The 283,886-nt window shown below is 47.4% G+C and overlaps 9 protein-coding genes across 21 annotated transcripts in view; 4 read left to right on the top strand and 5 right to left on the bottom strand.

Annotated features, from left to right (window-relative positions):
* The window catches only part of CREB3 (cAMP responsive element binding protein 3), a 6,736-nt gene extending 5,750 nt beyond the window's left edge, over positions 1–986 (bottom strand). Inside the window, exons 1-2 of the mRNA XM_054283540.1 lie at positions 837–986; positions 6–143 (exon numbers count right to left, since the gene is read on the bottom strand). Of these exons, the coding sequence (XP_054139515.1) occupies positions 6–143 (138 nt within the window). The 5' untranslated portion in view covers positions 837–986. The remainder of the gene's footprint in view (positions 1–5; positions 144–836) is intronic.
* Positions 987–2,266: 1,280 nt separating this feature from the next.
* On the top strand, positions 2,267–37,199 carry TLN1 (talin 1). The gene is made up of 57 exons (XM_054283349.1): positions 2,267–2,343; positions 8,432–8,595; positions 10,803–10,900; positions 11,134–11,263; positions 11,496–11,648; positions 11,928–12,070; positions 12,460–12,587; positions 13,075–13,135; positions 13,407–13,511; positions 13,856–14,011; positions 14,251–14,352; positions 14,578–14,654; positions 14,820–15,000; positions 15,658–15,771; positions 16,097–16,205; positions 16,386–16,594; positions 16,713–16,811; positions 18,775–18,942; positions 19,211–19,505; positions 19,602–19,768; positions 20,112–20,240; positions 20,546–20,659; positions 20,852–20,965; positions 21,123–21,257; positions 21,408–21,536; positions 21,634–21,736; positions 21,808–22,016; positions 22,098–22,217; positions 22,378–22,575; positions 22,906–23,045; positions 23,149–23,242; positions 23,396–23,485; positions 23,656–23,778; positions 23,959–24,102; positions 24,391–24,552; positions 24,640–24,780; positions 25,011–25,192; positions 25,547–25,679; positions 25,800–25,901; positions 25,992–26,162; positions 26,327–26,476; positions 26,605–26,706; positions 26,810–26,929; positions 27,225–27,371; positions 28,103–28,269; positions 28,511–28,694; positions 28,934–29,059; positions 29,343–29,459; positions 29,539–29,724; positions 29,824–29,931; positions 32,867–32,972; positions 33,114–33,238; positions 33,532–33,657; positions 33,791–33,853; positions 34,084–34,266; positions 34,929–35,054; positions 35,997–37,199. Exons 2-57 carry the CDS (start codon positions 8,466–8,468, stop codon positions 36,126–36,128), a joined length of 7,626 nt encoding a protein of 2,541 aa, XP_054139324.1. The 5' UTR covers positions 2,267–2,343; positions 8,432–8,465; the 3' UTR covers positions 36,129–37,199.
* Positions 37,200–40,511: 3,312 nt separating this feature from the next.
* Positions 40,512–54,002, top strand: TPM2 (tropomyosin 2). 12 transcript variants are annotated; one of them, XM_054283314.1, is made up of 9 exons: positions 40,512–40,700; positions 41,584–41,709; positions 47,798–47,931; positions 48,955–49,072; positions 49,193–49,263; positions 49,493–49,568; positions 50,220–50,282; positions 50,600–50,669; positions 52,439–53,787. In XM_054283314.1, the coding sequence occupies exons 1-9, from the start codon at positions 40,587–40,589 to the stop codon at positions 52,516–52,518; spliced, it is 852 nt and encodes a 283-aa protein (XP_054139289.1). In that variant the 5' UTR covers positions 40,512–40,586; the 3' UTR covers positions 52,519–53,787. The 12 variants fall into 12 exon arrangements, with proteins under 12 accessions (XP_054139289.1, XP_054139286.1, XP_054139287.1 ...); XM_054283311.1 differs by having other exon boundaries at positions 51,001–52,531; XM_054283312.1 differs by having other exon boundaries at positions 40,513–40,700; positions 53,695–54,002.
* A 4,808-nt stretch (positions 54,003–58,810) lies between these two features.
* Positions 58,811–63,522, top strand: LOC128941578 (gamma-secretase subunit Aph-1b-like). The gene is made up of 7 exons (XM_054283419.1): positions 58,811–59,008; positions 59,952–60,122; positions 61,193–61,266; positions 61,435–61,557; positions 61,894–62,021; positions 62,254–62,377; positions 62,611–63,522. The coding sequence occupies exons 1-7, from the start codon at positions 58,896–58,898 to the stop codon at positions 62,646–62,648; spliced, it is 771 nt and encodes a 256-aa protein (XP_054139394.1). The 5' UTR covers positions 58,811–58,895; the 3' UTR covers positions 62,649–63,522.
* Positions 63,523–64,219: 697 nt separating this feature from the next.
* Positions 64,220–79,481, bottom strand: CA9 (carbonic anhydrase 9). The gene is made up of 12 exons (XM_054283489.1): positions 79,296–79,481; positions 72,474–72,497; positions 71,154–71,324; positions 68,851–68,993; positions 68,117–68,209; positions 67,815–67,881; positions 67,489–67,646; positions 67,190–67,325; positions 65,076–65,099; positions 64,871–64,897; positions 64,640–64,733; positions 64,220–64,497 (listed from the first exon to the last, which is right to left on the bottom strand). The coding sequence occupies exons 1-12, from the start codon at positions 79,414–79,416 to the stop codon at positions 64,434–64,436; spliced, it is 1,122 nt and encodes a 373-aa protein (XP_054139464.1). The 5' UTR covers positions 79,417–79,481; the 3' UTR covers positions 64,220–64,433.
* Positions 79,482–99,816: 20,335 nt separating this feature from the next.
* LOC128941481 (myosin-IIIb-like) lies at positions 99,817–126,210 on the bottom strand. The gene is made up of 30 exons (XM_054283257.1): positions 126,085–126,210; positions 125,950–126,015; positions 125,745–125,875; positions 122,970–123,072; positions 119,836–119,938; positions 119,208–119,364; positions 118,803–118,905; positions 118,408–118,536; positions 117,102–117,210; positions 115,871–115,987; positions 115,334–115,434; positions 114,793–114,879; positions 114,556–114,621; positions 114,141–114,254; positions 113,108–113,219; positions 111,768–111,814; positions 111,393–111,458; positions 110,984–111,103; positions 110,016–110,101; positions 109,721–109,768; positions 108,162–108,209; positions 107,897–107,988; positions 106,608–106,739; positions 106,143–106,258; positions 105,622–105,821; positions 103,591–103,680; positions 102,569–102,734; positions 101,966–102,238; positions 101,666–101,739; positions 99,817–100,572 (listed from the first exon to the last, which is right to left on the bottom strand). The coding sequence occupies exons 1-29, from the start codon at positions 126,208–126,210 to the stop codon at positions 101,689–101,691; spliced, it is 3,159 nt and encodes a 1,052-aa protein (XP_054139232.1). The 3' UTR covers positions 99,817–100,572; positions 101,666–101,688.
* A 2,820-nt stretch (positions 126,211–129,030) lies between these two features.
* ARHGEF39 (Rho guanine nucleotide exchange factor 39) lies at positions 129,031–140,434 on the top strand. The gene is made up of 9 exons (XM_054283256.1): positions 129,031–129,177; positions 130,092–130,186; positions 130,584–130,704; positions 131,721–131,839; positions 133,544–133,614; positions 135,368–135,496; positions 139,035–139,264; positions 140,155–140,243; positions 140,419–140,434. The coding sequence occupies exons 1-9, from the start codon at positions 129,031–129,033 to the stop codon at positions 140,432–140,434; spliced, it is 1,017 nt and encodes a 338-aa protein (XP_054139231.1).
* Positions 140,435–141,971: 1,537 nt separating this feature from the next.
* On the bottom strand, positions 141,972–142,931 carry MRPL17 (mitochondrial ribosomal protein L17). Its single transcript, XM_054283465.1, has 3 exons — positions 142,717–142,931; positions 142,500–142,568; positions 141,972–142,429 (listed from the first exon to the last, which is right to left on the bottom strand). Exons 1-3 carry the CDS (start codon positions 142,888–142,890, stop codon positions 142,175–142,177), a joined length of 498 nt encoding a protein of 165 aa, XP_054139440.1. The 5' UTR covers positions 142,891–142,931; the 3' UTR covers positions 141,972–142,174.
* Positions 142,932–148,382: 5,451 nt separating this feature from the next.
* Positions 148,383–240,416, bottom strand: CCBE1 (collagen and calcium binding EGF domains 1). 2 transcript variants are annotated; one of them, XM_054283448.1, is made up of 11 exons: positions 240,312–240,416; positions 240,115–240,195; positions 169,335–169,387; positions 164,035–164,169; positions 163,208–163,345; positions 158,008–158,114; positions 152,989–153,109; positions 150,873–151,012; positions 150,746–150,781; positions 150,169–150,204; positions 148,383–148,670 (listed from the first exon to the last, which is right to left on the bottom strand). In XM_054283448.1, the coding sequence occupies exons 1-11, from the start codon at positions 240,410–240,412 to the stop codon at positions 148,437–148,439; spliced, it is 1,182 nt and encodes a 393-aa protein (XP_054139423.1). In that variant the 5' UTR covers positions 240,413–240,416; the 3' UTR covers positions 148,383–148,436. The 2 variants fall into 2 exon arrangements, with proteins under 2 accessions (XP_054139423.1, XP_054139424.1); XM_054283449.1 differs by having other exon boundaries at positions 150,873–151,003.
* Positions 240,417–283,886: the final 43,470 nt, after the last annotated feature.

The following is a 283,886-nucleotide window of genomic DNA, read 5'->3' as shown; positions in this document are numbered from 1 at the left end:
CTTACCTCAGGCATTGGCAGGCCCCAGTCTTCCAGCAGACCATTCTGCTCCCCTGGGATTTCAGGACAGGGAGCATCATCCTTCAAAAGAAAGTCAAGCAGATCCACATCTCCCAGGGCATCCAGTTCCTCTGGGCACGACATCTGAGCACGACACCCAAAGTGAGCACAGGCACAACAGGAGACACCAGCCTTGCTTTAAGGTGTCCCTCAGACCCTACAGACAAAGTATCCCCATGCAATGTCAACAGCAGGGATGGCCAGTTCACAAGTACTTCTCCAGCCAGGCTATTACAGCACCACCAGTGACAACAATACAGTATTTTCCCCATAAGATTATTGGGGACCCAGCCACAGGAGCCACGCTCCATCCACCCAGAGCATAAAAGCTGCAGGAAGGAGAGGAAAAGTGAAACAATCCCAGACTTAATGGTGTGGAGAGCATGCAAGATTCTGCTGTTCCACAGAAGCCTGAAGGTGCCATAACCCCTGGTGTGCAGCCAGCAGGGAAAGCTTCTTGTCCCATGAAAATTAAGAACAGTCACTGTTGAGATTTTAACTACAGAGATTCTGTAAATGACTAAATTATGATCAAATTCTAAGTAATCAATGACTGAACAAAAATTAAATGGCAATCAAATGGTGATTAAGTGATCATTGAACAGTGATTAATGATTTGACAGACCTAGACTTAGCAATTCAAACAGCTGTCAAACCTTGTACTATTTACCATACTTGTAATAAATAAGTGGATATTGAATTAAATAAATAGATGGATATATATAAATGTCACTAGCACGCAATATACCGTTAAGGTGAAAGTAAAATACTCCTTACCTCGCTATAGGGATCAGACACTGGTAAAGAGTCTCTGAGCCCTGAGGAGTGACCTGGAGAGCTGTTCCTGCTGCCAGGGACGTCAGGGCCCAGCTGCAGGAGAGCAGCAGAGCTCACTGGCTGGAGGGGGCCACAGGCACTCGGAGGGCAGAGGGGAGGGATTGCAGCCAAACCCTGCCTGGCCCTTGTGCACTGTGTGGCTGTGGCAGCTTCAGCTCTGTCTGCTCCCAGCTCGGGCTGCTGCTGTTATGTCCTGACAAGACATGGCCCAGGAGCCTCGGTCCCTGAGGAGATGCGGCCCCGCATGGCGCTCACCGGGATCAGCCCGGCCGGCTGGTGGGCGATGCCTCAGCCCAGGCAGTGCTCAGGCTGTCAGAGAGCAGGCATCCATCGCACCTCTCCATCAGCACTGCTAAGCTTTCACATCTAGCTGTCAAGTGCCACGGTCTGGAAAAAAAGAAACCCAAAAAACCCATAAAAAAGTAGAATACCACCAAACCCACCTGAAATCCCACCAAAAACCAGAAGGTCAGGGCAGTCCCCAGCCAGGGCGGCTGCGCCTGCTGATTGAAGGAAGAGCTGCCAGCAGAAAGTTCAGCAACAAGACGAGCTGGGCAAATCCGGGCAATGTCAGGGCCCATGGCTTCCACAGGAGCAGCTTCCCCCCAGGGAGTGTGCGCCGGGCAGGCAGCAGGGCCAGCACAGGAACAGGAGGAGCAGGTGCGGCAGAAGGAGCGCAGAGGCCGGGACACCCACCCGAGGAGAACCAAGCAGCCCTCTCAGCCCCGGCCGTGGGCCGGACTCGGATCCCCGGATCTCCTGATCCCCGGGCCTCCCGGACCCTCCCAGCAGCGGAGCCCCGAGCCGTGGCCGAGCCCGGCGCCCTCCAGCCCCTCACCTCAACCTCAACCTCAGCCTCAGCCTCACCGCTCCCAACGCACCGCGGTGACGTCACCCGGTCTCCCGGCGGGCCCCACGCGCATCGTCCCTTCCCCTCCCGCGCTGACGCCCCGGTCGCTCATTGGTTGGGAGAGGAATGGGGGGGGAGGGGGGGGCCCCGGGAGCGCGCGCGGGCGGCGGGAGCGCGGGGCGGGCGGGGAAAGGAGGGGAGAGGAGGGGATGGGAGAAACGGGTAGAGGGGAGGGCGGTGAGTCCGGGGTCATGCGAGGCCCCGGAGGTGTCCTGGGACGGGTGGGCGCCCGGGGATGCGGTGCGAGCAGCGGGTGGAGTACGGCCACGCTGCGCGGGCGCGGAACCGTGCTCAGCCCTGGGGAGTCGGGCTGGGCCGCGCGGGCACAGAGCAGCGCTGTCCGTGGGAGCGGGATGCCCGTGGCGCGGTGTCCGGGTGGAGCGCAGCCCCGGGGCATCGTGCGCGGCCGCGCCGTGTCACCCGGCGGCGCGCCGTGTTCTGGCGCATGCGCCGCGGGGGGGCGGGAAGCGGGCGGTGCCGCCCGCTCAGCTCCCCTCAGCGTCGCGGGGCCGCCGCGCTGCTCCTGCCCGCGCAAAGGTACGGGGACGGGGGACGGAGGACACACGGTGTCCCGGTAACTGGGGAGGGGGGGCTGCAGAGTGGGGTCCTGCGGGCCGGCAGCGCCCTGGCTCTCGGGGGGCTGCCGGAAACGGATGTCCCGGGGACTCTGCCCTGCACCCCGCCCGGTAAATGGCGGGGAGGCAGGGAGGAAGCAGCTTTCCGGTTACCGGGGTTTCCCTGCTCCAACCGGAGCTTGTCCGCGGGGCTGCCGTGACCGGAGGGCTTCCGGGGTTCACTCTGGCATGCCCAGATCGCCCTGGGGTCGGCGCCACCCGAGCACCGACGCCCACCGGAGGCTCCGGGGCAGCACGGGCTGGCACGGCCACGTTATCCCCGGCCACGTTATCCCCGGCCCTGCCCTTGCCCTGCCTCACCAGGCTCGGGCCTGGAGTCCACCGTGGCGAGGCCCGGCCAGCATCCTCACCTCGGGGGTCCTTGAGGACCCAACTGGACAAGCCTGGCCGTGGCCGACGGTCCGCGGACCTTGGGGAATTTGGGGCACGCCAGGCGCAGCTTTTCCCCCGGCACCCCGCTCACCCTGCCAGGACGTGGGGAAGAGCGAGTGGCAAGGGTGTCTGTGTCGTGCTGTGTGGTTTTGGGTGGGACACGAGGGCACAGCACTTCCCATGGCCATACCGAAGCCAGGGAGGTCACCGCAGCAGTTCCCACCAGGACACACAGCTGGCCATAGGCCCCGGGATGGGGCACTGGGGTGGTTCCCAGGCAGGATGGGAATGGCCCCAGTCGGGGAAGGCGTGGATCGCCCCCTTGTCCTGGCCGAAGCAACTAACCAAGCAGGGGGAAACGCTGCCCCATCCTCTGGCGGGTCCTGCCCCAGCCCTTGCAAATTCCCCATCCCTTTGAATCTGCCGGCAGGATGTCTACATGCTTCTGCCGTGGCTTCATCGCTGGCTGTTAGACCCATATTTGGTAGCGATAATTGTTTACTCCCTTCTCTCTCTCTGAGCCTCGCTGCTGAGAAGGGGAGGGCACATATTTTTGGGATCTTTAGTTTTGCCAAAAGCTGTGAGTTGCCCAGTGAAGGGTTCAGACCGCCTGCCTCTCCCCAGGTCATAGGGTGAAAGTGCCCAAGTGCTGAGCGAATGTGTGATGGTGCATGGGAAGCACCAGTCAAGCACTCCATTCCCTTGTTGAATGGCAGCAGCAGGAATCTGGTGCTTCCCAAAGTGACACATCCCATTAGATTTAGAGAAGGGGAAGTGGGAAGGTTGGGGAAAGGGGAGGAGGATCCTGTTGGATGCCCTTCTTTTCAGAACTGAGCTTTGGTGGCTGCTGGGTGAAATGACCCCAGAATGCAAACATGCTCTCTTCTTTCTTTCACCTTTCTGCCTGCCCAGCAGCACAGTGCTGGGCAAGTTGCTTGTTGTGGGAACCATGGGTGCCCAGATCAGGGCACCCAGTGCTTTCCAGAGGTCATGACAGCATGAACTGCACCTCAATCCCCGCTCTTAGGGTCCTGTGCTAGAGGACCAGCTTGCTAAGGATGCAGGAGAGGCTGTGGCTGGCTGGAGTCCCACTGACTCCCATGCCTGCCTGCATCATGGGCAGTCTAGAGGTGCCACGATTTGTGCTCCATTCCTTTGGAGGTCAAGGGATGCCCAGCAGGAGCAGACAGGATGTGAGATGTGTGCGAAATGTTGGCAGTCAATAGCTGGAGCTGCTTCAGCTCAGTGCATGTGAGCAGGCAGGCAGGCTGCGGCTGCGATCCTCCAGCCCAGCTGCCTGGCCCCTGCCCATTTCCCATGTAGAGCAGGGCTGCCCTCCCTGCAGGAGTGAGAGGATGCTCCTGTCCTAGCCATGGGCAACAGTGGAGTGGTCACAGGGGTGCTGTGTCTGGCCTTGACAGTAGCCACTCATGCTCCCCGGGAGCAAGCTCAACTCAACTGGAAGAAACTGTCCTCCCATCTGACGTGGACATGCAGCTGGGAAAGAGGAACTGGGCTGAACGGTCTCACCAGCGTGTGACACTAAACCAGCTGGGGCTGCTGGCTCAGCCTTCCCATTGGTGCAGGGCTGAGCCCTGTCTGCCTCAGTGCCTGCTGTGGCTCTGTGTACTGGTCCTGTACTGGAGAACCCAGCCAGAGCCTAGTCTGGCATCTTATCAGCTTACTTTTTGGCTCTGTTGATGCTGCTGGAGTGCACATGCTAACATGATGGCCAAACCACTGCTGCAGACATTGCGTTTTGGTGGCCTGGTATCTTCCTAGCTGTGCCAGTGGCTGTACTGACTGGGCTCTGCCTGTGGAAAACCCCAACACTGAGATGGTTTGCAGCAGATAAAGCTTCCTGCAGCCAGCTCCCAGTCCAGGGGGTGTCCACAGTGGGGCTTTTCCCATGTGAAATTTGGTATTGGCATTAAAAAAAGAGGGAAAAAACCAAACTCCATTACAAGACTTCTTTTGGAGTATCCCATAAGAGAGAACATAATAAAAATGGCAGAACTGTTGCATCTGAAGATTTGCAGCTTTTTCTGGAAACTCATCACAAACGTTCCAGGTATCCACAGTTGAATTTTGCTTGATTTTTTGTCTTTTAACACACATACCCTTCCACGTAACCGTTACTGCAGCAGTGAACTCCTCTGACAAAAATACAGTAATTCCATCACGTGACCAAAAACCCACTGTCTGTGTCCCTGGCAATGTCATGGTGGTGCCTTGGGCCACACAGGTCCCGTCTGCCCACAGCCCTGCCTGCACTGAGCCTGCCCTCCGGCAGAGCCCGGAGGCCTCTGCCGCTGTCTCGGTTTTGCTCACCTTGCGTGGGGTGCGATGGAGGAAGCCGCAGCAGCTCCTGGGGGAAGTGGTGGGACCCCACCAAGGTTAACCCCTCCCCGTCCTCACCTTGCGATTGGCTCAGAAGTGTGCCCGTGGTTCAAAAAGGGTTGCACACAACTCGCTGTAAAATGCAGAAGTGTGTTAACCCAGCTGTTTTGGTGCCTTATCTGTTTTTGCACACTGACAATGTGATTGAGAATAGGTTTGACTGAGAATGGGTTTGCTTTCTCTGGAGGTGAGCCAGCAAAAATTTGGTGTGTGTTCATCAAGACTTGGTTTGTTTGGGTTTTTTGTTTTTCTTCTTTCTAGGGGGACAGCTTGAGTTTCGCTGTCCTTTTTTTTTCTGGTTTGCAGTGCCAGGCTCCCACGCTGTCTCATTTGTTACATCCAGTCCAGCTTTTCTCTCTCCACATGGTTCACAGAGGGGAGAGATCTGTAGGGACCAAGCCCTGCATTGATACCCTCACACCGGGCAGCAGATTTGCAAACCTTGTGTGATTAGTTGCCACATTTTGCTGGCAAACCCCACCCCGGTTTGAGAGGGTGTCCTTTTGCAGCAGAGGATGTTTCTACTCTAGACACTGCTGTGAGCAAAGTTCAGCTGCTAGAGCCTTGACTTTTTCCATAAAATATGGAAATTGAAATGAACCATCTCCCCTTTTTCTGAGGTTTTCCTTGATGTCATCAGCATCTTCCCTGCTGATGTAATTTTTTTGTGTTTGGGAGTGGGAAGGCTTGAGCAGTCATCTTCTTGTGGGGTCTTGGGAAGCACAGTGACCCCTGTGAAGGGTGTGCTAAGGGGTGCCTCTGGTGCATGCCTGGTTTTGGGTGGCTTTGTGAGGGCAAGAAGAGGATGCAGAACTAGTGGCAGATGTCCTGGCTCCTCTCAGTTCCTCTCTACTGTCTGACGTCCTCCACTCCTTCCTCCGTGGTCTCTGACCTTGTCTTGTCAGTGGCATGTTCTCCTTTTCCTGCAGAGGGATGGAAAGCGGCTTTATGCTCAACTTGAGAATATTTTTAGATGTAGAGAAGTTGGCCTGGTGACCGCAGCAGCCTGCCCTGCATATAAAATACTTGGAAAACCCTTTCCATGACAGGTTGTTCCTCGTTTGTTCAGCCCCACAGCTTTGGTAGTGCTTCCGGATAGATGGCAGTGGCATGGGCGGGTGCCTCTGCCACCTCCTTCCCTCCGCCGACTGGCTCCGGAGCTGAAGTGCATTTCATTCCTCAGCAGCGGAGACAGTGGGGGCCACGGGCCTCCGCAGAAACATTGCAGAACGGCTCAGGAATGCAGAGCTGGAGCCGTTCCATGTGCTGGCGGAGGCGGCACGGAGGCGGCACGCTCCTTGGTCCCTGCCTCCCACCCTGCACCACCAGCGTGGCTTTATGGCTCTGCAGGAGCAGAGCCCCTGCCCTCTGACTTGCTCCTGGCCAGAACTGGACACGGATCCTGCCCCTAGGCTGCTCAGGTCTGTGTTTGAGAGCAGCCTGCTGCTGGTGTACCCCCTCCCAGGGGGACTGGAGCTAGCAGCACTGGGCAGGGATGTACAGACTCACCAAGTGCTGCTGCACTGCGAGGAAGGCTGCCAGCACATTTTACCCAAGAACCTTCCCAGGCCAGGCTGAGGATGCAAGATCAGCTTTCCCTGACAGCCATAATAGGAAGTCTGGCAGGAGCAAATGAATCTAAAAGAGAATAAGCAGATGTGTATCCCACCAGTGCTCTTGCATCCTCCCATCGCTGGAGTTTAAGGACAAGGCAGCCTGGGTCAGCAGAACAGGGGACTCGCTCTGTATGAGCAGGCACTCAGGGAGGGGAAAAGGCATGTCCCTGCTGGAGAGCATTGGTTTGGGGCCAGACAGGGAATTCTGAGGGAGGCATGGAGTAGTGGGGCAGGAGCAAAGGACTTGCGAGGGACTCTGAGGCGTTTGGCAACTTGGGAAAGCACTGAAAGCTGTTTCACAGTAGATCTGTAAAGGGAAATGCTTTTACAAGCTGCATCAGGCAAGTGGGGCACTTACATATGACCTCCTTTTACTTCTGTTACTTCTTTCAGCTTTTACTCTGCAATACCGATATTGCAGTTCTGATTAGGTGTTATTAAAGCTCTGGTGTGTTGGAGCTCTGTTGAGGAACACTTGCTCAGAAGCTGCTCTGTGCAATCCTTTAAGCCTGAACTCTGCAACTACCTGATAGGTTGTATTGAGATGGGGGCCGGTCTCTCCTGCCATGTCTGCAGTGAGAGGACAAGAGGAAATGGCCTTAAGTTGAGACAGGGAAGGTTCAGATTAGATATTAAAAAAAAGAAATCACTGTTAAGGTGATGAGGCATTGGAGTAGGTTGTTGCCCAGGGAGGTGGTGGAGTCACCATCCCTGGAGGTGTTTAAGAGGTGTCTGGATCTGGTGCTAGGTGATATGATCTAGTGATTTCGGGGTTACTGTGGTAGTGCTACGTGGGTGGTTGGACTAGGTGATCTTCCAACCCTGATGATTCTGTGATTCTGTTCTATGAAGCTGATCCTTCAAGCTGGATTCTGCTTGAGTCCTTTTTCAGATGTCATGGTCTGGCTCTTGTATGCCCATGCATTGAGACCTGTCACAGGTGGTCCCTTGCCCTCCTGTGCATTGTCCTGTGCCTTGGGCTGGTATCTGCGGCCAGATACCAGACCTCATGAGCACACCTTGGGTGTGAGTGGTGCTTTTCCCAGGTAATTGAATTTAATGTGTGAATTCAATGCCTGGTGCCCTTATCTTGCCTACCCATGCAGCTTCAGGCTTTTCCATCCCTCTGTACTCAGGCTGCCAGCTCAGCACCGTCTGCTGGCGACATGAGGGGTCCTGATAGCTGGGGCAGGACCCTGCCAGCTCTGGGTCAAAGCTTGGTTTTCCTCTTGTGGCTTCTGTGTCATGGCAGGTTTAATTATAACCCCTTCCATCATGCTCTCACAGCTTATCTAGTGTGCTCCCTCATGCTCACTTCCTTTCCCTGGCAGTATCTTTCTTGGGTACCAGCTGCTGTCATTCCCACAAGGCAAGTAAATTTGGCTTTAGGACCTTAGGGCAAGGAGGTGGGGGTCCCAGTGCTGGTCTCAGGTCCCAGGTCTGGAAGGTGGGACCTCACAGCTCGCCGGCACAGGCTGCAGCCCTTCCTTGCCACTGGAAGCTGAATCCTGGCTTTCAGATGCTGCCGAAGGAGGAGGGAGCAGGCACACTGCACACTGGTGGGGCCAGCAGTCAGAGCTCACCGTCTGTCTCCTCCAGCAGGTGACGCAGGAGTGGGGACAGCCCAGCCGCCACCATGGTTGCCCTCTCGCTGAAGATCAGCATCGGCAATGTGGTGAAGACGATGCAGTTTGAGCCCTCCACCATGGTGTACGACGCCTGCCGCATGATCCGTGAGCGGGTGCCTGAGGCACAGATAGGACAGTGTAAGTCCATGGTGGGACTGGCTGCCATGCCAGGGCTGCCTTGGCTTAGCTCCTCGCATTTCACTCATCTCCCTTTTCTTTTCTGTCTGTGCCTCTGGCACTTTGCCAGGGAAGTGGTGGGGTGGGAGGAGTGGGGTCCAGGTCCTCTTGCCCAGTTGATGTGAGTGTCTGAGTTTCTCAGACTCCCTCCTCAACACCCCAGAAGAAAGTTTGTGTGTTTAGAAATTAGGAAACTACATTTGGAAGTGAAATAACTCTTTAAGCAATTTGAGTCCGCTGCCCTTTCTGTCTCTGCTCTTCTGTCCTACTTACATTCATCACCACTAGCTAGGGCTATGTGGGTTTAAACAGTTGCAGGGGTCACAGCAAACATTAATAAGACATTTGAGTTAATTTTTGATTTCTTGGGCTATATATAATCTCCCCTTGGTCTGTATTCTGCTGGCAGCTCTCTGCCAGACCCCTGCTGGTGCTCCATTACCTTTCTAGGCTGCCTCAGCTCCAGTATTTTCTTGCTGCCGCTAGGCTCACAATTTAGTCTATAGCTCGTGAGCTCATGATGTGACTCACACCCACGCGGATGTGGCCTGTCCTCATCATGGATGGGGGGTTGGAGCTCTGGGATGCTGTCTCAGGGGCTCTCCTGAGTCCCTGCAACCCCCAGAAGCGGCTGTGCCATGGAGGAGAGACAGCAAAGTGGAGGTCAAGAGTCGTGGGAAGAGGAGGGGGAGTGCAGCGACATCTGGGAGCAGCACATTCCTTGAGGTTGAAAGGAAATGCCTTCTCACACCATGCCCGGCTGGTCAGCAGTCCAGCAGACTATGGCTTTCAGCTTCAGCAAGGGACTGGATGTCTTTGGATATGCAGGGCTATAGTGGTGTTGGAAGGAGCATTGCATTTCCTGCTCCTGGGTGTGAGCCAGCCTGTTTATAAAAAAAGCAGCAAGGGGAAGGCCTTAAAGGGAACTTCTTATTCCTGCGTTCCTTTTCAGTTGCTCACAGCCTTTCTTTTCCTGTGTGTTCCTTGCAGCTTTTACTTCTCTTTGCTGTTCTTACACAGTGGCACTTGGGCTCCTTTTTTGAGCTGCCCTGTTTTTTTGTCACGTTTGGGCTGGGGGAGCTTTGGTGTAAGTTTCCAGCTCTGCTCTTGCTCTGTCTCAGGAAGTGCCTCTCCCCGCCCAACCCATGGATCTGGGGCAAGCTGCTCAGTTTTCAGTGCTTTGGATTTATCCTCTTGGAATTTGCTTTGAAAACAGTTTGGTTTTTTGTTGTTCTTTTTTTACTTCGAAAATAAAATGGCAAGCTTTCATGATTTTTTTTGCTCCCTGTTTAGTAGGATCTTAACAGCAGTGTTAGCCAGGCAGGCGCAGGGCGGCTCAGGAATTTGTCCCTCCCCAAAGAGAGCTGCCAACAAGATGACGAGTTATAAACATAGGCAACCAAGACAGCCTGCGGCGCAGGATTGTTGCAGAGGTGGAGAAGGACCTTTCCAGGGCAAAGTCAGGCGTGGTCCTGGCCTCTTGCTACATAAAAACGGGCCTGTCCCTGTAGGCCTGAGCTGGGGAGTCACTGGCCAGGATCCAGCAGCAGCCCTTTCACCAGGCACTCCACCCTGAGGGAGCAGGATTTGGTGAATGATATTTATTCACCACCTCTGAGACCTTGTAAGCCTTGAGCTGGTTCTCGTTCAGCAAAGAAAGGAGTCCCAGCTCCTCTAGGTTCCATCATTCAGGTGGTCACTCTATCTTTTCAAACTGTACTGTGTCCTGAGGAGATGCAGACCCTACCACCAGAGAGTACTCTAAGTGTGGATTGCCTAGATTTTATAGACTAGTTCCCAGCACCCTTCCTGGTGATCCCCCAGCATTTTACTACCTTGCTTTCACTACTACTACACATTGCACTAAAGATTTCAGAGAGCTGTCAGCCCCAACTGCAAGCTCTTCCTTCTGTTGTGTCTGTCAGTTCCAAGTTCAACGTTGCGTAGGCATGCTGCAAATGATTTTTTCCACAGATAACTGTGGTAAAACCTCAGAGCTTGCATGCCAACTTTGTTTGTTTGTCATTAGGTTTGGGCTCCAGCCTTCACAGGGCTGCTGTGCTTCACACACTGGCTTGCTCCAGTGCATATTCCTGGGCACAGAGTGGCATTGGGGTGGCCTTATGCTGCTCAGGACTACCCTGTTAGAGACTGTACCTGTTTTTCAGCCAATGATTTTGGGCTCTTCCTCTCGGATGAAGACCCAAAGAAAGGGATCTGGCTGGAGGCTGGGAAGGCTCTGGACTACTACATGCTTCGCAATGGGGTAAGTATCCATCCCACATCCTTCCAGCTGCATCCTTCGCACCATGGTTGGATGTCTTGCTCACGGCATGGAGATGGTGTGGGTGCCTGCTGTGCTGCCTTGTGTTGTGCCCTGCAGCACGCCCTGTCACCCCACTATTGCACCAGGCAGGGGGGAGCTGTTTGCCTGACTGTGGGGTGTGGGTGCCCTGCACTGGTGCCACTGCTGGTAGCTGTGCTCTGCTGTGCCTGCAGGATACCATGGAGTACAAGAAGAAGCAGCGGCCCCTGAAGATCCGCATGCTGGATGGGACAGTGAAAACGGTGATGGTGGATGACTCCAAAACTGTCACGGACATGCTCATGACAATATGTGCCCGGATTGGTGAGGAGAGGACAGCAACAGGGGGAAGAAGGGAGGTGGGGAAAGAATGGCAGAATCTGACAGGCTTCTGGGGGAGAAGCAGCAGCAGCTCTGTTGCAGATGGCCTGGCAGCAGGGGTATCTGAGGGGTGCGTGACTCTAGGGAGGAGATACTGCTCTGCACCCCTGCGTTGCTCCATGCTCTGTGTTTGGCAGAACAGTCCTTCTGAGTTTGGTTCTCTGCTCTCTTGCAGGCATCACCAACTATGATGAGTACTCACTTGTACGGGAGATCATGGAAGAGAAGAAAGAAGAGGTTACTGGCACCCTCAAGAAGGACAAGACCTTGCTGCGAGATGAGAAGAAGATGGAAAAGCTCAAACAGAAGTTGCACACAGATGATGAGTGTAGGTGTACTGGGAATGGGGTCAGCCTGTGCCGACAGCCTTAGGAGAGGGGAATAGGGACCTCTGTGAGGGGAAGAGGGTGTGAGGAGAAACATGTGCATGAAGGAACATGTGTCCACACTTCCTAGAATATCTCCTGCCTGTGGGCCCAGGGCAGATTGGTGAGAGCTGGGATGCATCAGGCAGACATCTATTCCTCACTCAGCATAAGCAGCCCCAGGGCCAGGACCAGCTGTGCCTTGGTGCCTGTCCCTGCTCACACCCTGGCATTGTCTGCAGTGAACTGGCTGGATCATGGCCGGACCCTGCGTGAGCAAGGCATCGATGACAATGAAACACTGCTGCTGCGGCGCAAGTTCTTCTACTCTGATCAGAACGTGGACTCGAGAGATCCTGTGCAGCTCAACCTGCTCTATGTGCAGGTACAGCTTCCCAGAGCACCTGGTTCCACTGCCTCCTGCCAGCCCCTGACAAGTCTGGGGGCTGAAGGTTTTGTCAGGAGCATGGGGGAGGTACTTTGGGATACCCAGCTATGTCCTGGCTCAACACTGGCTATCCCAGCCCTGTCCTTTGTATACTCCAGATCTCCCCAGGGAATGCCAGTCAGCTCTGTCTGGTAAGAACCATCCTGAAATCCTGCTGCTGTTCCTCCCCCAGGCTTGATGCCTCTGGAGAGCAGCCTGGTCCTACATACACCTATTTTTTAGAACCACTTTTTTAAGTCTGTAAAACATGTGCTTGATATGGAGGAGAGCAGTGACAGGGCTGCATGGCTGCCCAGCCCACAATGGTGTCTTCTATTCCCAAACAGGCTCGTGATGACATTCTGAACGGTTCCCACCCTGTCTCCTTTGACAAAGCCTGTGAGTTTGCTGGCTACCAGTGCCAGATCCAGTTTGGGCCATACAACGAGCAGAAGCACAAGCCAGGCTTTCTGGAGTGAGTGTCCTGGGGAGCCCCTGGGCTTGTCTTGAGGCAGCTGGGGCAGCTTGGCAGCACCCAGTGCCACACTGCCTTGTGGGGCTCTGGGGGTCTGGGTGCCCCTGGTGCAACCCCTCTCCTCCCTCACAGCACAGTGCCCAAGCATAGGGATCCACACCAGCTATGAGGGCTGCCAGCCCACCATCCTCTGGCAGCCCTATAGGGACATGCAGTCAGCTGCTGTGGGGGTGGCCCCAGCCCACCTCCTGGCCTGCCTTGATGCCACACAAAGGGCTGCATTATCAGCACCTTTTCCCCACTCTTAACTAGGGGAAATCCAAGGACAGCTTTGATAGCTGGAGCAATCTCTCCCACATTCTTACTGCTTCCAAAAACTTCAGCTTATGCCCTTGTCTGTGGCTTTCAGTTGGACTTGTTCATAGTCAAGGACAGACACCGGCTTTGGGCTCTGCTGCTAACAACTCACTTGGCTGTCTTTTGGCAGGCTCAAGGATTTCCTGCCCAAGGAGTACATCAAGCAGAAAGGAGAACGCAAGATCTTCATGGTATGTGCAGTGTGGAGGTTGAGATCTGGACTTTTTGTTCCTTCTCACTAAAGGTTGAGGCACTCCTGTCTGAGGAGGCAGCACACACCAGTCTGGTGGGTGAGAAACAGGAGCAGGAGTTGTAGGTGGGCAGACAGGGCAACTCCTGAGGTCTCAGAGATCAGAGCTGGTGCAGGGGATGCTGGTGAGGTGGGGAGAGCTCGAAAGAGCTGTGCAATGGTGTCAAGGCAGGACTGTGGATCTGGTGCAATGTTCTGTCTTGCTGTTGCAGGCCCACAAGCAATGTCAGAACATAAGTGAGATTGAAGCCAAAGTTCGCTATGTGAAACTTGCCCGTTCCCTCAAGACCTACGGGGTCTCCTTCTTCTTGGTCAAGGTACAGCAGCAGCACCCCTGGTCCCACTTCAGACTCACCAAAATTCTGCTTCTTCAGCATCCATCTGTTGTGTCTCCAGCTGCTTCCCCTCAATCTATGTTGCTCCAGTTTTTTTTTTTTTTGCATCTCCCCTGTTGCATTTCCCTGTGCACTGCCTTCCTATTCCTTGGTTCATGCTTTTTCTCATTGTCAAGTTATATTCAGCATTGTCAAGTTGTGATAATTGTCACCACTAGAAAGTGTGGCCTTGCGGGTGTTTTGGTAGCAATGGCAGACCGCAGATGTCTCTGCCCTTGTGGATCCATCCTGGGGATAGCCCACAGACCTTCTGTTATGGCCCACAGGAGAAGATGAAGGGGAAGAACAAGCTGGTGCCACGACTGCTGGGGATTACCAAGGAGTGCGTGATGCGTGTGGATGAGAAGACCAAGGAAGTGATTCAGGAGTGGAGCCTGACCAACATCAAGCGTTGGGCAGCCTCACCCAAGAGCTTCACCCTGGTAGGGACCAGCACTGGTCTCCCATGCCTCCTTCCCACTGGTACCCCTGCAGGGGGGCTGCTCTCACTCCAGCCCCTCTCTCAGCTGTTGCTCCATGGTGGCACAGCCTTGCCCTGCTCTGGTGCCTTTCCCAGTGCTTGCTTTGATGGCTGGTGCTCAGGTGCTTAGTGCATTCCAGAGGGGCTCAGGATGGCTGCCAGTGCCCTGCTCCGGTGCTACCCTGTGCCCTGCTGTTGCAGGATTTTGGAGATTACCAGGATGGTTACTACTCAGTGCAGACAACAGAAGGGGAACAGATTGCCCAGCTGATTGCTGGCTACATCGATATCATCCTCAAAAAGGTGAGACTGTGCTGAGAAGGGCACTGATAGCCTGTCTCCAGGGAGGCATACAGAATGTGCCTTCCAGCTGCCTCCAAACAGCCATTGGCTGATGGTACTGCTGGGAAAGCTGGAGGCAAGGCAGGGGGACCCTGCCCTGGGTCACCCTTTGTGAGCTGGTATGGTGTCTGGGCTGCAGGAGAAGGGGGAGGGCTTGGGAGTATCATTTTCTCTTTCATTTTGCAGAAAAAAAGCAAAGACCACTTTGGACTGGAGGGTGATGAGGAGTCCACCATGCTGGAAGACGCTGTGTCTCCAAAGAAGTAAGTCTCCCAGAAGCAAGGCAGCTGCCAAACACAAGTTGAATGGAGAGTGTGCTGCAGCAAAGCTTGCAGCACAGCAAAGAGGAGGAGCGGCCACGCTCACAGAGCAGAGCCTGGTGCCAGCGGTGTAGGCATTCCTTTACCTGGTATTTCTCCTCATTTCAGGTTGACAGTCATGCAGCAGCAGTTTAACCGTGTAGGCAAGGCAGAGCTGGGCTCAGTGGCCCTGCCAGCCATCATGCGGACAGGGGCTGGAGGGCCAGAAAACTTCCAGGTGGGCACAATGCCACAGCCTCAGCTGCAGATCACCAGTGGCCAGATGCACCGAGGGCACATGCCTCCCCTGGTAAGCTCTTCTTGTGCTCACCATAGGGCACAAACTCTGAGAGGTGACTGTCAGGCTTGTGTAGACCAATCTGTTTGGGTCCATGACCAAGCATTGTCTTGCTGTGAAGGGCAGGGGCTTTGTGCCACTGGTTTTGTGTGCTTGCTGGCCTGGCTGAGCCAGTGTCCTCCTGCACCTTCTCTGCAAACTTGAGCTACACCCCAGCATTTTAGTCTGGCTAGGGACTGCAGCCTCTCTTTTCAGCCCCACTAGGTCTGTGGTTTGCGGCAGAACCCAATGCCATGTTTTGGTGCCCCCATCTCCTGTGCAGCTAGAGGAACACTTGGAAAAGGCCACAAGGAGGCCGATTTCTTTTGCCCCATGCAGCCTATTGTAGGTGCTTGCTGTGAAAGTCTTGTGGGATCTCACAGCGTCTTCTCCCGAGTCCCTGAGAGCTGTTTAGATGTGAGATTTAGTTGTAACCATGGTGGGATGAGGCATTTTCCAGTGGGAGTTGCAGAGGGGAAACTCCCTTTTTGCTAAGTCCACCCCACTATGTGGAGAGCTACCTAGTGCGGTGCCATCAGCAGCACATTGCAGGGGAGCATTTGAGCCAAATATGTAATCCTAGATTCCAAGCCTTTGGCATATCTCACTCTTTCCGTCTCTGCGTTGCAGACCTCAGCCCAGCAAGCCCTGACTGGCACTATCAACTCCAGCATGCAGGCTGTGCATGCAGCCCAGGCCACGCTGGATGACTTTGAGACCTTGCCACCTCTCGGGCAGGATGCTGTGAGTGCTGGGTGAAGGTGGGGTGCTGGGGGTGAACCTTACTGGAAGCTGGGCTGGGTCAGGCTGGCCACATTCCCACAAGTGTTAGCAGCTCCTGGGAAGATCTGCTGCCTGGAAGGAGATGGGGTTGTATCCCACTCTGTGGGGAGACATGGAGGGGACACTTGGCCATGTTGTTTGGTCAGGGTGGACTAGAGAATTTGGGTGGCTACAGGTCTTCCCACTCTTTTCTTTATATCCTCTTCCTTGCATTTCTCTCTGTGAGCATGTTTGCAGCTACCCACCACTTCTACCACCTTCTTCTGATCCTTTTCTCCCCACTCAGGCATCAAAAGCTTGGCGCAAAAACAAGATGGATGAGTCGAAGCATGAGATCCACTCCCAAGTGGACGCCATCACTGCTGGCACGGCCTCAGTCGTCAACCTTACTGCAGGTATATGGAGAACTAGAGTAGAGGAATGCCCCAGTTCAGTAAAATGTTTGGTCTCTCTTGTCTGGCTGAAAGACTCCCTCTGCTCCGTGAAAGGAAAACCACATCAGTGACAGGTGTTAGGATGGTCCTGGAGCATCACTTGGAGCACATCCCATCCTGACCCCTCTCTTACCTGTGCAGGGGATCCAGCAGACACGGACTACACTGCTGTGGGCTGCGCTGTCACCACCATCTCTTCCAACCTGACGGAGATGTCTAAGGGTGTGAAGCTGCTGGCTGCGCTGATGGAAGACGAGGGAGGGAACGGGCGGCAGCTTCTGCAGGCAGCCAAGAACCTGGCGAGCGCCGTCTCAGACCTGCTGAAAACAGCACAGCCTGCCAGCGCTGAGGTGGGGAGCTGGAGGGGCTGTGGGACTGAGAGGAAGGGGGAAGCCAAGGGAAACCACTGAGTGAAGTTTTTAAGGCTTGCTCCTGAGCTTTGTGTCGGTTTTGCCTTGTTCCTTGCAGCCTCGCCAGAATCTCCTGCAGGCTGCTGGCCTGGTGGGACAAACCAGCGGGGAGCTTCTGCAGCAGATAGGGGAGAGTGACACTGATCCTCGGTTCCAGGTGAGTGCACCCAGCAGCAACCAAGGACAGCCACTCCGTAAAACTATTGGCCTTTGCACAGGACCTCACAGGAGGAGCCCAAGCTGAACATTCGCCAGTGCCCAGTCGTGACTTTGTGAGGGAGGGGACAGACCATTGCCCATCTCTGTCTCTAGAGTGATATAACAACTCTTATCTTGTGGATTCTGTGTAGATCCCAGAAAACCGGTGTGCTTGGAGCCTGCCTTCCTCTGAACCAAAGACGGTAAAACAGGCCTGGCTTGGCTTGGTGATCCCTGCCATCTCCAATGTGAAGGGGGCTCCTCTGGGAACTATGATCTGAAATCTTTGGAGAAGGGCTCTTGCAAATTCTGCTTTTCTGGTGGTTGGCTCTCAGAAGTCCATGCACTCGGGTTGCTGCTGGAGCAAGTGCTGCTCTGGAGATCACCCCTTGCAGCCACCTCAGTTTCTGCCTGCTGCTCCCTGCCTGTGGGAGATGCCTGCCTGTCCCCATCAGAGACTCAGTATGGGTGGAGCCTTGTGTGGCAGTTTTTTTTAGATGAGCTGTCTGCCAGCTGGCTTTCCCATGATTGCTCCTGCCAGCACAAAGGAGGTAGCAGTGTTCTGGGGAGGACAATCCAGACATTTCAGAGACCAAAATGCTCCAGAAAAAAGGGGTTTCCATTCATGGCAGCCACACAGATTCAACAGAGTAGAGAGGCCTTGAAAGATATCCAAGGGTAGCAGAAAAGCTAGGAGCAGAGCAGAAAGCCATGTTTGGCCATGCAGCAGTGCCAAGACAGAATATCCCCAAAGGTCAGATTTTGGACCTGGAAGACAATTTGCAGTCAAGCAGCAGGATGTTCTGCCTCACAGTTGTCAGACCCGAGTGTATGTACTTCCTTTGATGGGCTCAGAGGCAGTGGTCTGGGGACTCTGGAATTGGATGCATGCACTCTCCAGTCTTTCCTCCTGTCGCACAAGGTGATGGATTGCAATTGGAGTAGTCTTGGCTTGCAGGAGGCAAGGGAATGCTGTGACTCTTCTGGTTTGGTGGCCGGAGGCTTACTTGTTATGGGGTGCAGGGCTGTTTGCTGTGATCACACACACAGCAGGAGGTTGGCAGCTGCAGTGGGCAGAGAGTCCTGCCCTGCCTACCAGGATTTTTGCTATTAGGGGTGGTGCTACCAGTTTTCACCAGCAGTGTGCCGCAGGGGCTAATCCTGAAGGCTGCAGAATGCTGTCATATCTGGTGCCCTGCAGGAAAGCGGTTCACTGTGTGCTGGTCCCTGCCTCTTGCCTCCTGGCACTGGTTGTGTACCTGCCACCCAGGAGAGAGTAGGCTGGTTGCCTTGTCACACCTCTCTTTTAGCTTCAGGAATAACAGCAGAGATGTATTCTAGCTTGTCAGCCAACAAGTTAGAATTGAAAATAAAAATAGCTGGCATACCTGCAATGCCCAGAGGTGGCCAGCATGGGAGCATCTCCCACTTGCCTCTTGCTGGCAGCTGCCCATGGTGTGGGTGTGCCAAGGCTGGCTTGTGCCTGCTGCTTGGCTGGAAGGGTTTGTCATCTTTTCACTGTGTTCAAATGTTTGCAAACCCAATCAAATCCAGGAAGTACCCGCAGTGCCTTGCAGCAGTTTATTGCGGTGGTACAATTGGGACAGGTGGTTGTCGGGGGAGTCAGTATTGCAGTGATGCTGAGCATTGCCCAAGCTCCTATGGGTGGTGTTTGTGGCAGTGCAGGCTGCAGCTCAGGGCCAGGCTACAGCCTCACTGCCAGCTGTAGAACACAGTGGAGATGGGATCAAGGTGCTGCCAGCCTTTCCCGCTATTCAGTGCTGCTGGTGCTGGGACGGAGTGGATGAAAGGACCCTGAGGGCTCACATTTCCCATCTGAATATTTCACGAGAGCCTTGCAGATGGCTGCAGCTGCTCCCACTGCCATGGCTGCCTCGTTGACCTTTTCTGTCCCCTCCCAGGACATGCTTATGCAGCTGGCAAAGGCAGTGGCCAATGCTGCTGCTGCGCTGGTGCTCAAAGCCAAGAATGTGGCTCAGAAAACGGAGGATGCCGCGCTGCAGACACAGGTGATCGCAGCTGCCACCCAGTGTGCCCTCTCCACCTCCCAGCTGGTGGCCTGCACCAAGGTAAGCAGCAAGGTTAACCCTGCCTCAGCATGCGTGTGAGCTTCACCTGGCTGGGGGGCAGCTTTGCAGCGGGGTCCTAAGTGTGCCAGGACCACATGTCCTAAGGCAGGGCATTGGGAATCTGGCACAGGAACCGTGGGCTGCCTCTTGTTGGGGGCCCTGCCGCTGTGCCCAGGCAATGGTGATCCTCTTTGGAGGAGCAGAAGTTTGGATGGCTCCTCCATGGAGCATACCATGCTTGCTGCCCAGCCTTTGTTCTGCCTTCCAGGTTGTGGCTCCTACAATCAGCTCCCCAGTTTGCCAGGAGCAGCTGATCGAGGCTGGCAAGTTGGTGGCCAAATCAGCTGAGGGCTGCGTGGAGGCCTCTAAGGCAGCCACCAGCGATGACCAGCTCCTGAAGCAGGTGGGGGTGGCAGCCACAGCTGTCACCCAGGCCCTGAATGACCTACTGCAGCACATCAAGCAGCATGCCTTGGGTGGGCAGCCCATCGGGCGGTACGACCAGGCCACTGACACCATCCTCAACGTTACTGAGAATATATTCAGCTCCATGGGGGATGCAGGTGAGAGTGAGACACCCAGGGCAGAGAACAGTGGGTAGGGAGGTGTCAGAGAGCCCTTGGGACTTGCTAACAGGCCACACTTCCATTCTGTTCCAGGGGAAATGGTGCGTCAGGCTCGTATCCTGGCCCAGGCCACCTCTGACCTTGTCAATGCCATCAAAGCTGATGCTGAGGGAGAGACAGACCTGGAGAATTCACGCAAGCTTCTGAGTGCAGCCAAGATCCTGGCTGATGCCACTGCCAAGATGGTCGAGGCTGCAAAGGTCAGTGTGTGGGGAAGGGTGGATGCTGGCTTCGGCCCTGTCCAAGGCTCAGTGCTGTGTAGGAGATGAGCAGCCCCTGGTTGAGCAGCAGCTCCCACAGCAAGGTCTTACATTGAGCCAGGGACCTGTGGCGTGGGCTCCTCCTGTGAAGGAGCTTCCGGAAGCTGTGGGTGGTAGCAGAGGGGCTGTTATTGCTTCTTGGACTCTTCCAGAGGGGCTGTGAACATCTCCGAAGTGCTATAAACAGGGCTGTGTAGTGGGGGCCAGAGCAGAGGTGCTGTTCCAGGAGGAAAAATTGCTCTATGGTCCCTGAGAGGTGTGACGGGTTTTCTGTTTTCTCCAGGGAGCTGCAGCCCACCCGGACAGCGAGGAGCAGCAGCAGCGGCTGCGTGAGGCAGCAGAAGGGCTCCGCATGGCAACCAATGCTGCAGCCCAGAACGCCATCAAGAAGAAGCTTGTGCACAAGCTGGAGGTGAGGTGCTGGGCAAGGATCTGCAAAGGGCAAGCAAGCACAGTCAGTGAGCAAGGCCTGTCCAGGAGCCCCCGTACAACTCCTCTTTCCAGAGGGGTAAAGTCCTTTGCAAGTACAAGTGTCCATGCTGCGTCACAGAGAGATCTCCCTTCCGTTGTGTGCACTGTGTTGTTTTGGGGTGCTGGGAATGCTTAGGTGCCACAGGAGTAGGCGCAGGAGAAGTTGTTTGGGGGATCTGCGCCCTGGTCATGGCGGGGGGGGCTCAATACAGACTGCCAATGTTAACCTGTGCCTCCCTGTGCCAGCATGCAGCCAAGCAGGCCGCCGCCTCGGCCACGCAGACCATCGCTGCTGCGCAGCACGCCTCCTCCTCCAACAAGAACCCTGCTGCTCAGCAGCAGCTGGTGCAGAGCTGCAAGGTAAGGGCCTGGGCCTGATCCCGGCATCTCCTGTGCTCCCTCTCGCTGTCTCATCTCTCGTTAGCTATGCTGGTGTTTCCTGCTCTGCCACAGTGGTCAGACTGGACCCTGGGGTCCTCACTTAGGTCCTGTAGGAGCTGGTCTGGGTTGAATCCATGTGTGATCCTCTCCAGTGACCCTATTCTCTGGCAGGTGGTGGCCGAGCAGATCCCGATGCTGGTGCAAGGTGTGAGAGGAAGCCAGTCCCAGCCAGACAGCCCCAGTGCCCAGCTGGCTCTCATTGCTGCCAGCCAGAACTTCCTGCAGGTACCCGTGCTGCCCAGAGCCTCCCATGCCAGCTCTGGCATTACAGCTTTCCTACTGTGCCTGTCCCTTTTAAGACATTGGGAGATCTTCTGCGCATAGGCAGCTGAGATGCTGCCTGTTTGTTCCCTTCTCACTGCTTTTTTTTCTGGCCCAACAGCCCGGTGGGAAGATGGTAGCTGCAGCCAAGGCCACTGTCCCCACCATAACGGACCAAGCCTCTGCTATGCAGCTCAGCCAGTGTGCCAAGAACTTGGCTGCAGCTCTGGCTGAGCTCCGCACAGCAGCCCAGAAGGTGAGAGGCTAAGTCCCATCCTGCAGTGAAACACCAGCTGTGCAGAGTGGTGGGGAACAGTGGGGACAGCCTGGTGGCGGGTTCTGGTCTCTACCACAGCCAAGTGGGCTCAGTGGTCACCTGCTCACCTTCCCTTCTGCTCTGTCACAGGCTCAGGAGGCGTGTGGACCCCTGGAGATAGACTCTGCACTGGGTCTGGTGCAGAGCCTGGAGAGGGACTTGCAGGAAGCCAAGGCAGCTGCCCGTGATGGCAAACTCAAGCCTCTTCCAGGAGAGACGGTGAGGGTGCAGGGAAGGGTGGCTCAGGGTGGACTCTGGGGCAGTGGAGTTGCCAAAGGTGCAGCTCACCAGCATGTCTCAACTCGGCCCCCTGCAGATGGAGAAGTGTGCCCAGGACCTGGGGAACAGCACCAAAGCTGTCAGCTCTGCCATCGCTCACCTCTTGGGAGAAGTGGCCCAGGGCAATGAGAACTACACAGGTACTGGCCTCACAACAGGGCTGGGGAAAGGGGCACTGAGCTGACAGGCATTGACCTCTCCATCCCCCCAGGAATTGCTGCCCGGGAAGTGGCCCAGGCCCTGCGCTCACTCAGCCAGGCTGCCCGTGGTGTGGCAGCCAACACCTCCGACCCGCAGGCACAGAGTGCCATGCTGGAGTGCGCCAGTGATGTCATGGACAAAGCCAACAACCTCATTGAGGAGGCCCGGAAAGCAGTGGCCAAGCCTGGTGACCCAGAGAGCCAGCAGCGCCTGGCCCAGGTGGGGACAGGGGGTACCCCAGGCTGTGGGAAGGGTGTGGAGCTGGCTGGGAGGTGGTGACCTCTCTTTGCTTCCCTGCAGGTGGCCAAGGCAGTGTCACAGGCCCTGAACCGCTGTGTTAACTGCCTGCCAGGGCAGCGGGACGTGGACGCTGCCATCCGCATGGTGGGAGAGGCCAGCAAGAGGCTGCTCTCAGATTCGGTGAGCTGAGCTGGGGTGGGAGGGGAAGGGGAAAATCTGGTGATGCAGACTGGTCCAACTGCATTGGGTCACTCTTGCGTATCCCCAAGCATGTGCCAGACTTTCATCTGCTGTCTCCTATCATCTCTGTGCCTCTCCTAACCTTTCTCCTTCCTTCCAGTTCCCTCCCAGCACCAAGAGCTTCCAGGAGGCACAGAGCCAGCTGAACCAGGCAGCAGCAGGGCTCAATCAGTCTGCCAATGAGCTGGTTCAGGCATCGCGTGGCACCCCTCAAGACCTGGCCAAGTCCTCTGGCAAATTCGGACATGACTTCAATGAATTCCTGCAGGCAGGAGTGGAGATGGCCAGCCAGTCCCCGGTGAGACGAAATGCTTGTTGGGGTATCCTGAATGAAGGCAGAGATTTGGGGTATCTGGGAAGGTAGCTGACCAAAGACAGAGTGTCCAGGCAGTGGTGGTTAGGGTGGCTGTGGCCAATGCAGCCAGGGAGATGGGGACTGGAGCTGTGCAAAACCACAGCAACAGGGAGAAGGTGGCTTAGGTTAGTCCAGCAAGAATTCATGTTTCCTTGCTGTTGGCAGACAAGTTGGATGAAGGGAATTAGCTCAGCTTGAAAATCCCCAGAGTGGACCCAGGATAGGTGTGGACTTTAAGAGGTGCTGCAGAAAACTCATTTTGGCTTATTGCAGAATAAGGAGGACCAGGCACAGGTGGTGTCAAACTTGAAGTGCATTTCCATGTCCTCCAGCAAGCTGCTGCTGGCTGCAAAGGCTCTCTCTGCTGACCCTGCTGCCCCCAACCTGAAGAATCAGCTGGCAGCAGCAGCACGGTAAGAGGAGCTGCTCCCTGAGAGCTGCTGGCCATAGGCAGTAGTAGGGCTGGGTGGTGGGGCATGCATTGATGTGTATATCTTTCTCCCATGTCCCTGGCAGGGCTGTGACTGACAGCATTAACCAGCTGATCACCATGTGCACCCAGCAGGCCCCAGGCCAGAAGGAGTGTGACAATGCCCTGCGAGAGCTGGAGGTAAGAAGCCACATATTGACGAGGCACTGGAGGGGTTGAGATGTTGGGTATGGGGGAACTGCACCCCACTGCAAAGAACAGGAGGGAATGAAGAGGAGATGCAAGTGGAGGATGCAAAATTTTCCTCTGGGTGTGACACCTGTGTCCCTGCAGACGGTGAAGGAATTGTTGGAGAACCCCACCCAGACTGTCAATGACATGTCCTACTTCAACTGCCTTGACAGTGTCATGGAGAACTCCAAGGTAAGCCCTGAATGGAGGTTTGGGGAAGACCAAGGAGGGCTTTGGAAGGATGTGTGAACAGAGGGAAAGGTGATTCCTCCCCTACCAATGAAACACCGTGAACTCTGATCCTGGGAGCACTGTGGGAATCGGAGGCGATCTCCATAATCAGTGTGTGGTGTGTCCTGCAGGTGCTGGGAGAGTCCATGGCTGGCATCTCTCAGAATGCCAAGAACAGCAAACTGCCTGAGTTTGGTGACTCCATCAGTGCCGCCTCCAAAGCTCTCTGTGGGCTGACAGAGGCAGCTGCCCAGGTGAGACACACTCAGTCCCAGCCCTGAGCCTTACCCCAGGGGCATAGTTGTTGCATGCACCCCCACCCCTGCCTTTCCAAATCAGTGGGAAATGCTGCCAGACTCCTCAGCAGCCCATGTTCTCTGTCAGACTCCCTGCAGTGTGCAGGCTCTCTCTCACCACATCTCCCATGTTCCTAGGCTGCCTACCTTGTGGGTGTCTCAGATCCCAACAGCCAGGCCGGACAGCAGGGCTTGGTGGATCCCACTCAGTTTGCTAGAGCTAACCAAGCCATCCAGATGGCCTGCCAGAACCTGGTGGACCCTGCCTGTACTCAGTCCCAGGTGAGTGTGGGGTGGGGTTCCATTACAGGCATTTGAGTGCATCAAAAGGAATGAAGCTAGTTGGAAATGCTACATCCCAAGATGATGGCTACTGTCTCATCAGGCCCCATCAGCTGCACTGGGAACCAGCTGGCAGCTTTGGTGCAGTGGGGCATGCAGGATCTTGATGATCCTTCTTGGGGCCCAAAAGGGATGCCTGTCGTCACTGGTGCCCTTCACAGGGTGGGTGAGAAGGGAGAGCTGTGGGAATAGCGGGTGAGTCCTGCCTTACTCTGCTTTCCCCTGCAGGTGCTGTCAGCAGCCACCATTGTGGCAAAGCACACCTCAGCCCTGTGCAACACGTGCCGTCTGGCGTCCTCCCGCACTGCCAATCCTGTGGCCAAGCGCCAGTTCGTCCAGTCGGCCAAGGAGGTGGCCAACAGCACTGCCAACCTGGTGAAGACCATCAAGGTGCAGAGTCCCTTCTGAGGCAGTGTGCTGGTGATGGGATTTGGGACGCAGAGGGGTTGGATAACTGCTCTGGTCTCTCCACACCAGGCCCTGGATGGCGAGTTCAACGAAGAGAATCGGGAGCGGTGCCGTGCTGCCACCGCCCCTCTCATAGAGGCTGTGGATAACCTGACAGCCTTCGCTTCCAACCCAGAGTTTGCCACCGTTCCTGCTCAGATCAGCCCAGAGGTGGGATGCTGCTGGGACAGGGAGGATGGAGCCTGGCTGTGACAGGCTCTGCTCTGGGATGGAGCGAAGCTGTGCCTTCCCTGAGGTTGGGGGGCCTGCACTGAGGGGGTGTGATGGGGAGGTGGCAGCAAGCCTTGGGCTTCAAGGGGCTGCTCCAGGGTAAGGGTCATGGGAAAGGGAGCAACTTCCCATGCACACTCCCTTGCCTCACCTGTTGTCTCCCTGTGCAGGGGCGCAGAGCCATGGAGCCCATTGTCATTTCAGCCAAGACCATGCTGGAGAGCTCTGCTGGCCTCATCCAGACTGCCCGCTCTCTGGCTGTCAACCCCAAGGACCCACCGCAGTGGTCAGTGCTCGCTGGCCACTCGCGCACAGTCTCAGACTCCATCAAGAAGCTGATCACCAACATGAGGTGAGCAGAGTCCTGCTGTGGCTGTGGCCATGGCTCTGTCCCTGCTGGCACATACCCCTGCCCTGAGCAAGCATTCCTGGGGATGTTCTGGCTCATCATCTCCTTGGACACAGCTGGTGCAGGCAGGCAAGGGACAGAATGGAAGACACTGTCCCTTTTGTCCTTCCTGGAAGCTGCTCCTCCAGTTCTCACAAGGGTTGATGGGAACACACATTGATGTGCCCAGGCTCTATCACACTGAGTTGCCCCAAAGCCTGGGAGAGGGGTCTTGCCCCTCACCAGCACCAGCCAAGGCTGGGGGTAAAAGGGTGGTGCAGCAGCTGCCAGTGCTTGGCTGATTCATCTGTCACTCAGGGACAAAGCTCCAGGACAGCGAGAGTGTGATGAGGCCATTGAGGTCCTGAACAGATGCCTGCGGGAGGTGGACCAGGCATCTCTTGCTGCCATCAGCCAGCAGCTGGCCCCCCGACAAGATATCTCCCAGGAGGTGGGTCAGAGATATGCTGTGGGCAAGCCTAAGGCACTGGGCATCCTTCCCTGGGCTCTCAGCAGCATGAAGGGACCCCAGCCCTGCTGCAGCCTCATGCAACACCCTCTCTTTGCACAGGCATTGCACAATCAGATGATCACAGCTGTCCAGGAGATCAGCAACCTGATCGAGCCTGTGGCTGCTGCGGCACGGGCCGAGGCCTCGCAGCTGGGGCACAAGGTAATGGGGGTGTGGCACTTGGTGCCTGGGGAGGAGGGGTACAATGCAGCTGGGCTGGAAGCTGCTGGTGCTGACACTGCTCTTCCCTAGGTGTCCCAGATGGCTCAGTATTTCGAGCCACTCATTATGGCAGCTGTTGGCGCTGCCTCCAAAACACCCAACCACCAGCAGCAGATGAACCTCCTGGACCAGACCAAAACACTGGCTGAATCCGCCTTGCAGATGCTGTACACAGCCAAGGAGGCTGGTGGGAACCCCAAGGTGAGCAGGGGGGGCACGTGTCAGTGGCATGCCCTCCTTTGCATGTAGGTGCTGCATGGTGTACACACGTGTGCCAGACATGGAAAACCCAGAGTCAGTGTGCAGCATCCCTGCTGGGAGGGGAACCACTGCCTGTCTTCTCTCACTCTGGCTTCTCCTTGCAGCAAGCTGCCCACACCCAGGAAGCTCTGGAAGAGGCTGTGCAAATGATGAAGGAAGCTGTGGAGGACCTGACCACCACCCTGAATGAGGCAGCCAGTGCTGCAGGTGTCGTGGGAGGCATGGTGGACTCCATCACCCAAGCCATCAACCAGGTGAGGGGAGCAAGGAGGGGACCTGGACAGAGCTGGATGTGGGAGAGGGGGAGAGTCAGGGTCAAACCCTACAAGCTAAAGACCTTGTGGGTCAGAGCTGAAGTCAATCTTCTGGTGGTCTCTTGCAGCTGGACGAGGGGCCCATGGGTGAGCCAGAAGGTACCTTTGTGGATTACCAGACCACGATGGTGAAGACAGCCAAGGCTATTGCAGTGACTGTGCAGGAAATGGTGGGTGCAAGCAAGCCTGTCACTCTAGAACGCACTGCCTGCCACTGAGTCAGGCTACTGCCCTCCTCACCCTGTCCAACTCCTGCTCTTCTTCCATCAACAGGTCACCAAATCCACCACCAACCCAGATGAGCTGGGCATACTGGCCAACCAACTCACCCATGACTATGGGCAGCTGGCACAAGAGGCCAAGCCGGCTGCCCTCACTGCCGAGAATGAGGAGGTGCGAGCCCGGGGGAAGTGCTGGAGTGTGATGTGGGGCAGAGCAGGGGCTGTTGGGGCATGAGAACAGAGGACAGGGACATTTGAACCTCCCATTGGAGCTGGAGACAGGCAGTTTTCACACCTCCCCTGAAACATGACATAGAAACAAGGAGCAAAGCTGTGTTTCCTTTTTCCTTCCCCTGAGTGGGAGGATTGGGAAAGAGGAGCTGGGCGGCGGGTGTTTCCCAGCGGGTGTCACAGATGCAGGGCTTAGTTCCCTGCTGACTCTGTCACACACACACATTCCTCTGCAGATCGGCTCCCACATCAAGCGCCGGGTGCAGGAGCTGGGTCATGGCTGTGCTGCCCTGGTCACCAAGGCTGGAGCCCTGCAGTGCAGCCCCAGCGATGCCTACACCAAGAAGGAGCTGATAGAGAGTGCACGCAAGGTTTCTGAGAAGGTAGGTGTTGAGAGGTCAGTGGTGAGGTGGGAGGGATACTGGATTCAGCCATGTGCCCTTGGAGCCACCACTCCAAGGGTGGTTTCCTGGTCCTGTTGGAATCTGTTGGCCACACTCCCTTTCCCAGCTGATGGGGTGGAGGATGGATCCCCCTCTGCAGACACTATAACAGCAGCTGGTGGGTGAGTGTGATGCCCAGGTGCTGCAGCCTGCCTGGGAACACTGACCTACACACTGGTGACAGGCCAGGGCTCTCCAGATCAGTTCTTGCAGAGCTGGGCAGAGCATCTGCAAGCAATGGTTGCAGCTCATGCTCAGTGATCAGTCTCCTCTTCACCTTTTGCTGGCATGCTGTCCATCAAGCCAATCTAAAGAGCACACTTCTGACGAACAGATGAAAAAATGTGACTTAAAAAGTGTAGTTGATATGGGTAGAGCAGCAGTGCTTGTCAGCAAAAACACAACAGTAAACACTTGTCAGTTGTGCCTGGCATCTGCAACTCTTACTAATTTGAAAACTAGCTGAGTCCAGCATCTCTTAGACCACCAAACATGATAGTTGCAAGGTAAAAATAAATAACTGTAAGCTAAGAAGGGGTGTGCAGACCAAAATATTCCCAGTTCCTGTCCTTGTATGAAGCAGCGCCACCCTTGGGGGTGTTGGAGGTGTGTGCAGTGAGGGTTCCCTGAACCTGTGCTGCTCCCCCAGTCACTTTACTCGTACCCCACAGGTGTCTCATGTGCTGGCAGCTCTTCAGGCTGGGAACCGTGGGACACAAGCCTGCATCACAGCAGCCAGTGCTGTCTCTGGCATCATTGCTGACCTTGACACCACCATCATGTTTGCTACAGCAGGAACCCTCAATCGGGAGAACTCTGAGACCTTTGCTGACCACAGGTACCCAGGCACCCTGTCCAGCCTCTGCTCAGCCTGAGACGGGGGTTTCAAGCTGTGTCCCATGGTCTTTCGGAGCTGTGGACCAGCCCCGAGGAGAGCTTCAAGCTCAGGTCGTGCTGGCTCAATTTCCCAAAACTCCAGCTTGTACATGGGAAAATCAGGATCCACAGTCTCTCTGTACCCCAAGGACTATGTGTGCAGTAGAGAGCTGTGTCCTTCCTGACACACTTTTTCTCTCCAGGGAGGGCATCTTGAAGACAGCCAAGGCACTGGTGGAGGACACCAAGGTGTTGGTGCAGAATGCCACAGCCAGCCAGGAGAAGCTAGCCCAGGCTGCCCAGTCCTCTGTGTCCACCATCACCCGCCTGGCAGAGGTGGTGAAGCTGGGTGCTGCCAGCCTGGGATCTGAAGACCCCGAAACCCAGGTGTGATGGGGTGTGTGGGCTGAGTGGAGGCTGCCAGTAGCTTGCTTGGAGGGGTTGAGGGATGCAGATGTCATGTGGTGCTCAGGCTGGATCCCAAGAGTTGGGTAGAGAGGGGGCTGGGCTTTGGCCAGTGCTAGCTGAGCTGGACTCCCTGTGTGCCCTCTAGTGCCCAAATTTTCACTGCTGAGCCACCAAGAGTGACTTTAGTTCAGCCATTCTTCTGATCTTGCTCTCCCCAGGTGGTCCTGATCAATGCTGTGAAGGATGTGGCCAAGGCACTTGGAGACCTGATTGGTGCCACCAAAGCAGCTGCTGGCAAAGCTGGAGATGACCCTGCTGTCTACCAGCTGAAGAACTCTGCCAAGGTCTATGCTGGTTGTGATGGGAAGAAGGGGAGAAGGCAGTGGGGCTGGAGAAGGGTTTTCTTCTGCCTGTGTGGGCATACGAACACACCTGGGGTGCAGTCAGGACAAAAGAGTAGAAAGGGACACATAAAAGGTGGAGCACAGCTTGCAGAGGAGCAGTTGAGGCAGTTTGAGTGGAGTATGGGGATGGGGCAGTTCGGGACCAACCCACAGGGGAAGGACAGGTGCTGGCACCAGGCCAGAGCTTGTTTGGAGATTCACCTGGCTCTATCTCTTCCCATAGGTGATGGTGACAAACGTCACTTCCTTGCTGAAGACAGTGAAGGCTGTGGAGGACGAGGCCACGAAGGGGACACGGGCACTGGAGGCCACCATCGAGCACATTCGCCAGGAGCTGGCGGTGCGTACGGCCGCGGGGCTGTGGCTGCCGTACTGCTCGCCTCTCGCCCTGCGCCTCACCGCTGCCTCTCGCCCCACAGGTCTTCTCCTCCCCGGTGCCTCCTGCCAAGGTCTCCACCCCGGAGGACTTCATCCGCATGACCAAAGGCATCACGATGGCCACAGCCAAAGCGGTGGCCGCTGGCAACTCGTGCCGGCAGGAGGATGTCATCGCCACGGCCAACCTGAGCCGCCGGGCCATCGCAGACATGCTGCGCTCCTGCAAGGTGGGGCGGGCAGTGGGGGGTGGATCTCTAGCACGGATTTGTGGGTGGAGGGGGATGGTGCTGGATGTGAATAGGGGTTTCCCTGTGTCCGGGTTGCAGGAGGCAGCCTACCACCCAGAGGTGAGCGGGGACGTGCGGCAACGGGCGCTGCGCTTTGGCAAGGAGTGTGCTGATGGCTACCTGGAGCTGCTGGAGCATGTGCTGGTGGTGAGTGTTCGCACTCCGGTTCCCAGGGTGGGCAGAGGCTGACCGTGGATTGCCTGGGTGTTCCCCAGATCCCCAAGGTCCTCTGGGCTCTTCATCTCTTCCCACTTAGCCCTTTGCACAGCCCACGTTGCTGCCTGTGCTGGCACAGCATGTGTCCTTGCCCCTGCCATGGAAGCAGATGTCAGAGAGCTCAACAGGCTCTAAGAAAGGTATTTTGCTAACAACAGATGGAGATTAACTGACTACAAAGAGATGGAGGCTGGAAATCAATAACATGGTAGCATAATCTTGTAAAAATACAGCTTACAGTAAAAGTGATAGGAATAATGGACCTCAGGCAGTGGGAAAACAGTGTCATGCCCACAGCACTATGTGTGGGAGATGAACACTGCCTGCCATAGCAAAGATAATGACTGGAAGCGCCCACTGCACCCTTTTGATCCAGTCTCCCTCTGCCTGAGTCCTCCCAAGGACTTCAGCTGCAACATTAGTTTACAAGAAGTAAATTAAGCCTCTAGCGTGGTAGGAAAGATCCAGTGAAGTCTTTCAACAGCTTGCATTCTTGGCAAGACCACAGAAGTGGAGTCAGGGGCACTGTGGGGATGTGCACACTCAACCCCTGGTGCTGTGAGATCTCTCAACAGGACAGAGACTGACAGTGATTCAGCTCTGTGTCAAGGTTGCACTAAGCTGGTTAGTGAGAGTCTGCTGTCTGGGATCACCAGCTACGAAGTGGTGGAGCCCAAACTGTGGTTTCCTGCAGGGAAATCCCCCTTAGGCAGAGAGTAACCAGCACTGGCAGCAGCAGGGGGAGGTGAGCAGGAATCGATGGCTAGAAATGAAAGCTGCATAGAGGAGAAGTCAAAGGGTGGTTTTATTCAAGGGAGGCAACCACTGGGGTACAGTTCCAAGGGGAGCAGTGAGTTTTCCATCCTCTGCATCTAGATCAAATGTCTGCCTGGAAGATGCTTCAGGCACACATGAATCATGGCAGCCAAGGCTGGAGTGCTGAGTAGAAATTCTCTGGCTGACCTGTTGTTAACAGATGATTAGGCTAATGACTTAGTGTGGCAGTGCCCGAGGTCAGCCTACTTGCAGGAACACGCCATTCCGCTGTATTTTGGGTGTTACCATCCTGCTGCTGTGCAATGTTTTGACTATCATACATTGGAACATCCTTAAAAATGTTCACTGGAGGTGCCTCTTACCAAGCTTGTAGCCCCCGGGGTGCCTTCAGCTCCAGACAGAGATCATTTAGCGGTTTTAAACATGTTGTCATAGCAGACAGCAGACTTAATAGTAAGGCATTTAGACTGGATGTGCTCATGAGGGCAAACCAGCCATCACTGTGTGCCATCAGCTTGAGTACTCTGAGCCTCACGCTGCTCTGGTCTCTCTGCTAGGATGGCCCAACACAAGGCCAGGAAAAAGCCATGATTCACCTCAGTCTCCACAGCACTCTGGTCTGTGAAGGCAGGAGTGAAGCTCACGGGTCCTGTTTATCAAAGGACAGCAGGTTCCTGGGAAACCACAAGCAGGAAGGATCTAGGGGAATGGGAGGGAAGATGGCATATGGCAGATGGGGTGCTGCCTCATTCCCCAGGTGCAGCAAGGTCATTGCTGTACACTTTGTCCCCAAGGGACAAAGGGAACCAGTGCCTTCTGCAGAGCATGAACAAGTATGGTTAGGGTTCAAGAATAAGGGTTATTTGTCTCAGGCTGGAAAACATGGCTCCCGGCAGAGGAGTGGGAAAGCCTGCATATTTCACTGGGGAGGGGTAGGAATTTGAGCCTCCATGGGGACTTGGTGTTTGGTAACAATAGGTCTCTCAGTCCAAAAGCAGAGAGATTCTGTGGCTCAAAACTGCAGTAAAACAATTCAGGGTGGGGAGAACTAAGGTGCAAAGGGTGTGAGGAGGAGAGTGGATCCATGGCTACTCTTGAGTGTAGGTGGCTCTGGCTGTGGGAGCCTCATCCAGGTGCCCTGTCTTGCTTGACCCTGCAAGGCTGAAGTAAGAGCTTATACACAGCTCCCCAGGATCTCTGATCCTTTGTTCCCACTGCTCCTCTTGACTGCCCTTCACCCCTCATCAAAAAGCACCCAACTTCCCATCCCCTCCCCTATCTCCCCTCCTTCTGGCTGGGGCGTTCACTGCTTTCTTTTCTCTCTTCTCCCTCCTCTCTGTCAGCCGGTGAGTAAGGCAACACTGGGGTGCCTGCTGGTGTCTAACCTCAGCATGAGCCTTGCTCATGGCGTGCCTGTGTGCCCAGCCCAGTGCTGGGGTGGGACTTGCGTGTGTCCACAGGGACCCTGGGGCCCTTGTGTTTGTGTTTGTGTACTCACCCCTGCTCTAGCTGATGGGCAGCTGCTGCCTGTCTTGTGCAAGTTGGGCCAGCAGTGAGCTCTGCTTGTGCGCATAGACCCTGTGTGCGTGCACACGTGTGCTGTGGTGTGTGCATGTGTCCCTCCAACCCAGGGGAGGACCCTTAGGGTACTGCCTGCCACCTCATCCTGATGGGCCAGCCCTCCTTGGCTGGGATGTCACTCCAGGGTTTGCCCCTTTGCCCAGCTTGTGTTTGCTAACAAACCTCCAAAATGGGGACAGCAAAGGAGATATGGAGCTTGAAATGATTTGCAGGGGAGAAATCTTGGTGTGGGTAGCTGCTGAGAGCAGAAAGGCTTGTGCTGAGGGTCTTGTGTCTGTAAGATGTCCCAGAAGCTGTGAATGCAGGAGGGCCCTGGGGAAGCTCATCCTGTCCTGGAGCACAAAGAGAATAGCCAGACTCACTTGAGAAAGCATCTCAGACAGTGCCTGACGTGTTCACATGTGGGAGGGGGCTGGGGGATCCCACCCTACTTCGCTGGGGAGTGCACTCCAAACAGACCCATGAAGTTCCCTTTTTCCAGGTGCTTACATCTGCTCCTTCTCCCCAGATCCTGCAGAAGCCGACCCACGAGCTGAAGCAGCAGCTGGCAGGCTTCTCCAAGCGCGTGGCCAGCTCTGTCACTGAGCTCATCCAGGCAGCCGAGGCCATGAAAGGTAAGGAAAGATCCTGCTCAGAGGGGCATAAACAAGGGCTGGGATTAGGGTGGAGGGCTCAGCAGCTGCTGGAGGAGGCAGGGAAGCTCAGAAATGAGACTGCGTGGAGGTGTAACCTGCCTGGCTTCCTGGTCTTCCTAGGGACGGAGTGGGTTGACCCAGAAGACCCCACTGTCATCGCTGAGAATGAGCTGCTGGGGGCAGCAGCTGCCATTGAGGCTGCAGCCAAGAAGCTGGAGCAGCTGAAACCAAGAGCCAAGCCCAAGGTAGCAGTGCTGAGCCTTGTCTGACCTTTGTGCTCAGCTTGGGGTGGGCTGGGGCTCCCCTGTCTGTGCTTTAGGTTTGAAGGCCCATCTGACAGCTGGTTCCTCTTCCTGTACTCCTGCTACCTCCCACATCCCCGGCTGAACTTTCCTTGGGTAGCCCATGTCCCGCTGCACCCCACAGCCCTTAATCCAGCTTTATATGTTTGCCCTCAGCCGCCTACAGCCATCCTCCTGTCCTGCTCCATCTGTCCCAGCACTCCTGCTTGGGACTCATACTCTGCTTTTGCCCACAGCAAGCAGACGAGAGCCTGAACTTTGAGGAGCAGATCCTGGAAGCTGCCAAATCCATTGCGGCAGCCACGAGTGCCCTGGTGAAGGCAGCCTCAGCAGCCCAGCGGGAATTAGTGGCCCAAGGAAAAGTAAGACCATAAGAGGGGAAGAAGAAAATGCAGAGAAGGGTTCTCCCTTCTTCTGGGGCTGCTTGTAACTCTCATGCCTGTGACAAGACGTGTGCAGGGTGGTGACCCTTACTCCTCTCCTCCTTCTTCATAGGTGGGTGCCATCCCAGCCAACGCAGTGGATGATGGACAGTGGTCCCAGGGTCTCATTTCAGCTGTGAGTATCAAGGTCATGCTGAGGGGTTCAGGGGAAACTTTCCTCTTGACTCCTGTTGCAAACACAAGGATGCTCTGCTCTTTGGCTTGTCCTCAGTGGAAGAAGCAGCCATGTTTCTTCCTCCCTCTCCCACATGCGGTGGAAGCTGGTTCTTTCCATCCCATGCCCCACCACCTCCCTGGAGCCAATCAGGGCTCCTGTACCTCCCCTGACAGCCTCTCTTGCCACAGGCACGCATGGTGGCTGCTGCCACCAACAACCTGTGCGAAGCCGCCAACGCCGCAGTGCAGGGCCATGCCAGTGAGGAGAAGCTCATCTCCTCCGCCAAGCAGGTGGCTGCTTCCACAGCCCAGCTCCTGGTGGCCTGCAAGGTGAAGGCTGACCATGATTCAGAGGCCATGAAGCGGCTCCAGGTGAGTCCTAGGCTGCCTCTTCAGCCCCGGTTGTTTGAAGGGTGGCTGGGAGTGGCCTGAGGGCAGGTGGATGCTTTCCAGGGCTCATGCTCCCTGCCTGCATGCCATCAGTGGGAAGTTCATTGGAACAGAAGCTCCAGGTTGCTTGGATTTCACTGCTAGCTGTGTGCCAGGCATGTGAATGATGCTGGGCTGCTCAGCCTGGCAGCATTCAGAAACAATGACCTGGCACAGGAATATCTGAAATGGGTGCACTTCCTCACTGATATTTAAGAGGTTAATGTGTGGAGGGCATGTTCTGTAGCACTGTTAATCCTCAGAGGCCATGGCACACAAGAGGTTAATGCCCATGTGTTGGGGGGTTAACATGGGGTCTCAGCACTGGGGCCAAGGGCTGGGGAGAGGCAGCAGGGCTGCCTCCCAGTCCCTGCCCTGCTGCTCAGAGAGGAGCCAGAGCCTGCCTGGGAGCAGAAATGCCTGAAATGGTCATGAGCGGGTGACAAGGCAGCGAGCCATGTAAAGGAATCCCTGCCTGCAGCTCCTAGCGCTCCTGGCTGCCAGTCCTGCCTGCTGCCCAGCCTGGGGCAGGAGTTCCTTCACACCCCTGGACAGCAGTCGTGGAGCTGTGACTCACACTGATGCTCTTCTCCTCCCTGCTGCAGGCTGCTGGAAATGCCGTGAAGAGGGCATCAGACAATCTGGTGAAGGCAGCACAGAAGGCAGCTGCTTTCCAGGACCATGATGAAACGGTGGTGGTGAAGGAGAAGATGGTCGGAGGAATTGCACAGGTGAGGAGTTGGGCTGCTCAGGGCAGGAGCAGCTCTAGGTGCCACCACAATCTGTGTGCCAGTCTCAGAAGCGTGTCCTACACCCACCAGTACAGGTCATGTCTTGAGAGAGCCTCACAAAAATGCTGTGAGTTCAGCCATCCCACTGTATCATTGCAATGGGCCCCTGGCCAGGTAATAATTGGCATAGACTCCATCTATTAAAGAAGGCTGATTAATATATCTTTATTAAGAAACCCATACTTTTATACCTTAGTTCGCTACAGGTGTACTTGATTGGTCCTTTAGTCCAAACACCATCACCATTCTCTAATTAAGAAACCACCCTTTGGTAAACAAATCTCCATAGCACATTCCACATGTTCACAATACAAGGTGCAGCAAGAATTGTTTCTCATTCTTTTCTCTGATCTTCTCACAGACTTTTCCCATAACAATGGGAAAGCCTGGAAAAGTTGTGTTTTGCTCTGTGGCCAGAGAGCTGCTGCCACACCACTGAGCACCAGTTAAACAATGAGGCCTCACCTTATCCCGCCACAAGTAGCAGTGGGTGATGGTGCATGCTCCCAGGAGTGTAAAGCCCTGGCTTCTCCTTGGTGCAGAGCCCACAGTATCCTTTGTGACACAAGGAGAAAGCAGAGCAGTGGGACAGGGTGACATCTACCTAGTGTGGGCTGTCACAGTCCCAGTGCTGGCTCCCTACAGCTGAGACCCTTTACACACTACATAGGGCAGAGCTCAGAAGCTGTGCTGTTCTGCTTTATGTCCAGAGTACCATGCTCCCAGCCCAGGGACAAACAGTCCTCATGCCCAGTGAGGCAGTGGCTGTGAGGGAGGGCAGCAGCAGCCAGAGAACGCAGCTCTGGCATTGGCACTGCTGTGGCAGAGGCTCTGGCCATCCCCATGGGAGGCAGTTGTGACCTTGGGGCTCTCTCCTGGCAGATTATCGCCGCCCAGGAGGAGATGCTGCGCAAGGAGCGGGAGCTGGAGGAGGCGCGGAAGAAGCTGGCCATGATCCGGCAGCAGCAGTACAAGTTCCTGCCCTCGGAGCTGCGGGACGAGGAGCAGAACTGAGCCGCACGCCCTCCGCTCACCGCACAGACTGCCGCCTGCCCACCTGCCTGCTCCTATTTAAGACGACCCGCCACAAGCAAAGGGCTGTCTGGGCTAGACCAGAGCTCTGCCCGCACCCAGAGCAACGGGACTAACTCAGCTGCCCCTCCAAGCCGGTGCCGCACCAGCAACTCCGCTTCGCTGCCCAGCCACCTTCCCATGCACACCCAAGGCACAATCAGAGCGCTCGGAGGGACTCGGTTGGGGTGGGAGCCGGGGCTGCACTGGCTCAGGGCTCACCCGCCAGCCCCGGGGTGCGGGCCCACAGAGCTCTCCACTGCAAGGGGATATTTACTTGTGCCTTCTTCCTTCCCTCTCGTGCCCCTTTTTTTCTCTCCTCCACGTGGGATGGGGACAGGCGGGTGGCTTCCCCTCTTCTTTGCCATAGCATGCAGGGAGCAGCCACCCCTCGCTGAGCTCTCACGTGGAGCTGCCTTTCACCTCCAATGCCTTATTGCTGGCTGAATCTTCCTCTGCAGGTACTCTGGAAGACCCTGCGTCCACCCCATGAGTATCTTTTTCAGCCCAGGCCCCTCTGGGGCAGCAGGGCTGTAAGCCACAGTGCCTCCACTCAGGATGGGGGATGATGTGATGATTTCCCTCCCAGAGCTGTTTTTTGCCTTCCTGCAGGGCTTCCCCCTGACTGCGGCCCCAGCCAGCTCTGCCTTCCTCCTTCTTCCCAAGTGCCTGCATTGTTTTCCAAGATTTGCAGTATTTTTGTAACTTTTCCATTTCTCTAGTATTGAGCCTGCAGCTTCCAAAGTTCATTTATTTCCCTGCCTGCTCATGCCCTGCACACTAACACCCAGCTCTTGCCGGGGTCCTGTAGCCCAGCATCCCACCCCTCCTCGGCTCCGGGACCCCTGTCCCTTCCCCTTTGCACTTGCTGAGGCTTCTCTCACCATTTTGATACTTTTAAGCATCCCATATTAAAGATTGAAGGAAACCAGCTCCCTCCCACCCCGGGGTGGGGTGGGGGATGCCAGTGTCTCCTCAGAAAGACGCATTCATCAATAAAATCTGGTTTTCCTGCTTTCTTGCCAACTGGGTATCAATGGGCCTCTCCAGGAGAAGGGGAGGGCAGGGGGGCCTGGGCGCCTTCTCTCCCAGCAAAGGGAGGGGGGGAGTGTACCACGGGTGCTTATACAGCATGGAAAATATTTGAGGCACGTCCAGCCCCAGGCACCCGGCAGGCCGGACCCCCGCTGCCAGCCATGTGCTGGCCTCGCAGGTGCTGCCGGGGGGCCACCACTGCAGGAGGGGATCTTGGGGATTTTGTTTCTTGGGGATTTGGGCTTCAGGGAAGGCAGGGTGGGTATTTGTGTCTGGAGCTCAGCTCCTGGCCCCATTCCTGCTACCAGCCATATATACTCCTGGGTAGGGTGCAGTAGGAGTGCAGGTGGGGTGACTCCCACCCCATAGTCACTGGTGGGCCATCAGTGGGAAAGCAGCAGTCTGTTGTGGTGTGGGTCTGGGAATGTGGCCGGAGCCTTCCCGGCTGCCAGCGTTGATCTCACGCCCCGAAATAGCCCCCCAGAGCCAACCTGTGCGGGCAGCAGCTGCCCCAGCATGTCCCCACCTGTTCCCACCCTGTCACTCAGCAGGGATTTGGGGGGCCTAAGCAGTGGCAGGGCAGGCAGAGGTGATGTGGGGTGCACCAGGGACGTTGCGGGGTGCAACGGGGCACAGGCAGGTTGGCACGTGTCCTTTGCCTCTGGGGCTGTTCTGGTACTGTGAGCTACAAACATCAGTGGCAAGGGCAGCATCCTGCATTATCCCCAACAGCAACCCCCGTCCCTCTGTGGTCACGTCCCTGGGGGTGTGGAGGGGCTGTTTCTCCTAAGACACTTACCCCTGGCCAGGCTCCAGGGGGGATTTGTGGCTCTCACAGGCATCCCAGTCCTCCCAGCTGTCCCCTGACAATCTGCGCTGCCCTGACCCAGGCTCTCACCCAGGTACCGGCTTGGACATGGGGCCCTTCGGAGTGTCCAGCAAGGACAGTGAGCGGGCACAGCATGGCAGCAGCTCTGGCCTCGTCCTGGCATGCTGGGGACAAGGGAGCTCCAGCACCCCCTGCACAGGGCTGTGAGCACATCCACTGCTGTGTCCTCCAGCTTGGGTACAAGCAAGAGGCGGTGGCATAAATACCAGGGGAGGGACACGGGGGTGTGATTAACCATCGTCCCTCAGTCTCGCACACTGATCAAAGGGTTATTTTGGCCGGCAGGTTCAGGAAAGCACATACAGAAGTTTGGAGCTGGGATGACCCAGCCATAAGGTACCAAGCCACCACAGGGATCCAAATTCAGTTCAGTTGGAGGTTATTGGGCAAACCACGTCCCAACTTCTTGGGGAGTCCAGGGATGGGGCAATGGGGGATTGCACCTGGAAAGGTCCCAGTAGTCACCAAGTTTTCCTTGGGAGTAAGGTCGGACCCTAGTGTGAAATATGGAGGTGATTGCCACCCTTGGAGACCTTAGTCCAGGACAAGGCTGGGCATGGGGCAGCAAAGGGAGGTACGTGCACCCATGTCTCTCTGCACTCCCTTCTCTCACAGGTTACTCAGAGGTCAGGCTTAAGGGCAGAGTCATGGACCTTGGCTCCCAGATGACTCCAGCAGTGTCCATCAGACATGGCTATGAGGCTGGGACAAAGAGAGCAGAGAGAGAGAATAACATCCTTTGGGGGCACATCTGAGGTCTGGCCTGGCTCCAGGGCAATTTCCTCGCTGCTTGCACCATGGCCATCATTATATTTGCCCCATGCACTGAGCACGTGAAGTTGCTCAAGGGCATGAAGTTGCTCCAGGCTGAAAAACATCTCGCAGAAAAACAATTATTCTCTCCCAGGAATGACAGGAGATGAATCTTCCCCCTCCCTTCAGAAGCCACACGCTGGCAGTTACAGACTTCCTTGTCCAAATATGTGCCTAATTTATCAGTACTAATAGCTTCTCTCCAGAGTCCAGCAGCGGCTCTTCTGCTTTCCCCATGGAGCCAGCAGCCTGCTGGTCCTTGACTGCTCCCACCCCTCCTATGCCCTCCACCATCCGGGCCTGAGGGCTCCTAAAAGGCACTTTCTCCAGCTGTCAAAAACTTTTTGTTCCTCTCTTCTTGGTGCACTGGTACACAGAAGTTGTGTCAAGCAAGGGTTGGCTGCAGCCCAGGGGCAATAGGCTGGGGGGGCCTGTGCACCCCTTCTGTCCCCATCCCATCCCAGCCTTCCACACATGCCACACGGCTCCCATGGCCCCTCCACCAGCTCCTTCCAGCCCCCCCGGCCCACAGCCCACCCTGCAGCTGGGAATGTGCCAGAAGCATTTACGATCGTTATTAAAGTACAGGTTATTTTTGGAGGAGCTGAGATTTGAAGGGTTTGCATTTTTTTGCCTGTGGAATACAGTTTATTTAGAGCAGAAAGATGAAGAGGGGCAGTGAGCTGCCTGTATGCCCTGTGTCACTCTAAAATGCCACTCTAGGGGCTGTGCATGTGCCAGGTGTCCTTGTGGGTGCCAGGGACAATGGCACCAAGGTGCAAGACAGAAGGACGGTGGGTGCCAAGAAGTCTGCACAGAGCCCTGGCCCTCCTGCCTCACCAGAAGCTGGATGGGAAAGTCAGGGGCTCTGCTCACTTCTCTCCTGGGGGATTTTCCCCATGTGGGCAGTGCCAGCCAAACGTGTCCCTCAGTGCGATCACAGCCTGAGTGTGACCCCTACAATTCAGTGCCAGCCCACTGGTGTTCCCAAGTGCCATGCCAGCCCTTGAGGTGTCCCCAAGCCAGTGCCAGCAAGCAGGGTCCCTCAGGCCCCAGGGTGCTGTGACAGGGCATGTGGTGTACCTAGGGCACTAGCATGAGGACAGCTCTAATTGGGGCCAGTGCCACCGGGGTGCCCGTACTCAGTGCCCCAGGATGTCCCCAGCCCGGTGCCATTGGGGTACCCCAGCACAGTGCCACGGAGTGTCCCTCACCCAGTGTCACGGGGTACCACCACAGCGCTGCCGCGGGGTGTCCATCACCCTGTGCCACCAGGCTGCCCACAGCACACTATCCCACTATTCCGGGGCGCCTCTTGCCCAGTACCACCGGACTGTCCCCAGCGCCGTGACCCGGGGTGTCCCTCGCCCTGTTCCCCGGTGGGTGCCGGGCGCCAGGACTGCGGCGATGCCCGCCCGGGGGCCGCCCCCCCCGTCCCGCTCGGTGCGAGGGCCGGTGGCGAGCCAGTCCGTAAAAGGTGCTGGCGGGCGGCGGGGGAGGTACCGGGGCAGCCCCCGCCCGGCACGGCCCCTCCCCAGCTTTTAGGCAGCTCGGCGGGGCGGGGAGCGCAGTGCCGGTGCTCCCTCCGCTCCCGGTGCTCCCGCCGCTCCCGGTGCTCCGCGTCCCTCTGCCGCCCCGCGCCTCGTCGCCGACACCCCGCCACCATGGAGGCCATCAAGAAGAAGATGCAGATGCTGAAATTGGACAAGGAGAATGCCATCGACCGCGCCGAGCAAGCGGAGGCTGATAAGAAGCAGGCGGAGGATCGCTGCAAGCAGGTGAGTCTCCCACGGGGTTCCCCGGCATTACCTGGGTACCCTCCACTCGAGGGGTGTCCAGCCCCAGGACTCTGTTCTTCTGGGAGTCCAGCCTGGGGACTCTCCACCCTAGGGTTGTCCAGTCCTGGAAACCCCATCCTGCTGGGTGCCCAGCCCTGGGGATGCCATCCCACAGATTGTCCAGCCTGGGGACACTGTACTCACTTTCTAGGATCACGCAATCCCCATACTGAGCTCCCCACGCTGTTCCTCAGCCTGGAGTCCCCTGTCCTAAGCATGTCCTGGCCCAAGGACCTTGCCCCACTGGGTGTCCTGTTTGTGGATGCCAGCTCTAGGGATTGACAGCCCTTAAGACCTTCCCTCTCTGCGACCATGTCCCCAAGGACATCACCCCATGTGGATCCAGGAACCCCATGTTCCCCAGGAACCAACACTTCAGTTTCTTACCCTTGACCCCTTACACTGGTCCCCCCAAACATGTCTTATCTCAGTGGGACGCCCCAGTTCCACCTCCCTATCCCTGTGCCAGGGAGAGCCCTGGGGACTGCATACTCCCACTGCAGCCACAGAGATGGGAACACAGATTGGTGCCCCCCAGAGCTGTATCCCCAAGACAGGAGCTCTCCAGTGCCCTATACAGGGAAGGAGATCATCACCCCCTTACCTCCACCAGGCTCAGGGATGAGGGGGTTCCAAGAAGTTGCTGTACTCCAAGAGCCCCCCAAGGACCCAAAGCTGTCAGAGGACACGTCCATGTCCATGTTGTCCCGCTGTGCCCCACACAGGCTGGGTGTCCCCAGGAGGAGAATGGGAGGACAGATCCCCTTCCAGCCTTGCAGACACTGCCAGCCCCCCTGAACCCCACACTTTGTCCTTTCCCCAGCTGGAGGAAGAACAGCAGGGCCTGCAGAAGAAGCTGAAGGGCACTGAGGATGAGGTGGAGAAGTACTCCGAGTCTGTCAAGGAGGCCCAGGAGAAGCTGGAGCAGGCGGAGAAGAAAGCTACAGATGTAAGTAGGCACGCCAGCAGCTCCTCCCCTACACAGGCTCTAGACCTCGGGGGGGTTAAAGGAAGAGGGGGCCCTTATATGGAAAGCGTCCGAGGGGAAGACTGTCAGGATCCCATTCCTTCGATGTTGACACTGAACTGGGCTGATGGGTCCTGTGTGGGCCGGGGGGCAGGCCACCTGTGGTGAACAGTGCTGGTTGCTGGTCCGGTCTTGAGCTTTGTGGGGTAGCCTGCAGCCTGGCTCCCCAAAGCTAAGGGGGACAAGTGTCCCAAGCTGTGTCACAAGTCCCCCGGCACACACATCCTCAATGCTCGTAGGAAAAACTGTGGTGCTTGCTAAACTGTGGCAGATCAGAGAAACAGAAAAATCTCTTGCTGTGATTAACTGCTGAGTGCTGCCTGCAAGGAAGAATGTTTGGGGTGTATGGAAGGGGATTTGGGTGGATTTGGGGTCCAGTGTTCTACTTCGTACCCTGAGAAGGACAAGGCCAGGAAGAGTTTTATTTAGTGCCATGACTGATGTTTCTCCTGGGAAATAGATCCCTCTGGGGAGATGTTAGGAAGGTGTTGAAATTGGCTTGTGCCTGGCCAGGATGAAGGGTGGAACAGCTGTGTGCGGCCACGGGGCCGCTTGGGAATGGGGTATAACGACCTGTGGTGCCACACAGGGTATTTGACACCCTATAAATAAATACTCCTTTTGATAGCCAGCCCCTCTTTGATGAAAACCAACCCTGGAAATTGGAGGAGAAGCTAAAGGAGAGCCGTCTGGAGCACAGCCAGCAGTGCATGGCCAGGCTTTTCAGGATTGAGAACAAAAAATTCAATCCCAGCTGGTTTATGGAGCTAAATGGGGGAGATGCGTCAAATCTCTGAGGCCGCCGCCAAGGACAGGGGTGAGCGGACAAGGACAAGCAATGGCAGCACCAGTCCTGTGGCAGCCCAGAGCCCCTGGCCAGCCGCCAGGGGTCTCCTCAGACCTCTTTGCTGGTCTTACAGATGACTCTCCTTTAAAACATTGAGAATCCTCTGGAAGGGCACGTTTGACCTAGCATGGGGCAGGCATGTCAAGCTGGGCAAGGTGGCTGCTGTGTGCAGTGGGGCTCACACTGATCTAATGGTTCTGTCCTGGTATGGGACAGGGCAAACTCAGTGTGGCTGAGAGTGGACGTGACGTTCGCAGTGCAGGGCTCAGAGGAAGGGGCAGACAAAGACTGGGCAGATGTCAGCTGTGGGGTGTGGAGTGGTTTGCTGCTGGCAGTGGGCTGTGCGATGCTATCCTGGGCAGGGAGGGTGTTTCCCTGAGCTTGGTCCACAGCAATTTGGCAAATCCATGGGCTTGAAGAGTCCCATATCAGAAGATACAGTGGATGGGAGCCACCAGAAAGGGCCAGAGCAGGAGCCGTGGTGAAGGAGCTGTGTCAGGCTGGAGGCTGGCTGCATCAGGGCTAGGGCTCCATCACCAGCACAGCCCTCCCGGGTCCATGCCAAAGCCTGGACAGGCTGCGCCATGTGTGGGGCTCTGGGAGTCCCCTCCTCACCAGGGACCAGAATGTGCTGACAGCTCTAAGTGCCAGGGCTGGTGTCACCTCCTCCCTGGTGCGAGGTACAGCAAGCTCCTGCTTCCAGCAGAGGAAGCACTGGGTGGACCCCAGAGCACACTCACCCCAGGCAGCCCCGTATCCTCCCTGGCTGCCAGGACAGCGGGTGCTGTGAGCACAGCATGTCTCAATTCCTCACTGGGCTCAGGCTCACACCAGCCATGCAGGCAGCCTTCTGCTCTTGGCAAAAATGTCATTGCCTTAAAAGAATAAACACCCACCTCAGTATGGCCCTGCCCTGCTGCTGGCACTGGATGGTGGGGCAGGAAAGCCATAGGGACTGCACTAAAGAGTGCAAACACTTTACCCGAGGCACTTGGAGAAGTGTCAGAGAGTGCAGAGCAGGGAATGCCTGATTCTTGATCAGCAACTCCACAAAGCTTCCCAGCAGCTCTGCGAGCCCACTGTGGTCCTAGAACCTCTTGTCACCAGGAGGGTTAGCCCATGGTGCCCAGGTCAGGATGGGCAAGGGCTGCTGGAAATGGTGCAGCTGGGACAAGAGGTTTAGGGCAGAACAGCCCTCTCCACCGCCCCACATCCCCAGCATTGGCCTGTCCCCAGCCACCCCAGAGGGGCCTTAGGGAAACTCTGCCGTTCCCAGGCCGTGATCCCAAAAGCTTCACCCGTGTTCCCGCCCCAGCTGCTCTCCCCAGCCAAGACTTTGCTCTTATTTGGCGATTCCCTGAGCTGGTGGGAGGGAACTGGACTCTGCTGGGAAGTGACTGCATCTCGGGGTGGGGCCACTGCAGGAGGCACCTAGCCTGGTGACTGGGGGATCAGGGTGGCTGCCCCCTAACCTGTCCCCCTTCTGCCTGCAGCTGGCTCGTCCCTGCCCCACTGCTGCCAGGAACCCTTGCTCCTGCACTGGGCCCCATGTCCTGGCCTGTGCATTGCTGACATCCAGGCCTTGGACTGGAAAGGGGCAGGACCAGCAAGGCCCACAGCCAAGCCCAAGGCTGTGTGCTCCCAGGGGACCCACAGTATCGCCTCTTCCGCTGCCTCTTGGCAAGGGGACACGGATCTGCAGGGTGCAGATAGCAGCGGGGCTGAGACACCCCCAGGACCCCTGGCCCTGGAGCTGATGCCAGCTGGTGAGGTCAACCTGGGAGCTGGCATTCCTGGAGGCAGGTGTGAAGTGCAGCCAGGGAGCTGTCAGTACATCTTAAGGGAGGATTGAGTGCCAGCAGCTCCAACTTCTTCTGATGGATCAAGACATGTGCCCCAGCCAGGATGGAGAGCCAGGAGCTGGGGAGCTTTGACCTCCCCCTTAGGGCACAGTCACCGAGGCTGGAGGTGCCAGGGTCTCCATGGGCCCCATGAGTCTCTGTGGGGCTGCAGGATAGGTCCTCACATTGGGGAGCAAATACCAAGGGACTGAACGTGATGGATGCTGGGCACCTGGCTGCAGCCCAGGTACCCCTGGAGAAAGCCCAGGAGCAGGCTCTGCTCATGCCTCTGACTGACTTCCCATAACGAAAAAGTCCCCAACCCTCCTTAGCTCTGCAGCAATGGCTGGGGAGGGCAGCACCTGGGGACTACACATGGGTACATTGCTGCTGTGGCCATGGGGGCTCCACAGGACAGGCTCCAGCACTCACAGACTCCGTGGACTGCTGGAAAACAGTCTATTTCCCTGAGCTCCTCTCCACTGCCCTGGGGGATTTCAGTGTGACTGTGCACCCCCGCCTGGGGGGCAGCATGCATCCTGGGCACGGAGAGAAGTGTGTGCCCTGCCTTGGGGCCACTGTGTGCCCTCTCTGGGGTACCATGTACCCCCTCATGGGATCATGCATCCACCTGCGACCACGTGTGGTGACCCAGGGTGGGGGGACACTGTGCCCTGCCCAGAAGCAGCTATGCATCTTGCCTTGGCGGGGATGTAGAGACAGTGACCAAAGCCTGGGGGGGACCACGCACGCTGCCCGGGGGCACCCTCTGTCCTATTTGGGATGAGGGGCACTGTGCATCCCTCCCGGCGTGGGAACTCTCTCCTGCCGTGGGTGAGCACCGCACGCCTCGCCCGGGGGAGCGGCGGAGCAGGTCAGCCGGAGGCAGCACAGCAGGAGCAGGAGCAGCAGCAGGAGGAGGAGGAGGAGGAGGAGCAGGAAGGGATGGAGGCAGGGCGGGCGGCGGGAGCGGCCGCTGCCTGAGCGCTTCCTGCCCGAGCCGGGCGGATCCCACAAAGGGCTCGGCGGTGTGGCCTCCCCGCCGGCAGCCCCCGCCATGGCCAGCGCCAGCTCCATCGATGCCGTCAAGAAGAAGATCCAAAGCCTGCAGCAGGTGGCCGACGAGGCGGAGGAGCGCGCCGAGCACCTGCAGCGGGAGGCCGATGCCGAGCGGCAGGCCCGGGAGCGGGTAAGGGCCGCTGGAATGGGAAGAGGGAGGGCGGGGGGCACCCGGCAGCTCCTCGGGATCCCCCGCCGGCCCCGGCATCGCTTCTGGCGGGCCGGCCCCGGCGCCCTGAGCCCCGGTAGCCGGGCCGGCTGCCGCCGGGGCGCAGCAGCGCCGGGAGGTTCCCGGGGAGCCGCCTCCAGCTGGCGAGAGCCCCGGGGCAGGGAGCTCGGGCAGTGCCTGCCTCGGGCGGCCTCCGCCCGCCGCCTCCCTCCTCCGTCGGTGTGGCGAGAGAAGATGCTGCGGGCGGCGGGGCTCCCCTGGGCTCCCCGGCTGGCCGGGAGCGGGCAAAGCCAGCCCTGCCTTGGGATCGGGTGCCTCCTGCGAACGGAGCTCTTCCCTCGCAGGCCGGCGTGCACAGCTCAGAATCCCACGCCCAGGCTCTTGTGCGGCTTCCAGCGGACTCAGCCGTTCGGGCCGCAGAGCTTGAGCTCCAGCCTGTCCCTTCGTGGGGACACACCACCCCTTCACACTGCCCCAGGCCAAAATTTCCATTTTGGCAGCGGGATGGTATGCCCAAGCTTTAGCTTTTTTCTGGTTTGTCTTTGTAGTTGTTGGAGCTTTCTGTTTTCTTCCTTTCTTTCTTTTTCCTATGCCCACTCATTCAACATTCTCACCATATCAGGAGCGGCAGAGCTGGGTGCGGTACCCGGGTTGTTGTCACTCGGGCTGTGTGCGGAGGAAATGGCCCCTTCCTGCAGCCTCAGATCGGGTTCCCTGGTCACTGGGAGCTGCTGGGAGAGCTCATATTCCCAAGTGTCCATCCGGGCAGTTCTGACCCACTTTGGGGGTGATTCCCCGGGAAAAAAAAATCTACCGACGCAGTGAGGCTGATGCTGCAGGCACAGCGCTGCCCTGTGGGCGCCAGCTCCTGTTCCCCATTAGGCGGTCTGGCAGAGGACGAGGTCTCTGAGTGTCTGTAGAAAGGGCGATCATGGGGCGGTGGCGGCTGTGGGGCTGGCAGCTGTGGGGCTGGCAGCCGCCTCAAAGAGGTGCCGGCTGCGCCTGTCCCCACCCCGTCAGCTCCCCACAGGGGATTGCTCAGTAGGGCCATGGAGGGTGACAGTCCCTTGCTGCTCCCATAGTCCCTGTGCTTGGCTAGTATTCCCGGGGGCATTCCCAGAGCTGGAGCATGAGGCTGGCTGTGTCCAGGCACTGCAGCCAGCCAGTCCTGCTGCAGCCTGTGAATACAAGCAGGAGCCTCTGTCTCCTGGGTTGGTGCATGGAGCTGCTCCTCACAGTGAGATCTTATTGCCACCCATCCCTTGATATTCGGGAGTTTGTCTTCCTCGCACCCTCCTAGTGGGAAGCGGGGCTGAGAGCTGCTGAGGCAGCATTTCCTGACTGTGGCGATGGAGCAGGAGGCCTTTACCAAATGGAAAGAGTGCAAGGCCAGGCGTCAACAGGCTGGCGGAGGGCCAGGGCCACTGCTCCTGGCCGGCCCCAGCTCCCAGCCCTGTGCGTGGGGAGCCTGGGAAAGGGAGGGCTCTGGTCCTGCCAGCCTCATCTTGGCCAGGCGCCAGCCTGCCGAGGGCGACTCGCTCCACTGCCCCCGGCACTGTGCTGTGCATCAGCTGGGGGGGCTCCGTGCTCGGCTTCAGGCTGCCCTGTTGCACAGGGCCCTGGGGGCTCCTGCAGGAGAAGCTCCCGGCTCACTCCACCGCCTCTGTAAACAGGAAATCCACAAGCAGCTCCGATCTCCTTTTCGGGAGCGAAGCTGCACGGGGCATTCCTCCCCCTTTACTCACTGCTCTGCAAACCCCAAATACCATCCCCGTGACGGCACGGCTGCTATGGCCACCCTGCCCCAGCGAACGTGCCCTGTCCCCCTCCGGGGCGGGAGCTGGAAGTGTGAGGACATGGTGGGGCTGCACATGGCAAAGCTGGGAGAAGCCAGCATCAAACAGCCACTAGGGATGGAGATAACCCTATAGAGAGGCAAGGGAACGCATGGTCAGGCAAGCCATTCCAGTGAACATGGGCTTGTCACGCAGTGCCAAGGGGCGTTCCGGATGGTAAACAGGAGTAATAATTGAAAATGCTTTTTACAATTTATGTATTTGACATGGGGTGACTGAGGGGTTTCTGTTCCCCCAGGCTGAGGCTGAAGTGGCTTCCCTCAACCGCCGTATCCAGCTGGTAGAGGAGGAGCTGGACCGCGCCCAGGAGCGTCTGGCCACTGCCCTGCAGAAGCTGGAGGAAGCTGAGAAGGCGGCTGATGAGAGCGAGAGGTGGGATGGAAAGGGACAGTGGGAATGGTGTCAGGTCACCATGGACTCCAGACAGCCCCCTTAGTTTTGCAGTGGGGGTCCCTCTGAGGTGACCTTGTTGGGGTTTCTGTTCACTTTCCTGCAGACTTCAAAGGGAGAGAGCAAAGCCACAATGCAAAGAAGTCCCCCAGATACAGACACTCTTATCCAGAGCACACATAATATCCTGAAAAATTTTATCTGGCATTTATAAAAGCACCAGACTGTAACCAAAGCCAGAGGACGATATGAGCATGTTTTATTTCCCAGAGCAGCTTAAGACGCCCAAGGACAAAATAAGAACCCAAGAGAAAACCTCTGTGCTGGTAATGAAGGTCAGATTTGAGGACTAGACAGCCTCATTCAAAAAGACTTCTAGAGGGTGTATGTTGCCCCATCCTCAGGGCAAGTATGTTTCCCAGACTGGAGCTGTGCAGGCAAGGACACTCAGTTTGTATGGGAGCACCCAGCATGTTACAGTGTTTCTGGCAGTTATGTGAGCTCTTCCCTCATTGGCAAAGATCAGTTTGAGCAACAGATTTTGAGTGAGAGGAGGAGAGTCTCCTTTTGTGGGGGTTTGGTAATTCCCTATTTGTGAGCATCACCTCAAATGAAAAAGGCTTTGCCACAGGATGTTTTCCAATATTTCCTAAGGGCTTCCAGCCTGTCAGGCTGTTTTTGTGGAGGTTGTGGCTGGCTCATCCTGGGCTGGACACCTTTTCCCACCAAACATGGGGTCAGAACCTGCCTGCTTGAGTGCCACCATAGATATACCTCACTCTGGAACATAGCCCTGGGGCCAGTTCCACTGTAATTCTCCACAGGAGCATTTTTAGGGTACTGGTGGTGTGATCCTACTGTATGCCATCCTCCCTGAGCAATGTCCCGTGTCTCTGAAGCTCGAGGGTGGTGTGATTAGGGTACAGGATGTGCAGATGGGCAGGCAGGATGTGCAGATGACACCTTGACCCACAAGCAGTAAAATCTGGCATGGTCTTTCCTCAGAGGCATGAAGGTCATCGAAAACAGGGCCATGAAGGATGAAGAGAAGATGGAACTCCAGGAAATGCAGCTGAAGGAGGCGAAGCACATAGCAGAGGAGGCTGACCGCAAATATGAGGAGGTGTGTACCCCATTCCCCAGTCCGACACCCTGGCAGCACCCAGAGCCATCTCCTTATAGCCCTATGCCCCCAATTGAGGCAGGCACAGGGCTAACATGGGTCACTCGCTGCCATCAACAGGTTGCCCGCAAGCTGGTCGTTCTTGAGGGAGAGCTGGAGCGCTCCGAGGAGAGGGCAGAGGTGGCGGAGAGGTGAGTGGGGCTCCTGGTGGGCAGCATGCAGGGGCCCCACACAACCCTTGTCCCAAATCCCTGGCAGACATGGGGAGGGGGATGTCTGTCCCTGGAAGCAGCAGGGTCTGTCACTGGGGTGGTCTTTGGGTTTGCAGGCTGGGGGTAGGGGTGTGCCAACCCACTGGCATCATATCTTTGACCCTGTTCTCTGCTGTCCCCCTCCCGGGGTGCCCCTCTTCCATCCCAGCCGAGTGAGACAGTTGGAAGAAGAGCTGCGGACCATGGACCAGTCTCTCAAATCCCTCATTGCCTCAGAGGAAGAGGTACTGGGGCAGGGGTGCGGGGCGATGTGCAGCAGCCCCCTCTCTCTGTCGCTGTCTCTCGAACCATGCGAGCCACCTCTCTCCTTTCTGCACCACTGCCTCCAGCACCAGCCTTCCCTTGCCCACCTCTCCAGCAGGTGCAGGCCGGGCATGCTCCTCCATCCCTCCATCCCTGCTTCCCTGGTGGGGCCAGCAAGAGCTTGGCTGGTGGTGATGCACGAGGTATCCGTGCAAGGAAGCACAAGGAACGGATGAACAGATGCGTCCTGGCAGCTCCTGCTCGCAGTGGCTCTGCTCCTGGTCCACCTGCACTGAGTTTTCTCCTTTCTCAACTTGTTTTCTCTCTTTCTTTCCTGCTTCCCCATGCCTGTTCTTTCTGCTCCTGCCTCTCTCCTGCCCTCTGGCCCTGCTCCCCCCCTCCTGCCGGCCCTGCTTGGGATGTAGTAAATGTGGTGACCTAGAGGAGGAGCTGAAAATTGTCACCAACAACTTGAAGTCCCTGGAGGCCCAGGCTGACAAGGTACGACCCAGGGAGGCTGCTAGGGTGGGGAAGAATGCGTGGGGTCTGGGAATGCTGCAGTCTCCTGCTGGGGTGAAGGACAGCTGGAGGCATGCCTGGGGACTCACAGGTGCTTGTCTCTGTCTCTGCAGTATTCCACCAAGGAGGATAAGTACGAGGAGGAAATCAAGCTTCTAGGGGAAAAGCTGAAGGAGGTAAGGATTGGAGGGCTGCCACAGAATCAGTGCGTGCCATCCGGAATGGGTTTTGACCCCATTATGCCTATGTCCTCTCACAGTTTCCTAAATTGCAACCCAGCATCATAGCAGGTGGTCTGGGATGACTTTCATTAGTCTGTTCTGATTTAGGGTGTGAGGCTTCATGGAGCCTTCTTGTCCCTTGCCTTTCCCATGAGAGGGCTTCTGGAAGAGGGTGCCAGAGATGCAAATGGGGCAGATTTGGAGTGCAGTGCAGCCTGCACCACCCACTGTGAGTCCTGCAGCTCACCCTTTCCCCGCTGTGTTTCCCACAGGCTGAGACCCGGGCGGAGTTTGCCGAGAGGTCTGTGGCGAAGCTGGAGAAAACCATTGATGACCTAGAAGGTAAAATGTCCCCACCAGCCCCGTGTCCTTCTTTCCTGGGGTGGCACTGGACACACCATGCCCCTGGTGGGGCTGGACAGTGCTTGGCCAGAGGGAGGAGTGGTCCAGATTTCTGGGAGCAGAGCGGCTGGATGCTGCGGCATCTGGTGTGGGAGCACAGAGCTCCTGGGATCTGGGCCCTGCCCTCGGGTAGGCAATAGGGTCACATGCATGCTGCCTGTGCCCGCACACCCCTGCTGCCCTCAGCCCGCTGCTCACAGCCACTCTCTCTCTCCACCTTGTGTCCTCCACTCTATTCCACCATCTGCTCCCTGCCTGCCTTCACCTGCAGATGAAGTGTATGCGCAGAAGATGAAGTACAAAGCCATCAGCGAGGAGCTGGACAATGCACTTAATGACATCACCTCGCTCTGAGCCCCACGCTGGGCACCAGCACTGCACCTGCTCCCTGCCTGTCTCTCCCCAGCTCAGCTATTTGCCTGCCTGTCCATCCCACCTCTCTCCCTACCCTCTCTGTCCTACCTAGCCTGTGCCTGTCCATCAGCTCCTTTGGGACAGGAGCTGACCCGGGGTGTTCCCGCTGTACCCCTCTTTGGGGAGACAAGGTGTAGGTGCTTAGAGCTGTTTGTTCAGGGCAGGAGAGCAGCCCCACATACTGACTGGACAGTGTAGTTGTAGGCCCATGCCACAGCATTGCCCTGGGGATCAGGACTGTGCCCAGAAGCCCTTTGTTCCAGCAGCTCCCTCCTTGGCTCCCCAGCAGCAGAAGCACTGGGGACCCTGCAGCTCCAGGGCTGGGGGGCCATTTCCCCCCCCCATATACTTCCAGCAAAGTCCCCTGGTGCTGCTTGCTGGCCCCAGCATGGGGATGACCTGCATTGGGGAAGCGGCACCTTCACTGCCAAAGCTCAGGCCTGGGGGATAGAGGGTTGGATCCAACTGTGCAGACACCTTGTTCCCCAGCAGGCAGGCGACCCTCACTCCTCCCTCACCCTTCTGTCCTTTGCACATTGCTCTTCAGTTTGCATCTCATGACTTTTCTTTTGTGTTCTGTCCCTCTGGGTTAATGAGTTGATATCAATAAAATTTTGACATTGGTTTCTCCTTTGTTTTCTTCATGCCACTCTGTCCCTCATCTCCTGCCTGTCTCATGTGTGTGCTGTCAGCAGTGTGGTAGGAGGTGGTTGCAGGCAGCTCACAGCCACGGGCCCCCCAGGCTGACTATGGCTCAGACCCAAGAGGCTCCCATGCTGCCAGGCTGAGCGGGACGGGGCCATTGTGCTGACCCCTGCCACCCCCTGACTCTCGTACGCAGCTTTCCCCATCTCATGCCATCTTCTCCATGAGTCTTTTGGTGTGAAACATCAGGGTTAGACCTGGTCCTGTCCATTCCCTGTCTCTACTCTCAGACATTGCCTACAAGCAGCAATCTCATCCCTGTCATAACTCCTGCATCACCTTCTTTTGGTGAAGAGGCTCATGCTACCCTTCAGTAGTGATCTCTTGTGATCTCTAAATTGGTCTTGATCCACCTCCTCCTTCCTCACCACCCTACTCTGTCCCAGAACCCAGTTTCCAAATTGGTGGACCTACAGCCTTGTCCCTGCACAAAGACTGGCTGCCTCCTGCCAGTCCAGCTGTATCCCACCACTGGCTGGGTGGCTTGTGGTGTTTCCAGTGAAGGCTTTCAGGAATGCTGTCTCTTTTCACTAACTCACTTTTTTCTCTCTCTTTCCTGTGCTGCGTTGATGTCTCTCCATTTTCTCTAGAGCGCTCTCAGCAGGAGGCCGAGAAAAACCGTGTTCTCACTAACGAGCTGCGGGTCATCCTTACTGAACTTAACAACTGAGCTGCCCAGAGCTCCTGGCCCCGGCCCAGCCTCCCTGCCCCATTTTGGCCAGGCTGGCTCCAGGCTGGGAGCCCCTCCCCGCTGGGGTGAGGCAGGGTGTGAAGCTTTGCCTTTTCCTCATAGGGGTAACTACCCTGATTGGGCAGGACAGGGCGCCCCTCTGGAGTTAATCAGTTTTTGTGGGAGAGATATGAAAGGTTTTGGGATGTTCTGGGATGCCCATGTAGTCATGGATGTCCTCTGGCATCATCCTGGCTCTACTCGGGAGGGATGTGGTGGTTTGTACTGCTACCTTCCTCCCCTTGTCCTGCGAGTCAGTGGGCAGCCTCTTCCTCCTCACTCTGGTCACCCCAAATTGTGCAGGATGGATCCCCTTAGAAAGAGGTCCTTGGAGGGTGCTGGGAAGGTTGGGAAAAGAGCTGGGGATCCAGCAGCACCTGCTGCCCCAAATTTGGGACAGGGAAGAGGCTAGCAGGGCACACTGGGAGATAGGGCTGGGTGGACAGCAGTCTTGTTCCATTCCTGTCTCTGGGGGAAGCAGGATGCCATTTGGAAGTGAACACCAGAGGGAGGCTGCCTTGGCAGAAGGCTGCCTGGCAGAGCTTATCCTTGTAGCCTTGTTAGCTCTGCTCCTTATCTCTGTTGTCCTCTGCCCACTCTCCTGGGCTGTTCATGGGCTGCTTTCTCACTTCTTTTCTTCACGGAGCACTGCTGGGTCATGCAGCAGGCATCGGTTCTCTGCTTCTGCTGGCCAAGGGTTTGTGCATGTGCCTGCAGCTGGCCAGTGGTGATGCCCCAGTGTCTGGCCAAATAATGGTACTCGCCAGTGGCACCTGTGCTGCAGAGTGCTCAGCCACGGGCAATGGGGCAACCTGGGAAGATGGAAATGCTGAAGAGTGGTAACTGCCTGTCCCAGTGACCAGCCTGACTGGCCTGGCTTCCCTGGCAGATGGCTGGACTCATCCCTGCCAGAATTGGGGCTACCTGTGTGGACTATACTCCACAGGGGATGCCCTGTTTGACTGGGGGCTGTTGCTGTACTGAAATATCCATCTCTGTGTGTGTGTGTGTGTGTGTGTGTGTGTGTGTGCTTGTGTGGTGTGTGTGCATCCCGCTGCACTTGGGTACATTTGGTTTGTGTCTGTGTGCGTGGCTGGGTGTCCCTTGTATTCACAGAGAGTCTGGCCAGTGCCAAAGAGGAGAATGTGGGGATACACCAGGTCCTGGACCAGACCTTACTGGAGCTGAACAACCTCTGAGCTGCCCTCGCAAGCCCCTATCCCTTTTCCCTACCCAACACATGCACCCCACTGGCATGCTCAGGATGCGGTCATCGGCTGAACTGCATCTTGGCCAAACCCACACCTCCATTGAGAAGGGAAGCTCAGCAGCCTTGCACTGTTGCTCAAGGGGATCTTGTTTGTGCACAGCCTAACTGGCTCTGTCCTGTCTTTATGTCCAAATATTAAAGCAGTTTGACAAGACTGATGGCTGTGTTTGGTCCTTTGGGTGGGTACAGGCACTGGGAGAGGAGATGTGGGTCTCCCTCCCCAGCTGATGCATGGAGGGTCTGCAGGACCTCTGTGGCTGTGGGGGGCTTGGAATGATAACCACATGGTTTGGACTGTGTTCCCTCATCTCCATCACTTCCTTGGAACACAGACGAGACCTCAGGTCTCAAACTCAAACTCACCATCCTCTTCAAGTACACAGTGATAAACCATGTCACTGGTGTGTCCCCTTCCACAGTCTGCATGCTACTGGTTTGGCAGCTGGGGAAGCCACAAGGTTCTTGATATCTCCATGGAGGGTTCATGTTTATGACAATGAGGAAACACACAAGCACATGATCATGCATGCACACATTATTAGTTGTCAGGGTCTTCTCCAGGTATGGGATTAGCTGCTCACCCTTTGTACTAGTTGCAATTTCTTTTGCCAGTGACTGAATGCCTGCCTGAGGGACAGCTGTAGAAGCTAGCAAATATTAGTGCAGCAGACAAATGTTCAGGAAGTTTCTTCCTGGCTTGCTGTACTTTCTCCAACTCAAATTGAAGAGCAGCCGGATGTGTCTCATTGCTGTTACCAAAATGGGCTGGATTTCCTGGGGATGCCCAAAGCCATTATCTAGTCCTGCCCTTCGCTTTGGGCCCCTCTATGATGTGGACCAAGTCCTGTTGTCCCACGCTACCCAGCGGATATCCCTCTAAAAGCACATCCACACACTGCCAGGAAACACAATTCATGCTGACCCCTTGTCAAGCCAGACCCAGCAAGAGCCTGACAGGGATAGCTTTTGTTATCTGCTTTCCTTTATTTGCTGTGCCTCTTGGGTCAGGAAAGGAGGGTGTTGAGATTGCATCTCTTTCCTGCCCAGGTGCTGCTGGCCCTCCGCCCTCTCCATGGCCCAGCAATTCTGTTTTGTGGTTCTAAGGCCTTCTACAGCAGGGAAAAAAAGCTCCCTGTGTATGCAGTGCTCATCTTCAGTTCATCTTCCCAAGGCTGCAAAGTCTGCTGTGAGGTGCAGCCTCCCACTCTCAGCCTGGAGGAGCTGGAGGGGAGGACAGTACATGGTGTCTTGGACTGCTGAGCTGTTCCAGCGCAAGGGCTGGAGCTCCTCCTTGGGCCCGCCTTCCTCTTCTGCAGTGCATCAGCTGAGCTATTCTGTTGTTTAGTCAAAGCACCTTCGAGGCAGGGGCTTGTCTGGCTTCAAAAAGAACCAACATGTGAAAGCACCTCTTCTCTGCAGCCTGCACCCTGCACTGCAAACAAGCCTGCCCTGTGTCCCGGTCAGGGTGCGTCCCAGTGCCCACCCTCTGGGTGCCCTTCGCCTTCCTGCTGGGACAAAGAGCCCTTTCACACCCACTGTTTTTTCCCCATTAGCTGCTGCTGCTGCCTCCTGGTTTGGACCAGTCCACTTGGCTTAACTGTTTACACCTCGCTGCAAGGGGCTTTTTATTCATTTGAATGGCCTGTGATTTGGCAGTGGGATCCAGACTGCTGTTCCCAGGTGATGCTCAGCCTGAGAAAGACATGAGCTATGTCATGGTTCAGCAAAGCTTTGCATTTCCTCCATTCTTCCACCCATCTCCTTTCCCCTGCAGCCTCACAGAGAAATAGGTGGGCCAGGGAAAGCTCTGGGAGCACGGGGCACTGTGGAACTGCTGGCATGGGAGCATGTCTCCCCACAGGTGTCACAGCCCCATGATGAGAACCGAAGCACCTCTGCCCTCCTCCCTTCCTGTCTCTCCACCTCTCCCATGGAATTTCAACCTTTGGATTTCTTTATTTTGGCCTGGCAGACTGATGATCTCCCCAGAGAGTTTTCAGCCCTGCTGTTGGTTGCCACCCCACTGACATACCAGCACATGAACTTTCAGCAGCCTCTTCCCTCTGCTCTCTGCTCCAGTTTTCTCATCTCTCCAGTGCCTCATTTCATCTCTGAATCCTTGCCGTTCAACACCCTTGAACTACGTGGTGGAGTGGGAGGACCACACAAAGAGCATCTGAGATACTTTGATGAAACTTGTCAAGCTGTGCAGAGCCAGGCACAGACTACTGCCACCCCTCAGTCTCTCCCTGCATCTACAGCTTTAGACACTGGGGAGAGGGCCAGAAAAACTGTGTTGCCAAATCGTGAGGGTTTTGCAAAGCTCTGGGGGATTTCAAAACAGGTCAGGCCCCCTAAAGCCAAGTGCCACATAAATCTCCCAGTCCCCAAATCCATATTATTGACTTGTCAAAGTCAGCAGAGGACAAGGCAGCTGGAGGGAAGCATGGATGGCCATGACCACGTGTTGCCTGGGAGAGTGGAGTGTGCAGTACAGGAGAACATGTGGCCTCTGCTCCTCTTGCTCAGGGGATCTGGGAGCAGCACTGGAGCATCTCTGCTGCAAGACAGGCCTACGACAGGGTGACAGGCAGAAAGGGACTATTGGGGACAATTCATTGCATTGGTTTAGCAGTTGTTAGTGACAAGGTTGATTTATTGCCTTTCAGAGCAAAAGAAAATAAGTAAAAAGCACTTGTTATCAGGGCTGTGTTATGCAATACCTTTCTTGCAGGATGTCTCCCCTATGCTGTTTATTGTCTTTGTGGATTGGGCTAGGATCATCATTTTGGTGAACTGCATAGTATTATCTTAGAAGATGATAAAATGATTGGTCTTGATTCTATCACGCTGGTCCATGCTTCAAGTGCTAGGTAGGTCCTGCTTTAGAATCACAGAATAGCTGGGGTCAGAAGGGATCTCTAAAGATCATTGCCCCAATGAAGAGGGGCACTCTAAACTAAATCATGTTACCCACACCCCCTCCAGCCTCAGCTTGAATGTTTCCATTAGTGATGTATGTGGTGATCACAAAGATCTGAGACCATTGTGGGCACCTTTGAACTTCTGGTCATTGTCCTCCTCCTTGCTGCTGCAGCTGTCCTGCTCCCTGTAGCTGGCAGAGGCATGCTTCCTTTGTCTGTCCAGCCAGCAGCCCACAGCGACCTGGACCAGGGCTGATACAGCACCTTGAAACAGCCACTGCTGCTGCACTTCAGAAAGGAGTGGGGCTTCCACGGTGCCCCTCTTTCCCTCTATCACCTGCAGCAGCCAAGTCACCTCATGATGCAGATATTCCTCACACACTTCTGCCCGTTTGGCTGTGTCCATGTTGGCCTGGTTAAAGTGCTGCAGTCAAGGCTGGATGGTCAGCAGAGCCAGGAAGAACACAAGTCTTGGAGCCAAGGCCTGGTGGATGGAAAGGGAGCTCATCAGGTGGGAGGCAGCAGGGGGCTGGGAACACCCAGGATGTCCCCAAAGCCTCTTTGAGCACCTGCCACCATTGAGAGCCCTAAGCTCCTCGTCCAGCCCAAGCACAGTTCTGTGGCCTGTCCTGCCCTGAGGTGCTTGCAGTTTTTTCTCATTAGAAACACCCTGGGCATTGCCCCCATCCCTATCCAGCCCAGCATTCCTCCGCATGCACGCTCACTGCTCAGCAGAATCCAGGCGTGCTGGGGCTGGTGATGTCCCTGGTGACACCTCCTGCTGTGACCCATCCTCCCTGATGTGGCTGCCACCAGAGCCACATCTCCCAGGCTGGCAAGCCCCAGCCTTCATCTCCACCCCTCAGTGGGTCCTGGCCATCCTTGCCAAGCCCCTTGAGGCTGTCTAGGCCAAGCAGGCAGAACCCTGGGGCTGTAACTGTAACTAACACAGGGGTTCTAAGTGGATGTCCCCCACTTACAGAGTGAGGTGTGACTTTCTCTGGGCCAGGTGGGCTGACTCTGGGCTGTTTTTCAAAAAAGTTATGAAATCTTAGGCAGGGACAAAACTATTGCCCTCTCTCCTCCTCCGTGATCCCTTGTGCTGGGGGCACGACTTGGCCGTGTAAACCCTGGTGATCAAGCCAAAATATCCGTGATGTTCCCTGAACAAGTGGAAAAGATCCTGTGATTCTCACTTCCAGCTACCAACTTGCTGGCTGCGAGGGCAAGCCATGAGCTGGTGGGGATATGCTGGGACCCACATCTCCCTGCTCCCCTGGGATTCCCCTGCTTCAGGAGAGCCCTCTGTACTCCATGTTGGAGTGCTCTGCTGTGAATTGTGCCTTCTATAAACAGGGCCTGTTTTCCATGATGTAACAAAAGCCTTTCTAGACCCCTCAAAAGCCTTCTCTGACCTTGCTACATGTGTGCCAAGACTGGCATGGGAGCAGTGTTTCTGCCGGGTCAGCAGAACTCTACACCCAGTGCTCCTGTCCAAAGTCTCCCGCAGGCAGAAAGGGTGTGTGTTGGGGTGTGGGTGCCTGTAAGCGGGAAGCGCCCTGAAGTGCCTTTCCGTGTCAACCTCGTTGAAATGGGGCTGGACTGGAGGTGCCAAGCGGAGGGAGTACAGAACCACCGAGGGCGGGGAGGCCTGCACACCTCGCCCAGCCCGTGCTCCTGGGGGCGCCCGTGGGGACGAGGCCAAGCTACCCTGGGCACAGGCTGCGCCCCCACACGATCACGGGGCCTGCCGAGCTGGGAGGGACCCACGCGTCCAGCTCCGGCACAGGCCCCCCCGAGGCTCACACCGTACAGCGGAGAACCTTCCCCAGATGCTTCTGGAGCTCTGCCAGGCTGGTGCTGCGACCCCTTCCTTCCCCGGGGAGGCCGTACCGGTGCCCGACCCGCCCTGCCCGGGCCTCTCCCGGGTCTTTCCCGGCATCCAACGCCGCCCGTGACTGACGGGCCCGGGCCCGCCCCGGGACGCGGCTTCCGGCGGCGGCGGCGCGCGCACGTGTGACGTCATCGGCCCCGGAAGGGCGGCGGAGGGGGAAGGGGCCGCGGGGCCCGTCCGGTCCGAGCTCCGGCTCCGAGCCCCGTCCCGTGCCCCCGCTCCCGCCGAAATGACGCTCGCCGTCTTCTTCGGGTGCACCTTCATCGCCTTCGGGCCCGCCTTCGGCCTCTTCATCTTCACCATCGCCCGCGACCCGCTCCGTATCATCATCCTCATCGCCGGGTCAGTCAGACATGGGGGCTCCGGTGCCGCCGGGCTTCGGGACCACGATCGGCTCCAGGAGCGGCGTGAGCGGGGCGGGGCGCTGGGACCAGCTCCGGTGCTGCTACCAGAACGATGGTGGCGGGGGCACTGATTCTGCTGCTGGTGCTGGTCCCAGTTCGGATGCAGTGGGCTCCTGGTCCCAGTGCCTCAGCACGATCACTGTAGTCGTGACAGGGGAGCTGGTACCAGTCTGGTACGGTGTGGACGTGACAGGGGTGCTGGTACCACTATGGGTGTGACAGGGTGGTGGTGGCATCAGGGCTGTGAGAGGCATGTGACTGGTGCTGGCTGAGGCACTGTGGTGGCTGCAGCAGGCACGCCAGTGCTCACACTGGTGCTGTTGTGGGCTCACCGGAGTCACCAGTGCTCACACTGGTGCTGTTGTGGGCTCACCGGAGTCACCAGTGCTCACACTGGTGCTGATGTGGACTCACTGGAATCTCCAGTACTCACACTGGTGCTGCTGATTGCATGACAGGAGCACCAATATTGTTTGTCTTACTGTCACAGCACATAGTAGACACGAGAACCCATACAGTACCAGTGGAGGGTTGGTAATGGTACTGGTGCATGTGTGCAGCTGGGAAACTGGTACCAGTACTGCTGTGGGACCAGAAGGACGTGGTACTGGAGGTGGTACTGGCATGGATATGAGCCTGGTGCTGGTTCTGCTGTGGGCACAACAGGGGCACTGGTACCAGTTCTGGTGACCAGTGGGGCAGGTGTGCAGGCACAGCACAGCAGTGAGACCCATCTGGGCACCACCTGCCCCACACTGGTACCAGAGTGGCACTGGTGCTGGTTGGAGGGTGGGCACGGCTGGGCTCAGCTGCCAGTGCCAGTCCCAGCACAGTGGGGGCTCTGGCACAGCACCGGTGCCAGCAAGCTCTGTCTCTTACAGGGCTTTCTTCTGGCTGGTGTCACTGCTGCTCTCATCCCTCATCTGGTTTATCGCAGTGAAAGCCAGCGACCCCCAGGATGAGCGGCTGCAGAAGGGGCTCCTGATTTTTGGGGTGATGTTCTCTGTGCTGCTGCAGGAGGCCTTCCGCTTCCTTTACTACAAGCTCCTCAGGTAACGGCATCTCCCCCACTGTGCCAGTGCTGCTGGATGCTCTTCCCAGCTGTGGTGGTGCCAGGTTTTGCCTGTGAGCTGCTGGACTGGGGGGAGTGTCAGGTGTGGTGGGAAGCTGTCTCAGTGCTTACCCCGAGCACGTGGGCGGCGCCTGTTTCAGTGTGTTGACCCCAGTGGGTCTGCAGAGCAGCCCTAAGGTCTGGAGCATCTGGTGCCCTGATTGAGCAGCCTGGGTCACAGTCTCAGAGCAGTCTGGGCAGCTTCTAGTCTTCCTGATACCATTGTCTTGGAGTGCAGGGGTTTTGCTGCCAGAGGAGCACATGCTGCACCCTGTCCTGTGGATGGACAGACACTGTGCTGGGGCTGGGCAGGCAGGCACAGGGAGGTGTCCTTCATACTCCATGGTCTTCCTGGGAGAATGCAGGGGGGAGCCATGTGGGCAGGCTCCCTGCGGCAGGGCCCTGCCGGAGGCGGGCAGGCAGAGGGTAGCAGAGCTCCACGGAGCAGCCTCTGACATAAAACCGCTGCATTTCCTTTGCCTTGTGATCTCCGGTCCCAAGCACTGCTGTCCTCCTTAGGCTGAGGAACTGCCTGGCATCCTCCTGGCCTATCGCACCTCTAGTTGGTACAAATTACAAAGCCTCTCCTCTCACAGTTTCTCTCCACATTGAATTTTTTTAACTCTTCAAGCTCTTCCTGCACCTCCTCCATTGTTAGTCAACATCTTTCTAAGTGTGGAGATCAGGTACAGCCTCCCACGCCTGCAGTGGGGCTGCTTTCCATACGGGGGTGCTGCTTGCCTTACACCCAGCGTCCTGCTCACACCAGCCCTGCTCTGCCGGGCTGGCTGGCACCCGCATTCCTCTGTGGGAAATCTTTCTGTGTGGCCTCACGTGATTTTCACATGCCTAGTTTGTCTGGTGGTACAGTCACACGGACAGTCTCCGTGGTGGGTGTTGCTCGGGGAGGGGGAGGTTGCCAGGAAGGTGCCATGGTGCAGAGTGAACACTGCACCATGCCTCAGGAGGTGGCTTGGCTGTGCTGAACTCCAGTGTGCTCTCACTCCACAGGAAGGCCATTGAGGGGCTGGTGGCCCTCAGTGAGGATGGCTGCTCCCCCATTTCCATTCAGCAAATGGCATATGGTGAGTGCTGTGCAGAGTGGAGCACCCTGACCATGGGGCAGGGGGTGAGGCTGGGCAGGGCTGAGGATGGTGCTGGGAGCAATGGATTTCTCATGCCAAAGCTCACTCAGAGCTGCATGGGGTGACCCTTGGGAGGTTCCGGGTTTAACAGTGTCCCTGTCCTGGCAGTGGCTGGCGTAGGCTTTGGTCTCATGAGCGGCGCCTTCTCCATGATCAATCTCCTGGCAGACGCATTAGGGCCTGGCACTGTGGGCATCCATGGGGATTCACAGCTGTATTTCCTGACCTCAGGTGAGTAACTGGCACCCTTTGCTCACATCTCTGCCCCACCTCAGATGCAGCAGATGAGATGCTGGAGTTTTCCCTCCTACATTGTCTTGTCCATGCTGCACTCTCACCTACCTGAGACCCTTATAATCCCCTGTCACATATCTCTGTGGTGTCCCCTGTGATCCTCCCTGCTCTTCATTTCATGTCTCCCACATGTGGAGTCTGACCCAGCACCTCCCAGTCCAGCCAAACTGTTTCTCTACCCTCTCTTTACTGATTCATTTCCATCTCTTCCCCAAGTCTGCTGGCTAAGTCAAGTGGGTGAGTCCCTGGTGACACCTCTTCTTCTCCCTGCAGCTTTTATGACCATGGTGCTGATTTTCCTTCACACCTTCTGGGGGATCCTCTTCTTTCATGGCTGCGAGCACCGGCGCTGGTGGGAGATCGCAGCAGTCGTTATCATGCATCTCACTGTTTCGGGGTTGGTGAGTAACTGGGAGCAGTGCTCTGTGCTGAGACCTGTATTCAGAGTACTGGTCCCTGTGCTGGTGGGAAATAGCCTTTGGCACTAGCAAAGGAGCTGGCCCTTCACAAACCAGATCCTGGGGCTGGTGCCGCCTGTCTCACTCCATTCACTGGGGTGACAACACTGCCACACATCCTGTCCCTGTCCTTTCCTGCCTGCTCACCCTTCTCTTCTCATTCCTCTCTCTGCAGTCGTTTTGTAACCCCATGTACGTGGGCAGCCTGGTGCCCTCCTACCTGCTGATGGCTGCTGCTGCTGCCTGGGCTTACCTACTCTCGGGGGGATCCGCGCAGAACCTGCGGCGCTTCCTGCTCTGTAAGTGCTGCTCCAGAGAGGGGGTGGGGGACACTCTGGGTCTCATGGGGTACCCAGACTGGTGCTAGGATGGTGAGAGGTTGTCCCAATGTCTCAAGCAAGGGCATCATCCCCTTGTCTCCCAGAGCAGAGGAGCAGGTAGTATTTGAGGCCGTTGTCGGGTTGTCGCCTCTCCTGCGGAAGTGGGGTGGAATTTGGTGAAAACTCACTGTTTCTCTTCTTGGTTCCTGCAGGTTTACGGAGCGGAGCCAGCCCCCAACCAGGATCCTGAGGCCCTGCAGGATGTTCCGGTCCCCAATCACCCCTCCCCTCTCCTCCTATCCTGGCGGCAGGATCGGCCATCACCTTCTTTGCAATATCTTTTCTCCTGGACTGGGGGACCCTGGCCAGCCCTGGTGGGGCAGGCACTGGGGTCCAGCTGTGGCAGCCAGCCAACCAGCATGGCTGAGACTGGCTCACTCCAACGCCCCTTTGGGAGTCCCCATAAAACACCTCAGTTTTGGGGGACCCAACTTTGCTGGCCCTGCTGTGAGCTCAGCCCCAGTTAGCCTGCCTGTGACTGCCGGAGGCTTGAGCCCAAAGAAACCCATCGCTTCTCCCCCCGCTGCCACAGATGTGCTGTCCCCCATGCCAGGGCAGGGGGCCCGCATTGCCTCCTCGCTGCAAGGTGGAGGAAGGGGCTTTGCAAAGTGCTGCCGTGCCCTGGGTCATGGCTGGCTGCTGTAGTGCTCCTTTCTCCACCTCTCTGCCCAGTCCTCCTGCCCCAGGAGCCACAGCCCTGGCAGGGCTGAGCTGGCATCCTGGTGCAGCAGGATGGTGCTGGGGGACCCGTGGGTACTGACACCATGCAGGATGGGAGGAGGAGAGGGAAAAAGACAGTATCCAAAGGACCCAGTGGGCATGGAGGGTGGTGGAGGGTTTGGGAGGAGACGCAATGCCACAGCTGTTGCCGGCACAGATTTGGGAGGGGGTTCAAGGGACCATTCCAATGGATCATTGCCCTCTCCTGTTCTTGGGGATTTTCAGGCGGGTACCAGCCCTGGTTCTGTGCCACAGGGCTGGGAGGGAGAAACTGCCATCGGGCTGAAAAGGCAGTTTTATCCACAGTGGGCTTTTATACCAATAAAATTAAGTACCACAGACAAGTGGGGTTCTGTGTGGCCAGCAGCACTGCCCTCGTGGGGAAGGTACAAGCAGTGGTAACAATGGCTTTGTGGTGGTGTGGCTGGAGGGGTATGGTCTGGAAGTTGCAGACCTTGTTTGCCTGCAGGCCTTGCTCCTGCTCTGTACATCCTAACAGTGGCTGAACTCTAATTTTACATCTTTGGGGTGGAGGCCACTGAGGGCTGTAGCTAGGGAGGTTCCTTTCCCACACAGGGCCTGTTTATTAAGGTTTTGTCACGTCCATAAAGCTCTCTGGGACTTCGCTCCAGCTCCACAGGTGGGAGGTAGCCACAGATCTAGGGTTGCCCTGGCTAATCTAGCTGTGATAAAGCCAGAGGTGAGCTGGGTGGGGGCTGCCCAGCAAGCAAGCAGTGGCTCTGCCACCTTCAACTCTGCCTTTCTTCAGCCTTACCAAGCCACAGCTATGTTTTTCCAATGCTTTGCACAAATAAGAGGAGGAAGAAGTCCCAGAGTGATGGATACAGGGCTGGGCTGTAGAAGAAGCCTGTGCTGCTTACTCTGGAGCTCTGCCCAGTGCACAGAGGCTGATACTGTCTTTGCTGGTTGGGAAGGGGTCCCTGCCCACCCCTCTCCACTGTGATTTCAGCTGAACCAGGGTGCTCTTTCCTGCCCCACAGCTTCCCACAAAGGCAGCAGAGACATCTGGTACCATGGGAGGATTTTACTTTTTTTTAATGAGTTTTTACCTTTTTTATAACAAAAATATCTATTGGGGCCAAATGCTGCCCCCCCAGACAAACAGTCCATGTGGGCAGCCCGTGCAGCCAAGGCGTGCTGGAGCACTGGTCTTCCTTGACCTGGGGTGGGAGTGAGGGGAGGTGGGGTAACAGGCTGAGCCAGTGGGGCTGGGACTGCCACAGAGGTGTGGAGTTCACGCAGTGTTCTCGGTGCTGGCTGCCGTGTAGATGACCTTGGATTTGGTTGGCGAGTCCAGCCTGGTGGGGAAAGAAGGGGGGAAACTGTTAGACTAGGAGGGAGGTCTTGTTGCCTGAAACCACCATTAAACCCTCTTCTTGTGGGGGCCCTGGACCCATCCTGCCCCCAGGCACTGTCCTCCTGTGTCTCCCCATTGCTCACCGTGTGTTCTGGCTGCGGTGCTTATAGATGTACAGCAGGAAGGCCAGTGCTGTGACAGCAAAGAGCACCCCGAAGAGCACAGCCAGCACATCTCCTGCAAGCCAAGCACAGCCATGTTACACTGGGGATGGTCCCCTGCAACTACTGGCTGAGTAAGAGCAGGCAAGGAGTAGGCTGGTAGCCCAAGGGCAGAGGGGACACAAAGAACCAGCCTTGGCTGGGCACACTTACCTGCATGAAATGAGCTGGAGTGTCCTTCTGAAAAGGAGACAAAAACTGGAAGATGAGAATCAGCAGCATGGATGCTAGAGCAGCCCTACAAACCCACTGTGGCTGCCCACCCCCAGCTCAGCACGTGGCTTGCACAAAACCCCAATTCCCAGGCAGGTACACCCCCTGCCCACCTTCCCCTGCTTTGTGCCAGCCCCTCACCTACCTGCTGTTGCTGAATCATCACTACCTGTAAAGAGAGACAACACAGTCAGGGCACAGCCTTTGAAGTATTTGGGAAGTCTCAAGCCCGAAGGCCTTTGGGTTCCACTTCCAAAGTAGGGCTACCTACAAGACTCCCATCAGCTCCCACACCTCCAGCAGCTCACAGCATCTTGCTGCAGGAAGCCCAGCCCTGACACCCTGCCAGAAGCGTGAGAAAAGGGAAGAAAAAGGGATCTCTGAACCACAGCCTACACCAGAGCCTCGCTGAGCCCAGCCAGAAACTCCCCCCACTGTTGTTGCTACAGCCAAGGAAGCAGGCAGGGTGCTGAGCACTGCAGCACCCCATGACTGCACAGGGGACCCCAGAGAGGCACCTGGGCAGAGCCCAGCAGGCAGCAGCCATGGGGACAGTTGCCTGAGATGGTCTGCAGCTCCCAGGGAGGAGGCAGCCACACATTGCAGGTAGGGCACCTGGCATGGGGATGGCTTGGTGGCCCTGCATGCTGGGAGGGAGTTGTGCTGGGCAAATGTTTGCCCAGCATGAAAGCATGGCTTTTAAAGAGCTGCATTATCATCTGTACATGGCTCGGGTATGGTGCACAGAGTGGCACTATCTATGGGCTCTATCCAGCTACATGGCTGCTGCAGGAAAGCTGCCACCTCCACCCAGCAGCTGGGGACAGGAGTGCTTATCCCGAGCTGGGGGTGACTGGCAGAAAGATCAACAAGCAATGGTGCAGAAGGTGCAGCTGCAAGCAAAACAAGGTGTGATCCCACAGCACTCCATCTCAGTGCTCAGCAGCCCCAAGGGCTAAAGCAGGCAGTTAGCACTGACGTGGGGAGAAACCCCCAACAATCCCGTGCACACGAGGCAGGGGACCGGTAACGTCATCCAAGAGTACTGGGACATACTCCCGGCACTTCTGGAACAAGACATTTGTGGCTTTGTTACAGTGGGGATTTTTGTATAGAAATAACAAATAATGAAAAAAAAAAGTAGAGCTGGCCAACTCCCCCCTTGCCCCAGTGTTGGGAGGCTTTGGAACAGCTTCTGCAAGAAAGTAGTAAAAGAAAGGCTTGGAGGTAAATGGAAAATATGATAAAGTATCTAAGAGGTTTACCAAAGATAGAGCATGCCAGCCTAACCCGATATCCTTCTTTGATAAGTGATATTCTAGACAAAGAAAATGCGGTAGATTTTATCTCTCCCAGTTCCACTGAAGCATTTGATGCAGTGCCACATGGGAAACTGCTAGCCAGGCTGAAGACCTCAGTGATTAAAAGCCTAGAGCCATTAGCAAGCAGGCTGCAGGTGGAACGGTGAGGGAAGTGCCTTGCACCACATTATGTGGTTATTGAGGCATTGCCCAGAGGCCTGGGACCAACCCTGTGCTGTTCCTATTAGTCACCTTCACCGAAGGTGTAGGAAATGCCATCAGAACAGAAAAGGAACAGGATGTTGAATAGAAAACCCCCAGTGACCTCAGGGAGCAGCAATGGGCAAAAACTCAGTGATGCAGGGCAATAGTCACACCTGATGATTAATAGTGATTTCTACTCATGCCTGGAAATCACCAATGCAAGTAAGGCCTTCAAGGAGAAATAGAGGGTGGGCGTTCAGGGAGCCCTCAGGCAGGGGACTGTGTGCCTGGCCAGGATGGCTGTGAGGCTGTGCTGACAGAGCACAACCTTCAGCAGGGGTCCCCAGCACTGCCCTTCCTGCAGGATTTGGGTAGGGGTTTTCACTGCAAGCTCATACCTCTGGCAGCTCCTACTGAATTTATCTATTGCTTTTGGGATTGAAGTAGCTAGCTGGAGAGCTAGGACCTGCCTCTTTGCTCCTGACCATGCATCCCCTAGTCCTGCTGCTGTTACATCTGCAAGACTAAGGATAAAATAAGTTTCTATAGGCCAGTCTTCCCCAGGCAGGGTGAAGGAAGTGCAGAAATGGGAGAGAGCAGGACCCTAAGACCATTGCTGCCACATGTCACTTGCCAGGCAGGTCTAAGCCATGCTGTGTTTCTGCAGGATACACAAAGCACTGAATCCTGCTGCTGCCCCCCATCACTGCATCCCTGCTGCTGGGAGCAGCCTGAGCACACTCAGCACTCTTACCAGGAATGTGTTTCACTGAAGGGGAGGTCTGGAAACTCGCCAGCACCTGCCGCCCATGCAGGCTCTGCACTGGTCGGTAATTGTTCTGCAAAAGCTCATCCTCAGGGCTTTTCAGGGTGGAAACCAACAGTGACATCTGGAAGGAGAGCAGTGTGAGCAGAATAGCATATAACATATGTGGGAATAACATCCCGCTTTTGGGAGCAGATGAGCTGCAGAGCCCTGGCACAGGGCACCCGCACCAGCTCACAGGGAGAGGCTGGGAAAGACCCAGTGCAGAGCTCATTGCCCTGACAGACCTGGTGATGAGAGAGCAGCATGGTCTGGTTGAAGATTGTCCACTTGACTGTCTGGTAGCAGGGAGGGGTGGTCAGAGAGCCATTATAGTGAAAGTAAAGTTTCAGGTTGGCAGGCAGCAGACCTGCGATGTTGAATCCAGGCACCAAGGTTTCTTGTCCTGGGAGAGGAAACACAATGGGAGTGAGACTGGTACAAACCCCTTGGAGGGCAACAGCATGAAGATCATGGGCAGTGTGGCACTGCATGTGCTGCAGCTTTGCTGAGCAGCTGGTTTCTCTGCTGGGCTGCAGCTCCTGACACAGTATGAGGTGGGACAGGGCCTTACCTACTTCTTCGATTTCATGCAGATGCTTAAGTATTTCATGGTAGTATTGGTTCTCCCCATGCCCAACCTGCAACACAGAGACCCCAAGGTAGCAGCAAGGCCACGGGATGAGATGGTGATGGCAGCAGGAGGTACTGCTCCTTGAGAGAGGCACCCAGGGACATCTTCATTCTTATCAGAGCTGATCTGCCCTTTCTCTCCCCTCTTTCCAAAGTATATTTGCACCTCTGTCAGTCCCCAAAACTGTGTCCAACTCTGCCCACCCCAGCCCCTTCCTCCTGCTGCTGATCCATGAAACTCACCTCCAGAAAGGCTCCCAGTACAGCCAGGCCATCTGGGTGAACCATTGCTTCTGTAAGGCTGTCATACTTGGTATTGTAGTGGACCACATGGATCTGGAAAGGAAAAATGCAATTCCAGTGCCTGATGGATGCCACTGGGAGATGCTCACTCCCACAGGGCTACAGCCTGCTGACACAAGGGCTGTGAGACATATGCAGGTGGGATGAGTACCACTGCAGGGAAGGGAAAATGCTGGTGGGTCTGCTGGTGCCAAGCAGCCAGCATGAAGTTCTGCCTGCAGGAACTTCCCTGCTCATCAACAGCAAATCAGCACTCAGTCCTGCGTAACAGGGGCTAATACTGCAGAGCCAGGCTCAGTTTGAGGACAGCAGCTAGAGAAGGAGGGATAAAACCAGATGGGAGCTGGCAGAGCAAGAGGACAGTGTGTACAGAGTAAACAGTCTCTGTAGCTCCCAAAGCAGGCTCACAACCTCCAGAAAATCTGGCTTCCACAGCCTGGGGACGGCTCCTGCACCATCAGCCCAGGACCAGGCTTGTGCATGAGTCTGGCTCAGCGTCAAAGTGTGGCCTGCCACACCGAACTCCATTGCTGCAGAGCAGTCCAGGATCCTGGCCAGGAATTACAGCCCACATCCAGAGACAGCCATGGGCAAGGAGCACGACAGCATTCGGTGCCTCCTGTGCCCAGCACCATGAGGGGAAAGGTGCATCCAGCACCGTGAGGGCTCCTCACCTCGGCAGCAAAGCGGCGCCCGTTGACGGTGTGCTCGGAGCCAGGTCCTGCCGGGGAGCCCCAGTGCAGGTGCAGCTGTGCAGCTCGGTACTGCTGGGCATAGCCACCAGCCAGGGCCAGCGAGTCGGGCAGCTCAAGGACAACTGCAGAGCCAGAAGGAAGAGGTCAGGAACACAACACAAAGCCCAGCCCATTCCACAGGTACGCCAAGGAGGTGTCTGGAGGGAAACAGTCGCTCTGGGTTTCTAGAAGCTGGTCATAACAGAAAACCTTGCTTTCCATTTGTCATGAGGCTGTGGGCAGGCCTGCCAATAGGGCAGGGTTCAGCTTCTGACCTAAGGTTGTAGGATACTGCAGTAAATATGTCAGCTTCAAAAAGAGCTGCTATGAAAATGCTGGAAAGTGAAGAGCCCCTCCACAAAGACTCCTGGGGCCAGCTCCAAGCCAAACGTTATCCAACAATTAATTCAGTAAGTGAGAATAATATAAAGAGACCGTGAATAAAATTCATAGGGAAGGATACTGTCAGAGTGGTGGACATCTATGAGAGCAGAGCAAAGGGACAGAGAGCTGCAACTCTTGGCGAGCTGGGACCTTTCAAATAAAGCACCCTGCAAGTGTATGACAGCACTGGAGCTAGTGCCACAGAGATATTAAATATTTTGAAAGTACTTAGAGCTAAAACTTTTGCCCCTTCGGATACCATAAATTCATACTTTGATTTTTCTTTACTTTAGTGTGGTTTGTCCAGCTATTTCAGACTACTGCAGCAATGTGGCAAATCTAAAACTGAGTTACCTGGACATGTGGCAAAAATATCAGGAGCATCCCTGGACCCTGAGAAAGGCTGTCGTATCCTTTTAAGCACCTTTTCCTGATTTTTAATGTAAAGTCTTTTCCTTTTTCCTTTATTAAATGGGGTGTCCCTTAGTTACATCACAAATAGGGCACAGATTTGGGATTAACTGCATAACAGGGCTGTGATGAGTCATTGGCCATCTCAAGTTCCTTGCCACTGGGTTCAGAGATAGAAAACTCAAATACAGGAAGTGAGAAACTGTTCCCTCCCTATGAATTTATCTGTTTTTACACTTCTTTTATATAGGTAAACCATTGTCTTCTTTCTCCTAACTACCTGAGTCATTTTCAAGCCCTCAAAAAATCTTATGTAACATTTACACTTTGTTACCAAAATGAGTAACTGTACAAATAGCTAACTAGGCTTGCAACTTTTTATTTATTTATGGCTTTTCATAAGGCAGAACAGTGGTTGCCACAATAAAAAAGGCGTCTTAAAAGCCTTGTGAGAAAGTACTTCCCCTCTCCCCAATGAAAATGCTCTCACTGCTTTTCTAAACACCAAGCAACACCAGATGCCAGGGTGTCTAAAATAGCAACTACTGAGCTCAACTAGTTTAACTCTGCAGGCACATTAGGGCAGGAGGCCACAGTGTAGAGCCCTGTGCATGCAGCACGCAGCTGATCTGACCATACACAGCGAGCCTGACCTGTCAAGTTTGCTGTACACACAGGTCAGCTCCATCTCGTTGGCCACCAGGGCAAGGAGGTGCCTTATCACACCATCAGCAAGTTCCTAAGGCCCTTTCTCCATAACCCTTTCTTAGCTCAGGGGCTGGCAGACATCAGCGTGCACAAAACATTCTGCCTCCTCCAAGAAAAAGCTGGTAACAACCAGGTCCAGCCATGCTCAGCTGTGGAAAAATGTGGTTTTCCTCCATATCTGGAATACCGAGGCTGATACTGAAATAACATGAATAAGTCGTGTCCAAAAAGTTGTTTACAAAAACCATGCTGGTATTGGAGAAGGGAAAACAAAAACCTATGAAAATTTCTTAAGATCTTGAGATAGAATCCTCAAGTACAGACAAAGTAAGGTGGCAAATGTTGTGCCCTAAAAGACAGGTGTAAATAGCTTAAAGTCTAAGCCACATCCAGAGACTGATGAGTTCTTTGAAAGTGAAATGCAGGGGAGGAACCAGCGGCTGAAAATGCACATCAGAAATATCATGGACACATTTTTAAAGAAGATATGGAGTTAACAAATATCTGGAGCGGGCTCCCAGTGGCTCTGGACATGTTGGGGCTTCTCACTTTGTCCAGGAAAACAAATGGACATGTAAAATTTCTATAGCCCGTTTCTTCCCTTTTGGCCTAGAAGGCGACAGGGTCACAGCCTGCTTCCCAGAGCCCAGGGGAAAGGCATCAGAGAAGCCCAGTCCTGCTGGGAGAGTCTGAGCATCCTCTCCTTGTGCTCCAGCCCCTGCAGCTGCCTCTGCCCCCACCTGTGTGCCCATTGTTCTTCAGCTTGAGCAGCTGGTTGGCGGGCAGGCTGTACCCAGAGAGCTGGATGGGCCGCAGCTCAGGGCTGAAGATGGCCTGGGCTGTCTCAACATTGATGGGTGACTGCTTGGTGCCCCCGCAGTCCAGGTAGTCCGTGCTCCAGTGCTTCAGGTCTGGTGAGAGAAGGAAGGGAGGGACTGTCAGTGAGATCCTCAGGGTGAGGAGACCTCCAGAAAGAAGGCTTGGGGTGCTGGGGAAGGGGACTTGCACTGGCCAGGGAAGTAGCCATGCACATAAGTTTAGTTTCCATGAAGTTAGCTTGGGAGCAGCTTTATGTCAACATGTGACTGAACGCAGCTGTATCAGGAAAGGTCTCAGAGCATGGTGAGCTGCCAGGAAAGTCTATTTTTGGGGTGTTTAGGAAGAGTGCAAGAAGATCATTTACAAGTGGATTTGGCAAGCAGAGGAGCTGCTGCCCTGCAGCTCATCACACACAGGCTGCCCTGCACAGCCTGGCCTCTGGCAGGCACCACCCCAGGGCTGCTGGAGCGAGGTACCACAGTGCTGCTGGGTTCTGTGGCAAAGGGACAGCTGACATGGCTGGGCTGGCCGCTGAAATGGCCACCTCTTCCCAGCTGGGATAAGCACGGCTGATGCCTCAGAAACCTCCCTTTGCATTGTGGAGGACTGCTTCTAGCGTGTCATGGGCCAGTGCAAACCCAGGCTTGTCCCCAGGCCAGCTCCTCACAGGACCCCTGTAGATATGGAGCTGGGTGAGAGCAGCTGAGCCAAACCCCAGAGTGATGGGGCAGTAAAGGGTGTATCTGTCACAGCACTGTGGTGATGCCCACCATTGGTGCTGTGGAGAAGCCCCCCAGGCCGTGCTGCAAGGGCAGGGCCAGGCAGGATAGGATGAGGAGGGAGGGTGACAGAGGGCAGAGGTGAAGACAAGCTAATCCCTGGGCTGATCAAAGTCCCAGCATGGGCTGCAAGTCCAGCGTGAGGAGAGCAGCCTTTCCCCCCTTGGCACAGGGTCGGGGAGCTCTCATTGAGGGAGGAGCCCTTCCCTGAGGGTCATCCCCCACACCCACGGGGCTGGGAAAGCCCTCATTGGAGCTGCTGCTTCCTGGTGAAATCAGATCAACCTCTGGCTCTTCAGCCCATCCATGCCTGAGTGCGGGCGCTGTGTCAGGGTCAGGCAGGAGGGAAGGGTGAGTCGTGGAGTGTGCACGGAAGCCTTGTAATAATTAACCACAGCTGGCTCTGTTCCAGGATCTGCTGGGTAGTAGGCAAAAAAGCAGAAGTAACTGCAGGGTATTTACCTTCATAGCTCCAGTGGCTGTGGCCTTGAAAAAAAAGAAAAGAAAGAACCACATGAATGGAAGGGAAAGGTTGTCAGCAAACACACCTCTGCCAGGCAGCATGTCTCCGGGCTCCCACTGCCTTCCATCCCCCTTCCCACCTTTGCTTTCCCACTCTCCCTCTGTCCCAGCAAAGGGCAGGTTCCCAGAGGGTATTGCCTCCTCGGAACGTATGTAAGTCCCTTGCAGTTGTCAGTCAGAGGGAAAACCCCAGGTCTGACATTTTGTCGTCATCTTCAAAAAAGAAAAATCAGAGACACTGGCTTCCATTACTGAGCAGCTGTACCAGCTCCAGAGCAGCCAGAACCTCCCACTGCCCAATGACAAGGCACTTCACAAGGGCAGCTCTCACACTCCAAGAGGAGTTTGGGCAGCAAGGTGCACTGCACCATGCAGGCACCCTCCTCCCACGTGGGAAAGCTGCCCTGGCACTGACAGCAGAGGAAAGAAATGAGCATCAAAACCTCCTTACATCAGTGAGCGCCCCTGCAGTGGGGATGGACCTTCACGGGAAAATGTGCCAGACCAAATGCTCAGCTCTTGTCCCTAGCTATAGTTCTTATGATCACCCAAATGCCCACACAGAGCTTCATAAGGTCCTACCATGCAAAATCCTTTCCTTTGGAAAAGCAGGAGGGAGGATGGGGCATCCCATGCCAGGACCTCTGCACTTCTTGTGCCACCCGTGGGTCACAGCAGGGCAAGATGTGACCTGAGCTTCCCACAGCTGGTGGTGTACCAGATCTCTAGATGTAATGTGCACATCTAGAGGGGAAAAGCCCTCCTGGGAAGGTCCTGAGAGTACCCAGTACTTAAAAGGCTGGCCCTCACACTGTCATTCTCCTCCAGAGCTGCCAGCAATGCCTGGATTCTTGGCACATCACTGGAGCTAGCCCTAGAAGTGCACCAGGACCTCTTCTCAGATGCCCCTGACCAAACACCAGCCCTTCTAAACAACCAGCTCCAGGCAAAGGGATGTGAGGCTCAAATTTGCCCCAGGCAGGAAAAAATGGCCCAAAAGGATAATGTGCCTGCTCTGGCTGGCACAACAGGTAATTCATAGGCTCCTCCTCTGTTTTGTCCTTACCAGCAAACTTGTCGCTGCAGACAGGCTGTTGGCACTTCCCAGCCCTTGAGTGCAGGAGCAGAGAGTGCCAGGATGGGACAGGTTTGGGGTAAAGGGGGGCATTCATACAGCAGCAATGACATGGAGGAGCATTTAAGAGGTACAGCTGAACCCAAATATCATCTCTGTCCCTCGGTGGGGTCATTTGGTGGGGGTCTGCCAGCCTGGCCAGATGCAGGAGGGTCTCAGCAGGAGCTGTCCCGGCCCCCATCCCGGCTACTGACAAGAGCCATTGACACGCTGCTGCTATTAATAGGAGTGGATTCCAGCTCAGGGGTGAGAAATGAGGAGGCAAGCTTTCCCAGGCCCAGATGTCCCATGCAAGGCCCTAACCCAGCAGGATCCTGCCCTGCCCTCAGCGAGGATCCAGGCATGGGCACTGCTGGGGGTCTTGGTGCATGTGCTGCTGGGGAGCGTGGATCACCACAGCCAGGCTGGAATGGGAAGGACTGGAGGGTGTTCAGGGCACTGTGTGTTGCAGAGATGGGAACAGATCTTGGGGCTCAGTCCTGTATGACTGGTGACTCACTTCTGTCACATTTCTGACACTCAGGAGCAATGCTTAGGGATCTCTTTGGTATTCCCAAAGGCATAGGAAGAAGGAGTAGCAAGCAGAGGACCGAGCAACCTCTGCTGTGTGCACCAGGACATGTGGGCCGTGGGACAGACTGCAGTGCCCTCTCCATGTCTGCTTGCATGGCACTGCCCAGGGATGCACCCAGCTGTGCTGCAGCAAGCTGAGATTCACTTATCCTGCCCACCTTGCTCACACAAAGGGTACCTGCTACCCGGGCACCAGCTTTGCACAAAATCCAGAGAACATGGACCCTTCTCCAGAAACACAGTATGTCTTCTCTCACACTGCTCCCACTCTCCTACCCCTCCTGGCACTATGTGCACAAAGAAACACTCACACTGGGGCAGTTCTGGCACAGGTAAGGCACAGCACCTCAGGGCTGGCACATGGTTCACTGCACATGCCTCTACTGGCACAGCCTGCCCCGACACCCCACTTTTTGCTCACTTGCAGGGACTCTGCCTGGACAGAAAGCAGCTCCAACATCGTATCACAGACTGAGCAATATCCCTGTGCTGACACCTGCCCTGCTGTGTCAGCACTGTACCAATTACCTCAGTTTCCCACATCTCCCAGCACATGCCTATTCCCACAGCCGAGGGGTCTCTGAACCCTCCTCACAGCCTCCTGCCAGCTCAGCTCGGCAGCTCTGGACACCCCAAAGGCTGTAGCCACACCCAGGAGCCAGTTCAACCCACCCCAACCCAACAGACTTCCTCAGGGATGTCTCAGCATCAAAACCAAAAGGATCTATGGGCTTTTATACAACCACTGAAGTCCCCTTGAGTGTGTTTTCCCATCCCGTGGATCTGGGTGCAGTGATGGCGCAGCCAGGCCGCCTCCTTCAAGCAGGCATCTCTCAGGCGCAGCTGTGCAGGGCTGGGCCCCCCTGGCACACGGACAGAGCGCTGCAGGAGAGCGCCGAGACGAGCCCTGGGTCAGGCTCTCAGCATCGGCCCCTTCCTCGGCACGGCTCGGAGCAGCCCTGCACCAACTCCTCCGATCCCTTCCACCTGGGGGCATTTGCAATCTCCCATCCCTTTTCCGTGAACATTAACCCACTGCCCTGCCCAAGTGCCGATTTGCATAGCTCAGTCTGCCTCCCACACCTCCCGCCGGAGCACGTCCGCTCCTCCCAAAGGCCGTGCGATGATGCCAGGTCTCCCTCCTGCCCGGCTGCTGCCGCTAGCCGCTAAAGACGAGGCTGCCCCTGGGCAGCGGGTGCTGCAGCTCTTGGCGTGCCCTGCCTTCCCTCGGAGCCCCCACTGGCCCGGCAGGGACTGCAGAGCGCTCCCAAAAACGTGGGAGGACACAGCCCTGGTGATGCGATGCGCACAGCGGGAGATAACGTGCGAGAAGAACGAGCAAGAAGAGAATTCCTTGCAGGGGTTCCAGCAGGAGAGCACAGCAGGGTGCTGACAGGATCTGCCTGCCGTTGCAGGCAAAAACGCCTCCGTTCCCAGCCGCGCAGAGCCCGCCGGCTCACCTGAGTGCCGCCTGGCACCCGCCTTTCCCCAGCGGCCCGCGATCCAGCCAAGTTTCCCACGAGCTTCCCCCCTTCACACCCTCCCTTTGTGCTTTCTCCTGCTGTTCCTTGCTCCCACTCAGCCCTCCCATTCTGGGATACAGGCTTTGCTGCAAGTGCCAGCTCCCTTCCCTCCTTGACATCCAACACCATCCAACAACACTTTCCCGCCGAGCTCAGGCGGACGCTGCCATTACCAGCGTGCTGCTCCGCATGTCCTGCAGTCCGGGAGGAAGGGTAGGAGCAGCTTTTGGCAGCGTGAGCAGCCAGCTCAACTGCTGGCTGCTGTGAATTCCACGTAGGAAAGGCACCGATGCAGCAGGCTGCACCCAGGAGACCTCACCAAGGGCACACAGGGATGGACTATGCACCCAAAGGACTCAGGATCATTTGCACAGACCAGGAGGCAGCCCGCAGCAGGGACAAACAATAAGGAAGGAGACCAGGGGTTTGCCCAGTAGGTCTGCACCTTCTATCCTGAATTTTTTGTATTTTAGGGTTTATGCAGTCTGAGGCTGCTGCAGACCACCTGATAGCACTGAAACACGTGCTGCTCACAGCGTGGATGCTGCCTGACAGCAGCACAGCCACTCCTGCTCTCTGCTTGCCTTGAACTCTAGAAGCTCAATGGCTTGTGTGTGGCATGCAGGACAGTGAGCTCACTTCCAGTTCTTCCCTCCTGCTCTCTTATCAACTGGGCACACTGTGCCTTGTGCTCAGACACAGGGAGTGCTGGCAGCTCACAGATGCCAGACCAGAACCACTCTGCTGTCCCAGGCTATGAAGGGATCAGTGGAGCTCATGGCCCAGAAGAGATGGTAAGTGGAGTGTTATTCCCAAGGGTCAGTAGGCCAGGAGGTACCAGAGATGCATAGAGTGCAGATCCCAAAGCAGGGAGCAGCCACAGCAGCCAGGTCCCAGCCTACAAAACACATCCAAACACCACGTCATTTGAAGGCAGTGTCCTGATTGTGGAACCTGGACTGCGCCACTGTGCTCAAGCTGCCCAAAGCCAGCTCTCCAATCTGTGGCAAACACGGCACAGGGTCTGGGCAGGGGCATGCATACCCTGAGCATCCTTCTGTCAAGCCCCACAGGAAGCGTCTCTATGGGAGGCTGTGCCATCCCAGCCCCATCTTCTCCCTGGTTTCTCCCTCCAGACCGACCCGACACAGCAGCACCCATGTGCTTTCAGCCCAGGACACCACTCCATGTGCTGCCCATGGGAGCACTGATCCCTCCCAAGCCTGGCTGCATTAAAGCCCCTTTGTGTTTATAAATTCTGACCCACTGTAAGTCTTTGGGATCAGCCTTTAATCTGCCACTGGCAGCACAGGTCACTGCAGGGATTGTTCTTTGTTCTCCTGGTGGAGAACTGCTGGGGCTATGGATCCCAACACTGCCAGCTCCCCCCAGGAGGGGCAGGGGTTTGGGTCAAGGAAGGCATAGGACAGGCTTTAGTCCAGGGCATGTTCCTGGAGTATTGCTCCTGCTCCTTCCAAACCCAGCTGCCCCAGCAATTGTTGGGGGAAACAGGAAACAATCAGAGTGCTGCAGAGAAAGGGCCATCCCAACAAAAGGGAAGAAAATGGGGAAATCCCAGAGGACAGGTCAGTGCTTGGAGCTGGGGAGAGAGATGAATAAGAAGCATTAAGCAAGAAAGATAGGTTCACTTGGAGAAAAAGGACATTGGAGAATGAGCAAGAAGAGGACACTGAGAGCAAGACACATCTGAATAAGAGGGAGAGGAAACTGGGAAAGGGAAATGCTGTTTCCCAAAGAAACACTTAGCGTGGGACTCGGGTCTCTGGGCAAGCCAGAGTTCTCAGGGAACAACCCCATGGCAAATCCCTGAGCACGTGCTGAGTCCTGGGAAGCCACCAGCCCTACCTCATGCACTAGCCTGGAGGAAGAGGAAACCAGCTCCCCACCCGGCAGAGGTGCTGAGACACGCAGGTCCTGGCAGCTGACAGGAGCCTTGCAGGGTTCCAGCCATGACCTGCTTCCCATGGGATTCCATCCAGAAATTCAGCCTCTTAACACTGGTATAGCATGGGCTAACTTGCCTGTTCCCTACTGACCTCCTGGCCACCTCCTTTCCCCTTCTCCATCTCCATCCTCCCACCCAGCCATCCCAAGCCTCACGCAGTGTCCAGTCCCTCGGCCAGCGCAGCGCACCGGCATGCTGAACGCCCGACACCCTCCCACCCTGTGGCCTGGGTTACTTAATCTCTGTGGCAAGAACCCTCTGCATCCCCATCTCTGTCCAGGGCTCAGCCCGGCAAGGGCGGCAAGAGCGGCTCTGCTAAGTGATTCATTGGAATAACAAAAGCAGCTCCTGGCACAAAACAATTCCTGGTCCTTACCACAGGGCAGCTGTCCTGGCACAGGTCAGGACAAATCCTTACCAGAGGCAAAACCAAGGACACGCTATGAGGCTGAGCCCGGGAAACAAACCTGTGGGCAAAGCGGGAACAAGGAGCATGAACAGGGACAACAAAGTCCCTGCGCAGGACTCAGCCCCAGAAGAGCAAATCCACAGCACTCCCCCAAAATCCCTGCAGAGCGCTGGCGGTGCCTCAGCCTCCAATCAGAAAAGGAACCAACACCAAAGACCCAGGACTTTTTCCCTGAACCTGTAACTCCGAAAGCCCCCACAACACCAGCAAGACATCTCACGGGGAGGAGGAGGAGGGGCACACAACCCTGCAGCCCTGCGTTCTGTCACGTCCCCCGTCCCCCATGGGCAGCCCCCCTCCAGCTCTGCAGCAGGGCCAGACCCCGTTCCCTGGGGGCCGCGGGGGCCGAGGTGGGCGCAGGGCAGCCCAGCCGACATCCTGCAGGGTGAAGGGGCCCGGCCGCCGTTCCCCACGCCGGGAGCGGGGCTGGAACCTCCGGGCGGACCCCGGGAGCAAGCAGGGACTGCTTGGTGCACAGCCCTTGTAGCCCCATCGCAGGAAGCTCTGAGCCCCTCAGTCTGATGCGAGAGGGACTTAGCGAGGGAAAAGGGCTGCGGACAAAGCGAGGGCCCAGCCCCTGGGCAGGGGTCGGGCCAGTGGAGCCGCACAGGAGTTGGCGGGAGCCGGGACAAAGGCAGGGACGTGCTGGGGGGTGCAGCACCCGCAGCTGGGCGATGCTGGGGGGGGCGCATCTCCGCAGAGGCACCTCATCCTGGGACGCACCTGGAGCCCTAACACGGGTGCAGCAGGAGGCGCAGCAGACCCTCCACCCCCAAACCAAGCAAGGGGAGAACTCCCAGGCATTGGGGACACCTCTCCACAAAGCATCAGACATCCCAAATCCAGCACGCCTTGCACTGGGGCGCTCCGTTCACCAAAGACCCCCAGCCTAGCAAGGGAGGGACCCCTGCACATCAGGGCACCCCATGTATCGGAGACCCCAAACTCAGCTCTGGGGTGCTGCACGCATCAGGCTGCTGAGGCACTGGCGGTCCCAAACTCAGCTCCGAGGCTCCCCGTGCACGGGGACCCCAAAGGAGCAGCGGGGCGCCCCCCGCCTCGTGGAGCCCCGCGCCCCGAGGGACCCCCCGCTCACCTTTCCCCGCGGAGTGCGGGGTCTCTTCGCCGCCGTGTTCCTGTTCGGAGCCGGCACGGCCCGGGGCGGGCAGGAGCAGGAGCGGGAGTAGGAGCGAGACCCGCAGCGCGGCGCGGTTCATCTCCGGCAAGTGCGCGGGTGCGGGACGGCGGCTCCGTGCCTGCCCGCCCGCCCGGCCGCACGTAAGTGAGAGCGGGCGGGGAGGAGGAGGCGGCTCTGACTCACGCCTCCGTTACCTTTTATAGGGGCTGGAGCCAAAGTCTGCCGCCGCATGGTCCAGGCAGGTGAGCTGCCCGGCGCGGGACTCGAACGCGGGACTGCCCCGGGGGCGCCCCCGGCCCAGCCCAGCCCGGCCCAGCCCGGCCCAGCCCGGTCCGGTCCCACGCCAGGACACGCGGGGCAGCCGGGGCGGGGGAGCCCAGTCGGCTCCTCAGCCCCTTCAGCTACGGGGTGCTCCCTCTCCTCACCGATGGTTCAAGGACCCCTCACGGGTGGGGGGTCCCTCTCCCAGCAGTTGGTGAAAGAAAGACACCTCAGCCATTGGGTGTCCTCTGTCCTCAGTGACGAGGGAATGGGCTCTCAGTAGTTGGTGTCTCCTTTCCTCAGTGATGAGTCTGGGATCTGTCAGCCATGGGTTTCCACTCTCCTCAGCAGTGGTTGTCTGCTCTCTTCAGCAATGAAATTGGCACCCCTTGGCCATGACTGTCCCCTCTCCTCAGTGGTCAGCCAGGGACCCCACCATCATGGATGTCCTCTCTCCTCAGAGTTGAGTGAAGAGCCCTTTGATAGTGGCTGTCCCCTGCCCTCAGTAATGGTGTTGGGACCCCTGAGCAAAGGGCCTCTCAGTGGTGGGTGTCCACTCTCCTCAGCAATGGGTGAAGGACCCTGCCCTATTGCGATGCAGAATCTCCATGGCTTTCCCCTCTCCTCAGTGGGGAGTGAGAGACTCCTCTGCTTGCTGATGGATAGTTAAGAAAAACATTTCTACTTGATGGCACAACTCCACTCTGGGCAGAAGTCTTTCTTCTGCTCCTCAGAGGTGGCAGGAAGCATGTGGGTGCTGCTCTGTGTACGTACAGTGTACCTGGATACCAAAAAGCTTCGAACAAGGTCCTACACGAAAAGTGACCAGGTACATGGACAACAGACTGTGGTCTGTGTTTGTAGATGTCAAGGGCGGCACATTTGGTGTAATCAAGGACGCACAGCATGAGGGTGAGCTTTAATCACCTAATGAAACACATTAGAAGAGACCAGAGATTCGTGGTATTGTCAGCTCACCACTTGCCAAGAAAAAAAGTGAAGTAAGCATCAGAGATTATCAAGAAAGAAACAAAACCCAAACCAAAACAAAAAGTCCACCCCATCCTGCTGTTGAATAAATCTTGGGTGAAAACTCCTCTCATTTTTTTGCCCATGGTTTTGTTTCTCCCATCACAAAAGGGTCAGGGACAGAAGCAGCATGTATGGGGGCCCCAGGGCTGTTTGGGGACAAGAGTGATTTTCATGAAAAGAAGGAGCAAAGCAGGCATGGCTGCCCAGCTTGGTGGAGTGAATTCTGTGCCCATGGTACCCTGACTTGTATCACACCAGAGAGCAGGGAATGAGCACTTACTCTCTCCAGATAACAGATTTACAGCACAACCAATGAAAATTGTCCAGCAGGAAGTTTGAGTCTAACCAGCAAATAGTTTTTTTTCATGTGGTGAAGAAGGGAATGGGAAAATCCTTTCTGTCAACATGTGATTTGTGCACACACAAAAAGGTACTGGACAAGTTAGTGGGATATTGTGCCTTGCTCTGCGGCACTGCTGGAGTCCCAGCTCTGTGCCATGCCCCATAGGCTCCACACCTCTGCTAAACCAGTTTGCCCAGCTCTTTCCCAGCCCAAATCACTGGTCAACCCAACACCTTCGTTTACAAATGTGCTCAGCCTAGCTGTGTGAATACATCCATATCCACAGGCTTGCCATTGCTGCAAGAAGGCTCGAGACCCATCAAGCAGTACAGAAGATCTGTCTGGGGCTGGATTTTTTCCTTTTGCTCCTTCTGGAGCAGAAGGAATGTATGCCAAAAAGTTGGCAGCTGGGGACACAAGCTACCATTGGCCATTGGCTACCTGGCACCACGGGCTTCTGCCTTGGGCTGTGCCAGAGATGGTCCCTCTCTTTTAGAAGGCTTTGACAGAGAACTCTGCTCCGGGGGTGACCTGCAGGTAGGATCAATGAAATTATTCTGATCCACCTCATTCCTTCCCAAAGCACATAAACTGAACCATTGGATAAGAAGATATTAATTTGTCCATGCTCAAGGAAGCAGGGCTGTGGGAGGAAAGCAAACCATAAACTGTAATTCCAGTGCACTCTCCTGCTCATATCCTGTGGTTTATCTAAATGGTCTTTATCCTGAAGGGAGATGAAGAAGACAGTTATATACAGCAGAGGAATGACAGTCTACCCTTTTTTCAGGACAAGACTCTGAGGTTTCCCACCTCACACCTGAGTTTATCAATTCTGCTTGCTTCTCCAGGGAGGACACCCTGCGCTCTCTTTGCTGCCCTGACTTTCTTGGGTTTCATTGTCCTCGTTCTCAATTCCTCTTTGAGGATGAGCATATCATATCACAGCCACTGTAACTGCACGTGTCTCCTTTCCACCTATGATCTCTTACGCTTTGTCAGCTCTTTTGTAGAGATGACACTTGGCAGCTGTGGACACTCAGAATGAAAGGTGACTCCATCATCAGGGCACTTGGTCTGGATGGTGCCTCCTGGGAGTGCTGGAATTTGTAGATCACAGCCACATTCCATGAGCCTTGCAGGCCACGCAGGGAAGGGCACAAGGGATTTGTTGTCCTGTACAAGGTTCACACCAATGCTATATCCTCACCAAAAGCTGTCCCCTGGGATTACCTGTCAGAGTTATGTCAGGGGAGATCTGATCAGAAGGATTCAGCCCCTCTGTAAACAGCCCAGCGCTGTGTCCTTCTTTGCTGTGAGATATCTGGAAATATGCAGCACCAAACTTGTGCTCAGCTCAGCATGGATCCAGCCCTAGGCACAAAGCACTGGCGTACCAGGGAGCTTCTCCAATGCTGTGCAGCACAAGATGCACCAGTCTGAGATAGAGTGGGTGTACTTCTGGAAACACTGGCTGGTCTTGTTTTAGCTCCAGTGCTGTAGGGAGGGACGACCTCTAAATGCTTGTAAAAGGGTTTATTCTCAGGAAAAGGATGTCATTCCCAGGAAAATTAACTCATGTTAAGGAAAGGCTTGGATGTCTAGAAGAATTTTGGCACTCTGGGCCTGATTCAAAATTGTACCAGTAATCCTTTCCCACGGGATATACTAGTGAATTTCTGAGCTTATTGAGGGCTTTTTGTTTGTTACTTTTAATGCAAAAACAGTGGACACTATTTTATCAGTGCTGCTGTTGTGCCCATTCACAATTTAGAGTTAAGTTCCCTGGATGATTTCCAAACAAAATCAGACTGATCTATGCCACTCACTGAAGTGAATCCCAGGTAACAGCACCTGCAGTTTGTATTTCATTGCTGAGATTTGGGTAGAATTGCCTAAACAACAGTCCCTCCTTTGAGGTGATCTTAGTCTGCTTTGCAATTGCAAAAGCTGCAGGAGTGTCTCCTCACAGGTCCTCACAGGTATGTTTACTTTCACCTCCACATCTGTGCGTTTGTTGTGCTGGTGCCATCAGCTGCCCAAGCCCTACACCAACACAGTGCTTGTCTCCAGCAAATAATCAGCTTCCATTGCCTGAGGGTAGGATGACAAGGGGTATTTTGAGGCAAGGACGTTAATTAGGTAGTTGCTTTCCCTTGGATGTCAAGGGTAATAGTCCCTGGCTGCAGAGTACCCCCAGCACCTGTGCTGTGGGGCTCTAGACCCAGCCTAAATCCTGCTCTGCTCTTCTCAGTGCCCAAACTGCAGGAAGCAGATAGCCAGGGCAACAAAGTGGCCTGAGAGCTTGGGCTTGGGCCGGCCTGAGATACATGAGCTGCTTTAAAACCATGAATTCTAGCAGCTGTAGTAGAGGTGGGTTTAAAAATACACATTTTAGTATTTCTACACACAATTATAATTTATAATATTTACACCGTCAATGTTGCCTATTGGTTAAAAATAACTTGGATAATGGGAAGCAGAATTTTATTTCAAGAAGCTTGCTTCCAGATCTGAGTCTCAAAATACCAAAACTTCTTTAAACTGTGTGAGTCTGACTTTGGGCAGAATCTACACGGGAGCCTCTGGATCCTTATGTTCCAGGTAGGAAAGCAATCTTCCCAGCAGCTGCTAACAAGCACTGGCTATAGCGTTGTTCCAGCAGGACAAAAATGTGGAGATTTGAAACTGGCAGCACTCCCAAGAACACCAAGGTGCACCACGATCTCTCTTTAGCAGTGAATACATCAATCTGTTTAGTTGCAGTAAACAGACCAAGAGTTTACCTATAGCTGTGTCCAAGTTAGGACTGACAATCCTTGCCTAGGCATCGAGTTTGATACCTCTCTTTAAAAAGCAGCTTCATAGCCTCCCTCACAACCTGATGAAGCCACATGTGAAAAGCAGTGGCCATCTTCCTGCCCTGTGTTTTGCTGATCACGCTATAAAACCTCAGAGTTTATGAATCTTCTTTGAATTTTCCTTTAAAGTGAATTTATGTGCGCCTATATGAAGGCTGCCCTTCTGGCAGCATTTATTCCTGGTATATTTATAGGCAGCAACTCTATCCCTTCTCAAACTGTATTTTGAAAGTTTAGAATGAAGTCTGAAAGACTTTAGCTTGTCAGAGGCTAAATGCCCCTTCTACTCAGGATCTCGTTAACCCGCTGCACCTCTTCAAGGCCCAAGCTCTCTTTTCTGAATGCAGACATGTTAAATTATACATTTAACCTGCATGGAAAACCCATGTCCTGCCACATGTGGAACCATTCACAGTAAGCACACAATTAGGTTGTTCACATGCTCTTCTTTTTTTTGTTTTCCTCCGGCAGTTTATACCAGGAGTTCTACTGAGCATCTCATAACACAAGGTTCCATGGCAGGTAGTCTTCACACCTCTGCTGCAACCACCTCATTTTCAGCTGCACTGCAGTGATTCCCAGTTTGTTTCATCGGGGCACTCTTCCCTCTGCTGTCCCTAATGACAGTATTTATGAGTGCGGGCACTAAAATCCACTTCAGCGCATTTCTTTACCATGCAGCCCTCTTTTATTTAAAGATAACTCATTATATTTCCATTTTAAAATTGTATCTTTGCATTCCTTGTGATCTTGACTGTAATTAATACTTACATTTAAAATTACTTAAAATACTTATTGAAATTCCTGGTAAGGAACCCAGAACTTTTCCTTTGTCCAGAGAGTATCTAGATTAGTAAGCTAAAAAATCATTGTAGCAAATTTGCATTCCTTTCTTTTCAATCCTTCTTCCTGCTTATTCCACAACTTTTCCTCTTTCGAAGACATCCAGATCCCTTTTCTCCACTGAAGTGGAGGTACCATTTTTAGTCTCTGCTGCGCCACTGCCTCTTGCTAGACACCAGACCTGTAGGCCAGTTATTGTTCTTTTCAGGTCTCAGGGTGCAGTTTTCAAGCCCTTTGAACACCTTAAATTTAGGACACCTCTAGATTTTATTCTGGATCGAGTGGCATGTCCTTACACCTGCTTTCTATTTTGTCCTCTTTTTCTGTTCCCCTGTCTCACAACATGGAGGTGGATGCTTGTCTGGCTGAGGAGTCACACCTGACACTGGATTTTCAATCCCCGCACAGCTCTCCTTCCTCTCTGCTGTTCTCCATCAAAGACTGCTAAAGACCCTTTCATGGAGCTTTGGAGTTTCTTCTGCAGGTTCTCAGCTGGGAACAATTCTCAGGTTTTCCATGCACAACTTGACCTCCGAGTCACCACATTCTTTGTTAACGTTATTAACCACTTTTATTATTGCTCAGACTCTTTGTTCATCTTCAATGTCATTCACCATAGATATACAACCACAGAGGGCTGGAGTCACCTTCTAAAATATTTAGACATTATTCAGGTCACAAATTTAAAATGTTTTTTGTACTGAGAGAACTAAAAAATTCCATGCCACTCCTTGTTCCATGCCAAGTCCTCGTGCTCCTCGTCCTGGTGACTTCATTAACGAGTCCCTGCAATTTATTGCTCAAAGTTCTGTCCTTGAAATTAAGTATCATAATTGTAAACATTTGTAACCTTTTACTTGCTGCAATGAAACACTTATCAGTGGATATAAGGTTATTTTCTGTAACCAGCCTGCACACAATAATTTCCACGCACATAAGAAACAGTGTTAATGACCACCCGCTCAGGACAGGTCCCTGGATGATTAAATTGAGCAAGCCCTGCTGGTGCAAGCGCTTCAGAGCAAACTCTGAGTTGTGTTATGGTCACAGGAAGCTACCAAACTACTCCCCCGCTGAGAACTGGCATTAGAGAAAGAGAAACAGTGTCTCAATGAATAAGAAATTAGCTGAGTTGAGGATCTTGCCTGTAACTTACAGAAAATTGTGAAATGCTTTCTGGTGAAATTTCCTCAGCGCTGTAAACTCTATACCCTAGAAACCATACACATTTTTGCTGCCTAGGAGATACTTGGTGCTGGTTAGGACTACTCAGACAGGTCACTGGCATTGTGGATCACTGTGTGGTGTACTGCATGATGACTTTTTCTTCCTTAAGAGCTTCTCCAAAAAGGAGAATCGAGTAGCAAAGCCTCTGCTGGGGCCATAAGACTGCAAGACAAACACACAAAGAAAGGGGAATTTGTAGAAGAGCCATTCAAAAATTCACTTTCAACGATTGTTACAGTGTCTTATTGACCTAAAGCAGTTGAAATAAAATAAAATAGAAGGTACCTGGGATGGAAGATCCCAGTGGCTGGTTGGAGACTTAAGAGCTGCAAAAAGAGTCGCCAGACCATTCTGCCAGGCATCACCTTACCCAATCACCCTGGCACCCAGCCTGGCAGCTTGCACATGATCCAGTGTTCACTTCTGGGAAATACATAGCTGGAGCTCATAAACCTTCAGGGGATTTGGGATTTTTCTTAGAACTCTCCTCCAATGGATGTTGAAATTACACACCCTGTATTTGTTTTTCATTAGTCTGATTAACACAATGCTGCTGCTTCTCATTCTGCTGTGTGGCCAGTCCAGGATTCTGAGCTGTCCCTGTGTGTTTTCCCACACGTCACTTGAAGTACCTCTCAATAGCCACCTTGATAAATTAATTTTAAAAAGCCCTTTTAATTAATATCTGGAGGACCCTTTTCCAGCCTCAGCGTCCATAATTTTTTCCTATGAGTTCTCCAATTTTCCATCAAAATTATTTCAATGATGTGGACACCAGAACAGGGCACTTTACACGAGCCACAGCCTCACCAAAACTGCTTATGGAAGAGGAATCCCTTTCCTGTTCCCACATACTAATCCAAGATCCAGGTTGGAAGGTGTCCTTGCCCAGGGCAGGAGGATTAGAACAAGATGATCTTTGAGGTCCCTTCCAACCAAAACTATTCTGTGATTCATTGCAATTCATCCTTGTCTGGAAAAGGATTAGCTCCTTCTGGCACAGTATCCTGGTAGGAATTCATACCACTCTGTTTTGTACACAATACTATTTTCTAACATCTGGATTTCTAAGGAAAAACCCTGTATTTCCTAAGCCTGCCCTGCTCCTTGTCCACATGCATGACTTTCACGTGCCATAATTTTGAAGAGATCAAAATCATGTCACTCAGGCTTCACAGTAAATCCTCAGTTTGAGCACAGCTGGGATTTTGCCAGAGGGTCCTGATATTTACCTCCAGACTAGAGATTGCCCCCACACAGAGCCAGTATCACCAGAACTCCTGACAGTCATCCCAGCAGGTTGTTTAGCAGCAGGAGAGAACTGCTCTGCTCTCAGACATCCTCAGGAGCTCAGCTGTGGAGTTCACATGCCCTGAGCATCTCTGACACTGCTTGTGTGGAAGCCCACAGACAGAAAACAGGTCTCTTTAACACGTAGCAGGATATCCCAGGGCCAGGGCACGTCAATGCACTCTTTCACCACTGTTCTTAAGAATCATCCTTGTCACAGATGAGCTGGCAAAATAGGCTGAGGAAAAGGAAGTCAGATTCACAAATGACTCTTGCAGGGTTGTGACAGAGGAGAGGAGACCCAGAAAGACACATGGAAATCATGAGGCTCTGGCGTATGCCAGAGAGACGCCCCCAGGGCAGTGCAGCCCAGCAGAGCACAGCTCATCCCCCGGGGATGCTGCAGCCTGCTGTGCCTCGGTGCCAGCTGCACACACGGGGCAGGGGCTGCCCCTTTCACACATGGGCGCTGCTCAGATGCAGGGGGTTGCAGCACACAAACAGAAGGGGTTTTACTCATGGCCACTTGGCTTATGACAATCGAACAGGTCTGAAGTCTCCTCAGCAGCTGTCAGTCTTTATCTTCCACAGCTGCACTCAGGGGCCAGGCCCTGTTGCACACAGCGACAAGCAGCAGAGGAGAGTCAGGCAGGGATCTCAGGAGGGACGTGCAGCCAGAGCTTCCACTGGCAGGGCTTGCAGCCACGTGATGGCTACGAAGCAAAGCTCACACCCTGTGACTGCTGCACAATAGTGCAAACATGAAAGACCTGTATATCAAACAAGCCAAACAGCTCTTCACAACGGGGCACAGCATGTTCTTCATCACAATGGGATGAAACTTTAATCACCTTGCCAGACTCAGGGATGAAGAAAAGGTGGAGGTGAGCCTGCTTATCACAGCCAGAAAGCCTTGTTTTCAACCATGCAACCCCGTTGGGCACCACGGGTATGCTGTGCACATCTGGGGCCAATATCCATGCACACATCAGCGGAAACAAAACCACCATGGAGAAGGGCTGGGAAAGAGTCCTGGCTAAGAAGCACCCTCAGAGTCAGCCTTGCCTCCTGAGCAGACACCAATGCTGCTGCGTGACAAACACAGATGTGAGGCACCATCACAGAAACAAATTTCTTAGAACAGGAGCAGTACAGCCAAAACATGGTCTCTTGGACTGAAAGGGCCAGTACCCTCATCCCTTCTTAAATCCATTTGAGACTTCATAAACCTTAAGCCAGACCTGGTAAAGCCTCTGTTGTAGCCTTATACCACTATAGAATTATAAAATAATTTAGGCTGGAGAAGATCTCTAAGACTATTGAGTCCAGCCATTAACCCAACGCTGACAGATCCACCACTAAACCACGTCCCCAGGTGCCAAAATTTACATGGCTTTTGCACTTCTGGGGACAGCAATTCCACCACTAACCTGGGCAGTCTCATCTAATGCTTGATCACCCTTTCAATTAAGACATTTTTCTAAATATACAGTTTATAACTTCCCCAGTGCAACTTGAAGCCATTTTCTCTTGTCCTATCAACCTTTCCTTCCATAGAAAGGAAGGAAAGATCCCAGTTCTGTCTTGCCTGGTTTCTGTCTGCTGCTGACTTCTGGCACAAGGCAGTGCTCCACCTATAAGTGACAGAGCATTTTAGGAGACAGGCCACCCCAGAGCCTTGAGACCAGAGGGGCCTGGGAAACCCAGCCCCCCAGCCTGAAGGCTGTGAGCGATGTCTGCTGGGAACAGAGTGAACAGCCCAGCACCTCTCGGGTGAAGCCTTTGGGGAGCCAGCAGGACTGCGCTGCCAGACTATGTCTGCATCAGATGCATGACACTGGGGCACTGTTTTAATTTAAAATGGATTAGGCTTTGTTTTCTTTTTAGCACAATAACATTGCACGCATTGTTGGGCGATAAAACCCACAGATAGCTCTGCCAGCGGGGTGTTGGGGCGGACGTGATCGGCAGCACAGTCTGAGCTGAGTGAAGAGTATGGGGAAAGCCTATGGAAATGTGCTGCTGCCAGGTCCTGGGGAGGCCCTTGCACAGCTGCTGAAGGGCCCCTACCTCAAAGAAGGCAGAGGGTCAGCCCAGAATTTGGATAGCAGCTGGAGCAGGACATGGATGAGGGACAGCAGGGACATGTGTGAGCCTTATTGTCCCTCTTGCTCACAGCTGGGCTAGGGGATGGTGCTGATAACTCCTGGCAGGACACTGTGAAAAGGAGACAAGGATGTTTCAATTCACCACAGCATCTCTTAGTTAACTGTTGTTTTTCCCAATCTGGTTCTGCCTCTCCCTGCATGCTGCTCTCCTGTTTTTCCTGGGCTTAAGCTCTGCATTGAGCTCTGGAGCAAGAGGGGAGCATGATGAAGGTGCACTGGCAAAGTAATTTTGTTCCCTGGGTTTCTTGGCAGGACCTTGGTATCACATGCACCAGGTTCCTTCACTACCTTAATCCACGCCTTTGGCTGGCAGCAGCACCAGGCTAAGTAAGGGGTGTTATCCAGCAGCCCTGCCCTTGAGCTGCAGGAAGCACTCCTACAGCACGAGGCCTTTGGGGTGTCTCAGGGCCAAACAGCTCAGTCTGGGGACATCTACCCATAGCCCACTGTGGTGTTACAGATCAGCTATAATTTTTGCCTCCTACAGAAATAGAGGATTCCCTAACAAATCTTTCTAGAGCCTCAACAGCTCATCAAACCAGTGCTACCAAGCAAACTCACCTTTGCAGGTTTCTGACCCAGTTGTTCCTGAACCTCCTCTTCACTCACATTTGCTCTTGACACGTGTGATGCCTAAGGAAGGTGATGCAGGCAGCAAAATGCAGCAGGAGTGTTCCCAAGATGTTCATCTAGCAGCTGGGGACCTGACCTCATGCAGCTTTCTGCACAACATTCTCCCAGTACATTTTTGCCTGAAACTCTTCATAACCTCTCATGGCTTTTTTTAGCATCAGTTTTGCTGCTGACGTGCTCCAGACCAGGCAACCCTTGGTTCAGAAGCTAACAGAAGGCACCAGGCTCTCCTGGGATCATTTGTCACCGCTACAGGGACTGCTGGGTCTGAGAGGGGCAAACCTTTTAGCAGGGCCTGTTGTGATGGGACAGGGGGCAATGGTGTAAAACTGAAAAAGGGTCAATTTTGATTAAATATGAGGAAGAAGTTTCTAACAATGAGGGTGCTGGCACAGGTTGCCCAGAGTAGCTGTGGCTGCCCCACCCCAGGCACTACTCAAGGTCAGGCTGGCTGGGGCTTTGGGCAACCTGGTCTTGGTTGGAAGGCATCCCTGCCCATGGCAGAGATGACCTTAATTATGTTCTTTTCAATTTAATCTATCCTGTGATTCTTTGAACTCCTGTGGATGTGCTGTGGGTTGGGCTCAGAGCGTGCTGCAACATAATACCTATACATACTATCTATGTACTAATCCATAGCACGTAGTGCAACCATTGCTGCTGCCTCAGGCAGGAGTGCAAGACCTCAGGGCAGCATGAGAAAACCTCTAGCCCTGCATGACACCAGCACCCATCTGCCCTGGCCTGCCAGGAAAGTGGAGAAGCTCGAACCAGCCAGACCGCAAGTCCGTGCAGGCGCTCCCAGCAGAGAGAGAAGCCAGCAGGCAGCCTCCTCCAGGGAGCAGGAGCAGGGCAGGTGTTCTGAACAGAGCAGGAAAGAGGAACCAATTCCTATTGCTGCCCCAGTGATGCCAGGACAGACCAGAGCCACCAGGAAGGGACACTGTCCCCAAGTGGGGGGCAGCCCCTGGCAATTTGCAGAGGCTGATGCACTAATAAAGTCTCAAGTGGACAGTCTGAGAAGACAGAAAATGAGGTGGGATGAACCAAGTGTTGGCAGCAAAGCCAACACACTCCCAGAGTCCACCTGGCTGGAGGCCTTGCATGATGTGAGGACTGCATGAAAGCCTCCCCCTGGGCCACCACAGACTTCTGGCCAAGTGGTTCTGTGGTCTCTTGTGAACTTGATACACCATGAATGGACAAGTTCTTTCCTAGCTGCAGTTTAATTAGACCTTCATGTTACACAGAGACTCTTCTCTAACAGGTATAATTACAACAGGAATGCAGAGAGTACAGTTTTGGTTCCATCAGACGCAGATAATTTCCCCATCCCGCATAGTCTTGCAGCATATTATTTGTCTGACACATAAGATCCCATTTTCTTAAAAGGGGAAAAAGAGTCAGCAAAACACTTAGCAATAACAAATTAAGTGTCATTAAGTTGGGTAATCACAGGGCTGTGACTTACTGCCCCGATTTATCTACCTCTTCCTGCAGAAGCACTTCTCAGCACTATATCCACTTCTGCTGCTAAAGGACTCAAGAGCAATGAAGATCCTTTGCATTTGATCTGGACTGGCATTCTTCCATCCAAAAAGCTCCATGTTTCACCTCCTGTGAGGATGACATAGACAGGACTCTGCCAAGTCAAGCTCATGCTACAAATTAAAGACAAAAGACCAGCTACCAAAGAAAAGCTCTGCAAACAGTAGATTCTCCTCTCCTACACAAGCCCAGCTAGATCAACCATCTCCTTTGGTAGCAGTCCCACAGGAAGGGATAGAGTTTACATAAATGAGGCAAAAGAATAGCAACTGGGCAGTTTTGGGCTGAGAGAGGCAGGGAAGGACTCATTCAAGTACAAATTGACCATGCACGGAGTGTACCAAGCCAGTGTGAAGAAAACCAATGAGAAGGTAACATTGAACAAAGATGTTGATCACCAAAACTGTTGAAAGACCACAGAAAAATTTGATAATTTAAAATATATACATATATTTAATACATATGTGAGAAGAGGAAATAGAAAAGCTTGACATCACGCTGAGTTTGCCCAGTGCAGGCAGAAAACAACAGGTGTTTATTACAAAACCTGAACAACTGCAAAGTCATCTGCACATGCTGCAGGGAAACCTCAGCCATTTATTATTAAACAGCAAAGCAGCCTATTTCTCTAACTTTATCTTCTAAAGAGGACAAAAATCTGTCAGAGAAAAACTGGACATGTCAAGCCCCAGCAAAAAATCCAAGGAACTCCCACCCCAGAGTCTGGAGTCCCATGCTCCCTGTGATTCCTTGTGTTGCTCTCCTTGCTCTGGTGCCCGTGGCAAGGCTGATGCCCAGAGACAGCCATGGTGCCCATGGAGTGCCCAGCCCTATGGAGACCTGGCCCCTGCCCCCTGCAGCAGGACCAGGAGGGGATAACAGGATCAAAAGAGCAGTAACAAGCTCTGGGAACTTGTCAGGCAAATGTGTTTTTAACCAAATCCCAAATGAGCCGCTGAAGGGAAGCATTAGTGCTGTCACGTGGAGCACATGATTTTGGAATTCATTAAGCCTTTGGTGCAGAGTTAGCAGTGCTGTCCCCTGCCCCAGCCATCAGCCATCTGGCTGAAAAGCAGCCAGGTTTCCCTCACCCCAGAACCAGAGGAATGGCCTGTGCCTGCAGCACAGCATAGGAGCTACACAGAGTTAGAGCATGCATGCACTGGACAAGCTGATGGCACTGATCCTGAGGAAAAATGGCACCTCTTCTTGGAGTCCTCAGCACAAACAAGCCTCTCCCCACGCCCTGAGATGCTTCCTCAAAGAAATCAGGTGATTCCAGAGAATCTCCATTTCTTGTTTCTCTAAGACAGGCTAGAGAGGAATGAAAAATTTAGTTAAGGAGAAGTGGAACTAGTGATAGGGGTCCTGCATTTAGATACTGAGAACTAGAACAGACACACCCAAAATTGGATGAAATCAGAAGAGAACTGCAGGTGAAAGCTAAAGGCAAATGTTGCTGAATGCTGTTGGCTACAGCACAGGGTTATGTTTTTCCAGCTCTATCTTGAATACAAAGTCCCCTCCGAAACTCCAACTCTCCCTTGTTTGAGGACAGTTTGTAAATTAACCTTGCTGTGGATGTGAAGACACAGAGGTAGCTCCAGGCTGATGTGAGCAGTGTGGTGCAGAGCTGCCTTGGAGCTGGAGCAGCACCCATGATAACAACCCCTGCCCCAGCTCTGACATCAGAGAGCACAGTGGGCACCCCAAGCCAGCTCTGAGGAAATGGCTTGTGTTGGGAATACTGTGCTGTGGATCAACAGTGACAATCCAGGCTGGTTTCTACAGAAGCATTTCTCGGTCTTGCACTGGGAAATATTTTCCATTATCTAATTCGTCAGGATTGGAGTCCATTCCCCCTCAGTCTTCATCCAGCAGCAAACTCATAAGCATACAGAGACACAAGCTATCTCTTACAGCCTTAAGATGGGGTGATAACTGCCTGTTCCCAGCTGGGACCTGCCTGAAGTCATGGCCTCAGTTCCTCCACGGATGCCACCTCATTGTCCCTGGGCTGTGCAGAGCTCCTGGGGTACCTGTCACTGTCCCCTGCTCTCCTCCCAACACAGTGCACGCTGCATGGTGAGGCTGGGGCACTCTCAGCTCAGCAGGCCCTCAGCTGTGCTGCTGCTGTCATTCCAGCCAGTGTTTGGTGAGACTGTGCCTCTGGCAGGGACTGAGCAGCTCAGCAGACGCCTGCCAGACCAGCCACAGCAGGGCTCAGTTGCTGGCAGACACCTCCAAAGCACAAAAGCAGCAGGAGAAACACTTTGAAACTCTTGCAGGTCTCCTGACACTGTGGTGTTTCTTACTAATTTTCCAACATCCTAATTTGTCAAATGTTTTTGCTTGACTGGAAGCCAAGCACAGCTTTGGGAACAAAACCTGTGGTACGCAGGGGGTTTCCCTGGCTGTCAGCTGCCAGCATCTGTGATACAAAGAGCTGAGGCCAGACACAGTAAGCAAACTCAATGCACAGACCAAAACACAAGCTGAAAATCTTTTAGCCTGCCCTGCCCTGTCCAGAGCAGCTGTGAGCCTCAGATGCTCTGTGCTTCCTCCAGAGATTCTGCTGGAAAAATGCAGCATTCCCAACATGTGATGAGAGCAAAAAATGCCCAAAGCCTCATGCAAGTGGGAATGTAGCACAGGAGGGGCTGAAGACTTACCAAAACTTTGCTGCTGGACTCAGGTCCATGGTGCTGCATGGGGTGTTAATTCTACACCTTCTCTGCATGCTTTGTAACATCACAGAATGGTTTGGGTTGGAAGGGGCACTAAGATAATTTATTTCCAATCCCCTGCCATGGGCAGGGACACCTTCCACTATCTCAGGTTGCTCAGAGCCCCATCCAGGTGGCCTTCAACACCTGCAAGGATGGAGCACCCACAGCTTCTCTGGGCCACTTGTGCCAGTGCCTCACCACCCTCACGGTAAAGAATTTCTTTCTAATACCCAGTCCAAGTGTATGCTCTTTCCTCTAAAGCCCATTTTCCTTAGTATTATCACTACGTGCCCTTGTGAAATGTTCTCCACGTTCCAGCCTCCTCCAAACTGGCTCTAAAAGAGTTCAGGATGAAACTACTGAAATCTGGAGTGGCAAAAGTGTGGCTGATAGGATTTTGTAATGGGTTTCCAGGAAACTCCAAATTCTGAAAATTTAAATCAGCATGTAAAAGAGAAAATGAGACATGTAGGAAGAGACAACTCATGCTTTTGAGGATATTTCAACACTTTCAGCAATTCTCTGAAGAAGAGTAACCACAACAAATGAAATGGAAAACCGTAACAGTCTGTTAGAGTGATAAGCTGAAAACTAAATAAAACCGACAAATCCCAAACCACCAAACCATTACAAATGAAAAAAAAACATTTTCACCCTGGAAGCTTGCCATAAATAGTATAACAGAGGCGTGAAAGACCATTCAGAGAAGGTAGAGGCCCAGCCAAAAGCAAAATGAGTAATCCACACCAACAAGGAATGAAGGGAAATTTCCATCCTACAATCTCCTTGTGTAGGGACAGATGACTCAAGTGAAAGCAGTTAGCAGGGTATGTTTAAAAACAAATTGATAAAACAAACAGTAAATCATACAAATGACATTTATCCAAGAGCTCTGGAGGAATTCCAACAGAGTGCCATGAAATAGCATCCATGGGCACACAGAGAAATGGGATTAAAGGGGAAGAAAGAAACCACTCTAGCAGAAGAAAGTCATGTCTCCCTCTTTAAAGAAGTGAGGAATCCAGTTTAATTAATGTAGCTGTACAGATAGATGTTACTGGGTGCCCAAAACATTTTCAGAAAGATCCCTCACCAAGTGTCCTTAATTGCTCTCCTCCAAACCATGCTTATTACCATGGTTAAGAGCAAGGCAGAAGACAATGAATGGAAAATGGTCAGTGTTTAAAATGGAACACATCAGTGTGTCCCACCAGGATCTGTGCTACGGCTTGTGATTTTTGATGCGTTCATAAATGAATGGTCTGTGTGTGAGCAGTGAGGGGGAAAAGTTTGATGGTGAGGCTGAAGAATGCAGTGTAGTGAAAATAAGCAAGATCTCAGAATGAAAGCTGGGGTATAAAATGACAAATTAAATAATAAAATAAAATGACAAATTAAAGTGTGGGTAAGTGTAATTTACAAGGAGAAGCTCTAACTGTGCAAAGGTGCTCAGACCAGTTATCCACAACTGGGAAAGTGGCCTAGGGATCAGTTACAGGTTTTCTCTGTTCCTTCTCAGAGAAGGGACAGTGGAATTAAGAAGAAGTGGAAAACTGGAAAGGGAAATGATGACTTGTTTTGTTTTACAGTATAGGGAAAAAAGCATATTAATTAAGTAATGACATAGCAGGTTGAAGCAAATTAAGGTACTTTTTCACTATGCATTGAGGAGTCTCCCTCACTGGAGATATTCAAGAACCATCTGGACTCAATCCTCTGCAAAGTGCTCTAGGATGTCACTGCTTGAACAGGAAGGTTGGACCAAATGTGATCCTTTCCAATCTTACCCACTTTGTGACTCTGTAAGTCTGAGGAATTAATTAACTAGGATTTCTGGGATGCAAAAAAATGCAGAGTGGATCAAAGGCAACCAGATTCTCTTATGGAAGAACAACCCAGCAAGGACCACTAGGCAAAATGATGCTTTGGTCAGAATAAGATTAAGCAGAGCTTAATTTTGAACAAAGATTGGTGAAAACATGTGGTTTTCACCAATGTGGTGTGGAGAAAGTATGGCTTTATACTTACACTGCTCCTCCATCTGCTCCAACCACAGCCCACTGGCCACCTTCACAGCCAGAATCTGGTGCAGGTTTGTCCCCTAAATCTCACACTGGTTTCTGTGCTCTTGTGGTGCACCAGGTGGAGAAAGCTGATATACAAAGCCCTTGTCAAAAAGCCAGTCCTAAATACAGCAAAGTCACACCATGCAAGAACTCAGTACGGATAACAAAGTCAGCTACAAGAGAGGAAATTACTGTATCTCAAGAGATGCTGTCACAACACTCCATGGTGACATGACACAGACTGGAGTGACTCCATGGTGACTTAACACAGGCTGGAGTGAAGCTAAGGGTAGTGTGGAGTAGCCCTTGTCTGCGCTGAAGGCCAAATCAGCCTTTAAGACACATTTGGGGAAGGAAACATGTCAACATACTCTATAAAGTTGCCCAGGAAGAAAGCAAACAACACAAAGGCTGCCTTCGTGAAAAGAGTGTAAGTGCCAAATCAGTGCTTGGGTTACAAGCATTCCTAAATTCCTAAAACATACATCAGAGATGATGGCCAGACTGAGGAGAGGAGGAGAAAAAACAGAACTGTGAAAAAGGGGAACAGGAAAGGTTGAGAATGGAAGGAGAGTGAAAATTCTGTTTCAGCCAGCCTGGGGGAGAGTTGCTGGCCAGATACCTCAAGGGCCAAAGGTGAGACAGTTTCAGTTTGGGCAGGACAAAACTAACCTGGAGTAGATCTCAGTCCAGAGGTGATTGACTAAAAGCTCTGCGGCCAGGATCATTCAAATGCAAAGGATAGAGGGAGGTAACAAAAGGGCACAAAACCCTTCTGCAAAAACAAAAAAGCAGGTTAGGGAAGCTCTATAAAGGATGGTATGAAACACTAGTTATAGAGAAGGAGTGTAGGGGAATGACTATTAAGGCACACGTTATGAAATAAAATTAATCCCAAGCCTTCAGGCTCAGAGAAGCACTTCCAGTTCTCACTCCTGTGGATTGCAAATCCTTCTTGCTGCTCTTCCCATCTTCCTGTGTGCTGGCTCTTCCCAGCTCCCCACACCTGTGTTTCTGTTCTTATCCCTCCACTCAGAGTCAGCTTAACTTCCATGGGGAATGAAATGCAGCACTCAAGGGATCCACAGGCTGCCTGACCCTCTTCTGAGCACTGCCCTGCTCACTCAGCCCAGTAAAGCCTGGTATTTGCACTCTCTGTGGGACAGCAAATGCATAAATCCTATAAATGTATAAATACATTTCATCACACACTAGCTGAACTATAGCATGATGTATCATGAAAGGTCTTCCCACCCCGGCTTACACGATTTATTCTTTGCTTTTTTCTGAAACATAACTTTCCAAGTGCCACGAGGTAAGATGCTGCTGTAGGAAATGAGGTAGGGCTGCTTCTGTACCTGCTGCTCTTCAAAGAATAATTGGATTGTAGAATCACAGAAAGGCCTGGGTTGGAAGGGACTGTAAAAATCATCTTGTTCCAACTCCCTGCCATAGATTGGGACACATTCCACTAGATCAGGTTGCCCATCTAGTCCAGCCTTCAACACTTTCAGAGACAGGGTATCTACAGCCTCTCTGGGAAAACTATTTCAGTGCCTCAACCACCCTCACAGCAAATGATTTCTTCCTGATATCTGATTTAAACCCACCCTCTGTCAGTTAGAGGACACTGCCTCTTGTCCTATCAATACAGCCTCTTGTAAAATGTCTTCCTCCAACTCCCTTGTAACCACTTTAGGTATTGGAAGATGTTATAAAGTCTCCCCAGATCCTCCTCTTTTCCAGGCGGAACAATCCTGACTCTCACAGCTTGTCTTCATAGGACAGGTCATCTTCAGTGAGAAGATGAAATTAATTCTTAGCTTCCCACAGTGCTGACTTTGGCCATGAGGTGGGGACATGCAGGCAAAGACCACAGTAGAGATACCAAATCTGCATTTTATTCTTCAGCAGCCTATCGTATTCCCAGCTCTTCCTCCAGTTTTTCCCAGCTGCTGGCACACATTTGTGCCCATGACAGCCCAGCACCAGCCACACTGCTCTCCAGAAGCTTGGCTAGACTTTGTGTGTAGGCAGGGCACTGGCTGTTTGCTAATGACTCTGCAAACCAGAGCACTGCAGAAGTTATGCCAATGTCTCCTGTGTTGCATAACCTCCTCTGACCAGCAGCTTCTCACCCTCTTTTCCCTTGGTTCCCTCCTGCCTTGTTACAGAAAAAGCAGAAGTAACAGATGTGGGAGAGACTTGACCTGCCAACACAGGTGTGCTGCCTGAGTCTGTGCCAGGCTCCTGGCTGCACACCCTGTGATTCAACTTGCACCCATTGCAACAGAGGCAACAGAAATCTGTGATTGATCTGCTCTGCTCTGGGGAAGCTTGCCAGATGTGCCATGAAGATCTACCAGGGAGTCATCCTTACCCCCCACCTCATGTCATTCCCGTGTCTCTTGCGAACTGTGCCTGCAGCAGCACCCAGGAAGAACTGGAGGCACTGCTGGGGAAGAGCTCTTCACCACCCTCCCTAGCTCAGCATGATCCCTGCCAAGCTACAGGAGCTGTTCTGCAGCTGGATCATAGCCCTGGGCGTGCACTATATTCTTGGCACAGGAACTAGGAAAGAGTTACTGAGGGACTTCATTACTGACATGCATTTCTCATACATGTCTCAGCTCTGTGCACGAGTTCCTAGAAGAGTTTTGACCACAAGTGGTTCTATGTGCTGCCCAGAAGGCAGGCTTCCCAGCAGCTCAGTGGTGGGAAGAAGTGGTGGAAAAGAAGCCAAAGCTGCCCAGCAAAATGCCCCTGGGCTCAGCCAGGAAGAATCTGCCAACAGCAGCCTTCAACTGCCTGGACTAGTTCTCTCCTGAACAGCTTCAAAGCAGCTGCCAAAACCCAACATGAGGAAGAGAAAAGGTGTGTTAAAGCTGCAAGGCAGTGCTGGAGAGAGCCAGGAACAGCCACTGCTTCCCTGTCTTGCAGCCAGCAGCGCTGCCTTGTGATCCAGCACAGCTCAGCACCAGAGCAGGGTGAGGGAGGAGAAACAGCCCCGTGACTAAAGGCAGTGCTGAGACACTGCAGCCCACACCCTGTATCACAGTGATAACAGCACCAGCCTGGACACAGCCACGCTCCCAGGGACAGGGCAGGTGGGGTGGGCAGCTTGGCTGTCCTTCAGAGCAGAGCCAGGGAAATGGAGCCACAGGGAAATGAGGCTGGCTGAGAAGAGAGATGTTACAAGTGGTGTAAGGAGCACTCCAGAAGTACTTCAGGCATAAGTAAGTACAAGAGGAGTGGCTGTTACAGGTAGCAGTTGTATGCCAGGGTCAATGGCCCACATGCCTTCAGCTTCTCCACTTTCACATGATCCCATGTCTACCCCCAGAGCTGTTAGCTGCTCTCTTTCATTTGCCATTTGTGGCTGAACTGACAGCAGGTAACAACAACAACAACAAAAAAACCACTGAGTTTCTCCACATAGGCAAAAAAAAGAGATTTATTTTAAAAGGTAGAAAAAACAGAACAAGTAGTATGGTCCTTTACATTCCAAGCCCTCTACTCATCCTCAGTGTAAAGCAGCATGTTGTCCAGCCTGGACTTGTAGAGATTTCAGCCAGGATGAGTGAGAGGGTTTCGCCAATGATTCCCTGACTTTATCTCTGGTTAAGGACTGTGGAGCAGTGTGCCAGCACACTGGTGCAAGGGCAGTGAATCCCCTTTACAAGAAAGGCCTTCTTGACCTTGTCTCAGCTTCTGTTCAAGTGCTCCTGCACTCAACAAAAAGGACACTTCAGTTTTGTTTTTTATTGCCCAAGCCCAACTTCCCTTGGCTCCCAGAGCAGCAGACACACAGGACCAAAACAGAGAATATTGAAAGAGAAAGAGGTAGGTAATCAGATATTTGTGGCAGAAGAGGTTGTTGGGAGATACCCAGTTTGTGACTATTCACAGTGCTAGGCGGGGAGTGTGCAGGAACAATGAAGTACTAACACACAGCCTGTCAGGCACAGTGGGTCTGTGCTGAGTGTGACTGTCCCCATCCTCTCCCCTCTGCCAGGATCAGACTGGTCTGGATGCTGCAGTCACAATCTGCCTCAGTGTTGAGGAAAGGGAACTTCTGCATCAGCCCTGTCTGAAAGCACAGGGACAGCTGGGTACAGCAAAGAAAAATAAAAAAAAATTGAAAAAAGGAAAAGGGCTGCTGTATCTCTGGATGTGTTCACTGTTAGGCAAGGCCCAACAGCACTGGAAGAGGACAGATCTGAGCCACATGGACCTGGAAGAAAGTCAAGAAACACAACTCACTGGAGGACACAGAAGGATTCCATTTAGGTATCCCAGTACAACAAGCTTGCAGTTATCTATGCAGATCCCTGTGTTTTATCTTTCTTCTGCCTAACCTCTGACACAGGGAACATCCCCTGGGCACACCAATGAATGGGACACAGAGAAATGAAGCCTAAGCCAAACATTTCAGGGAGAGGAATTTTTCAGCTATTGAAGAGTTCCTGTCTTTCTCAGCTATGAAGAGAAAGACAAGACAGACCCTAGCTAGAAAGCTTTGCTCCAGCATGACTTCCAGCATGGGAGCAGAACCACGCAGGAAACTTGGCAATCTTGGTGTGTGGCTGGAAGCCCTGCAGTGGGTCAGCAGCCAAAAGCATGGTCTTCTGATCCCTCTCCATGCTCAGTTGACACATACCAAGAATCTTCCAGAGGTGGACTACAGCTCCTGCAGCAGCTAAGTGGGACAGGGAAGCTGCACATCCACCCAATACTTTGGATAAGGCAAGGTCAGTCAAAAAGCCTCTTCTGACCCACTCCAGATCTGTGTTACCCACTCACTGTATCACAATCTCAGTCACTAGCAGTGTTTCCACTGCTGAGACTTTGTTGAAAGTCCTCTTTACATCAACAAAGTTGCTGCCTTTCCCCGTGTACTGAGCATTGCCTTCAGCTCGCTGCCTCTGCCACCCCGCAGGGCTCCCCACCACCACTGCCCCTCCAGCGCAGGAAGCCGCTGGAGCTGACTGCTGTGCCATGCATCCTGGTAGCCCTCATCCTCCCAGCCCCAGCCCTCCAACAAACTGTGAGCTCCCTCCAGCAGCCTGGCCATTGTACTGCAAGCACTCCCTGCACCACAGCTGCTGGGAGCCCAAACTTAGGCTGATTTTCCCGGGTTTCCCTGGTCTCTGTGTAGTCCTGGGATGGAAGCTGGCTGCTGCTCTCTGTTTTTCCTGCTCTACTTCTATGTAGCTTGTGGCCAAGAGATGCTACAGATGAAACGTGAAGGGAAAAGTTCCTTTGCTCCTCCACATCCCAGGAAACAGCAAGTGCTGCTTTCCCCCCTGCACACTGCCTCCTCTTACCGTGTCACCCAGGCTGTGCATCCTCAGTGCAGTGAGCTCCTCTCTCTAGACACCTTCATGGGACTGGAAGTGAACTGTGATGAGAAGCAGAGAAACAGCATTGGCAGGGGAGCACAAGCTGGCAAAGGAATATTCCAAGGAATACAGTCTTGATCCCAAGACCACCAAATAAAACCTATGACCCAGGAGCTAAGAAATCGAGTACTAACTGTGGAATCCTCTTCTCTCCTGCCTCTGGGCAGGGAAATTCCATGTGTGCCAGAGGGACTGTGGCTTAGCAGAGGACATGCCCCAGCTCACCTGCTGGATTTCCTGCATTGCCAGGCGTATGGAAGAGCGGAGGCGAGGGAAGGCTCCTTGGCTGCTCTCTCCAGAGCTAGGCTTTGTTCCACTCTTTTCTGGGGTCTGCTGGTTTTGGAAATTCTTGGTCCTCCTGAACCACTGCAGAGCAGGTGTGCCACTGGAAGGCATGGAGGGGCAGGACTGCTTCTCTGGAGGGGTCTCCCCCTTGTCTGCTGATGAACTCAGGGTGAGATTCTCCAGATTTTTGTAACTCAAGCTCTCACTACTTTTCTGGAGAAAGGAGGAGTGGATTCAGCAGTGGTTTGCAGACCCTTCACACACACTGAACAGCACAACAAAGAGAAATACCCAGCTGTGGCCACTGCTGACATTCAGGCGGCAGCGGGGTGTCATCCACCTGCCAGCGCCTCTCCCCCATCCCAGCACTCCCCAGCTAGCAGCGTTTCCCAGTTCATGCAGAAGCAGCCAAGCTGCTTGGCCAAAATGGGACACCCCTCAACAGGAACACAAAAGAGATGCTGCTGCAGTGTCTCCAAGCACTCACTCCAGGCACAGTCCACGCCCCATCCCCTTTTCCCCCTGGAGACGCTGGGCACTCACCTGCCCACAGGGGACAGTCAGTGTCTCCATGAAGGGCTGGATGCCCACGCCCTGGTGGTAGCGCACCAGCTCGGTCAGCGAGGCGTGCGCCCGGTCCTCGCCCAGGATGACGTAGCGAGCGTTGGGCTGCTCCTGGATCATGTAGTGTCTGCAGCGCCCTTCGCCCCTGGGGAGAGGGATGGACAGAAACAGTCATGACATGGGGGCCTCAGACTGTCAGAACCTGGCTCCTGCTTCCTGCACCTGTGGTCCCCAGAGCCAGCTGCAATCAGGATCCTCAGTAACAAGTACCACACTTGGCAGGAGATGTGCTGGGCACTAACATGTGCTCTTAGGTGCTGCAATCTCCTTCCAACCTGGTTTGCCCTCTCAGCCACAGAGTACAGCCTAAGCAGGACCTCTACCCTTGGAGCCACAGCACCCCACCCACAAACAGGTCTATTTTTTCAGTAAGAGACAGATTCTGCCAGTATCCCAGCTGCTACTACAAACTCCCTGAGGCATCCAGTACAGGAGAGGCTAAACATGATCGTCACTGGACTCCTCTATGGAACAGGTAATGTCCTCCAGTCAAGCAGTTTTATAGAATCACAGAATTCAAGAATTCTATGACTGCAGAATTCCAGGATCACAGAATTTCATGCAGTACTCAGTTTCATAGAATTCCTTAGGATGGAAAAGCCTTGAAGATTCTCAAGTTCAATCCTTAACACAGCACTGCCAAGTCCACCATTAAACCATGTCCCCAAGTGCCACATCTACACATCTTGTAAATACCTCCAGGGATGGTGACTCCACCAGTGCCCTGGGCAGCCTGTTCCTGTGCTTGACATCCCCTTTCTGTGAAGACATTCCTCCTGACATTCAGCCTGAACCTACCCTGCCACAGCTTGAGGCTGTGTCTTCTTGTCCTGTCTCCAGCTGCCTGGAAGAAAAGGCTGACCCCACCAAGCTGCAGGCTCCTGCCAGGAGTTGTAGAGTGCAATAATGTCTCCCCTGAGCCTCCCCTGCCCATCACCTACCGGTATGTCAGGATGTAGCCTGGCCGGCTCTGGCTGATCCGAACAAGGAAGCAACCCAAGGGCTTGTCAATCAGCAAGTTTTCAGCTTCCCTGGAACCAAGAAAGAGTTTTTCAGCAGAGAGCCAGCAGCTGCCTTGCCACACTGCTGGGTTTCACATCCTATCTCATGTGCTAGCCCGGCAGTGTCCCAAGGAGCCCAGCATCTGCCCCGTGTGCTCCTGGCTACAGAACACATCTCACAACTCAGATTGGTGGTGCAGAAGGCACCAATGGGCTGATGAAGCACCATACTCTCAGCCAAAGCCTCTCCAAGCAGGGCTGCTCCAGCAGGTCTGATTGTGCAATAGCAACAGCTGCCTTCCAGCACCATGCATGTCACAAAGCACCACTGAGACGAGGAATCTGTGCATGTGTGCACTTCCTATGGTCCAGAGATGAAGAAGTCAGGATGCTGTGGGGTACTGGGTAAGCCCAGCACCTTGGAAAAAACACCAGCCTGGATTACACCACTCTGGCTCTCTAAACTTCCTGCTGGAAGGAGGTCTTCCCCTCCTCTGCCCAGCAGACAAAGCTCTGCTTTGTGCTTTGCTCCAGGCTAAAGGTGACTGCAAATCACCAGGGCAATTTGGGGCCGCTCTGGCTGCTCCATTTTATGAGGCTGAGCTTACACTGCTGTGTGAAAACTTAAGTCTCTGCTTAAGCATCACTGTCTTTGGGAAGGATCTGCCACATCCTTCACTGTGCAGTGCTCATGGCTAGTCTATACTTGAATTTAGATTGTTTTGTCTTCCAGACACTAATTCCTCTCCTACATTATTTCATCTGTGGATAAAAGAATTATTACAGGTTAGGGCATCAATAACTATCATAAAAAAATTAAAAGAAATGCAGTTACCAGGGAGCTGTGAGCTAGAGTAGTGTCCTTTACCAAGCTAATGTGCTGTGTAATGTCTCTGAGTAAACAGAGACAAAAAAAATAACCCAAGAAAGAAGAAAAAAATCCAAGAACAAAAAAGAAAAAATCTGAAAAAAATCTAAGAACATAGATCTAATAAGGTTGAAGGAGAATTGCAGTTTCAACAGAAAAAAAAACTAAAGCAAGATGATGAGGGTGTTCAGATGGCAGCAACACTGACAAAGGAATCCCACTAAAAGAAATTACAGGATATTGGCAGTTAACAAGTGTGGAGCACCACAGATCAATTTGCACACACGTGAGACTGTAATCCCATCCTGCTCCTGTATAAGTACTGGCATAATCAGCACCTGTCTGATTATGCCACTGCTTCACTCAGAAAGCAGTGCTTGACTCAGCCAAGAGAGAAAAGTGTGAGGCAGACCTGGTAGAAAAAGTTCAAGCATTTAAACAAAGTCTTGGAAACAGATCCATAAGAAAGAAGGGCTTAGTGGATATCTCTCCCAGACTAACTAGAAGCAAATGCCACCTATGCTGCATCCTCCTTAGATAGACAGAGGTATCAACAAAAACCCTTCCTCTGCCTGTATCAAAGGGCTTTGGTGGAGTTTTGCCACTGGCTACTCCCTAAAGTCCCTCTTAATACTGTTTAAAATAAAAGTAAGCTGAATTCTATATTCTCCTGCTGTAAATAGGGGTCTTCTCCTGACCTCTACTGAAATATGAAAAACTGTCATAAAGAATCAACCCAAAAGTTCATCTTCATGTCTCTGCAAATGGTCCAGAACAGGGGAAGTTCAGCATGTGTGTATTTCTTCTCTGATTTCTTTACAAGCCTCCCATCCCTACACAGGATCTGTATATAGGGACGCAGTGGACTTATGTACTATGAGTTTCCATGGTCTTTCCATGGACCTACATAAAGTCTCAGCTTTTACAACCTGTGACAGGGACTCCCAAGCTTTCCCTTAAGGGTTTGATGCTCACAGATTGAAAGGGAAAAGTTTTGCTGGTCACTCCCATTCCTATTCCACTTCCTTTCTGGCCAATCCAAGCTACACAGTCCTAAGGACACATTGATTTCCACCTGTGGTCACTGTGTCCAGAGGACTCACCTGCGACTGATCATCCCCTGCAGCCAGCTTGGAAAGGCCCCATCATCCTGCATGACCTTCTGGGCCTGTGTCTCTGTGAACCAGCGGAGAGTTGCTCCTCTCTTGAGTTTCCTCATTTTTGCTTCTTCCCCAGTCTGTTCCTCAGTTCCCAGAGCAGGAGGAGGCACAGAAGGGTTCAAGAAGTTATCAAAAGGAGTGGACTGAAAGCAAGGAGAGAGGGTAAGTCAGCACGAAAGCAAAGTCAAAGGCAGGGGACATTTGAAGAGATCACTTCAGCAGGTGACCCAACTGCTGAGTCCCTTAAGAGAAGATCAGCCACCAACTACTGAAAGCTGCTTTCAGTTCCTCAAAGGTCCTGACCATGCTTTTTATCTAAACACAGTAGGACTCACACTTCTCATGACAAGAATGAAAACATTCTCTTGGGACTGCATGCAGGAGAACATGTGCATGCAGAAGGTGGATGGAGCAGGGAACCAGCACACCTGGGTCAGGGCCCCCAGCAGAGCCAGTATTGCTACCTCTGTCAGTTTGCTGCGTGGCCGTGGTACTGGTGGCTGCTGTGACTGATCAGAAGGATGAGGACTAGACTGAGGGCGCCTCTTTCGTGGCATGGGGACTGGAAGGGAGTTTCTTTCTGCAACAAGAAGAAAAAAGTAGGTGAACTCAAGCATCCCAAGATCCATGAGATCTATTCTCCACAGGCCTAGGACTGGGATAGGCTCTGCTGCATGGATTATGTGGCAAAACCACAGCCTGGCCCTCCTTCCAGCACAGCCAGGCAAATTACCTTCATTATGCTGCTTCTATTCCCCACAGACAATGCCACACTTCTAAAGAGCAGAAACATCATGAGCTCCCTGCCCACCACACTGATGGAATTCCCATCCCAGGGCAGGCCATCATGACCTGGAGCTCACAGCACTCCAAGGTGATCACCACACCAGTGGACATGCCCTGGGTCACTGTGAGCGGGAACAACTCACCCTGGGCCTCTGCTGCCAGTGCCAGCTGCCGGATTCTTTCTCTCTCTGCCTCCTCCTGTAGCTGCTGTGCTTGAGCTCTCACCTCAGCCAACAGCTTTAGGAAACTCTTCTTGCATCTGAATCCCCTAAAAACTGTTCAGAAAAAAAAGATGCTGTTCATGCCTTTGTAATTCTCTTGGGGAAGAACACTGGGTGATATTCCTTCATCCAGTACAAAGCCCTCAACACCTGAATCATGTTAATAAAGAGCAATGGAAACTCTACTGTGAGCAGGCAGCCAAAACCCTGTGAGAACTGTCTTCTACTCTCTAAGCTGCAAGATCACAGATTTATAGAAATCAAATTACAGATCTAAGCTCTCATCTCTAATGCCAGGGCACTGAATACCTAAAAAGAAACCTCACAGAAGGGCCTGTTAACCATCCATCTCTGTCCTTCTAGACACCATGAAGGAGACAGGATTTCCTTGATGCCAGCCCACAGGAAAACCTTTCCCATAAGCAGCCATTTGCAGGGCTCACCAGGAGGATTGCAGACATTGTGTGATCCCACCTACTCTACCAGTTATTAAAACACATGAAGTGTTTTTTATGAAAGCAGCACCCTCTCATTTCCCACTCCCCACAGATGACAACCGCGCACAGCTTGTGACCATTTGATGTTTGTCACACTCTTTGGTGCACAGCTGGAAGTTGCTCAGATGCTCCATCAGTGCAACAACCCATACAGAACAGAAGTGCAACAGAGGGGAGCTTAGCAGGGTGACAGCAGCCTCCTCCTCCTCCTCCCCCTGGATGCATAGTCCTCATGTAGGGAAGTACCAATCTGCTCACAGCCACTCTGAAGAGACTGGCTGCTAGAGCAGATGCTATGTGGAAAGGAAAGGAAAAAACCAAACCAAAATTTCACCCCCTTTTGCCTGTCTCTGAAAACAGCCATGAGATCTGCTTCACTCATTTCCCTCTCCCCAGTTCAACACAACTCACAAACAATCCTTACTCCAGAGGACAGTGAGCCAGATTTCAGGACAGCCAAATCATGTGCCTGCCTTGCTCAGCCTAGCTCTTCTGCACACATTTTCCCTTTCCAAAGCTGACACTGAGGGCTCTCCCTGATTCAGGATGAGCACTGGGAATACTGACATTTGCAAGAAGCACTTTCACTTCACAGGGCCTTGACATAGAGATGGCACCTGCCCTACCCTTCTGTCCTCCGCAAAGGTGGAGCAGGGACTGCAGAAAAGGCTTTACTTCCCCTGGTCTGAGATCAGCTCCTGCCCCAGCACTCACCTTTCTGTATGATAACTGCTGCTCTTTCCAGTCGCTCCACATACTTTGCCAGCTGTTCCTGATGCCAATATTTAAAGAAAAGTCGAGACTTTCTATGAAGTTGGAAGAGAAAGATGCAGTGAGAAACACTGTCTAAACTTTTATCCATCATCCTTTGAAGAGCCCATTTCTAAAACCACAGAATTCTCCCTAAAGAGAACGGGTGACAGCTTACACATGTAAAATCTTAGGCTTCCCATTCCCTACAGCAGTGATCCACACCTACCCACAAATCCATCCTTTCAGCTCCGTCCTTTGCAGTATCTCCAAGCAGCTGAAAGAGACAAAAAAAGTGAAATAAATAATTTTCCACCCAAAGCCAACAACAATTTTTTTAGTTGCATAAAGGGATATAAAGCGCCTCAGCAATTCCCAACAGTCAGTAAACTGGCTGTCAGTCTGTAATGCACCTTGAGGTACAGCTAGATCACATTTGGGAAGAACAGCTGCAAAGGGGTTCCCAGAGGCAGATTTACTTCAGCTCTCTGGGAGGCAATTCTGTAGAGCCTATTTTATTCTCAGAAGTGTTTTTCCTCATTCTGTTTCCAAGCCCTTTGGAGGACACAAGTTGCAAGGTCAGCAAAGCAAGACTTCTGGGAGAAAGTCTGTTTTCCAATTCAGTTTCATTTTGCAGACTCCAGTGATAAAATTTGGGTCACTCGGAAAGATTCCCTGACACTTGGAACTGAAAGCAACTCTAGCTGCAACACATAGACAGCTTCCTCTCTCTCCTGCTAATCCAGGCTGTGAAATCATAGTGGCACTTTTTGCTAATATCTCACACAGGAAAGCAGAAGTGATTTTCCTTCTATCTCGGCCAATTTCCACAGTGCCACAATCCACATCCACATGATTTTCTTTCTGAAATGCATCCCATGATTTTTGTGCCTCTAAACACGCCACACTGCCTTTTTACAATAATCTCTCCCCATCTATGAGATTCTCTTGTGACCTCAGTTGGGTTTGAAATTCTTTCTATTCAGAAGCATCAGGAAGTTCAAGGGAGCACTGTGAAGGCAGGAGGAGCTACTGCCAGGAGAGAATTGTTCCAGATCATTCAAACCCTTTTCTTAAATGACTTAAAAAAACCCCTCAGCTGGCTTCTTTACATGATTCATTCTCACTATCAATCACAGCTGACACTGGCAGGAAGGAGAGGCTGGGAAAGTGGAGAAGAGGAGGTGGGGAACTGCTGCCCTAGATGTAGGAAGGAAAACACTGGCAGGGTAAAATCCTGCTTCTCTGCAGAGCTGGAAGGATGTTTATGTGTGTAACAGTTGGGTTCCAAAAGTGTTGATGGTATATTTTGCCTATACAGAGACAAAATTCTTGGTTTAGAAACATCTTCTCTAGCCTGGGAGTGCTGCCTGCCTGTTCAACATTGTCTGTAACTTCTTCTTCCATGGGCCATCAGGAAAAAGCCTGAAGAGGACCCCTGCAGCAGTATTTGAGTGCCTGCCATGCTGAGTTTAGTGGACACCCTTGACCATTATTGTCACTCCCCAATTAAATACATGGGTCAGTTTTCATTTCACAGCACAACAACACTTGGAACACTTACAACAATTGAATTTAATTGCTACATAACAATTCAAGAAAAATTTAATTCATCATGGTACCAAATGCTTTTTAAACATTAATGTCCTTGCCTGGGATCCGTTTTCCCCATCACCACAAAATCCCCTCCTCTTTTTTCTGTCCCTTTTACTCAGTTTTCTACGCTACTCCAAGTAAAAGCCTCTGAAAAACAAACCAGACTGCACATAACAAAGTTAATGTTCCTACCTTTCTTTTGTGAGGGGGAGACCAGGTTTAACTAGAAGAATTCCATATCTGTGGAAAACAGACCAATACAAACACATAAAAGCCACATCCTTGATGGGCTGAGCTGATCCCTATCACCCTGACAGCAAACAACAACAAATCACTATCTTCCCCACTCAGCCTCCACAGCAAATAACCCCATGACCTCAGACCACATGAACTTTGAAGAAACTCCTTCACTCATTGCCCATATCTGGTTATCAGGGTAATTTCCCAAATAATATCTAACAAGGAATATTCAGAGGTTTTAAAAGACCTTTCAGCAAATTCCTCAAAGGAGGGTCTCCAGGAGAAACCATCTCTTCGGATACGGATTGTCTCCAGCAGCCCATTGTACCGCAGCTGAAACAGCACCACAAAGAGGATCAGAGAAACAAAGAGAAACAGGTCATTATGACACTGGTTTTGTTCCTTTGCAGGCAGAAATTACTTCATTCAGCCCTAAACTTCCCCAGTTCAAAATGAAAAAGTTTTTTTCTGAAAATGTTTTTTTGGTTAAGAACTGAAATTACCTCATCCTGTAACTCTGATGATTAACCACTCTGAGCTAGAAGTTGGAAACCATAAAAACCAACGACTGAAATAACTTCACCTTCCAGCCATGGGTACTGCTTTGCTTCTGTCCCTTAGAGGATAGCTTCATATTTCCAAATCTGGACACAGAAGTACTCTGAGGCATGGATGAACTTCCTCTTAATCCTATCCTTTCTTATATACATTAAAGAGGATGCTGAGCTTTCTGAACTCTTCCAATCATTTTCAGTATTCTTTAAGACATCTATACCTCAGACCTGACAGAATATCCAACTAAAATTATATCAGTGCATTTCAGATCCTATCAAAGCAATCCCATCTTGGTTTCTAGTCAAAGTTGCCCTGGCTGATGGGTGAGAACAGTCTCCTCTGGGAAGCAATTTTTCCAGAGTACTGTCTGTACCAGTCCCATCCAGGGGGAGATACAAAGATGAATCCTAGCGCCTGACAAGCAGATCTCATTGCATTCATGAAAAAGAAATGAGAGAGATCAAAGACTGCAAAATCTGTGCAGACTGTGTCACAAAAACTACCAAGTACTCAGAATCTTTACAAATACATAAAGTATGGCCACTCTTTCTCTTGCAAGGGAAGACTCAACTGAGCCACCTTTTCACAGCCTTTTGGTGGAATCTGCCCTCCCACTGAGATGTGGCAGAAATCCCTGTAAAGGACACTGTTTTTGCTCACCTGCAGCAGCACCACCTGGTTGTCCAGCACACCTGGCTCCTTCTGGCTGTTGGGCTTTATGCAGCGCACAAAGTGTGGGTTGGCAGAATACATCCTCTCCATGAGCACCATCAGGGAATGCTGGCAAGGGCAAAGGAAGACCAACAGTCCATCAAGCCAAAGCACTGCCACATGTGCAATATCCTTCAGCAAGGACTGTTTTCTCACCCTGCAGCAACTTCCTGGGTTCTGGCAACAACTGGGCCCATCCCACCATGATTAGCCCTGCCTGGCCATCAGGAAAACCCCTGTCTACATAATATCTGCTTTAACCATGCTTAGCACTCTGGACACAGTGCAGTGATACTTGCAGTGATAAAATTATCACTGCTTTTATCTCACGGGGCACCTCAGGGCAGCAGTGGCGTACCCGGAACTGAGCTCCAGCAGACTGCTTCCGTGTGCTGTTGAACTTGTCATCTGCTCCTGGCACAACCTGAAACCAGACCAAAACAAAGGATCAGCTCCAGAAAGAGGTGCTTGACTGACAGCCAAAGAGTACTCCTGGAAGGCAGATGGCAAAAAAGGAGTGAGAATGGATGTAACGGGAGGGAAGACAAGCTAAACATATAAATGGGAGACGCAAGCACAAAACATGGTAAAAACCAAAGGAGAAACTGTTACAAGCTGATTGCTGTCTGCTCTTATTTTAAACCAACTACTGTCTGCCCTTTTTCAGACAGTTTCTAAATAGTAATTATCAGGTAACATTTGTCAATTGTGATATGGACCCGAAGTGCAATACCTTGGCTTTCACATGAGGCATCAGGGTCCCTGTCCTGGAGATAGTGGCTGGAAGAACAAAGACAATTAGCTCATTTTGTACCTTTGCAATGCACTAGGGCTAAACATTAAAACCTCACTTCACACACAAACCTCCTTACAAATACTGAATCATAGGATGTTCAGTTTCACCACATGGAACTACTGTAGGAAGCACACAAGGCAGTCATTACTAATTTCTGCCATTGAGAAGACAAGACCATCAGGTTATTAAATAAACCTAAATGACTTTCAGTAGAATTATCATCAATGGGCATCTAACGGTGCAGAAAAAATGGCACAGGCAGCAAATGGGGAGCTCACCTACAGCACTCAGGAGGTTATTTATCAGATATTTATCAGATAATCATAGATTATCAGGAGGTTATATATCAGATAGCTTATAACTAATTCAGTGACAGGATGAGAAAACCAGGGAATTTTAATTTACTAAAGGATCTAGTAAGAGTCTTGTGCACCCTTGATGTAATGGCTTCATGCGAGTCATAAAATCACAGAATGATGTTAGCAATGTCCTCTGGAGGTCATCTGGACCAAACCCTTTGTTCAGCACCTAAAGCCACTGCCCAGACTGGACAGCCAAACTGAGAACAGGTTGTATCTGATGTTTACGAACTTTAAAAGAGTTGAGACTAGGCTAAGCAACAGTGCAAAAATGGTAATGAAGAAAGATAGTCCTGAGCAGTAGCTGAAAAACACAATGGAGAACAGAAATTAAATTCATCAGTTTCTTGTAAATCCCAGAAAGTGGCATGGACTGAATGGGACCAGAAATTACTATACCAGAAGCACAGTGTTCAGCCAGCCAATTTCCAAGGAAGTATCCACCTGACCTTTCTCTAAATTTTTAATTTAATTGGAAGGCTTGGAGAATCTGAAGGCTTATTGATAACTGGAAAAGGGGACTGTAGTGGTAGGAGAAAAATAATGCATGACTGAGAGTTTTTTTAACAATTTGTGAAGCTCCATTTTTAGAATCTATGATCTTGACCAGCTTCATTTCTAGACTAGAACAGAGTGTGTAGAAAGCACCAGTGGAGACAGTCCTGCACTGGCCTTGGAGAAGATGGGAAGGCATCTGAGGGGTGGCTAATTCTCTGGAAGGGGATACACCTGCCTTACTTTCCATGGCAGGGAATAAACATGTTGCTCTGACAGCTCCAGTGCAGGCTGCAGCATTCCCAGAGTCCCTCTGGCACTGCCAGCTGTGAAACACACTCTGGGAAACACAGGAGCCTCATGCCCACACTTAACTCTTGCCAAGGTAAGCCCTGACTCATGCTGGATGTGCAGAGGACTTGCCTGTGAACAGCACACTGAGCAAGGGGGTGACACTGTTGATGAAGAGCCCACGGACGCTGGCTGGCACGGTGTCTCTGTTCTTCTCTAGAAAGCCCTGGGCAGTATATTGTACCTGGGGAAAGGGCAGCAGGTCACTAAGGACAGCAGGGCACACAGGCTGGCTGTAAAAGCCACTTCCATAGCCTGCTGGGAGCTGACCATGAGTTAAACTGAATGTACTCTGGCCTGCACATGAATTCTTTAAACAAATATGCACCCCAGATGCCAGCCCTGAGGAACACAACCATGCACATGCCAGAGGCATCAGAACCACAGGAGTGTGCAGTATAACACCAAGACATCCACCTTTTACATGTTAAATGTTAATTTTTGTAATAATGAATGTCACAAATAATAACTTAGTCAACAATGCTGAGTTTAGATTACTAAACTGCAAGTTACAATGACCTGAATTGTCATATCTGCTCCTGTTCCAAAAATTACCTCCAATCAATTCAATTTAATGTGGACCAATGCTTTCAATACTGGTGGCAGTAAAGTTACATGCAATAATGCTAAGTCTCAAGCTGCTTAGATACCAGTAAATGTGTAAATAACTGCCTCCACTTTCAAAACATTCATTACCCTGCTGTTTACACAGTGCTCCCAGGCGTTTGCAAAAAAATAGTCACTGCTGTGTTCTGGAACCCATTAAGTAAAGAAAAAGCCTTTAACCTCTCCTTTGGTGCTGCACAGTGGACACTGTAATTTATACAGTATTATTTTAGGACTAGAATCCTAATAGAATGGTGATTAGAAGAATAGCAGATTCTTGTAAATCTGCTACACTTCTGAGAGGTAGCCCCACTTTCCGGAGAGCAATTTTTACATAAATCCCAGGGAATTCTAGGAGGCAATCCACTGGAACACATCACTTCTGTTAGTGTCATCCTCAGACCACACATTCCTTAAGATCAAAGCCTTATTTGTCAGGCAAACCCCCACCCCCTCCAACATACAGTCCAACAGCATTCTTCTTGCAAACAGTACATACTTTCCCAGCATAGTGAATGATGCTGAAGCCCAAAACACGGCCTCGGGCTGGCTGGAAGTGTAAATTCCCCTTAAAGCTGCTGTTTAGTTTATCCACAAATGTCTTATCAGTTGCCTGCAAGACAGCAGATTTCATAAGCTGCAACAGAGGCCTGATGAGGACACACAGAATCAAAACAATGTTGGAAGTATCCTTGGCTGTGCAGTAGTCTTTCTGCTGTACCTTCTCTCTGACTCTTCTCAGGGATGCCAATGCCACCAGACTGCCTCTGATCAGGATGTCCTGTCTCATAAGTCACACATGGGGACATCTCTGTTCATCCTGCACTCCAGCCCAAGAGCTTTCTTTGTAGCCCAGATAGACACTGATATATTAGCCCCCATAATATTTTCCCTGCCTTCTGTCTCATGTATACCTGAGGGAATGCACTCTGCTCATCCAGAAGAGACAGCAGCCCAAGTGGCTTGGCCAGGAGCAGATTCTGCAGGAAAGAAGATGCATGGCAAATACATAAAGCAGTGCAGGACATCCCCTCTCACCCTTACCACCCTTTGCAGAGCTTCTTCCCAGGTGCATCTCCCCCCCAGAGAAAGAGCAAGACTTTTCTCTTGGCTGGATGGACCAATTGCATTCTGTCAGTCCTCTCACTCACCAAAATAGGTTCATTATTTTTGAATGTGATAGTTTCCCAAGGTAGCCCTTCTTCCTTATAGGCAGACTGCTCCAGCTGGAAAATGTGCTGAAATAAAGAAAAAAGAGGTTGAAGCACTCACTAGACTTGGCTAGACAAACCCTGAACACCTTCCTTCCTACCCAGAACAAGAGGACAGGGGTGTGGCACTCTCAGCCCCAGCATGAGAGGTCCAAGATGTGGCTGCTGCTCTCCATGGTTCTCTGTAACCCTGGCACTTACCGGTGCTGGTGCATAAAGCAGGAACACTTGTCAGAGTGTAAGTGTCCCTGCTATTACAACTTTGATTACTGCTTCATCTATCTACCTCTTCCTTTTCTGTCCCAGTGGCTCCCCTACCCCAGCAGGGAAGGTTGCTGCTCTCTATTTTGGTTCACTATTCACTATTTCTGTCCTTACAGGCAATAGATATGTTTTTCCCCAAGCTCTCCTGCATGTGCCAGGTGGAAAAGTGTTCTGTTTTCCTTGCAATACAAGGTGAGGTCACCCCCAGCAGACTTACGTGGTTGAAGAAATGCTGCAGCTGCTCATTGGCCAAGTTTATGCAAAGCTGTTCAAAACGATTCACTGCAAAGTTTTCAAACCCAAAAATATCCAAGATGCCTAAAAAAAGGGAAGAATAGCACATAGTGGAGCCTGCAGACCATCCCTGCAGATTACTGTGTACACCAACACACAACTAAATCTCTTACCACACAGCTTTTGTGGCACAGGGAAAATGCACCCAAGAGAGACACCAGTGGCAGCTCTTCCACAGCTTGAAGAGTTAGTTAAGAGAAGACCCCCTCCAGCTTGGCTTCTCTGCTAAGCCAGAGTGCCCCAGAACAGCCTCAGTTACTTCAGATCAACTGACTGCTCAGAGCTGAACAAAGCCCAACAGACTTCATACTGCTGACTCTTATCTCTGGCAGGATCACTGTTTTGATAATGCACCCCAGCACACAAGCTCTGTGAAACCTCACGCTGTGCCCTGTCCTTCGTCATGGCTGAGGGATGCACATTTGAGAACAGAAACAGGAACAAGGCAGGCAGAACTCACCTATCTCCCTCAGTTCCACATCAGGATCCACATTCTCAGCCAGCAGCTCATTGATCTTGCAAACAATCCAGCCAAACACTCGGCCATAGGCCACCTTTGCAATGGAGTCCCGAGCATCTGCACAGAGGAACAGCAGCAGCTCACTGATGGGCTTCACAGGAGAGCAGGGCACACAACACAGGCTGTTCCTCTACATCCACCTCTAGCAATAATGGCTATATGAAGCTACTTTAAAGACCAGATAAACATTGGATTGTCCCCATGCTTTGCAAGTGGGTAAAAACAGCTCTTCAATTTCAAAATCTTCACAATCTTTCGACAAGATCAGCCACGTCTACCAGGGCATTTTTGAGTCATGCCACTTTTTAGAATATCCAGAGACTTGCTTTCCTCTCTGAAGACACACTAAGTATGGATCCCCTCACTGCTAAACCAAGGGAGAAGCTCCAAATTTTACTTGGAAAATTGGATGGTTCTCTTCCTCCTAGCCCATAGTTGCTAAGTGTTTAAATTCTGTAGTTAAGAAAAGGACACAATTGATACAACCTTGCTGACATTCTAAGAAGGAGATCAAATTAACATTACTTATGATTAGATATGTATAGTTTACTGTCCAGAGAAATTTGTAAAATAGAACTAGCTAATCCCATTTCATTTTCATTTTCTTCTTTCATTTATTTGAAGCAATAATCTCTTTTTAAAATTATCTTTTAAAGTACTATCATTTATATGAACTTTTTGGTACAGATTATTTTAGATTATTTTGTTTTATTGAAAGGAAAAATAACACCTTGTGCTTGCTATTTTACTCTTTTCACTCAATTTCTGACACTGTGACTGACATCTTGTTGCTCTCGTGGTTGTTTCTCCATCTATTACTTAGAGCTCTGCACCCTGCCAGCATTCTGCAACAGGAGCCTTCCCCTGTTTTGCACAAATACCCAGAGTTTCTTTCTGGGCTGGACTGAGGCAGAAAGCAAAGCCAATTCCTTGGTTTCTCATTTAATCTCTGCAGTCTCCTGGAGACCAAACAAAAGCAGCATTCAAGGCACTCCATGTCAGTAAGCGACTAAACAGATAAACACTGACATACTTCCCTCTGTGTGAGAGGAATGAAGGGGCACAGAAGGACATCTTTGTTCCCAACAAGCTGCACATGTGTGTGGGGATACCCTTCCATCAAAATCCAATCTTTCTAGCCAGCACATCTGCAATTCATTGTGTTTCCTACCTTCAGCCTGCTGCTGGGTGTGAAAGCGCTGGATCTGCTCGCCTCGGGTCACTGACGTTGTACAAATCAGGCATTTTAATAGCTCATCTTCCTGGACTCCAAACTGACCCTGGGAAACAGGAAAGAGACGAGGACAGTCAGTTGTAAACCCTCACTCTGCTCATGGCGATTGTGTCTGTGTGTAATGGGGTCATGACTCAGGCTCAGGCCTTTGTGAGCCCCCCTATAAGGCGAGTGCTACTGCTGGCACCAGAGTGAGATATGGGCTCTGATCTGCTCCACCCCTGCAGTGACCAGCCTCACACACCTGCTCCCAAACACTTTTTGTTTTGTCTTCCAGTGCTGCCACCTTTCACCTTCTTTGGGAGCCACGCCAGTCCCTGCTGGGCAGTTTAATGACTTATTGAACAGCACCACACGGAGGTGACTGTGCAGGTGCTGAAGCATCTGAGCTTCAGAGTCACAGGAACCCACACCAGAGGCAGGAAACAAAGCAAACTCAGACACACACAACCCCTCAGTGGTTTAACAGGAATTCCCCTCCTGTGGGCAAGAAATGAGGAGCAGGCTTTCAGAAATAAGATAAAAAGAAGTTGGCTGCTGAACAGAAGTAGGCGGTTGTTTCTGGTATAGTGTAGGAGGGAAACAAGCAAAGAGATGGGAGTGAAACCAAAGAGCAAGGGTGCTGGGATTTCAAACAGGTCAAAATGAAAAGAAATAGAAAGGGGAGAAGGATGTTACTTTTTTTCTGTCCTATGTTGTTAACAAAGAAGGATAACTTCTCCATCCCATTTAACAAAAATTGAATGGTCCTGGGAAATACATACTTCTTAATCTGTGATAACTTAATGCAAAATAATAGAAAGCTTAATTCAAAATAACCAACAAAAAATGACAGCACTTCAGGTGATATCCCTGGACAAAATCTGATGAAAACACAGAACTAATCTGCAGATATTGCACACCTGAATTTCTCCAAGGCATCAAACTCACTAACATAAAACATTTAATTTTAAAAAGCTTGTGTTTTATGAAGTCAGCAAGGTATATGCTGACTGTGCAAGACATTGGTTCTAGACACACAAGAAACAGAAGCTAAGAGGCATCTCTCTGGGTATGAATAGCAGCGAACACAGACGCTGTCATGGGGTCAAACTGTACATTTCCAAAAAAAACTTTGTTCTTTAGAAACCCTCACATTCTGAGGCAGAAAACATCCTCTGACAGGAACAGCTCCTGCAGCCACACAGCCAGTGGGGAAGAGCATAATACCCATAAGGTTTCATGAAAATTTCTTGTGACTCACCGCTGCAGCCTTCAGCCATCCCTTGGAGGCCTCACTGACCTTCACAGACCCATTGCTCTCCTCAGGCTCAAAGGTCACATTGCCCAGAGACAACACACCAGCCAAGATAGCCTGCATGTCCACTTGCTCCTAAAACACAAAAGAAAGGTGACTGAAAAACCCACCAGCATGCAGCATGTACAACACACATGACCCAGAAGTTGGAGAGGTTAAGGGAAGAGGCACAGGCAACCTGTGGGAAAAAGGTCTCCACAAAGCCTGGCAGACTCAGGTAGTCTGGAAGTAGCATGGAAGATCTAGAGAAAGAAATAGGTCTGAGCTTCAGGAGAGGAGCTACAAAGAAACCCTGTGCCTGCAGGAAGCACAGATGGAAATGAAACAGCCCCAGGACTAACCTGTTCTTGGAAGCCCACCATGTCAAGAGCATTGCAAACCTCTTGGTATTTGTGCTTCCAGTGTTCAGCTACTTCCTGTGTACCAAATCGTCCACTTATGTACCTGAGAAAGTGCACATCCCATAAAAACTGTCACACAATCAGCACTGTAACTCAGTCATCGCTGATGGGCACAAAGTAGATCACCAGAAGGGAAAAGAAACTTTTCCAAGGTAGTGCAGCAGAGACCCCTAACCTCCCAGCTTCCATGATGGTCTGTATCTCTTCATGTAGCTCCATTAAGATCCTGCTCCAGCTTCCACTCACTCATAGATAAAACCCCAGTGCAGAGGAAAAAGTCCATTATGCTGTTTTCCCCTTCACCACCCATCACAAAGACTAAACTAGGGTCTGCCTTTGACGTACCTGTAGAGTGAAGGATCCAATAACCCGTACATCTCCTTCTGCTCTGCAGACAGTCCAGCAAACATGTAGTAGAAGATGTGGAAATTCCTCTCCCCGGTATCTTGTCGTACCACCCGTGACTTCTCTAACAGGTACTCACTCAGCTTGGCACCTTGCACTGCACACAAAAAGGTGACAGGGTGGGGAACTTCACTCTGGGGGACATGAAGCTGCCTGGGCTGTCCCACATCTCTTCTTTGGTGCCAGGAGCAGAGAATTGTCTAAATTAACTTTCTTGCGTGCAAGACCCTCTAGGCTGCCCACTATATTGGAAATGGGCTTCTCCATGCTTCCTGTGGTCTTAGAGATTTCTGTTCACCTCTTTCAGCAGAAACAAAGGCTTCTGGCATCATAGTATTACTGACACTTACCCTGCACTCTCACCCCCATACTCCCACTCTGTCCAAATCCAGGCCTAATCCTATCCAGGTCCTATCCAACAGTGGTTGCTCTGAGATTTTACTTAATTGTACACCCTTCCCACAGGGAGGCACATGCCAAAATTTTACCCTCCACAAGTTTTGGCTACTCAGTCTACTCCCTCCAGTTCCTAACCACTCCCCAGGCTAGTAACTGCCCTTGACTTTACCTGTATTTCTCTGGAAACGCAGCTGTATGTATTTTCCAAAGCGGCTGCTGTTGTCATTCATCACTGTCTGGGCATTGCCAAAAGCTTCAAGCAAAGGATTCACCTAAAACAAGTGAAGGAGAACAAACATTCTTCAGATCAAGCAATCCAATCTAACTTACTTGGAAAAATTTATCTTTAGCATTTTCTACTCAGAGTTCAGCTGGAAAAGGAACCACTCCATGAATATGGATGAGCACCTGTTTTATCTCTGCCTGGATAAAGAAATTCAAAGAGGCAAATATCACAAAGACAAAGCAGTGTGAGATTAACAATGATCAGTACAATTGAACTGCTGGGATCTCAGTAAGATCATTGAGTCATTTTTTAGAAGATAAGGTTGGTACAACCTATTTCCACACAGTACCTGCTGTCACCAGATAAATTGAGTGCTATACAACAGCTGTAAACAAAGTCACCATGGCACTCAGTTATTAAGTATGACAGCTTAGCTACTGAAATTTGTAGACATAAGGACAGTGTATTATAAAGAAATTAACAGAACAATCAGACCAGCTTGCTAAGCTGGATGCAAAGGTGGCAAAATGAGAGTTTTTCTATATTTGAGTAAAGAATGCCTGTCAATTGAAAGAACAATGCCTCAGAGTAGATGCTAGACAGCCTGTTGAACACAGCTTTAAGATATGATGGCAATCCCCCAGAGGACTAACTTTAGTCTTTGGATATATCTACAGGAACCAAGTAAGATGCACATTATTTCTTCACCGTCATATCTAGGCTTTCCAAGGGCAGCTCATCTGGGCTGAAGTGAGTTATTTCCAGGGAAGGAACTGCAAGCCAGCTCTAGGCACTCTGCAAACACAGCTCTCCAGCCTGTGGAACCTGCTCAGATCAGAAGCAGCCTGGCAGTGTGGCCCAAGCCAGCTCTAAGCAGAGACAGCAGGTGTATCAATGTCACATTCCCACAACCCAGCAAAGGCCTTCACCTTGGATCCACCACGGATGACACCACACTGCATTAATTCACCATTGCAGGGCCCAAAGCAGAGCACGGGGCACTGAGTTTTTGTGCCAATATACTGGTTGCAGGAGGAGCTAAAGCTGGTTTCTGTGAGATGCCAGACACTTTCCCCGAGTCCAACAGAGCCATACAGACCTGCCACTGGCCAAGGCTGAGCCTACCACTGACAGCAGCAGTGCCTCTGGGATAAAAACTGCTGCACACCCACAGAAGAGAGAGAGGAGTGGGAATGTGTGAGAGGAGCAGCTCTGCAGACACAGGTCAGTGAAGGAGGAGGGGCAGGAGCTGCTCCAGGCCCCAGAGCAGAGATTCCCCTGCAGCCCCTGGTGCAGCCCTGGGTGAGGCAGCTGTGCCCCTGCAGGCCCTGCAGGCCCAGGGGGAGCAGAGATTCCCCTGCAGCCCCTGGAGGAGCCACAGCAGAGCAGCTGGGTGTGCCTGAAGGAGGCTGGGACCCCATGGAAGCCCGTGCTGGAGCAGGCTCCTGGCAGGAGCTGTGGCCTGAGCAGAGAGCCCCTCACTGGAGCAGGCTCCTGGCAGGAGCTGTGGCCTGAGCAGAGAGCCCCTCACTGGAGCAGGCTCCTGGCCGGAGCTGTGGCCTGAGCAGAGAGCCCCTCACTGGAGCAGGCTCCTGGCAGGAGCTGTGGCCTGTGCAGAGAGCCCCTCACTGGAGCAGGCTCCTGGCAGGAGCTGTGGCCTGTGCAGAGAGCCCCTCACTGGAGCAGGCTCCTGGCAGGAGCTGTGGCCTGTGCAGAGAGCCCCTCACTGGAGCAGGCTCCTGGCAGGAGCTGTGGCCTGAGCAGAGAGCCCCTCACTGGAGCAGGTTTGCTGATAGCACTTGTGACCCTGTGGGGGGCCCACACTGGAGCACCCTGCTCCTGAAGGACTGCACCCTGCAGAGGGGACCAGACCAGAGCAGTCTGCTCCTGAAGTAGCCCAGGGAGGGCCTTAACACTGGAGCAGCCTGCTCCTGAAGGAGTGCATCATGTCAAGGCACCCATGCTGGAACACTCTGTTCCTGAAGGACTGTCTCCTGTGGGAGGGACCCCATGCTGGAGGAGGGGAAGAACATGAAGAAGAAGACAGTAGCATAGGTAAACTGTGATGAACTGACCTCAACACCCATCTCCTATCTGCCTGTGCTGCTGGAGGGAAGAAGGTAGAGAAACTGGGAGCCAAGTTGAGCCTAGGGAGAAGGGAGGAATTGGGGAAGGTGCTTCAAGATTTGTTCTCATTTCTCATTGTTGTACTCTGACATTAACTGGCAATAAATTAAATTAATTTTCCCTAAGATGAGCCTGTTTCATCTGTGATGGTAGTTGCTGAGTGATCTCACCGTCCTTATCTCAACTGATGAGTTTTTGTTATGTTTTTCTACCCCTGTCCACTTAAGGAGTGGGAGTGACAGAGTGGCTTGGTGGGCACTGGTTGAAGTTAACCTACCACACAGAGAAAGACCTCTATGTTTCTACAGAAAATATGAAAAGACAAACTTTAAAATAAAGCTAAGAACTCACTCTTGTTAATCTATCACATGGACGGTTTAAAGTATGATTTGTTTATATAAACCTCACAGCTCCCTGGGGAGAAATTCAAGTGGAAATATTTCAGACCAAAGAGTCAAATGTTTCAAAATGAGCTGGCAAAGATATATGAAAAGAGCAAGCATGGCAGTTAGCCAGCTAGCAGGTATGTGCCTGACAGTATAAGTAGCCAAGGACGGGTTACTAAAGGGTGTATGAATTCTTCATCCCTCTGTACCATTAAATGAAGGTCTGATTTTTTAATGAAAGTGGCATGTTCTACCTTGTTTTACCTCAAACAGGAAATTATTTAGAGAAATGCCACCAATCTCTTGTAAAAGAGGACATGATAAATGATTGCAATGATTTTCTCTAATTTAAGAACCATCTCCAGCAAACAGAATTACTGACCTACCAACCCTTCTAATTTGTGGCCAGGTATCTCACCATTCTTATCCACTATTTTCTTATGTGTCTGTGTGTGGCTCCCTGATTTCCAGTGGTGATTCACCAGCAGGCTTCCTAAGCCTAATGCAAGTTTTCTTGCAGCAGCGTTGTTTCTGCACCTTCAAAACCATCCTGCAATGACCTACCTGAAGTATCTGCTGCTCCAGCTGTGAGTAGCCTTTGCATAGGTTCATTATGTGCTGCAACAACAACTTTGTACTCTCTGTTTTCCCAGCACCACTCTCTCCACTGCCAAGAAAAAGCAAAATAAATTCCATCAACCTTAAAGTACAGTTGCTCTGCCCCTTATGGCTCAAGTGCTCCATCACTTGAGAGTGCTCTGCAAGAGTTTCACAATTTTTTCAGCAAAATCACCTGTGTGACTAAAAACTCATGTGCCACAGCTTTACATGTGAACCATGAAGTACTTCATCAGGGAACTTTTCCCCCTCTGCAAGGGAGTACAGATACACCCCATGCTGTCACTTCTGGATGGGATGTATCAGACAGACCATTTGCTCTGCTTCAAAAACCATCTGGTACATCAACTTCCTTGAAAATGCTGGAGCCAACAACTTCCTCTTTCTCCAGAGAGATTTGCCCTACCTACATCACTCCCACACCTGGATATTGATCATGAGATGCAGTGGCAGTGTCAGATCTCAAGTGTTCATACATCCACGTGCCAGACAGCTGGGAATGCAGGTGCAGAGCTGCCCACACTCCCACAGTGCCAGCAGTGCACGTCACTGTGCTGTCACACATCCACGGCGCCTCCGCCTCCAAGTCAAACAACCAGCTCTTGGAAAGTGCATTTCCCCTGTCCTGGGAGAGGGAATGTACAATCATTGGGACAATATGCCCTTAACTGACAACATCACACCAGCTGAGAACTTCAGCATGTGCATGAAAAAAATGAATGCAGGAAATGCTGGAGGCATACTTGAGGGCAGGTCCCCATTTCCTTTGAGCCGACCTTTGAGCGTGTGGTGTGGCTTTACTGCTTTGTAGCTGCCAGTGGCTCTGAGCTTGGTATCAAGTGTGTGTCATAGGTGGCTAAAAACCTCAAGCAGGTCCCTGATCTCAAGCACAGGTCAGACCAGCACCATCCAAAAACATACAAACGAAAAAGGACCATTTTGCCTGTTGAGAACATGCCATCAGTGCCCCTGCTCAGTATTCCAGGTTTATTTTTGTTTTTCAGTAACTCCCTTCTCCACAAAAAAAAATATCCAACAGGACTTCCATGGCTCAAGCTTGACCTTAGACCTCCAACAAGCACAACACCTTCACAAGGCCCTGCAAGCACAGCTGGTGTGTAACTGCCCTCAGCTCTGAAGAAATGCTAAGTCATCTTCAGGTGACCCAGGTGCTGTACTGCAGCACATGATGCAGGCTATGACTAATGTCCTTTGGGACCAGGAAAGCAAGAGGAGCCAGTGGAATTTGTGGCTGAAGACAATTTGGTAGCAATGAGCACTTATGATCTGGCAGCAGCTGCTTCATCCGACATCACCTTTGAGGGATGCAATCCAGACCTCTCAGGCTCAGCTGGAGACACCAAAGAGACCACCAGGGACAGCAGATCCTGGTGTCTTTCTGTGGTGTTGTGGGGAACTGTGATCTAACAGGAGTGACCTCATCCTCCCTTCCCTGTTCACCCCAACTGTGCTCATGTAGGAAAACTTGTTAATTAGTGTTTCACCACCCACAGAGAGGAAAACCATGAACTTCCTGTGACAGTAACACACAGACCAGGTAAAAGGACAGGAGTATATCAGACTCATTTCTGAACTGTCGGCAGAAAACCAGACTGCTGACCACAAATTCTCACAGGTTACTCTTTCTTGTCTTCCACCTCCCAAGAGAAACACAATGACTGCTCTCTATCCCCCAAAGCCCCACCAGCAGTGCTTCTTCTACCTGTGACCCCACGGCCACCACTTGCTGAGAGTACTTCATGTAAAGCACAGGCACCAATGGCCTGAAGGCTACAGAAATGAGTGGGGCTCAAGTGCCCCTCAAAGTCAGCTCCCAGTCCCACCAAAACACTCAGCAGGGATTCAGCAGTCAACTTCCACACCATGTAGACCGAAAGTACTGATAAAATGATCAGAAGGCAAATACAAAGGAGCATTAAAACGAACAAGTTGGCAAGTAGCATTTTAACTGGGAGGACATTTAAACAGTTCTCTACAACACCCAGCTGTAGAGAAGAGGCAATTAATGTTTCAAGGCTTTCTCCTCACTTTTCAATGCTTTCTCTGCTAGTTGATGTTGTTTAAGGGTTTCTCTGCTAAATGATGCTACCTGCTGCACTGCAGAGTTCAACCAGACCAAGAGTGACAAAATGGAGTAAAATGTTTGTGATACTGGTAGGCTCTTTGGTTAAAAGAACAACTTTTCCCTGACTTCTAGAGCACAGAACTGCCCACGACTTTAAGATCCTCCCCAACGGTCTTAGACCATAAAAGCAAATTTTAATACTTCCTGCTCTTTGCTTACACTTGGGAAGCTCACTTTGTGAAAACTGGTTCTTTCCACTATCACCCTTCCAACTTTTACTACAGCTTTTACCATGGAAGTTGTGCTGCCAGAGCAGAGCACCCAATAGCTTTTCCCAGAGCAGGATTCCAGCGGCTGGTTCCCCACCAGAAGTGAATTCGGCATCTTTACTGTTATAAAGATTGCTGCCCGAGCTGCTCAGGAAAGCCAGTTTTGTCTGTCCACACGTTCTCGTGCCCGCTAATCTGTCTCGAAAGCGGCCAGGATGAAGGATGTGTTGCCAGTGCAGATGGATTTTGACTCGCCAACAGAACCGGAGAGGAGCTTCACCTGAACCTTGGGCAGGGAGATCCCAGCGGGAGCTTGGGGGCACCCCCGGCCCCACGCCGGCCCCGGGATCCCCGGCCGCCGCTCACCTGATGAGGATGCACTGGTTGCGGGGTCCGCCGCCCCCGCGGCCCAGCATGGCGTGGTAGGCGCGGCTGGCCACGGCGAAGATGTGGGGCGGCAGCGCGTCGGTCTCCAGGCGCCGGTACCGCTCGGAGACCTGCGGGGAAGCGGCGGCGGAGAGGGGTGAGCGGCCGGGGGGCGGCGGGGCGCGGCAGGGGGCGCGGCGCTCACCTCTCTCCCGTAGAGCGGCAGCGGCTGGAAGGGGTTCATGGCGACCAGGATGTCTCCGATGTCGGTCTGTGGGGACGGGACAGCCGGTCAGCCGAGCGCCCGCCGCCACCCCCCGCCCCGGCCCCCGGCACTCACGTAGACGCGCTGCTGCAGGAAGCGCTCCCGCAGCCCGGCCAGCAGCGCCGCCTCGTCCAGCTCGGCCAGCGCCGCCAGGTCCCCGGCCGAGGCGGGCGAGGGACCACGCTGCACCGGCGGCACCATCGCTGCCCGCCGCCGCCTCCCTGCCCTGCCCAGCCCGGCTTGGCTCGGCCCGGCTCGGCCCGGCCCCGCCGCGCTCCGGCCCCGCCCCGCCCCGCCCCGGGACCGCCCGCCGGGGCGGAGCCGCGGTTTGAACGCGGGGCGGCGGCGGGACCGGCAGGTAACGGGCGGCGGGGCGGCGTGGGCGGCGTGGGCGGCGTGCGGCCGGGGTCATAACCATAACTGTAACCATAACCATAACCATAACCGGGACCGCAACCATAACCAGGACCGCCACCGGTGTTTGTGTCCCGTCCCGATCTCCACCCGAGGAAAAGCCCTGGGCAGGATGAGCCCCGAGTAGCCCAGCCTGACTTTGGTGGTAGCCCCGCTTAGGGCACAAGGCTCAACTGCATGTCCCATAAAAATCCCTTTGGCTAAATTAGTCCCTGATTCCACCAAGTATTTCCTGAATTCATGTCGCAGTCAGAGAAAAACATTTGGTTGAAGTTTAGTAAATGTTTTCTTAGTGCGTTCATGTGGTTTGGTTTTTAATTTTTTTTTTTATTACTGGAAACATTTATTTATTTAAAACATATTTCATTTGATTAAAAAAAAGAGACCAAAACAACAACAACAACAACAAAAAAAACCCCACAAAAAACCCAAAAAAACCAAAAAAAAACCCAAAACAAAACAGAACTCTGATAATGAGTAAATTACTTCGGTTTTGGTAAAGAGAAGCTTTCTGTTCAATCCTGCAAGACTTTTAATGCATCTTTTTATCATCTACTGAAAAGATATAGTACCCTTGGTTTTGACTGATCCAAAATACACTTTTAGTACCCTGCAGCACAGGCGAATTTAAGGAAGGCTAGACTCTTGTTTTACTTCCAGTATAACTCCTGCAGTATTTACTCCTTTAGTCCTCGGGGTGGCTGAGGAGCGGCTGTGGGCTCCAGGGTTTCTCCCTTCCCCTTTCTCTGACCTCACAGTGTGGGATGTGCAGCCCTTGGAGCTCACTCACTGTGTGTTTATGCTCCTGAGACACCAAAGAGGCTGTGCAATAAGAACAGGACATTTTTTGAGGGTACCCAAAAATTTAGAAATGGTGAAGGGGATGCTGCTAATGGTGTACAGATAGTTAACAGTAATAGAGGGTGTTCAGTGGTTTTTGAACGTGAGCTGGGGAGAAGCAAGCTGGAGCAGTTCGGCCAGTGGTGGGTCAAGTGTTTTCTAGTGTACCCACAGGCTGCAGACAGCTCTCACCCTGCAGACCTCACACAAAATATATTGTGCAATAATGGGAATGTTAGAATTTCTTTACATGAGTAGATGGTAAAACCTGGTATAACTTGTTTGTTTTAATTATTATGTGTTAAAAGAAATTGATTGGTCTGGGAAATGAAAGCCTTGACTGCAGTGTACCTGGGCTAGAGGCGCTCTGCGAATGGCAGGACTTTAGTCGATTACTGGTGAGTATTTTGCAGCTGCACTTGAATATAATGACAGAATGGTTTTGGTTAGGGTTAGGGAAGTCCTTTAAAGGACTAAAAAGACCATCTCCTTCCAACAGCCCTGCAAAGCCCTAGGACACCTTCCACAGACAGAGTGGTTCAGGGCCCCATCCAGCCTGGCCTGGAACACTTCTGGACTAAGGCTAAGCTTGAGCTAGTGTTCCCTGCACTGCAGTGTGCACTGTTCTTCTCCATCCACACCACGTCTGCCTAGTTTGACCAAGATGTGGTCTTGGCTAGGATTGTGGTTGTGCTGTGATTGAATATGAGTGCAAGGTCTGGAGAAACTGCTGTTACTATAAAACGCTGTGCATGTCCCTCAGCTCTCTGGACTTTTGGCAACTCATTGAATGAGTCCTGAAAATTTTGTTTCAGATATGGATTTACATGTCTGAAATGTCTCTGGAATATAAATGTCTCCGGACAAATATCCCTCTCTATGATGACACATTTTTCTGTATTAGTGTATCTTGTCCATGTGGGAACCTGGACTTTCCAGAGGCAACTCAGATTCCAGCAAAACTGCAGACTTGATGCTGGGGCAAGTGTGCAACTGCCTGCACTGCCTTTTCATCAAAAGAACAGTATCTAACAATATTTAATAATAATAGATAACAATATCTAATGTTCTGCTAAAACATGCTTCTTTCTCTGAGCGTGATAAACAATGTTTTTCTGTGCAACAAAATCATGATACTGTTGCAGGAGAGCAGAACGAATCTGGCGCGATTCACAGCAGTTGCTAGGCCTCTCTCACCTCCAGGAGCACAAAGAACAGTTAGAAAATGACAAAGCAAACCACTGGCTTCTTAGTAACCTCCATGGGAAAACAAGCAAGAGTGCTCTTTTCTCTTTCCCCGTGGTGGTAAGGGGGAAGTCCTGTTACAGTGCCCGCATAAAACAAATATTATTGTTATTTTCTACTCCTATCCACAGTACCTCTTCCACCCACAAACTTTAGAGTTTAACAAGAATTTCAAGCAAAGAATGGGGACGGAAAGGCACAGGAAGCAGTGGTTTGCACGTGGGATTGTGCACTGAGATTTGCTTGCAGATGAATTATCATATACTGCTACTGCTTTCACAGCCTGGTCTCCCTGCTGGTGTTCCTCTGTTTGAGACAGGGCCTCTGTGCCTACAGGAGGGAATGCAAAAGGAAATTGTTAATAATCGTTGCTGGCAGCTGACTGTCCTTATTTCCTAGGAAGGTGTTGAGTTTTTAGCTCAGAATCCTGCCCTGCAACATAGGTTATTCTTTTGCTGTGTGCCCATCTTGCTTGGCTCTCCAGGATCCTTTACCTCCCTGTGTATCAACCCTGACTCTGCCATGAGTGCCTCATCCCTGCCATTTGTGGTCGGAGCAAACACTGTGGAAGACCAGCGGGCTCGCTGGGAGAGAAAGCGCAGCAGGACAGCCAAGGAGCTGCTGGAAACAGAACACAAATACCTTGAACAGCTGGATTTGGTGCTCACAGTGAGTATTTCTGCCCCTTCTGATATGGCGGTGCCTCCAGACAGCACATACTTATTGATGTTGCCGTGGGGAAGGGTCAAGCGCAAGACTGTGGTACATCCCTAATGCCTGGGACGCCTGCTGGGGCTGAAGGGGTTTTTTGTTGCTTTTCTTTTACCTCCTCTGTAATATTCAATAGCTCATGGGTTTGGCTTTTTGGCCTTGGCCTCTACACAGACATAAATCTTTTAAGTTTTGATTGAATAGGGTACTTGCCCTAAGATGCCTGAGATGTATGAAATGTAGGGACACAGAAAAAAATTATGAACAAGATGGTGAAAAACAGATGCATTGGAGGATAATGAAATAAACTCTTTTCAGTGCTGTGGTACTGTACCATGTGTTTACAGTTATGGTCAGAGCTATAAGTAAGGCTTACATCTGATGGTGCATATCTTAGGTAGACAGGCACAATATTTGATAGTTTTCCAAGCCAGAGAGTGTTCAGGCTGCAACTTCTGGCTTCTGCTGTGTGCCACAAGTGGCATTTGAGTGACCTCAGAGGTTAATTACCTTTGCAGCCTCCCAATACTTGAAGGGGGCTTATAAAAAAGAGGGAGAGTAACTTTTTACACAGGCACATAGCGATAGGACCAGGAGGAATGGTTTTAAACTGGAAGACAGTAGGTTTAGATTAGATGTTAGGGAGAAGTTATTTACTGTGAGGGTGGTGAGCCACTGGGACAGATGGCCCAAAGAAGCTGTGGATGTCCCATCCCTGGAAGTGAGCAGCCAGTGTGGATGGGGCTTGGAACATGTCTCTGCCAAGGGGGGAGCTAGGTGGTCTTAAAGATCCTTTCCAATACAAACCATTGAGTGATTCTATGATGATTTGTGAATGCTACCTGTTTGAAATATTTTTTTTTCCTGCTTAGTACTTTGTGACAATTTTAAAGGCCAAAGGGACGCTGAAGCCTGCTGTGTTGGAAACTATATTTGGACCCCTGGAGTCCTTATATTCAGCCAGCCAGTAAGTGGACATAGGATGGAATTCCTGTAATTATTTTGGGAGGACCCTCTGTTGTTGAGAAAGTAAGATTTGGGGAAATAAGGCTAACCCCTTGTAAAAGAGGCATTCACTTCTAGCACTGCTAGCCTTGGTGGCACTTGGAGGTGTCCCCAGCAAACTCCTGATCTGTATCACATGTCTGGGTGCCCAGTTACTGGACAGTGGTTTAAGCTCAGTAAGCCTGTTCCACAAGGTGTTCTGTGCTTACTCTCTGGCCTTCAAGTACAAATTTGGTATAGAAACTGGATATGAGGTGGAGAATGTAAAGACAGGTGAGCAAAGGAAGAAATCAGAAGGAGCTGTGAAAATGCCATCAGTAATGTATCCCTCACAAGCCATCTCTGCTCCTTGTGCCCAGTGTTCTATCACTTCACCTGGAGAAAGGGAATTTGGGACCAGGACTGGAAAACTTTTGCCAGAGTCTGGATCTTTATGGCCACTATGCTGAGAATTTGGAGCATGCAAATAAAACCTTGAAGGTAAATATGTACTTTAGTCTTCATATGGTTTCTCTTTTTCCATTCTGTGAATCTGCCACATCTTTCCATTTATTTTCTGTCTCTGGAGAGATCAGTTTTCTTACTTTTTCTGGCTTGATGAAATCCTGGCTTTCTTCCACAATAAAATGGTGAAAACTTCTCTACTTAGAGCTTCAAATTTCTGATGCCTTTTCAGGTGTTTGTGTATGTATGTGCATATGGTGAGCACTGCTTTCTGAAACAGTGTTCTGTATTTACTCCCACTCCTTCCTAACTGGCAAGTCTAGAGAGTTTCCAGGCTTTCACTATGATACAGTGATCTCTTTCTAGGAATTGTCAGGTCTCCTAGTCTTTCCCATTACCACCAACTGTATCCCAGTAGTGGGATTTCCTCTTCCTTCACATTTTTTTTTCCTATGTTGAAGACCATTTTTTCCTTCCCACTTATGTCTTCAAATACAACCTGTTTTCAAGAAATTTCTAATTTCTGCAGAAAATATATATATATATATATATATATATATATATATTCATTCCAAAGTTGTGACAGCTGTATCTGGAATTTAAACCACTTAACTCCCGGTTTTGTCAGTGCTTGTTCCCAGATACAGAATGTACAAGGATGTTTCCCTCTTTGCATGCATGTATTCATGCTTTTCATTTTCCAAGAGGAAAAGCCTTTTTGGATACTTGTCTTAAGGTGACAGGAATGCAGATGTGCATTGCTTTTTGTTGAAAGGCATGGCAAAAAGCCACAAGTGCATTCCTTGTTTTCCTAACTGAGTCAACCTCTTTTTCTTTAATTTCATGTATGGAGGGGAGAGATCACTTCCATTACCCATTGATATGAACGATCAGGAGAAAGGCAATGGCTTGCTCATAGCCACAAAAGAAGTTGATGCTTGTGGGCCTGGAGTCCTAAGCTCTAAGCTGAAGTGTTCCACCTTCTGGTACATACTAGGGCACATAGTTCTTTCTGTAGTCTCAAAGCTAAATCCCTTTTTTGCTGCACACAGAAGCAAGTGAGGAAAAATAAGTCATTCCGTCGGTTTAAGAAGCTCCAGGAGACTCGACCTCAGTTTCAAGGGAGGCAGCTAGAGGATCTGCTTCCTTTGCCCCTGCAGAGGCTGCACCAGTAAGTAAGCAATTGTGAGTCTTCAAGGGATTAGCATAAAAAGGGGAAAATGAATGCATCACTATCTTTGTTGCTATGAAAGGGAAAGTTGCCTATTGCATCTCAAAACCAGAGCATAGAGACACCAATGAAACAGACCTAAAGATGTGCCTGTAAAGTGGAATCAGTGTGCATGGATGGGAGATGACACAGGAAGGCAGTTGTGTTTAGCCCTGGCTCCTTCCTCTAGCTCTTGGGTAGAATTGGACGCTTTCTGCTGCCTCAGTAAGCTACTGAAGTTTGGCTTTGACTGAAAGCAAGCTGACTGAAATGCTGCAGAGGTGGTGGTCTCTGCCAGCAATGCTTTTGCTCCATTTTTATGCAGACTGCTGACCTGGAGCATTGTGACTATTGGAGATGGCTCTTTTTGGAGAGAAATGAGATTAATGAAGGAGAGCTTCTCTTTCCTCTCTGGTTATCAGTGCCGCATGCTTTCCTCAGATTTGATGCCTATCACATTTGTCTGAGCCTGGACAGATCCACTCAGGATTGCTGCATCTCCCTCTTGAGGCACCAAGACTTCCAGCCTTCAAGAAATGTTTAGACAACATCATCGGACATGCGTGATTTTTAGGGTTGTCTTAAAAATGCAGAGGCATGAATTGGACTTGATGATCCTTGTGGATGCTTTCCAGCTCATGATATTCTATGATCATCTTCCCTTTGAAGAAGCAGACTGACTGCCTGAGGAGAGCGCTGCATGCACCCATGGGCAGCCCTTTCCTGGGGAGAGAGTGTGGGTAATAATGGTGTTTTTCTGGGAACCCAGATTCTGCTGCTATAAATCCAGTAGCTGTTTTTCAACCATGATCTTATCTACACTAAAGCAAACGTGAGAGATTGAGCACCTCTTTTCTTTGAAAATAACTTGGAGAGATCAGATACCACAGTCTTTCATGTAACTTTATGTAATGTTTTTAATCAGCTTGGCAGAAGTAAACATGAAACTGATTGGTGGGTTTTTACTGTAATTCTTTGGATAATTGTTTTGAATTTGCAAAACAGCAGTATATTTGTTGCTGTCCAACTATTTGGAAAAGTGTGAGCTTTTTGATAGAAAGTCCAATTTTTTTCATTAATCAGTTCTATCATGTTCAAATGTCTTTTAAACTCTTTTAACATATGCACTAGGTCATATGAGTTCTGCTAGTTTGTGACTCTGTTAAGTTCCTTCTGTTTGACTTTATTGGGAGAAAGCATTTGCAGAGATCTTATCCTCTCGAGTAAAGACTGGAAAGGAAAAAAGAAAAAGGCGGGTCCTAGTTCTTATAGAAATGCCTTTATTTTCTTCTGTGGGCAGGAAATATGGTATGAATGCTACCATTCATATACTATTAAAATAGATAGTTCAAAAAGAAATTTGTTCTTATTGAAGGCAATAACAAAATGTGAATTCTGAGACAGCCTCATGATCTTAAGTGATTTGTGAGTCTGCTTCTATTAGATGCCCAGGAAAACCCAAAGGTTTGCAGATGTACAAAATACTTGGGTTATTTTAGCTGAGACATTTGATGATAAAATGAATGAATGAAGTGTGACCAAAACTGCCTGGTTAGACTTACTCTGTCTCCTGGCTGAGTGTTGTTCACTGTGCTGTTCTAACAGGAGGTGTTGCTGCTGTTCCTGGTATCTTGTTGTGAATTAAACCTGCTCTCTCCACCTCAGGTACAAGCATTTCTTCAGAGACCTGCTGGAAAACACCAGCCCAGACACTGCTGAGTACCATAAACTTACAAGTAAGTACTGGCACTTTGATCAATGATACACTCCTTGCTAAGAATATTTTGACTCCCAGATACTGCCTGGTTCCGAAGGAAAAAAAAATCTTCCTCTCTCTCTGGGGTTCTAGTGGATTATTATTTTCCTTCTCCATCTTGATCAAGATGTCTCTGAGAACATGTTAGGAATAAAAATATGGAGTAACTGCCTGTGAAAATGGCCTAATATTTAGGTTGCAGAAATATCAACTGGGTTTTTTTATATTCTGCTGCTTGTGAGGCACGGGAACAGGTAGCTCAAGGAATTTGCTGATGCCCCACTCCTGGAAGAGTTCAAGGCCAGGCTGGATATGGTCCTGATCAATGTGATGTATTTGAAGGTCCCTGCCCATGGCAGACGGGTTAGAACAAGATGATCTTTAAGGTCCCTTCCAACCCAAACCATTCTCTAACTCTCTTGGTAACATGCCTCAATTTTCTAGGATAATTCGTGACCTTCATGCTATATCCAGTTACTAGAAATGTCCCCCAGGGCTCAGTATCAGGATCAGTCCTGTTTATCTTTATTGATGATCTGGGTGAGGGAATCAAGTGCCCCCTCAGGCAGTTTGCAGATGGCACCAAGCTGGGTGTGAGTGCTGATCTGCTGGAGGGCAGGGGGCTCTGCAGAGGGATCTGCCCAGGCTGGATCCTCGGGCCAGGGCCAATTGTGTGAGGTTCAACCAGGCCAGGTGCTGGCTCCTGTCCCTGGGTCACAGCAGCCCCTGCAGCTCCAGCTGGGACAGTGGCTGGAAAGCTGCTGAGTGGGAAAGGCCCTGGGGGTGCTGGTCAGCAGTGGCTGGACATGAGCTGGGTGTGCCCAGGGGGCCAAGGAGGCCAAGGACATCCTGAAAGTATCAGCAATGGTGTGGGCAGCAGGAGCAGGGCAGTGACTGCCCCTCTGTGCTGGGCACTGCTGAGGCCACACCTCAAATGCCATGTCCAGTTTTGAGCCCTTCACTGCAGGAGAGACACTGAGGTGCTCTCTGGACACTGAGTCCAGAGAAGGGCAGTGGAGCTGGAGAAGGGTCCGGAGCTCGAGTGCTGTGAAATATGGCTGAGGGAAATGGGGGTGTTTAGTCTGGAGAAAAGGGGTGACCTGAGCACTCTCTACAAGTACCTGAAAGGAGGTTTGTGGCCAGCTGGGGATTGGCCTCTTCCCCCAGGTAACAAGCAACAGGAGGACGAGAGGCAATGGCCTCAAGCTGTGCTAGGGGAAGTTCAGAATGGACACTTGGAGGCATTTCTTCATGGAAAGGGTTGTTAAACACTGGAATGGACTGCCCAGGGAAGTGGTAGAGTCACCATCCCTGAAAATGTTCAAGAAATGACACTCAGTGCCATGTCTACTTAACAAGTAGGTATTCAATCCTAGGTTAACTCAGTTATCTCAGTAGTCTTTTCTAATCTAAATGATTCTGTGGTTTTTACAACCAGTTGACACCACTTGTAGGGCGTTTTCCTGTTTTTGCTTCCAAATCCAGGAAATTAGTCCTCTCTCTGATGTTTCATTGGCAAGTGTTTTCTAGAACTGCAAAATTGTTAGTTGGAAAGAGGCCTCTGGAGGTGTTCTAGTCCAATCTTTCACAGAAATTTCTGAATAAGCTGTTGTTGATACTTGGTTTAAAACTCTTCTTCCTGATTTCATGCTGTCTTTTCTTAGCAAGATGTATAATAAGGTGAAATACACATTCATTTGTGATAACTTCAAAGTATGCTGCTGTAATTTCAGAGACTGTGAAATCTGTTTGTGAGGTATCTCACTGGGTCCAAGACATCTTTGATAAGAGAGAGAACTCCTTGCAGCTTCTTCGGGTTCAGAAATTGCTCAAAGGACAAAAGGCTCGGGTTTTGGCTGCAGGTGGGTCTTACTGACAACTCTGTTTTTCTTCTGCCATGCTGAGATACGTGTACATATGTTCTCCTTCATCTCTGACTCAACTCACATTAACCAATTTTCCCCGTCTGCCCAAATTCCAGATAGGTGATAAAGGATTATGGCTACTAATTCAAGCACTCTTTTTTCTTTTTTTTTTTTTTTAATTAAGAATTTTTGAGTTAGGATAAGCAACAGCTTAATTGCCTGACATTCAGATAGCAGAAGCTGATTACATCTGGTTAGAAAGTTTGGAGTGTAAGTCCTGGGTGGGAATGAAAGAGAGACACTAAATTCTTTTGGCTGAGTGTAAGCAGTGGCATTATTCCTTCTCCATTGCAGGAATCACAGGTTCCTGAGTGTCAAAGGCACAAGAACTGTGGTGTTGTTCACATTAAGTTACAAGATTAATGGCATTCTGCACTCACCCTTCATATGAAGAATTTTCTTTTATCTGCATGGTTAAACTGAGCCAGAAATCACTGTGCTTGTGTTGATTCTTGGGATAGTTAAAGCCACAGTCACTGGCATGTGAGAACATTTCAATGGATAGGTCTCTTATGTGACGGGGCGCTCCCCATGCCCAGACCACCCTCTGAGCTGTGTAGGAAATATTGTGAGAACTGTGCCCAGTCTGAGCAATTATGAGATAGTCATTTGGAGTTTCACCTGTGGCCTCACTGAACTCTGCTATCTCAGAGGTTATCCAGGCACAGTGCTGCAGCTGCAGAGGAGTGTTAAGTCACTGTGTGTGAAGGTCTCTAATGCAAGAACCTCAAGGCATGTAGTTGTAATTAACATGTGTGGATTTTGGATGAAAAAATCTTTCCCCACTGGGATGGGGAAAAACTCAGGCAAAGCTCGTGGGCTGAGATAAAGAGAGTTTAACAAGTAAAGCATAAGCTGTTCATGTATGCAAAACCATTCAAAGAATTCATCCACCATCTGCCATGGGAAGGCAGGTGTTCAGCTGTTCCAAGGAAAGGGCTCTGACCAGAGCTCTACCACACATTGTAGTTACCTGGAAAGACAAGAGCCAGCACTTTAAAACTCCCCCCTTTCCTTCTTCTTTCCCCAGCATAACAGGCTGAACATGATGCCATATGATATAGAATGTCCCTTTGGGGATTTCGGATCAGCTGTCCCAGCTGTGACCCTTCCCCCATTCATGTGCACTCCCAGTCTCCTCACTTGTGGCTTGAGGAGCAGAAAAGAACCTTGACACTGAGCAGTGCCTACACAGAAATAAACAAAAGATCCCTGTGGTGTCAATGGTGGTTTCAGTGCAAATCTAAACCAGCCACTATGGGAAAAGATAACTCTTTCCCAACCAAACCAGCATAGGTAGAACAAAGTTTACTTATCAGAGGTTATTCTCAAAGATGCTCAATCAATGGGCAAATTAATTTACAATTCTCTTTCCTGTCCCTAGAATATTTGGTGCTGCCAGCTGAAAGGGAGCTAACACAGGCATGCTTTGATTATGCTGAGCAGAAGCATGTGTGGGGGTGCCTGGGCACGCTTGGGCTAGTGTGTAAGTAAAAAGGTCAATCAGTTATCCTGATTAATGTTAGAACTGATAAGATTAGTTCTAACAAACACCCCAAACAAACAAGCATTAGTTCAAACCCCCCAAAGCAGTATAACTAGACCAAAGATGGCCATTGTCAAAGTGTTGGGTCCACCGATTATTTTGGTCTCTGAAAATTCTTAGACATAGTAGGATAAGTGTTGAGGGTCAGTAAAGGCATTTCCATTATCTAGGACAGAGAATTCTTGTAGTCATGTTTTCCATTGGCTGGAGTCACATAGTTATCATTGGATATGAGAAGCACAAATATAAGAGGCAGCTGGCGCTTGCTAGTTTTGGGCCAGCTTTCCAGAAAGAAAATAGCTTTTGCAGGACAGTTAAGATTGTGTCCTATTGCCAGGAAGGAACATGAGACTAAAACCAAAATGCTGTGGGTTCAGAACACAGGGGCAGTGTTGGAGAGGGGTATCTCTCATTTTCCAGTGTCTCTGAGATATCCTGCTCCCACTAAGGCAACCCTGCTTTTCTTGCTGCCTTCCACATTCAGGACAAATACTGTATCAGCCAGAACTGCCTCCTTAACTGAGCACATTGTTCTGTTATCCAGAGCTTCCCCTGGGATATTTTCTTGCCCTTCTTTCACAACAACTTCCTAGAACTTGTACACCTGGGCATGGATCTATATTCCAAGACTTCCAATACAGTCTGGGCAGATTGTATGTCTATGAGTCTGATCACAGCATAGCCTGAGGGAAGCAGCTCGCAGCCCAGCCCCATGCTTCTGACACTTTCCTCCTATTTGTTTTTTTAAACCTGGATTGATTCCTCACTCTTCTCTTCCTCAGTTTCTTATTCAGGTAAGAGGAGTGATTCCAGTGGAATAAGCTAAGCAGGAATTCACTTGCTTCTTTGTTTTGTGACTGTTGCATTCAAATAAGACACAATCTACAATGAAATCCACTGTATTTTTATTCTAAAAGGTATTTATAGCTCATGCAGAAGCTAAGGCATGAAAGAGTGGCTGAAATTCCCTGGCAGATGTTTCCTAAACAAGATCAGGTGGCAATACCTTGTTATGGATTTACAGTTTTATAAATAATCTTCCTGGCAGGTGTCCTCATAATTCCGATGAGTTGATGGCTATCTTCCACAATAATCTTAGTAAGAAGTCCTGCTTTATTTTATTTATTTCATTATTATTAATTTTTAATTGCTGCTTACAGCTAGGTTTATCAAATTATTTTCATTACTTCCCTCCTGCTTTCTTTTGCTCTTTTTTTATCACAATTAATTTCATAGGTGGATGACACTGGGCTCTGTTTTGCAAGAGAGGTTGATAAGGTTGCCTATGCAGACCTTCCTCATTTTCTATCTCCTTTCATGCCTTCTCTTTAGAACAGTAATCTGCAATTGGTATTTTCTTGCTACTGTAGGTCTGTATATAGTTAGATGATCTGTGAAATATGGTTTTGTTTTGCTTTGGGGAGGTTTTTTGAGCTTATTTATTTTATTATCACACACAAAACAAGGAAAATATGAAAAGTTTTCAAACCTGAAGTTACTTTCTCTTATACCACTAATGACAAACGAGTGGGTAACACAATTTGAGATAGTTTATGTTGTGTTTTCTGAAGGCTTATGTTAATTTAAAGGTATGCATACGGTTCTCAAACCGTGTTTTTGTTCTGATCACACTTTAAACAGACTTGCATATGATAATATACTCTTAGTTAAAATAGTAGATTTATATCAACTTCAGCAGCTCCTCATATACTAAATGTTTTGAGCTGGTTTCTGCTTCTGCACGGGCGCTATCAGCGCTGGTGGGCCGGACCCAGCTGACATCCAGTGCCTTCTAGTGGCTGGAATTGATGTAGGACACGGCAGCTATCAAGGGCGGCTCACCCCGTATTCCTGTTTGTCTCATTACATCCTTTTTACTCCTGCCTGCCCTCCCTCAGCTCTCACAGCTGTCTCTGTCTCCATGCCCAGGGCGCTGGTATATCCGGGAAGGCTGGCTTCTGGTGGTGCCTGCAAAGGGAGAAGAGCTGAAGCGCAGGATGTTCTTCCTGTTCTCTGATATCCTCATTGCAGCGAAGCCCTGCCACCCGCTGCACCTGCTGAACTCCAACAAACTGTCCTGCCAGGCTGTCTACCCGCTCCACCAGTGCTCAGTGGATAAAGTGTTTGGCCACACGTGGAGCCAGGGAGGGCTCCTCAGTGTAAGTCTTCCCACCTGTGCCAGGCAGAAGTGCCAGTGGAGTCAGCCCTGTAAGCAGGTCTCCAGCTGTCTCAGCAGCAGAGGGACCGAGTTGATGACAGTGGTGACAAAAATACAGTGAGCAAGTCTGAGTTAGGACAACCCTTCCCTTCTTGAGTGATGCAGGTAGGTCTCCTTTCGTGGAATGGAGACTCCTGCACACTCTGGGGTTACAGGCTGCTGGTTGCTTCACTTAGCTCAGGTGAGGAGGCTCCACCAGGACTCTGACATGCCCTCATCAGAGCCCTCATCATGCTACAGGTCCGGGGGACAGCCCCCCATTTGTGTGACAGTGAATTACACTGATTACAGACTCAACACATAGAAAAATAGAGAATGAAAAAGATGTGGATGTTATCGCAACAGATGTTGTGCATCCAGCTCCCTGAAGGCTGCAGATTCCCTGACAGGGACCAATCTCTGCAACCCCCCCTCTGCAGGGGTTTAAAAGTCAGCTCTTCCAAGGTTGCACCTGGGGCTGTGTTAGCTCTTTTCTTGTGAGCTACGACAAAGAACTCTGAGCAAGCTGTGACCTGTAGATGATGGTAATGGAAGGAGCCCTAGGGACATGGAATATGGTGGAAACTAGATGAGCTGCCGAGAATTCTAATTGCTCACCTCCAAACAGATCAGAATGAGCTGTCAACTTTGACTGGAAACAATGGACAAGACTGGCACTTGTTCTGTACTGTACAGTCTCTGGCTTCACTCAATATTAAGACTAAATTTTTCTGTGGGGGAAGAAAGAGGGTAAAAATCAGCATGCAGGGACTGAATTCAGTGGCGATGATTTTCCTTTTACTGCAGCTGCTGCCTTGGCAAGGAATGCCACAAATTCTGCTTGTTTTTCAGCTTTCTTTTCCACACAAGAAACTGCTGTTGATGTCCAGCAACCAACAAGAGATCAATGACTGGTACCAGAGTCTCACAGCTGCAGTCAGGTGGGCATCCCGGCTCCAGAGGTGGAGGAGGACAGGACATGGAAGTGACCACTGAACCTGTGTGTGGTTATAAGGGCGATGGAAGCAGCCTGACCCTGGCAGCCAGGACACAAGGGAATAATGAGGACAGATTTCCCACACTAACTGTGAATTTCCCCTTTGTTTTCCTCTGCAGGCAGCTGAAAGCCTGACCCAGCCGAGTACAAGACAGACTGGCAGGACAACCACCCTCATGGCAGACGCTTCCACAATCTTATAAAAATGTTCAGGGACATATAGTAGCACTGGATTGAGAAGGACTACACAGTGTTTGTGAGATTATGAACACTTTGTTACTGCCCTAATGTTCACACAGACACTCCAAAAAAATTATTTGTGCACAAAACCCCCCACATATCAAGGATTTCCCCCAATTTAGCTTAGAAGCTTCTAGCTTTTTTGCACTTTAGTAATACTCAAGATAACTTAAGGTCAAACAAATGGGAGTGTGACTTGCTTTCCCTCATTAAATGTTTTTTTAAAGGAATTTTTGTATTTTGTTAAAGCCTCAGCATGGACTTTTAATCATGTGGAAGTTGTGCAGCAGTTTGGTTCAGAAAATATCTATTTGAATACAGTCAACTGCAAAGACAACACTTTCAAGGTTGTTAGAAACAAAAAGATTAAAGTCTGTCTGACTGACCTTGTAGCAGTTTGACTGTTTTTTCTTCTTCCTTAAGCAGTACCACCCATCCTTAATTTCTCACTCGTGTTTATTAAAATAGAACTGGTACTATGTGAGGTAAGTGTCTCAAGGAGACAATATATAATGGGGGTTGTCTTTCCATACAATTAGCTTGCTACACAGGGTCACTTGTATAAATCTCTTAAATTTGTGAAACTTGGGAGGAAGAAATGCAACAGAGTTCAGGAAGCCACACTGGTTCCACTGTGTTTTGCCAAGAAAGGTTGGGCCAGGTGTTATTGAAGTCCTTTCCAATTGGGTATTCCATCCTGTGATTTTATGTTTGAGTTTTGTTTTGGTTTTTTTTTCACTTCAAAGTTACAGCTAGGACTTTCAAGTACTAGCCGTGCCTGAAATTAAAGACAAAGCTAACAAATTAAGATTCTTATTGATCAGTAGTTATATCACTGAAAAAGTTCTGCTACTCTCCTTTTTGTTCCAATAGAGTAATAGAGATGTCCTGCAATCCTGCCTCGGAAGCTGGGGTGCCTGTCAAGCTCATGCTGGATTACTATGACTCACGCCTTTGTTACCACCTTATAAGACAAATTTCTTTTGGTGTCTCTTTATAGCACTCAGCTCAGTGTTACCATCCTATTTGCATTCAGTGCTTATTAAACAGCAGAAGTATCTTATTTCTCACCAAACTTCCCACCTTGAAATGCTGAACACTGGCTCCTAGAACACATGGTTAGCAAATCCATTTTTCTGGAATAAACTATTAGCTTACAAGCACAGGAATTATGCCGAGTCAGGGGAGGTTCATGTAGGACATTAAGAATTTCTTCACAGAAGGGGTGAATAGACACGAAGGAGGTGCCCAGGATGTGATGGAGACACTGTTCCAATCACACCTGGAGACATTAAAATTAAGACTGGATATGGCACTTAGTGCCATAGTCTGGTTGACACGGTGGTGTTTGGTCATAGGCTGGATTTGAAAACTTCAGACGTCTTTTCTGCCCTAAATGATTCTCTGAACACAACTCAAATACTAGCAAACCGACTTTCTGAACAAAGTTTATTTACACAGAAAATACCAATCATCATGGCTCCTAGCTTGATTTCCTTCTCCTGCTGAGTGTCATCTTCAAACCAGAGGAAGCAAGTAGTGACCCTCAGCAGCCCTCTCCATGGCAACTTCCCTCTCCCTCCAGCCCTCCTGCCTGCCTCACACACCATCCCTTCCCTGGGGCACGGGGGGGCCCTAGACGGGGGTGCCGCGGGCCCGCTGCGCGTCCTGCCGGTAGCCCTTGAGCAGCTGGTTCAGCAGGGTCCTGTCGGAGTCGCGGCGCGGGCGGACGAGCGGCGGCAGCGGGTTCCCCTTCAGCTCGATCACCGCCATCTTAGCGCGGTCCAGCCCGTCCCGGTTGGGGATCTGCAGCAGCCGCGTGTAGCTGCCGGCGTGCGGCTGGAAGCGGGGCGCCAGCACCTTGAACAGCTTGTGGATGAGGTCCTTCTCCTGCGGGGCGGCACGCTCAGCCCCGGCTCCGCGGCGGGCCGGGACCGATGCGGGGCTGGGGGCTACTTACGGTCAGCCAGAAATCCGCCATGCGCATGGCGCGCTCGTCCTTGTCCCCCCGCTTGGCGTAGTCGATGAGCTGTGGGGAGGAAGGAGGCGGTGGGTCAGGACAGAGGCGGCGGGTGAGGAAGGAGGCGGTGGGTCAGGGTGCCTCGGCCGCCCGCCGCCCCCCGGCCCGGCCCGGCCCGGCGCGGCCCGGCCCGGCCCGGCGCGGTGCCGCCGCTCACCCGCTCGGCGTAGCCGCGCATCTCGTCGGCCCGCGCCCAGGGCGTCTCGATGCGCTCATGGCGCACCAGCGCTGTAACAAGATTCCGCAGCAGGTCCAGGCGCGACCGCGGGCTGAGCCCGAGGCGCCGGTAGACGCGGCCATGCGAGATGGCGGCCGCCACCGACAGCCGCATCCCGCCGACCGAGCGCCCGGCCTCCGCTGCCGCCGCCTCCCGGCAGCGCCCGGGCGCCGCGCAGCCCGCTGGGAGCTGTAGTCACAGCCGCAGTCCCGCCGCCCCGAACGGGTCAGGCTGGAGAGGCTCCACGGCGGGACAGCTGGTCCAGCCTCCGTGCCCGAACAGGGTCGTCCTGGAGCACACGGCACAGGAACGCGTTCATGCAGTTCTTGAGTATCTCGGATAAGGAGACCCCGCAGCCTCTCCGGGAAATCTGTTCCAGTGCTCGGTCACCCGAACGAGTAAAGAAGTTCTTCCTTTTGCTCAAGTGGGACTTCCTGTGCACCGGTTTCGGCCCGTTGTCCCGTGTCCTACCGCTCGGCACTACGGAGCAGAGCCTGGTCCATCCCCTGACCCCTCCCTGCAGACACTGACAGACATGGATGGGGTTACCTCTCAGTCTCCTCTGGAGGATGAACATGCCCAGCTCCCGCAGCCTTTTCTCATAAGAGACACTCCAGCCCCTTGATTTCTTTTGCCACCCTCCGTTGGACCCGCTCCGGGAGCTCCCCGTCTCCCTGGCGCTCAGGAGCCCAGAACTGGACACAGCGCTCCATGCTGGGACACGATCTCCTCCCTCGTCCCGCTGGCGCTGCTGCTCCTCACGGAGCTCAGGCCGCAGCCGCGTACCGGGACAGGGAGCCGGGACGGGGAGCCGGGATCTCTCACCAGGACAGGGAACCGGGACAGGAAACCGGGAGACGGAGCCGGGGCAGGGAGCCGGGAGAGGGAGCCGGGGCAGGGAGCCGGGATCTCTCACCGGGACAGGGAGCCGGGGCAGACCCGGGCGAGCCGGGAGATGCTTGCAGGAGCGAAGGAGCCGCGCCGCGGCGATCCAGGGTGCCGGCGGTCCTCTGTTAGCTCTTTTTAAAACTATCGGATGTAAGCCAATTAAACAAGCAGATTTTAAAATGTCTGACTTTTATACACTGCTGTGTAGTTGGTTAAAAGGAAAAGGACTGCATCGTGTCGTGCGACTACCATCTGGCTTTCCCCAAATGCACACATCAAGTAACTGAGATCCTGCTTTCCACGAATTCTTGGCAGTTCTGTTCTGTTAGGCTCATGCTGTCACGGAACAGTACTACTAGCAGGAGCCTCAGTACAACCGGGAACTCCTTTGTCTACCTGTTCATTCCTAGATCTGCTAACTATAGTTTTTGGTCTTTAACACTTTGCTTCCACTATCTACTTTCTAAAACTGAAGACGGTTGTTACTATGATTATTACAACTTTTTCTCTTTTTTTTTTTTTTTTTTCCCTTTTCCCCCCCTCGTGTTTCACTGTGATTTATAGATACTTTTCGTTTTACTTTGTTTGCACATTTTCCCGCGTATCGGGTATTTCCCCGTTAGCGGTGGCGGGATGCCGGAGAGCTCCGGAGCGCCGTGCCGCGTCCCCGGGCTGTGCAGGAGCTGCGGTGCTGGATCCAGCCTCGTGTAGCCCTGATGTGGCACAGGAGCCACCAACCATCCACAGGGCGGGGGTGGCTGCGTGCTTTATTCCCCAAAGACTGAAACCCACGCCAGCTTGCAAAAGCTCGTGTCCCAGAGGTGAAGAACTATGACAGTATTTTTCAGCTCCAAGAAAAGTGCTAGAAGGCAGTGTAAGGAGATTTCCTGCCACCCGTTTCTTCCAGTTGCAGAGAAAGGGCAAAGTGTAATAAAAAAACAGCTACCAACAATGTAAGAAAAAATATCTTTGTTATTATGAATACATCATAAAATCACAGTCATCTTATACACATTTTAGTATTTTATATATAAATAAAGTGAACAGTATAGTTATTGGAATGTGTAAAAGGAACAAACATGGATTTTTAAAAGTGTGAAATTAACAGAGAATTGGACCCCATCCCCACCTTTTGTTGCTGCGCTGGGACTTGGTACATTAACTCTGAAATACTTCTAGGCAGAAGGCTATGCAAGCTGCGATGCTAACAGTAACTCCAGGCACCACCCTAATTCCATTTACAATCCATTTTCCTCTCCTTTTCTTATTTAGCCTGCCTATATAGGAATTCTTGTGTATCAGAACTACAGCTTTGCAAGAAGGACTAAATCTTTATGTACTTGGCACAGTATTGAAAGAAAACATTTTTCAAGATTCATGATTTTGTTAAACCCATTAACAATCAGAATTTTCTTATCACTACACACTCTTGCAAATGTTCCCATTAAATATATTTCTAATATTAATAAAATAACAAATTCTTTATTATCCTTCTGCTTATAATTTGATGTCTTAACATCAAAATAATATTTCTTTCTAATAAAATTATACATACCATTTATATGAAACAAAGTTGTCATGTGCATAAGCCTGGTAATGAGACTAGCCATGAGTGTAGAAGTTTCTACTTTCTTGTTTTGGATTCTTGTGAGAGTTTGTTATTTTTGGAGCCACAGAGTAATAAATAATTTGCAAGGTAATGACTTCTGTGGCTACCACTAACAAAACTTAAGATTGGAAATGATTCCTCTGCTCTGTCTTTATGAAACATTTGGTGTGCTGAAGAAAATTACACTTTTCTGAACCTTTTTGTGTTTACCCCAAAATCTGAACGAAATGTTGCTGATACAATGTATTATGAGTGACCACACAGGTAATCAGAAATGAGAAAGTTCCATGCAGAGATCTCAGCTGGATGTGGATTGAAGGCTGGCCCTTCCCAGCCAGCTGTGCCCAGAGGGACTCTCCCTGCTGCAGGAATGTCATGCCGGGTGGTCTTTGCCATAGTGTTCCCTCCTTGGTGCTGGGACTCAAACAGTTTTGAGGCAGGAAATCTGTGCAGAGGAGGGCAATGACAAGGGTAAACCCAAGGAACAAATTCTGTCACCTTTCTTTTTTTATATACTGTGAAAGCCAATGATGCCAGCTCCAGAAAGGGAAGTCATTGAGGTTTCCATTCAGAAAGGCGTGTAAGCATGTGCTATGTTTATATTCATGAATCTATAGGAAAACTTGCCGTACTTACAGCAAAATATGTATTTTATCTGCTTTTCTGGTCCAGTCTCAGAATAGCTCTTCCCCAGGCACTTTTACACAGCAGGGCAGTTGTCACCTCTCCCTGAAATTTGATGGTCAAACTGTGGGAACTTCTCATTGGGTATGTGCCTCTATTCAGAAAAGCAGAACTTAGAACTAAAATAAGTGCCTTTTTTAGAATACATCACCTTGTGGGCAGTGAGCATTAGTATTTAGTTTGTATGTAGGAAGTGACTCATCTAACAAAAGTTAGATCATTCAGTATCTGATGGTCAAAAACCTGCAGCTACTAATTCTCTAGTGGGAGCCAGCCTGATCCAGCAGGGTGCAGTGGTAAACATGCAAGGGCTCCATAATTTGCTAGATTACAACATTTGACATGTAACCAACTTAATTAAAATTGCATATTCATAAATGATGTAATTTATACTTAGTTGCCTGCTTGAAATTAAGAAAATAAGACACAAATGCCTCAGTTCATGCTATCTTTCAGGTTTTTTCCAGCCTGCTGCATATAAGACCATCCCTCTTTTGGACACAGGTACCTTCGTCAAGTCTCCCTTATTATGTGATTCACAAGATTGCTTGGATCTGCAGCTGCTGGCAGAACTCCTCCCAGACAGAGGAGAAGCCCAAGGACCACAGGGTTAGATTTCTAGATTTTTTTTCAGCTATCCCCACGACTTAGGCATTGCTTTGTAAATAGTGATACAGATATAATGTGAAAAGAAATACAGAATACTCAGTGTTCTTAAAAGCTAATGTCCTGGCTTGTGGCTTAGTGGCAGTGAGACGTTGGGAAATGGCTACAGGAATGAACACATCCTCTTAAGACAGTACACAGAAGTTATGGAAAAGTCTAGACAGACAGCTGTTTATGCAGCGTGACCTGTACTGATGCTGTCAGGATTACACCAACTGTCTTTCAGCCCAGAGAATATGGAATGGAATCCAAACCTTTACATAGTCTGAAAAGGCCCTTCTTACATTTTTTACCTGTATTTATTCTACTAGAACATGCAAGCCCTGAAAAACATGGCAAAGTAACAACTTTCTCTTTGCATTTGTGATATGGACACTACCAAACACTAAACATACTGTAGAAGTAGCAGCTACACAGATACAACATTGAAATTTTGTGCTTAATATACTTCTTTATATTGAAAGCATGGCAAAGTCCTCAGCAGCTGTAGTAATCCAAAAGAAATGGCAACATACTTCATCCATGAGGTATGGTATAACTTGTGCATCCAATTTTCCAGTGTAAATAAAGGGCACTCCCTTTTATCCCCATTCACAAGTATAGAATCCCATGTGCAGTACCTCACCTTAGCCATCCTCGTACCAGTTGAAATGTTTTGTCATGTGCACTCCTGCACATGCTCACACTCCTCCTACACCCAGCCAAACACACTGCCACTCTGTGTTCCAGCCTGGTGAAAGCCATTTAGGTTGGTCTCATGCAGCAGAGGAACAAAACAGGTGGAAGCTCCTTGCAAACATGAGGCCTTTCTCTGGTCTTGATTTCACTCAGACTTCAGAATCTCACCAGGGAAGACATGCACCTGCAGGAGGTCAGAACCTGACTCTTTCTGCAAGGCTGGGATATATTTCGTTCCTGCCAATAAGCCTGCCTGATTCACTTTTGATTTGGTTTCCTGCTTTAAACATCCCCTTTATCTTGATTATCTTTGTGTAATGTATCCAACACAAATCTGTTGAGAAAGCTAACTGGCCTTCACACTGAGCAGAGGGGCAATGGTAAAGAAAAAGTAGTGTTTGTGTGTGTCTCAAAGCAATTTATGACACACACATCTTTTGACTGTCTTTGAACAATACTCTAGCAACACAAAGCTAAATAATTTACTGATCAAGCAGCAGCACCCTTGTTTAACCCCTTGTTAAACCCAAAAAACTTTTTTTTGCCTTTTTCTGCCTTGATGAGGCATAGTAGAAGGCATGTCTCACTTACAGATGGCCTCTGCTGTGAAACAGGGGTCCACTTCTCACACTGTCCTAAGCCTGGGGACAGTAGCTGGAGACTTGAGTTTAGTGGTATAATTTATTTGCATTCATAAAGTAACTGTGGACCAAAGTGTTCACTATCAACATAATTTGAGGATGATGTTCAGCTAATCCTTTGTCCCTGGCAAAATTTGTGTACTGGGTCATTTGGACATAGAATGCAAAGTAGGCAGATGGAATGCTGTGGTCTGTGTTATTAGCTAGAGCATGCCTTAATCATACTATATGCTAAGAAGGTTTTTTTTGTACAATGCACAGTGCAGGCTTGGCAGTATGGAATTTCTGCAAGGAGGCTACCATGAACCAGGAAAGCTACAGTACAGGCAGCATGGTTCAGGAAAAGCAGAAAGAAAAATGGGAAATAAGACATATATATATATATATACACACACACATAGATATATATATATATATATATATATATTACATTGTCAGTGCATTTTTTTTATATTGAAGAATTCTAAAGAGGCTTTGTTGTTCAGCAGGAATAGCTAAGGGTGGTCTGCCTTCTGTATCCTGGTGTTTCTGGATGTTGCCCGTGGTTTGTAGTCTTCTCCGGATCCAAAGTCTACTGTGTCGTGATAGTTTGTGAATTCCTGAGGTAATGGAAACTCTTCTGTTGATGAGTGAGTCCTGTGTCCAAACACTCTCTCTTGCAGCTCAGCGATGTCGTTTCTGATGTCTGCCATCATCAGCAATAGGAAATCAAATGAACCCGGTGGGCCCTGCAGTCACAAGGCACTGCCATTAATCACAATCCACCTTGCTCTTACAGTTTTCAAACTGGCTGATAGAATTACTCCTGCAGGGGTTGTTCAGTAAAATTCTGCTTTGTATCAATTGCCAAAAGCTAATGGTCTGTTTTTTAACCACCTTTAATCAGGAAACAATTTTTGAAAGAATCAGATGTTTTTGCAGACAGAGCTTAACATTTACAAAATGCTCAGTCCTTTTGTCACTTAACAGTTCCTTTGCTTCATAAGAATATCTTCAGACCTCATGGGAATAGAGGGGATTAATCTTGGTTTCTTGTCTTCTTGCTTATTAAACTGACATAAATTACATTCTTAGAATGATTAATCAACAAATTCTTTTAAGACTGCTATTATTTGTCTTTTCAATATGGTAACCTTGCTGCAGTTAATCACTTTCTAAATATATTTACTGGTAATTACAATGCAGAGAGTATCTGATTTTAGAAAATTATTATTTCTTTTTAGTTGACTTCACACAGTAAAATAAATTGTTAATAATGAGCACACTCTACTGGTCACACTCTTAAAAATTAACTCCACCAATGAGAAAATACCATAAATGAATAGAATCACAGAGTGATTTGGGTTGAAGGGACCTTAAAGACCATGTAGTCCCAGCACTTCTGCCGTGGGCAGGGACACTTTTCAATAGACCAGATTGCTCAGAGCCCCATCCTGCTTGGCCTTAAGCACTTGAAGGGATGGGGCACCCAAAGCTTCTCTTGGCAACCTGTGCCAGTGTCTCACCACCCTCACAGAACATATCCTAAGATCTAATATCTAATTTAAACCTGCCTTCTTTCAGTTTGAAGCCATTCCTTTGTCCTGTCACTACATGCCCTTGTGAATAGTCCCTCTCCATCTTCCTTGTGGATTCCCTTCAGGGATGCCATTAGGTCACCCTGAAGCCGCCTTTTTTCCAGGCTGAAAAATCCCAACTCTGTCAGCCTTTCCTCATAGGAGAGGTGCTCCAGCCCTCTGATCAGTCTGGTGGCCTTCTCTGGACTTGCTCAAACAGATCCATGTCCTTCCTGTGCTAGGGACCCCAGAGATTTTTTAAACAAGTTCACCTGAACACAGATCACCAATATTCATTCCTTCCTCTGGAACTCAAAACCTCTAGTTTCCCAAATCTGAGAGAGGTGAGGGGCAGGATTTTAAAAGGTTCCAGGGATCAAATTCCTGTTGGGAGCAGAGGCTGAACTGCACTAAGTAGCACCCTGCATGGTTCTGCCTTCTAAGGGTATCACCTACTGCCTTCGGTTGCACACTCAGCAGAGGAAGAGATTTGTAGGCAAAAACATTTGGATGAAAAAAGGTAATTAGTTTGTTTCCAACAACATTTTCTGTGTATGTAAATTATCTGTTATTTTGGCACAGGAGTTTTTTTTCTTTAACTTTTGGCTGACCTGTGGTTAGCAGTCAACATCACTCTGTTGTGGAAATTCCTCCTGTGTGGAATACTTACAGGTATCCCCTTTGGTCCTGGTGCTCCTCGCTCCCCCTGTAATCAATACCACCTCAGTTAGTTTGCTGTGACTAAAGCAAATTTTAAAAGTTTGCTTCTGTATCCTAATTTACTGTCCCCAGATCAAGAATCATCAGCTGATGCTTATTTGGAAAATGAAAAGGAAGTGAAGGAGGAATGCAAGGAGATTGCTGCTGATTCTAGTGGGAACAGAGTGGAGAATTTCTGATATTTCTCCTGGACAGTAACAAGTGAATCAATGAACATGAAGAATTCACAATGAATGAAAAAGGCTAAAGCATCAACATTTCTTCATGGAAAAGCCAAAAGAACTGCAGAGAAACAAAATAATTCAGTGTGGCATAGAGCCTGGCAGGACTATTTGCGAGACCTTAGGAATGGCAAACACAAAATAGCAGAAAGATGACATGAAGGAGTTGGAAAACAGGATGCTTTCATCTTAAAAAAGAAATGAGGTAGCAAAAGGGTGTTACTATAAGTATGTTGAGTCTCTCTAGCAAGTCTGCACTTCACATGTGCATGTGCCCATGTTGTAGAAATTAGCACCTCTCCTCACCTTGCTACCATCTCTCCCTGGGGCGCCAGGTGGGCCCTGCAAGAGAAAAGAAAGTGTCACACAGATGTGAGAAGCTGTGGAGCCAAGGGCACTTGTGCAGTGCACGGCAGGAGACAGGAATACTGACCACAGGGCCCCGTCTGCCCTGCTTAATGTGTGATATGTCTGGAGATGGGCCCATTGGCCCCATTGATCCACGAGGGCCTGGCTGGCCAGGAGGTCCAGGTAATCCAGGAGCTCCTTGACTCCCTTTAGGTCCTGGAGCCCCTGAAATCAAAAGCAAAAGTTACCTGCCAGGGAAAGCCTTCACGACGCTTCATCAGTGCAAGAAATGAGGAATGACTTTTTTTTAAAGACGCAGTGGGCTGGTTACTTAAACACACCCAAATCCACAACAACACAACCAATTTATCTGTATCTGCACATCAGCAGCCATCTGAGACAACATTAACCCTTGTCACAGTAGCTACAAGAGGTGACCATCAAACAATTAAATCTTGTGTATAACAAGAATTTGAGTCTGCCAGGTGATTAGGGACACAGACTGGGAATGAAAAGAAAAGCACAAACGCCTCATTTGTACATGAAGAAGAACAAATCACATTTAGGAGCATCTCATAAAAAGAAAGCCTCAGAAAACTCATGGGAATTTTGGGTCATGGGCATCTACATGACTGACACAAGCAAGCTCTTTCCAGTGGGGGGCTGCACCTCTCTTTTGCCCAGTGCAATAGCCAGTGTGTTAGGGGAAAAAAAGGCTCTCTTATTCCATTTTGCTTTACATAATTTTCAGCTTCTGCTGGTTCAGCTGAGCATGTTACTTTTTAGGAAGCACTCAGGCAACAAAACATATGTTTAGCTCAAGAGAAACTTGAGCCAGAAACATAAACCAGAAAATCAGGCACCTGAAACAACAGACAATAAAGACCATTAAAATGCCCCTAGCTCAAACGCTTCATGATTAGAGGAGGAAACACTTCTCTTCATACTGAGGGCACATGAAAAACATAAAGAATAAAAGGCAGAGGGTAAAAAGCATTCAGCAGGACTGAATATGTACAGTTAGGATTTTCAAAAGGAGACAACTCAAGTTCCGTGATGACTCCCTGGGACTCTCCCGGGGGGGGCAACAGAGGAGGTGATCAAGGGTTTAAAGGGGGTTTTTAGAGGTGGTTTTCAGATTTCTACAGTACCTCGGACAGCTCAGTCAAGGGGAAACCCAGTAGGTGGGAGACCTGCAGGGTCAGGCCTCCTCAATTCCTTGGAGGAATTGCAGAGAACCCACTCTACCCTTCAGAGTCTGTTGCAGAACTTCTAAACATACTGTCCTTGCACTTATGGAGAACTGAAGACTGAAGATACTCATCCTCCAGGAAAATGAGATAGTGACTCAGAAAACAAAGCAAGATTGCAAAAGGGGATATAAATGGGAAGATGGGGTGAGTTCAGGAGGGAGTAAATCAATCCTCATAAGGAGTATTTGCCAGTACTCTGTAAGAATCCTGATGAAATCCAGCACAATGCTTGGATTTATTGCTGATCCAAAATTAGATCTGCATTCAACATAATTTGCAAAATTTTGAGTATTGTTGGCCACCAGATGTGAGGTGTCTGGATTAAGTTCGGGCTTTAGGATTTCTCTGTTTTTCACTGTGTTTCAATCTATAACTTAGCAAAGAAGGTGTGAGTGGAGTTATACTTTTCTTTTTCAGATTGCTTTCAATCTGGGATACAACATAAAACCAACAGATGAATCCTTGAAAATCAGACAAAGAAAAATAAAAGATTTGGCACAAACTCCTACAAACTGAAAGCACATTTTTTCCTCTAATCCTGACTGTGAGCTAAAGCAATAGATATTCCTGAAATGAAATGGAGAGTGTTTTAAGACAGAGTTAAAATACAGGAAATGACAACTGCAGCAGGTGAGATATCCCAGGGAGAGGGAGAAATTTGACACATACAGGACAAGCACAGCTTGCATGCCAAGAAACACACGGAATTACAATGGATGATGTCAGACTGTTGGCAGAGGCTGACCATAAGACCCATAAAGTTTTGTTTGTTTGTTTGTTTTAATTTAGCACAAATGCAAACATAATGTATCAATCAAAATATGAAATATGTGAAATCATATGATATGAAATGAAATATGAAATCACGCTGGCAGACTGAAGTTTTCTTTTTTAGTGCTAAACATTCCTGCACAACAGTCCTGCACATTTCCACCCCTCTGGTATTACCTGGAGGGCCTGGTTGGCCAGGCTGGCCTGGGGGGCCAGGGATATATGCATTAGAGGCGAGCACTTTTTCACCAGTGATTTGCTTGCTAAGATCAGCAGCATTATTTGGCAGCAAAGCAACCTGCCAAGGCAAAAAAAAAAAAATCTGCATAAGACTTAATTGTTCAGCCAGAAAAACTACACTCTTATTCAAGCTTTCATGTGAACAAACAGCTATTTAAATATTTCAGGAAATATAATGAGTTTATTCATATCCTTGATTGATATAATCAGAAAAACATTCTTATTCTGTGAGTCTGTCCACTTTTCAAGTCACTGTGGAAATACTGCAAGCCAATCCAACAGAGGACAGAGGAAATTCATCAGAGATACAGCAACAAGTTCTGAAAAACTTGAGTCTCATTACTGCTTCTCAGGAAACCTGTTTTTCCTTATTTGAAGTTTCCTCTATTCATTTAGTGCCTTTCTCAGGGCAACATTTTCTCAGATATTTAAGTTCTGAATTGCTGCACAAGCCCCTAACTTTCCATAGGTTTTAATGAGAACCCTAAATCCTTTGTGAATCTGGCCCTGGAAAGTAACCACACTGTTTAACTCATCAGATGTCTGGATCTGCTCTGCACAGAGAGACAAAGATAAAGTAAGCGAGAATACAGGCAGACCTGCATAGTACAGTTTAAACTGTCATTATCCATTACCTGTTTAATTATCTATGAAACATTCACCTATCCAGTTGAATGTATTTAATAATTAAACATATTTAGAAATATTCTGCAAATGTTTAGTCTCTTAAGAGGCAGCTGAAGGGTGCCTGGAGGAGCCAAGAGGCTGGTGTGCAGTGAGAAAAGGAGTTTATTAGTGGTGAGTGGCTGCATGTAGACTTGGGGATTTTGCACTGCCAAATTGAACTGGAAAACTATTCCAGCAATAGCAGCGCAGACCTACCCCTGGGTGAACTTTGTTGCTTCTTGAATGAATTTGGCTCATTGGATAAGTTGATGCTGAATTCTGCAGCATTTGCCTGTGAGAGCTGCATTGAATAATATAGATGATGACTCCTGCTATTTGACAAAGTTTTTTATCAGCTATCTGGAATTCTCTGAGCTGGGCTGTTCTTAAGACTCCTACCTGTTTCTGTAATTATTTGACATGCATTCTTCTGCCATTACTGGAAACCTAATGTAATGCACGGGGAAAAACCACAGTGTTATGCACCTGCAGTACCTACTTGAACTGGGGAAATTTCCTTTGGCAAACATGTTATTGCTTAAGGATTACAACTTAAAGGCAGCCTGTGCTGCTTGTAGTTTGGGGTTGAATGCACAGGACAGTTCTGAAGGAAAAAAACAAATCAGGAAAAAAGGTTGAAAATGCTGGAATAACTCTTGGTGGCATTTCCGAAACCCCAGTTTGATTTTGAGACTGGAACTCAAAATGTGATGACAGGAACACAAGGATTTATCAGCCATTTGTGAGTTACGTTTTGGAGAGAATTGCGGTTCCAAAGACCAGATGACTACACTATAGGCAAATTAAGAATCATGATGTATGTTTAACAAGAATTTGGTATATTCACTCCACCCCTGCAGAAATCAGTGGCCGGATGAGATCATATTTTCACAGAAGTCCCAGAGGATGTTTCTTATATTCTCACTCCTATGAATTTGCTTTTCACACAGAAAATGAGGCCTCAGCACACCTATAGCTCTGGGGTGAGCTGTCATCTCTGCTTTTTCAAGGGAAAATGTGTGCTTTGTTTACCAGTGACCTTGCAGCTTTCTCAGCCAGCTTCCCAGCCAGTGCAGCACAGACCAAACTGTGGGGCTGCTGAACAGAGGGCTACCCTGTGGGACACAACACCCTACCCCTGGAGCTGAGGAGCAAAATTCAGTATCTGGGGGCTCTCACGGCCTCACTGGCCTGGGATCAGCATGGGAACATCTACTGGCTGGCTCTGGTCAGCAAAGTTTTTTTCCTAGAGGTGTGGCCTGCCCAGAGGACACGCCTGTTCCTGACTGGATACAAAGGAAAGGCTTGCAAGGACCGTGGTACAAAACTTCCACTACATGACACAAATCAGTCAAGGACTCTGTGGTTCCAATGCTGCCAAGCAAAACCAGAGACAAAAAGTCAAATCCTGTGGCTACCTGAGAGTATTATATTTTTAAAGTAGTTTTTTTGAGAATATTTTCAGTGTCATCAGTGGGTGCTTTTCCTTAGGGGTGGCCACAACTGAGTGGCAGATTAATTGAAGCCCTCTTTTTAGCTTGCATGTAAATATCTAATTCTGGGGATCTACAGCTATATCTGTTGACAAATAGATGTCAGTACATAGACCCAGCCATAAATACTCTTCAGGTTATGCTGCAAATGGTCAGACTGGAGTAAAAAGGTGCATTTAGTGGCAAAGATTCATCATGAAGTGGATTTGGAAGTGTATTCTCTTCTGATGCTTAAATATTTACTTATTCCTGCCAGCCAGGCTGTTGTAACAACTGAGTAAGTTAGAAATCACATAGCTGCTGTGAAAGCATCTATGCATGCTTCCCCACTGACTCAGCTGGACTGGAAGTACACACTAGGAGTGCCAAAATACCCAGGCTCTGGTCTAGCTCACTGCTCTTTGATATCTTCTGGCCAGAAAATGGTTGTTACATGCTCTGGGCCAAACCATGTGTTTTTGTTGTTGACTCACATCCTCCTAGCTATTGGATATACTCACTGGCCTAATTTCTGTTTCACCTTTTAACTGAACCAGGATCCTAGTCCAGGGTAACCTTGGCTTTCTCCATCTTCAACTCCAAATCCTAATGGCCCTTGGAAAATAATATTTTGGTTGTTTTTCCCATGTGCATCCAAATATTAGCAAGAGTAAATTCTAAAGAAAGGCTGTTCTAGAAATAAATCTTCCATGTGTTGTTTTGCATGTTGCATTTGGAGTTTTGCATAGTTTCTAGGAGGTCTGTGGTTTAGAAAATTGGACAGTGCTTGTCAGGAGTGATGTGGAACATGGCTTTCTAATTAAGATGTTTAAACACATCTGTGCAATAGGACCAAGCTTACTCTGTTTTTTTCTTCTTTTAATTGTTGGATGCGTGTCAGCATGCCAGATATATTTTCCTCAGTTTTTCACCTTCCCACTCTTCTTCCTTTCATCAAGGTCTTAGATCAACCTAGGCTGCCCACAGACCTCTAGTCTATCAGAGCAGTGCATCTCATTGGATGACAGGCTTTTCTGCTAACCACAGTTTTGAATAAAGGTCATAAAATCTGAAAGCCTTAACCACAAGACTGAAGACTCATTTCATAAACCATCTCCCTAGCAGACAGAAATTAACTTTTCTATGTAAAACAGAACATCTTTAACCACAGCTATTGAGAGATGTCCTCCCCAGGAGAACTTGGCCGTGGCAAGTGGCTGGTGAAACATGAGGGTTGATGTCTCCCTGGGCAGAGAAGCACCATGGGGCCACGTCTTCATTCAGCATAGACAAAAACTCTTTTTTCTTTGGGGTAAAGTTGCTGAGGGTATTGGGAACCTTCTCTTTCAGCTCCTTCTTTGTGGAGCACAACCCTGTGGGCTCCCTCTGAGGATGCCAAGTTGACCAAGTCTCACTAGGGGCATACAGGGGGAAAAATTAAGTTAGAGACTATGGCAAGATTTAGCTGTGAAGCAATAGTGAGCTGCGACACAGCTACTACACAAATGCCTACAGTGACAGGTCTCAGTGGTCTGAGTTTTCCTGGAATGAGTTTTGAACACAAGCATCTAACAGCAGAAGTTAGACACAAAAACCTCCCATTAGTTCCATCAATCAATTCTCAAGCAAACAATGTGGCCAACAATGTGACCCCCAGATCCTTCCCTGGAGGTCAGTGTAAGCCTGCTCAGCATCATGGAAAACAGCTGGAGAAACAGCCACTCAAAGGCATGGATCCTTTTTTAACCTCTCTGCTACCATTTTTTTTTAAAAACAGAATTTCCATCACACATGAAATTCTGTCACTTACATGTTTGTGTTCATACTGATTCAGAAGGAATACATGATGTTTTGAGATTTTGGAGATAAAGAGTATCTCCAACCTCAGTAAATTTCACTTCAATAAGGAATATTTCTTTCTTCCTAATATTAAATGAGTAACATAAAATGCAATGACTGAATACACCAAATTGTGTTTTGACACAATGGAAAGAAATTGGTTGAGCTCCCTGGGAGAAATAATTGCAGCCTGTCAGCATGATCTGCCGAGAATGTTCCTACAGAAAGCTTCAATTTGAAAGAACCTTAGTGTTCAAAGGAGATGCCACCAGAAAAGGCATTACACCTGCATCCCTGCATATGGCTCTCCAAATCTGAGGCTGTGTCTTTGCATTATCTCACTACTACTCTTTCATTACTGTACTACTAAAATGCAAAAGGAAGCTACATATGTGAGCAATTGAATCCCAGGAAAAGTTTCTAAATGCATTATTATCTACTAGCAAGGGAATAGTTAAGAAAATACCAAAAGGTTTGTGACTGAGGGTTTTTCTTTTTTAAGGGGAAAGTCATATTTGAAGCTAGGGATATTTTTGTTTAGTCCCACACCTATTTGGCAAGAATCCTGTACCAGCATCCTATTAATGAAAAATCATGTTCCCACATCTATGAAATGTCTTGCACGTGCTTACTCTAGAGGTGGACCATTTCCAAAATCCTGTGCATTCAGAGTGAATGAAAAACTCAGGCCAGCACAGATTGCCAAGAAACCTGGGCTCAGCCTGGGATGGGGGTGTTTGTCAGACTCTGTTACCACAAGTTTGGTAACACAGCTCCATGAACTTGGAGACCAATCTGCTTACGAATTGTACAAGAGCATAAGGAAGAGATATCATTCCTACATGATTTTAAAATATATTGCCCTTCTCTTTGTATGTGCAAGAACCACATGTCAGTGACAGCTCCAAACATAGAAATTAACCTCAGTTGCTGTAAAACACGCAGGTCTGGTAAAAACATGAGTGATCAGTGTTCATACCTTTTGCTTCAGCTGTAAAACTGTCTGCTTTATTTGATGGAATTCCTTACAAGAGGCACAGCACGTCCCCAGTTTTGCCACATTTTCAGATTTCTCAGGAAGCCCAACTGAAAGAAAGCAGTTTCCACTATAAATGTAAAGATCCAAAGGAAAGAAATTCATAAAGCGATAGCAAAAGCAACTTGAAGGTTGTTATATTTCCCCAGACTGTGAAAAGAGAAGGGAATCCTACCATTATTAAATCCTTGACTGTGAATTTCTATGTAAGGCTGAGAAACTTTGCAGGGACATCTCTGAGCACATTTTTAAAGCAGCTGTTTCCAGTTAACTGTCCCCAGAGAATTCATTTGTTTAATACCTGGAAAAGTTCACACCCCTTCTTTTATCTTTTTGTTTAGGGTAGACTAACCCCATAGATCTGAACTGACTTACAGTCCCCTGAAGGGCAAATTTTCATATGCTATAAATTACAGTAAAATCCCTCAGAATATGCTTATTTCACTCATTTTGCACAAACTGCTCTTTATCATCATGTTTTATTCTCCATGTGATGGAATTAGCCTGTGCAGAGATGGGGATTGAGATTAATGACAGGGATTTAAATCCACACAAGAGGAAGGGTCACATCTGTTGATACTATGCATGAATAGGATCTTTTCAAGAATCCATTAAATTATTCAAACTGTGAGAGATATTGCAAATGTTATTTTTGTCCTTTTCCCAGTACCATACACAGTCAAGCAGTTCTGCATTGCAAGCAAACAAGCATTGTTGTAACAGATGTCTGCTTAAAGACAAATCTGGTTTCCAAACCACAGGGTGACACATACTGGTAAACTCTAGGAGAATTTTTTTTCACTTCAACATTGTTGAGAAATATCAAGTCTATTGAGGCTTTGCACATGATGTGTAGCCTTGTATGATGTTACCTGGGAGGGCTGCTGGGCGTGCTTGAACACTGACCTTTCAGAGCATGTCCCACAATGGAAAAGCTCTGCAGGTGCTCTTGTTAAAGCCAGAGAATCTCCAAAGTCTTCCAAATGGATCAACTGCATCATGCTGAGTTACTGTGTTACGCTTGTCTCTTGGATTAAATGCCCTTCATCTTTTCAGAAATGGGTATTGATTTTGAAACATCTGCATCTTTTGAAATGAACCTTGAAGCTTCTAATACAAAAAAATATTTTGATTTTAAATATTTGCAAGGTCCAGTGTGGAAGACTACAACCATCTGATGGTTGTCTACAGACCACCTATGCACATATTTGGGAAGGTATGTTTATTCCATTGCCTATAATGGCATATTGATTTTAGAAGACAAAAGTTAACCTAGTTTATCTGCTAATCAGTTAGGAGAGAGATGTAAGGGCAGGATGCTGGAATAACCAGGAGCATTAGGAGAGCTATTAGTACTGATTGGAAAATTGGGGCACAAAGGCCTGGATTTTTTCCTCAGTCATGAACTGCCTGTTCCCATGGCTGCACTCCAACAGCCTTCCTATGTTACACCTATTATTTACCATTTTTATGGCAGCAAGCACACTGCTGTTTGAGCTTCCCAGCCCTTTCCCCAGCACAGGTTTGATACCTGATCAGCTTTCTGTGCAGTGTTCAGATGACTCCAAGGTTTAAGACCAGATGGTACTACTTGATGTTTTCCAATGGACTCTACACAGCACAGAATAGAATTTTACCAAACTTCAGCTATGCTGGATCCAAAACTATTTAGCCACAAGATGTCCCAGAGGAGCTCCAGCATTTTTGTGAAGGTACTGGAATACACAGTATATGCTGCTTTCCTTCTTCTCTCCTGTATTATTAATGCTAATAATTTTTTGCCTTTAATTCCCTCGAAAACCTCTTTGCCCATAAACCTTTCTCTTGTAGCTGAAATAATCTTCACCATGCAGGGCTTTTTTTTTCCTTAAGAGGGAATTGATGTGCTGTAATGAAGACACCACCTTACATTTCGGTAAAATAAATTTGCTCTTGACCACAAGTCAGTTATTGCAGAGTTCTTCCTCCATCTCCAATTTTTCATCTTCTTTTAGAAAACCCCAGTGTCTTGACATGCCCATTTTTGGACCTGTGTAGGAGTTACAGAGGGATGTATATGGAGCCATAAAAAAAATACAACCAAAAAACACCAACTTTTTTTTCCTTTCTTTTTCAAAGACCAATAAAGTCTGGATTTTTTACTGTTCCAAACAAAGATTTCTTTTTATAGCTATCTCACCAAATGAGTTCTATCATTGTGTTAGGAAATGTTGCTGAAAGCAACACACAGTCATGTGGAGAAACTGACAGAGCCTCTGCTGTTGGAAACCTAATGCAATCCCACCAGAATCAGTGGAATTATATGCAGATTAAGAAGTGGTGAATTTGGCCTGGTGTTTCATTTTAGAACCCAGTTTATCTTCCTGAAGGATGTGACACACAGGGCTGACAAGCACAGATAAAACAATCCATGGAGACGAATGCTGGGGGGATCAGCTAATGTTTGGGAAATGTCATACCAGCGAGATTTCTGCAAAGCTGGCTGGATTGACTTGTTGGAGGAAGAAGTCCAAGATCCTTGTATGAGCCAGCATGAGCTGCATCTCAGGAGAGAGGTGGAATCCCCCTAACTCATACCAGACAGAGGTGATGATTTGCCCAGGGAAGGAGTCATCCATCAAACATTTGCTCTACCCCCATCCAGCCCTGTATCAGGACCAAACTATGAGAAAAGTCAGAATAAAGTGTGGATAAAGCCAGAATTCACCTAGGACGGGCCAGCAGCGGCAAAAGGCCATTAGATGGAGCCACCCACGCATGGTGCAGAAACCGAGGTCATGTACCAAGCTCAGCTGGGGCAGCGCTGAGCAAGGCACTTACATAACTTGTTCCCAGACCTTCACAAGGAAACTGAAATTTTTTTGAAGGCGGCCTAAAGCAGCCCCATTTCATAGAGGCTCTCAGAACACAAAGTCTAGCTTACACATGATGGGAGCCTTTTAATGTTGGTGAGATGCTGGTGAGCCCTGTGGCACCTATTGCAGAGAGATCTGCTTGGGGAGTGCTGTGTTTTTCCTTTGTGTATGGGCATGGAGGCCGTGCCTTGCTGATGCTGGGAGAGGAGGAGGAGATGCTGCCAGGAGAGAGCTCTGTGGGAGCTCTTCTGCGGGCAGTCTTTGCATGGGGGTTCTTGTGCTGATCATCTGTGTTGTATTATCTGGGTTCAGCCTGCTGAGATGGTTTCATCTGCCTGCTTCTGCGTGGGTAGCTGCATTGTCTCCATCAAATGTGAATGTGGGTGCAAGAAAAAATGCTCTCTCTTCTTGCGTCCACCAACTAACCCAAAGCTCGGTGTCAGGACACTTACAGAGACGAAAAAATGGTGACCACATCACAGCCACTTACAGAACCAAAAAAGTGTCTGAATCGCATCCTTTGGGCAATACACGGCTGTATCTCCCGGAAAACAGGCGCCCTCGTTAGAAATGGAGAGCGGTAACGTGGTTTTGCCTCTCCCACTAAATTTTAAGATGAAACGTGGATGCTCCGGCTGCGATGAAGAGCGAACGATGCGTTCATTGGGCAGGCGCTCCGGCCGGGCGCGGCGCGGGGCCGGGGCCGGCCGCGGGGTGGAGATAAAGGCAGGCGCTGGTGGGGCGCTGCAGCCGCTCCGCACACGGCCAAGCCCTATCCTGGGAACGGGCACGGACACGGCTCCTCGTGTCGCGTCCGCCCGGGGTCCCAAAATTCCCAACATCTGTGTGCAGTACAGCGGGCTAACTGACCAGAAAACATCCTTCTTCACTTAGCACAGCTGGCTGGGGAGATGTCTGCAGAGACGGTGGGTGTTTCATTCCAGATTATCTGCTGGAATTGGCACTTTTATGTGCTGTGTACATTCAGTGTAAAAATGGTGGATTTCAAACAGTAGAATAATTACTAAAGCCTTGAATATTTTGAATGGTTGGTTATCCCGGATGCTTTGGACATTACTGCATAAAGAAATTTGAACTACCCAGAGGAATATTTTAAAAACCCCTCCTATTTGTAGGGGGATTATCTAGGTTCTTTATCACATACATGCACACACACACTCTGATAAGGAAAAAAAAAATTAAAACTATAAGGAAGAATTACAGCTAATGGAGTGGCCCCAGTTACACATTTTCAGATGAAAATGAAAATTATAAATTGCTCTGGCCATCTGGTGGGATTTGGATCACACCGTGAGACCACATTCAGGCATTAATTGATGAACCTGTGGTAACTCACCATTCATCAAAAGTTGTCGGGTTTTTTTTTCAGACCACTGTTCTCTTCCTCCCTTCTTTTTAAATTTTCATATCAGTATTTATTCTGTAGTATTCTAAATGCTGTAATTCAATAACTAGGATGAGGTCAAACCTTTAAAATAATTTGTGCACAGCACATGTGTACACTCTGAACCAACAGTGAGATGCAAGAACAAGCCCTTACATTTGCTCATTTATTATTACATTCCATTAAAAAAAAAAAAGAAGAAGAAAGAAAAAAATAAGACCTCAGGCACAGGACACACAATTTGACATAATTACAGGTCAGCAGCATTTGGTCTTGGTCAATGTAATTTAGAAATTGATTTAAGCAAGGCTTAGAAAATGTGTTGGATCCCCAAGCACACATTTTTGAGCCTCTAAGGGCCAAGGGGCACTAGCCATCCAACCCAGGGCCTTTTGCTAATCTCAGATGTGGGTGTGTAAATACAAATTAAAATTACTGAAATTATTTAATTTACAGGTGAAATCAGTGAAAATTTTTACGGCTCTTCATCTGGTAAGATTTTTTCCTGGGTCTCCTTAGCTCAGGACCACAAAAAGTTATAATCCAGGCAGGTATTGGAGCCAACTATGGCTTTTAGCAACTGGATCCAGCAGGAATGACCTCACTGAAGCTGTAATGGTAAATTTCATTGTTCAGCCATTCTACCTCCCTAGGAGAAGATGCCTTCTACATCCCCCAGTGTACTTGTGCATTGCAGGAGAGAGTTTGGCAGGGCTGCTCCACAGGTGCTCAGGTGCCCAGGGACCTGCCTGGATACCCCAGGAGCATCAGCTACATCCCAGCTTTGGACCCCCGGCTCCAAGTATAGGATTGGGAACAGTTACTCTTCGTGACAGACCAACCCTTTAGGCATCCAGGACATTTAATCTGCACTAGCACCTGCCTTTATCTCCTTTGGTGCATGTCCTGCCATCCTCCTCCCGGACGTAGCCTTCGTGACACTCGCACCTGTAGCTGCCCATGGTGTTGACACAGATCTGAGAGCACAGGGTCCCGTTGCTCGTGGCACACTCGTCGATATCTGGAGAGAAGCAGAGATTAAAAATGCCCTGTAGCTGGAGGTTTCAGACCTCCAACACAATAAAAGACTTCCTTTAGACGTAAAGAGAGATTTTGTGGTTAAACAAACAAGTAGTTGGAACACCACAATTGCAATTGAAACTGGAGCCTTTGGTCTGGAGCTCTGGGCAAGATGCACTATTAGAATTATTAACACACCTGGCATTTTATCAGTGAACATTGTTTGAAAGTCTTCTTGCATTGAAAAGCTCTCAAGCAAAGCTCAGTCCTGCAAACCTTGGCTCCCTGGCATGGCAAACCATGCAGGGAGGGCAGGACCACATGTAAATGATCCTGAATTATATACTGGCTGAGTCAAACCCCAAGGATTAGTTTTAGTAATTAGGACTAGTGATAATGCTTCAATATTCAGTATATATGGCTCACAACCAGCAGGAGGAATTAAAGGAAAAATTACATCAGCCCAACACTTCGAAGTGTTTGGGTGTTTAAGTCTTGTTGTAGGTAATACCTCCTAATAATTTCAGGGAGATCTACATCTCTCAATTCTTAACATAGTTAACTCCCACATTTCTTCTGTGATAATATTGAGAATAAGAAAGATTTCAGATTCAAACTGACTCCTAAAAGTCTGAAGGGAGCAGGATAAATCATTAACCAGGGAGGAGCTCAACATGCTCATCTACCCACCCAGGCAGTAAGGCTTCTCTCTGTTCCTGTGCCTCTCCCGATCATAGCGGTATCCAGGATAGCAAGTGCATAAGACTCTCCCAAAATTATCTGTGCACTGCTGTTCGCAGGGAGCTTCAGCACAGACATCGTAGTCTAAGGGAGAGGAAAACGTGGTTAGGAAAAATACCAAAGTCAGTAGATGAATGTAACTTAGATTGCAAACAATTCACCTCTCTGCTAATTAATATAAAGTTCAGTTACATTGTTTTTAAGGACACAAGGAAGGTAGATATAAAACATTCATGAGACATAAGCAAAGGAATATATTAAAATTGTAATTGCTATTCACAGCTTTACAGTAGTTAGACTATTTCTTAAAGCTGTTAAGCAAGAGTCACTTTTGCATTTGGCAGATTTTAGGAGTTCTTTTCACAGAAATATTAAGTTACCTAAAACATTCTTTTAGCTTTCTTCAACAGATTTTTAAGCCTGATAGCAACATTTCTATGCAGAATACTGTGAAAAACCACGATGTTAACTGCCAAAGCCAGGCAGAAAGTATATCACAAGGAAAAGTTAATTACATCACATGTTAATTGTTTGAAGCCAGATATAACCCTTCTGGCAAACAGTGCATTGTTACAAACTCATCTCTCTTAACAGCTGCAGTGAGCAGATCAGGGTATGTCATTGAAATCCCAGAAGACTGAAGTCCCTATTTGAAACCCAAAGGAGGGAAAATCTGTTTCTAATTTCACTGCTGTGTAGCAGCAGAACTGAAGCCTCAGGGATGGACACCAGAGCACAGTGGGGTTTGACCCACATCCCTGTCCTGTCAGGGGCTGGATGTGGCCCTTGGCTGGTGCTGGTGGCAGGGCTGGGGTGAAGGACAGCTCCCAGCTGTGGGTGTGAGGCTTTTGCAGCACCATGGGGAATATCTGCCAGGAGACACCAGGACCTCGAGTGACATCTGCTCTCAAAACCAGCTCGGGCACAGCCTGCCCAAGGTGAGGTTTTACACCAAAGCAAGTGTCAGTTTCTGTCACCATTCCAGAGAACATCACCCTGCAGAGAGCATCCAGGTGGCCGTGACAATCCAGTGAGTGGGCACTGGGGGCCACAGCAGAAATATCTCATCCATGCCCCAGACCAAACCTGTCCAAACAAAATCTAAGAGGTTCAAGCAAGTCTCCATCAAAGCATGCATTGTGTTTCCATATACATAATTAAAACTCATTATTGACTCACCCTAATGACTAGCAGATACCTCTGGGTATGGTGATTGTTCCAAACAATTAAAATGAGCTAAGAGATGGTAAAGCAAATGAAAACACATTTTCTGTACAAAGTATATAGAGTACATGCCTAGCACTGGGGTTACAAGTGACAGCATGCCAAAATACGGAAAAGCACAAATTGAGACTTAACAAGATGCTGTATCTCGCACCAGAACCCCTTAGAAAAAAAATGTACTGTTCTAATAGACATTCTCCTGTAATAGTGCCAAGCATTCTGTTTGTCATCTCCTAAATAACAGACATCCCTTCTTTCCTTCTTTCTTCCCAAACTGAAGTCTGCCCACAGTGCTGTGGTGGTGAATGGCAATGCTAGGACCCCCTGCAGTAAACAGTGTCCAACAGTGCAGAGCCATGAAAGAAAATCATAACTCTTGCTTTCACACTGCTCAGTCTAGGGGTAGTTTGGACTCTTTAGGTGATGCTGGGCTGTAAATTCCTATTACATTTGGCACTACTAAATAGTCCCGGCTTTAAAGCATTGCTGGTATTTTTCCTAGGCATGGTTGCAATTTTTGTTTTCCACTGAAACAAAATCAGAGTGAGAACAGGATGGTATGTGCAGCACGGGGGTGAACGAGCTGCTCCTTACCCAGTGTACCCACTCAGGTGTGGGACTTGGCTTATGCCGTGTTCCGCTATTCAGAGCGGAGGCAAAACAACCTCTGGCCTCCCTGTGCTTCCGTGAATAGATGTGCCCCAACAAAATCAGGAAAAACAGTGCTGGAAGGGGCCATCTCCCATCACAAGCAGGAGTAGCTATGCATAAACATTTCCTAGTTTTCCTTTTCCCTAAGGGATGGATATGGCTTGCCTAGTAGTCTGGTCCCAAGATGAAATATCCTTGCAGACAGAAAGCTTTTTACTCATATCTAATCCAAACTCCCCTTGCAGACACTTAGGCCTATTATTTTTGTCCTCTTTTCCTCAGCCATAAAGAACAATTTACCTTCCCTCCTGCAGCAAGTTTTCACATACCTAAAAACTCTTATCATGTCTCCCCTCAGCCTCCTTCTTTCTAGACTAAACAATGCCAGTTCTTTTTATCCATCTGTCGCCAAATTTGATGTAACCAGTCTTTGAACGTGTCCACCTCAGCACAGCTCCATCATGTCCATTGCCTCATTTATCTTCACACAAAACTGCTGAAGGGTCCAGGAAGGACAAATATCCCTGCTGGTGGTCCCACACAGTCAACCCAAATCACACAATGGTTGTAGGCAGGTCCCAGGTCCAGAGCTGCATCCCCAGGGCTTTGGTCCCAGGTAACATGACTTCCCTAGAAACAGTTCTCTCAACTGAGATTAAACTAGGCAAAAGCTGCTGCACCACCTGTGCGTGCTCTGCAGAACTGCAGACAAAATTTCCCTCCTGTGTTCAAACTCCTCATTTGCCAGCCTAAGCAATGTGGTTTAGGGATGAATCAAAACCATACAATAAGGATCAGGCTGTTCCAGACTTTAGGAAAATGCAAAAGCCAAAGCAGAATAACAAATGTCTCTGTATAAGTTTCAATGAACTCAGAAATGACAATACGGCACGGAAAGTTTACCAAGGAAATTTTTGAAACAACATTACTAAGGAAAGACCAGATTTGACTATAGTTGGATTGTAATAGAGTATTTTACTCTGAATTCTTCCACAGCCAGCTCAGGAAACAAATCAGCATTAGGAAGGGTGGCCTCCAAAATAAACTACTCGATACTGCATCTGTCCCTTCTTCACTCTGACACCATGGGACAGGACCCAAGACTGGACTTGGCTGGAGCAGTGAGTCTCCAAAGCAAAGAAAAAGGAGATCACACAGGAGAAAAAGGTGAGGTGCTGTTCTTTTTATCCCCTTTGCTGAACAGGTGGAGCAGGAAGAGATGCTATGGAGAGAATCAGACACACAAGTAACTCCACTCAATGTTTCCTGAGTATCCCTGGTCCTGCAGCTGGAAGCCACAGTGGCAAGGTGAGCACAAAACAGACGAAATGCAGAAACTGGAGGCAGAGACTCATACTGTACTACACTGATTTCTGTTACTTTTCAAGGGCAGATGAAAAATAACAGGACGAAAACCACAGAGGGACGTGGACAAAGCCACAAGCCTTTGGGAAAGAGTCTGTTTAAGGAACAGCTGTCCCAGAAGGAGATTGGTGTGTTCCCCAGGCAGCTATAAAAGGGTGGAAAAGGGAGGATCTATACCTCTGTCAACCCTCCTCCCTGCAGCCACTGCTAAATCATAGAGAAGACAGGGCTGGAACTACTTCTCACAGTTTCAATGTGCCAGTACTGGATTAAAAGGTGCAGATGTGCTCTAATAAACTCACATCTGTAATGCATTTATGTGTCTGTTTGGAGATATGGATTTCATACAGCTACTCTGTCAAGATTATGCCAAAACAATGTGTGAAGAGCCAAGTGATGTCTTGTAACAGAGTAAGTGAAACGAATGCTTCAGTGAGTCATGTTTCTTGCCCTTACACCAAGGGCCTGAGATTGTCTCGGATGTTATAGCAACTGCTGTGGCCTCTGAAGTTCCAGGCAAAATACCGATAAAGCTGAAAAGGGGGAATGGAGAAACAAAGGGAGAGAAGCAGAGAATTGAATTAGGGGCAGAAACTCTCAGGTTACTGAAATGCAGTTAAAAGACAGGATTGGACAAAGTCAGTGGGCACATAATAAAAGCTGCTTTCATAATCACCTAACATCTCAAGAGATGAGAATTAAAAGCCAAAGTAATAAATTGCCATGGCTCTCATTTTATTTTTGCTCCTATTAATTCTCTTGCTGTATCCATTATATTCAGTGAGTAGCCAGTACATAAAATTCTTAAATCCATAGGAAAGCTGGAGGCCAGAATGTAGAGTCCTGGCTTCTTTCCACCCTGAAAGGATTCAGGAATTCTGCCTCCAACACACACAGCTGCCTCTTCCAAGTGTCTGTCTCACACTGGAGCTGTCACCCATATCACACACGCTGAGACAAAACTCACAGCAAAACCATGGGATGAGGAATTATGTGTGAGCACTAATTTCACCCAAACCCTACCCAGCTCCTCCAGGCACAGGGTCATCATGAGCTGTTTTCCTCTTTTTTTCTCTCTGTCTCCACCCCCATCAGTCCACCATTTGTTTTAGTGTTTCTAGCCAGCAGCAAATAAGACACAAATTAAAAACAACAACAGCAACAAACCCACAACAAACCCACAAGGATTAGAGTTTGAGTTAGAATCCCTTTTGGTTGGACACTGCAACTCAAAACCAGCTGATTCTCCAGTATGTGGATTTGTCACTTTTTTTCCAAAACATCACAGTCACAAACTAGGAAAATTCTCAGACCAAATCAAGGCTTTCCACATATCATCAAATAGAAGAATATGTTGCCATAGATCAACTTTTTAACTCGTTGTAAAAAAAAGGTTTTTGGCATGTCATCTCTGGGCATTTGCTCCTGCCTGGTAGTTCCTGCAGTCCAACAAATTCAGAGCCAGTTTCATGCAAATCAGATCCATTTTTACTACTGCATACTGAACTATCCTGATTAAATCTGCATCTTCCTTGGCCCCTGGTGACAAGGAAGCCACACCCATGGGAAATTGCAGGCAGGACTAACTCACCTACTCACCATCTCCCTGTGCACTGACAAGTCAGGACAGCTGTACCAGATCCGAGGGAAAAAAGGGGAAAGGCATCATCCATGAGAGGTGCACAGAGTGCTCCCAGCTACCCAGCCAAGGGCAGAACATGTTCCTCTGTCTGCAGAGCAGCAGGTCATGGCACAAGATCTGTGCAGCCATGTGTACTTAGGGGAGGATCAAGGCTTGGAATGCTAAGCAGCACTCTTGGAAGTTGTTGATCTTTTAATTTTCCCAACAATTTCTGGGAAACAGCTCCTCCCCACACTGATACATGAGATATAGTGAAGCCTGTGCTTCTGTCAGGTTGCTGTTCCAAACAGACAATGTGGAGAAGATGGCAGATGGGGAAAGACAAAAGCATGGGGACATGATGTGTAAGAACAGTGAAATCACATACCTTCAGGGATGCACTGTCCAAGAACAAACTTATAACCCTTACAGCATTTTTTCCTGAAAAACAATAAAATAAATAAGTGAATAAATAAATGTATTCTCTATTGATTCTTGTGATGAACCAAACAAGACGAGGATCTTGGGCAGCCGGAGTTCAGCATTACAGAACACAACAGGGAAATGCACCACCTGGCCCAGGAGGAATTTCACATGGCAGCATGTCCAGCCACCTCAGGAGGCAGAGTACCTCAACACTGAGCCACCCAACATCCCAAGTAATTTCCAAAAATCCTGCTCTCTTGTGTTGTATAGCTGTTGTCTGGGCAGCTCAGTGCTGTCCAAATACACAACTCAGGTCATCATTTTCATGGTACAGTCAAGGCTGTTTTCAAATATCCATCACTACAACGTGAACCTGCAGGAAGGGGTAAGTCTCAGTGAGGAGTACACAGAGGACAGATGTTATCAGTCATTTCTCATCTTCTAATAGACCTGGAGGAGGTAAACTCAATATATTGGGTACTTCAACTGGAGCAAGGGAGAGTAGTCCGAGGGACAAAATTGCAGGGTGGAGTCAATAGGATCAGACAATTTTTATATGCCTATGACATGAATGAAGTCTGAATGCTGAGAAATTACTGTTTCTGACACACTGGCCAGTAATGACATTTAGGCATCCAGCTAAACCTGCTAGTTGTCTCTCCAGGCATCAAACCACATTCAGTCACCAAGGCTCCCAGCAGCCCTCAGGAGCCTTTACAAATGGCTGTGTGCCTTATCATCCTGAGAGTCTCTCCGCAGAGACCTAGTGACTTTCAAAGGGTCCCAGGTTGGTGACTACCAGGACTGCTCTAAAAGAAAAAAAATCCCTGTTGTTCAGTGCATTATTACATTGAGTATACATGAATCTGGGGTGAAAAATCCCTCAGTATTTTACAAATACACAGTTTTTTCATGCATTGTGGAAATGCATGAAAATAGGGAAACCATCCATTCTGTCTTTTCCTTTGAATCAATAACTAATGCAGAAGAATGCTAAAGCCATGTCAGTCACTGACACTACACCCCCTTGGACAACATGTAGCCATCACAAATCATCATTATGTTGAATTTAAATTAGCTATCAGTTGCAACCGATGGCTTAAAACAAACAATGCATTTCTCCAAACAATGTAAAAACAAACTTTGACTCCCTATTTTACCCTCTTCCTTAAGATTAGCTGGAATATAAATTATGCCTAATGAGAGTTGAACATCTGAAGAGGAAGCCTTGCTTTGTTATGCAAACAGTGGTGCCTCATTAGACTTCTCTCCAAACACTGCTGTGAAGTTTTATCTGCAAGACAAACAAATGCAGGAGGAACGAGTTCAAAGGTGCATTGGGGAGGCTGTTCACAAGCTGCAGGCCCTGCTGATGGCTTTCCAAGTGCACATTGATCTCCTTCCCTCTGCAAAAGAAAAGAGTCTTCCTTGTAGCTGCTCTTCAGAGGAAGATACAGCCCAGCTTGAGAGGGCTGGGAGATGAGAAGGAGAGGAGGACATCCCTGCCGTGAGATGCTGACCTGTGGGGTTGTGCCAGCCAGAGCTAACCAGCCACAGGGAGCAGCAACTTCCATAATTTGTACCCTTCTCCATGGAATTCCCACCTTATTTTCAGGTTGAGGACCAATGAGACCTGTGTCAGCAGATGATGTGATAACCGGCTCCTGGGTAAGGGGTCACCTGCTGGGACCTTGCAGGAGCTGCCTCTCTGCTCTCAGCTTGTCTGGTCATGGCTTTTGGCTGGATTCATTGGCTTTCTTGTGGCTTAAGTGAGGTTTTATTTGCCTGGCTGGATTCTCCCAAAAGCCAAACTAGTTGCCCTGATCAAACCCTTCTCCCACAGCCATACATTGAGAACCCATCACATGCCAAGTTTCAGCCATTAAATGCTGCCCTGGCACCCTTATATTGCACAGCCTTGTGCTTTAGCTTTCACTTAAAACAACCAGAAAATCATGTTCCCATGGCTGATATCCAAGTGTTTGCTGAAATCCCTCCCTTCAGCAGTTTCTTGCTGCAATGGGTTCCACAGTGGGATGAGATGGTTTTCAGCATCTCTCTCAAATTTTTGTTGGAATTTTCCCAAGCCTTACTGATAAGGGGATTTTGAAATATTCTCTAAATGTGTGAAGATTTTTCTGCATTGTGGAAGTTTTAAATTATACTTAAAGGAGTGTTTAGAAGAGGGATGCCATGAATTCAGACCACATTCCACATGATAATCTCTTCCCAGTTGAAAGTTACAGATCTCTGCATTAGTGCAGCCTGTACTCCACAGCACCCTTATCAGCATGATTTCGCCAGGGAAACTGCTACTTTAGGGTTAATGCAAAGGAAATACAATACAATACCTTTTTCTCTGAACATTACATTGCAACCCTGGGATTCCTGCATGCTTTAGCTTTCTACATTCTTAAAGTGAAATCTGTCAAAATGATGGACACATGAGCATTAGCAAAGGCATTTTAATAGCAACACTCATTTTCAGACGTCCAGGCTGACATGTCTAATCAACGTTGCACAGCAGCAATCTCGTTGTACATAATGAGAGGTAAGAAGGGGTTCCTACTGATAATTTTAGCTACTGGATAACTTTCAGCAAGGTGGTTGCTATGCAGCTGTACATGTGGCCATGCACGAAACACAAACACATGGCTGTGGGTTTGAAGCTCCACCACTAAAACCTGGAGCCCTGGGGAAATTAGGTTGATTTGTTAACCTGAAATCTGATTTACAAAAGATGAAGCTTCTGGCAGACTTTTATCCGTTGCAGCTTTAAATGGGGTATTTCAGCAATTAAAAATGCAGTAACTTTTGATTCTCTGCAATCTTTTCTCAGGAATAAGAGCAACCCCAAACTGACAGAGGGTTTGGGGCACCATGATTTTTTTAATCCAACATTCAGCTTTTGTGGTTGTAAGAAAATCCGTAATGATAGGGACACCCCCAAAACCAAGTCACCCCTTATTTTTTCTGGCGGGTACCTGCTGGAGAAAGAGGGAGACATTGTGCTCCTACCCTCTGCTCTGGAGTTTGAGATGTTTCTAGAAGACTAAATGCCAGAAAATGGGATTTAGGGTCAAACTTTTGATACCAATAAATAAATATACCTGTGACTAGGCAGATCTGCGGCAGACAGTGGCAGATTTGTCTTTTTTTTCAGGATTTGTGGCCTATTACCTTGCAAACTGAGAGAGGACGTGAGTTTCCCAGGAGCTCCCCTGTGTCCCATCACCCATAGCCCCCTCCCAGAGTGCCCAGAACACAGAAGGGTGCATCAGCACAGCACCCCTGCCCCATTCTGCAAAGCAGTAACTGCTTGATAGCATCGCTTCAGACAGGCAGGACGAGAGGCAAGATGGGAGGAATGCGGCTTAATTAAGCCACTGCTTTATTAAGTTAGCTTATCTGGCAGCTATCAGCAGTAAGTCATCCAGCAAGGACCATGTTTTTTTCCCATAATTGCTTCCACCTGGCGCAGAGCTGCTGTCACCCCAGCCCACCTCCTGCTCTGCATGGGACACCGCAGCGATGCCGGAGACACCGAGCAGGGCATGTTGAACCCAGAAAATAAATACGCTGTGTGAGAGGGGAGGGAGTCACTCAGGGTCCTACAGCTGCTGAAAATCTTCAGAAATGCAAACAATAACAGGATAAACATTTTAAATTCTAATTAACCTGCATCTGTTTGCAGTAACATGGCAGTGAGTTGGGTTATAACAACAGCTGCTCCGTGCGTTTATTGAGGTTTTGGAGAGGCAGCTCTAAATCTCTGCCATGAGTCATGCTGCAAAAGATACATGGTCATCATTTAGTGATAGATAAAAGGAACACAAAGGGGAAATGCAAAGAGAAGATGAAAAATACATGTTTTATACTGGTTTCAGACTAAACATAATATGTTAAGGAAGCTCTTGCTAAAGATGTCAAAAGTAGAAAGAGAAAAGTCTGCTCTAGGAAATATTATCCTCCTAGGAGCAAAGCAGACACAGAAATCTCTATGCTGAGCCTGAGAGTGAGTTCTTAGGATAAAATATTGCCCTTGCTTTATCCCTAAAATGCTGCCAGGCAGTCAGTCTGCAGACTGACTCCTCCCAGACAGAGGTAGTTCAAGAAGAGGAAATTTACCTCCCAGTTACTGGGGCTAGGAGAGCACTCATGGGCAGCTTCTAGAGCTCAGCTGAGGCCCGAGCTCAGGCCACTGGAAGATGCAGCAACTCCATAGGTGGCCAGGCAGGTCAAATCCCTCCACTCCAAAACACTCTTTCTGATCTATGAATATCAGATCAGTTGCAATTTAGGGGGCAAAAGAGATGCTTAGGATTTCATACAGATTTAAATAGATCAGCACTGTTCTTTCAAGTTGGTGCAGGTAGAAAGCAACCATAATACACTCAAGAAATGTCTTTAAATAAAAAACCAACTACCTATTGGGGAAGGGGAGGACTTTTTTCAATACCAGACTTCTTCAGCCTAAATCATAACTTGAACTTAGAAGAACTTGTGCTGTGTTCTGAAGACCTGCCAGTTACACCTGGCATGGTGTTTTTAATTGCACAAAGAGTCTTTGTTAGATCCCTCTCCTTATTGTTCCTGCCCAGTGTTTCTTTTTTGATCACCCTGGCTTTGAGAAATAAATGGTGTAGCAAAAATGCAAATATAAAATACAGAAATGAATGCACAAAAAATAATTAGACATCTATAAATGCAAGCCAGCGAGGTACACTAAAAACAAGCCTAAAAAAACCCAACCAAGCAGCAAACTCACTTTTCTTCTATATGAAATCCAAATGAGCAACAGGTTTGTCTGCCAAAGCACGTACAGACAAAGCCCATCTGCAGCACAAGTGCAGCAGCTCAGTAGCTGTGCACTGTTTCGCCGTAATTCACATGGAGAGAAGATTTATGTCAACATGGTGTAAAACTGAAGCAATACACTTTATTTTTGTTTGCCTTTCTGTGGGACACATACCGAAATCTTGAGTAAGAGGGGATGGCCTCCCTGCAGACACTTGCTCAGCATACACTTTGCCACGATTTCCAGACTTAGTCCTTTTTCACAGTTTTGTAAAGAGATAATTTATGTTCACACTGGGTGTAATGCAAGGTCCAAGGCCAGCCCAAGCCCTTCCTGTCATCATCCCAGCTGAGGGGGAATAACCCAAACACAGTGAAGTCTTCCAATACTGCAGCACCTATGACTGCTGCGGGTACCTGTGTGCTTCTTTATTTCTCTTAACTGACTGATCAGAGCAGGATTTGCCTGAACAACCCTGGGGAACTCAGACCTCTGAGAGCAAGCCGCTGCGATTTACTAGCTGATTTCTGTAGAAGTAAAATTTTCAGTGGTAAAAGCATTGCCTGAAACCAACTCTTGTTTTTTGTTAGCTATTAAAGTCAAATAATTTTGCCCACATATAATGGTTTTCTTTCTCTTAGCAGCGGAAAAAAAAAAAAAATACCCTGCTATCTGTTCTTTTGCTCAACTCTGGCTATTAAGACAGATACCAGAAACGAAATCACATTCCAGTCATTGCTAATGGGAAAGTTTTGATAAGATTCACAGTTCCTGGACTTCTCTTGTGTGAATGCAAGCCAGGGACCAGATCCTCCCCTGGAAAAAGCCACATACCTCTCTTGACTCTAAGGAATTGTGCCAATGCTTACCCTGGGAGATCCTGACTGATGCTCTTGAAAGCTTTCAGACACACTCCTTGGCTGCTCCTTACTGTTAACTGACCCCTTCCCTCCTCCAAGTGCTGTTTCATGTCATCTTTTTATGGCCAAAGGGATTTTTATGGTGGCAGAGCGTAAACTGTAGTTCCTTCTTCTCAGAAGAGAACTTCCAAATGAATATGATGGTTCACAGCCCCTGATGAGCACAATATTTGTGAATGCTTGAAGCTCATTCCTCTATAAAAGAGAAAATCAATGCTTTGAGGTGTGGGAGAAGCCCTCTGCCCTGCATGGGTATCAATGGGGCTGGGAGGCGCTGACCTGCATGAAACTGAAAGATGCACAAAAACAAAGCATCACAGGTCTCAGAAATTTAGCCATCAAAAAAAAAAAGTGGATTAGTTTTGTAGGACAGTCTGGGCCTCTGTTCTCCATGGGAACAGTGCAGGACACCTCTCCCAATGGGGTTTGTGGTTTTACTTAAGTAAATGAGATGTGGTGAGGTATTCAGTAGTGGTTTCAAACATCAACAATTCAGGGAGATCATTCCCCCACACATCCCCCTGCATCAGCAGATCAGCACTCCCAGGAGACCATATTTTTTGGACTTTCTTAGGGCTTCAGGATGCAGAGAAAGGAGTTAATGTGAAAACCCTGCAGGCAGCCACAACAGACAAAAATTCCTCATGAGCTTCTGCTCATTGCAGAAAGAACTGGCAACTAAACCTCAGCTTTCTATCTCTCTTTTGGGCAGAAGAAAAAGACCTTTGGAAGTGTTTCCCGTGATCCTCCCTTTCAATGTGTAACTTAAAGATGTTCTTGTTGTGAAACATAAAGATGCTGTTGGGATTTCCACATGAGCCACAGAGACCACGGTTCCGCACTTTTGGGGAAGCAATGACTCAGTGCAACAGGGCCCGAACTAACATTTTCCCTGGTCGGTTCCTGGCCCAACCAGAGCCACGGGGCTGCAAACACATTGACCAAGCACAGGCTGATCAGCATCTTTTTCTGTAGAGCAGACCAGCTGGCAGCACTGGTAACCATCAGGGCCTGTGTCTCACTTAGCATACCAGTGTCCAAAAATGACTGAATAAAAGTCTGCTTGCAAATGTCCCCTTAGCAAAGAAGGAAACTCTCAGCAGGAAAATGTTACACAACTTTGAAAAGGTAATGACCTCAGCCACCACTGGAAAAGCCATTTGTTGGATATTTTACATGTAATGCATGTAAGCATCATCCTCGAAATCACATATGAGATCCCTTCAAGTGCTAGACTGTACTTTCTTCCGCTCTTTCCTGGATTTTTATTTCATAGTTGTTTTTTTCATAACACAAGGGAATGCTCATGTGGTTTATCACTAGACAACATGTCAAAAATAGCAGAATGATTAAATAAAAGGCTTTTGACTGTTTTCATCTGCTTAGACTCAGCTGTCAGCTTTGTCTTGCTCTCTTTTCTAACAAATTTCTTTTATTTTCTGGCATTGTACCAAGAAAACGATTTTGTTTAGTTTTGCAGGTGAAGTTCGTATGGATTCTGCAGAATCCAAGTCAATGTTTGACAGGTATGAAATCTGAGGGGAAGAAAAAAAGGAATTTTATACAATGATAGCACTGTTTGCATTTAATAAAAGGTCTAATGAACTGACAAAGTATAATGCAGCCTCATAAATATATAGCCATGCCTATGAACAAGTAGCCTACTAAATATCAATTTAAATGATCCAAGATTAAGCTCGAGTTTTAAAATAACTCACTGCTTTGAGATCTAAAGCACGAGAATCGAGCAAAAGTCCTTTTTTCCACCATCTCTGACTTCCAATTAGAGGACTACGAGCCAAATTCCCTTCCAAGTCTGTAAGTAGTATGTTTTGCTGATGGCACACATTCAATTATTTATCTAACCCAAGGTGAGCCAGAGTACAGGACTAATCACAGCACATCTGTCCTGTCTCTTGGATTTTTTAAACTTCCATGACTCTTCATTTCATAGCTCCAATTTCCTACCAAGCGTCCATGTGAGATAGAGAGCAATAAATTCCATTTCATGAGGGAAGGCAGAGCCAGAGCAGCGCTGCGAGGAGCTGCACTCATGGGCTGGCTGCTGCGCTGGTGCTCGGTCGCAGGAGTCAAACAGCCACTAATTGCTGGCAAGCTCTCAGACTTACTGAGTCCAGCCCAATGCAGCCCTGTTTATATAGCATCTCTCACCAACAAGATCACAAAAATGCTGCATAAGCAATGTCTAATAAACTCCTTTAGGTAAACAGCAAAAGGAAAGCTCCTTTTACGCACGCATGCACAGGAAAACACATCACACAAACTGTGCCAGGAAGTCAGATCTCTAAAGCTGGATCTCCAAACAGGACATAAATCCCAATTAACCTTCAGAGACAAGCCAGTCACTCTGTCTACATTTACTTACTCGAGTGCTGATATTAAAGGGCCTGATCCTGGTTCTGCTGCAATCCCTGACAGCCTTGGCAGGAACATGTGTCAGATTGGGAACAGGATCTGACCAAGGCTCAGGATGGTGGGTGAGAACAAGCTCAACTCTGAGGATGTGCTACAATTGGACTTCTTGGAAGAATAGTTCCAGAAAATCATTCAGACATAAACTTGATCATGTCTTGCTGACAGTTGTCTTTGAAACAGTTGCAAGACTCATCTTGGTTTTGATGGATTTGGGATGCGACATCTACCACTGCTCCTGTACTCCCCCCCAGGCACAACATCCATCTACACCTTAAACCATCCATCTGCACCTTAAACCACCCATCTGCGCCCTAGACACAGACCTAGACACTAAATCTAGATATTTAATAGGTCTTTTAATTTGTTTTTTGAATGGTTTTTGAAATTCCACTCCAGGAAAAAGTAAGTAAATAAGTCCAGCCAGGCTAACACTTCCAACTTAAATAGCCTAGAAATGGGGACAGCCAAACACAAAGCCTTCAGCTTTTAAGAAGTCAAATAGCATGGAAAAACACTTGAAGAAAGACACATCTTTGAGCACCTTTGAGCTGTGATTAGTCCTGTACTCTCCACACTGACTCTCCATGATGTCCAGACGATATTGTGGTTTCCAGCACTTGGCTGGAAACTGACAGGGGGAGGATGATGTCTGCATTTGGATACTCTGCCTCTCTGTGGAAAGCTCATGGTGAAAGGACAAGAGGTATGCAGGGCACAGAGGTTTATGTGGATTGCTCCTGATTTCTGGGACGATGTGAAAATCTCAATGGTCACTCCCCACACCATCTATAGATAAGGGGTATGTGACGGCTCCTCTCTTCAGAGCGCACTTTGTGCAAAAGGCACAAAGCAATCTAATTTTATATATTGTGAATCACATAAGGACGCTTAACAACTCCTTATGCCTATGGATTTTTATCCTTCCAGAACTGGCTTAGAGTCACTGGGGCATGACCCTGCTTCAGCACAGCTGAGGGGAATTTTCAAGGCAAGATTTCAGCCAAGCAACAGAAACATAACCCCCATAATTTTAGAAAAATAGATTCACAGCATAATTTGAGTAGCAAGAGACCTTTGGAAGGATTGTGATCCAAGTGCACCTGACAGCAGAGAACTGCTCAGAGACTTGCCCAGATGAATGCTGAATGTCTTTGGGGATGGAGATTGAGATTGCATCACTTCTCTGGGACCCTCTTCTGAGTGCTTAACCACTTCACTGCCCATTTTCTCCTTTATATCTGCTTAAAATGCCCCTGCTGCAACCTGTGGCTCTTGTGTTGTTTTGCAGTGCACCTTGGATAAAGGTCTGGCTTCATCTTCTCCATACCCCCAGCATGTCCCCACTAATCAGTGGGAGACACCAATTAAATTCACCCCTAACTCCCTCCTCTCCAGACTGAGCAGACACAGATCCCTTGGGCTCCCCTTGAATACAATGTGCTCCAGCCCCTCAGCATCCTGTCTCCAGCTTGGTGAGGGTACGAAACTTCACATAATCAATTAAAAAATAACATTAGCAGGTATTCTTTGAAAATGCAAAAAAATTTGATACAAACAAAAAAACTAAAAAAAAAAAAAGGAGGAAAAAAGGGTAATCTGCTAAATTCCAATTAAATTAGAGCATTGGTCCACAATCACTATTTTGTCTCCCCACTACATTTCCAAATGGAAGTTTAAAAGAAGAAAAGCTGACAAAAAAGGTAGTAAAACTTGAATAAAATACAAACAATACTATTTCTTTTCATTAAAGTATTGTCAACAGAAGAGTTGGCCGGTTATCATCACTATCTAAGCAACAAGAACTTGAAGCTGTTTTTTTAATAAAATTTCAACATCAATAGCAGCAATGGAATTAAGTTCTTAGTGTAAGCCCTTGGAAATATCTATAAAGATACTAAAAAGATAATATTTCAAGTGTTCACTGATCCAGATGTTTCTTTCTTTTTCCCCTCTGTTTTATTGTTCCCAGAGAAGACCTTATAAATGCTGAAACTGCTTATTAAGTATACAGACTTAATGAATTGGACAAGGGAAGAAATAATTCTTAACAAAACATGTTCACAAGTCAGACCCATGTTTATTGTCAACGGAGATGATAGCAAAATACTCTCTATGCAGAGAGTAGTCTCTTTTAGGAGAGAATCTGGCTCCATGAACCACTTCCAGCATACTGAAAAGATTAATTTCTAAGACAACGCAGTATGGAAGTTTGTTGAATTATGCAGTGATGCTGTACCATGGCCCCAGTGCCAAGGCTTATTTTTGGAGCCACACATCTGCAGGTTATTTGTTGCAGGATGGGGTGGATGGAGTGAATCCTTAAACAATTTCCTAAGTAGAGAAGCATTACTGGAACGAGAAGTTGTTTACATGGTGTCACTGGAAGGCCTGGTATCTGGGATGCGCACTGGTGTCGGAGTTGCCTAGATAGCTGAGACTATTCCACTTATGCTGCAGTCAGCAGACAGTGGGAAGTTCACAGAGCAGCTTTTTGATGTGGCACTCAGCTCCTCTGTTCAGAGTGGCAGGAGCAGGAATGCCATCCAGCCATGGGCAGCTGTGATTTTGGCACGGAGTGAGGTGCCCCCTCAAAGCCAGTGCATCCCACTCTTTAATTTATAAACAAATGAGTGACTAAGACACTTCTAAACATAAAAAGCAAAGCTATTTTCAGAAACTTCCCCACATTTCCCCAACACGCTGTGTCCCACACAGGGCTCAGCTTTCAACCCAGCCTGAGCCAATTGCCTGTTGGCCATGTACTAATTGCAGGAGTGAGCACACCGTGCCCTAACTGATCAAACCACAGCCCCACTCCCTGGTTTTATTGCCTAATTTAATGGGACTGGCATTGGCTGCTGCTCTTTTTTCTCATCCTGCTGCTGGAATATGGTTTTAGCTCTTAATAACCTGCTGAAGTTGAACACAGGACTTCAATGAGATGCTGAAATGCTATTGGGAAAACTCACCTCCATTTTGCTCTGTACACTTGATATTTGCAGCCATGTTCCAGTTGAAAGACTCTTCTCCCCCCTAGACCCCTCTAAACCACTGCCTCAAAAATAGAGATGAGGTCTGCTACCAGGCACAGCACCCAGGCAGCCTGAGGCTGCAGGATGAAGAAGCATTTTTCTCTGGACAGCTATGAAACACTGAGAGCAAAGAAGCAGAAATGGGCCAAAGGAAATTGGACCTGTTGTGGGGCAAAACCTTGCTGCTGGGACAGACTTCTTCTGAAGGCAAAACCTTTTGGGATGCACAAGGGAGGCGAGAGGAAAGGTCACAAACCCGCACCTGGACCCTCCCATCCTCAGATGGGCAGTGAAGATGTGGTCCCGAGCTGGTGAGCGTGGCTTGTGATGGATGCATGGAATGCCTCAAGCATGATGATTCTGAGAGGAAGCCTGATGGCTTGCAGCACTGTGCAATTGCCCTTGTATTAATTACACCTCCCATTAAAATGGGGTCATGTTTTCAGATACTGATGCCTGCAGGCATTCACCAAATTTGTATTACTTCACCCTCTCCTAAAACCAATGCACTCTGGGGATGACTCTGCTGGAGCTGGTGCAGCAGTTCCAGTTCCAGGCAGCAATTCAAAGCTGCAAGTGCTGGAGTGACTCTGGCATTTGGAGCATCAAAAAGGGCTCAACATTTGGGCTCAAAAGTGAAAAAACCTGACACCAGAGTGAGAACAGAGTCAGGGTTATTGACCAATTTACCCAGGAAGACTGAGTAGGCCCCTCAGTTTGTCCCATTTCATCAGATTTCCCCTCCCTGCAGCCCATCCTGGACAACTGCCCTGCACACCAGCCCAGTTGTGACATTCAGTGGTTTTGTCTGTGACTGCAAGGTCTTTTCAACTCACTTGCAAACGTTTGTTTTCTTCTAGTGATGGGACTTTGCTTTGTCTGCCTTATTTCCGTGACCCACGATGAGGGCAAACATCCTGCTGGGTGTCAGTTGTAAGACGTGCTTGCTGCTGGTCATGTTCTTGTTTGCCTGTGGGAACCCATCTCTCCCCATTACTTTTGGTATCAGCTTTTGGTATTTCTCTCACAATGTCACTCTTTTGATGACTAATTTTGGTGGTCTGGGTCAGGCGGCTGTTTCTTGATAATGCTCATGCCACATTTCTGGTTCTTTCTTTACCATTAGTATATTTAAGGTATTACAGCATAAATATCTTGCTACTGTAATGCCTGTTCATACCTAGGAAATATATGGAAAGATGGTCCTTGTGGTAGGAACTGGACCTGCCTGCACAGCCCTCACTGGAATGGCACCATAAACCTGAAAATTTCGTGTTGGTAACAAAAGTTATACAGCTGCTATCATATGTGCCTTCATTTCTGCTAATGCTTTATTCTCTGTACAGTATTTAAACATCTTTTTCATGTCACAGCAGACATGGCTGAGAGGAGGCTCAGGAAAAACCATGACCATGGTCATAGGCAAGAGTCATCACCTTCATCTAAAGTAAGCCACCAGGGAAAGTTTGGGTGATTTCTTCCTACTAACTTATCCTCCTGTAATATGTTTCATGCTGTGTCATTACTAAGCTTCCAGAAATTTTCAAGCTGATGTTGCACTTAAATGAGTAAATACAAAGTGACTGCTAAGGAAGTTTAGGGGATAAGAGAGCAGTGTATTTTTTCTGACTGGCTCATTATGACTGGTGTAACTGTGGGTGACAGTCACTTTGGCTCTCCATGTGTTAAATTCAGTTCCACCTGGAAAATGGAAGATGTGTCCAAAATCGGTCTTGCAGGTAAACACACTGTACACCCAAGGCCTCTGTCTGTACTAGTCTGTAGAGACAATGCTAAATTTAGACCTGAGGCTAAATCAGAATCAGTAAAAACAAGATTATAATTGCTAGATTCATCCCTCAGAACATCCATTTTGAGTTTCTGTTCCTCTCAGAATATACATTTTGTGTCACTTTGTACTGCTTCTACATTACCACCTATTTATCTTATGCAATACTTGTGCATTGCCTTTGAGTGCATTGTTCACACTAGAATACTTTTACAGAGGTAGTGTTTTATGCAGAATAAAACAAACTAATTGTTTCCTTTCCTACTCTATTCACAAGTTGGTTTTTATTTCTGAGACACTCCAAGGAAGAAAACCCAACTTTTTTACTGGCTGAGATATCAATCTGATTCTGTAAGGCTGTTTGAAAGCACTATAATATAACTGGCTCACTCTAATATATTTGGAATAAAGTTTTGGCATGTGGTGTAAAGCAGACTCCCCCAAACCCATGAGTGCAAGCAGCAAAGTGAAATCAATACTGTGTGCATTCCTTGAGAAATTTCATCTCGGTTTGGATTTTTTTCCCACCTTTCCTACTAATGAAGTGCTTGTTCATCAGTGTTACAGTCTGATGGGCACAGTGTGTATTACAATCTCACCATCTGCATCATTTACATTCCCAAATGTGGAATCTCAGCCAGATGTCTGACTTATCTCCAAGGCGCTGACTTCAGACATATGGTTTTTATTTAAATGAATCACAATACTAACAGAAATCCAGTATCTATTATCTGTCACAATTGCAGATAATAACTCAGAATAAATTTAACTTGAGCTTTTTATTGTTGCCCACATAGACAATTCTGTGGATGAATCTCCTAAAGTGCAATAATAAAAATCAAATGAAAGTTAAGGCACAATGTTAAGCAGAGTAGTTCATTATAGGAGAAGTTTCAGATTCTATTGCAAATGGAAGAAAAATGCACAACCTTTAGTAACACAGAGATCCTGAAGCAATGCACGACACCGAGACACAATTCAATGCCAGGACATTAGGTAACCCCAAGCCATAGTTCTGTTAATTCCTTTAAGGATCCAGCAAAACCCAGTGCACTGGTGCTCTGCACTGATGATTGCCATCAGGTGTGGGGGGTTCATAACCTGAAAACAGCATCACACTCTCCTGTTTGCATGCAGAGCTTGAAGGTTCCATTCAAAACTTGTGTGGTGTTTGCTGGCACAAAATAAAATGCACACTTTCATTTAGAAATGTGTCTCTATTATTTTGCTCTGACTTGGATTTCTGGACCTTTCCACACTCTTAATTAGTAGTTGTAGGAGTAATAATGTGTTTTTACTTCCAGGATGTTAACCACTAGGGTATGAATGTTGCAAATAGAAACTAAGTTCAAAATAAAGAAAATTGATAGTTCCTTACTCTGATTCTTTTTCTTCCCACTTTGATAATTCTATGATTCTTATTCCTTCAATTTGCTACCAAATAAACACCATTCTTTACCTTTCACAGAAGAAAAGTATTGATGCTTAACACTATATTGACATCAAAATGTGCCTGTCACAAACCAGAATCCCAAATCCTTATGCAAACCCTGATCAGAACAATTGTTTCGGACTGAATGTATTTTCAGCTATGACAGGATGCAAGGACAGTGTGAGTGCAGGAAAATCAAAGCCATCACATTCCTTATTATAACTGTACACAATTTCCTGTGAAATAGATGATTTTCATATCAAAACCACCATGACAGCATGCACAGGGACAAATGTGCTCAAGTACAGGTGCCTCTGTCTTCCTCAGGGAGGGACAAATGCTTCTGGAGAGCATCTACTCCTGGTGGTGGCATGGCAAAACTCCTAAGCCCAGCGCCTTGCTTGAGACATGCAAGCAGAGAAAACCTGGACTTTAATGCTGCAGTTTTCACCAGAGCCAAATAATTTATTTAAACTCTTTCAGAACTCCACTCCTAGGGAAGGTGGTCAAAGGCCATGAAATGATGAAATTTGCACCAAAACCAAGAGGAGGAGATGGCCTCCTTGCTCACTCTGCTGACAGTCTCCAGCCACGTCCCTTCTGGGGCAGGAAGACCCCACAGAGGCACCTCCTCAGCCCCGAGCACCCCTATGCACAGATGCATCGCCCCATGTGGGAGGCTGGGAGCGTGCCTGTGGTTTGACAGCCAAGCATTGCGAACCCAGAGCTCCCCCAGAGAGGGGTCAGCCTTGAGGGAGCTCCTAGGGGAACTCTGTTTGCAGAGCTGGAGACAAGGGCAGCCGCCCCCTCAGCTGTGCAGCTCCTCTGACTCTCCCTGTGGGTTCAGCTGTTTCCTAAGCCAGGGAGAGTGCAATACTAAAACATCATTGTATCTGGACCTCTCAGGAAACCCTTCCAGAAATGGAACTGGAAAAAACCTCCAGACTACAATCATGCAATTAAACGCTGAATCACAACAGAGAACCACAGAAGCCCAGTGAAAAATGCTGGCATGTGGTTAAGGCTGGCTTTTCTTAATCTGTGAGTGCCAAAACCCTTTGTATGTTCACAAGGTCACTGTCATGTGCAATGGTGACTTTATTTCTCACCACTCCCTGAACAACAAACTCCCTTTCAGTGCTGCTTGAAGCCATCAGAGATTATGCTTGTCTGCCTGCACATTTTCAGCCAATGTCCAACTTAACTACTTCATCTGCCAGAATGTTTTAACAATGCAGTCCTGCAGAAGATGGGGTCAGGGCACCACATTGAGACACCATGGGCTGCTACAGCAGCTCAGTGCCAGCCCTGAGAGGGGACTGCACCATCCAGGAGTGCTGGTGGATGTTTAAGGGGGGACAACTGTAAAACACAGGCTGGGGTGAAGAATCGTGGGAATTGGCTCTGCAGTCGTTATGTCTGGATCTTTTCTAGCCCAGTGTGGAATGTGTATACCTATGACAGGGTCCGTGAATAAACCCCTTGAGCTGAGGGTGCTCCACCCCCAAGCACAGACCGTAACTAGCCTGATTCTTCTCCAACAGCTTGTGCCAGCAAGCTTCAAGCACTGCTCTGTTCACTACCTGATGACATGGGTACTGGCCTCACTGGCACACAGCTCAAATCTCTGAATTTTCATTGATTCAATTCACTGCTCGTGAACAGTGTAGTGCAGTAGTGCTCAAAGGTGCCCAAGCAAGTTTTGAACATGCTAGTGTGGGCCTGGAAGTGGGGCAGCTGCCTGAATCCATCACTCTGCCCAGACATTGCTCTGTGCTGATATATTTCCTTGTTCTATGGTTTTGGGGATAAAACAGGGACAATAGGATTTTTATTTTGCTTTTATTGTTATCACCACAATGACAGTAAAGCAGCCACTCTGATTAGTTCCTGCCAGGGTATGATCTTTGGAGTAAATGCTGCTGAGGATTGAAAAAAGTGGCTGATAGTTTTGCTTGAGGAGCAAGCTCATGCCTTGAGATCACCCCCTTTAATATCACCTATGCAATGCACAAAGTCCAGCTGAAGCCTCCTGCCCTTGAAAGCTGTGCAACTGTTTAGATGTTGTCTGATGCCGCCACAACTGTCCTCAGTGGAAGAATGGGCAGGACTGGTCTGCCCTTCCATGAGTGATAAAGCAGTTAAAAGAACATATGAGGTCTTATAAAAATGATGAATTCACTTTCCGCAGAGAGTCCGGTAAGTTTTATGCTGCTACCTACAAAAATGTCAACTGCTCAATTTCTCATTGGGATTTAGCTGTTGCACTTTGACAGCAATGGAAAAGAACAGCAAAATGGCCAAATCTGCTCTTATTAGAGCTGGACAGTAAATTACATGCTCTGCTCCATCCACAAAGAAATGTTTATCAACTGCTGCCAAAACCCACAGCACCCTGGTGTTTCCTCAGGCTTGCCTTCCATTCCTACAGCCACTGAGGAGGCTGTTACCCTTGGGAAGTCTCATTTAGAATAAACAGTTCTTTATGTTCATTATCGTGATTCCCAGAGAAAGGGCTGGGGGAGCTAATTAGCAGCTAAGCATGACTGGGAGCGCCAGGCTGGACCCAGAGGATCTGCGAGTGCATTCTCCAGGCTGAAGAGCTACAGCAAACCTCATGACTCTTCCTCTGGCCCCAAGGATCCCTGGGCTTTGAGCTGGGTAATTTTTTTTTTTTTTAGTGGGATGACAACAGTTCACTGGAGGAGGGCAGGGGAGAAACCAAACTACAGCACTGTGTCAGGAAATGACTGATTCTAAGAAAAATATAAGATGGACCTCGGGGCCAAGGCATTCCCGTTCCTCACCAAACAGTGGTGTTTGCAGATCAGACTTGACTGACTTCTTCACAAAGGCAAAAAGGAAATCAGAAGCCCCCAGGCACTAGTGTTTTGGGGGAAGCCCAGTTTGCATTGTTTGGGGTTTCTTTACAGTTCAGTTCAGCCTGTGCATCTGTTTGTCTCTGGTTCAGTCTCACCCCTGTGATGATGGCAGGTCCAGCCAGGCTCAGTGAGCTTGGAGCTCCAGTGGGATCACCCAGCCATGCTCACAGCCTCCTCATCCACAGGCACCAAGGGCTCTGGACCAAGGGAGCAGCTTGCCCAGCTGCTGAGGCTGGGGGCTCATGCCCAGGGGTGCCCAGCTCATTCCCCTCATCCCAGCACACCAGAGCTCCTGGGCCTGGCAGCTGTAGTCCATCCTTCAGCAAGTGAGGGGAAAACAGGACTGATAAGCACCCCTTCTCAGAGCAAGATTGCTTTAAGTCCAGCAAGATGAAGCATCTTGCCAGTTGGGGAGCTAGCCACAGACTTTGCCAGTGGCACAGATTTTTGGTTCAGCTTTCTGCCTTCACCAGAGATTTAGCTCAACTTCTAATAGCAGGGGTTAATCTCCTCTAGTCAACACGGCTTATTAAGAGATCACAGTAATCCCTGTATGGGTTCAAAATCAACAAGTTAAAAATGCATTAACCTATGCAACGCTGTGGCAGATTAAAAGAAATTACACTTGTGCTGTGGCCTATCTGTAAATTGGGGCTGGATTTTGTTCTGCTGCTTGTTCTTCCTAAAAGAGCTGTTTGATAAAATACAGCTTAATTGCTGTCTAATGTTTTTCTAACAGGCATAGAAACTGTCTCACTTTTGAAACATCTAAGATTTCAAAGACCCACAAAGACAGTCTTCCAATTCCTGGTGGCCTGCAGGAAATGCTTGTAACCCATGAGTTTGAATCAGAGCAGTGCTTTTTTTATCAAATCTCATTCAAGTTATTTTTTTCCATTACCAGTTTCTCACCCCCAAATCATTACTTAGTTATACATTCTTTGCTACTTAGAAACACAGGAGGAGAGGAGGAGAGAACAAATGCATCAGCCAGCAATGCACTGAGGATCATCTCTGGGAATGCTAATGACTTCTCACTCAGCAAACAGATTTTGATGTAGGCATGTCTAGTTCCGACAAGGAAGGCAAGAGAATGGCACCATTTCACATGAAAGCACATAGGCATGGCCAAAACCCTTATATAACACAATGGGATTGTCAGTGTGGTTAAAAACAAAACCATCACTGTGGTGCTGGACTGCGCTGTATGCACGGTGCCCTGGAGACCTGCCTGTCCTGGATGCAGCAGGGCGTACAAAAATCTGGGCTATTCACATGGATGAGGAATCATGGCCAGAATTCCACTGCATCTGCAGAGCCTGGGCTAGCCAATGTGATCTGGACGTGGAGGGAGGGCTTTGCAACTGCACCAAGATGAGAACGTGCTGCATGGCCCCATCTGCCTTCCCCTCCTCAGCCTACCTGGATTTGTCTCTGCAGGCCAGCAAGCAGAAAGGAAAGTGAGGAATTAAGGTCTGGTGTGGGGGAAATAATATTAAATATAAGGCAACATTTAAGTTTCCTGTTGCACTGAAAATCAGAAAACACATGCAGGATGACCTGAAAAGGCAGGTTTTGATTTGTAGGGAAATTCAGCACCTCCCTGCTCCAAGACTGCACGGGGGCCCCAAAAGGCAATAACTCACTTTGCTTTAGCATTTCCACAGTATCTAGAATGGCACTGTCTTATGAAAGGAGGAGAACAATGAGGCAGCCCTGTGGCTGGGATAACACCCCAGAGCTGCTCCTGCCTTGCAGGAACGTGCTTCCCTTGCCACCAGCACATTTGGAGCCAGCAGTTTTCTCCCAGCCAGCACAGAGAGCCATTGCACAGGGATACCCTAAGAGATGGGCTAATCCTAGGTACCCTTCCTCACCTCTTGGCTGCTGCATGCCCTGCACACTGCATCACCCAGGAAACTGAGGCTCCAGCAGCCCTCCCTTCACTGGAGACCCTGAACAGACTGTGGGGTTGATGGTCTGTAACCAGCTTGCAGGCAGGTGTAAGGTGCTCCCAGAATCTACAGGACTGGGACTAAACACCTGAAGGCAGTTGTAAACATAAAGTGAGTTGCATGCCCAGCTCCCAAAGAGCTCACCAGAAGACACCCCCAGAGGCAGATCCTGGAGTGAGGGAGAGATCTTCAGATGTCTGGAGAAAAAGGACAAGAATGTTCAAAAGCATGGAAGTCTGCAAAGAAAATTTGCAAATAAGGCAAGAAGTTTTCAATGTAAAAAAAAAAAAAAAAAGAAAAAAAGGACAGTGAAAGGGAGGTGGAACAATGGGCTGAAACTCCAGAATGGTGGGGAGCAGGCAGATAAGGAGCATTGCTGTGCCATGTCTCACTTCATAAAGTCCAAAGATAACCCAGGGAAATGATGAGGCAGCAGAATTAAATAAACCAGATAGCAAGTACTTTTTCATGCAACACTAAGCTGCAATATTTGGTGTGAGTTGGAGGCTAGAGGACGAAGGAGGTTTATACAGGACTCAGACAAACCCTCAAGAAGGGCTAGGGCTAGGCAAGCATCACAAGTACAAGCCTGCCTGTCCCCACTGTCACAGGCAGGCAGAGATGCTGCCAGCTGCTGATGGTTGATAGGCAGAGCACCAATCCTGCCTTGTGCTGCTTTTGTGCTGCCACCTGCAAGCGTTTTATCCAAGCTGATACAAAAGCACCCTCTCAGATGATTGAGTCCAGCTATTAACCCAGCCCTAAAAAACCCACCACCAAACATGTCCCAGAGCACCACACCCACCTGTCTTTTAAACGCCTTTAGGCATGATGACTCTACCATTTTCCTGGGCAGCCTGTTCCTGTGTTGACAACTCTTTTGTTGAGGAATTTTTTCCTACTATCCAAGCTAATCCTCCCCTGGTGCAACTTGAGGCCATTTCCTTCGGTCCTAAGCTTTGAAGCTCTTGCTGCAAGCAGGAATGCTGAGGAAGAGCAGCTTTGTCTCTGCCTAGCCAGCTACCTGGGCTAGTTTGAAAGCAAGATAAAGCAGCCCCCCGAGTGTTATGACAAGAAGCTTTTCAACAAAATGAAGCAGGGAGACTCTGTTTACAAGAACCTCTTGTAAATGGAAACCAAGACCCAAATCTGAAAGGAAAACCACATGGCCATAATCTCTCTCTTGTGAAAGGGGCAGTAATTACAGTGTCACACAGCAAGCTAAATGGTCTCTAACCAAATGAGGATTACAACTGCATTCCTGGGTCATACCTGACCTGGAGAGTGCTCTGAAGTGCAGGGAGAGGATCAGGCCTTCCCCAGCTGCGTTACATATCCCTGGCGCAGCTGGACAAAAGGTTACAGATCAGCTCAGTGAAGTTTACCCAAACGATTTTCCTGGAATGAAACCTTGACATGAAAGTTTCCAGTGGGGATGGATACCAGCCTGCTTCCACGGCTTCATTGTCAACAGGAAATGTGTGAAGTATGTGATGGGATTCTCCACATTTCATAATTCAACCTATAGGTGCTAAGTAAGTGCGGATTGAGGAGGCTGTTGCAGTGTTGATTCTACCAGCAGATGTTCCATGCAATGCCTGGACTTCAGTTTGTACTTCATCCCAGCTGAACCATGGGTCAGCTTTGGATTTGCTCTAAAGGACTGCGCAAGAGGGGGCCCACAGGGGCCAGCATATGCTGCACATGTGCACTTGGACAGATACAGATGGATAAACCAGCACTTCTACAAGCAACAAGCCTTAATTGCATGGCTCTCAATGCTTTGGAGCTATGGAGTAGAGATTCCACCCAGGGGCTTCTGCCCCTCCATTCTGGCCATTGGAATGTGGAACAGCTCCAGGGCTGAGCTCCTCCAAACCCCTGTCTGCCTCTGACATGGCACCCAAGGAAATGTAGGGCTGGAAGAAAGTCTAAAAACCAGCCAGGAGTTCTAATGCAACTGAGAAAACATTATGGGGTAGTATTACACTGAGTAATACTAACAGAAAATAAGAGACAGCCTCTAAAGACCAAATCAAGGTCCGGATCAGAAGGCCTTTATCATCAGCTCTGAAAAGGAGGCAGCAGTGTGCACTGACACAGGACATTCAGCCAGAGGCACAGCTAAATGTGTAAGAAAACAGGCAAGCCCTTGTTCTCCTTGGGAAAACTCCAGAGACAGACACTCTTGTGCCCACAGAGCTAAGCACCCTATTGCACAGCCCTGCAACACGATTCTCACAGGTTTCCACACCGTGGGCACGATGAAAGGGCTCACTGCAAACCCTGACATCAGCAGGGACCTCCCCTGCTCTAGATCACTGCGCACACAAAGAGCAGGGGCTCGCACCAAGCCCTTACCCTCAAACACAGCCACGGCCTCCTGGCAGCTACAGTCGTTGGTCTTGGTCCGTGGGGAAACAAAAGAGCCCAGCAAGTCAGTGACCACACAGTGCTGCTGAGCACAGTGGTGCACACAGAGGCAGCGGTGCCTCCAATTCACAGCGTTCTCTCTGACCAGCACTTCTCGTGGCAAATGCTCACATTGAAGTGACTGACAAACCACTGCAATCAGTGCTTGCCCAAGCCCAGACCCCCAGTCAGCTCAGATCCCCAAGATACAGCTGTTTTTCCTGAGTAATTTGCAACTTTCAGCTTTCACTTGAGAACTCAACACGCTGCAAATTCCGAGAAACTGCTGATATTTTTAGCAGCATCACATTCAGAAACCAAAATCAAGATATAATCCTTAAAGCATCATCCAAAAACAAATAACTCCAGCAGCTAATGGCTGTACTGACACCCTTTTCTAGCTAAGCACGGGTTATGCCTCAACATATTTCTGATAACTGAGTGGAGGCGCATGCCAAGCTTTCCCTACATCAAAAATACAGCACTCCTTTTTCAAGAGCTGAAATTTCACCAGTGGCTGCTTGTCACTGTGCTAACCATCATGACAAGCTGGCATGTTGCAGAAGGGAGTTGTTTTCCTTGTTAATTATGCTGTTATTTCCAAAAAACATGCTTTAGATGATAGGATATAAATCTTGGTGGGCCTCTCCTAAGCACATTCTGGCCCACATAAATATCAGCAGTGAAGAAGCATTTGACAAAAGCATTAGACCCAGAAGAGGAACAGTGGGGAATGCTGGTGAGAAGCACAGCTCTGTGATAGCAAAGCAGCCAAAGAAAACAGGGCTGCTCTGAGGCTGTCCTTCATTCAGACGAAAAAAACAGATAAAATACATTAACCCCACAGGTAGCAGCCGTGCCACAACCAATATGTTTCTAGTTCCAGATGCTGCTTATTATTTCTCCTCTTCCAAGGGGTTAGAGCATCTGTAGAGATCCCAGCAGCCTGCAGGAGACACAGTGGCATCCACAACACAATGCAGGCTGAAAGTGCTGCACAGGACAGGAACTGAAAAAAACTGCTGTTTTTTTCTCAAAGCTGAAAATATCTTGCAAGATTGCTCTATCTGCCCCACCAGACGAAGGTAAAGCTCAGAAAGAACCAGGACAAACAAGACAGGGCTGATCTGCAGGAGGAAAGAGGGAGGCAGGAGTGCTGCCAGTCGCTGCTGGGTGCTCAGGCAGGCACTGCCTCACTGCTGGGCATTTGTGACAATAACGGCATCGGACAGGAGGTGGGAAGAACTTACAAGAAATAACCCAGTGCAGATGAGAAGGACCCCAGGAGTGACCAGAAAAATCCATTCACTGAGTTCAAATGATTCATTCACTTCTTCAGTTATATGGTCTGCATGGAACTTGCACATTTCCCCGTAGCCTTTGACTGGAGATCTGTGGTTTTGTATTTTTGGAAGAGACATTTCACCTTTCACAATAAATTCTTGACTGATGTAAGCACAAAGAGATGCAAAGGAAACACTGGAAGTGATCTTACCAAGGGGCTAAGAAAACACTTCAAACCCACATGTCAGCTAAGGACAGATTCATGTGCAGCACGTGCTTATCTGTGATACAGCATTTTTTGAAAGTATTATTGCTATGAGAGATAAAGAAAATTTACTAGCATACATACATTTCCAAAAACCATTTTATAGGATTCAGATTCAAGATCAGCAACTGCAGCCAAGAGGAGAGATTACAGGATTAAAAACCCCGTATTTAGCACAAAAGTCAAAACATGACTGCTCAGTCAGAATTAGGATTGTATCAGTTGGAAAAGATTAATGTGTTGCCCAAGAGCTGTTTTCTAACAGTTCATTTTATATCACAAATTTTATGTATTGATCTAGACACACTCTCTACTACATACACACAAAAATAAGCAGGTTCTGTGAAATTTGTGGAGAGTTTCCTCTTTTCTTTGCCAGGTAGTGAGCTGAAATGCAGGGAGATTAAGACACAAAAAACCCCTGACCAACCATACAAAAATCTCCACTTACTGTCGAGTGGTTTGTGCTGCAAAGAAGCTGCTTTTTCAGTTTTTGTGCTGTTCTGTGTTTGAAACCTAGTTCCCACTGACTCTGGGTCTAGCTGTGAGTGGTCCCTACTACAGTAAATGCAAACCAAAGTCCCAAGCCAGGCATCACCTGAGAAGACAGCTTAAAATATTTTTTGCACCAGAAAGGACTGGAAGGTGAGCTGCAGCTCTCCCCAAGCTTTGCCTTCTGCAGCCCTTGCTTTATTTCCACATGCTCTTCTCCACCTTTCCAAAAAGCAAAGGGTCGTACAGAAAAAAAACCCTCTTGATAGTCTCTGTGAGAGAAGGGAGAGAAAAGAGAACTTCACCTTTCACCCCACCTACTCTGCTGGGCAGACACCACTTCTAGAGATGCTGGCCTTGTGCAGAGATGTTCTGGCACGGCCTCATCCATCCACCACCTCCACGAAGGACCTTCCTGTCCTGTGCAACCATCATGTGTGGGGTCTGCAGCCCTGGGTACCTCCTGGTACATTGCAGTGCCTTTTCTTCCCTCTCTTCTTCACACACTTGCACACAGAATGTTGTCAGGCATTGCTCCCCATCTCCTTCCTCTTCATGCTGTTGGATAACAGGGGAAACATAAACCACAGGACCGGAAGTTCTCATGTTGATGATATTGCAAGGTCACAGCTACCCCTGTTTCATCTTACTTTAAAAGATCAGTAACACTGCCACTACTCCAAAGAGAGTTTTAAGAAGTTCCTGTAGTTGACTCTGTGCTGAAGTATTATTTAATATATTTCTCAAATCTCTGGCAAATGCAGAAAGCCAGCTATGCTATTAGGTTTCTCTTTAATTTTCTTTTTAAACACATCACTGCAATGCTAAGCAACCCCAGCAATTGTAATGAACTCTGCTTTAAATGCAAAACATGTTTTTCAGCTCTTAAAAATCAATCAAGTTGCCAGAGATTGCTAAAATAGCTCATATGAATTCCCTGCCATTTTCTACATGCAAAGGTCAAGCCTGGGAGATGAGCAGGCACTATGAGTTTGCAGACTGACTCCATCTGTTGCACGTAAAGTTTGGGCTTGGCAGTAAAAACACTGGAGGAAGGGGGGGAAACCCAAGACTTACTGTCTGTGTTTACTAGCTGCAGGGCTAGTCTTGCAGGGAGCTGTGTCTCAAGCCTTGGTGGGGTGGAGGGGACACAATGGTGCTCACCCATCTTTGGGGTCCTGCACAAAACTCACCTCTGCTTGTTTTTATTAAGCCACAGAAACCTGCATCTCCTTTGAAGCTTTCACCTTGGCTTTCTCTGTGCCTGTGCCACTGGCTGGGACGCCCATGACTGCTGTGGTGTAGGAAACACATCTCCGCTTGGGTTGTCCTCTGCACCCACAAAAGTGGAATGGAGGTGGTGAAAGGCTGTGCCTGTTTGAACCTCAAGACAACTGGTGCTGCTGGCCACAGCTGTGCCCTGTCTGCAGACAGTGATAAAGAGGGAGTCATGTTTTTAATACCAGAATGTGAGAAGACCTTGTATCAGCAAGGACACGAGAGAGAGAACGGCACAGCTGCCTCCCCAGCATTCCTCCCCGCGACGATTAATGAGCGCAGACCATCAGCTGCATGGCCGTAATTGAGGGTGACATGCCAGCAAGGCCTCATGTTTGTGCAAGGATGGAGGCAGCACGAAGCTGCTCTGGTGGGAGAGGTGAGCAGGGAGCCCTGGGCAGGGAAGGCAGAGGCATCCTTGCCCTTTGGATGCTCAGCATTCCAGCACTGCCAGGTTGCCCACTTCACTTCAGCCTAGACTGTACCCATAGAAACACAAGACAAACAAACCTCTTTTCACCTTCATTTCTACCTTACTTTCTGATTCAAAGGGTTAAGTGTTGCTCTAGCACTGAAGGTACTTTTCTCCTGTTGTCCTTTATCCATGACAGCCAACTACTGATATGCCAGGGTGGCAGCAGAGGGGATGCAAGGGACACACATACACCTTGCATTGACCCGGCAAGGCTGGAAAGCCACTGCTGGCCTGGGGCAAATCTTCAGTCAGGGCATTCCTCCTGCGTGAGTCACATCAGGGACCAGGAGTGCCAGCCTGGGTTGCTAGCTAAGCAACAACCAAAAACAACCCAATAAAGAGAACAATGTTATTGCATCTTGAAATTATGCTTGTGGTAAAATGAAAATCTTTGCAAGAAATGGGAAAGTCTGCCAGATTGGAGCAGAGGGCAGGAGGAGGAGGAGGGCTATTAAAATGGAAGTCAGATCTGAGTTTCTTGTCAGGCTGAATTCCTTGCTGTGAATAATAAGCTTTTGCCACAAAGAGAAAAGAAAGTTTGTTCACTAGCTGGGGTTTTTCCAGAACCCACACAACATCTAAAATTCTACAGCCTTTCTTATCCCAATGAAAAATAATTACTCCAAAGAATATTCTTCAATGAACCCTTAGGGGACAAATTATGATACTTCACTGGAAACACTCTGTTCTTTTCCCTTCCCAAAACAATGTTCTTGTGCTCGTTTCCAGGAGGTAGGCAGGCGAGCACCGCAGCCAGCAGGAAGGCTCTTTGGTAATCCATTCAATATCGCTGCTTATAAAAATCCATTTAATATCGCGTGCTCCGTGGCAGTTTTGCTGCACCACTCGTGATGGAGATGCTTCAATTCTGTAAAATTCAGCAGCACCAATCAGAAGTCCCATCTAGCAGCATCCCTGAGGGAACCCCCAGCAAAGGTGCATTACAGCCCAAGGTCAAGCACTAGAGGCACTCAAGAGACATGCATTCATCGGCATTTGTCAGTGTAAATCTTCCTATAAGCACTGGGCCAAATCTGGACGGCAAATTCGGTTTTGAGTATCCAGGAAATAAGGTTTGTACACAGTAGAATAACTATTTTAAACAGGATGCAATAAGCTCCTCTTGTAGGATATTTATGTTGCTGCAATGTTTTATAAATAACAGAGGGAAAATAGTAAATAAAAAAGGAATTGGGCTTCTCATGAACACACAGACTCTTTTAATCATGTCAGATGTTGCCAAAAATGCTACTTTATTGTGCCTCTAGCTGCCACCCATCCAGATTTTCAGATACATCTCAAAAAGTGTGATAAAGGCCAGTGATTCCATGGACAATCTTTATTTTCAAAGACTGTAGGGTGCATTTTTAATATACCTCCCTGTCTCATCTGAAGAATTCTAGACACAGGTGTCAGAATCACCACTGCTTCCAAATATGTACTACCACTAACGAAGAGTAAAAAAGCAAAACCTTACATGCACTGTGGAAGTCCACAATTCAGGATGTTCGGGGACTTACTAATGCCTCATTTACTATGCAATAATTAAAACAGCTATTCCTGACATCATTAAATTATTACCAGTAGAATTACATCAGGAAAGGGGTTACCCCTATTACCTTACAAATTTTTTGATTGAACAGCACCAAATAGAAAAGTGCTGGAATCAGTTCACATGCACACAAAAATCCAAAAGAGAGTATTTTTGAAAAGCAGCATTCCAGATTGAGCATTTTAAAATAGCTACAATAGGAGTTACTTTATTTACTTTTCCTTTCTTTATGTAGAACAATGGTGGGCTCCAGGCTCCCAGGAAAATTATTATTAGTACTTTGTTGATGCGGAGATTTTGGATTTTGCTCCATAGGGCAGGCAGAGTGCATTCATAAGCTTCTGTCACAACAGCTTTGCAGTGGTGCTGTGCAACTTGTTTTATTCCAAACTATTCCTTCTTGCCATCTTCCAGAGTCTCCCCTAAGCACTGTGTTATCTCTGACTTGATCCCAACATAGTTATTACTCACAAAATGAATGACATCTACACAATCATGTCACAGATAATAACTGAGAGGATGGGATTGCTTGAAGTATTTTCTGTAATTGTGGTCCACAAAGAAGTGAGATTTTATTCTGTGCTATAACAGAAAGCAAATTAATTCAGCTCTATGAATTTTCAAAGTAATCTGATCCCAGTGTCATGTAAATAAATCTATATACATGTACATCCATTGAAAATGAAATCCCATTTTTAAAACTATTTCTCATGAGCTCCCTTCTAAATGGCTTGTCTCTGACTTGAACAGGCTAGGTCAAAAACTCCAGGCAGACCCATCCAGGACAGGAAAAATGCTGATTAATGGTAATTCAAGTGTTTTCCATGACTATGTCAATTTTGATGACATTTTCAGTAAAAATCCCAGATAATTTAAAGAGAATTTCAAGTTTTCTGATACATAAATGTTTCAGGCAACAAAATATTTTAAAATTCTTATTTTATCCCTTAAATCAGGAGATAGCATGCCCTAAGTATTGTTATTTCCTGTTTTCTGACACATTTGTTTGTGAACTCTTTAATACAATTAGCCTCTGCTCCCAGCTTGTGGTGCTCAACCAATCCCAGATCCTTTGGGTTTGCTCCCAGCAGGATGAATGACAGGCCTTGCCCTGCAGAGGACTGAGACCATATAAGTGCTGCCAAACCACAGCCAGGCTTGTGGTGCTGCCAAATAACTCAGGTGGCTTTGGTGGCAGTGGCTAAGAGATTAATTTATGCTTGAATATCAAATCTTTGCTTATAAAAATGGGTATCTATCTAAATAAGGTGAGATTTCTTTTTCCCCCCTACAAACAAAACGCTTAAGCCTGTTACCCTGCTACTCTCAGTGCCTGTAATTTACCCTTGAGCTCACCCGCTGATTTCAGCAGAGAAATCATCCATGCATTCTCCAGCACTGATTTGACCAGATTGGTTGCTGTGATTTACTTTCACAAACACTGCAAATAAGAGTGTCCTGTTTCCATGGGTTATTTTTGACCTAGCAATGCCTCATTTACACACTGCAGTCAGTAATTTTTCTCCATGCTCATACTAATGGTTTGGTTTTCAAACGTGGCAGAATGGTAACGCTAGCCCCTCCAAAAATGCCACCCATTAGGGACATCAGCTAGGTAACTGGTGACACTAAAAACCTGTATCCAGCTTTCAAGCTCATGAAAGGACAATTTCATCTTGTAAATTCGTATGGCAACACTCCAGGCCTCCCCATGCCTTTGGACATGATATGTAAATATAGACAGATGTCATGTGTGCAATTTGAGACGTGAGGTGAAGTAGTTTTGTGAACATTTGCATTTAAAAAGCATTAAGCATCTGAGTGCCACCAGCTGCTGGTATAGCTCGGTGTGGAGCCACCCCATTGCCCAGCTCTGAGAACGCCACAGGGCAGCACCACACATCTGCTTTCCAAACGGAGGGCAGTGACTCACAGTGCAGATAAACCAATAAATCCCTGGGTAAACAGGCTCAGAATCCAAATATCAGAAAGGGGGCTCTGTAGCTGAACAGTGAATAAAGACATCAGGCAAGCCCTGCTGTGATCTCGTTATAGCTGCAGTTTAACTCTCCAAGTCGTGCCAGGCAATGGTTTGATCCAATTGCCTGGAGATGTGGTGGATTCTGATGCTGGAGCTGCAGGACAGCACTTGGACATAGACTATTAACTCCTTGGCAAAGTGTAGGAAGAGAAGATGTCTCTGTAAGCAGAAGATTGCTCCTCATTACATCCTTGCATGAGGAGCATGCCTTCACAGGCAGACACAGAAGAGACAGTCATGCTCTTCTCTAAATATACAGGAGAATATCATCAAAGGAAATGAAAAACAAACACTGAGGTTGAGGAACTGGGTCAGGCATAGGAAGGAGAAATTGTACGTGAGTCATGTAACAGCCTGGAAAATATCCTTCAAAGTCACAATGGCAGCTGACACAGGGCATGAATTTTAGGGAATGCAGAAGAGCACACAGCAGTGTGCACAAGATTTGCAGTGTGTAAGCCTTTCATAAGGAAAGTCAGAGATCATCCTCCCCTGGAGCCACTTAGAGTACCTGTGGGGGTAACTTTACTCTCTCTTCTAATTTTCAGCTAGCAATCAAACAGTGATAAAGAAGACATCTGCCTTAGCTCTGGAAGACCGCAGGCAGTGCTTGCCTTTCAATCCACAGGCTGCAAAGCAGGTGGTTAAGATCTATGGAATTTAGGCTGTAATTTTGATAAAAGCATAAAATTCAAGTTTGTCTCATATCTGCAGCCATGGTGGGGTTGTGCATCCCCCAGAAGCACAGGCCAGCTCATAGCCCCTAGTTGTGTGCTTCAATGTGCCGATTAACATGAGGGTGGAGGAACTGGTTGTCCCACAGGCTCCCCAAGGCAGCCAAAGCTGAATTCAGGAAAGATTATGACAAATAGACAGTAGGAATAACTCTTGAAGATGTGGAAATAGACATGAAGGAGAGTTTCTGTATATTTTTAGGGCAGCAAGAAGTAGTTTTAAGATAATTGGTGGCAATGGATCATGCAGGGCTAGAAGGAGTGTGCAAAATGAGAAGCACAGCAGACTGGGCAGTCTCACCTCATCCTACTGCAGGCATCCAGGCAATGGTGCCTCCTGAAAACTTTTGGGCAGGAATCAAGTGCTCTGTTTGAGTGATTCCTTCAGCAGGATTTATGCTACACTATAATACCAGTATTTTGAACTCTTTTAAGGAAGCATTCTATCTCTGCGTTTGTGACAGGAAGAAAACTAAACTAGAGGACAAGAAATCTCCACACATTACAGAGAACAGATCAGAAAGAGAAAACCAAGGAAGACACAGAGGAATTAAAAAAGAGTACAGTAAATCCACTGACAAGATTGAAAGTGCTGATGCCAAGGTACATGTGTCAATGTCAGACTTTTTTGGTGCAGAAGAACCACTGAACACCAAATGGGAGCTGATGAAGATACTTCCTACTTAAATGACCTACAGAGGTTACAAAAATGTGTCATTCAGACATTGCATAAATTGGTAACAAATAAGGTATCATATAGACACAGAGATGAGAGGGCTGGTGAGCCCTCACTATCAGGGAGACCCTGCACAGTCTTGGCTTAAATCCCTGTGTCTTACATTGGGAAGCAGCAGCTGCTGTGTCGCCCCTTGGCTGATCCCTTTGCTGCTGTGTGCACAGAAACTTTGAAAGGCCTCTCTGGTGGCATGCCACCAACACTCTTGTGTGGCTCTCTTGCACTATCCCAAAGTTTTTTATCCTCATTTTGCTGTCTTTCTACCACAAAAATCACAACATTTTGGCAAACAGCCTGTTCTCCTGCTCTGTGTTGTACAAGCATCATGCACCAGAGCTGGGAATGCAGGGTGCTGGGATGGCACAAGTAACAGCAATCCAGACCTCACTTTTACTCTCTTTGCTTGTGTGAACATGGGCATGCATAGGTTGAGGAAGGAAGGATAATAATCATCCTCTTGCTCATGGATTTGGACACTTTTACTGTTTCAACTGGCATATGTGTCCATAAACTAAAAGCAGCAGAGCATCCCTGCATACCAACAAGTTATTTCCATTGTTGGCTGGGGGTCTTGATTTACAGCATTGAAAAAGACTCACAATCAAAGCATTGCCATGTATAATCCAGCTGAGGCAGTATTCTTGTAGCAATTGAGAATTAGACAAGTTTTAGAAGCTGGAACCAATTGCAGTTACAATGAAAGAGGAACCTCTGCATAAATGGCTCAGGATTTCCTGTTATTGCAGATTGATTTTTGTGATGCAAGGCAAGATTCATTTTTTTCTCCCCAATAATTAAACACATGTGAAGTAGCATTCTTTCCAGTCCACAACAATGACTTTCCTGGAGATTGTTTTGACAGCGCTTTCAACTGAAATATTTTTTTATTAATATAAATGTTTGTTTCTCAAAGTCATGACTGCACAATGATATCACAGCACACCAATCCACTTTCTGAGGAAAGAAAGATGTTATTTTAAGAATGTTGACAGCACAATTCCTTGAAAAAAGACTATCTTAATCCATTTGCTGGAAATTTTTGGGCTTGCTGGCAAACATGAGGCTGGTGCAAAAACCTTTAGCAGAAGGAAAAGTAAGATAAGGTTTAAAAGTACATTACTGTTTCATAAAAGAAAACTTTAAAATTACAGTAATTCAAATCCACTGATGTTTTTCGCCTATATGGCATTACAAAGGTAAACTTCTCAGACAGTTTATTGCAGCTCATCTGTAAAATAAGTGCTTTTGATATAAAAAATGTGCAGAGCTTATTACTGCCTGGAAGTGGACTATGGCCCTCATCCAAAACTTGTTGATGTTAGTGGGGATTCTTACACAGAGTTTAGTATCTTAGTTAGCAGGAAGTGCACTGTCAAGAAACTTGTTTTTACAAATACCACGATCTAACCACTAGAGATAACTCAATGGTTTCTGACAAGAGTTGAAAATACTCCTGGGGTAAGCAAAAATTAGGACCAGTTTGTGTTATTCCTTGTCAAAGGGGACAGATATTAGTGCTGCAATAGTCTTGCTCAGCATTTTTCACTGCAAAGCCTGTGGTCCCCACAGTCCTGCCACTTCTGGCAGGACTTCTTCTCAAAGCTGTGTGTGCTCTGCATCTCCCTGTGCCCAGCCTCTGCTTCATGCTGCATCCTCCTTTCTACCTACACTCCAAGGCTGAAGCACTGCCCAGTTTGCCCTGTCCCCAGTGCACGTACAGAACCCTATTTGCCCTCTCCCCTCTGCAGAGGCCCCTGCCACCACTGGAAAGATGAAAGTGGGTCATGTCAAGGAGATTTAGCCATAAACCAGCGAATGGGCAAGTGGCCACACAGCCCACACTTCAAAGGGCAATACACTCCTTGGGTCTCTGTCCTGGAGAAAGGCCTGTGTGCAATAAACGTCAGATAACTGGAGCCTGAAATGATCTCTTTGTATTTTCACTGTTGCTTTTTATTAAATGTGGGATAACGTATCTTTTATTACCTCCAGTGAAGCAATTCATTTGTACCCACAGTAGCTTTGGGGAAAGACCCAACTTCATTTTCACCTTGACTAAGCCCTTCCACCCCTTGTCCCCCCCCCCCCCCATTTTGACTGTTGCTTTTTGTGCCGAATGAATGAATGCTCACTCAGGCTTCAAAGTACATGGCAGTTTAAAAGGCCTTGTTTGTTAAGATCTCCCAGCCGTCTGCTGGGGAATTCCACACAAAAGCAGATCTCCCCTTAGGGATTATTTCGCTACCTTTGAAGACTGTTTGCCAGCATGGCTGCTTTTTATTTGCAGAGGTATTTCAGCCTTGTGAACTGACGGGCTGTATTATGCACTGGGGATGGCTTCGCTAAAACAGCTCCACAGGCCAAGTGTCTAAATGTTGACTTGCTGATATCCAGCATCCATGAGGATTTTTTTTTTCCCCACTTAGCCTAGTCCTTTGAAAAGCAGTTGGGCAAATCTTCCCACTGAAGCTGAGATATATTTCGGGATAAAGGATGCAAGTCCAATACCTGTTTTCCCCCAGGGACACACAGCACCTTGTTCCTGACCATGCACCCAATGCCTGAGTTGAGGCTCTCACTGTCAAACAGGGCTCATCACAAGTATCTTTCCACTTTCCCCATTAAAAAAAGGTGCCTGCAATCCTGCAGAATCCCAAAGATGCAGGAAAGGGCTCCAGACAGACCCTTTCAGCAGCACTGAGTAACATCCTAACTTAAAATTTGCCACTGGCTTGCTCAGGCAGCCTCTCCATCTCATGGGCTTCCATGGTGCTCCCTCATTCAGGTCCTTTGTTTTCCCTAGATGTCTCTGGATGTCTGACTTTGGGATCTGGAATTCATTAGGTAGCTGGGTGCCTAGAAGTCAGCCACTGCAATACCAAAATCCCTTTGGGATTAGCCCAAAGCAACATGCCTAATGACAGCCAGCAGCTGTAGTTAACTCCAGAAGGATTCAAGATGGTCAAATGTGATTGAGAGACCCACTCTTGAACCAAATAGTCTCCTTTCTAAAAGATGTAATGCAGCATTTTCCTGAACAAAACACAGATGCATTCTATCTTCTTAGCACTGAGCAAACACATCTCTTCCTGACTCCAAACTGGGATTTAGAAGTGCTGACAAGTTTTGAGAACTGAAATGCAGAGTCTGAGGCTGAAAAGGTGCCAAGATGATGGCTTTAAAGCTCATGATCTGATAGATGTGTGCTGGCACAACAGAACCAGGAGAGATAAAAGATGAGAGACAGGGGACAGCCCAGTGCACATCCTCTGTGCGCAGTCAGTGCAGGCAGCCCATGTCTCCCTTTGCCAAGTTTTCTTAATATTTTAGAGTAGATAAATGATCTCCTTAACACATATCACACTCTTCTCTAGATAACATGAGGGGAGGCAAAGAGAAAACAGACAGGGAAGACAGGCAACCCCACTACACTCTAAAATGATAAATTTGACTGTAAACACATGAGCTTAACATTTATTTTAAATCAGTAGGTTTAAGAATTAGTTCTGGGCATGTGTTGTAAATAAAACCAAAACAAACAAAAATGGGTGGGTTTTTTTTTTTTATTCCATAGCTATGGTAATGAAGAAGCTGCACGGAACAACTGTAAATGTTACAACTCATTTGTCTAAGCCATTGCTCTATGTGTCTGAACTTCATTTTTAGAAATTCACCAGCTAAACCAAAGCATATTTCTAAGGCCAAACTGGAATGAAACAAAGGACTTCTCCCATGAGGTAATCCCATAGCAGAAGACTGCTTTGTCCCATGCACAGAGCTATTACCAAAATACTGCCAAGCTGAAGTTTCTGTTCAAATGGTTTGTGCATGCTCAACTGGAAAAGTGTATGAGGAATGGCATGGATTAGCTGTACTTGCTGTTGCTCATGGAGCAGGGCAGGCATGTCAGGCCTGTCATAGTACAGATGGCAGATGCTCAACTTCAAAAAGCAAAAAGCTGCAACTTCAAGTAAAGTGCAGTAACTTAAAACTGACCCAGAGCGACAGCCATATATTTATGCCTGCAAAAAACCCTGGCATATCAAAGCTGAAAGATTAAGAACCAGCAAACCACCACCTCTCATTATGTCACATGCACTATGATGTAAATATTAATGATTCATTGTCATTTCTGACATTATGTTATGGGCCAAGAAGTTAAAAAATAGAAAACGAATTTTCAGAATGAAAATGCTGGCAGTTTCCAACATTAGGTGAAATAGTAGGATAATGACCTGCTCTTGCTATTAATAATAATTAATGCAAGTTAATTACCAGCTGCATAAGGTGGGAAGATCCTTGGCAGGCAAAGCGATCTGGAAATCTGCATTCACACAAATCCAAGAGACACCAGAAAGCCAACAGACATCCCAGTGCCCTGGGAAACTTGCTGGGAAGAAACACAGCACATCCCAGAAGGAGTTTCTACACATTCATAAATTCTAACTGAATGTAAAACATCCAGGAAAAAGACCTCAGAGATGTGAGGAATCCAGTGAGAACATCTGTTTGCTGCACAGGAAGATAAGTTACATAGCAAAGAAAATATTACATTGCCTCAAGAAAGATAAACTAGGGGCATTAATTTTCTAGCAATAGGTTTGAATCTCTAGAAATAATAAAAGCTAACTCTTGTTTGTGGCAAAATGTAACTCAACCTGACTCTGAACCTCTCAGAAAACCTGGTCTACAGAGAGTTATTCATCCTGTGTAATCACAAGAGGAGATGGCCACATGAGAGAGAGACCTTTAATATGTGGGCACTCTGAGATTTGCTCTGCAGATTCCTGCTGGCACACCAGCCTGTGTCCACAGCCCTTGGGATAACAACCCACTGGCAAGGTCAACACTGGGCATTAGCAAAACCTAAGAAATGCTTCAAAAAGTTTAAAAAATATGCAGTTTATGTCTGTGATGTCAAATACTCATACAAAATTAAACAAACTTGGTAAGAGCATGGTTTAAATCGTAGAAGGGACAAAGAAAAAAAAGCCCACAGACTAAGAGGAGTTTTGTTATCCATCATAGGGATCCTTCATTTTAAAGACACCCAGCCTGGTAACAGAGCATCCATGCTGACAGTGGGAAAACATCACTCCCAGCAGCTGCTGAACTCATTAGCATCCAGCCTCTCACAGCCACCCTGAGGACATCCCAGAAAGTACAGAAACAAGCCCTTTTCTCAGACTCCAATGTTCCACCCAAATGACATCCACAGCTGACAGATATTCAAACTAAGCAGTTATCTGAGGAGCCACTTATCCTGAGTTTAGTTAAAAAGCTCACAGCTGCTTAGCACGCTTCATGGGCTTTACCTCTGCTTTTCAGGACCAGCCTTTCCAGTAGTACTTGGTGAAAACCGTAATTTATATCCTGGGTTGCATGCCACATCATGCAGAGATAAGAAACCTTCATTTCACCAGCTCTCGCTTTTCCTACAGTTTATCAGTAAATCCCATGATCTCTGTTCTGTGTAAATTTCCCACCTATGGAAAATCCCTGTGTCAGAGAACACATCTCTGGAGAGTTAACAGCAGGCTCACCTCCTCTTTCCTAATCCCCATACCATCCATCCCAGGGGTGGCCATTGAACACCCAACCCAGATAGATGCTGGACCAGCAGCTGCTTTGGTGGGTTCCCACCTCTCTGGGAAGCTGACAAAGGGAAGAAGTCCCCACATTCTCTGCTGGCCCCAGCATGGTGATGCACCAGCCTAAGGATGTGCAACTGAAGAGCTCTCCTCAGCCTCAGCAATGTCAGGCCCAGCAGTGGGGATAAGAACCAAACAACTTGCAGGTTACCTGTCGGACGTGTTTCGGGCAAAGAAGGGAGGTGAGGATAAAGTTTTTGCATGAGCTGAGTGGTGAAACAGTTTCCTGGGATCCCTGGAAAGATCCTGGTCAGGATATTCAGGGTTAAGCCCATGCAGGGAACCGGCCCCAGCCATGACCACAAGGCTGTGCTGCCCCAGGGCTGGGGATGAATCCCTGGAGCTGGGCTGTTGGCACTGTACAGCTTTTCATACACCAACCCAAAGCACACACACAACCCAAAGTGAGGTCCTTTGGACATCAAGGACAGGTTACAGCCCTTGCACAGAAACCAGAACAGGGCTGGAGGAAAGAAATGCATCACCTCAGTGGTTAAAGGTGGCCAGGATAAGGCTAGAAATCAGCCACAAACATATAACAATGCTATACCAGTCAGGTGAGGAGGTTTTGGGGAGTCAAATGAGAGGTCAACCAACCCTGTGCCAGCAGAAACAGCCCCAGGCTCTGTGGGTGCAGACCTGCCTGTGCTGAATCTGGCCACAATTCCTCCCTGCTTCTGCAGAAAACCTCAGTGGAAGTACATCCCTCAATAATTTCTTTCCTAATTCACTACAAATGAGACATATTTTATTTAACAGAAAATATGTTTTAAGAGATGTTTGTCCCAGAAATCAGATTTAAGGAATACAAGGGGATTAGAAACAGAGACTTTATAGGAGAACCTTTTGCGATGGAGTAACTTTAACCAAATAAATGTCGGTAAAATATTCTGGAGCCTCCCAGGCTGAAAAGTCTCAAAATGTGTGATTGCACCTGATGCTAAATCATTGTCTCATTGCAGAAAACAGGGGCCATCAGATGAAATTAGTAAGAATCAGGTACAAATTAAATAAACACAAGTTTTACCCACACAATGGCTATCTAAACAGTGGAGCTACTTTCCAAGGGATGATAAAAATTTCTTCAGTCAAAGGGGAAATTGAATTAAGTCATGCAAGAGTAATCCACTATTTTGACTAAATGTAACTGAATTGATAGAAAATGTCTCCTGCTCATGAAGTCCCTGAATTGGAAATGGTTGAAAACTGGAGGAAAATTACAGAAAACTGCAGCAGAGTATTGAGGAGAATGGCTCTGGAAGCTCATGAAGGTGACATATTGGGACTGATGGACTATCAGCACCACTTAACACGATGATACTGGTGGTTTTAGGCAGCACTTTAGGCTGTGGCATTGAAGCTTGGTGGACAGGAGGTGTCAGAAGTGCTGAGTTTTCAAGTACTGTCATCGCTGAGGCCTGTGAGGGGCATCTGCAGCCTGCTCACCCAGTCCCCTGAGTAATCTCATCACACTGGAGTGGGGAGGACCCACCAAAAAACAGGCACAGGCAATTTCTGTGCCCAGCAACCAAAGAACCTTCTCACAGTTAAACAAGTGAAAACACCTTTACCCTACACCATGTTCCTACAGACGCCACAGCTGAAGCCCATGTCCACACCAGGTTTTGTCTGCTCTCAGTGGTGTCACCTCAGCTGGGGGTGAAACACAGAGAGTTTCCACTGCTGCAGCTTGAAAAGGATTGGCTTTCTTTTGGCTTAAGTCTTGATATTCACACACACTCTGAGAATGGCTTGCAGTTCTGTTTTGTCCTATCAGCTGGCTCATAAAAAGCAAACCATCCTCTAACAGGCATTCCTGGAAAAAAACAGGGACATGGGACCAAAATGCTGGCACTGCATGACCAAGTTACAGCAGGTTGTTAAACAAAGGCCCTACAATGATCCCAGGGACCAGTTGCACCTGCAGATATAAAATATTTTCAGCTGGCACAATGACAGTAGCATTACTGCGGAAAAACGCCAGAAAATAAATTATGTAAAAAAGAAATGTATAATGAGTTGACAAGAGACTTGCAGGCAACCAACTGATACCTTTTGCTTTTCTGGACAGATGCTGACACAGAGTAACACGTCCTTTTATCACTTCCATAACAATCCAACCACAATTCCAAATATTTCCTATGACATGTTTTGGAGTATCAGCAGTCATAACACTGGATCTACGGATATTAGGCAAAAAAAGAAGAATGTAGTTAGCTGGAAAAAGGTTAATGGTATACAAACTCACTAAGCTATGAAATGCAGCTCCTAGTTGCATAATGTGGGTGAGTTTAGTGTTGATTTAAGCTTAAAATAACAGAGTGTCTAAAGTCCTGTATTTTTTTCAGCATTTCAGCAACACAGGGAGCATAGGGAGGTTGTTCAGATCATGAGCTAAAATTGAGGGGATAGGTGACACACATCTTCAACAAATCCAGGACTTAAAGTTGTCTTCCTTTCCTTTCTCACCAGAACGTGATATTTTAACAGCTGAATGTGTCTGGCTCTCCTGAGAGATGCAAAGATACAGACTGGGACTTTACATCGCCTATTGCATCAACACAAAGCAATAAACAGCTGCACACAGTGTCTGTAACAAAAGTCCCCCTTTACAGAAAACAGGGAAACTCACAAAGTATGGGTTAAAATCACAGTGGAAGCGGAGGCTGCAGATTTCAATCTGTTCAGAGACTCGGTTCCCAATTGCACATCCTGGCGTGCGTGATCTGCCCTTGGCAGAGCAGCCAGGCATCCCCCTGCCTCCTGAGGAATTGCAATTTTCCTATTATTTTTTTTAAAAAAAGAGAAATCTTAATATAGGCTTTCTCCCTGCAGGAGCACTCTGCCCTCCAGCAGCCCATGAGCAGAGCTGCTTGCCTTTTCAGTGGCCTCACAAAATCAGATTTTCTGAGCCTGGAAGAGAGGTTGTTGTGGGGAAATCTGCTCCCTTGGAGAAGGGGAGGAATTTGGAGATAACACCAACAGAGGATATAAACAATGGACACCCAAAGGACCCACGCACACCGAGCAAATGCCCTTACACAATAAAAAAAAGGCATAAGATACATTAAAATGCCCACCCAGGTTTGACAACACTGCAGACAGTCTCCTATTCCTTATCCTCCAGAGTAATATACAAAACAAAGGGTTATTTTTTTAAGATTAAGAGCAGAGACAGTGGGATTATATGAAAGATTTGACAAAGTGTGTAATGGACAGACTCAGCATGGAAGTGGGTTTGGGTGGGTGCCAAAGGCTCAGGTCACAAAAACTACATTGTTTCTTCTTTTCCCCGCTTTTAAAGTCTTTATAAATAAGCATCATTGGACACAAACTATTTTTCTTCCTATTTCTAGACATCAAATGATTTCTTAAGCCTGGAAAGTATTTCAGATCCAACTTCAGAAATCAGAAATTTGAAGTTAAATTTGCTTCTGATGATAAAAACAAATGAATTAAATAGATACTTCTGCTATTTGGAGTTTAGAGAGAATACTTCATATTAAGTTTGGTGACATGAAGAGCACCAAGTTTACCCAGTTTCCAGGATACCTTCTGGCATTAGCATACAATGTGCTAAATGATCATGCACAAAACACAAGTAGCCTTAATGCTTCTGCAAGATAATATTCACCCTTATGCTAATAATTGAAATTAACTCAGTTTTCTCACAGTGTTTACTTCAGGACTGAGATATGAAGGGTAGAAATGAACATGAATCATTTAAGGGAAAATTCACAGAGCTACTTGTGGGTGAGGTTGGAAGCACAGATTTGCTTGTGAACATTCTTGGTGCCAGCCTGAAGCTGCTGTGCAGGCAGAGCAGCACAGGGACAAGCACCAGGGGATGGGGAGGCACGAGGAACTTGTAGTGCCAGCAAGGACTCTGCACCACAGAACTGAGGGTGGATCTCTTCTTGAAAAACACCAGAACAACAAACACGGCCTTTCCAGTGAGACACTCAGGATGATGCCATCACTGTATTTCCCAGCACCAAAGTCAGGCTATTTTGTATGTCACATCAAGGAGGTCCAACAAGAGCAATAGAGAGGGATGTGGTTGTCAAAGCTCTTCTTTGGACCCTAAAACTGCAAGGATGACCTGGGCCTATAGGAATGTGGTGCCATAAGGGTGGGATGCCACCAGTAAAGTGCTGAGGAAGGCAGCTTACAGTAGGCACAGGCATACTGCACGCCTTGGAGGTCTTTCACTTGATGTTTTTGGCTTTTTTTTTGTTTGTTTATCTTCTTGAGTCCCTCTACAGAAAACGGTTTAAAAAATAACCACCACCACCACCACCAAGGAATCCATCCCTTCACCCTACAAGAACAGCTTTTTCTCAGGACAACCAGGAATCATCAGCTCAGGTTAAGCAAGACCTTGGAAACAAGATTCCCAATGAAACTCAAAGGCTGAGCAACTCTGTCACAGCAGCCAAGAGTTCCCATTGATAACTGCACAGGTTGAGAGTACTGTGCTGGCCTTTCTCTATCCAGCAAACTTGCCAGATGTTTGATTGGTAGCTTCCCTCATCCTCCAGGAATCCAGATGCAGCTTTTGGCATGATACCAGCTCAAATTATTTTTAAAGCCCCTCTGTGCACTTAAAATGACACTGTAATTAAGATTAGAAAACAACAATCAATCCAGAATTTGATAATACCACTGAAAGCCCAAGAATGAACAATTAAGATTGGTTTTAGTTGTGCAACCCATGTGTAGGATGAATTTGTTAGGGACAATCTGGAGAGGAATCTTTTTAGTAAGCCAAGAAGTTTAGGAGAGATAAAAGGAATGTATTAGTGCATCCAAACTGTTAAAACAAGTTTCAGAGTGTTTTGTCATTTTTGAATGTAGCATTTTGGCTCTTCAAATCTTTCATGGCTTTTTAAGAGACATACTTTATTTTCAAGTTACTGAGAAACTAAATCAGCCCGTCACCTCACTAAGTACATGCATGTGTTCTCCAAATACCCAGAAAGTTGAAACACTGTAAAACAAGGTTATTTTGGAAATTATTATTCAAAAGAGCGGCATTAATATCCAGTGATGATAAGGCCACAAAACTGCCATAGGTAGGTCAGAACAAAAGCCCATCTATCCCAAGCCTGTTTTAAGAAATAGCTTAAAGAGCTAGAAATAGAAATACAAATGGTCAAGCACAGCATGTTTTTCCTTCTGCATCCCTGTCCCAGCAATAAGGAGGTGGCATTCCAAGAAGGTGGCCCACACAATGTGGAGTCTAACAGCCAGAACCAACAGAGCTGGGGTTTTGGCATGATCCCAGCCAAACAGGGGTGTTTTAAGGTGTTTTTAACTCTAAAACTCTTAGAGTTGCAGTGGACTCTGCTCCAGCCTGAGGTGCAGCCCCTGCATCCTGTGCTCAGGGCCAGCATTGCTGCCCAGGGAGCTGCATCCTTGTCTGCCTAAAGCTCCCTAAACTGCTCTGATGGTTGGTAGAAATTCAACAACACATCCTCCAATAAGCTCATTGTCTGTTCCTCATGGAAAACTGACCCTCAGAGCATCCAGGACCTGGCCAGCTCTTCACCTCTTGGGCAAAGACTTTGGCTGAGGAACTGAGACATCTTTGTGTCCTGGCTGCAATTGTTTGGGTTTCAAAATATTCCCCAATCCATCCCAGAAGAGGCAAACTCCTAACCCAAAAAATTAAGTAAACAGATTTAATTTGCCTTTGAAAATCTTGGCTTCTCTAAGGCCAGTGAGATTCATCTTCTTTTACCCCCATAAACAACTTCAAATATCACAAAGCTTTCTCTGACACAGGATTTATTCAAAATTTGAATGGACCAGGACAATGTAGAAAACATCTTTTTAAAAGTTCTCCATTATGTAAACATCTCAGCTATTTTTGGTAAATGACTGCTGCTATAAAAAATATGAAAAAGAAATCACATAGCAATTATTATTATTATTATTGTAACTACTCACAAAATAGTGATATGGTTATTTTTGATGAAACAATGCTTCACCCATGGGATTACGGGGAAAGGTCAAACAAAGGCTTTGCTGCATTTACAAAGCTGCTCTGAAATCTTGGAATGGCCTCAAGTTTTTAACAGTTTCATCCACCATTTGGGACTGAACTGCAGCTGCAAAGGTACACTGTGTGAAGGAGCAAAGTGCCTCTCAAGGGGATGCCTCTTCAGAGGTGGGAATTTGTATGTTTTGCTACCAGTTCTCTGCCCCTTAAGCTCTTTGCTGTCCCCATTCCCAACAACAACACTATGTTCCTATTCTTCTCCATCCCTCTTTGTACGGTTGTACCTGAATTGCTTGGTCCTGGCACACATATAATAGTGGCAGCATGGTGGGGCTGAGTGTGATGACACATTTGACTCAGAGTGCATTAATTCAGGCCGGATAAGAAATTCCTCACTGCTGGGTACTACTGAGAGCCCAGTGTGCTGGGGAAGGAAGGAGATGGTCCACAGAGCCAGAGGCAGGGGGCCCAAAAGGAGCAATGCAGACTATCCCACCCTCCAGGATACATGAGGATATGAGGAGTGTCCAAAGGAAGTGGAGCTGGCACAACAAGAGGTACACTTAGCAGTAATGTGGCTTTTTAAAAACACAGCATATTTCCCTGGGCATTTTTTTCTTTTCCTTTCTTTTTTAAAATCCCTATGAAAAATCAAATTGTGTTATTTATTTTAATTTAGAACTTTTGTTTAAAGCTGATGTTAGAAAAGCCTATACTAAGTTATGCTCATATAAATTAGCCAAGATTCTTTTTTCCTTGGTGATACATCTCATCTTCAGCTCTGGTGATACAAGTTGTTTTCAGACCCATATCAACAGGATACCCACAAGATAACAAGGAGAGCCTGAGTAAGGAGAATTTAAAAATTCCGTGCACCATTGACTGCTTCAGGTTCAGAACTCAGGATTTCTCATTTCTGAAGTATTACCTTTCTTTAAATTTAAAACTGATTTCATACTATAGTTTCACAGAAAAACATTCTGGATGCAGAAAGGCAGCAAAGTAATTCCCCTCTCTTAAGGATTACAACTTGAGAAATATCTCAGTGCATGCCTCTGCTTTCAGGAAGGGTGAAACTGGGAAGATGCTTGAAGCAGAACATCTGACATCTGCTCTGACCACTTGGGAAATCTCTGTGCAAAAGTCTGAGACCATCGAATGATTTTAAGGAATCTTTCGAGTGTTGAATGATTTGGTGCATACTGAATGAGATTTTTTGCTGGCAGAGTTTACGTCACTTGGAAGAAGCTGGGACAGAAACATCAGGAGTTGACAGCTGAGTGCTGGCCATGCACATGGCAGCTCTGAATTGCCAAACCACTGCTGCCAGGGGATCCTTCTGCCCCAGGCTTTGCCAATAAGTTTTACCTTCCTTGGTCCTAACCGTGGTGATTGCCATCCCATGCGGCTGCTCCTGTCCCTGGAGATTTGCACAGAGCTCCAGTCAGGCCAGAGACCCCATGTCTGCATCAGCACCAGTTCTGGCAGTGCAACAAGCCCCAAAGGCCTCGCTGGAGACAGGTATCTCACAATCTCTGGTGTGGAGACGGTGCAATCTGAACCCAACCTGCTGCCTCCCTTAAGCATGGCTCATTAATTCCCTTCTGAGCCCACACATCAGCAGAGGGGCCAGCTGCACCTCTGTGTGAGCATGGACAGGAATGCATACCTTGTCTGGGCTTTTGCTTGGCCTCAGTAAGCAATCTTATTGAGCAAAATTGAAAAAAAAAATGTCCAATATCAGCGCAACAAATCAATCCCTTCCCCATTTAGCTCTCCTCCTCTCCACAGCAAGGTTTGGGTTGGTTTTATAGTTATCTACCTTTTTTGCTATCCACTTGAAACACCGTAAAATAAAATTAAACAACATAATAACAATATTCAGCATGGCATGACTGATCTGTAGAATCAAGACATATTTGCAAGGCATTGCTCTGATACCTGTGTCAGGGCTTACACACCTGAACTCCCAGACAGTCTGGTCACTTAGCTCAGTGATAGGCACACACAGATGGGCATGTTTGAGTCAATTTTTTAGGAATTTAGGCATAGATAATATGGCAGTGTTACATCACTCTCCAGAAATCTGGCCTCCAGCTCCAAACCAGGTCTTGGTGCAGAGGAAACAGCATCTGCATAGCACAGTTACCCAGTAAAGATTTCAGGCAAAACATGCAAGCCATTAGTATTCATGAGAGCTCCCTCATTTCTTTGTTGTTGTTCAACAGAAACCACTTAGGAAATTCTGCAGCTGAGTTTTAAAGGGGAAAAGCGAGGGATAACTGTAGCCAAATGAACCTTGACAAAAGTTCTCCGGCACTGTACAGATGTGAACAGATTACATATCTGCTTGCAGGAACATACAGGTTCGCTATTATACTTCAGAAGGCATCTCTATTAATAATTTCAAGTATTTAGAAAAGTTCATGCACTCTGTCTGAGGAATTTTTGATTAGGTAAAAGATTTGATTTTTCTTTTTCTGAGCCAAATATGTACACTGGCAGAATGACACAGGCCCAGTATGGTACTGAAACTGTATTCATCTTGGGGCAATGTGCTGCAAGATCTTCCTGCTAAGAAGCCCCACTTGGAAAAAGCACAAATGTCCATGAAGAGGATAAAGCGAGCATCTGTCCTGGTGGAGGAGGTCATAGGTGGAACAAAAGCCTCCAGCAAAAAATCTCTTCAGAGGTTTCTTCAGACAGGTTTAAATCACACTGCTCTCTATCGTGCTGGCCTTTGACTCCTGCTATCATCTGCCCCAGGGCACTTGGCCACACAAGCTTTCTGAGGCTGGGCTATGAGACATCTAAAGCATCTTGGTGAGCGGGGAGGGAGTTCAGCAGCTGGGCTTCACGGCAGGGAAGGGCTGATTAACTGGATGGATGAAAGGCCCGATTAGTAAAACATGCATCAAAAAGGCAAGATCAAGCCACGCCAGAAGTGTCTTGTGGAAGAGATATGATTTAAATAAGGAACAGAGTTAATTAGGCTTTAGGAGAATAATTATGGATCATATGACTTACTGAAGAGTGAAATGCTTGTCAAATATCACTGGGATTTATTTAATCTTTTGTGATTAAATCCCCTTTATAACTCTAAGCTTTGGAATCACTCTCTTAGCACCAAAGGACAAATTAAACCCTCTAAATGGAGTTTAATTATACTCTGATGGCTATTCCCACTGCCACTACAGGCTGGTAAAAGACTTTGGTGCAAATACCACTACTAAAACATAACCAAAGTCTAGTTTCTAATTTAGAGCAATCATTGATTTACTGTTCTTTTGATGTATTTTCTTTACATTAAGTGTGAAATGACAAAAAAAGCCCACAGCAGTGAGGATGCTGCACTTGCAGATCTCTTCTGAAGGCAGATTGCAACCTCCTCTTTGACAATGTCAGATACGCAGCCCTATGGTAAATCAACAAGAAAAAGACACGAAAACATCACTGAGGCCAAAGACTTTGTTCTGTCCTGCCAAGCAAGTTAAAGTTCTGGTTTGAACTTCATAATGAGCCTTTCTCTCAGCATCGCACAAAGCCTGGAGGAACTAGTTAAATTCGGGGGTGCCATTGTTTTCTTTGGCCATCACTGAGAAGCACCAAATGATCACAGCATGGATAATAGTCAAGGTCTCTCTCCTAGAGCTTTGAAGTTCCAGGTGGTCAGTCATCAAGGCACAACCTCATCCTCAATTATAGAAGAAAAAAATCCCACTGTTGTTCCTGATAAGCCAACCATCAGTAGTGCTGCCTAATTGCAAGAGTGGTGAAAGCATATGGAGTTTATTTTTTATTTACATGCTCAACTGCTTTCTTAACAGAATTGTCAACAGCTTAAGACAATTATATCAGAAAATCCTGGATCAATTAACTCATAGACCAAAGAGAGGCCATAGGCAAGGAAAGTATGCAAGAAAATAACTTGTAGGCATCTCTTAAGGGAGGCACTGAATGGGGTGTATTCCTTGCTGCAGTGTCATCAGAATTAAAGACTAAAAAATGTCTTTAAATTTGCAATCTGAGTTTCCACAAAAAAAAAACCACCCAGGAGATCACTGGTGTGTGAGGATTCGCCTGCCATAGGAAAAATATTAATAGACTGTGTAATGGACACATTCTTGTCCAAAACTGGAAAGGCTAACATTATTCACAGGAGGCAAAATTTTGAAAAGCAGCACTTCTGTCAGGAGGATTATGGATCTATTTTCATCCTTAATTAATTGTGTGCCATTAGCAAGTACAATTAAAAAAAAAGAAAAAGCCACTAAAATTGATATTTCTGCACCTACTCTTACTGAAGATCTCACAAAACAGGGGTTTTCACCCAGAGTTGACTAACATTTAAGTACAGGGAGTCCTCTTCATTTTCAGTTTGCCAGCTCATCTACCCTAAATTCATTAATGATTACTCCATTTCCTGTGGCTATGCTTAAAACCACAAAGTTCTTGCTCACACAAAAACTTCCTAGTTAAGAACTTTCTCTGCATTAATTCAGCACTACCAGGAAAGAACAGATTTTTCCTTATGCCCAAGGAGAGGATGTACTGTTTTGTCTGGGACACAATTGCCCAGACAATTTCCCATCTAGTGTGTCTGCCCACATTCACTTATCACTACAAAACCAAAGTCAGGTGTTATAAAACACCAGCTGTGCTTAGGCCAGGAATGAATAATCAAATCACCTACCCTTTACACACCTATTTTCAAAATTGTGCAGATTTTAAAAGTATTGAGCTGCCACCTTAAAAAGAACACAAATTCCATAGAAAAATCTCATGTATAGCAAGGCACATTCCAGATCTGGAGAAAATTTAGTTTTGTTATTGACACTTGAAACACACTCAGTATATTAGACCTGTACTGGAATGTCAGTCTCCCTTTGATTACAGCCCAGGAGAGTGTTTGGCTAGCTGGAGATGTCCTTTGGATGTGCAGGATGCAAGTAGAGAATCAGATTTTCTCCCTTGTTTCTAGGCATGGCATCTTATGGAAACAGGAAATTACTCTAAACATTGCTTTATTTTAAAATACTTGGAAATTACGTAACTTCAGATAATGATTTTAGTGTTAAGTAGGCTATGTTTCCTTATCAATCAAGCATGAAAAATCTTATTAAAGAGTACAATTTTTTTCATCTTTAGTGAATTTAATGACATTTACCTGTCTATGGTTTACTTGAGGTATTTTTAGTAATTCTTTAGAACTTTAATAATGGTTTATTTGAGGGTTTTTTCAGTAATGGTTTTGGAACATTACTGAAAAGAGATAATATAAAATACAAAGTATAAAATATTATGTTAGCATTATAAGCAATCAAGTAGAAAGAGCCCTGTTAAGATTGATAACATACAGACTGCAGTCTGGTTATTTTAGAAGGACCTATTCCTTGTAAATATGAAGATAAAAGTAACTTGTTATTTCTGTGATCTGGGTGACTCTAAATTCTGTCTAATCCGATACCCTGTTTTTCACAATGCACATGTAAATTGACATGAATTTTTAACAGAAAATACATATTTAACAGGAATTTAATATTCCCCAACATAGCTACTTGACCAAGCTCCTCTCTCTCTGATGGCTGTGTCAGCTCCAGCCACAGAGGGTTTGAAAATGGAAAAATATGTTCTGTGTTTGTGCTCTAAGAGAAGGGGAGAGCAGTAAGCTCCGACAAATTTTAATTCAATGAATTGTGACTTTGACAAAACACATTCCTGTAGTTTTGTGTTGTTTGGAGCAGAATTTTCCTTTAGTCAGATCTTAAGTAGTTGCCTGCACGTTCGTTTACTATCTCATTTGTTCTTGATAAAACTTTGTAGTTTGGGAAATCTCTTTCCAAGCATGTAACTTTGGAACAATTTATTCTCTGCTGGCCAGTTATTTTAAATTACAAAAAAAGAAGCCAGGGACTCTTGAAAGATAATTATCTCCTGCTGGGTATCTGCCAGGAGCACAAAAGCTACAAACCAGCCGCTCAACATTACCTGAAGATTCATACAGAAACAAACTAAGAAGAAACCAAAATTGTAATATATTCCTTCCTTCCATTGTTTAAAATACATTCTAACAATATGGAGTTGAAATACCGGCATTTGTTTTAACCTCTTATTTTACAATCTGTTACGCATAATCATGTCTTTCCTTTGGAAAGGATCTCAGGAGTGCAGGGATGTGTTGGCCGTAGAAAAAGCTAATGTGGATACCACCCATCTGCGGGACATGCTGCTTTCCCAGGGGATGTGGAAATCTCATTAAGCTGTGTAATGAAAGACAGTGTACACGGGTATTTGTGACTTCCCCAACTGTGGGGCAATTCACACCGAGCCGATGCAGATGCACAGCCAGGCTGGGGGTATGGAAAACAGCTTAATGCCATCAACGCCCGGCGCGGTTTCATGCTTTAGGATACGTATTGTTTGAAGACCATGACACTGTTAAATGCAAGCAGAGCCATGAAACCAGCCCTAGCTCACAGCTTATCTCACATTTACCCGATTAAATGGTCATTAGGATTTCAAAAGCCACAGCAGATGAGCCAAGCCTCTCTCACCAGGCTACGGGCCATTTACAAGAAATGCGCGTTACGGCCATTTTGACAAATAAATCATAAACTAAGCAGAGAAAATGTGAGTCATGGCCTTTGCTAAGAAAACCACCACATTTGTAGAGCCCAGCTGAGACACCTAGCTGGTGGAAGAGGGTGGATTTAGAAGCAGCCCCCCCACCTCAAGCCACCACAACCGTGGAAATTTGACATTCCATGCGCAGGTGAAACATTTGACTCCCCATCACCCTGGGTTTTATGACAAAGTCATCCAAAACATAACCAATGCCAAAGGGTAGATCTGATGCTCAGCAGAAGGGAGCAGATGGAAAAGGTCCCTTTGGTCTGTGAGTGTTTATTTCTCCAGAACAAACACATGTCTGCTCTTGGATTATGGTATGGGGGCATACAGTGTTTGTTAAAAATGTCAATAATACAGGTGTAAAAGCTGTTATAAAATTGCATTCCAAAACTTTTTTGTTTCTTTTTTTAACAAAGTGTTTACTGAAACTGTTGATATGAGTTAAGTGCAGGGTCCCAACCACAGCACACTCCCAGGGCTGACTGAAAAAAAGACAGGCAAAGTCAGCCAAAAGAAAAAGCAGAACAAAACCAATAAAAACAGTGTTTCCAACCTCTCAGCAAACTCCATCTCACGCAAACTGAAAGCTACATAAATCTGTTTTGAAGCTGTGCCCTCAACAAACACCTTCCAGCCTGGGTTTTCTTGTAGAGATCTCTGCAGTTTTCTGGGTCAGCAGAGTTTACCTGCACAAATGAATGAAGATACAGATATAGAAGACATAGAAAGTATTGGTTGTGAAATATTGTCATAGCATTACGGATAATAACTTTGGTAGTAGCTACCACCAATAATATACCTTTCAAAGTATTCTTTTTCAAATTAATGCTTTAAAAAAATGTCTCCATTTGCCTAGTGAAATCAAAAAAAGAGATAAAAAATATTTTTGTTTTTAAATTATCATTGGCATGCCTTTAAAAAAACCCTATAAACAAGAAGGAGTAAAAGAGCACAAAGTAAAACTTGTTTCAAAGTCAATGAAACTTATCTGCAGCTTTCAGTTTTTGCACTTTCAGTAACTGCGCTTTTGTACTTTCAGTAATTGTATTTTTAGTTTGTCCTGTCTTTTCCCAGATTCCCTCTCCAGGATGCAGGCATATTGAAATGGAGTAAGCTGAGAAAAATCCCTAACTCCAACCTAAGCCAAAGCAAAATAATAAATCTTCTTGAAAGGAAGCTCAACAAAAATAAAAATAATTTCATGGTCTATCCTGAGCCAACAAAAATGTAAAAATAAGAAACAACTAGAATTCAAAAATCATTGTGTTTCATCTTCAACAAAACAGATCTTCAGGGTATTACAAACTAGTATTAAATATGTGACCTTCTGTCATCTAAATCATTACAATTTCAACATCTAGACTGAAAACCTAATTAAAAAGTAATTTTTAAAAAGCTGTAGACTTTCAAGTGTAATCTCACCTAAAGAAATCTTTGCTACACTTATACAAATACAATGCATAAAATGATGCCTTAGGGAATGATGAAGAGATTTATACATATATAATATACATATACAAAGCCATAAATATTTGAGATTATATGTGTATTATATACATTTTATTATAAACATAGTAAAGATGATGCTATATATTTAACATATTTTGATATATTTATGCTAAAAGTAAAGCTTGTCTTAGGAGCATTTTGCAAAAAACAAACCTTCATGGAGTAATTCATAATGCAATCTTTCATATCTGAATGTGTAAAATCCTGTGAAGTAGACTGATGCTATCATTATTCCTATCATCTTCCAAGTAAACTCTATTTGCTCAAACATTTATGGGGACCAGCAATAATGTAAAGCCCATTAAAAAACCCTTTGATCATATTCTTTTTAAGTAGGGCTTAGAATCATGCCTTACCTATATTTTCAACAATATCTGACATATTTTTAATTTTCTTTCTCTTGATGAACCGCATCAACCATTTGGATCTGTTCAGCTATTTATACTGCACAAGCACGCTAATCACACAAGTGATAAATGCAGTCACTTGGGAATTTTGCATGTTCAATTGACTCTCAATAACTCTTAAAATTATAAACATTAGGTCATAGTCTCACAGCCTCTCCTTAAGGAGGCAATATATCCTGGAACACCATTTTCCTTGTGTGGTCTTGAGCTCTAAAACACCACTGGCAAAATGTCAGCAAAAACGCAAGCAATTTAGGTTTCTGTCCCACAGTCAGTATCATTATATTGTTCCTGAAAACACATCACAGTTGGAGTTTTGTGGGCACTTCATGAAACCTCCTACTCCTCCCCCACCCAGTCAGTTTTTATGCCAGCTGATGGTAATGCTGATTTTGGCAGGAGCTGACTTATTTTATTAGGCACAGATATGGTTTGGACTTGTTTCTCGAGAGTGTCCTAAGTGGGATGTGCCCCATGCCCACTGTGCACCCACATGGACATCCCACAGCTCCTTCCCTTGGGAAGCAGCCAGAAGGAAGCTGGAACAGTGGGGACAGGAAGGCTGAGGGTTATTTCCCTCACAAGTTACTGTGTTCACAGCGTTCTTCTTAGAGGATTTACAGCTCCTCCGCCTCCTTACTGAATATGAAACACCAGTTGTATCCTCAGGGCCCCTGTGGTGCTTCATTTATCTCATCAGTGCTATGTAACAGAAATTAAAAACACCAGCCTAGTTTGGGAGAAAAAGCCCAAACCACAAACCAACCCAACAAACGAAAAAATGCCACATGAGTGTCTGAAAATCTTCTACATGGAAGATGGTAAATAGAATCTGTATCAGAGAAAAACCCAATTTTTATATCAGTTAGCAACAGTCATCTCTTTTTCTCCCAAAATCCTGTGTGGCTTGAGGATATAAGAAAATATACACAGTTTCTACTCTGAAAAACAGTGTTTCCTGTGCTGATTTTACTCTGCAGTGTGAATCAAGATCATATTCAAGACAAGTGGAACAGAAATCCTAAAACCTATTAAAATTGTGGCTCTTTGCTAGTTTTGCCTCTTCTTAAACATTACAGTAAGCTTACAGCTGTCACAGCTGAAAATACTCTTTCACCTTTTCCTATAAACCAGGTAAAAATTATAGATATTGGGGGCTGTCAGAGCCTACGAAGTCCTTTCCAGACCTGATTTTATCTTTGGATTTTCATTTCAATTGATAAATAGAAGAGTCTGAGAAAATGTTATTACTGATACCTCTCCAGAGAGTGGAGATAATTCATGTTCTTCCATTTTCTCCCATACTGCTTGTTCATTTTTGACTTTTCCAAGAAAGCTAATGTTTCTTGAGATCTCCACCCATTTTTGCTAAACTGTACCCTCTCTGGAAATCCCTGCCAAAATAACAGCATGAGATACAGCTATTGGCTTTAGAACTGGAACTATATTTTCAGATCCTGACCAAGACACAGTAACTGCTCTTAGCTTGTAACAATTAATGGCAGAAAAAATATTTGGCTTATTTCTGGCTTCCTTTTCTAGGTGCCATGCACAAAAAAAACCAAACCAAAACTAAACAAAAAAAACTCTGCACTGGGAAACAACAAAAAATCAAACTGCAAAATTAAAAATTGGAGAATGAGATAGGGTGCAATTGTGGGAAGCACTTCCAGCCACCTGATCCATCTGAAAAGGTGGCTTGGCTCCTCAGTGGCACTGGAGTGTCAGTGAAGCTTGCTGGTGTTCCCACAAGTTCCTCTGTCCAAACTCAGGGAGTTTAGGCGTGGGATTTGTTTTATTTCAAAATTGCATTTGGGAGCACATTGACCCACAGCACGTAACTTCATCACATTAATATCCTAATTTTTTTGAAAAGTAAACATAAAAACCAAAATATCCCCACAAGCTGAAATCCATTGCTTTACTTTTCTAGAAATCTTTTCATTTAGCTCATTGTACCTCCTGGTCTAAGATTTGTCAGGTTGTTCAAATGACACAGAATACTAAATTTCACTTAACAATTTCATCAGGATAAAAACCAAACCCTTGGTATTGTTTATTTACTTGAATTTTTCCATTCTGTTCATTTTATTTATGAAGTTACAGGATTGTCACCATATGGCATGTACCAAAACCAAGCACCTATGAGGCTGCATTACTCTTCCAGAATCTTCCAGCACCCTGAGTCCTCCTGGCAACTAGTTACCAGCTCATGTAGTGGCTATTTCTAAAGAATTAGTTATGTCTGTTCCTAGGACTAAAAGTGCCAGTAACTTGCAAATACGGCAAGCTTGGCAATATTTGCCTTCTTTCTGTTGATGGTCCTAATGCCTTTGGTGGTGGCCTCCTGCCATGACTCATGATTGCACTGTTCTTCATACATTCCCCAAGGACCTAAAAACTAATAAAAAGACCAGAATCTACCCCAAAATCTCTGGCATTTTTGGTAATGACCCTTAAATACAGAAGGCTGTGAGAAAACAGCTCTAAATGTTGGATTGAGAGTTGAGTGGATGGTTGAGACAGGCTTGCCTTGACTTCATCCTATAAATCCTCATTCAATAGTAAAATCCTACCCATGGTAAAAATCATCTAGATGGACCAATTTCTACAAATTATGGAAAATAGAGCCATAGCCACTTTCTTTCTGGCCACTGAGTCATTTAAACTTAGTGGAAATCATGTTTTCAAAGACTCTTCTGTCCTTCTTGGATGAGAGACACACTGAGAAGTTTGACAAAGCAGAGAGCTCATTGTAATAATGCTAATTATCCTGTTTCGGATCCCTGTTTACAGTTGTACAGAAAGGATGTATTTTGTCTTCATGCAGCCTTAAGCAAACCCAGGGTCTGACCCTGCAGCCTCTGGAACGCAGTCATGACTGCTGGGGAGATAACATCGCCCATGTCGCTGCTGTATCAGCTTTCTGCTGGCATCGGTTCAGTTCTGCTTACAGCAACAATCTCCCTTTTCTTAGCCCACAGCTAACTGCCAGCTTTCACTGGTGCAACTGCTGCTTTCTCAGTTATTCCAACTTTCAGGGTCACTGGAGAGCCAACCTCCGGATTAAGTCTTCTCTCTCTTCTTATCTAGTAACGAGAATCTCTGAAAATCATCGTAACGAGACAATCCACTTCTTCACTCTCCTAATGGAAGATAGCAAAGGCAAACTATTCCAGCTTGCGTACCAGCAAACTCCAGGCTGGATTTGAGCAGGCAGCAGGCATACAGAAAGTTTTCTTTTTACATGTGTCATGAGACATTTAATCCCAAAGCTGCTACTTGGAACAACAGCATAAAGAGCCAAAGTTTTGTTCTTTGAACAACATCATGGCTATTACCCAAAACTGTGTCCCTGGAGATACTGTCTAATTGATGTTAAAATCTGTTGATCAGGTACTGAGAAAAGCAGACTCAAACATTTCTCCCCACCCTCAAAAAGTACTGCAACGCCATACTGTAAACTAATAAAAAATTTAATTTTTCAATAATTTGTGCACAGTCATGACATTAGGGCTCTAATTCCATTTCAGGTTTTAAATCATTCTGTACAAAAGACTTGTCATGATTTAGATCCATGAAAGAGACTCTTGACATTTCAAACTCCCCATGTCATCCTGCTCAGATTCCAAAGGAAAAATTAACCTTCAGGACTAGACAAAGAATGCTCTGCTCTAAATATGCTTTAGTAAGCTCCTTGGGAAAACCTTCAGTTTAAACACAGCTCTGGTTTATAGCTAGTATTTTCTATATTTCCTTGTTTATTTCCAGGGATATTTGTTCCCTGCTAACAATGACAAGGGAGACATTCATAAAGAGGCAGCGCCATCGCAGGATGTTGAGCCCAGCCATGGAAGTCATTCAGACAAGAGATAAGATTTCCCACATTCACCACGTTCAATAACAAGGCTAAAATGCCAAAAAGGAAAGAGCCCATGATTTTAAGGCACCAGAGGATGACTGTGTGAGCCTGAGGGTTTCCATCCTGCTGAAGTAATCAGTGGTAGAACCACAGGTACGGGTGCAAGTGTGAGGGGTTGAGCTGGTGTCCCAAACAGCCTGCTTGTGCTGACACAAAACGCCTCCAGGCTGGAGCAAGCAGGACCACAGGGGGCTGCTGGTTTCTGACATCTGAAGGTGGCACTGGCATTTCCCATGAAAGCCGGGAGTACCCTGGCTCAGCGTGGCCACTAGATAGTTGGCTACATGGCACATATAAAGACACAGTTTTGATGGCTAGTGAAAGCGTCTGAGCTATGCAGTAGAAGGAAGGCAGTTCTAAGCTGGTGCTTGCATAAAGATATCTGCAAGCTGTCATCAGCATGTCCAGAATTCCCCATGAAAACCAGTTCCAAATCCAGAAGATTTGTTTTTCACATGAATATGGCACTATATCTAACAAGACCCATGTCTTCAAGCTTAGTACTCATTGTCACTCAAATAAATACATCATTTTTAAACTAGGAGTGCCGTCTACCTTTCCAAGAGGGTTATTGCTTCTTTCCATCTCTAGACCACTTCCCTCTTGCCATTAGGCTGTCCATGTTTCTGAAAGCCTTGTGCCAGGTATGCCTCCTCATCCTTGCAAGTTAATGACCCAATTATTCTTCCAGCTGAGGTCTTGTCAAGGGTTTGCACAGTAGTATTAAAAATTTCTCACAACTACTGAAAAGACTTCACCACACAGACTGTGGCACCACACTTGACTATCTTATTTCCAGTTCCTGGTTGTCCAGTAACCAAACCTTTCCCCCTGTGCCTTGCCCAGCTGCTAAGCTTCTCATTTGCAGTGCCATCTCCTTAAGGAGAGAATTGCCCCAACACTCCCAGTAGACCAGATAAATCTATTTTACTTACAACAGGCTGTCTGTTTAAAGGATACACGGAACAGCAAATGGTTTAGGTAATCCCTGTTGGGGATCAATTGCTGCCAAGTTTAGACCACTATTTATTTTCTCTCATTTCCAGACATTTAAGTACCAGAGGCGATGATCCACCAAGCAAGAGTGTTAGAAAAGCACAAACATTCCAGCAACTGAATATATTCCTCTAAGAAAACACTGAAGAAATTCTGACTAGAATGACATCTCTAAAGCAGACAGAACATGCAGTTGTCTCCCCTGTGATGCATATACTTTGGCAGTTCTCAGATGACAGAACAAGGAGCACTTCAGAGCACCTCCTCACAGTTCTGGCTGCCCCAGGGAAAGCACTATGATTTTCTCAGAACTCTAACAAGAAGACCAAAGTTTTCAAAGACATAATTCTCCCCTTATTTATTCAAGTTAATGGGCTTTTTCCTTGTCACTGCCATGACAGACTAGTGGTTTCAGGGACGCTTGTCCTGCATCTCTACATTTCCAAATCTACATGTCCCAGAAAAATTACCCACAATTAATTTTCTGTTAAAAATCAAAATCACAAATGCAGTTTTACATTTATGATCAGATGCATGTCTTTAATTTCCTTTCAGACTCACAGCATGGTACCATGTCACACAGCATGGAACAGGGACAATGTAATCCTGTCATGTTCCGATGCTGGTGGGCCTTCCCTCCTGGGCATATCCAATTCCTGCTTTGGCAGACTTACACACTCTCCCCAGACTCCTGAAGTGTTTTCCATCTCTCTGCTTACTTGCTGCACTGTTTTAGCAAAATTATGGTATTTGCAAGCAAATAAAAAAGAAAATTTTGAGGCAGCTTTGCAGGGATCTACACAAAACTTCATGAGTTAAAATGGCACAGTTAGGAAGGCAAAAAAACCAGACCTGTAACAAAAACCACTGCTGAGCCTTCTGGATAATTAACAAGGGAAAAGACAGAGTATGCTCTGCCTTGGCATCTGGAAGGAGCAGACTCAACTTTAAAATCAATTCTCTTTTCTACTCTCTGCAGTTCAGAGATGTTGATAAATGCAGGAGAATTCAGAGAATCAAGAAAGTGATGGAAAGGTGAGGGAATACAGAGCATCCTCCTATTTGACCTGACAAAGATATTGAACACTGACTTGATCACATTCTAAAATGATATTTGCGACTTGTTGGTTTTGTTTTGTTTTTCACATCAGCAAGTTGAAAAGTTCTACCACATATCAAGATTAACTGCTCCCTCTCAATTCTTTTGTTCCATCTACCCTTTACTTGATCACAGGCAGATGATACACAGGCAATGAACTCCTACCGAACTCAATGGGTTGAAGCATCCAAATGGTTTGATCATCCATCTCTTAGGGCATCACAGGGCTGAGAATAAACTTACACTGATCTTGACATGAAAGGGCTAAAAATGCAAAGTCTCATTTGTTTTAGTGAAGATACACTAGTTCATTGAGGATTTCCAACTTTTTAGAATAATTTCATATATTTTATTTATTTATTTAGAAGCAGCCAGAAGTGCAGATCAGCCAAACAAATTGTGCAAGAAACCTGGGTTTTGCTAGGTTTTTGTTGGGGCTTTTTCTCTTGCTGTTTTTTTTCCTTTAATCTTGCATAACCAACAATCAAAAATAACTTTAAAAATCTATGGTGAGACAGAAGAGTTCTAAAAAACCAGAACTTAATTGCTCATACACAGCAATTACTGAGTTAGATGATTCATTGTTAAATACAATCAAATTGCTTCATCCTTATGGGAACAGGGAGACCTCACAAAAGTGGAATTTCAGGGATGAACTCTTACTTTCATCATTATTTAAAGCAGCATAAATCTAGAGAAGTTCAATCAAATCCAGTGGAACTATATTCAGTTTGCACTAGTGGTACAAAACTGGTTTTGACTCTAGCTAAATTTTTTGCACACAGGCATTAAACCCAAACACAAAGTATTCATGGTCACTTGGATGAGAGATTAATTTATGTACCATTTTTATGTGTACACGCTGTCGTATCTCAGGCTAAATTTCTTCCAAGAGAATTCATACTTTGCCATTGCAGACAGCTAAAAGATTGTCAGAATCTTTCTAACTTCAAGAGCTGAGATGGTAAGTTTATAAATAATTTCTTTTTGTTATGGTTTTCAGCCCTATACTGTAAGAGGAAAACCTCAGGGTGGCTAATCCTCCATCTAAACATTGACTTTACAAAGGGAATGGTGAAACATCCAAATGTAGCCTATGAATTACCTCAGAGTAGTTAACACAAAAATACATTGTGGAAAATTTACTCTTTAAGAAGGAAATTTATAAAATGAAGTTGTATGAAAATCAGTATAAAAAAAAGCAAACCAAAGGCAGCAGGTGTCTGTGCCTCTCAAAGTCTTCCAAAGATGTGCATTTAGTCTGAGTAAAGCAGGCAGATAATCTGCCGTGCTCTATGTATCTGCTACCAAATAATGAAAAACATCTTGCATCTGCTCATAAAACTTGTATTTGAGGAAGGGCTGCAAAAGAAATGTTCTGCCCAATAAACTAAGCCACATTTCATAAAGGTATCACGAAATGTCTCAGGGAGTCTTTAAAATGGGGAATGTTTTCCTACAATACAGCAGTAAAAGACAGAAAAGCATCTCCAAAGACAAACAACTTCATTTTGTCACCAGGAATAAGGAAAAAGTTGGAATTATTTAAAATCTGCTGTTTAGTCCATTTAAAAAATAAAACTTATTTCTAATAGAAGCTAGCATCTACTTCTCTATTTACCAAGACTCTGCTTTTCCAAATTAACCTTCCTCACCAACAAACTTTTTCATACATACAAATGAGCTTAGGTACGACAGTTTTCCTTCAAAAAAAAATCAGGATTAAGGTAGCTTTTCATTCAGATATTGATATCCGGCTGCAAAACACCAAATTGACACTTGACTTCCAAACCCATATTTTGGGACTCTGCTTATCTCTGCATTGTCATCAGATAGTTTGGGATGATGTAAGGATACATGGTCCAAGTCTTCCCTACAGCAGCCTGATAGGGAAATTGGGATGTAGTTAAGATCAGTTCTGAAACTCATGTTCTCAAGCATTTCCCACAAATATCTACCACATGCTTACAGAGCAAGACATCACACAGCCATGTCCAGTTCTTTGCTGCTTTGCAGCTCTTTTCCACATGCATCCCATTGAAGCAGGCAGGATATTAAATCTTTTGAAACACTTAATCTTCTCACAACTGAGACTGGATTTCAGTAATAAACACTTGCTGTAATTTTTCATCCTTTGGGTCATTATATTTCCAGGAAGCAAGGTCAAGATGGCATTTAATAAAAGGGTTGCTAGATTTGTTTGGTTCTTTCTTCCAAAAGAGGAGCCTTACAGAGGCAAGCAACAAATGGAACAATATGGAATACAGCCAGGATCTTCAGACCTAATACACAATTAAGAGGAATATGAACACAGGAAAGTTTTCCCTCTAATTCCATCCTGAATATATATTTGTCCTGTATTAAATCTTTGTCAAGTCCTTGAGGAAAATTTCTTGGAAGAGTTTTCTTTTCATTGGAACTACTTGTAAGTGTAATGACTGTAAGGTCAATGAAAATGTTTGAGGTCTACTTTTACTGGTATTTAAAAATATCCAGAGGTCTATACTGCAAACAAGGATGTATAAATAAATATATGTGTATTTTTGCCATTGTTGTTCCTGACTACTTGTTTTCTACTGCTATTTTCACTCTGTCACAGTTATTTTCACTGGAGATGTTCCAGTGATGTACCATTAGCTTACTCCCACTGTGGAAATACTCTGGATACTTTTGAAACATAAGAAAACATCTCAAAAATCTAATTGGTCTCTTGGTGGGTATGAAAAAATATACTTTTAAAAATGTGCATTTTTTATTCTTATCTTGAACAGTAGTATTTTGTTGAACTGAAATGACAGCAAATCACTAAAGTAAAAGTCTAGCAAGTTACTTGAACATTTGATTTACAGCAATCCTCTTTGCTGTAACAGGAGTGCTACATCTTCAGCATAAGCTTTCAGGTTCTCTTTGTGCCTCTCTCTCTGTGAGGCATAAATTAGACCTTCCCCTCCATTTTGTAGCTGGAGAATTAGGTAATACTGACATCCTATAGAGAACTTCAGTGGGTAACTGAAAGCAGAATTTGGCATGATACAGCTCCTTGAGGAGCAGAGAAATGAAGCCCAGGACCTAGAACTCGACTCTTGGCAAGGCCCTCCAAAGGTTAAACCCCGCTGCCTCCCTGGATCACAGTGCTCCCACTGATGTAAATCTGGAAGGGCACTGTCCAGGACCCTTCCAGGCACGGTCAATAAAACCGCAAATTCAAGTGTGGGTCAGCGCGAGGACAACAAACAGCAAAAACAAGACTCTGGCCAAGAATCTCCGCTTGGAAAACCAGGCAGAGAATTCGCTTTGTTGGTAAGATGCATTCAATCTGCTTTAACATCTTTCTGCATTCTTTTTTTTTTTTTCATGGAATGCTAAGAATAATTATGAAGAATTCCCCAACTGACGCACTTTGGTGTAGGTCCAGGGAAGTCAGCAGAGCTGTGGAAATGCAAACCTCTGCAAATCTTTTCATACAACCTCTTTAGTGCCCATGCAGGGGCCAAGAGAGACATCTTTTAAGAGAGGTGAGATTCTAAGAAAAATCGAAAAGGGGCCAGACCTGCAGACACAATCATAAAATGTTCTTAAGCTCCTGTGCCACACAGAGAAATTTCTGCAGGAAAAGGGCCTAATTTAAGATCAAGCACAAGGAGAAGGTTTGATTGCACTTTGAATTTACTTCAAACCCAGAGGAGATTCAGGAATACAGGTCTGTCTTTACAAAATCATGTGGATAAAGCTCTTTGCTGAGGTTATATGACAGCAAAATTTCCATTTATCTTTAAGTTCTAAAACTAAGAGGAAATATTATGTTAGCCTGCTGTGAAGCAAGCTTCCCCTTTCTCCTCATTGACCATAAACACTGAAAAGAACTGGTGCCTGAACTCCTAAAGCAGACTCCGAACAGAAATATCTGAAAATTGGGAAGTGTCAGCTTGTCCCAATTCCCTCTGTCATCCCTAATTTACTGTGCATTGATGGAAGTTAGAAATGTAGGGAACTGAAGTGTGACACTGAGCAGGGCAACACTCTTTGAAGTAGCATGTCCAGTATCTTCTGGTTTGCTATTAGAAAAGCTAGAAGGTGAGCAGGATAAGGTAGAATTAAAATGAATCCCACATTCTCTATTTCTAATTACATTCCCCATTCCATTTTATGTTTCTTAATTTTAAAATGAGAAGAGCTTGAAATGAATACTTTTGCATGAAAACTCTAAAAAAACCCCAAACCCCATTAAATTAAAACAAACTAATCCCCACAAACCAAACAAACTCACAAACAAAACAAAGAAACAAAAAAACTCCAAAAAAACAAAGAAGCAAAAAGTCCCAAACGAAACCAAACAACAACAACAAAAAAACAACCACAAAGTCTCCACAATGATCTATTTGCAATAGGCTCCTTATCTCTCCAGGCAAGTCCAGCAGAGTAGGCATACACTTTCCTTGGGAAAACAAAACAAATAAAAAAACCCTAACAAGATTCTAAAATCCAAATATGCATCAAAATAACCTTCATACAACTGCCTAAGCAAACATACTATTTGCATACAAGCAGCCCATTAAGTAATACATCAAGAAATCAGTGTCTGAGACACCACAGGAGTCACAGTCTGAGGCACTACTTGCCCTTAGACTGCCCAGGCCACTGTGCAGACCAGCAACTGGGTTCATCATGCTACAGAATTCCAAAGATCAGCCCAGGCTGCCAGCACTGTCTGTCTGCCACTGCTCCTTACTCCTGCCTCAGGAAGCTGCAGTTAAAAGCACATATTCCCAGGAGGATTAAGCACTTACCAAACAGTAGCTCTAGTCCTGGTCCCTCAAGCCTCTTTCTCAACCTCCATTTCTCAATCACTAAGAACTACCAATAAACTACCAAAGACCCTATTTTCACCTGGTTTTTTCCTCTTGCACATATAATGTTTTAAAGATAAAATAATTTTCCCTTTTGCTATTTTTGTTTCAACTCTCCAAGGCAATAATCTCTAAACGAAGGGGTTTTATCAGAATTCCAGAGAGCAGTGTTTAGGAAATGACACCACAATTTTGGTGCAGCTATGATAATAAACTCTTTAGTGAAAATTGAGTATGATAATAACATCTTATTGAGTAGGCAAGGTGTCCGGTTTACAACATACATTTAAAGTGTTGAATCTGATCACAGAAATATTAACATTCCGCAAAGACACTGGAGCTCTGGGCAGGAAGTTATTTGCAAAGAAAAAATGCATCCAATGAAGTAATTTTCTCTCTCTTATACAGAGTTCTGAGCACACTTTTTTCCTGGATGTACTTTCACAAATTTCTATATTTTCAGCATTCATCCATTTCTCATGAGATATGATAATACTTTATGTATTTCTTCATCCATTTTGAAGACTGTGCCCTACAACTTCTTAGACATGCACACTTTGTTACAGAGAATTAGGTGGTTCAACCTTCCTCCTTTACAGTTGATAATGAGATAATGAAGCCAACATGAACACTCCTGCTTTATGCTGGAAGCTATGCACCAATAATTTTTCCCTAGAAAGATAAATAATATGTTTTCTAGCCCAGACGAATATTGTTTTATATTTCTCCAAACTCACACTCTACAACAACTTGCCATTGACCTATAATATGCTTATTCATTTTTCCAAAAATGATCCACTTAAAAACTTGGATTATAGCTTAGAATTTGCCTCTCTTTCCCACTTAAAACACTATGTCTACACCGCTTTATCTCCCAGTCCATTTGAAAAGGAAGGAGAAGAATTCTGTTTAATGTGTGTTTACTACTAAGTGGCTGCTAAAATTAATACAGTTAGTACAAACACTGTGTATTTCACCTCATTTCAATTACAGCACAGATTGTCAATTAAAATGAATGTGGTTAGAGCTTGAAACTAACAAAGAAACTCAGAAGAAATTATTTACAATAGCTGGATGTATGCTAAATGCTTGATGGTCTTGTACTTCATTTTTTGAACCAGGATCAGCAATGAAATCAACACAACACAATGGAAAACACTCTTTAAGGGAGAAGGATTTTCCAAACACTAAGCTCTGAGATTACTGTCTAAAAGAGAAATTGTTTTTCTCCTCAACTCTTAAACAGAGCTACTCTCACGGAGATGCAAACAAATTGGTTTTTTTTTACTAGGCCAAGAAGAAATCAAGTCAGGACTGCATGGATTCTGCTTTCCATTGTTTCTGCTTACAATTGGAACCACATAGAAGAACTGGCAAAGCTGAGCAGCAGGGTGACATTTGCTACTGTTAGTTTATAAAAGAAGCTCCTATTAGTTTGAAAACTGAAACCAAGCAAGCAGAAAATGGACAACACATAAAAAAAAATCAGAGCAGACTTTGGGGAAAGAATTTTTTTACTGCAAATCAAAGTCAGCTTTGCTTATTTGGGCTGGTGGGCACAATCAAAAAGAAGAACCCTGGAGTCATCCATATGTATGAGATGTAAGCAACACAAGGTCTCCAGAGAGGAGAGACCCATCTCCCTGTCACTGGCTCATGACAAAGCCCTGTGCCATCCCCAACAGCTCCAGCTGGAGTGACATGGGTACTGAGCACTCAGCAGTGACTCACACTTTGAGGCAAAAGTCATTTCAGGACTCAGGGCACTGGGGTGGAGGCAAAACCAAAATATTAAACTCAAGACTGTGAGAACTCACCACAACCCCAAAAGTCACCACAACCCCAAAATCACACCTGCTCAAATGACCAGCACTGCACAAGAGTGAGCATAATCTGAAATGAGATCTATCACAGGTACAGGGTAACTGCTTACTGTACATCAACATCAGGCACCTCCCTTATACCTGCTTCATGTGACCTTGTTCCCCACATACAGTAATTTCCCTTCCACACATGTAATGACAGAAAAACAGAACTGCACAGCAGAGGTCTCAAAAACCCTGTTGCTCACACGTTCTTTGTACTGGGCAATGGCTTTCACAGCAGAATATGGGCAATCCTGTTTTACCTGGGATCTTTAGCAAGCCTGATCTACTTTTCCACAGGTACCTTAAATATTTCATGCTTAACTTCTTCCAAAAAACCTCTTTGCTATGACAAGGAACACAGGCAATCTGAACAGAGTAAGGACTGAAAGGTTAATTTAAATATCTGCTATAAGTTGTCCCTCCTGCCCCTGCACAGACACACACTTTACAGAGAGGGACAGAGAGGGAGACAGATTTTCCAGACTGAGGAAGGAAGGAAGGGGAGAGGCTGTCAAGGGAAGATGCATCAGGGTCTGTAGCTTAGCTCCAAGTCTAGCTGGGAGAACAGGAATCCTCCCAGGAGTGTGTGCGTGTGGGTTTTTGTCTGATTTTGGCTGATGTTTTGTTTTTATGGGTTCAACTTAAATAGAAGCCTGGGAGCATTTAAATTATACTTCTTTGGGGAGTGATTACCTCCCTTCTGTCACACACGTATCTGTCACACAAACCACCACAAAGACAGAATTTTTGTCTTTTTATGGCTGAATCAGTTATTTTTCTGCTTGCTCCATGCCCCTGGGTGTTTTGTCCTTTCTCTTCACTGCTGCTCCATATCTTTATCCTTCCATTCCTGCCTTTTCTGTCTTGCCTGTTTTGTCTGCAATCAGTACAGCACAACTCAGCTCAATGGGTGTCTACCACAATGGGAGCAGTAATACAAGTATTAATAACATCCTGCTGTTAGTAGGAGAGACTACAATCACTTTTTTAAGGACAAAACAGCCTGACCTTAGGGAACATATACAATACTTAAGATAATTACAAACGTCATGCTCCCTTTGGCGGCCTATTTTTATTACCTATTTCGTATCAGGCATGGGAGGCCCTGGGGCTACTATTTTGTTTGTCTGGAGTCTCTGAGCTAGACGACATGGCCAGCAAAGTCAGTTCATATTTAACCCTATATTCTGTAGATGAAAACCATAATGCAAAGCACCTGGGTTTCATTATCAATCAAACCACCAAGTAGGGCACTTATCATAAAGCTCTTGGCTTGCGAGTTCTAAAATTCTCCAAACTGCTTTGATGTGAACATCAAAAACTCCTGGCCTAGGTGAACGACCACTTGCCTGACCTCATCCTTTAATTAGCACATTGTTCCTGAGAGCACCACTCACAGTAATTACGCAACGTTCTTTAAGACCATTAATTAAATCATTTCATTTTGTAGTGAATTGGCTGTACAGAGGAGACACTGCATAGGAAACCCACAGGAGCACCAGGTTTTGCTGCAGGAGTCTCTGCTGCAGCCAATATCATCCACATCTGCTGAGATCTCAGGTGTCCCTAACATCACCAAAAACCAGAAATAATTTGGTTTCTTATTCTTAGCACCTGAGACAGAAAAGTGACACAGAAAGCCACGGCCACCCAAGTGTAGTGTGGAAGCCTAAAGGCAGCTGTATGGCATTGGTGTTACCCTTAACCAGCAGATATTCACAATGTGTCTCAGTAGCTATGAGCAATCTGTTCCTCTGGCAATCACAGTGAAGAAACATGAATGAAGTTCACGGCTGAATGCAGTCAGAACCATACAGCTTGAAGGTGCTACTTCCAAAGCAATAGTGAAAAAAAAATCTAGGAAAGCAAGAAGAATCTCTTGGCACCATTGTAGCCTACACTTTGTAAGAAAAGAAAAAAAGTACTGTATTGAAGAAAATTTTGTTCATAGATATGTATAAAGTTCTACCTGTGATGACAATTCCCTGGAAGATTTTTTTTTTAATGTGAATATATATGTATATTCTGTATGTTTAGTTTTCTGAAACCAATACAAAATTTGAAATCATATTCTCTCTACATTTTCAGCAAAATTCTACTATGGAGTGTATTTCCCTTCAAGATAACTGGAGATTAGGCAGTAGTTTGCTCTAATCAGGTTAGTTGCTTGTTTAACTGTTATTTCAGTTGGGGCTCTTTCAATGATACGGAATAGTCAGCAAAACTTCAGGGAGGAAATGCAATAACAACTATAAAAAGGAAATTTATGAAAAGTAAAGTCAGAAGATAAGATGACCAAAGATTATCCCTGCTTGCTCCAGCTGAAAGCTCCAAAACTATATACAGCAATTTTTTCTCATGTTGGAAAGCTCTGCTACATGCTTGCTGAGTATCTGGGAACCAGGAATTGCATATGGTCCCCAAGGGCATATTAGTGAAAGTGCTGCTCTTTGTGAAACAGCTACAATCCAACTTCTTTGCAATTACTTTTATCTTTTAAGAATGTGCAAAATTATATAGTCTATAAAAAATAGTAGGCTTCACCAGCAGTATCAGCATTGAAGAGGGTAAAAAGAAATGCTTGTGATCTCTGTTTAGCATCAGAACAAAGTAGGGTATAAATATATATGCATTCTCTTTCACAATACATTTGAATTGTCTTTTTTTTAGGAAGTGTAGAACAATTTTTTACAGCATAATTTAAAACCTGAAGTGCTGGAAGGACTTATGCAATATACTTGTAGCTGCTAACTATCAGATGAAAAAGCTGACAACCTACACTGAAATGTGTTAGCCCCATTTAAAAGACCTTGCTTGCAAAATACTAAAAAAAAGTTACAGATTAAGTTCTTAGCCAAGATTTAAGTTCCTCAACATGGAGCTTGGAGATATATATAAAGAGTTGGCTCATCTTTACAAAGATTTCACCATCATTAGCTAGAATTGTGCCCAGCACCCTTATTTTAACTGTTTACTCCTTGCTGGTCTGCAGAAGGAAGGACCAGGATGTCTCCATCACTATATACACAAAATTAGGGTATAACCTGTCCTTGCATGCCTCATTTTCAGCAAAAAATGTAGGAGACTACTTACAATGACGCCAGAGAAAGATGGATAATTTCTCTTACTATATCAATAGTGTATTTGTTTTAAAAATAATCAGTTTTGTCAACCAATTTAGACTAACAGTTTCATCTGAATAAAAGAAAAAGAAACCCCAAATCTTCCCTTCGCCCATGAAGGCAATGGGTAAAGTGTTTGTCCCAGATGTGCAGATCCAGGTTCAAATTTTCACCTCCCCGATTTACGGCTGTTGGTTTCCTTAATCTAACATTTTATAAAAATTTTCTGAGGAGAAAATCTTTTCTGAGCAAGATTATTTCTTTCATGTCAACTTACAACAATATTTAAGTGTCTAGTAGGCAAAGAGATGGGCATAGTCAGGCAATAAAAATATTCTTGTTTTCCCACATTTCATGCTTGAGTCTTCCTACAGCTTCTAACAGCTTCCCACTAGAAAATGTTTCTAAGTACACATATTGAATAATTCTGAATAATTCACTACACTCTCTGAATTCTAACTGAGTAAAATATTTAGCTCTCCTAATATACAACAGTTACTGTGGCAATCACGCTTGTTGGTTTTTAAGAAGGGAGAAACTGCAATTAATAAATTGTACCAGATTAGATGTTGATCCTCCTGAATTTGGAAGTGACATAACCACTACCACTCCGTTATGGGAACACAGGTCCACACTCAGGACGAAGCAAGGAAATACCTGCCCCAGATGCTGCTTTTCCTTCTGGACCAGAGCAAAAACATACAGGAGCACTGTTTAAAATGGAAATGAACGAAGGACTGTAATGAAAAGGACTACTGCAAGGATGCACAAACTGAATTGTCACAGGCACTGGAGAAAAATGCAACATTTGTGTAATTTTTTATGCCAACAAAGTCTGTATGAGAGTGAAACAGGTTAACATCACATCCAAACTGGAGAAGACAGTAACAAGGCAGTGGGGCTTCATATTCTCATGCTGCCCAAATTTCCTAAAATTTGATTAATTTGGCATACAGTAGGAATTCAAAGTCTTATTGGACCATACTGCTATCAATAAATCTGCAGAAATTCCTCTCCATACCTACCTGATGGGGACATCAGTACTGGGTACTTTGTGCGGTTACATACAAAAGTTTAAATGAGATTTCCGCAGAAAAGATTTTGTATAAGCTCCCTCTCCTTTTTGCATCTGTTCTTTTGTACTCTTGTGAAAACAAATACAGAGGACATATAAAAAAAATCACAAATCAAACTAAACCAAGGGCCAGACTGCACACATTCAAAAGTAAAAAAATACGTCTGATTGTGTACATGGTTGCTATGACCACAGGGAAAAATGCCAGTATAATCTCAGTGCTTGGCCCCACTTCTGGCTTGGTCCTCCACTTGGATCATCTTTAATCATAAGTAAATATGGTTAAAAAAAATAAAATCAAGAAATATTTTTTGTGATGAAAAGATGTTATTTTTATTGAAGTGCTCTAAAAACATGCTGATTTTCATGACAAATTCCAGCAGGAGGAATAAAAGGATGGTATTACTTTCTATCAAGCATTTGGTCAGGAATTTTGATATCTAGCTTCATATGTATTCCTTATTTTATTTAACTAATTTCACAACAAATCATCAGTAGTGGTGCAAGTTGCCTTATGCCTGATGTGTTATGATAAATTTTATGTCAGTTTATATAATTTCTACACAAATGGTACTTTGACCTATAAAAGAAGTTAGGTGTGTCTGCTAATAGTAAATAGAAGCTGACATTGACTATCCCTTTATCTACCTCTAACAGTGTATATAAATTACATAACTACTGTCATTATGAAATACTGTGATAAAGATGTGTAGGAAGATAAAAAATGAAGTGTCGTAACAATAAACTATAGAACAGCAAAATCAAGTTTATCTGAAACCTGGAGTGAAAGTTCCTAAATCCCACAGCTGAGTTTCTACCAAGCTGAAGTTCTTTAAGAGTTGGTTGTCATTCCAGAGATGAAAACTGAATCCTTAAGCTCCTGAATGTCCTATGAAACAAAATCCGCCTTGAGGCACCACAGGATTAGTCAACACATGCCAGTTTCCTGTTGTCTTGTTAACAGCCTCAACCTCAAAGTATTAATGAATCTTACATTAAAATGTGTTCTGCCAAGGGTTATCCCACGTGCCTGCTGAGAGCACACCTTGCTACCAGGAGCAGTGGGGTGCCCCTGGGGTTCACCACCTGGAGTGGGTGATGCTGCAGGTCCTTGCCAGGGCACGCCACAGCTCCGAGGGGCAGGACTGCCAGCTCAGGTCTGTGCTCGGTGCAGAGCTGCTCCCTCTCAGAGTTGCTCTCCTGCTCTTGTGCATATGTCATGAAGGAGACCTTGCAGGATGAGGAATGGAGCCCTCACCCAAGCCTAAAGGTTAAACCTTAAAAATACATGATTACACAGAAATGGATTTTTTTTCTCTTTTAGAGGAAGGGAGACTTGGAAGTCATAGATACAGAAAGTGCTTGAACTAAAACAACCAAGAAGTCAATGCAGCAACTTCCAAATTCTCATCCACACAGACTGTGCTGATTTGGGACAGTGAATATCACTTGGGATTGTGCAGAGGGAGAGCTGGGGAGGGAGGCCTGTCACAACCAGAGCCCAAAGGTCAGAAATACCTCAGGAAGGATGAAAGAAGTAGGAATTGGCAGCTGGACAGAGTCCTGCTTTCTTTGCACAGTGGTCCATAGCTGCCAGTGGAGCCTGTGTAGTCCTCCTCTGTCACACACAAAGCAGAATCACTTTCCTCAGACGGATTTTGGGACACGTACAAAGGAGCAGGATGGTCATGTGTGTGCTGCCTTATGCAGCTCCCACTCTGGCTTCTTCAATCAGTAACTCCCCACTCAGAACTGTCTTGTCCACCCCAGTGCTCTGCCCCCAAAACCAGAGAAATGCTGCAGCTTCAACCAAGAACCTGTAAAACCTTCACAGTGTCCCTCTCCAAAATGTGCTGCCACTGGGTGCTACAGAGCTGCTTGTAAGAGGGCTCTGCCTCACCTTCACAGAGAGAGGAGAGAGAGAAGATAAGGGATGCAGGGAAGGGTGGTCTCCATTCCCTGCACAGCCCTTCCCAGGCACTGGGGGGAAGCTAATGCTCCTAAGAACTGGGCAGTGGCAGGACACTGTCCCAGGTGTCCATGGCTGCCAGAGGGCATGAACAAGCCCGAGAGCATGGGAGAGGGACAGCACTGCTGCAATGTTTGTCTACAGCTCCTTGGAACTAATGCCAAACAGAAGAGATAGACACTCTCTGAAGAGATGGACACTCTCTGTAACACTTTCTACATGTGTTACTGTATTTTTGGTGTACAGAAGGGGCTCCTTGTCACATGCAAGCCCACACAAACAGGCAGAGCACAGTTGCCTCCACAAAGCAGCCTCTCATAAGAAGCAGCTTTCATAGATGAAACATCTCATCTGTGGGGATGAGGCTAACCTGAGGGCATCAGTGAAGGGATAGGTGTGTGCTCATACTTTGTGTACAGCTCTTCAAAAAAGCTCATCTGCTGTCAGTTACTGACAGCTCTGGACAGCTATCATCCTTAAATAGATTATGTTTCTCAAACGCATAGCTGAAAAATGAAAACTCGTGGTTAGATTCATCTTACTTAATTTCAGAGGCCTCTGCCACATTTCTCCCCCATCGCTGGTTGCTGAAGAAGTTACCAATTCTGAGAGTGATTCATCTGCCTAACTTCAGATATGTTTTGCGTAGCACAAATCCAGACGATCTCGCTGATTATCCTGTAACTGATGCAGCTATAGCTCCCATGTGGTCCCGGACACCCAGGTCAGAGGAAGCCTCTCTCACCGTATCAAAAACTGTCTGTGGCTTCGGTACAGCAACGAGAACCACACGCGCCCTCTCTCTCCAGCGATGTCTCAGATGTGACGTTTGCAGCGAGTTACGGAAACCCTTCCCTGGGACAGCCGCAGGACTTGCCAGGGGAGATGCGGAACGCGGGAGGGATGTGACCAAGTTACCTGCTCGCGGTCCACGGGGTCGTGGGAACGCCGGCGTGGGCTAGCACAGAGCAGGGGGGAGACAAACAGCTGGCACAGCTGCCGTCCCTGCCTCTGACACCCACACGCGTGTGTCCCCCCCGCCTTCCCCGCGGGCAGCGAGTCCCCAGCCACGGACACGCGTGAGCCCCGCGCCCCCTCTGCCCCGCGTCCTCCGCGACTGCGGCGCTCACCTGAAGCAGGTGGTGAGCTCTCCCGTGGGCTTCAGGCAGGGGTACCGGGTGGTGGCGATTTTGTTCTCGGAGCAAACCTCCCTGCAAGGCGGGGAGTCGGAGTATTAAAAAAACTCCACAAGGTAGGAAAAAAAGAAAAAGAAGGTGGTAGATGGGGAGGACCCGCACAGAAGCAGCCTCGCTATCGCAACACCCACCTGTCGCCGTCCTGCGGCTCCTCCCGGTAGGTCCAGGCGTGTCCCAGCGCCAGGAGCAGCAGCAGCCGGAGCGGGGCCAGGCTGCCGGCCGGCCGCCCCATCGGGCCGTCGCTCCCCTCCGCGCCGCGCCGGCTCTGCCCGCCCCGGCCGGCGGCGGGGCTGCGCCGACCCGCGCTCCTCCCGCCCCGCCGCGGGGCCGCCCCCCGCCGCCGACAGATGTGCCCGCGGGGAGGGGCCGCGCGCGCCCAGATGTGCCGGCAGATGCTGCCCCGCGGCGGGGCGGCGGCCAGATGTGTCAGGGTCGCGGCAGATGTACGGCGGGAGTGAGGGGATATCAACACACAGCCCCTCAAAGCCACGCTCCACTCCCGACCCCCCGGCTGCGGGCAAGGCAGGGAAAAGGGGGAGAAGGGTGCCTGCCCCAGGGTGAGGGGGACGGAAAGTGGTGGAAAGGTCCGGAGCGGCGGGGGTGATCAGCGGCTCTTGGTGCACCACCACTGATGCTTTCCAGATTCGGCTTTATCTCAAATCTCTTCCCCAAAGGAGCAGAGCAGTTCAAAGCATCTCTGCTGGGACGGCTGTTTATCCTTGTGTACAGCTGCCACTTCCCCACCATTCATAAAGACGGAGATTAATGACAGCAGACTCCAACAAAGCAGCGCATCGGGTCCGGCCCGCTTTACCATATCCTGTTTTCACGGTTAAGCTGCTTGGGACCAGGGGAGCGAACCTGCAGAACCACCGTGCCTTTGCAAAGTGTTGGGCAGATGCATTGGCTTTAATCACCATGTAACTTCTTACAGGTACCAGAAGCTCCAGGGACATGACAGAGTGCTAATCAGCCTTTCCAGCACTTTCACCTGCAGTGTAAAAGACCTCATTTTGCAGTCAGAAAAATCAGGGAAATGTGAGCAATGGGTTGTACTCATATATCATTACAGCCAGAAAAGTCAGAGTTATGCAAGGAGCTGTAATTCCTCTGTTAAACCAGCACAGGAGTAATAAAACGGTGTAAGATTGAGAAACACACTTCTATTATTCCCCCTGCCGCAGGCACCATTTAAACAAGTAATTTCACCACTCTGTGCCTCAGTTTCCCATGTCTCTAAGAGGAAGTTTCTGATAACAAAATAAATAAATAAAATGCAGATCCCCATATATGAATCAGCTATGATTAAACTGTTAATCCCTTTGGTATGCTGTACAGTACTCAGGAAAGAAAAAACCTAACTATAGATGAACTGGGAAGTTATCGGATTTTTGAGAAGTTTTTCCTTACTTGCACATCATCCACTGCCTTCATGATCTGCCGACTGTGCTGTGAACTGCCAGCTTCAAGGTATTTCTCTCCTCTAGGCAGCACTGCACACTGTCTGTGGTCCTGTGCTCAGTTAAGCAAAGGAGTGCTACACGGCAGACTTTTTTTCCCCATTTGTTTTAGCTTTTGCTCTCAAGAGGATGTTTCAGATGTTTATTCTGTCATAATTGCTTCTTTTTCCTTTATACAGATAATGAGTAAGCAAAGACAGGACTTGCTGTCCTGAAGCCAGAGAAAGCTGTGGGTCTTTCTCACAGGGCTAAGCCGTCACCTCTCCCAGGCAGCCTCTCCTGATTTGGAGATAACAGGAACAAAAGCAGGACCTGGGTGCCCAGACCCCAGAGCTTGGGAGACACCTGTCTCCACGCCGTGTTCCTTACCCTCCTGCTCCAAGCAGAAAGTATCCAGTGACAAGGCCTGAAATGAAGAGAGGTTTGCACTGCTGTAACCCCTGTGATGTCTGTCTATAGATAACAAAGGATTTAAATTAACACATTCCAGAAGTGGTCACCTACCCTCCCAAAACACTTCTTTTTTTAAAGAGATTGAATCCCAGAACACAGACCCAAAATCCTTTGGATGATTTCCAACCCAGACCCAAGTGTCATGAACGAAGAAGGACTTTGATTTTAAAAGGCCTGAATATAGGCCTGGCATACGAATGCTTCCAAAAAGGTGGTTTTTTTCCAGAATTTTTGCCACTCAGTGAAGATCTGATTCACTACCTAAACTACTTGTCTCCCTGCCTATTCTTTAATCCTTGCCACCCACATAGCACTGTATCAACACACTGCTATCTTTTTAATTAAAAAATATTATTATTAACTTACATATGTATTTATTTAACCCATGCTAACAGCCTTGCTAATTTAAAGGTGGTAACCTGCAGGTGAAGCTAATCCTGCTCTCAGCTCTTTGCCAAAGCAGGGCCCAAAGTTTCATATTCAAAGGATTTCAGTGTGATCAATAGTTGACAGAAAAGAGAGGTTAAACAGCACCATACTTTGCAGTTGGTGCAGCACCATATTGCAGCTGAATACATTAAAGTTGGAGCTCTGGTCATTTTGCTTCATCAGCTCCATCTCAGCTTTAATGACCACGCAGCCAAGGTCATCCTGAGAACAAGGCTTTCGTCCTGAAAAGTGCTGAAGGGTGACGGTGGTTAAGGAAACATGGAAAAGTTCCTGTTGCCTCAGGGAAGGAATGGCTGGGGCTGTTTTCATATATAGTAAATAAGCAGAATGGGATTTCTCGTGCGAGGGATGCTTTTTCTTGTGCGGGGTCATGTTAGTTTTGACTTGCCCAACTCAAGCACGTATGAAGTTGATTAAGCTGCACACTAAACTTTGGAACGCTCTCAAAGGAAAGAATGAGGAATTCAAAGCAGTAAAGTGCTTATCAGAAATTTTATTTACACTGTTTACATAGGAAGAAGATGCATTGTTTCCTGCAGTTCATTCATAATGATGTTGTTGAATTAATAATACAAATTCAAGTTCCTTTCTGGATATTGCTGGTAATTGGAATAGCCTAGAAGCAAACCTTGATTACTGCTTCCAAAGAGGCTTTTTCTGTAGTGGAAAGGCACAGCCTCTGAACGTGAGGAGAAGGATGTTCAGAGTATCCCTGACTCCTTAGAAATACAGAGGTTGTTTGCATGCATGAAGATCTTAGGCCATTATTAATTATCAACTACTCATTGATCTCCACCAGGGCAGTTGTATAGGCTCAGTACAAATGCATTCAAAAGATTTGAAACTTTGATAGTGATCCTAAACCGAAGATTATTTTTACCCCCTTTCTACTCCCACCTTAAAAAAGCTATGACCATGATGTTTGGGGAGGAAGGGTGGGGGTAGGGGAGCACAGGGATTTTTTGGTTAGCTGGCTTGTTCTTTTAAAAGTTTCACTGCAGTCTTCAGAAGTACGCACTGTGATTATTCTTGATCTGTTTGCAAACAACATTTTCATTGGTGTATTTTCCATCTTCTTCAAACACAAAGCAAGTAACCAGTTATTGTAAATAATCTTAATCCCGCTACAGCATTGTGTTTGCATCAAGTGCCAGGTCTCCAGCTGTCAGCACTGACATGTTCAGGGACATCAGAGCAAGGCTGAAGGTGTAGATAGACAGAAAACAGAGATTTGCAGGAACATCTTGAGTAGATACTTTGAAAGGCTTCATGTTGGCCATTCATGGATTAGGGTCCCTTCCAGGTTAATGCCCAAACTGAACCTGGAAATCCAGATCCAGACTTCCACTTTCAAGGAATATTGCACAATCCAGGCTCAACTGCTCCACACTCACCCAGGCTTGGGCAGAGTAAAGATTTCCCATACCGTTGGAACTCCAGGAGGCACCTAGAGCAGTGTTCCATCTCAGAAAAAAATACAGAATCAGATAACAGAGAGATAACAAAAAATCCTGAATTATTATCTCTCTCTCTCTCTCTCTCTCTCTAGATAGAAGTAAAACTTCTTCCTAACCTCTACATGATCAACAGTTACCCAGTCTGTAAAAAGCTGCATGAAGCAAGGAATAAACAGGCAGAGGCTAGGAGTGAATGCAATAGCTCTCAGAAATTATCTCCTAGAAGCAGGTCTGGGGCAGGAAGAAAGAGAGAGAAAGTGAACAAAAATAGAGGAAGAAGAAGAAGAAGAGGAAATCTAGGGAAGAAAAAAAGGTTGAAGCAATGTTAGGGAACCAAAAGGTCTGAGCAGGGTAAACAGGTATTACATCCTGAAAGATGATGGTAGAGCACATAGCAAAGCATCTGTCAGAGCAGGGAAAATGTAGAAAAAGGTGAGAAAACAGTGGCATAGCCACAGCAGCTCCAAGTTACTTTTGGGACGTAAAGAGCAGAGGACAAGGTGAAGAAGGGCTAAAAACTGTAGAAAGGCTGTTATTCCTCTTCCCTCTTCATTCCAGCCATTCTTTTACCACTTGAAAAGGTGTGAAACTGAGGAAGTTAAAATATTTTATTTATTTTGCTTAGTGAGTTCAAGGAGCTGTCTTACTCTGTGCTACAGCCCAACATGTAAAATGCCCAACAAAACTTGCATTAAATAAAAATATTGAGGCAGAGAAAGATACTTCTCATCACAAACACTAGAATGGTACTTAATCCATCTAGGAGACAAAAAGTCTTTGCTTTTTGTCTGAGGTATTTTTGGTAAAACACGTCAACAAAGGACCAAGGCAGTTGAAATGTGATGCAACTCTTTTGAAAATAGCCATGGAAAAAGGCATGTTAGAAAACAGAAAGCATCAGGCACTGCCTCCAGAGAGCATCACAGCTACAGAAAGGAATTGCTTCTATTTCACAGATAATTACAGGGCTCATCTTAGATTAGCAGCAAAAATAAACACCTTTTGAAAGTATCAGCTAAAACAATAACACTGCTGACCAAGAAGAAAACACGTAAATGAGAGCACTAATCCACCAAAAACAAATCCTGGTGGATACATGGGACATGGCATCACACTAACCAGACCTGACTTATTTTTTCAGGGGTTAGGTTTGAATTCCATTTTGTTATAAGAGATTAGAACTGAAGAATGTGAAATCTTCCATGGCATCCCAGCTATCAAACACCATCGACCTCTGCAGATCTTATGTGCGCCTTTTCAGTCTGGGCTCCTTTGAAAGGCCTGGCACACTGCTCTAAGTGCATGGACAGCAAGATAAACAGACTCCTTCTACCCAGTCTTTGTGAGAGTCAATATGAAGGCACAGTGCTTCTGAGGTTTACAAGGTTATCCACCTAAATTCCTCCTTTGATGAGCATCCCATGCCAGTGTCCTGTTCTAGAAGCCCTGGGTGTTGGGGAGGAAGGTCGCTGACCCAGAAATCACTTTTAAACAACAGGCATTTCCCACGTGTATGTAGAAGGAACTGAGTAGGTGGGAAACTAGATCTGATGATACAAATTGACCTAAAATTTGAGCACGTGTTCTTCTATTTGCAGAGGGACATTGTGGGGGCAGCATAGAAGAAGATATTCCTGGGAAGTATTCCTTCTTTTTCACAAGCCAAAGGTGTTCTTTGACTAAAAGAAGCTGTGGGAGCCCTGTTCCAGCACGCAAGCTGTTGGCAAAGGAAGTGCAACACTCACGAGTGCTGTGTGTGCATGCCACAGAAACACCCTGTAAATGGCCAGACTCTGACACCATTGACCCATTTAGGATTATGGTGGATCCCCAGCAAGGTGTTGGGATTTATTTTGCAAACTCTGTGCCAAATACTGCAGAGACTAGACACAGAGGGGCAAGAGAAAACCTTAGTGAAAATCCTTCTCTTGCTTGAGCAAGAGAAAACCTTAGTGAAAAATCCATGGTAACTGAAAATTTACAAATAAAGGGAGGTATTTTGTTTGTTTTTAATTATATATCATTAACTGACAAGCCTTAATTTTGTAGTATAGAATACTGCTCATAGAAGAAAATAGCTTCTTGCAATGGTTTGCAAATGTTAAGAAAAATGTTCCAGTGACTAAGGCATCAAGCCACACCTGTGGCTTATGTAAAGTCTCAAGTATTTATTTGTTCTGATGGCAGTATCAAGTTAATAAAATAGACACCTTTAAAAGTGAAAAAATATTGGAGACTTATAGAAGTAATGTTTTACACTATAGAATATTAGAACATGCAGCAATAGTTTCCTAACTTGCTCCCAGTGCAGATTTCTTCAAGGAGTGTTGCACACTGTTCATCCTAGCTGCTAAACCAAAATTTTTCCATTATGACTCCATCCACAGCAAGTTGCAGGCAGTTCAGGTATCTGGTCTGTATAGATGAAGCCTCCCACAGATTTGCCATCCCACCTGCAGAGCAGGAAACATTATCTCATGGGCTGTGCAGCTGTTTTGTAGCTATGGCCTGACACAGCTCCAGGCAGCTCAGGTAGCTGTATCTACACCTGTGAGAAAGCTGCCCCTCCATAGCTCACTGCAGAATTCCTTCAGTGTGCTCCCATGCTTGGAGCTACGCAGGGGAGCTGAGGAAGGCCTGTGACACGGGGGAAGCAAAGCAGCCCTCATGCTGCTCTGCTCATGGCAGTCCTTGGAGCCTGTGCCAAAGCAAATGCAGCCTGGAGACTCCGTGCACGTGTCCCTGCTGTGCCATCTCCTCCCAGATGTGTTTTCTTTGGCTCAGGCTCCTGTGGAGCCCTGGGCACTCTCCAGTGGTAGATGCATTAACAGGATAAAAATCCCAAAGTTTTTGAGTGCTCTTGGGGAGCAAAAATTCCTTGTTCATTTGGCTATGGAATCATCGTTCTTGTAACTATGGGCAAAGCCAGGTGCAGGGAGGCTTGAGATGATTGGTATGCCACAGATTGAAATCCTGGGGTGCTGACTGCACCTGCCCTCCTTGGAAAATCTGGGTCACACACTCATGCAAGCACAACTCCTCGACCCTTAACTTTAAATCTAGCAAGGAAGGAATGTTTTCACTTCTATGTAATTTATAAGTGGGCAAATTAACTTTACAAAAATATAACCCCCCACATTCACAGACTTGGGTGGGTTATTTAAACTGAAAATCAACCTGACATGAAGTGGAAGCAACAGTTTTGCACTAACATGGCAGTTTTCCCTGACATGGAAATGCTTGTATGTTTCATGCTTTACATCTCCTGCATGATGGTTTTGTGGCCTTATTAGTTCTGATACATTTGTTTCCATCTGATTTCCTTCTAAATAAGGCAGCTTGGACTGGAGAGTTTCATTCTGCCCTACAGAGCAACACATGTAACTCATCACAGAAATGGGCTCGATTCAGACCAGTCACCCGTCTCATTGAAGTTAATCTGGCAAAACACAAGCAAAAAAAAAAAAAAAAAAGAAGAATACGACCTTCACTCCACGGCTTGTGACAGCTCACTCACTGCTTATTTATTCTGCACTCCTTGCAAAAACACTCCACACATTCAATCACATCTCAAAGGAAGGGGTCAAAAGGCAAGTGTTTTTAAACTGTCTCAGTTAAAGAGTCCCTTCCCATTAAAGCTGTGCTGGTTGTGTCAGAGATAAAAGACTGTTTTCTATGAGGACTGACCACTCTGACAAATCAACAATAAATTACTCAGAAATAGGCTCTGGCACATTCATTGCAGGAAAATGAATCTCCAGGCACCTTCCATGATTAACAGAGAATGCTTCTTAATTCTATGGATGGCTGTGTGAAATATACACGAAGTTATCTAAATCTTTCAGTGTTTATTTCATGATTAATGGTACTGCTTCTGGCCTGATCCCTTCCGTGGATGGCCAGAGACTAAGAAGTTTAAAGCAGTGGTGTGGGACACTTGCAGGGGAGAAAATCTATGATGAAAAAGAATTGTAAAAATCTCTTATTTTGAGCTTGTAAAGTGCTGAATTTCTGTTTTCAGTGATGAATGTGGGAGATTTCAGAGTCTGTCAAGAACAGGCAGGAAGCAAACTGAGCATGTTGGGAAAGATAATTTTCCTGCCAGAAAAGGGGAAAATCCACATTCAGAGGTCCATTTATTGAGGTGTTAATTGTTAAGATAAATACGGATTTTTGCCTTGAGAAGGACGTTTCTCTCCAAAACAAGCAATTTACATCTGGTTTGACTTGAGGCTAAAAGAGTCCTAATCCTTGCCTGTCACTGGGTGGCTGATTTGCCACAAGGAAAAATTGTGCGTGCTTTACACCAATGAATCCTAGATACATTTTTTCCACATTTACCCTTCTGCAGGTCCTTTAGTACTACAAGCAGGCAGGGCTTGGTCTCCCGCATCTTGCAAGAAGGTCATGCAAAATGTCGGGCAGTGCCCTGTGATTCATGTTGTGCATGTTCCAGGTGTCCTCAAGGAAATGCACAGTGAGGTCTCTGAGGCCTTGGGGCACTGTGATAACAGCGATCCAAGTTCTTGTGAAAGGAAAAATAAATCAATCAGCTCTATGAAAGTGCTTTACAATGTTCAGCATCTCTCAGCAGCGGTCTGAAAGGACCGAAACACTGGAGAATTAAGCTACACTTTTCTTGTAACTCCACATGTTCTTTTGCAGACAGAGTACTGTATTTCAAAACTGTGTTTCTCTTTTTTTAACATATATCAAGTAAAAGCTTTTTTCGGGTCTGTATTTCAGTTAAAAAAAAAAAAAAACCCAAAAACCAAGACAAACAAAACCCAAAAAGCAAAAAAGACATACATACAAAGAAAAAAAGTATATGTGGAGTGATATTTAGTTTAGTTTGATTTCTTCAAGAGGTGAGGCAGATCTCAATATTCCAGAAAATTATGTTTCTCTATTATACCTCTGGCAGCCATTACTAACCAAAGCTAGAAAATCTATTTTTCTGTCTAAAAAATAATGGCTAGAAAAAAAGAGCAAGCAAAGGAACAATAATGATAGTAACTCATTTCCACTGAACAACAGGGGAAATTAGCAATGCATACCTTGGCACTTAGCTGAACCAAGCTGCTTTTCCTGACTGACTCTTCTTTCAGGCGTCCTGTCAAAATATTTCCTTGAAATGCATTCCTAGTGTGTGCAGGAGCTATTTATAATCTACAACACTTATTTTTGGATTAAATACATGTAGGTGGCTAGTTGCCATGAGAGCAAAGGGGGGTTCAATGAATTACAAGAATGTGTATGAAATATTACCCTTGGGACAGCGCCTTTCCAAGCTGAGCAGCCCGTACAAGCAATCAGACTGTCAGACGTGGTGTCAGAGCAGGCATAGCACAGAAACTCGCCAAGGGATGCATCACCATGGCCTCACCCCACTGCTGCTTTCTGCCTCTCTTCCTGGGGCAACCCTCCAGGTCCTGTCCTGGGTTTCAGGCCAGCACTAAGGAGCAGCCAAGGAGCAGCTCAGGAGGGCTCCTGTTTGTTCAGTACCTGCCCTGATTTTAGTCAGTGTGTCCATCAGCTGAGGTCAGCCCCATCGCCAGCCAAGCGCCTCTGCAGAGGAGAAGAAACGTTTGAGGAGTGTCTGTCTGAAGACTCCCACGAGTGACCTGGACAGGACAATCCTGGCCTCTATGCCTTTCATTGCTGGCTTGCTGCCTTCTCCTCCAAGCATTTTTCCTCTCTGCCTTTCAGCACACCCATCCAACCCAGAATTCCAACTCTCTCCCTGAGCTGGTGTGGGTGAATCTTTGTCCCCAGCAGCACTGGTTTGGAGCTGGGGTGATAATTCCCCTGAGGTGTCAAGCTCCCACTCCAGGGACTGATGGCATCAGCCCCTCCACAGTGGATATGATTAATGTGTAACCCTAACAGCACCTTCCCCCCTCAGCAGTTTAGTCAGAACAGAAGGGAAAACATCCGCTGGCTAATGGTTAGGTGCACCAGCTGTGCTGCTTGTGCTGTGCTCTAACGAAGGGTGAGTAATCATTAATAGCACAATGCACTGGCAAACTTGTTCATATGTGGTTACTCTTCAGTCACCCCTGATTTACTGCAGCCTTTACCAATTTCGGTAAAATAATTTGGCATTCATCATGTGTTGGGCAATCCAAGCTTGTGCTGAGAGAGCCCTTGGTGTATTTGACACTCAGATGCTGCCAAAGCCCTGGTGAGCCCTTCACAACTGAAATACAGAGCAGCAAGTATGCTTTTCCTGATATGAAAGAAGCATGACACTGGTGGCTAGTTATCCTTCTATCTCTCTCTCTATCTCTCTCTCTCTCTCTCTCTCTCTCTCTCTCTCTCTCTCTATCTATCTATCTATCTATCTATCTATTGCTCTCTACTCTCTTGGCCCAGTCACAGTCACTGCTCCTAATGTTCCAGATTGTCTCATACTAGGGTTTTTATGAGAATTGGGTCTCTCTTTGCTCTGCAGACAAATTTACCTGCAAATTGGCATTTAGTAAAAGGTTTGGGCTAACCTTTGGACCCAAAGGTTGTGTGGGTGTCACAGAAATACATCATATTCTCATACAAAACAGCCATCATTAGTGCAGCAAGGCAGCAAATATTCCTAAGGATCAATAAACTAGACTTGATTCAAGCCCACTTTTTCTAACTCTGTATTTCTGTCTTCAAAGAAAAGCATTAAGGGTGAATAAGGTCAAAATAAGGCAAAAAAGGCTATGAATAGGAATTGCCCAGCTGAAATTAAGGATTTTGTTGCTTTGAAAAATTTGTTCTAAGCTGTAATTGAGTAGGGGAAGGGAAAAGCACAGTTTTTAGTATCAGCTGCCTGCTAGAGGCTCTGGGAAGCTGCCTGCTCCCATGGATGTGGGTCAGGGGCTCCGCATAACAGTGAGAGCCTAAACCCCTGTCTAGTCATAGCCAAGCCAAGAAGGCTGAAGGGAGGGCTAAGACCAAAAGAGGACTTCCAAGATACCTGTTCAACTACGTAATATGGTGGAGTATAAAAACCTGCCCTTGTGTGAGGACTGCTTTGCAAGAACAACCAGACTGACACTGCAGCAGAGTTTTCTAGGTGTTAATTTTTGAGCAAATTACAAGAACGTGTAACCCAAAGCTTTCTTACTAAAAATATTTTGGATCCATGCAAATATCTGGGATGTACATATCGGTTTGAGCTGCAGAGAGCAAAGCTGGAGTAGAGGAGAGAAAGGGAAATACCAGAAACCTATGCATGACAAAATTACTGCATGAGGATGAAACATGCAGACTTAACTGGGCACAATGGCAGTGGAAAACTGCTCATTGTATTCCAGTGTTTCTGAGGACAACAAGCCATATAAATGAAGGGAAATATGTCTCCAAAGTATCTTCTGTAACCCCAGCAAACAAAAATGGGAATAAGCAACAAAAGCAATAAATTAGGACTGAATACAAGAAAGATATTTTCGCCCTCCACAACTCTATAAAAATATCAGTTTAACTGTGAATTCTTGTGCTACATTCTCCCAGCATCCTGCCCACTTCTGTAGAACTCTTAAGTATAAAAATCTCTATGGTAATACTATCCCTTCTTTTGCCCCTTCAGCCGCTGGGGGTTGCAAATGAGCTGCTGGTGGTATCTGGCCTCATCTACAGGTTGTGGCCCAAGGGAAGTGAGCATCTGCAGCCCCATGGTGAGGAAAACACCACATGGAAAACTCTCTCCTCTAGAGGATCTTCAAAGCAGTTGCTTGTGACTAGGGAGGAGACATGGCCTCCTATCCCTCCAGCTCATCCCACACTAGTGTATCCCAGTATCTCAGCTTTCCACCCAAACCCCTTTTCACTCCCACACCCATCACCATAAACACTTCAATCCTCCAAGTGCAGTGGTGGGAAGGAGAGCTCTGCTTTCAGAGTTCACAGCCCATCAGCTTCGGACAACGACCAAAACAGAACCAAAAGCTCTGCCAGCTTTCTGACCGAGCTTGCTTTCTGGCTGTGAAATGTGGCTGGCTCTGATTTCAGAAAGACTCCAATGATAAAAACCACAGGGTCTTTCTCACAGGGCCTTTCTTATCCCCAGAGGCGCCCCAAGTTTTGCAGAAGTTTTTCTCATCTTTTCCCCACACTCATAGCTTTTTACTGACCTGCCCCATTGATGCATTGCTGTTGAGGACCAGCTGCCAGAAACAAACAGCTGAGAGGAAGATGATGACCTAATTTCATCACACGTGGATTTTAACAGCATTCCAGCCTCTAAATGCAATGGGAAGGGAGAGAATGGAAAAGAGAGATGAAGACCCCATTACAGGCACTCAAGCCCCAAAGTAGCTCAGATAATGTGAAAAACATGATCAAGGTAAGATGAGCCCAAATAGATGAACAAATATTTTTCCAAAAGGGACACAGAGGTTAAACTGTTGTGAGCTTAGCTTTAGCCTAGCTGCCTGAGCAAGGACACCATTCCTTTTTCTCCCTCTGCTGGTTCTCTGCCAAGAACAGCCAAGGGCTATGCTTGGGCCACCAACCTACTAAAACAATTACTAATAATTTCTTAATCAACTCAGGACATCAGTACTGTAAAATTTAGCAAGTGCTCACAGCTTTGCTGACACTTTTGTAGTGTGTGGGCGAGAACCAAGCACACAGGATGTGGTAAGAGCCAGCAGCTGTGTATGAATCCAGAAGAGGCTATTGAGAACTGAGCCTTTTGAGTTGTAAGCAGAAGTTTTGATGACTTTTGCTGAATGGAGATTTTGCTGCTGTCTGCAGTGACTCTCACACATCACACATCTGTTGAGTGAGGAAATGGTTTTATGCAGATGGGAACACTAAGCCTGATTGCAGGAGAGGTTTATGTATCACCTCAGGAAAGGCAGAGTTGGGTAGGAATAGCAAGGAAATTACACCAAGGGAGTGACAGCATTCACCGGTAGGAAAATGCAGAGTTCCCAACTCTGCTGCATTAAATTATACTTGGGTTCAAATCTATCAATCCAAATGAGCTGCTAAACTGTGAAAAGGGGCAGGCAGGTAGGTGATATCACATTTGTTTAGTTGAGATGAAGACTTTTAAAAAAAATCCTGCTAACTTACATCTGCAATGTATACAGAAAAGCTATTTGTTCCATATTTTGCTGTCCCTTTTGTACTGGAAAAATCCCTTTGCTCTTCCTCCTGAACTGACTGGTGTTGTACTGTACAAGTCCTTTAGGATATACTCAAAAAACCTAATTACCAAAACAGTTACTGCATTTGAACAGCAACACTGTTCTTGCTGGAATTAGCTGAGAGGAAGACCAACCCAAAAGCAATTTAAGATCCTGCTTTAAAGTTCATCTTGGGCCAAATGCATTAAACACTAAATGATAGCTTCCTTTACAAACAATCAGTTTAAATTACTTCCTCTGACCTCCTGTTGGCAACTGACATTTCATACAAACTGATCAAAGTTACGTGAGATTTAACTGAACTTCGTCCCTAGTGGAATTTCAATGCTGAAGTGAAAAATTGAATTTCCCACTTGTGCATGCACCATCCGACACAAGGACAGAGAGCTCGTTTGGGTGTAGGAGGATAAATCATTCCTAAAACAACACCGTGACCATTGGGCATGCAGGGCCTAAGCCAAAGTGACCTTGGGTGCAAATCAATTAGGACCAGGGGTGATTCTCTGTCAGGATTACCCAACTGCAAGCTTGAGGAAGCTGGAAAGAAACATGTATGTGTAATATTGCCAGAAGCCTCCTGTCCTACGATTCAGTCGAGGGCTCAGGCAAGCAGGCTGGTAAGAAGAGGTCATGCTGAGAAGTTGTCTCAGCTCACTCTTTACTGGAAACCTTGCACACATTGACAAACTTCAGTCTGCGCTTCTTGTTCACGGGTCCTCTTACTGCAGAGAAGAAAACTCTCCCTTTGACCAATAACCCTTTTTTACATGCTTTCCCCAGGGCAGAGAAGAGTTTTCTTTACTATATATAACTTCCCTGTGCATATTTCCAAAGTGACTTTTTTACTGCCAGCAGTTATTTCTTTGAAGGCTGGGCAGGGTTTTGTTTCCCTGGAGGAACAATTCCATAGCACTGATCAGTCCTGAGTCTGTAGCATTAATCAGGGATGCAGTCTATTGAACACTGACAGAGTGAACTTCAAATACTTTGAGAGATTCCCTTGTTTCATTAGAATCATTCGCACTCACAGAGGCCATCATGTGCATAGTTAACTTTAGCATGTTATCTGTTTTCTTTAAAGAAAAGGATTTGAATAAATATGTGAACTGTTTACTTCAGAGACTTTGAATGTGAATTTAAGTTTTCAAACCTTGAGGGATATAAGCAAGTTAATCTCATAGCTAGACCATTTACCCAGTTGGGCCATTTCAAACATGCCTATTTCTGTAACTATTGCATTTTTATGCAGTCATACCCTTCCCACACCCTTTTACTTAAGTCTGAGATGTGAACCATATTAGAAGAGATACACACAGTTTTTAAAGAGCATCTTTAATTTATGTTTTCTGGATATCAGACAGCAGACAGGTCTGCCACTGACTAGATGCAGCAGGAAAAAGAAGTTACTATTCTTTACTTCTCCTGAAGTCATCAAGGGGAAGACTAAAGGATTAAGAAGCTGCAAAGTGACTGCACACTAGGACAGTGTGCCATGCACTTCATAGTCCACAGGTCTGCCAAGGATTGCTCCAAGGAGAGGGGTTAGCATATAATCATCACTTCAAGTTGATCAAGGAACAAATCAAAATTTGGAGCATTTCCTGGGTGGTGCAAATGTGACAAGAAAACCCCACTGCAGTAACATTTCAATTGCAGGGTTTCTTCTACCAAGATCTCCCTTTGTGCATGGCCAACCACACGCACAGCAGCCCCTGTGCCCCGAGTGTGCTCCTGGGATGGTGGGGTGCCAACAAGGTGCATTCAGAGCATGGCTTGAGCCAGGGACACACAGACAGGGAGAAAGAGATCGGGGAAACTGAATACAGGTCCAATGAGAGAAACAGGTGTGTAGGTGTGTTCAGAGCATCTCCACAAAGTTCTGGATGGTGCCGAAACAGAGCCAGAGCTGGGGCTGCAGAGGCAAGGGAAGACACTTCTCCCTGTTATCCATTTACCATTTTCCTGATCAGCTACAGAAGTAACAATAATTTTCTTGTACATAACTCAGGCAGAACTGTGCCTCCCTTTCTGTGGGATTTCCCAGGGAGGATCTCAGAGGACTACCTTGAACAGCAGCTGTTTTGCTGACTCTGGCCAGCACCTCATGGCTCTTGAGGCTCAGGCTTAAACATGGCTAAATAATTTTTGCTGCTAATGGCAGCAAAAAGAAATCTCTTTGCACAGTAGAAATATTTGAAGACTTGCTGGGAGCACGTATTTTTTCTGCACTTAGAAGAAATCATGGCAAAATGCATCAGGAAGGCGGTTCTCAGGAGAGGAGGTGAGAGACATGCTGACAAACTCTTTTTTTTTTTTTTCAGAATGCCACAGGCTGCATTTATTTATTCTCTTTTACCACTAAGAGAGGTCAAGCGACAGCCAAAGGAAGACCTCTCTGAAACTGGAATGCAAAATTGTTGAACTTCTGTTTTAAGAAGAACCATTAAGTTTAATGACACAGACTCAAGAATGTTTCAAGTTATATGCCAGTAAAATACAAATGTGGCCCTCACTTACTGACTCCTGTGACAGACCAGAGCAGGGGTATGAAACACTGCAGCACCTCAAACAGTCAAAAAATAGCCAAGTCTGCACACATTCTCTTCAGCATTGTAATTTAAATACACTTTTGCACATGGTAACTGAAAACCCTTTACCTTTCCTCTGAATCTAATAGGAGCCAAGCTTACTCTTGATTTCCTTTACTGCCAGCAAAGCCATTAGGTGGCAGTACATCCCAAATTATTCTTAGCCGTGCCACGGAATTTTGGTGGTGCTACAGTACATTTACCATCTGTTGATGGTGTCATTTGAACATCACAAACATTTAGTATGATTCATAGAAACCATTTGTCCAGATAACAGCAAATAGAATGTGAATGTCAAAAAACCAACAAACAAAAGCAACCCACAAAACACATAAAAAAGGAAAGAGCAAAAAAGAAGAATTTGATCAGAAGCAGGTTTATGACAGGAACTGTGCCCTTCAGTCTGAAAATGGAATGTAGAAAACATCCAAGCTTAAAAAACCCAACAAGCAAAAAACCCACAGTAAAGCCAAACTAATACAGAATAGACCACTGGTCAGAGATATTTACTGGTGTTGCCACAGAGTCTTTGAGAATCAGTCTTGTATCAGGACACCTATTGCATGAAGGAATTTTCTAGCACAGGATGAAGGCGCCAGAAAGCAGGAGCAGGTCCTGCCCCACAGCTAGGGCCAGTGTCTGTGCAGACAGCATCCCAGCACAGCTCCCACGGGAACCCCCAGGACTGCTGCCTCGCACACATCTGTGCTTCAGGCACATTTCACCACCAGCTACACCAGTGTAAATTACCAGGATGTTTATTGCATTGCAGGGAGGAAACATTTGACCGGCAGACTTATACCACAGTGCTATGATAATTCTGTGGGAGGTCACCACAAGTTAAGCAGTCTGCCTTCTTAACCTATCCTTACAAAATGTACAGTGATGTTCATCACATTTTATGTCCATAAAAATCCCCTAAGGAGTTCCTAATGATGATAAAAATGTTTCCATCCTGCCAGGCTATGAAAAGTCACTGCTAAATGTAGATTTGGTTTAGGATATCCAGAATCCAGGAAAAAGAGACCCTTGGTCTGTTCCTGGTGCCACTGACTCTGGGGTCAATTGCAAAACTGCTAACGTCAGAGACGGAAAGGACATGGGAGAGAGGACAGGGTCTTTCTCCAACTTTTCAACAGGATACACACAGGCATTTCCTTGATAAGCTATTTTGTCCCTGAAAATTGTAGCTTTAATTCATCTGAAATGATTCCTAAGTTTAAGCTGAATTTTACACTTCACAGTTGAGCCAGAAAATTCATCTGTACAGACATAAAGAAATAAAGAAAAAAAATAATACTTTAGGTATCAGTATTGAAAACACAAGGTGCTGAATTCTCTAAGCTACAGAAAAAATACTTCTCAGTGGGAGATTGGAGTCCTAGTTCTTGAAAACCTCATCCCTTCTTTTATTAAAAATGCCTTCCTTCTCCCATATCCTAGATTCAGACTGAGCAGCTATTCACTTTTAAATCTTCTTATAGACTACCAATTGTTTATGATATCTCTACTTATATTAATCTGAAAGGAAACTGAAAAACCTCCTTACAAAGGAGGTGACAAAGTGGTGTCTTATCAGCACAACCAGCCACCAGCAACAGGACTTGACCCAAGTCACTGCTACTGTGTGAAGACAAAATTTTTGGTATAAGCTGTTCCTTTTGGTCTTTCCCCAGGTGCACAGTAGACAGGTGTGCTTTCACACACATTTAGAAAAATATCAGTGTGAATACTTCATTGATATGTTGAATCACAAGGTCCATGTAGTTTATTGTTGCATTAATTGGTATAAGAATGTAGGGAGTGTTTGCATTTGAGACTATATCTAAAAATGCATTAGCAAACAATGTATCACATGAATTAGGATCTCTATTATTGTAAAGGGAACCTCCCTATAAAATACAGGAGACATTTAATAATGTACTCCCTTGCTATTACTTTAGCAAGGCTTTGGAAAGCCCATCTACTTGGTGTCATTCAAAAAATATGACATACAGAGCCACATTCATCCATGTAAGTTGGGACTTTATTGCCATGCCCTTTTATTCAACATTTCCTTGCCATTTTTAAATCATGAATCGCCGAGCAAAAGTTATGTGACAAGCATCTTGAAATGCAACGCAAAGGCCAGGAAAGTCTCCATCTTGAGTTGGCTTCTAGGGGTGGATGCACTGAAAGTCAGATTTCATAGAGACAAGGCATCTGCTTATACTTTGATCTTTTAGTACTTGGAACTGTGCCTTATTTTAAACTTAACCTCATTAATTAACCTTGGAAGGGGTGAAAACTCTCAGGGGCTAAGCAAGAAGGCAGAGATTTGAGCAGAGACTGTGCCAGAGATGCTGGACAAGATCTAGGCATGAAACAGAATATATAAAAAGATAAATAGATGTAAAAAAAATTTTAAAGGGTGATGTTTGGAAAGCACAGCAGATGAAAGGAGTTTTATGAATTCTGTGAAAGCTTTGAAATTCAATGCAATTTTTGTGACATTGTTTCTGGGCTGTAGAGAGCTGAGAGTTCTTCTTTGAGCTCATGCAAGGAGAGCTGCTGTGCCTAGTGCCAGACAAGGACGGCAACAGAACCCACTGCAAGAAGCCCCCAAGAGATGCTGACAGTATCCCATCCACCAGTTCCATGCTGAGCTTCATCCTGCAGAAGAATTAGCTCCAGAGGAAGTTGAGAAGAATCATCCCAGCACTTGACCTTATGTTACTCCCCCAACATGGCCAGGACAGAGGAGGGTTTTATGTTGCATGCCCTGCTGCTGCTGAATCACAGGGTGATCTGCTGGCACATGGGTGCTGTGTGCCAGGCAGGATACACAGGAGCTGCACAGTACCAGACCAGCATGTAAAAAATTTAGTAAAGCAAACACTGACAGATCAGACTTATTTTTGCATCTTAAGCCATCTCCAAACAAACAGCAATAGCAGGAAGCTAGAGGGATTTGCATTTCCCATGCTAGGTTCTCTCCTCTCCTTCTAACACAGTATTTTACATGTGGGGATGACAGACCTTAACTTCTGTGCCAGCCCTGGGTGGAACAGCAACACAAGCACACATTTCCACAGCAGAGTCATGAAACATCCAAATCAGCTGAAATGTCACTGGCCAGAAAGCTGGGAGCCCCATGCACAGAAATGAAGAACCACTTTTTCTTTTTTCACCCAAACAGGAAAACATTTAATTCTGAGATTGCCCAGATTGGCTGGGCAGTTTGTCACTCCTCTGCCTGCAGCCCATGTAATCTTAAACCATTATTGTATCAATTATGAACTCACCCTGCCATCACTGTCTCCTGGTAAGACCACCACCAAGAGACATATTCATGTTTGGGCTGGTGACCACAGCTGATGAAACAGGAGAAGTGGCAAAACTGCTTGTGGGAGAAATAACTGTTTTTCCTAACTGGGCACCATAGTAGGTAGATCCTGCTTGCCTCCTCCTGCTTGCTGCCCTACACCAGTGCAGAGAGCATGGGTAACTAACAGGAGCTGGAGGCCACTGAGCAGGAGGAAAGCTATGACATAGTCAAGGAAATGTGGTGGGATGACTCTCATGGCTGGAGAGCTGCAGTAGGTGGCAACAAGCTCCTCAGAAGGGATGGGCGGTGGGGTTACTCTGTATTTCAGGGAGTGTTTTGGCTGTAGAGCACTCAGGGATAGTGATGATGGGTAGGAATCAAGAGAAAGGCTAGCAAAGCAGATATGTTGGTGGGGGGTTGTTATGGACCATCCACCCAGGGTGAAGAGGAAGATGAACTATTCTGTAAGTGCCTGATTGATGTTTCACATTGACAGCCCTCCTCCTTGTGGGAGGCTAGGACTTGCCACATATCTGCTGGAAACTTATAGGAGACAGGAGGGAGTCTAGGAAATTCCTGGAGAGTGTGAAAGAGAATTTCCTGACACAGCTGGTACGTGAGCTTACCTGGGATGGTGACCCACTAGATCTTGAAGTTGAGCATCAGGAAGCATTTCTTCACAGCAAGGGTTGTTAAATGTTGGAATGGGCTGCCCAGTGAGGTGGTGGAGTCACCATTCCTGGGGGTATTCAAGAAACCACCAGGTGGGGCAGTCAGTGCCATGGTCTACTTGATAGGGTGGGGTTCAGTCAAAGGCTGGACTCAGTGATTTCAGAGGTCTGTTCTAAATGATTCTGTGATTCTGAAAACTGCTTCCTGTCACTCTTGCTCTCCAGGAACTGCACATGCCCAATAAAATCCCAGGATGTCATTCCCATTTCCCAGCCCTGTGCAAGAGATGTAGCCAGTTGGCTCATTTTCTGAGCTCCTGATGCAGAGAGAAGGGAAGGCAGAGCCTATGCTGCAAAAGCAAAGACATATTTCATACACTGCTCAGCCACAGCTTTGCCCTATGGCTCATGTCCAGCCACTCACCAAGGTCCAGCTCTCTTCCAGAGAAAAGGCAGTGCTGAGACCCTCCACAGAGCCTTGACATCTTGAAAATGTTGGTACGGGTAGGGAGGCCAAGGGATGCTTGAATTTGGCACATTCCCTGATCAAGTACTGCCAAGAATTCTTCTAAGGTCCTCCTGCTGGCAATTAAAGCTGTTAATTCACACAAAGGAGCTACCTGCGGAAACATGGCTTAAAGCCCATCTTTTCTTGAAAGCAAATCTCCTGCCTAGCAAGGGTCTCCTTGGCAAAAGCAGATATTGTTGACATATAGGAAATTAAGCCAGGCTTGGATTTAAATGATTTTTTCCCCCCTCCTTTTTTTTTATAAGTAATAGTAATAATATTGTAAGTATATGGATTCATTTGGAAAGTTTTAAGCTTTACACGCACTACCCAGCACTCTGAGATATCTGTGTCTGGGTATTCAGGACTGAGTCAGGCCTTATGCACAGTGTTGACATGGATCCCTGCAATATAATGTACCAGGTGACTGCTTAGAGCACTGAGAAGGCAAAGGGAATGATTTGTTTTAGTTCCTGGTGGGCTTGTTCCTGCGCTTGCCTATGGCTTTTGAAACAACATGAATCTCACAGACCCACTTGTGTTGAAGGCAACAGTGATTATGTGTTCCCTCATTTATTGCCAGGAAGCATCTGAATAACAAACACGCAGAAAGTATGCATGAAAAAGCAAGTACAGCATTAAAAGCTATCAGCTTATTACTTGAGAATGGACAATAGGATATCCAGTCGCAATAACGTCCAATAATAACATAAAGCTGAGGTCAAGATTTTTGTATCTCGGCTATGCTGGCATTTGTTCCTGCGAGGAAGAAGGGGGAAAAAATGTTAAGTGAGGTTCCCACAGACCTTAAAAAGCAGAAACATCTGTTGTTGTTATGAGCAGCTCAGATGCTGAGTTCAGCAGGAGAAAGTCCAGCAGCTAGGCCAGGTCTCTACTTACCACCACATGCCTCTGTGCTCAAAGGGAAATGATCAGAGACAGTTTCAAGGGACATATCAATAACTCAAAACAGCCCAAACTAGCATAAACAAATAAGAATTAGTGCTCTCTTCTTTCTCCTGCCAGCACGACTGGAAGATGTTACTGATGCCTTAAATGTGCAGTCTCAAGCAGTGTTGTCAGAGCTGTCCCCAGCTGATGAGTTGCTCCACATTGTGCATTTATTTCATTTTTTTAACAAAAAAGATTGAGCTGAAACATTGAGCAGAAATTCTGAAGAAGTGAGTCTTGTTCTCAGGAATACAATCTTCTGGGGGGCTGATGGAAATGGCAAGTTCTTATGGACTCAGCTTTTCTGTTGAAGAAATTAACCCCCATTCCAATAATCCATTATTTGCTCTTTCTAAACAGATCTTCATATCTTGGGTTTATTATTTTCAGTTTACACAATAAACATATCTTCTAACATTAGGTGACATGCAAATGTCAGAGATGCTGTTTTGATATGTACTGATGCAAACTGTGCTCTATGAAACTCCTTAATCAGAACCTCTTTTGTAAGCAAAATCTTTTGGCAAACTGCTGTCAGCATTTGCCCAGCAAGTAGCATGGGTAAATATTCACAAAAACAACACTGCTTCTACTTGGAAAACATCAAACTGCATCAAGGCTGTAGAGACCATGAGTACTGAAGGAAAATGCTGATGACTTGGCATTTTGTACTATCTCTTAAATATTGCATGTGGAAGCCTCACAGAAGTAAAGTCCTGTCAAAGGAAAGAACTTCTGTATGCCAGATTTCTATGTAAAAACAGATTTCCAAATACAGTGCCTTATTTTGCTTTATGGTCTTACATAAAAAACCTTCCAATGCTGTGCACAGCTCAAAAGCAAGGGGAAACAAAGTTAAGACCTCTGGACTTGAAGGAGTGAATCTTGGCCCTGCTTTCTCTTCACTCATCTGCTGGTATTGACCTGGAGATCTGCCTCCTTTCAACTGCCAGCATAAAGAAACCCTTGCCCAATTTCCAGGGAGAGAGGACTTAGGAGACTGGAAGAAGGGGGGCTTAAAGGAGTACAGTCTTTGGAGCATGGATTTATTCCTTAATTTAGTTATTGATGTTATGGAAATATACTAGGCTGTAAGCAGACAGATTTTTTTGTTTTATTAACACATTGAAGGAATGGACCTAAAGCTAAGAATATGATGATCTGCAGTTTAGATTTGTGCCATAACATTTGTGAGGGCACAGGGTTAAAGACAAATATGCCAAGAAATAGAGCTACCAGATATGTAGTTTGACAGTGAGGCATGTATTTCTTTTGGCAACAATGACATTGTAAAAAAAAGCCTTTTCCTCTTTTGCTCCCAAACCACCACCCCTTTTTGTTGTTGTTGTTGTTGTTGTTGTTGTTGTTGTTGTTGTTGTTTAAGAGCCCCTTGCATGAACACCAGGTCAGACACATGACCACATACAGCACCTGGTGTGGTAAAAAACACAGCATATCTGAGGACATCAGATACCAGTACTGAGGAGGCAACAGAAGACAAAAGCTGGTTCAGCCATTGCTGCAGAAAACCAAAGTTTAAAAAAATTCCTTGGGGCTTCATTTTTAGGTCTTTTCCAGAAAGTTACTTCTACATTATACTGAGTCTGAGATAATTCGAAGAAAACATGTCCTATGCCTGCCTACAGATCTGGCCTTCTGAAAGCATCATGTCTTGCAGTACCTTCCATCTCCACCTGGTCCAAGGATGAAGAAGACAGTATATTTTAATTTCTTTCTGTTTTGCAGAACAGCTGCAAAAAGAGCAACTCCAAGAGAGCAGCCCACCTACACTCCTGTGCTCAGCACTGTTTGACAACTCTGTCTTTGCACAGCTTTGAAAGCAAGTGAAGAATCACAGGCTCTGCCAAGTGGTCTGGAGGCACTTATGTTCACACGTCTTGGGACTAGCCCTCTCTGAAGCAGATCGACATGTTGATTTCTGAGCAGTTGCTTTCCTTTGGGAAACATATGATATTCCACTTGCTCTAAACCACTTGCTCTAAACTGGCTGGGGTACTTTGGAGTGGGAAGAGAAAGGTGGATAAAAAGGAGGGTCACTTAAGCATCTGAATGTAAGCATCTGAACACAGCCTAACAAGGCTGTGTTATAGCCCACCAGTGTGCTGTTTTACTGTGAGTTAGGGTTACACATTGCATGCATGGCTAGCAGTACTGAGTCAGCCCTGTCCTGGGGGCAGCAGGCGCAGCATCACCAGCCGGGCAAGGGAAGGGATTGTTCTGCTCTGCTCTGCACTGGGATGACCTCACCTCGAGTGCTGGGAGCAGTTTTGGGTGCCACAATATAAAAAAGGTATTAACCTGTAAGACAGTGTCCAAAGGAGGGCCATAAGGATAGTGAAGGGCCTGGAGGAGAAGCCATGTGAGGAGTGGCTGAGGTCGTTTGGTCTGTTCAGCCAGGAGGACATTGAGGGAGACGTCACTATGACCTTCAACACCCTCACAAGTGGAAGCAAAGGGGCAGGCACTGATCTCTGCTCTGTGGGGACAGTGACAGGACCTGAGGGAATGGCCTGAAGTTGTATCAGGGGAGGTTTAGGCTGGGTATCAGCAAAAGGTGTTTACACCAGAGGGTGCTGGGCACTGGAACTGCTCCCCAGGGAAGTGGTCACAGTATTAGCTTGGCAGAGCTCAAGAAGTGTTTGGGCAATGCTCTCGGGCCCATGATGAGACTCTTGGGTCTGTTTAGGGCCCAGACAGCCCCAAAATTAACAACCTAAACATGCTCTGACACAGCTTTGTGTTGTAAATGTTAACATTTTCTTTACACATATTTGCTAATCCTGGAATAGAATTGACTAAGAAATGGGAAGTCACTGCCTAGTGATCTCAGCTCAACATCAATGCAAGGTTCTCAGAAAACAACTCTATTCTAGGAAAAAAACTTCAGTCAGAGACCAAAGTGGAAGAGAAATTCTCCCACCCTTTCCCCAGATACCACTGCAGCAGGAAGCCTTGCCTTGTCCAAAATTAGCAATACACAGAGTCAGAAGTCCTGAGTAAGTTTAGACTCTTTACTTGATGTGATACATATACACTAACGGTGGCATCTTCTGAGAGGTTCTCTCAGTCTGATCAATATAGTATCTTCTGTCTGTTCCCTTTCCATGGGGAATGGAGACATGAAGGAGTTGGGTACATCCACCTTGTTCTTCACTACATGGACAGCAGAGACACTCACCAGCTACTGTAGCCTCCTTGACAAAAGCAAGTGAATTTTGCCAAACAAGAAGAAAAAAACCCATAAAACTCAAACAAAAAATAAAATAAAAACAAAACAAAAAACCAAAACAAAGCCAAAAAATCCAAAAGAAAAACAAAAACCCAAACAACTAAGAAGAAACAAACAAGGAAGAACAACAAAAGTGACATCTTAACTGTTTATGAGTTGATCACATGAGGAACCATTGCAGTCAGACTGTTAAACTGAAGACTACAGATTAATCAGTTATAGATTTAAGGGATGAAACTTAAGGAACTTCCCAGAATGGTCTCCCTCAGTGCTTCCAAATTTCACAGTTTCTTATTCAGCTTATCAGATTTAGTGTTTCTCAAGGACCCACCTCCTGAAGGCAAATGATCTGAAATGAGAAGGGCAGGATGAAATGCTCTAAGATAGTCCATCTGTTTTAATTTCAGAGAGACACAAGATATTGTGATCTGAGCACTACCAGATGGGAACTCTCTGAAATAAGATTTTTTTTTCCTGTTAGGAAATGCTGACTAGCTAAAATTTAAACCCATCACAAAACTCTAACAGTTTTGACAAAAGTTCTCAGATCCAGATGAGAATCTTTGGTCATCAGATAAAAGGGTTTCCAGAAGCAAGTAATTTGGAAAAGTTGCTTTGAGACATGCGTCTGTGGGTACAAATTTACACAGCCTATAAGACCAAGATCCACCAGCACATGTCAGTCAGTTACTTGAGCTCATCAAAAAGCAAAGGAAGAGCTCTAGCCCGTTCATCCTTCTGGGTTAGGGCTATTTTTCCATGTTAGGCTTTAGCCTTAGGCTAGCAGATAATGTTTATTTTTGAGAAAAACCTAACACCCTGGGGCTGTGACTGGAACTCAACAGAAAAATAAAGTGATCATGGGGACTTTTGCATAACTAGTTTCACTTTAAAATACTTCACTTCTCTCATTTCCCTCCTTAACTTCCTCTAAAGCTCACCCACTGCCAAAATTTCTTATTTCTGGCAAGTATCAAAGTGTTTTCCAGGAGAACTTGTTGACATACCAGTTGTGCTCCATTTTAAATTCCTCTGGTTGTTTCAACATACATGACTCCCACTTGATCTAGGCCTCTTTTTTTAGCTAATTTTTGCCCCTATAAAAATGCATATCCTGGTTTTCTCTAGGAAAAAAAAAGGTCTCTTTCAGTGACCTTTGTTCTCTTGTTAGAACAAAGGTCACTGAAAGAGAGGGGTAAAGATTCAAAAGGAAAAAGAAAAAATAAAGCACTTCTAAGAAATTAAGCACTAAGAAATTGGCACTAAGAAATTAGTCACCTTTCAACATTTAACACATACAGCCTTGCCAAGCCAGAAAATGAACAAAATATTAAAGGTCAGAAGACAGAAAAGGGGTATTCCTTTCTCTCTTGATGCTACATTTTCTAAAACTATTATCATTAAGTGGTGTAATATTTGCTGGTTAACAGAATCACCCAGAGTAATAAACTTGCAGGAATGTGTTGAGAAATCATTCTTAGAAGTTTTATAATTTGCCAGATACAGGGAAGAGAGACATGTTTCTGCAGTAGAAAGTAGTGTCGAGCATCCCATTCTTGATCAGACCGTAATTATTATTTGTGTGATGGTTGGTATCTCAGAGGTGGAAGTACTCATTTCGGTGAAAAAAATTCCCTTTTAAGTCTCAACTTGCCAAAGAAGTCCTCAACCAAAACCAACACTACATGTGAACACCACTGGAAGCACACAGACTCCCACTATGATACCATCAGCCCCAGTCAGCATTTTTATATCTCTGGTGTCCAGACCATTTGCAGGACACACAAAGTCTAGCATCAATTTGAATGGCACCAGTATTATTCTCCTGTCCAGTATTGCTTAGAAAACGCATGTAAAAAGCATGACGTATTGACTGAGACATAGATTTGAAATTTTGGCAGGTTGTCAAAGGGGCATCAAGAAAACAAGAATTACTTTTTTGTGTGTGTGTGCTGAAAGGATCAGGACAAAAAAAAAAAAGGTGACTCTCAGGAGTTCATCATCTCCTAGAGTTATGCCTTTTTGGCCAGCTGAAATAAGTAATAATGTCATATTTGGGCTGAACAGCCATGAGGAAGCCTCAGAGAATAGAAAGAGCATGTACAAAGGAATTGGCCAGATATGACCAGGAATACTTGGGTGTAGAAAGTCTTAGGAATCTTTGTGGAAGTGGAAAGGAGGGGGCTAAAAGTAAAGTAGACATGCAGTCACAGTTTTATGAAATCAGTACAGAAAATGCTCTTCTCCCAGTGCCCCCCCAAAAAAAATATTTTCTGCATACTGGCATACAGATCACCATAAGATCTTTATTCACTGAACAGACTTCAAGCACACAATGCACATACAGCTACAATCCCACAGTCATACTATTATTTTAAATCCACAGCACCTAGTATAAACCAGACTACTTAAAAATAAGCCATTACAACCCCGAGACAGTCAAAGGCACATAGCTGCCATGGGAGTGCTCTTGCAAGCAGGCAAGAGTGATCTCATTTCATTCCCATGAATTTGATTTTTACATGAAAATAGCTTTTGCACATACACATTCAGAACTCTGAAGAGTTTCATATTGATTTCTTGTTTTAAACAAATTTATTCTGTACCCATATAGTAGAACAGCTACTGTGCTTTTACAAGTTATTGTAAAATCTTTCACCATCAGCTACGTTAATCTGTAACATACACTATGCAGCTTGTCACTGATAAATCAGACATTAGAATCAAACATTTTGCTCACTTAAATGTGGCAATTACTGCCATGGAGATAGCAGATATTGTGAAGGAGACAGATGTCAGTCATTACACGCAGTCCTTTTCACAGAACTGCATTACTGCTTTGTATGCTGCAGACAAGTTTGGCAACATTTCTCAGTCAATGTGGTTTGCCCATGCACAAAAACTGGGGAAAATTTCTTATTGCAGATTATCTCATTATGTAGATTTTTAACATCAGACCAAAAATAACTCCTAGGCTAGAACTGCTATTCCATATGGGAAAGATTTCTCAATACAAACCCAGCACACTTTTCCCTTCTCACTGTCCTGGCTTTGTACTTATTTGAGGCACTAAGCTTGATCCATGCCCAAGCTATGGAGCAGTCCCAAATGATGGAATCAAAACTAAGTCTCTCCCCTGAATTTAAGAAAGGTACAGAGATCATTTAAGATGAACAATTACCCTAACCTTGATCTAGCTGCACCAAATCACTCCAAGAACTCTCCATCTGCATTTGGTTGTGCTTGTAATGACCATCAAATCAACATCAAAGTGTTCATCAGTGACTGCAAGTCAATCTTTGACCCTTATATCCCAACAGAAATTAACAGCAATGATATTTTTAAAAGCCCAACAATTATTAGAGGAGAGAATAGCAAAATCTGGCTTTTGGCAGTGTAGAAATTAATCCCCCCTACATCCACAGATATATAATTTATCACCATGAAAACATGATGAGGAAATGATTTATTGGTATTCTTCTTCAGAGGGGCAAATTAGAAAAAAGGAGGAAATGACCTAATCAGTGCCACACAAAGACTCTAGCAGATGCAAGTATTGAATATCTTTTCAGCTCTTATGCAGGACTATAAAATTATTTCAGGATAAGAAGCAACATTGTAAAGACTCAAAACATCTCACTGAGTTTTTGAGAACCTTTTCATATCAGAGAAATTCATAGGAATCTAGATTATTCTATGTAGACTTGGTTTGCATTTGATACTCCTGAGAAGATACTACTTCTAGAAAAGGTGTTGAAGAGCAGAGATATTTAATATAAAGGGAGTTATCTATAGGTATGGAACAGAAAAAAAGTTGCAACTTTTCACTGAAAAGCCACATTGCAGAGGGCTGAAAATGTTACATCACATAACAAAAAGACAGCTCACTCTCCCCATTGGTTGTTTATTAGCCCTTTCCTTTCCTTTCCTTTCCTTTCCTTTCCTTTCCTTTCCTTTCCTTTCCTTTCCTTTCCTTTCCCTGTACATTTTTCATGGTAATTCAGGTTTAAATCAGACACCAGTCTCTTTGTTTACTTCTTAATTGGGAAACAAAAATATGACATCACAATTATACAGTCATGCTTTTTAAATTACAAAGTGGTGAAAGGCCTTGTGAAAGACAAAGTGGGAACTTTGTGTCTCTGGCAGCACCAGTTCTTCACTCAGGGACTCATATCTTAAGTTCAGATTCCCCACTGTGAGCAAGAGTACAGGACAGGGCATGCTCAAGGAGCACCAACGATATCTTCAAGGCAAAGGTTCACTATCAGTCACTCCTATCTACAAAATAGCAGAAATCTCTTTGCATGTTATGCAAAATAAGCCATGGGCATCAGTGTCTGGAGATGTGACACTGCACACATGGTGTTGTCCCACTAAGACAACATGCATTAAAGTTATTCAGATGAATATTTAGAATATCTGTCAGGTGGATGAGAAAACTACCAGTGTCTTTCTCTCAGTGAGAAAGTTCAAACTTTCTCCAGTGAAGCCCTCCCTGTCTTTCTGAAGCCTGGATGATTTGTCATCACGTCCTGACACACAGGAAGCAGCTTACATGACAGCTTCCACAGCTCTCTCTTTCACTGATGAACAGACACATCTGTAAGCTGCTGGTTAGCTAAGAGGTCAGTGCCTCTGTGTTCCAGATGTGCATTTAGAAACACAGCCCAACCTGCCAGCCCAAGCTCTGTAAGTGTCTGATACAGAGGCTTTTGGAAGCTGCTCACTGTGATTGTGAAAGCATGAGAAGACAGTGTGGGAACTACTCAGAAACTCAGATTTATTACAACTTGATATCCCCCAGTCAGAGAGTATCCTCCAGAAAACACACATGTTAATCTCTTGCATTCACCAAGGTCTCCTACATAAATAGAAATTAAGGCAGGGCAACCCAATCTACTTTCTAATGAAGCTACAATCTTTTTGTGTTACCACAAAAGTATCCTATAATTGAATTCCCTGTCGTAATTTCTTTAAAAGATTATTGTAACACCAAGAAAAAAGCATGGGTCATTAAATTCCACACCTTTATTCACAAACCACAAGAATATCTTTCTCTCTTTCTGGGACACAAGCTCTGATGTAGGCTAAGGCTACCCTCTAGAAACCACATTCTTTTTTGTCCTCACCAACAACCCTCTACAGAAGCAGAAAAAGGAATATAAGACACAAATGAAGAACACATGTTAAAAAATAAAAATAAAGGGAGACCATAAGAGTCATTCCTATCATCCATCTACTAGTTCAATGAATGACCCAAGATCAACCTCCTGAAATAGCCACATAACAGCACACAAAATGTTCCCCCTGCAAAAATGTGCTTGAAATGAAAACATGCAGTGGAAGAGTCATTAAACCTGAATAAACTGACCCAGAGTTCAATAAACAAGCTTTAAGACATTGGTGATAAGAAGTGAAAACATCCAGTACAAACACGAATATCACTGCACAGCAAAACCCCTGAGCTACATGTACACAGCTCCTCAGCACACAGAAACACAGCAACTATTCTTCCAAATATTTGCTGTTTATTCCCACTTATCTCATGTTCAGGTACAATACACTTATGTCATAGGGATAGTCTGACACACACATTTAGTATTTATCATGTTTCTGGTTATACAAAGATTTTGATTACAGATCTACACTGCTGCACTCTAGTCAAGGCCTCTCATTAACTCCTCTTGGCATTAATCAGTGCTGAACATCCTCAAGTAGAGACCAAATACAGTGCATTTCCAATTTTTATCTCCTGGGGGATATAAAAGTTTTCACAGCAGCTGCTTTCTAGTAGGTCTAACAGTTGAGATCATACAGCAGTGTGCAGAGTTCAGGATCTGAATGGACACAGCCCCAGAGAGGCATCAAAGCACAGGAACACAAACCAGACATTAGTGGCAGAGCTAAGACAGAGCATTTCCAGGGAGACCTGGGTGCTGGAGGTCTCCATTGAGGCTTCTGGTTCTTCATTTTAAACCCCCTTCTGTTTTTCCTGTCATCCAGCGCTCCTTACAGAGTTATTTTCCTTTATTTTCAGATAGGAAAGAGGTTCTGAAGGATGAGCCAGGCAAGGCTGCAAGAGTAAGGGATCTTTCTGCTCCAAAGCACATGCATGAGTTGAATGACACAGCAGGCACTTACACCTGCTTCTATTAATCTGCAACCACAAAAATTAGGTGTGGGTGGTGTCATGCACAGCTCAGCCCATTCCCAAGCAAGGTTTCCCATTAATTTAACAAATTGAATTCATTCAGTGAGGCTGATAGTCACAGGGAGAGAGGAGGAACATCAGTTCAGACTCTGCAGGTTTTTGCAGTGGGGCTGTACCTGTGTCCTAGAAGAGCAAAGGATGCAGAATGTCATGCCCTGTACCTCAGATGGTCACTGCTGCATGCTATGGCCTGAGAACAGTGGTTGTACAGTTTGGCAGTCTTGATGCTTCCTCAAATGACTTGATACACCAACTTTCCATCAGCCAAGGCTGTGCAATTAGACTTCATCCTGTACAAAGTGAACCCTGAGGCACCCCTTCAGGGCTGAATTTGAAATCTCTTATTTTTGTAAATCTCAATCTCCCCACAATGACTGGGGACAATTTCTGCCCCAAAGGACAGAATCCAGTACATATCAAGTGTCTCTTAGGCTGCACCACAACATCAAGACATTTTGAGAAGCAGATGTTGGACATGGACTTCTTCACTGACATGATGGTGATTGTCATGGGAAGAAAGGGGGGCAACAGGGGACAACACTTTTTTCTGCGGGATCACCAGCTCCCTAATCCACCTGCACAGCACCTAGGTATTACTCCTGTGATAATCCAAATGTGATTAGACTGGGTTTGAGTAGCTCAATGTCTCACTCAACATGTCTTTCCAGAGATCAAGACAGAGGCAAACACCATCTTAGGAGGGTTCCTGTTACATCGGTTACAGAGCTTCTACACTAAGGGTCTCCACACTCTCCCACTTCTTTCCCCTTTACTTCTGAGGATCTTTAATGCTTCCATTTCCTGATTTATGTCTAACTGGAGCAGTGGCTCTGTGGCTGCCTCCTGGCAGAGCACATGATGGGCTGTGTGCCCTGCTGAGCCCAGCCCAGTATCAGCTGCCATCCCTCTCCAGTCTCACTTCCTATCTGATACCTCACCAGGTGAAGTCCTGTGACTTCAGGCTTTTTTTCTTCCTTCTCCTCCCTCCAGGTGCCTGTTTTTGCTTTGTGTTTTATTGCTTTCCTGAGCTCTACCCACCAGCACCAGTTGTTCTATGCATTATGAAAGCTATTTCCTGCAAAAAACAGGAGAGCCCTCAGCTCTCCCCCTGCTCCCTAGCTGATCAACAACAACCTTGAAGATATCGGGATGCACTTTTTTCTCCTCTTTCTTGCAGTAACAGCACCACCTTTTGGTTCCCGGCGCAATGCTGTGATTTCAGGTCAGCAGCACAGCGATGCCTCTGCAGAACGCTGACGTGTGCCCCCCAAAAAACCTTGTGTGCCTTAACTATGCTCATATTTCATCTGCCTGGGGAAGAAAGGATCCCGCAAACCACTGGAGTGAGAAGTCATCCCCTCATCCAAACACACACCACCTGAGTACTACTTCTCCTAACTCAATGCCTTTCAGATAAGATAACTGGGTAGCCAGGAATTCAATCTCCACCCAGCTCTGACCTCAACAAAGCAGGTGGTAGTACGGCTCACAGCACACAAATCTTTTCAGCTCTCAACGTGGATTAACATACCAATCCTTTACCGTTTCCAAACTGGCCTTCAAACATGAACTAATCAAATGCAAAGGAGCAGTGCTTATAAACCCAGCTCTTGGAAACAATCGAGACATAGTTGCCTGTCTGGGGCTGGTGGGGCACTTTGGAAAGGAAGAAATACTGGGAAGTTTTGGGGAGGCAAGGCAGTAAGAATCTGACGTGCTAGGAGGGAAATGACAACACATATGCGTTTAAAGTAAAGGCTCAAATTCAATGTTCTGGTTCATCCTGAAACCCTGGGTGTTCACCTCCCTTAGCGGCGACATCAATCCTACAGTTACAACACAAAAACTGCCATGGTTTGAAGTAAGTGCTCTAACACAGTCTTCAGTCACCCACCAAATTCCCCTTTCCCTTCCAGCTCTGATAAATCAATCTGACTTTACTGAGTCCCTCCAGCTGGGCTCTGATCCTCCTGTTTGCCTTCAGGGCGATCAACAGCAGCAAAGGTGAGGCTCTCCTAATCAGGGGTAAAGCAGAACAGATGCACCTCTTTAACGGTGTAAATTCAAACCAGTTCCAGAAAGGAAAGTGTTTTGCTCAGAATTCAGCAGAATCTGCTTTATTTTGGGGATTAACCTTTCCTTTATACTGCCTTGTAAATCTCATCCCACAGCCCCAATGCCTGTGACATCAGAACTAAACCACTTAAAGATCAATAAATAAATGCACCTGCAGCTGTCTGATGATGCAGAGCAGGTTTCTGCTGTCCCTGAACTCTGAGATGAAAAACAATTATAGGTTGACTCATGTTTTCTTGGACTATGACTGCGTGTCTTGAGCTCTGCACTGGTAGAAAGGGAAGTAGTCAGTCATGTTTAAAGATATACTCACAACCATCTACATTCTGATTTATGATGTGCTCCAGTGTCTTTGAATTACATTTAGTACTTTAAAATCAAATTAATATTCACTTGCAAGACTTTCAAAATCAAAGCATAACTATCCAGTAACTTTCCTTAGCTACTTCTCATTAGAATTCTAATCTCAGTTAGAATTAATGATTCTAATATGCATTATTTCGTGTTACTTTTCTCTGATTAAGCTGAGGATCCTGATTCCACAGGAGTAACATTAAAGATAAAGCACCAGGGAATGCAGACACCATCATAAACTTGATGTGTCTATTGCCTGGGCTCAAATGCTATCAGTCTCAACAAAACTGGTATAAATGTAGATAAAAAGTCTTGTACACTTTTATCTTTCCCAATTCATCTGTTCCAATGCATCTCTCAGTGGTTTTTCAGGGTCATAGTTTGGCTAATCAACAGCCATCTTTGGAATGAAAACTTGGCTGAAATGAGTATATTAGCCTCCCTATGCGTGTATCTAATATGAAAGTAAATATTCAAAGACTGGAAAAATGTTTGTCTGTTAAACCAGTCTAGATGACCACAACATAGGAAGGAAATAGCAAAGAGTTCAGGTATACACAATAAAGTTGGCACAGCTTTTTTCATGGTCTCTCCCACCTACATAGCTGTACCTGGACAGGAAATTTCTAAATATCCCGCACTGCTAAAACAGCAGCTCCTGAAGAAAAAACAGAACTTTTGCAAAGGCCATTGCTAATTGCTGTCAAAAGTTTTCCTTTTGCTTCACTTACATCCTGATCCCAAACTCCTTGAGCTTATAGAAAGACTCGAATTAGCTACTTTAGGCTTTCATATGGATGCAAGCTCTACTTTTCTAATGGGGCTGCTATTAAAAAAAAAAAGGGGGAGCAAATCAGTGTATCCTTTGTTTAGCACCTAATGAAGGATTTGAGTCTTGATCATAGAATCACAGGATGGTTGAAAGGGACCTCAAAGATCATCTGGTTCTAACCACACTGCTATGGACAGGGAAAATTTTCAGCAGACCAGGTTGCTCAGAGGCTCATCCAACTTGATCCCAGGGATCCACAGCTTCTCTGACAAACATAATCTATGTTGGACTTCAGACAGCTGGTCTTGTTCTGGGGCAGGGGAAATTCTTAGTAAGTTTTGATCTTATTACAGTACAACCAGAAAGTACCTGAGAGTGTATTTTGCACACAACCCAACAGGATTTCAAGATTTTTCTGCTGATACCTCGTTTTTGCCAGCAACCAGCAGCCTGAAAATTTGTGCTGACTGACCTCTTGGTTGTTCCAGCTGGAATTGGCAGAGACCATTCAGCCCCAAAGCAGTTTAATGTATTTTGTAATCTTAACTTAGTGAACAGAGTTCACTTAAAGCGGCTCTGAAATACAGATTGTTCCAATTCATCCACAGCAGAAGTGAGGCTAATAAACCAACTCACTTCAAATGCCCTGGAGGTACCTTTGATAAGATACCTACTGCCACACAGTCATCAGTAGTTTGTTTTCAGCCTGTAGTGGGAAGTACAACGTGATCATGAGAAGGGAAAGCCATTCCTGAATGAAAACAGAAAACCAGCAAGGCTGATAAGGAAACCAGCAAGAAAATGTTAATACATAGGCTAAGTATCCATTAGGAGCAAACAACTCTCTTAGCAATAAGAAGTGCAAATTTACATTGTTCTTTAATTTTATATCCCGCTGCTGTTTAAGCAGTGGGAAGAAAATTAAGGTCTTTCCATAAGAAACTGGAAATGTCAATCTCCCGTGAAGAAACTGAGTTACTGTGAATGTTGGCAGTGGAGTCTCTGACCCCTGCCTTGCATGGCTTGTGCTGGTGAAGCTGCTGGGGGCTTGGACACCACCAGCAGAAATACAGCAAATAAATAAAAGCCACGCACATTCTGACGCAAGATCTCCTGTAATTTTTATTAACTGAGAGTCCCCTTTGATTTCCCTGAAAAGCCCATCCAAATCCTCCTGTCTCAGACCAGCTCACACACACACAGCAGAGGGAGCCAAGCTACTAGAAAATATCTCATGGCTGGGAAATAGGGTGTATACCATGGTGAGTTCACAGGCCTGAATCTCCAATTATCCACTGTAGAAGTCCCAGTTGTGATGAGGTCCTCACCTCCAACTCAAACACCCCCTGGATACACAGCTGGCAGTCAGCAGTGCATACACAGTGCTTCTGACTGCATCTCTCTGATTATTCAGTTTTTCCAGGCATTATTTTAGTTTTAGGATTTTTTATTTTTCAGATTTTCATTTTTAAGGATATTTTCCTTTCATCAACATGTTTTGTTCTATGGGTTGTATATAAATATATATATTTATATACAGTATATATAAATCCCAGTACTTTAAGGCACTGCAGCAACATTAAAAACTTTTCCTTTCTGCGGTCACTCTAACCCAGCTCCAGATTCCCTTTACCTGGCATCAAGCCATGGAACTCTCCTGTGAATCTGTCCTCATGTGGTGCTGACCTTGACCCTATCCTAGCCTTGGTCACACCTCTCAGACACGGGAATATCACGTCATAAACTCACAATCACTGGTACTCATGGGGCAGGATGATTTGTGGAACAGCCTTATTACCACTACACTGTGTTGCAAAAAACTTCTGGATAATCTTGCAGCGCTGAAAAGCAATGACATGGCAGATTTAATTAAAAGACAGGCAACAATAAAGGAGTAGACTTGGGGAGGGGAATGAATCCCCTCAGAAAAAATTCAGCATCTGTCTCAGATGGCCAAAACAGTTCCCCAGACAATTATTCTCTCTTTGACCCTACACAGTACTTTTTAAAAAAGCCAAGTTCCCCTAAATAGTGAATATGCCCTCAGTTTCAGCCTAAGAGCCCCATGAAAACTATGAAAACACAGAAGGTATAACCCTCTTCTGTCAGCACCCCCTCTAACACCAGCAAATCCTCTGCTCTTCAGTGGGTGAGCAGAGTCATTCCTATCTGAGCCTGGCTGAACGTCCTCACCAGGAGTCAGTTGTGAAGACCAAAAAGAGGCCTTAAACCCAACAACACAACCTGAAGAGCCACGTGCTGTATTAAAGGCAGTGGCATTCTTGCACACTCTGCATAGCCCAACTGGTGTTGGCCTTGACGTAGTCACCTGTATGGTGGCCTTCAGGACCTTCAGCCCAAAGGCCACCTACAGCAGGACAGCATCTTTGTGCCTTGTTAGTTTGGGCGTCAGAACCAACATCTGTCAGGGTAAAAAGTTAACATTTATGTACCCTATGTCAGATCAAGTTACTTTTGTATCAGAATAGTTTGGAATGATGTACTTTTGCCTGTATGAAAATAGACATCCTGCCTTTTCCACCACCACCTCTTAAATTTTAATCCACAGAATCACAGAATATTTGTAAAGTTTGGATTGAAAGGAAACTTTAAAAGTTATGAGCAGAACCTTTGGGCTTCAACTCCATCAAGTGGGACAAAACCCCATGAGCCTGACCTTGAGTGTTTCCAGGGATGGGGCATTTACCAACTCTACCAATAACTTGTTTTATCTAGTGTTTCACTACCCTCATTATAAAACTTTTCTTCCTTTTAACTATCTGAATCTACTCTCTTTTAGTTTAAAACCATTACCCCTTGTCCTATTACAACAGGTCTTAATAAAAAAATCTGTTTCTGTCTCTTTTATTAAATATTAGTAATTGAAAGGCAACAATAAGTTCCCCCCAGAGCCTTCTCTTTCCCAGGCTGAAAAATCCCAGCTCTCTCAGTCACAGCAGAGCTGCTTAATCCCTCTGATCAGCTTGGTGGCCCCCTCTGGGCTCACTCCAGCAGGTCCCTGTGGTTCCTGTGCTGGGAGCCCAGGGCTGGATGCAGTGCTCCAGGTGGGTCTCAGCAGAGCAGAGCAGAGGGGCAGAATCCCCTCCCTGCCCTGCTGCCCACGGGGCTCTGGGTGCAGCCCAGGACACGTTTGGCTCTCTGAGCTGGGAGTGCCATGGCTGGGCCATGTGCAGCCTCTCACCCACAGCACCCCCAAGCCCTTCTGGGCACGGCTGCTCTGGGGCTGCTCATGCCCAGCCTGTGCTGATGCTTGGGATTGCACTGACTAAGATGCAGCTCCGGCACTTGGCCTTCAAACTCATGATTTTTCTCATTAACCTCTCCTCAAGCTTGTCTGGGTCCCTCTGGATGGCATCCTGTCCTTCAGGTGTGTCAAACCACCTCAGCTTGGCGTCATCTGCAAACTTGGTGAGGGTGCAGTTGGTCTCACTGACTGTGTCATTGATGAGTCGTCCTAGTACAGACACCTGAGGGTGACGAGTGATGAGGGACCGCCTGTCACTGACCTCCATCTGGACATTAAGCCATTGACCAAAACGCTCTGGATGCAATCATCCAGCCAATTTCTTGTCCAGCAAATAGTCCATCCATCAAATTCATGTCTCTCCAATTTAAAGACAAGGATGTTGTTGGGGACCATGTCAAAGGCTTCACAGAAGTCCAGACAAATGAAATCTGCAACCCTTGTCCACTGATGTTGTCACTCTGTCGTAGAAAGCCACTGGATTTGTCAAGCCAGACTTGCCCTTGGTGAAACCTTACTGGTTGTTTCAAATCACATCTTTGTCCTTCATGTGCTTTAGCAAAGCTTCTAGGAGGATCTTCTCCATGATATTCCCAGGCAGAGGGGCGAGGCTGACAGGGTGGTAGTTACCAAGTTGCTCCTTTCTACCCTTTTTAAAATGCTTGCCATAATGGTGTAATTAGGAGTTTTAAACAACAAGGAGTTTTAATAATTCTTCAGCTCTAAACACAATTCAAGTACTAAACAATATGGTCTTGATGCAGCAGGGAAGAAACCATGGGACTTCCACAATTTATGGTCAAGGGAACTGAATCACAGAAACAGTGCAATATTTTCCTGAGAAATGTTAGCCTTGCCGTTAGATGTCCTGAGTTTGAACTCACTTTGCTATAAATACAACAATGTCCCACAACCCTATTAGAGAACAGAAGTACTTGGGCTCTCAAGTCCCCAAAATAGCACAGTCGTTGCAGTAATTTGCTTTAAAAGACCTGTTTTCAGATCTGTACATCTGCTGTAGATGGTACCCAGATGTGTCCAGTTGGCGTCATTCCTGTCTACCCTTGCTTGCTTTACTAAAGGTTAATGTCAGTCAGAGGTATCATTGCTTTCCTGTTTTGGAGAGAGAACTATGGCATGGGCAGAAATGATGTGTTTGACCTCCAGGCTGAACAAGAATGCTCAGAATCAGTTTGATGGCTGATTATTTCTAGATTGAACTAAAACCTGGACAGGCAGGTCGAGATTTTGCTTGAAGTCCAGTTCTGCAGGGCTTGGCATTTTGAAATTACTATGACCCTGTCCTTTCCATTTCTACATATCCTCAGCCATGGTAAGCCACAGGAAATCCTCTTGGTACCTTTCCCTGCACTGCTGGGATATGAGACATACTGACTATCTACAGGAATTTCTGGTAAAAAATGTCTTACCTCTTTCCCTGGCTACAAAGAAAATCATAAAGCACTGAAAGATAAACTTGTGCACAGGGAAGTTAGGCCATGGCTGCCAGGAATTGGAGTGAACCAGCCAAAAATGGTTTCCTGTCTGTCAGATATGCCATTTCTGTATTGCACAAACATCTGGAACAGGACATCAAGCACCAATCTCTATCATTACCCAGCATCAGGTCAACAGCCTTGACATGCAAAATCTGGCATGGTTTACTGAGGGAAAGCATAAGACGTTTTACTAGTTTCATAATTTTTAAACTTCTATTAATTGTTCCCTTTGTCCACATTCAGGAAACTTCCATCCCACAGGACAGTGAGCTAAAGAAACACATGTTTTCCCAGGGACACTTTAGAGCCAAGTCTGGCACAGGCTGCCATTGAAACCTAGACTGGGGGTCTCAGCACTGGCTGGAGATGCTGAGCTCCAGGCAGACATGAGTCCACCTTTGCCCCTTTGGCTGACCCAATGGTAACCTCTGCCAGAGGGACACAGCAGCCGCTGCTGCTCCCTTGTCCCAAGGGAGAACACACACAGACATGTGGGAATCAGCACCCACGTGCAGGAGAACTCCTTGCTGCCTCCCACAAGGCGCGCAGATGGCGTGAAGCCCAGACACGAGATTAAATCGGCAGCAGCCGCAGAGCTGCAGCTGTGTGGGGCCAGGAGAGTTGAACCCATCTGCTTCTCGTGGGCGGCTGGGGCCAGAGCTGGGGCTTGGCTGCCACGGGGACTGTGCCAACACACAGGTGCCAGGCCTGTTCCTCCTCTCAGCTGCTTGGAACACCACAGCTGTGAAAACTTCACCCTGATGCTGTGAATTATTTAAGCAAGCACAAATGACCCCCCAAAACAGGCCATTTTGCATCTACTGTCCTTTCCGGTGAAGTCAGAAAATTCGTCCCTGAGTAAGCTGCAAACTACAACCATGCATCTGAAATTTCCACTCAGGCACCTTCATGATGTTGAAGTAGAACTTGCAGCAGTGTTGCTTTCATGCAAAACAAAACAGGTGTCTCCACCTCCCCACAGCTGTCCCCAGCTTCTCTACAAAGATATGGTATTAAAAGCAAAAATTTATTATTCTCCAATAATTGAAATTATTTCTCTTATTAAAGAATATCTGACTAAAATTAATGCCCTCTTCCATGAGCCCACGCTAGCCATGAGCCATCATTTTATGCTAGGCAACAGGGAAGCAGCCAGAAAATATAATTTTGATAGACTTAACCAGTTTCTCTGGTCAAGAAGTATCCCTAAATACAAAATTCTACTCTGAAATCAGTTTTTGACATTCAAACCATTAAAGGCTGCTGTTGCTCCTTTCTTCTCTTGCAGAGATAAAATGCAGCTGTTTGCAAACTGCTGACTGGAATTTTTCTTTGCCTGTCTAATAGGGTGTTGCACCTTCCTCCAAACTGAAGGAATTTGTGCTACAGTGTGAGTTTTGAAAATGTAATATCAAATTATCCATCAGGAAATACTTCTGTGAAGGGGCGAGCTGAATCCGAAGACCTCACACAGTCACAATGGAACTCAGTTTTCCAAGGTGGGATCCAGCCCCTCAAGTCATGTTGCTCAGACTCCAAGAAATGTGCTAAGCTTCTGAAGGAACCTGCTGCTTTCTCATAACTGGCTTGGAGCCCCCTCTTTCAGAGCACTTTTTTTCTCAGTAGCTGCCATTATGTAAAAGCCTCGGTCCTGAGGCAGGCAAAACTCACCTACTCATTGCTTTTTCAACCTGCCAGCAATGATAAAGCAAGATAAAAGACATCTGGAGAGGTCCAGGCAAAGGACAGTGCTTCTTTTCAGCAGCTCATTCAGTCTCATACACTCCTGACAGCAAAGGCCTTTGTAATCAGACTGCAGTGATCTTTGATTACAGCACACAATAACTGCGGAAAGGAACTGCTCAGCCCACTGTACCCAGAGGGATCTGTTAGTGTAGCTGGTCAGAGAAAACAGATTTATCACCAGTCAGACAGGGCTGAACTACAAGGTGAAGAAAACCTCAGACATCAGCAATCACATTTAATTCAAAAAGATACCTACTATGGGAAGGCTTCAAGGTGAGGGCTGAGGTTTTTCACAAAGTTATAAATAGAGAAGATTTATGTACTGGGCTTTGGGAACCTTTCAAGATATATATGTACAGAAGCATGATATAACCAGGGGGACCTATTCCACTGTGCTTTAAAGCAGGGACTTTATAGGATTAAGCCTTTCAACCAGCAAGTAGTATCTGAAAACTCGTCACATAGTCCAAAAATTTCAATATTCATTTTCACCCAGACTTGAAAGAGTGTGTGCTTTTTTTTTTGGTTGGTTTTGAATCAGTAACTTAGGGTTTGGTTTGTAAAATGAGGGCAACTGGATACACAACTCAAGCAAAGCTGGAAAAAGGACATGAATTTTACCCAGCTGAGGGCTGCTTGAGGGGATGACTCACAGCTCTGCTGGGTGACTTCTGGCTGGCAGTGATGAGCCCACTCATGCGGAATAAAAAATTAACCCCCTGCTGAAATGATGCAATACCTGTTTTCTAGGTTTTACAGACTCCCTCTGAATTGTCTACTGCAAAGCCTCGATTTTCACAGGATTTTTGTAATGCTTGGGTTTTTGTTTCCATTATTTTTCCTTTCTGCAGAATAGGTCCGTATCTCCATTCCAAGAGCACAGAACAGCCCTTTCCTGGGAAAATCTTTGGTAACAGCTTCCTGCTGTTGCACTGTGCTTTGTGCATCTCCTACAGATTCTGCTTTATCAGCTGTAAGGCAGTAAGAGACCATTCAGGTTTTCATATTTCTGTTACAGCTTCCATGGGCATTGACCCCAACACATGTAAACACTTTTATGCTTTACCATTTCAGCCCACTCTTTTATCCTTTACCATCTCCTGTACCTTTCCCTTTCACTCATTGTTTTTAACTCCTTTATCAAGCAGCTTGAAAGGCTCTGGTAACTTCAAAACTTTCAAAACCTCAAAACCACCACCCTACCCTACCTGAATCCTTCTTCATGGCGTCTTTCACTCCTAAGTGCCCAGGAAACCTACGCAGGCAGCATAACAATGGAGGTGCTACATGGCATATTCACGGGTTTCTCGGGACTGAACTGAAAAACAGCCTGAGTAAGCACCCATTCTCCATGGATTTTGAATGGTGAGAAGGCATTTTGAGGGACTATGCTCAAGTTAAATAGAGACCACTTGTCTCTCTTCCTTCATCTGGAAATTATATAAAGGTGTCCAAACAAAGGCTGTTTGGAAACTTGTTGCACCAACATCACTGCATCAGCATTTGTCTATGAAAAGTCTGCTCACGTTCCTCTGAAAACCAAGCTGTTTTCTGCCTCTTGTTAATTTCCCTTTTTAAAAATAAATGCTTTTAAGTAAGCATGACTGATAATTATTATGGTCTAGCTAGTACAAGGAAGGAAACTGATTAAATTAGTTTTACCATGCTGAGGCCAAAACACAGAATTTTAAAGCCTTTTTCAAAGTGCTCCTTACTTACAGTGCCTTTTCCGCCCTGTTGAACAGGTTGTTCACAGTCATGAGGGCATCTTCCTCAAACATGGGGTCAAATATGGACCATGAGTCATTTCAGGTCCTCTTTGAGTAAACCTGAATATCAGGCTTTTCAGGCCATCTCAGTGAGCAAATTATTGAAATTTTGCCAAAAGCTGTCATCTGCAGCTCCCCTGTCCTGGGCCACAGTAACATTTTTTGCAGATATCTGAGCAATCCTACAATACAAAATTATGAGGTTTTGAAAGGTAGTATACAAATATGTCATCTCCCAAAAGAAGAAAACAAAGAGAAGGGGGGGGGGAGAAAAAAAAGTAAGGAAGAGAGAAAGAAGGAGGGGAAAAAAAATAAGAACAGAAGAAATCAAACTGGCAGTATAGCAAAGTCCATTGCTCATGAAACTGCAACACAGAGAGTTGCAACACCACTGAGAGTTCCTGTGATTATTTCACTTTCCTGCGGCTGGTGGCAGAAGCCACCGCAGAGGGGAATCCACTTCTCCGAGCAAGCAGCAGTTTATCACCCCACCCCTCCGGGCATGCACGCACACACAGAGACACAGAGAGACACAGAGACACAGAGACACAGAGAGACACAGAGACACAGAGACACACACACACACACACACACACACACACAGACACACACGATCTCTCAGGGCAACTTCACTCCAGTGCCTGTTATCCCAGAAATTCAGAAATTCAGATGGGGATACAGGCAAGCCAGCAGCAAGCCAGCAGCAGAGGAGGAGGAGATGTTGCAAGAGGGCCAAATTGCTGTGGCCATGCAGGTGGCCCACTGGAGCAGCTCTTTGAGGATATGCAGCAGTATTTTAAGACCAGGGGAGAGCACTGGGGGAAAGGATGGTAATCAAATGATGCAAGTGTTAAACTGGGTATTTGGGTTTGTTATACTGAGGCAACAAAGGAGAAGATGATTTATCCCATTCCCTGCTCATGCATTCTTGTCACAATGCCATAAGCCTGGCTCAGTCACCAGCTCTGTGGGCCAAAGATAAGAACTTAGGGAAAGGGTACAATTATTTATCTGATGATTATGTCCTTCCCTGGGGTGGCCTCTCCTTCAATTTTTGTCTTCGGCACCAATAGCTTGAAAAACCCCAAAAACTCCCATATGTATTTTGTAAAATAAATGCCAAAGGAATAAAAGAATGAGAAAATATTACCTGTTGGGGATTTCCACTGAGTGGCTGTGGTTAGGCTAAAGCTCCATGACACAATTGAGAGTAGAAAGTATCAACATTAAACAAAGACTAACCTTCCAGCATGCTATCTACCAATTTAGCAATGAGCAGATCTTCTGACCCCACACAACAAGAAGCAGCTACTGCTCCTCTGGTGTCTGTAGGAGGGAGAGAGGAAAATATAATGATTCCCATAAGGACCCCTTGGAGGCCTTTTCTTCTTTCCCTTTTTCCCCCCCAGGTTTTACATTTTAAGACTCTCTGGGAACACAATTTAAAGGTCTTAATTGAGCGCAGCTTTCCCCACAGTCTTGTTCATATATATGCTTTGTCAACTGTAAATATGTAAAGATTGTCCTCCCTCTAAAACTTTAAATTTATTCTTTTAAAATGGTCCCTTTTCCTGGTCACTAACATTGCCTCCAGCTAGTCTACACACAGAAGTAAAAATTCCTGATAATTCAGTGCTAAACAATCAGAGAAACCCTATAAAAAGGGATTATGGGTAGGCCTCTTACCCTTTTCTCTCTACCAGACATTACTGAAGTGTGGAAACATAAATTAAGGCTAAAGCAAAGAGAAATTAATATAGATTTTAATTGTGTTGA

The sequence above is a fragment of the Melozone crissalis genome, unplaced genomic scaffold, assembly GCF_028551555.1.
Source record: "Melozone crissalis strain CALT ecotype California unplaced genomic scaffold, PUWL_Pcris_2 ptg000036l_1, whole genome shotgun sequence".
In the NCBI taxonomy this organism is placed as follows: Eukaryota; Metazoa; Chordata; class Aves; order Passeriformes; family Passerellidae; genus Melozone; species Melozone crissalis.
The sequence above is the reverse complement of the archived record's forward strand: the minus strand, read 5'-3'. Positions and strand labels throughout refer to the sequence as shown.

Coding starts and splice junctions, on each gene's coding strand:
- LOC128941481 (XM_054283257.1), bottom strand. CDS start 126,210: ATGGTGCCGCCGGTGCAGCGTGGTCCCTCGCCCGCCTCGGCCGGGGAC. Junction 114,880..115,333: donor TGCAGCATTTCTTCAACCAC/GTAAGTCTGCTG, acceptor TCTTTATTTCAG/CACATTTTCCAGCTGGAGCA. Junction 106,259..106,607: donor ACTGGCAGCAGAGGCCCAGG/GTGAGTTGTTCC, acceptor TTCTTGTTGCAG/AAAGAAACTCCCTTCCAGTC.
- ARHGEF39 (XM_054283256.1), top strand. CDS start 129,031: ATGAGTGCCTCATCCCTGCCATTTGTGGTCGGAGCAAACACTGTGGAA. Junction 130,705..131,720: donor ATGCAAATAAAACCTTGAAG/GTAAATATGTAC, acceptor TGCTGCACACAG/AAGCAAGTGAGGAAAAATAA. Junction 135,497..139,034: donor GGCTCGGGTTTTGGCTGCAG/GTGGGTCTTACT, acceptor CTCCATGCCCAG/GGCGCTGGTATATCCGGGAA.
- TPM2 (XM_054283312.1), top strand. CDS start 40,587: ATGGAGGCCATCAAGAAGAAGATGCAGATGCTGAAATTGGACAAGGAG. Junction 41,710..47,797: donor CGGAGAAGAAAGCTACAGAT/GTAAGTAGGCAC, acceptor CTGTTCCCCCAG/GCTGAGGCTGAAGTGGCTTC. Junction 50,670..53,694: donor AACCATTGATGACCTAGAAG/GTAAAATGTCCC, acceptor TTGTATTCACAG/AGAGTCTGGCCAGTGCCAAA.
- LOC128941578 (XM_054283419.1), top strand. CDS start 58,896: ATGACGCTCGCCGTCTTCTTCGGGTGCACCTTCATCGCCTTCGGGCCC. Junction 61,267..61,434: donor CATTCAGCAAATGGCATATG/GTGAGTGCTGTG, acceptor CTGTCCTGGCAG/TGGCTGGCGTAGGCTTTGGT. Junction 61,558..61,893: donor GCTGTATTTCCTGACCTCAG/GTGAGTAACTGG, acceptor TTCTCCCTGCAG/CTTTTATGACCATGGTGCTG.
- MRPL17 (XM_054283465.1), bottom strand. CDS start 142,890: ATGCGGCTGTCGGTGGCGGCCGCCATCTCGCATGGCCGCGTCTACCGG. Junction 142,569..142,716: donor TGCGCGGCTACGCCGAGCGG/GTGAGCGGCGGC, acceptor TCCTCCCCACAG/CTCATCGACTACGCCAAGCG. Junction 142,430..142,499: donor TGGCGGATTTCTGGCTGACC/GTAAGTAGCCCC, acceptor GCCGCCCCGCAG/GAGAAGGACCTCATCCACAA.
- TLN1 (XM_054283349.1), top strand. CDS start 8,466: ATGGTTGCCCTCTCGCTGAAGATCAGCATCGGCAATGTGGTGAAGACG. Junction 20,241..20,545: donor AGCTTGTGCACAAGCTGGAG/GTGAGGTGCTGG, acceptor TCCCTGTGCCAG/CATGCAGCCAAGCAGGCCGC. Junction 32,973..33,113: donor GGCAGCCGAGGCCATGAAAG/GTAAGGAAAGAT, acceptor TGGTCTTCCTAG/GGACGGAGTGGGTTGACCCA.
- CCBE1 (XM_054283448.1), bottom strand. CDS start 240,412: ATGGGGCGGCCGGCCGGCAGCCTGGCCCCGCTCCGGCTGCTGCTGCTC. Junction 164,170..169,334: donor TGGACAGTGCATCCCTGAAG/GTATGTGATTTC, acceptor CCTCTCCCTTAG/ACTACGATGTCTGTGCTGAA. Junction 150,782..150,872: donor AGGGCAGACGGGGCCCTGTG/GTCAGTATTCCT, acceptor TTTCTCTTGCAG/GGCCCACCTGGCGCCCCAGG.
- CA9 (XM_054283489.1), bottom strand. CDS start 79,416: ATGAACCGCGCCGCGCTGCGGGTCTCGCTCCTACTCCCGCTCCTGCTC. Junction 68,994..71,153: donor GAAGAACAATGGGCACACAG/GTGGGGGCAGAG, acceptor CTGGCTCTGCAG/TTGTCCTTGAGCTGCCCGAC. Junction 64,734..64,870: donor CTCCAGCTCATTTCATGCAG/GTAAGTGTGCCC, acceptor CTTGGCTTGCAG/GAGATGTGCTGGCTGTGCTC.